The following is a 282,834-nucleotide window of genomic DNA, read 5'->3' on the forward strand; positions in this document are numbered from 1 at the left end:
AATGCAAACAGAAACTCTATTAAGCAAAGAGTATATTATTTTTGTGCAAAAAATGCCACCCAGCCCTCTAGGCCAAAAGCCATCTTAGATTGGTTTTCTGCAGTCAGATAAATCCATGTTTCAGCCTGTTTTTGGGAAACCCGACATTGGATTCTAAATGCCATATATGAAAAAAATCCAAACTTTTTCCAACAAAAAGTGCAAAAACTAGCATCTGTAATGGCATGGGGTTTCATCAGTGCCCACAACATGTGTGATCTGCATATATGTGAAAGTACTGGTGATGGGAAAGCTTTCGTTGGTATTTTGTCGAGTCATATTTCAGTAAAGACATCTTTTCCAAGGAACTCCAAGTCTGTTTCAACAGGACAATGCCATTCCTCATTCCAATTGAAATTCCAATCCTCAAGTCCAATGAAAAACATGTACTAAGTCTAAAATATTAACTTTAAAGAAGAAGGAAAAAAACTTTATAAGTATATAAGTTTAAGTATTTCCATTCTATTGGTGAAAGAAAGATGCTATGGTCATATGATGTAGTAAATTAAAAATTGACAAAGAAAAAAAAATCACACACACACACACACACATATATATATATATATATATATATGTTTTTTTGTTTTTGTTTTTTTTTGCTGTCTTACAAGCGATCGAGTTGGATGTATGTGGCATCCAGTGGAATAGTCTTGGTATACGTCATGGCAAACAATGATGATTCTGTAGAATGGTCTGAAGGGCTGCGGTAAGATATTGCAGGTCACATATCCACATTTGCTATAATGTTTCAGTGTTTAAGTCTTGGTACAAGAAAGAGCATTCCATGAACAGACTTTCCATGAAACTCTTGCTTGTAGGATGATGTCAAAGCGTTCCCAGTAGGGACAACGCTACATCCAATTTTAACTTGGTCAAGTAACGTGAGGCCCTGTAGTTTCGGGGGGGAGCATCAGCAGACAGTGGATGGAAAAACACAGACTTCACATGTATACATGTTAATGGAAAAAAACAGACAGAAAGAGAGAGAGAAAAAAAGTGTTGGGAGACTGACCTAAATTACTCTCCTGTGGTAATTTAACCTCTCTCTTTTTTGCCCTGTCAGTAAATGAGTCATTATCACGTTTCTATGGCCATTCTGCTTGTCTGTCTTCAGTACGGCACCCATGCTATCTGTTGAAATCACCTGTGAAATGGCACTTAAGTCTGCTGAACATATTATAAGGAGCATATTATACAGAAAACAGCCCAAAGGTTGGAATATGAAACTGTGTCAGCGGCATAATTTGTATGAAACCTACCATTATGCTGAAACTCTGGGTTCCTCAGAGTGCCCTGGATCCTGTTAGCATGTGGTGAATTGCTGGCTATGAGCCTGTCACTGGAAGATTGTTTCAGAGGTGTTCTGATTATTTTTTGTGTAGGTGAGGGCCCAGGACTGTCCCCAGTCCATATCTCTTCTCTCAGAGGAAGCGGGTCAACAGTGGCCAGCCCTGCAGCGGAGGGAGAACGGAGCAAACTACCATTCTCAGCCTATGGAACATTATAGTATATACATTATTATTAAATTTGTCAATTTATTGCTGGTAATGTTAAAACTAAAAATAATATCTAACAATGGAACTACATTGTTCAAGTTTCATCTAAATATTTTCCAAACGGCCAGGTCCGGCATTGTAGTTTGAAATCCAATTTATTGTTATTGCAAGTAGATTTTATTCTAATTGATCTTTTCAGAATGATCTCAAGAAAAATACTTTTACCATTTTGTAAATCTAAAGCAGGATACTTGATTATCTCTGGTTTCTCAAGAATGAAAGACTGATTATATGGTGTTAACAGTTTGCTGGGCTACCACATTTTACATGGTTGTCCCATTTTCTCTTTTAGTAACTTGAGTTTAGTAAATATCTATTCGTGTTGTTTTTCAAAATAAAACCATCTGAGACTATCACAAATTAATTCATGACATTTAGGAGTAGCTTATCATTTTATTACAGAGTGCAGTTAAAGTACCTTGCTGTGTACTCGTGGAGGTGAGCTGTGACTGAGATATCTGTAAGGTGAGTGGGTTTTGCCCAGTGGTGCTTCACCCCTCCTAGATGTTTTTGAAGAATTCTTTGGGGGGGAAACCAACATAGCGCCTCCTGGAAGACAGAAGAACATCTGTAACACAGCTGGATTCCAAATTGTGTAAGGCACTGAGGAATTTATAATATAATAATAGGATAATATAAATATCATACTGTATGTATAATAACATTTTTTTAAGTTGCTGTTATTAAACAGTGACCATCCTTCAAGAAAAAATTAATTTGATTTAATGAATTAAAAAAATGAATTAACAATTTCTAAACTACTTCAAACAGAGTAAGGTTTGTAATAAGTGCAGGGTCTGCACTGCAGAATCTGATGTTTATTTTTAAATACATATTGGCCTATAATCAGAAGTCTGGGCACGACACCATTACATTTTCAGTGTTAACAAGTGCTGTCAATGTAGCCGTGTGATTTAGAAAGTGTGAAGGATCTGCCATAATAAAATGTGCGGGAATGCTTCTCTAAATACCTTATAAAAAAAACCCCGCTACACATCTAACATGTCTGTATGGAGTCACGGCATGACAAAGAAGCGAAACGTGTGGTTGTTTGCCAAAACGATAGAAGCTGTCCCCGAATGGAGAGTGGGTTGTCTAATGTCACTTATTGTTGGGTGTTTTTAATCATAGTGAAACTACTGCCAACATGAACAGAATTAACATCCAAATTCATGGCCAAGTTGTCTGCCTAATGCTCACAAAATATATTGACTTCTACAAACTTTGCACAAAGGCTTATCATTCCACTATGTGACATTCTTAGGTTGTCTGTTGAAAAAATAAATATTTTTAGCTTTTTTTCAGGGACCACAGGGTACATTTCTATTCAACAGAAATGATCCATCGTGATTACCAGTAACTGGGGTTGTTCGATCATAATGGGTCCTCTGTGCTGCCAGCATATTTTTCATTTTGGGAGTAGGCAACCGGCCCTCTTCCACAGAGATTTGAGACGCAGTTGTTGGTGACGAGGGTTGCCTCTTTGGCACTTTGACCCTGAACCACAACATTCATTACAAAAAATTCAGACTCACAATATAACCATACATTATGCATAACAGGGCTATGAAAAATATATAAATATATGCATTTCTCTAAATTATGCTTTAAAGTTTTTATATTAATGTGTAAAACAAATTAAATTAAATAAAACATATAACTCATCTTTTATAATGTAGGTCATAGTTATGTCTAGTAAAATAAATATAGAACTCTTTATACATAAATATATTACATTTATTTAAAGCTAATGTGTCTTTGAAATCACATGGAGTGGAGTAAAATCACATTGTTTAAATAAAAAATTATATCTCAAGATCTTTAACGAGGCACTTTATAAATCACATTTTGGTAAGTTACATTTAAATAAACTTGAAATATAATTGAAGTCAAATGAACATCCAATCATGACATGCCTGGAGAGCCCCACTCCTAATGCATAAACATGCATGTGGTGTGCATAAGCATACCTAAGCACATCTTGTTCAAGGCATGTATTGCTCATTGTTATCCTCTTTCTGATATTTTCAGTAGCAAAAGTGAAAGGAATGTTGACAATAAGTCCATGAAGCTGATAACTGCGTCACAGGTCAGTACAACAGAAGTTGGACAAGAAACGGCCAGTTACTTACTTCTCATTTTTGTTCACTGAATGTTCACTCATGAGGTCTTCTTCCTCATGTGATTTCTTTGGCTGCTGGACAGGTGACATCTCCCTCAGCTGCTTTATTTCAGCTACACCCTCTTTGCAAGGACCTGCTTCTTCCTCCCCCCAAGCCAGTCTTCTTTCTAAAGGAATTGTTGGGCCATTTGAAAGTCCAACACCTTCAAAAGAGCTCTTCCTACTAGTTGACAAGGAGACGGAAGCCACAGGGCTAGAGCTTCCCTTGACACAATCCACCCTTTAATAATACAGCATACAAAGCCCACATTCAGAAATATTATTCTAGCAAACAGATATAAATTAGACAGAGAAGATTTTTGATTTATTCATTTAGAAATTAATTGTTACTTTTTAATCTTAAGTGCACAGGTTTTATGAAGTTTGCACCATTGGCGTTTTATTTCATTTTACATTTTTGTCTGTTTATATAGATCTATTTATATAGATAATCTAGGGTAAGAACCTGAATTTAAAAATTTACAATCAGCCATAAGATTCAAACCAATTACAGGTGAATGGGTTATATTAGGCAGGTTTTCCTTCCTTGGCCCACGTTTTGGTAGGCATGATGCGCAACAGAAGCATCATAGGCAAAACAAGGCCAGTGGCTTTGTTGGGAAAATCTAGAGAAGTGGAAAGTCACTTGGCAAGAGCTGTGAGTGATGGAGGCAAGTCATATTAAGTTTTTGTTGTGAGCAACTTATGATGTCCTTCCAACGGCACAAAATCTTGGACGGGGGTAGATGAAGACACTAGTTACAGATTATATACGGGGATTATATACAGATTATATACACATTAAAGCATATTCTATCAGCTTGAGGGTCGGTATACATAGAGTCATAGTCAGGTGCTTAGTGTATTAGTGTGTATATTGGACAGCAAACACCTAGAGGTTAATTCATTGCAGAGTTGTTGTAGTAATAAAGCGGTTAGGTTTGTGCATGAGGGTGAGCGTATTTGACAGTGTGCAAGGCTATAAATATTGGTAGATGGGGTGAAGCACAAGACTGAAAATTGGTGGAAACAGGTTAAAAAATACAGGTCCCAGAGTGCATTTCATTAACTAAACTGAGGCCAGACATGGTGCTGTACTCTGAAAGTAAATGGATAGTTTACTTCATAGGGTTAACAATTATGTGCATGAAGTAGATGAAGCATTCAAAAGAAAGAAGCTGAAGTAGGCAGACTTGGCGGCTGAGGTGAGGGAACGTGGGTGGCAGGCACAGGTTAGAGCGGTGGAGATACGCGTTAGGGAATTTGTAGCCAAGTATGTCACATCCCTGCTTGTGCAATTCGGCATCAGAAACTAAGAGCCAGAAATTAAGGACAGCTGTGAAGGAGTTATCAGAAACAGCTCAAAGATTTAATCAGTATTTGTGGATAAGGAGAGCACAGATTACTTGGGGAAATACACTGTAGAGGTGCTGTTGTGGTTTTTGGATATCTTACATCTTATCTTGTGTATGGTTATAATGACATAAAGGGTAATTCTACAATATCATTTTGGAGATATTCTGAGCAAAATATTATAACCAGCTCAAGTTGCTCAGATCAATACACTTGCTCGTTTGTCCTGTTTCCAGCACATCAGTTTCAAGAATTGACAGTTCACTTGCTGCCACTGTAACAAGATAATGTTATTCATTTCATCTCTCAGTTGTTTTATTCGTATGGCTGATCGGTGTATGTGAGATTACCTTTTATGATGCATCAACATGACAACAAATGAAGCAAGAATTTGACAAAATAGGCATGCAGTTTGCACAAAATTGACTTCAAATACTTTTAGTAATATTACATTAGTCCCAAAACCAAAGTAGCAGATTGGGAAAAAAGCATCTTGGCTGATTTATTACATATAGAGGCCATCATCATTTTTTCACAATATGTGCAGCAATGGAAAACTGGATTCAAAAAATATTTTCAACCAGTATATTGTTCATTTACCTAATTTTAAAGGAAAAAGGTATATTATATAAAGTATATTATTGTCATTAATGTTCAGCTGCTGTAAATGTACATTAATAGGTCCAAAAAGTGTTTTTAAAGTCCAGTTGTTCCCTAACAACACAATACATTCTCTTCTCCAGAAGGAGATGTGAATATTTGTATTGTTGAAATGTGTAAAATAAAATTATATAATATGAGTCTTGAAGATTAAATGGGGTGTGTAAAATTAACACAACTTTAAAATCTACAGTTATTATTGAATATAGAAATAGTATAGGTAATTATGCTGCCTAATTAAAGATACTGAATTTGTATCCTTGGGTGTACCACCACAGTGACAGCAATGACACAGTGAGATTTTTTGTGTGCATGTTATAATAAAAAAAATGAGTATTGGGGCTGAAATATGATTAATTTTGTATAATATATATATATATATATATATATATATATATATATATATATATATATATATATATATATATATATATATAGCCTGATATAACGCAAGAAAATAATTGAAAGATGGCTTTCAAGCCCACTTTGGTTTGTTAGTTCACCTTGCCAAGTCCAAGGCCTCAATGATTGGACTGTTTGGAGAGTGACTATCTGGTTCAGTGAGAGTAGAGGAAGAGGAGGTGCTAGAGACTTCCCACAGACAGTTCTGTTCTGACAGGATCTGGCTGAGGTGCTGCCGGGAAAAGTGTGTCCCCCAGGCCCTCCTCCTGTAAACTTCTGCTTTTTCCCGTAACTCACGCACCTATAATAAGAATCAGATCAGTATATCAGCAATCCGATGTGGAAACGCTGAAGTACACATAACTCAAATCACGTCCAGTAAAACTTTGTAAGAGCCAAAGTAGAGACAATTGTATTAAATATGTACTTGAATTGAAAATAAAAAACTGTATGATAACATTACAGAAGGTTTAAAAATATACATAGGAAATATACATGCTGATTCATCCACAGTGTTCTGTCATACATAGAAACATGAAGCTTCACAAGAGATATAGCAAGATATGTTAGCACAAAAAGCAAAATGATTATAGCACCATTGATTTCTACAGTGTCAATGGATTTCTGATCGAAGGTTTGCAGACTAAAGTGTAAACGGAATGGATAAGGTTCTAAATTAATGTGGCATTTTATATGTTCATGACTGTACAAGAGATGAGAAATCTGTGTGGTTATAGATATGGGTGTGTCATCTTCGTTTATGCAATAGCACCAAAAATGTTCAGTAAATTAAGCCACTGAGATATAGGAAACATGTCCTACATTTCATCATAATTTCCTTTGTTCCTAGCAGTCTTCAGTCAATGCATTGTGCAATTTCCGTAGGAGTTTCATGCCAACAGGTATTTCTTTTTTTGTATTAAATTTTTTGATAACTGTTGATATAATCTATTTCTTGGCTTAGGTTAGAAAAAAGATAGTAAAAGCTTCCTTAAGTATCTGCACACTTAAGAAATCCCCTTTTCCACAGGATATGATGTCATATGATTTACCAACATGTCATTTTGCAAAGGATGGACACAGCCTCTGGTTATATAAACAGTTCATTTTATAATAGGCCAAGATGTTGTAATATTTACAGTTGAGAACATCCAGTCCATAAAAAGTTAATGATACGATATATTTAAGAAGAACTAAAAGCAAAGTTGCTATAGTAACATACATCCTTATGTAAAATTAAGCCAGTCCAAGTAGTAATTTAGTCTACTAATCCTGAAGAGATCTTCAAAAACACTTTCAACTGAATGGATGATATGCCACTGCTATCACATGATAAACATAGCTTAGTGACACTTTAGCTTAGTGACTTCTGCCTGGGAATATTGAAGATATTCAATATAACCCTCCTGAAGAACCAAAGCAACTTAAGAACCTGAAAAACTACATGGTTCCACTGGAAATGTTTTCGTAAGTTTGTTGGAATCTCCCTGAGGCATAACTTCAAAGCACAAGTGTACAGGTTAATTTACCTGACCTGTGAAGTTTTGTGTCAAAAAAAAAGAAAAAAGAAAATGCCATCTGCACTGTAAATTATGCAGATGAAAACAATATAAAATTTTAAAAGATAGGTTTTTCAGAAAACTTCTAAAACTGAATTATGAAGGTTTGGGGGAAAAATCATTGATTGTTTCTTTGAAATTCCAAAAGCTTGTCTCCAAAAAAGAATTGTTTCTAAAAAAAAAATGTTGTAGTTAAATTCTGTGAAATATTAAGCATATTGGTTACAAAATAGAAATGTAATATTTAAAGGAAAAAATATATAACAATCAGTTTAAGTTTATAAAATATATTATATATATTATATATAAAATATGTAAGTTAGTTTAGAGCATAACTGATGGGCCAATCATCATGAAATATTCATGCCATGTAATATGCAGCTGGTATTTTAAAATGAGAAATTATGCTAATGGAGTCACAAGATTTTTTTCAAACAGTTAAAACAGGTTATCTGTTTTTTTGTTTTTTTTGTCGACTTAATTGCATACTTAATAGCTGTTTTGCCTGGTAATTATTTTAATGAAGAAGGACTTTGACATTTGTACAGACCTGTATCCGGAAATATCAGCTTATGTGTTACAATTTAACAAGTCTTTAAACTATTTATAATTGTATATACACTATGCATATAAGCAGACAAAGCAAAAAACAAAAAACCTGAAAGCTCTGAAGAAAGGATGCTGTTTAAAAATCTTGTTGACTCAATAGCAGTGAAACTCACATTTCACTTATGTCTAATCTAAACCTATGTGTGGGGGTCTAGGAACCTGACACACATGAACAGAAATACAATCGTTAGGGAGTAGACTGCAAAGGTATTAATGAATCAGAGGGACACAGATATAAAACAAGAAAAGATAATAATACAGCAGAGCAGCTATTTACCTCATTATACCACTCGTGACCCTGCAAAATCGATGACACAGATCAGTTAATAATGAGACCAAGGTGCCACCTCTTCTAACTGCTTATGCTTACTTTTATTTGCTACAGTGGAAGAAGTGCTTTTTACTTCTGCCATTTTTAAACCTTTGGAGGGTAATGCTAAAACCACAAACAATGGCATAATTTCTCCAGGTTTTTAATTTCATATTTTTCATGAACTCTATAAAAGAATAATCTGCATCCTGGAGATGATTTAAATAGAACTGTTAGAAGACTACAAAAATATCTAACAGTTTAACTCTGGCTTTTAAACAATTACATCTTATACAACTGATAAAAATAGAAAGTAGTAGCTTTCCAATATTTTTAGTGAATAGCTTATTTGTTTTGCATACATAAATATAAGTAAATTTAAAATTTGATGCCTACAAAACACTCCAAAAAAAGTGGTGACAGGGACAAAATATGAGTAATAAATATATAGATATACAAGTTACACCATTTTGTATACAAATAAAATGTATTTGAAGCATGACTCATGCTTCATGACTCATGCCTCTGATGCGATACATCCCTGCCCACTGAATGTATGACATGAGTGAAGTTACAGTTAATGTAGTTCCATATCGATGTTGACGTACTGGGATTTTACAGAGCCATATGCTGTCGTCCAATCAAAGTCTTTTCCTGAAAAAACTGATTAAGGTTTATAAATAGTTATAAATTATTATTGTTATCAATAAGGCTCTAAACACCTTAAAGATCATTATAATCATTTGTAACACAGAGATAGAACAGGTGACAGTGATCTCTTTTTGTTTAATACTAAAACTGTCAGAGAAGTTACTAAAAATATCAATTTTGTTTGTTAGAAACTGGAGCCTTTCTGTCCTCAGGCACCCAATGCAATGTCTTTGCTTATTAGCTGTATCACTTTCTAACAGATTGGGTGTTTAATTCATTCAGCTTGGTGGTTAAATGGTTATTAACAAATATGTGATGAAGCTAACAGGCTTAAATGCATCTTTTTAAGGTGGAAAAGTAAAGTATGTTTGAGGGAAAATAACAACCGTTGTTTGTAGGTGGATGACATTTAACTTGTATTTAAGCTTTTATTCACTACTTGAATTACCACAGAAGCTCATTTGTAACTCGAGTTGTTTAGTTTTATAGCACTTTCAGTAATGCAGTTAGCAGTCTCCCAAGTTTGGAGATGTTTGCACCTTAGGTGATCCTAAACAGCAAATATAATTTAATATTATCCACCTATGGAGTAGAAAAAGAGTTTTTAATGTTTGGAGTTCTCCCATTGACTACAAAAACCCCAGATGACTCTGCCATGAGCAAAGAGATGAAAAAAAAATCACCATACCAGACCAAGACCAAGATTTTTGTTTTTTCTAATTAACAGACACTAGGGCTTCAAAAATACATTAGACTGGTTTTGAGCATGAAAACAGACTGGAGAGCTAGCAAATGCAGAGAAAACCTTCTGAATTTTTAAAAAAGTATTTTTTGATTACAGTTGTGAACCTCGGCTTTAACGCTGACTGATAAAAAAGATGAAGTAAAGTCAGTATCCAGCACCATCTAAGATTTAAACATGTAGGTGGATGTGGGTTCACTATTTGGCAAATAACAAGTCACTGTTGACTCAGAATTCTGCAAAACTGATTTGAGATACCACTAGTTGTAAAGAAACACTATATAAATAAATCTGAATTTAAATGAATTTAACTGAATAGTTCTGCATGTGCTACAACAGTGAATTGACTGGCCTGTCTACAGTCCAGTTCTCTTTCTCATATAGTTTCCTATGATGCATCATGAATAAAATAATCAGACAAAACTTACCACAGACTGTTGAACAGTTAAAGTCGTTTATCAGGGATGAATTGGCAACATCCACTTACAAAATTACAACTACTAGAATCTTCACATCCCAAACAATTAAAAAGCATAATTAAAAACAGAAACATTTTGTGAGTATCATGTTGGCATCACATTTTAAATTAGCTTATATTTACAAAATAAAATCTGATTGGTCAGTGAAAACACAGGAAATGTGTTCTGTCAACTCATTAAATAAATGTTTAAGAGAATTACCAAAACACAGATTCCTTATACTTTAATTTTATACCTATTTCAACTTATAATAAATCAGTATACACTGACCAACCACCATCCAGTAAGTTAATCATAAGTTAGAAACATTTGAAATATGAATAAAAATGCAACCAGAAACAAAATAAAAGTTCAAGCAAACAAACAAATTGTTTCTGGCTATAGCATGTGCGTTAGTCTGAGTATTTCAGAAACTGCTTATTCCATCAGACATTGATGTACAGTCTCTAGTTTACACCGAATGGTGTGAAAAATCATAAATGAAAATCATCCACTGGTGGTTCTATGGGCAAGAAAAACACATTGGATGAGAGGTCTAAGAATTACCAAAACAGGTACAGGTAGGTGAGCCTACAGTAACTTGACTATCCACTCTTTACAATATGGTTCATAGGAAAAGCATTCCTCTATGTACAACATTTCAAGTGTTTGAGATGTTTTAAGTTCATGAGCTACAAGAGCTGAAAAACACATCAGGTTCCAGTCCTGTCAAGAAAGGGACTAAACTGAACATAGGTTCAATTGTATTGAACACGTTGGAAGATTGGAAGATTCTGAAAACCTCTCATGATCTGATGAACCTTTATTTGTGCTGTATCAGGTGGTAGGGCCAGAATTCAAGCAATGTTTGAACGTCACAGTTTGAGACAATTGTTGCTTACAGTGTGCATCCTTTTGTGGCTACATCCAGCATGATAATGTTACTTGTCACGAAGCACAAGTGATCTCAAACTTGTCCCATGAACATGACAATGAGTTTATGAACTTTAAAAGCCTACTCAGTCACCAGATCTGACTGTAATGGAGCACCTTTGGGATGTGATACAAAAGGAAGATCATAGTATGAATGTGCAGCTATGATGAATCATGTTAGCAGAGACCAGAATCTGTAAGCAATATTTCCTGCACTCAATTCAAAGTAATATAAATGCAAGGGAGGAAGAGGTGGTGTTCCTAATATGGTGGTGAATGTAGTGTTTATACTTATAATATGCTTACTAATCTGTTTTGAGACACACTATCTATAGCCAAAATAATAGTCTAGTTCCTTGTGTACAGTAATAAAAATCAGAGGTCATTTTATGGTGAGAATAATTATGATCAAACTAAAACAAGGAAGAATGTTGTATCCTTGTATACTGTAGATTTCCTGTTCAGCATAATTGTTTCATTATGTAGGGATGAGTGATTTGCAGTCAACACATGACTTACCTCCTCTCCCGAAGCCCTGGACCTGACCCAGGCTCCGTCTCTGTAGTAGTACTGAAGAGGAGAGCGGAAATTTGAGGTATATTCAGTCTTTACTCTCCTGCCGCAAAAAGAAGACTGGGTTCATCCTTGTAGGGTGTGCAGTATGTACAGTAAAACACTATAGATACTATAAATATGCACAGTTATAGAGGATATAATTTTACAAAGAAACGAAAACAAATATTTTTTTTAATTCTGTGCTGTCAGATAAACAATAACATACAACTATAAAATATAAATCTAAAACTTCCTTATTTGATTTATCTCAACAAAGCCATAAACAGCCACACACCTCATGACTTTCGGTGAAGCATCTTTATGTTCACATGGAGCCCTCATTTCCTGCTGCTGTGACTCTGGAGGATTTTCCTCTTTGGGTCTTAGCTTCTTGTTGAGCTGCTGATCCCTCTTTTTCTTCCTTGTACTCTGTAATTGAAGAAATCAATGTAGGGCACAGCAATAATATATGTTAACAAATTGTACTTCCAAATAGGAAAATTATTGATTTATTTATCTTACAATTTCATATAAATAATTTTTCACTTGATTCTCATTGAAAGTCCTGATAGTGGATCCTAAATCTTTAGACAATACTCCAATGATACTATTGACTTAAGTGAATTTGATCGGACTTTATCACTATGTTGTCAGCCTCGTTTTTGTAGAAAGAAAAATATTTTTTGCATGGATATGGAGTTATCTGGATTTGATGATTCTGTAAAAAAGGGTAATGTTGCAGCTGTCAATACTAAATAAAAATAATGTAAATCTTCATTCATCATACTACTAAGTACTTAATTGCTCATATTGACATTTTAATATAATAAAATAACAAAAAAAGCACTTAATGTCTATAGGTTAAAAGCTGTATTTGTGAAGAGTCTTATAATTACTTCTTAATATTTTTTTCTTTTATAGGACATACTGATTATATGATATACCTAAATCTGCCGTACCTTCTCTACAGAGACATTTTCCCTTTGGAACAGTGGGACCTCATTTAGATCCAGGTCTCGCCGTAAGCGTGGGGGTCTAGGTGGAGAAGAACCTTTAAAACTCCTTTTATATTCAGTCTCCATTCCTGCTGGTTCAGACTTGAAAGGTGGGATTGACCTGTTACTGGTGTATAACATCTAGAATGCAACAGATCAAAAGAACAAGCCTGAAATTAAATAAATACATTCTATGTGCATATATAAGGGTTTTTTCACATCCTTAAAAAATGTATCATTCAGTCAATCTGGCAGCTAAAGTTATTTTGAAATAGAATGTTCTAAATAATGGCATAAATAACTCTGCTACCATCTACTGGATGGTTTCCTCATGAAAGAAAATAAGCAATAAATTTCCCCCATAATCCTTGCAGTGGTGCAGATGTTTATTAAATCAGGTTTAATTTCTTTTTTTATAGATAAGAAATATGAAAATATCATTATCATATCATATTATCCACTCAGGCTGTGCAATATATTATTTGTTGTTATCATGTATTCAGGCTTTGCAACAGTGATGCCACCAAAGATGTTAGAAAGTACTTTTCAATCAAATTGATTGTTAACTACAATTTAATTATAGCTTATGATTTCAGAGAAATTGGGTAAGCAAAATAATTCATTTGAATAAGGAAGGAGGAACCAAAGGAAATTGAAATCGAAAGTGAAAAAACAATTGATCATGTACCTGTTGTGCAGAGAGTAGTGGTGATTCAGCTGCAGGACTTTTCCACAGAAACTGTCTCTGATACTCTGAACTATGGCGGCCATTCCTCTTGCGTTCTGACCTCAGACCTGCCTTCTTCCTCAGTACATGTTTTACCTAAGGAACAATATCCAAAGCATTTGTTAATTAATGTACAGTTCCATTGTAACTGAAGTCAATTAATTTATACTGAAGCATTGGCTAACAAAGATATATATATGTTTACCATAGTCTTCTATAGGAATTTTCCACTTTTTTTAGACACAATACATATACCTTATACATAGACATAAATAAATACCATCTATTTCCATGAATAATTTGCACACAACACCCCACATTAGCTATGTGTTTTTATATGGCAGGTGTTTATCATCACAATGACTGTGGGTATATTTCAAGTGCATACCCCATTAAACGTCCAAAGTATAAATATGGAAACCATGGTAGGCTTCAATCCTGATATGTTCCCTGTTATTGCAAACTAAAGCTTTGAACAGTACCCACCCCATTTGAAGGTTTCTCCTGTTTCTTTTGATCAGCAAAGGGACGTGCTATTTGAAGAGATGGGCCCTGGGTTGTTAGGGCCTGCTGAGGTTTGGAAACTCTTGGGGCCAGAGGGGTCTCTAGCTTCTCTCCATTGCTGGTTTGTGCCACATGGACCATACATGGAGGGCTAACAGGCTTGGCTTTATTCTTCTGCCTTCGTGGGATACCTGAATCCCCCCACTGGAGAGAACTGGACACTTGGGTTGGGTAGAAAGGGACCCTCCTCTTAGATTGGAATTGGGGTTCTTTGCTAATTCCTATAGAGAGAAATTTCAAGGCTTATCCACATTTATTTTAAATATTCATACTTGCAATTTTAAGTTCAAGTACTGTAACAACACAAGGGAAAACAAAAACACTTTTTTTATCATTATTTTTTCAACTGAGACATATGGTGCACCGCTCCTGACAAAAAAAAATATGTTCAATTCAAGTGTGGCACGGTGGCGCACTGGTACTGTCACAGTCACACAGCTCCAGGGACCTGGAGGTTGTGGCTTCAAGTCCCACTCCTGGTGACTGTGTGAGCAGTTTGCTGTGTTCTCCCAATGTCTGCATGGGTTTCCTCCCATGGTCCAAAAACACACATTGTTAGGTGGACTGGTAACTCAATAGTGTCCATAGGTGTGAGTGTGAGTAAATGTGTGAGTGTGAACTCTAGGGGAGTTCCTGCCTTGTGCCCAACGATTCCAGGTAGGTTCCGGACCCACCATGACCCTAAACTGGATAAGAGGTTACAGACAATGAATGAATGTTAAATTCAGGTCATTTTCAATACTTTCCCCACAGAATTTTCTGAAAGTCTATAATTCTCGTGGTCTGGAATATTGTACTGCTCAATAATTCTGATTTTGAATTCTTACAGCTGTCTTCACTGGAAAAGATAAGAGGACCATTGAAATGCCACTCAGTAAATCACTACATAAGCTGTAAACCTTTTCAATACAAACATGTCTGTGACATTGTCTATATGTTAAAATGACTGCTGTATCTTACCCTGTTGGTCAGAGCGGAGACCAGCCAATTTCATTCTGTGCTGCAGTGACGTGTTCTTCACTCGTTTTGGTCCAGTCTTGTATTTACTCTGATACTCACTGATTCCCTATAGCATGATAGGAACAAAAACTATGGATGAGCAAATTAAGCCATTATTTGCTGCAGCAGAATTGGTCCTATATTTAGCTGTGTTTTTGAATTCCTCCTCTGGTCATCAGTGAAACCCTTAAAAATAATCTCTGTCATCACAATGATATATTAAGACTTTACTTAAAAAGAAACAAAAACCTGAATGCCTTTAAAATGGCTAATGTGCAACTCTACACCTTTTCCTTTATTCAGTATGCACACATGCATTAATATTGAATTAATCCTAGTCTTTATTACACTACACGCCTCCACTGCTCATCTGCTGTTGGAAAGCCCCAGACCATGATTTGTTCCTCAGGTATATGACATAAGAAACTCATTTGAAACTGTATTTGAAACACTGCAGTTTCAACCATTCTGCATCACTGCTTATTTCATGCAAGATATTGCTTCTAGCACATATAAACACCACATGAGCAAGTTTTAAAAACTCAATTTTCATTGGATGGGTTCTTTAACTCTCTTAACATGCATATGGACCTGGCAATGAATGGGTTTATAAGGATCAAAGTTTTACCTTAATCCAAGTTTAGCGGGCTAATCAATAGTGCAGTACAATAAGACTGTCTCAATCCTTCCTTATCCTCGCGTCAAGGTATTATTAAGCCAACACACTGAATCTCAAGGTCGTCCTTTGCAACATAAGTAAGTTTGGCTAAATAACAGGGCTATTTTCAGACAAACCAAGTAAACACAGATAACGACCAACCTGTATTAAGGAATCTGGTTCACATGTTATATGATAACTCAGAAAGACCATCAAGCTGGTATGACTAAATCTATTGGCTTTCCTTATTGATATGTCTTAATTAGCATTAAAGACCAAGACTTTCCTTTATGTAGGACACTTCTATGTAGAAAGTTTTTCACATTTAACATCCCTAGCTATATACAGTGTCCTGCACATAGGTCTTGCAAAATATATAGTGTATAATTTATGTATTTAACTAACGTTCAAATGGATACATTTGGGATTCAGGTTTGTGTGCACTTTGATTGTTAGCCGTTTAATGTTGTGACCTATATGTAGTGCACTATATAGAAGGCAGGGTCCATTGAAGATATCAAAGTGTATATCTGATATATATGTATACACACACCTCAAAAATCGGGAAAGCACTAGATATATCTTATTTTTGTTAGCATTACAAACAGTTAGCATTACAAAACCACCAGGAGCCAGCAGAAAGGCTTAATGTTGTCCCTGTCTTTCAGCAGCCCATGTAGTGATAGATGTTGACGTTACTAAGTCGAGTTTCTTCTACGACTCCAGTCTCCTACAAGCGATTTTAAGTTCTCTTTGCGAATGTACGAATTTCGTCTGAAGGCGGAAAGCAATAGATTTTACATTACCCTCTATGGACTCGGTAATTTTCCTGTTTATTGTCGAGCAGAGAAAGCGAAACCGATTTGTCCCGATTGCCTAGGTTTAGCTTTGACTTTAAACGTGATGACGTAGCTCAGGGACGTTGCGCTGTGTTTTTCAGTTCTCTAAGAACGCAAAGCCCGTTGTTTACCTTCTCCTCTGTCTGAATAACGTTGATAACATACCTTAAACCGGACTGTCATTTTAAATTCTGGAGATGAGTCGAGAGAGTGTTTTCTGGGTTTGTTTCGCTCTAGACGGAGGTGCTGAGAAATGAAAAATGAGCTGTGGTTACGGTGGACGTTCGTTTCCGTGGTGACCGCTGTAGCGTCCCTCGAAACGCGCCTGCGCAGAAAAGCGCGTCGGTAATCAGCTTTTGTTGTGCAGCTTGTGCAAAACACCCTTTTGTAATGACCTCCATCCTGCCTCCGCTCTCAAAGGAACCCTGCAGATTTACACACTTCTTTAAACTTTTTAGCGCGGCAGTAACAGATTGATACCGTGTTGTAAACCATTTATTAGAACAAACATTAAAGCAGTGGTTTACTTCCAAATGGGTTAATAAGTCACCCTCAGTTAATCCCTAAAACGAACCCCCTAACGTCTAAAATTGGCTTTGTTGTAACTCCACCAGTAATGTGGTAAATTAAAGAAAACCCCAAATGCCTTAAAAAGTGTCTTAATTAGATGTAACTGTACACATTAATATTCATTCGGTATGTGCAAACAAAATAACACACAGTTAGTCCCTGTCTCTATCTCCAATTACAACTCCAACACTCTCCTGCAGCTTGAAAGGCCCACCCTGACAGTTGATGGCATTGCTTCGATTTAGAAGCCCCGTCTGTCTGACTTTGTCTGTTTCAGACTGTAAAAACATTACACTTTCAAAGCTGAAACGATCAGGTGTGGGGCTGCCTGTATATTTCATGCATGACCTTCAAGCCTATGGTAAAAACATGATTTTCCGATGAAGGTTGACGTCATTAAAAAACAGTATAACTCCAGAACTCACAGCTTCAATCCTCAAATAATCTGAAAAACCTAAATTATAATAACAAACTCTCGGAGCTAGCATGAACTAAAATTAAGAACTTGTAATTTTTTCAGTGATTTTTCAGCAAGGTCAATAGGTCAATAGGTACAGAGTTTGCAATGTAAAAATAAGTTGTTTGTCGCCCTCTTTTGGATAAAAATGGTACTACACAGAGGTTACAACACAAGTAATCTTCATAAGTAAAATGTGATATTATAATTCATGTAATTGGTAATGTGTCATATGTTTATATGTCATATGTCATATGACTAGGAACACTGATTAAAGTGACATCTGCGATGATATTTAAGTATTTAAACGTTAATGCGTTGATCCTCATGTGAAGGAGAGTGCCATTGAAGGATATGTTCAGGCTGTATCAGCAAGATAAAGAGAGAGGGGATATTATAATTGAATTGCAAGGCATAAACCCTTAATTACTAGGAGAAATACACATTTCAGTGATGAAAAGAACCTACTCACCCGTCTACATAGATGGGGAAAATAGTCATAGGATCAGGTGAATTGTCCTTCACCATATTCTCCACAAGTGGGCGAGAGCATTACATATGCCAAGAGAATAGAACAGTCCTTATGCTTGACCCCTATAGTCAAGTTTGTCTTCTGGATCGGTTGTTGCTGCCTTGGTTGGGATCCAGTTCTCCAGTGAGATAGATACTAAGTTATTCTGTCTGATCTCCTTTATTCTATAATGGGACATGTCTACGCTGCTGTGAGTGGACCGTTCCAGGAAGACAGTGTTCTAAAAAAGGCATTGAAAACTTTGATGAGGATAAAAATGGTGTACATTTCCTTCTCTCTCTCTCTCTCTCTCTCTCTCTCTATATATATATATATATATATATATATATATATATATATATATATATATGACATGAATTAAGCTTTGGTCATGGAAAATGTTTGCATTTCAGTTCATCTTTGATATCTGCTTTTAGCAAAGTACTGACAGAATCTTAAAGATATCATTACATTTCTGTCTCTGTAGCTCTACTCATTATTGCTTTAGCTGAGCATATAATTCCTAAAGCTAGCTACAGTCGGAAGCTCTAACATTAATTGATTCTCTGTTGCCAAGTCTTCAGTAGCCTCTGTTGACTCTTCAGTAGATGTTGGTGTGATTCACAAGCGATCAATTGTTTCAATTGATCGTCTTATTGCTGAGTCACAATCCCATGGTCCTTCTAGAGCCTGATGCTTTTTTTTGTATTGAATGAAGATTGATTTGTTTTCAAGTTCAAGTGCAAGTTCCAGTATTATGTCTCTGTCTGGTCATTCATTTCCCAAGAAAGTCTGTGGTTTGGGCCTTTTTTTGTAAGTTATTATCATATGACCAGGTGCAGAGATGTTCTCTAAAAGGCTTAACAACCCCCCCTTTTTTTTTAAACCAACATTTCCCAATCATTTTTTTATCTCTTAAAGATATTTACTTTCTTTGTGCATAAGGTATATAAGCCCCCTGTTCAAATTGTTTTCATATATGGATTTTACTTTAATTTTTGGTCTTTACTCCCACTGCTCTTTTTCCATCAAGAAGATCTCTACTGGACCCTGCCAATCTAACATGGCCAAAGATCTCTCCCTGTCCATGTCCACTTGAATGACGGTACACTTCATCTGTTCCAAGCACCGTATTTGCTCTGCTAATTAGCAGTGGGTAATTACAGTAAAATAGGACATTGATGTATTTTGGCTGTCTCCAGGCAACACAAGCTTTGTTATATTCAACTCCAGTGGTCATTTTACTAATCCTCTCAACTACTGCCTTTAGTAGTCATATTCTTAGGAAGGGCATTAGCTTGCATTAGCAGCTCCTGCTGAGCTGAAGTACAGAATATATCTGTTAAAAGTAGCTAATATTCAGTGAGTAATATAAGATGATTGTTCCATTTATTGGGAATTAAGTTGTTCATTTTTCAGGAGAAGTTTCTGACAAAAAAAGGTATAAGATAACCCACTTACGTAAGGATGGTGAAAGGCAAAAAACAGAAGTGAAAAAGAACAAGAGTCTAAAAATAATGATATAGACTGATTTCTAGAAGCTAGGCTAAAATTGGGTATAGATTTCTATGACAATTTGAAAGCAAGTCTCCATAAAGGAATGGAAGCTGAAGCACAGTTAGTTACATATACATATACATACACATATACAGCACAGTGGTGCAACAAGTAGTATCACAGCCTCACAGCTCCTGGCTCCAGGGGCCCAGGCTTATCTTTGTGTGGGTTTCCTCACTGTTCTGGTTATCTCCCACAGTCCAAAACCATATGTTTGCCCATAAGCGTGGGTGAGTGATTGTGCGAGTATGTGAAGACCGTTGATGGACTGGTGTCCAGTCCTAGGTGTGTTCCTGCTTTGAGTGCAGTTATTGCTCTAACACACTTCCACCATGTCAGTGTCACTGCAGAACAGAGAATCCACCAGCCAGATCATACCTACTCCGTGATGAACACTGAAGAACAGGGTAAAAGGTAGGTAAAAAAATGTATGCAGAGTAGCAGATGGACAACAATCTGTACCTGCTCCTGTATGGTCAGTGGGACCGATACTATGGACAATGACTGTAGAAACAAGGAGGTGGTGTTAATGCTATGGGGGGCCAGTGTATATGTACATAACCATACACAGATAAATGATGGGGGATTTATGGATGCAATGATGCAACAGGATTAGCTCAGTTTAAAATTACAACCATACATTTTTCCTTATCTAAGTTTTACAAAATAAAACAGACGTGTTTCGTCACGGTGGTTCAGCAGGTAGTGTCGCAGTCACACAGCTCCAGCGACCTGGAGGTTGTGGGTTTGAGTCCCACTCCGGGTGACTGTGAGGAGTTGGTGTGTTCTCCCTGTGTCCGCATGGGTTTCCTCAGGGTGCTCTGGTTTCCTCCCAAAGTCCAAAAACACACACTGGTAGGTGGATTGGCGACTTACAAGTGTCAGTAGGTGTGATTGTGTGAGTGGGTGTCGCCCTGTGAAGGACTGGCACCTCCTCCAGGGTGTGTTCCTGCCTTGCGCCCAGTGATTCTGGGTAGGCTCTGGCCCCACCGCGACCCTGAACTGGATAAGAGGTTACAGACAACAAATGAATAAATGAATGTTTCATCAGTTCCTTACTGCAGTTTAAATAATACAGAAACTTATACTTGCCCAGTGTAAGATGATCTAATAATTCTCATCGCATCTCTCTCTCTCTCTCTCTCTCTCTCTTAAACCAGAATGATACAAACTGTATCCTTTCATCAGCTGAACAAAACCTCATCATTTCTCCACCCTGCTCCCTCCTTCACAGAGGCCTTGATGTGGTAATTTAGGTGGAAATGGTAATGTGGACAGGACAATGGCTGGTTTTGCATTCATAACCATACAAAAAGGAACAGGCTCGAGAGTGGAGAGCAATTAAACAACAGACCTTTGTGTGTGTGTGTGTGTGCACTGGAGGTGTTCATTGATGTTTGTGCAGTGGGGGATTTAGAAGGAGTGGGTTAACAAAGCCTATAGACACCCGTTGACCTTTCTGTGTACACTGAAGAACGACTACATCCACTCCAGTCTGTAAAGCTTTAAATGTGTGGAGCTTAAGCGCCAGGGATGTAGTGGTAAAATAATAATGGTGGGGAATACCCTGAATTCAGTGGGAACCTGGTTACATAACTGCAGAACAACTGACAAATACATAAATAAACCAATCTTATCTTGTCATCCCTTTAATCACTATAGTGTTATTATTTATAGTGGTATGGTCTGCCTTGCGTTGCACATTAATTTAATTTATTTCTTACAATGTTTTCTGTAGATCTATGTCTTCAGTATCTAAACGGGTAAACATAAGAAAGGTGGGTGAATGTCATTAGTATTGAAAAGGGCATTTTAACCTTCAAATCCTTATTTGTTTATTTCCAAAAGAAAATGCTTCTGAGGCCTGGATGTAACAAAGTTCCACAGAAGGCGGATAGAGAGCCTCCAGGGCCTCTCAGGTGTGTGTGAGTGGCCCTCTATGGGTAATGTACCACCATGGCTTTTGTTATCATTGCCAAACCTATTGAATTAGACGAGGATAATGTTTCTATGAACTCATACAACTCATATGACTCTATCAGTCTCCTTTGTCCTGGGTGTAGAAGCAGGGAGTTGCTGTGTTGAAAGCATATGGACTTGCCCTTTGGCTTTAGCAGTAGCTCTCTTTGTGCTTTATCAGATTCTGCCCTCTGGTGCATTATTCCATTCTGCTCTTGCCACGGCCTGCTAGGAGATCTGTAAGAGCTCCACAGTTTGTGAAGCTCTTTTAACCACTTTTTTATATGTTTTTAAAATATATAATATAATATATATAATGTTATATTAATAATATAAGTATTATCAGTTTTTACTAAGTTCCATTTGTACGTTTTTCTGTGAGCCTTGGACAAAAGCAGTCGTTATAAATGTCTGTAAGATTGCCATGAGAAGTTTATTTAAACCGAGTTATATATCTTCAGTCACAAACATGTAATTATATTAATGGTTGTGTCATCATTTAGTTTTCCATTATAGGGGCCTTAAAATGGCCTGTTATATACTACATCATGTGGCCAAAGGTTTGTGGACGCCTACTCACCCAGCATTTCTTCTGAAATGAAGGTTGTGTGTCCCAACTTTGCTGCTGTAACAATTTTCACTCTTCTGGATCACAAGCATCACTACTGAATCGCAAGCTGATACCAACGATCACGAGCAGTGTTCCTCTGGCTGACATTTGCTTTTGAGCATAGTGATATGATGCTCATGTGCAGTTCCTCTAAAGCTTTTCTTTGGAGGTTTTACAAGCTGCATGTGTACAATGTCTGTGTCCGCAATGAATGCAAAACAAAACTGAGTTTACCAATTATAAGGGGTGCCTTCAAACAATTCATCATTTATTATTATCTTACCCTTTGTTGATGAGCGCTAGTCCATTGCTAAGGTGTCTTGTCAGTGGTTTTAGCTTCATTGCTTAAGTTAAAATCCAAACTCTCCAGTGGACTGTGGTGTTCAGGCACTGACCTAGAAATCAATATTAACTCATTTTTTTAAACTGAGCTATATTGATTGACCTAGATGTAAGGCCTAATTGAATTTAATTATTAAAAGTGTCTCGTTTATTCCCTGATTGCCTTCTCTAAAAGTACTTATCAACATAAATTTATTCCTGTCTCACTATCTACCTTCATTCATTTCTTCCTCTTTCTTATTTTACGAGGGTGCAATTATTAAAATCAACTATGATTCATTGGGAAATGATTCAGAGCTTCATCAGATCTAATCCTGATTCAATATTATTCATTTTTATTATTTTGGTTTAAAATAAAAACTGTTTATACAACGCATTCAGAATGGCCTTGATCATGTAATTCATTTGCCAGGAAATTTAAGGGGGAGAATATATATAACTATAAAGAGGAAGGGGGAGCAGTGCTAAGTAAGACAGTTTCAAAACAGCAGTTTCTAAATTAAGAGTTTAAAACAGATTCTAAGTTGTAGAGAAACTGGAACACCCAAAATACTTGCAAGACCTAATAGGCCAAATGTCACACAATCCAGATGTATTGTTTATTTTTGTTGTTGTTGATATTCTCAGAATAATGTAATGACTGGTTCATAAATAACAAAAGATTGGTCTCTGGCCTGTGGCCAAACATTTTGAAATCCTAGATCAGAACAGGCTTTAAAAACTATGCCAGTTGCAGTTACACTCAAAGCATATAAGGTGTAGCCTCCTGTAGCTTTCATAAACACTGGGAACAGTAATCAGTGTCATTCCAGAAAAGCCCAAGACAAATATTGCTCCTCTTTTTCATTGTTATTATAATTACGGTTTGGTTGTCTACAACAATATAATAACAATAACAATAATAATAATAATAATAATAATTTTCCTTCTTTCTTTTGTTTTATTTACCATTGTAACTTAGCATTTAGATGACATTAACTGCACAGCAAATTCACCAGTGTTAAATCAACACTATTAGTGTTAAATTAACATTGTTAGTGTAATAATTTAACACTCTCAATGTTAAGTTAACACTAATAGTGTTGATTTAACACTGGTGAATTTGCTGTGTGGGTACCAATTTAGTATAAGACTACACTCATAACGTTTTGTTTATTAATGTTCATTAATTAAGTTGTAAACACATTAAACGTAAGTAATAATCAGTTATAACCCATAGATAGAAAGGGTAACAGTGATGTTATTTGCCAAATAGGGAACCCATATCCATCTACAATGTTAAACCTCAGAGTTTGCAAAATACTCACCTTACTTTTTCTTGTCCATCAGTCGACATTAATTCAGCACAAGTTTAACTATTAAGCGACCAAATTTAATCAATTACCTACCATACGATGTCTGCTTAGACATTGATTGTAATGTGATGTGTACCTTAACATGTGAAATGACCAAATTCACATTCTTGTGTCTTAGCTAATTTTTTTTATCTGGACATTTTCTTTAAGTTGTTTGACACTTTCTCTCTTAGACAAAAAAAAAGTTACAGTTTCCCATTCTGTGCGTTACAAATGATTACTAATGATTAAGGTTTTTACAATATAAATACTAAACTTTTATGAAACAGATTTTTAAACCATTTATAAACCTTTATAGGTGTGGTCTCATTTTAAAATGGTACATTTTGTTGCGTTTAAACTGATACAAAATGACACAGTTTCCTCATTTGTCTGTAGTGTTGGGTAAATGTAACCTCAATCTTAGTAGAGTAGTCTTAGCCAGGCTACTCTGCCATGTTTGAACATGTGCTAATGTGTGTTTAGAAACCTGTAATATAGACCTGATATAGCCCCTGTGTCACCTTGTGTTTTTCCTGTTGCTTGGCAAAGTGTGTCATGTGATATTACTTGGTGGTTACCTTGTAATAAATTCTACATCTTATGACCACTGTATTTTTAACACAGCTACATTTTATTAGTCATGATTTTGAAGAGTTTTGAAGAACTGTTGAGCATGTATTTCTCACGCCTGTTCCATTTTACATTGAGTCCCATGATACAAAAGGCTCATTTACAATAATATCTTATGAACAAAGCAAAACCACTGTAAGCTCTAAACACACTACTATTTTGAAATACAAGACTACATCCTGTGTAGTCATAAACTTGCCCTATGGAACAATTAAATCTCCCTTTTGCTTGGATTAGTCGCTTGTCTCCAGGCGTTTTCTGCAGATCATTCTGGAAGTGTGTCATTCTTTTTTTCATGAATTACACAATTAAGTTAGTAACATGAACCAAGCGGAACACCCATTTCCTACATTTTTCTTAGATTTTGTACTTTTTCCGCTGAAGTACAATTATGAAGTTACCATGTCATATAGTCACGTATCTTTTTCACATGGCCGTTTTCCAACCTCTCTCCCTTAGAGTTAAAACTGTCTGTTTTGTTGCCTTTTAACCATACAAAGACAATGTCCCTGTCACACAGCTTCAGGGTCCTGAGGTTGTGGGTTCAAGCCCCACTCCTGGTGACTGTCTGTGAGAAGTTTGGTGTGTTCTCCTTATGTCTGTGTGAATTTCCTCCGGGTGCTCACGTTGGTAGGTGGATTGGCGACCCAAAAGTGTCCATAGGTGTGAGTGTGTGAGTGCATATGTGAGTGTGTGTCTCCCTGCAAAGGACTTGTGCCCGCTCCAGTGTGTGTTCCTGCCTTCCTGATTCTGGGTAGGCTCGGTATTTACCATAACCCTGAGCTGGACAAGCAGTTAGAAACAATGAACTCTATGTCCCCACTGGCAACGGTAAAACTTTTAATCAAAACTCATCATATAGAACCAGAACGTCCTTGATGATTCATTTTTAAGCATTATAGTAAATAAATACTTTCTTTTTTGTTGGATGCACACAATTTAGTTTGATGAGCACTTATTGTTGATTTATTTGATATGTGAAACAAACTGAATAGAAATCTCATAACTGAAGTGTTAGAGAATATTCTTTAGATATCATAGATATAACAACAGCATGAAGGAATGGTGTTATTCATCAATTAATTTAATTTAATTACATTTATTTGGCATTGGTTCATTTGCTTAGATGGACTGTATGGACTGAGGAGTGAGCTGGGGACTTACTATACCCAAGACTTACTTTTTTTTTTTTTAAGAAGTGAAGAGAGCAGTTGATCCAGTAAGGAATGGTAAGTGACCCATTAATTGCTTTGTGTGTGTGTGTGTGTGTGTGTGTGTGTGTGTGTGTGTGTGTGCATAAAAATAAAGAGCACTCTCAGAGCAAAGAGTCTCACAGCAGTTTAAGTTTCTTCCTATTAGCTTAATTTATCACTCAGCTCACACAAGTGAGCTATTGCTATCATGACGAACAACACAGTAATCTATTTCTGTGGCTCCCTGGTTAAATATACCAGAGGTGAGGCCTAAATAGTCATAATACCCCCAATGATGAGCTTTTGCTTTTTCTGCCAAATGCGTTGGGCCTTCACAGGACCTAATCGTGCCTTCCATTGCTTTTGAGTCAGTAAAATGCCTTTGTTACTTTCATTCTCTAGGCTCCTTAAACACTCCAGCTTTTTTCCCCTTTTTTGGCTCTGTTGCCCCCATGCAGCATCTTGATGTCAGGGGAAATGGTTGATGGGTGCAATCGTCATGAAGAAATTGTGAAACTCCACCCAGGCAGGAAGGCATTGCTAAGAATAGCCCCTCCGCTTGAGTTTCCAGCCACACTCACACATGGGAGTTCCTGTAGGCTCTGATAGATCTGGAGAGATACTTTACCTTCCTTTAGTTTAGACTGGGTCACTGTGGTAGGTCACATGCCTAAACCATTTCATAATAGTGATTCTAATCAAATCAGAACAGTCAATGTTTCTCATGGTCATATAATGTTTGTTGCGGACAGTCATAAATGTTCACAGCCAACATGATTTGTTTAAATATGATGCTTTTTCTGTGCTGCTGTATACAGTCTGTGCTGTAATGTATCAAGTACTGTGAAAAAGTCAGAGACCACCCTTGAAAAATGAGCCATGACAAGATATTTATTTATTATTATGTGATATCAAAGGAAATAAATAAAAAAAATAGTATTCTTACGAATGTAGTTAGAAAATGTGACTTTGAAAAATGCAAAGCTTTTCAGTCCATCAAAACATTTTTAAAAATTGTGCCTTAGATCTATTTAAAAAAATCTGCCAATTCCTTCACTGAGAGGAACAACTCAGTCATATGGGTCTGAAAGGATGTGCTGCCAAGAAGCTTTTACTGAGAAAAGCAAATAGCAGAAAATCTGTTCTTATATACCAGAACCAGAAATGTGACATGTGTTATGGACTGATGAATCTAAACTGGGATTACTTGGATAATGAGAAACAGGAAATGCAACTGCTAAGCGGTGAAGTATGCCTGCAGATTTATTTGAAAAACTGAAAGCAAGTCTCTCAAAACTTTGGACAATGTAATAAAGGTAAAGGCAACTTTAAATACTGAAAAAAGTAATATTGGTAAGACATGATTATACCAGTCAATGTCTGATTGGATAGTGAAAGGTGGAAATTTCAAAACAGTTACAACATACTATTTTAAAGCCCGCAGTATAATCACTGCACTGTATGTCCAGCAACAATCAACCAAACTGTTCCTCTGTTTTGTGGATGATAGGCATAAGACTGATATCTGACATGCAAATTTGGTCTAAGATTAGTATAAATAATCTATTTTATTGTGAATCACCATTGTAGTTTTGTCAAACATTAGAGCACAGAATATTGTTTTGGTGCCTGGTAGCTAAACTTCATAGACTTTTGTTCAGAACCTTTTTGCTGTGTACGAAAGAGTAATCTAAAAGCTGTTTAAAATGTATATTCACTTTATTTTAATGTGTAAACAGCAGTAATTCAGTTGTCTCTTTCTGTAAATATGATGAAAAACATTCTGGCCATGGTATGTAGATTTAGTACATCGGCTCATACAGTTCATTAAAGTTTTAGCGCTTGGAATAGCATCTGGGTAACTTCCACCAATGTCTGTACGCACAGCTGAGGGCCACATGATTGCTGTTAGCATGAAGAGAAGGGTGGCCTACAGCAGGGAGTGGGCTCGCATTCCTGATGCCAGAGCATATTTGGCATTCCTGGCCTCTTGCAGCCACTCTCAATGAGCCATTTGATTTCTTCAGTCTTTTTCCTGGGCGGTGCAGAAAGACTGTAAGAGATGAGCAATGCTGCCTGTGAAGAACAGGACACCATTCACACCACAAAGGGAACAGAATGACAGCATTCAGAATTATTCACTGTGGCTCACAGTAAAAATGGGGGCTTTCGCAATTTAAGAATTAGCATGTGGTAAGACTAGAGGTTGTTGTGGTACCCATTTCATGCATCTTTTAACACATAACGCAGACAATAACTTATACACCGTCTGATAAAGTGTACATTTAGGATATTATTTTTACTATTATTTTAGCTTCATGTTATGTTTTCATAAACAAACTATGCTATCAGTCTATGCATACACTAGAATATTCTACACACATTAATTAGAGTACATTAGAGTATATTGTCAACACTGTGTTGACTGGTGATCCTCAACAGATAACGCTGGATGATTCAACAATTTAACCCCTTTATTTCCAAACCAAACTAAACTGAAGTAGGACAATTACTACAATAATTGCAGAATGACTCAGGGAAATACAAATTGACTACAAATTATACAGGTGTATAGGGATAAATAGGATTTTAGTAGGGGATTCCAACTCATAAAAATCCTAAATATATATTTTTATTGGATTATGATAATTTCATTTCGAAACAAATCTTACGTGATGCGTGCATTTTATGACTATAACAGAAATGTGGGTATGCAGCACACATCGAAACGCTGTACGTCCAACAGTGGGCAGAGCTCAGAGGCTCCGACGTCACACAAAAACTCAAAACCTCACCCAGAGAGAGAGAGAGAGAGAGAGAGAGAGAGAGAGAGTTGAGGAAGGGAGGGAGGGATCGAGCGAGCGAGCGAGAGAGAGAGAGCGAGAGAGGCGTACAACGGGTTGGAGCTCCGGAGCAGATCTGTGAGTATGAACGTTACTGTTACATTTCGGTGGCATTGATGTTACCGTTGACTTAGCCCACATCTCGTGTCGTGACGAGGGGCTTCGGTGTTTATTCGGTGACCAGAGACGTACGACAGCTCTAGAGGCTTTTAACGGCCGGCGTGTTTCCGCGCAGCCGTGTGAGAGAGCCCCGAGACCGGGGGAAATTATACACGAACACACACGGTTTGCGGAAGAGCGAGCGAGCGAGAGAGAGAGAGAGAGAGAGAGAGCAGGTCAAACGGCTCGAATATGGCGGAGCTGGAGTGAAACGATTCAACTACTAACGTCGCCCTGCAGCCGTTTTTTTTAATCAAATAACGCCATTGCGCTTCCTTGTGAATTTAACCGACGGTTAATAATAGGTAACATTTAAGAGCTGCGTGTGTGTTGTCGTAAAAGAAATGGCGTTTTCTTCTGTATTTATTCACGGCTCTGTGGAAGTTACAGCGGAAATGGAAAAGTTGTACGAATGAGTGATATATGGGGAACTGGGCGTGTTGGCTCGATAATGCGACCCAATCTCATTAAACCACACGTCTTTATGTCAATTTACTGAAGCCCATTCCGTGTTATAGCGGTCTGTCGGGCATTTGTAGCGCTAGCCTCTTCGCTAAACCGGTTTATTTAATGGCTCGAGCGCAGTCTCCTGTCTCTTCTTGTGTCTGTGAGCACCGACCCCGCCTAGTTCAGGGCTGAGTCGAAGACTAGTTTTCTTTTGTACAGAAAGGAGAGATAAATCACATAGGAATATAGTGTTTCTTGTTATAAAGTGGAATCGGCCTACAGGCAAATTAATGTAATAAACCCGCATACTGTAATTCTGCCTGTTGGGAGTAGATATCATATAAAATGTATTTATGGAGAACGTATCGCTGCATAGAAGTGAACATAGTTGATCGTTATCGTGATGAACAGTCGTTCTCCGAGTAAATGGGGGGGACATGTCAGTGCTTTTAGAATACCAACCTACTCCGTTTCATTACAGAAAGACCACAGTTACCATTTTCGGAGTTTTGGATGGCAGTCTTTGAATGCGACAGTAGTGCATTATGTCTGTGTGTAGTGATACGACCCCCCCCCCCCACCCATGTTGCCCACCTCTACACATTCATGACTATAATATTGCATCGAAACATCATGCTCCACTCTGAATCCAATATACTGCTTTTTGTGTGTGTTTCGTTAATTTTTGGTACTGTTTGTTAATTTTTAAAAAGATTTGTTCATCTAAGATATGTGACAGTGTCATATTAAACTGTTTAGTAAAGGCATTGGAGGTGGTAAGGATCCTGTTGCCTCTTCATTTATTTTTAATGGGATAATCTTTTATGACAGTGCACCCCTGGTCCCTGTCATATGCCTCTAGTTGTAAATCAACTATGTATATTATGGACGCTAACTGTGGATGTTCATCAAAGTGTAGGCCTGTGTAGTGTTCTTATACACTGGTAAATTGTGTAATCATTAGGAAAATTTGTATCACTTCCTATTTCAAAGAGGGCTTAGGCTAAGTATTCAGCTGACTTCAAGTAACATGGCCTAACTAAAGAAGACATAAGTCAGTCTTCAAGACAGATTATTTCATACATCTCAGACATTAAAATAAAGCATTACAGACATGTTTTAAATATAGCCTGCAGTTTCATGTAAGACATGAAAAGCCAAGTGCACATTGCAGTCTGTGTCTGCAGAAAGGACTAAAAACGTGGTTGGAACCTCCCATGGAAAGTGTGTTGGCTCATTTGTATGTTCAAAAGGCCATTTCTTGTTAGTTATATGCCAATAGCAGTTAGCACTGGGTCAGGTCACCCTCCTACTGCTGCAGTCTGACCCAAGTTCTGTCCCTCTTGGAGTGAAAGGAAGGAAATCCAAGTGATAGTGTGTCCTCTTGGGCACTGAGGAATGCCGGTTTAGAGGCTCCTTAAAAAAAAAAAATGAAGAGTTGTCAGCTTCCTTTCTGAGAAGGACAGTCCACAGTTTATGCTGCCTTTAAAGGCTTAGGGCCTTTCTAAGTAGCAAGCATTAGTCCCTGTTTTTGGTAAGCAGTCTAGAAAGCAGGTACTGCAATATATAAGGGATATGCTTACGGGTCTTTTGTTTTTTTAGCATTATTACAATATTAATGTTGAATTTGTAAGGAAACCATTGTAGCTGGGGATATGGGCTTGAATGTAAAGCAAAGTCCAATGTGTTGTGTTCTCCCATGGGGTGTTGTCACACTGGGCTTTCATTAAGCCTGAGACGTGGCTGTCATGTCACTGATGGATAGCTACTCTTTTGAGCTTAATTGCATTCAGCTAATCTCAGTAAATTATTTTAGCCAGTAAAACCGGTCTAAAGACGAGGCTTTATTGACCTAGGACCTTTTAGTGACGTGATTTGGTGAATATGGTAAAAGATTGTTGTCTTCAAATCCATGGGATTTTTGGGGAAACAGAAGGAAAAAAAGGAAAGGAGATGCTCTAGGGAGGAAAAGCGGGAAAGTGTGGTGGTGGGGGGGGAGAGGTTACTGGGTGTCCCACAGCAAGCAGGCCCACTTCCTCTTCAGGCCAAAGGGCCTTGTGAAACCTGGTGGCCCTGTCACACCTTCCTTCCTTCTTTCAGTCATGTGACTGCTCAGGGGGACCAAAGATGCATTTAGGGTGTCGAGAGCCCACTCCAGATATAATACCAAATGTTTAATCCTTCAGCCTGTCACAATTCACTAACTTTTTTTATGGTGTATTCTTTGTCTCAGTGCTATTTCATTTGTTAGATCTAGAAGTCACATTAGTTGTTAGACTTGTTGGGCTAATGTGGTGCCATTTTATCCCAGAGCAATTCCCTCACATGGTTGTATCCATTCAAGCATGTAAGCCATGGCTGCTGACTGTGGCCACTGTTTGTGGCTCTCTCCATAATAGGACTTTAGGTAATTCCTAAGTTGGGCAGTAGTGGAATGCCCTTAAGGATTTCATTCAGGTTGGAGACCTAAGGCAGTTGACTTAATTAATATGGCTGTTTTTATTAGCCTTGATTTATTCATCTGAAGAATTAGGGTTGTTCAGCATGTTGTTTGTTAATAATAAGTCCTTTTGTAATACTGATTTTGCAGGGTCACAATCTGCTTGCACATTGTCCATATCATTCAATTCATTAAACTAAATTCAATGTATGGAATAGAAATGTGTTTTTATAAACATTGTATTACATGCATTCTTTGTAATGATTAAGCAGGTGGAATCCCTTCTTCTGGGTCTGTCTACAATCAGAACCTCTGCCCTGTCATCCTTTTGACATTTGACTTTGAGGTTAGCCAGTTTGCATCGATCCAGTCCCCATCTGCCCTTTTCCCTCTTGTAATCTGCATCCCAACCAGCTGTTTGTCACTAGCTAAGCTGCTTACAGCTTTCGGATTCTAGCACTGGAGACCATGCAGTTGCATCAATCTTAGCGACACTTATTTCGGCTGGGAAGGTACCGCAGCCATGCCCTTTGAGTACTGACTTGTGATGCTGATGGGGGTTGGTCACTTTTAAAGGTGTTACATAATTGTTCTGGACGTCACGCATCCACTAGGCAAGCAGAAGCCGGTCAGAAGTGGGTGTTAGGTAGGTGCTAGGTATGGCTGTATTATAACCATTCTTCTTGATAACATTTTTTTTTCTGTTATCTGACTTAACTTGTGTGATCACAAAATATTAGAGGACAGCGTGAATATGAATGTTTCTATACTTTAGCAAGCAGAGTCCATATCAGAAGGACAGGCTTAGTAGAAACTGGGGTTTCTTATTAAACATGGTGCTTTACCATGATTAGTTTTGGACTGTGAAATGCTGTGGCTGTGTTTTAAAATTTGTTTGTACTGCATGAGGTGACAGATTTTCTTGCTGGTTCTTCTAACAATGAGGTCCATTTTCTCATCAAGAAAAGACTAATTGACATGCATCTTTCCTTTGCTCTTTTAATTCATGCAAAGGGTCTCATGCAGACATGGTTTAGGTTAAGCTTCCCCAATGGAGGGACATTGATTTGTTACTTTCATTTGCATTGTTTAGAGGAAAAACACTGTTTGGGAAGAAATGTGAAATCTCTGTAGCACCCTAATCATTGATGATTGTATTTTCCTCTTTCACTGAAAATCTGTATCCTAGGTTGATTGATTGACTTGCAAATGACATGTTATGCTGTGTGTGGCTTTGATTGTTAAAGCTTGTAGGCTGTGATTTATGAAGCTTATATTTTGCTTGCCTTACTGGTAGGCCTGGAGCTCAACAAGGCATGCTTTTCTTTATCCGTGTGTAAAAACCTATATTAAACATCCAGATGTCAGTTACAAATAATCTTTCCATTCCTCTTGTAATTCATGTAAAGATTTTCATGAAGCCAGTGTGTAAGCTTCCGCAATTGAGTATGGAATGGTAAAGTTATTATTCAGTGTTGTATAGGGCAAAAAAATGAGGATTTAAATTGTTTAACTGGAGTGTAAATTAATGTTGTGGACTTTTGGGGTGCCTTGTGTATTATTATATTAAATCAGCTTTATTTAATACACCACAAAAGTTTATTGTCAGCATAAATATGTGTGCATTCTCTGATGTTAGGGATGTTTTAGTTTTTTAACCCTCAAATTGAAGCCTATGAAATTGAATGGTTGTAAAGGCTAAACAGTGCTTTGACACAGAGTTGGAGTGACTGAGGTGGTGTCTGAGACAGCAGTCTGAGCTGACTTCGCTTTGGTCCCAAAAGCCAGAGTGAATACTCAATAAATGATCTTACAAGCTCGCTGAGAATGAAAATGCTTTGTTATTTGGATTTATGTTTGGATTCCAATCTTATTTTAACTTATTTGTTGCCATTACATCACATCACAAACTTTGCTGTTTTTTTCTGTTTCTTTAGTTTAATCATTTAAGGACTAATTTCACACTAACTTGTGTCCAGAAAACTACTACTACTTCTTCTATCAACTGTGTCACAGCGGATCAACTACAATCAGCACCGTTGATCTGGCACAGTTTTTCCAGACCCAAACCCTCCCTATTTACTACAACACAAAGCATTCCAGTGGCTAGGTACACACATTCACACCTATGGGCAGTCTTCCAAGTCACCAATCCACCTACCAACATGTGTTTTTTGGATCATGGGAGGAAACCCATGTGGACACGGGGAGAACACCAAACTCCTCACAGACAGTCACCCGGAGCAGGACTCAAACCCCTAACCCCAGATCCCTGGAGGTGTGTGACAACGGCACTACCTGCTGCGCCGGCCTTGTGTCCAGAAAACTATCCCAACATAATTTTTGTTCACTTACCAATATGCAATTGAGGTTACTTTTATCTGCAATTTTTGAATGTTTTTATTTGTAGTGGAACTGTTGACATTATAATTTGGAGAAGTTTAGAGTGATCTAATCCAGTAACCTTAGGTTTTGACTGAAGCAGCAAATTCACAATGAGCAAATGCTCCATGGCAGGAGTGAATAGCAAGGTCTGATAGGCAACAGACAAGTCATTGTGTCTAAATAATTCGTCTGCTTCTGATGTAATGCCCCTGGCACTTGTTACCTTGTGATGATTACATGGTTTCTTCTTGACCCAAGTTTGAAATGAGGTCCAGAAAGGGCTTGCCTAGCAGCGTAACATGCTGTATTAGTTTTCTGACCTGCTGGGTTTGTGTTAATAACAGGAATGGGCCACATTTTGTGTGGTCATTACCACCACACGCTACTGCTTTAGATGTTTACCTGCAAGTCTGGTAAAACCACAGGAGTCACTGTGATGTTTGCATATGGCTGCTGTCATTTGAGCAGTTAATGTTTTCATCCTCCATCGACGGATATGTTGCCTTCTCAGGTTTCCATTCCAAGAAATGTTTCCTTTTATCATTTCTTTCCTTGCATTTAAAAAAAAGATGGTCCTACACTTGAAGTTCCATTTGGGAGTTTGTAAATGAGGTTGATCCAAACCTTGAAATTAGACTTTATTCAAATTAAAATTTTGTTACCCATCCTCACTCTCCAGTTCAGTTCATTCTTTGAAATGGTCTTCAGTACAGGCAGGTTGGTTCTGATTCATCCAAATGGAAGTGGCTTTAATTGCCTCACGATAGCGATCAGCGAATGAAGGAGTTAAAGGGGACGTCTGCAATTGTGGGGAAACACTGTTCTCTGGTTAATTTTATGTTTAGAACCTCTGCATCTTTTAAGGTGTAGCAGTATGTTTTTGGTGGGGGGAACCACGTGTCTGAAGAGTATGTTTTTAATCACTATTTGAATTACCACAGAAACTAGTTTGGGATAGAAGTTATTTACTTTTGTCTTTGTCTGTGATTACTTTCATGTAGTTTGTGCTCTTCCAAATTTAAAGTCCCATCTACAGTAAAAATAAGTCAATATTATCCACCTATGGAGCAGGAATAGGGCAATATCATCATCTCAGTTCATGGTTTTCATCTCTTCATTGTCTAAAATCCTTCAAAATGCAGCTTTTCTGGCATGAGCAGAGAAAGAAAGCCTAGCATACCAGACTGAGACACTTTTTTTATTATTATTTTTTTATTTATTTATTTTTTTTTAACCGTTTACCGACAGATCGGTTGTGGGCACAAACACAGACTGGAGAGCTAGCAAATGGTGGACATATCCACAAAATTTTATAAAAAGTGTTTTTATTAAAACCATGAATGTTGCCATTTAGCTGCACTGATAGATGCAGTTTTGATACAGTATATATAAATTGGTTTTTAATTGCTCCACAAAGTTCACAGAGTGAATAGTACATGATTTATTACAAATGGATAGCTACAAAATGAACTGAGCAGGGTTTATTCATCCCATGGTAGCTCCTGACCATGTACAGTGATAATTAATAATTAGTATTTTCTATAATTAGTATGTTCCTGTCGTATGCTGCATTAATGACAAAAATGAAAAAAAAAACAATCACTTGTCATTCCTTTTATAACTCCATGTCTCTGCATTGCTGAAGGGAGTTTCCAATCTAGAGCTTTTACTGTGCTTATGCAAACTAGCCTATGTTTCTATAAAAAAAAGTTCACAATATAAAGAGTGCTCTGTCGGTGCAAGATATTATCATGATATGTTTGTTTGCTACAATTATAGTGAATCAGTAAACAAGAGGGTGGCATTTCTCTCTTGCAGTCTACTATTTCTAATTTTTTTAAATTTTATTTTAATAAATGATTCTCCATTTTGTATAATCAAAAAATGTTATTGAGGTGATGGACTGAAAAATAATTAAAAGTAATGTACAAATATTATAGAATATAAGGAGGGTGTACCTTATACAATGACCTGCCTTTTTTAGGCAGGGTTAACAAAACACCCCAGTACATTAGTGATTTTGTGGTGAGTGCTTTTTGGCATGTGTTGAAAACTTTTTCATGCAAAGAAAGAAAAACAAGCTGTCTGATTTTCTTGATGTTTTAATTTGGCCAGTACTCCTCATGAACATGGTAAGTTTTCTGAAAGAACCTAAAGTAAAACGGCTAAGCTTAAAAATTCCAGCAAGTCCATAAAGTCCCTCATCCAGGGTTGCTTCAGGAACATGGGAAACTCACTTAGAAAACATGCAGTTTAGCAGTTAACCCTAAAGGATTGCAGCGATTCCAGAGTCTCTTTATACTGAAGGTATATAAAAGGCAGTTTGGGTTAGGAGAATCTTGAGGAATGAAGAAATAAGCTGGGGTCAGAGGGTGGATTAGAGGCCTCCCATGTTTATGGGCTTACAGGTGAAGATTGAGGCCCACAGGGACGTTTACACAGAAGAACATATAAGTGATGGATAATGCCGTGGGAAATATGGAATGATGCATTTGAGGAATTCGCAGCTGTATTTATGTGTGTGTAATTTTATATAATTCTCTAGCAGATTTTTCAAAACCTTTGCAGATCAGTAGCACTGGGTAAATCATTGTGTTGTGTGGTAATCTGTAAAATATTGCAGTCAGGAGATTAGCTAAAAAATGCTTTAGGGGACATTTAAAGCTTAGCCCTGTAGGCTTTAAAAGAAACTAGCAGTAGCCAAGATACAGAGATGTGGTGCCACTTAGTAAGCAAGCAGGTTCTCTTTTGTTGCATTTTTCTACATTTTTTTTCAGAGATTTTTGTCACCTGAAGCTTGGTGGGATATTTTTAGCACTCACGTTTGTATGCCTTTTAGTGAGCTGTCTGTACCATTGTAGCACACACAATGTGTGCTTTGGCTGGCTGTCTTGATTCAAGGCCCTGTGTAATGGGCACTGTAGGATTACAGTGCTGCTGGATTGAAATTCAGTGTGCAGCCTTGACTTCAGTGAAATGTGTGCTTGATTACGGATGCCTTCGGTTCTCCAGGATTGTGCTAGCCTCACTGTGTAATACTTGAGGTTATGTTCAATGAGATGACAGTAGTTAAGAGAAAGTTAATTAACCCATAGGAATTGTCTTGATTTCTGCATAAGTGATTCTTTAAAACTGGTCTCCATGTGAGCTATAATATAGTTAGTCATATTTAGAAAATATTCTTAATATTATTCACTGAACAATCACTGGATTAAGATCTACATTCATTGTCCATTTAATCAGCTCTACTGACCATACAGGAGCACTTTATAGTTTTGCAATTACAGATTTTAGTCCACTTGTTTCTCTGCATATGGTCTTATCCATGATACTGATGTGGTAGTGGTGTGTTAGCATGTGTTGTGCTGGTATGAGTGGATCTGACACAGCAGTGATGCTTGAGTTTTTAAAAATTGCGTCCACACACTGTTCACTCTTTTAGACACACCTTCCTTATTGGTCCACCACATAGATCTAAGATCTCAGGGAGAAGCTCAGTTTGTGTTGGTTATTCTTGAGTCCTTCATCAGTGGACACAGGTCACTGTCTGCTGGATTTTTTGGTTGGCAGACTATTGTCAATCTTGCAGTGACACTGAGAGTTTTAAAAACTATTGCAGCCCTGCTGTGGCTGATCCACTCGTACCATCAGCTGTTTGTGGTGCCTAGACATTTCAGCACATTCATTTAAACAAAACTCTTATATCAGACATGTTCTTGGGAGGTCTTGTTGAATGCCCTGCTTCAGATCACACATTAATATTTCTATGTGAATGGAGTAAGGAATCTTGTCACAATAGTATTCCTTTAAACATGCTTTAAAGTGATGTTGTTTTACTATTAGTGTGCAGTGTATTTTGTACTTGTAGAATTTCCTTTTGTTTGACCACAGTTCTATCTGTGCTTTCAAAAACATCCAGATGGCCTTTAGCAATCTTGAGACTGGCTTTTTTTTTGAGATCAGTAGTTTTCTCCATGGAAACCTCTCACGGCCATTATGAGAGGCTCATTAGCAACTGTGATATCAAGGGAAAGGCGTAACTGCACATCTCTTCCACTGTCATGTTTTGATTTCATACAGATCTTTCTTTACAGGTATGGTACATTTACTTAGCCTCGTTTCGTAAATCTTTACATTTGTAATAGTCGTCATTGATTGTTTAAACCATTTTTTCATATAAGATGTACCAGTTTAGGGGCTAAGATGTTATATTGCCGTAAGTATTAGCAGCAAAATATTCCTCTTGGTTGGGCTGTTCTTTCTTTAAGAAGTACTTCCAAAGAGATCACAACTACAGAATTATAAATAAAGAGATTTGGACGTAGACATATTTTTTTCAATGCATTTGAGTATGAGCTCTGTATGCCTGTGCATTTTTATTTGTAAGACCTAGCCCTCTTTCCATGGTATTCGGCATCTTGAGACAGTAACAGGTTTGTAGTATATTGCAAGGTTCTAAGGCAAGCTAATCTTTAAATGTCTGTGAATACTTAAGCTTGTGGAATCTAGATGTCTATTCGTATTGCACCTAAGCTTGTGGTCAGGCTCTGCCTCACTTGTCGAAATATTTAGTTGAATTTCCTACAAAGTGACACGTGAAGACTCCCACTGCAGCATCCCAGAGGAGAGATTGCAGCTTCTCGATAAGCCCCTTTGAGGAACAAGCTGGCCATCCCCGAAGCTAGAAGGAAATATGCTCCACATGCCTGAGTTGTCATACTAGTTTCCTTCTGTCTTCCCTCTAATACCAGCTGCACAGATCTTAATTCAAGAGCACTATTAATTTCATCTGTGCTATTGCCATTGTTTGCTAGGGCTGATTTATTCAAATGGAAAGCAATTACTGTTTAATTGCCTTCCTTCCTGGAACTATAAATGGAATTGATTTCTATATTTTGTTCTTTATAATTAGCCTGATGCTGGCTGTATATTGTTTTTTTTTTTTTTTTTTTTTTTTTTTTTTTTGTTTTTCTTCTGGATTTATTACCCAGATTTTGAATTGATCTTTTTGCCTTTAGAGTAATGATAGGCTGTTCATATACTAGATGCTTGGTGGTGGTGTCTGAGCCCTGTTTGTTTATTTATTTATTTATTTATTTATTTATTTCCCCCCCCACTCTTCTTCCTATCCCTTATTTCTGTAGTTCAGACAAATAGACCTATAGGACACTCCGAAGTAGAATAATCCCTTTGAGTTTATAACAGATTTAGTAAATTAACTGAGGATTTTACAGCCACCTTTACACTTTTCAGATCTTTTCTCTTGGCCTTTTAAACATTTAGCTAATTTAACAGCACCTAGTAAATTTATGCTAAATTTAATATATACATCAGACTAGGATAGCAAGAGGAATCAAAATCAAATGCACCTGTGAACCCTGCCCTTTCCCTATAGAGAGTCTCATTAGTTTTGCATTTCGGTAGGTCTTTACACTATGGCAAACCACATCGGTTTTATTTTATTTTTGCAGTACTTGAACATCAGCCTCGAGCATTTAAGCATGATGGGGGACATCTGTTAGGGGACCTGTTAGATAACACATTTAGTGTTCTCCTCCAACCTCCAAGCATGTTTTGCCATTCATTGATGCGTTAGCAACTCTTCCAAAAAATGCAGAAGCTGGATTTACATGTCTTAGAGGATGCTTGTGTTAGTCTTGACCTCCCCCCAGCTTGGTAGCATCATGACTGGGGTTGGGTGGAATTGGCAATTGCACTTCTGAAGTTTAATTTTTACATTTTAAATACATATTACCCCTTGTTGAGATTGCATTTCAGACCATGTTATATAAAAAAGAGGCTACACAAACCTAGCTGCATTGTAGAAATTACTTCATATTCAGTCTTACAATATTTTTATTAATTTTAGAATTTAAAAAATTTGTGCTTAGTTTTTCTTTTCCAAATGAATAAAGACAATGCACAGAACCACCCCTGCCCCAACCCCCCTTTTGTGACCCAGAGTTAAAATGAATGCACATCACTGTGCCCCTGGTAAAGCGGTTAGTCAAAATCAAATCCTTATCCTCTTCATCTGCTTCAAACAGAATCTTTTCATCATCTTGCACACTAGGAGGCTACCTTAATCAGGGTGCAAGTAAATGCCAGTCCAGAATGTCACTGCCAGTATAAGGACTTTCCCTTATACCCTCCATTTAATCAGATCACATCTCTTTTCATGACAATGTGTATGTTGTATTTATTTATTTAATTAATTAATAAAAAAAAAATTGAGCTTTGTTAATCAAGCTAGTCAAATTAATATTTGATCATTACTTTTTTATGGAACAACAGAACATGAACATATAAAATGAAAGTTACACATGAGTAATTTTGAGTTGATCTGAAAGGACACTCTTGTAAAACATTTCAATCTGCCGAAACTCTCCATTATTCGGAACACCTGGTTTTGAATTTAGAAGAGCCTGATTTAAAAGGCAATTCTTTAGCCTCTCCCTCTCTGTGCATTTGACTGCTTTGTAGTTTACTTTTTGTCTCTCTTCTGCATTACTGTGGTGTACTTATTCTGGTAGTTTGGTTTTTCAGAATGTTACAGTACACTTGTGGGCTATCAGTTTCGGAGCTCATCTCATTTGTGTTGTGTTTCAGGGTCTTGGATGGGTGTGTCACAACCCAAACTGTATTATATTATTATATATAGAGAGTTACATATAGTAATCTATCTATAGTTCGAGTCTGTAGCCCAGCTTCTAATGTACTTTTGCAACATATCAGTCGTCTTGTTCTAATGCACCTTAAAATGGCAATTTCCACCGATTGCTGTCTTATATCTTCTGAAATGTCATAGTAATAAATACATATGGATATACTTTGTCTTTAGCCTTTAGCCTTCCTTTTAAAATCAAATTTAGATCAAAGCATGAACCCACATAAAGATAGTGCTCTATTCGTGCTCCATAGGTGAGTAATATTGACTTATTTTAGCTGTAGATGGAACTGACCCTAAATTTGGGAGCTTGCTAAATGAAAGTAAATACAGAGCTACACATCTAAAGTTAAGTTAGTTTTTAGGTGGGAATTCAAATGGTGAATAAAAACGTCCAAAGAATATATTTCATTTAATTTTGTGCAAACATTTCCCCCCTCAAACATACCATCCCACCTTAAAAGATGTGTAACAGAGCTAGGGGTGGTGCATTCTCAGTCAAGATTCTGAATCCACAGTCATAGATGGACTTTACACATACAAAAAATAGCAAGATGTTGATATCCATATTATGAATAATGCAAATTTTGTGGCAAATTCCATTATCAACAGTTGCTCTGTTTATAAACTTCTGTTTTAAGCATTGTTGCCAATGGATGTGGTCTGTTGTGTATTATGGACATGCATGATTCCACGTCTTGACATAATATTAAAAATGAGTGTGTGTGTGTTGTGGCTTGGCTCTAGAGGAGCAGGATCAGCGTGGGAGACATGCAGCCTGCTTGACTCATGTATGGTCACGTTCCCTCTGATGACATCACATGGAAGAGCTTTGCGTGAACACGTTCTGCTATGTTTGGCATGCTCCCACTCTCTCTCACACACATTCAGACATCAGCAGGGCAATGGCAAGACAGAATGACAGGCAAAGCAGTAGAACATGAACTGTCATGATTCTCCTTTTTATTGTTCTCTTTCCCCCCTACCTTTCTTTCCTTCCCTCCCCCATTTCCCATTTCATTCACACACTCTTCAGGTCAGTGTGTTGGTGGCCTGGATGGCAGCCAGAGGCTGGTGTGAGGTAAAAAAAACTGGGATGTTTCCTCTGCAGGCTGGAATAGGACAAATAAACTACACCTCTTGCCTTATTTGCCTCCAGCACTTATTTATTTCAGTGAAGATGAAGAAAAGGGCACATAATCGTTTTTGTTGAATGGTCAAGAAAACAATTTTGTGTCTATTTTGCTATCACTACTTGATTGTAGTACTGCATTGCAATTATATTGCTATATATATTGATTGTGATAAGGCATAACAGTGTGACATGGTTAGATATATAGTCTTGCATTATTACTTTTTCCAGTACTGCTAATAAAGCTGAGTATTAGCCAATGGCAATGTGTATAAATTTTGCCTTTTAAATTGCTTAGTTTTCAAATCTGTTAGCTTTATTCAAATTCCCATCCCCTGTGGAGATCATCTGAAAATGGGCCATCATTTTCCAGCTGCTCAAACAAGAAAGATGACATGACCTATTATGAGAACACCCTGTTTAAAACACAGTACATTGGTTAGGCTCATTTGCATATCGTCAGAGTATTGCAAAGGGTTGTATCATGATAAATATAGAACTGTACAACCTACTGGCCACTACTCTCCATTTACTTTAGTCACTTCAGACAGATTCATGTGGATGTGGCGCTGTGTTGTCTGTGGTTTGCTATGGGTGTAGAAAGTGTAAAAGCGAGCATGCACCCACCCCCAGCTCTGTTACACAGATGTGAACAGGTCATGGGGCACTGACGTTGTGGACGTCTCCAAGAAGGTGCTGTTTGAGGTTTATGAGGCAGGGCTATCTGGTTTCCGCTGCTGCAGGGGAGCCTGAGACATTGCAAGGACCCCCACACCCTAATCTCAACCAGCAGAAGCTTCCTTCCGCCCCGAGTCCACATCAGAAATACACACAGCAACTCATACTGTCAGATTCTGACCAGGATATCTCAGGCTTGCCAGTCATTCTTATGTAATAAGTGTACTTTATAATAGAATAATATAATCAGTTAATATTACTTTTTTTTTATTTTGGGTTTTGTTGAATTGGTATTTCTGTACAGTTTTGTTTCCGGTGGCATGTAATTGCAATATTGCAGCATATGACAAGCAATTTATTTTTATGCCACACCAAAACAAGCCACTTCCTACTGAGCACAATGACTGAATATATCATACAAATATTTTATAGTGAAGGTGTAAATGACTTAAAAGCAAAGTTCACGATTGTAATAAACAAATTTCCTCACCATTTGCTAGCTCTTCAATGTGTTCAATCTGCACCCACAAAGCCGGTCTAATAGCTTTAGGAAGCCCCAGTGTCTGCAAATGATTAAAAAAAAATAACTACATCAGTCCGGTATGTTAGCCTCTCTCTCGCTCTCTCTCGCTCTCTCTCACTCTGTTGCTGCTGCATAGGTGGGTAATGTTGACTTACTTTTGCTGTTTCTGATCACTTTAGGTGGAATGTTTCCAAATCCAGGAAACAGCACACTGCAATAATGAAAGTGCTACAAAACTGAGCCACATAAACTCAACTCAGCCACATAAAAATAAGTTTTACCCTCTGAACATACCGTTCCACCTTAAAACACGCAGAGCATCCCCAACTCCACCCTTTACTTTTCCTTCTTGGCCACAGCATTACAATGTATATTCCTGCATCTGGCTATATGGGGTCTGTTTAGGTGAATGTGTGTGTGTAAAGTTGCGTGTGGGTGTGGGGCTGTTCCTCACATCTGGCCACCCTATGCTTTGGGTTGGGGGCTTAAAGAGTGGGGCAGGAGTTGCATGCGCAAGTCCTTTGTGTGCTTTTTCAATCCTTTAGCTTTGCTATTGTTGTTTTGGTTGATTGAGTCCCACTGTAAAACCAAGAGATTTCTATCCCAGCATCACCTGATGTATTTCTTTTATTGCTTTTTTTTTTTTTTTTTACTTAATAAGTACTTACTGTAACCATGTAGTACTTGGTCTGGGCTGATGTTTTTCTGACAACATTATAGTATTGCAGGGTGAAATACCATATTAAGCTCCTAAATTCTTAATGCATGCTTCAGCTACACTTTTGCCCAAACTTGTCAGTGAGTTTCCGTGTTAAATACAACTCTAGGTGTCTCTAGGGCGTGGCTAGAGATTCTGAATCTGATTCTCCGCAGGCTGCGATTTGCACCAGAGTAGGTTATTTCTCCATCCAGAATACATGTAGGGGCATGTGTGTCCCAAGCTGCTGCTGAAATATCAGTAAATTAATATGGGGTTATTGCCATTTAGCTATGTCTTCCAATGAGTCTAGATTTTAACACTGGAATAATACTAAACCCACGGTCTTTAGTGTTCATTGAGTGTGGTACACCTTTGTGTTTGTTTTTAAATTTCAACACACTGTGCTCTTCTTATAGTCCTTATAGTATGTTTACATTCAGTGTTGAATGTGTTTTTGTCATGAATGGGGATCAAAACGTGCAGCCCGGTGGCACAGCAGGTGGTGTCACTTTCACACAGCTCCAGGGATCTGGGGTTGGGGGTTTGAGTCCCGCTCCGAGTGACTGTTTGTGAAGAGTTTGGTGTGTCCTCCCCGTGTCTGTGTGGGTTTCCTTCAGGTGCTCTGGTTTTCTCCCGTGGTCCAAAAACACATGTTGGTAGGGGGATTGGATACTCAAGTGTCCATAGGTGTGAGTGTGTGTTGCACTGTGAAGGACTGGCCCCCCCTTCCAGGGAGGGTGTGTTCCAGGTAGGATCTAGACCCACCACAACCCTGAACTGGATAAGTGGTTACAGACAATGAATGAATGAATGAATGAATGAATGAATGAGGAACAAATCAAGCATTTAAGTAGAGAGTTTGTAATGGAGCACACAACATAGTTAGATAGTTTCCTTTTGATTAAAAAGAACTAAGGAAAGGTAAGATTTTGGCGAATGCATAGTATACATTTTGAATAGATTTTTTTGTTCACCAAATATTTTTTTAAATGATAGAACACAAAAATGAGAATTTTTCCACATGGCGGTCATTATTTTGTGGGCAAGAGCCAGCAGCAGTGTCCTCAACAAATAGCTGAGCTCTGTTCTGTCCCACTCAAGGAGAGGGCACTAACTACAGGTTTATAAAAGTATTTAGATGAAGTAAGTTGGCTAACTACTCAGCAGTTTGTTTATTTATTTATTTAAATTTAGAATTTGTACTTAAATGGTGCAGAAGAATGTAACAGCTGTACAATTTAAGGTGGAACAAAAATGTAGCTTGCAACTTAAGAAATATTTTCAACACCATTTTTAGTTCTTTCTCTGTCACATCTTATAGAAAAGTCTATTACATTTGCCATCTTCTTTCCCTGCGTGTTTTAAGTTGCAGCATGCACCCCTCCAATAATTCTTCCTCCATTTAAAACCAAATTCCCACCCGTTCTAATAGTTTAACAACAGCTTAACAACCATCATCTCTAAGTAGTTTTTGAACATCTGATGGTCCTCTTAATTCTGTTCACTTGACTATTAGGTGCAGTTGCCCAGAGTGTTCTTTTACATAATCATCTAATCTGACTGAAAAGCCATCCATCACTCGCCTCCCCCGATCTGTCCTCCTCAGGATTCACTGCTGAGCTTTTCCTTAAGCTGCACTCTGCTTGCATGATTTGTTGTTATTGCTTTGATCAAGTGGTATAGCTCTTTTTCAGTGCAATAAAGGACACAGCATAAAAAATACATGTTAAAAATCAATTGAATGGTGTGTGTGTGTGTGTGTGTGTGTGTGTATCTAGTTTTAAAAAAGGCCATACAGTCTCATCTATCTCTATTCAGAATACAGCCAGTTAGCTGGGATAACCATTATGATATATAATTTGTATTTTTTTTTTAAATGAGTTATAGGTGATTATATTTTATAAGATCTGCCTCCTGATTAACTTTCTTCCCCAGTTGTCCAGATGCAGTCTTTCATGTTAGCTCCGGTAGTCTGCTAATGTAATGCTCAAGTACTCTCTGTTCCTCTTTCCAACGTATGTATGTACACTTATAGTTATTAGCTTTGCAGGTGCAAAATTATGTAACTCTGTCCCTTCTATCTCTATTTATGCCTGTCAATATCCGTTTTTAAAGTTCCATTTTAAAACTTATTTTCTGTTTTATTGCCTCACTATTTTGTGTTAATTCATTACAGTTATATCATGCCATTTAACACATTTTTCTCCTCTCTCTCGTACTCTAAAATGTCCCTAAGTATTAAGTACTTATAAATACTTTTTTGTTCATTATAATTAATTGGACCAGAGTACAAACAATTAAAATTGATCTTAATATAATGTTGAAGAAAATGTCTGGCCTTGCTGTTATAGTAACATTTCTATTCACTAACACAGGATATGTATCTGTGCCAACTCAACTGAACTGACATTATCAGTGTTTGTGCTGGAGGGCAGCATATTTTCTAAGGTGCACAAAACCTAGTTAGCATTTTGTTGCTGTTTTTATCTAATCAAAAGGTTTAGACCACTGAGAGCGTATCCTGACCCATATAATCACCACCATTGCTTTGGGCACTGTACATATTCCTCTTGTGAGCAACTCTTTTACTCTGAAATATCCATCGGCAGTGGAACTTTGGTATCATGACATCATGGAACGATTGGTGTTAGAGGAATGATTTGACATAAAGGCATATTTGGTGACCAAATATTTGTTCTTTAGATTGCTAAGGCTGCGAGATCAAGGTTAGCAGGAGGCAGTTTTGTGAGACTATTGACTTTTCCATTAATTCGTTCCCACAACTTCTCAACCTGCTCAAACCTGATTCATTTATTAAAGTCCCAGAGACTTGCTTATATGAGCTTAGCTGTAAGTGTTAGTGTATGGTAAAATACACCTACAACTTCTGTTTTTGTCTGAAGGGTCACATTTATTTTAGAGAATGACTTGTGGTTTTATAATGTTGTGAATGTTTTCCATTTCAAAGTTAAACTAAACAAGGCATAGTGTAATATACAGACATTTAATATTAAGTTAGATGTTAGATTTCTTGTACAGGTCATCGGCAAAAGACAAATTGACCATACCACTTGTACCATTTGTTTCACTTGCATTACTGGATAGTAAGTACTCTCAAAAGTGTGTCTTAGACACCTTGGTTACATTGGGGAAGCCTTGTACCTGTACATTTTAATGTATGGCGTTGGGTGTCTGAATAAACCATAATTTCACTATCTACCTCAGTAATGACTATGTTTCTCAGTTTTCTGGCCTCGTGGACACAGGCTGAATGGCAAGTGCCAGGAGATTTCCCCCGTGGCTGGTTAGTGCAAGCTGTTTGAGACGGCTATGCAGACAGGCATAGTGTCCACTCAGTCCAGGGAATGACCCCATTAGACTGGGTGAGTGGATTACGCCCTCGATGGTCCCATCCCTGTCAAACTCTATTTCTTGCTTACTGTTTCTGCCTCCCGCTCTCTCTTTTGCTTTCTCTGCAACAGTGCACACCAGCCAGCTTTTTACATTATGAACTTCTCCTTGTTTCTACACTAATTACATTTTCTAAGCTTCCCTGACCATACCGAAGTAGGTTGAAGATCTGCAAGTACAGATTATATTCCATCTGTGGCTCTGCATACTTTGTGCACATTTCACACTGTTCTTCAGTGGTCAGGACCCTCACAGGCCACCACAGAGCAGATATTGTTCTACAGATCTGACACTATTGATTATATTAGAAATAAAGCTGGAGAATTTATATCTTTTAAAAAAATTCAAATGCTTTTTTAAAATACTTTGGAATACAGATTCCAATATGCCAAAACTATATGAATTGCTAAGTTGGTCATGCTCTCTTTACTGCTGTAAATGAGAATGTAGTAAAATGTACAAAATTCATTGTCATCATATAGATTATGTTGTTTAGTTTTATTTTAAAAGTGTGTTTAATTAATAGGTTTTAATTAGGTAACATACAGTGTTGTGTTTTTAGATAATTTGCTCTTTTCCCAAATTTAAAACCCGTTAGCAGAGCATAATAACCAAAAACTTTCTTGGAGCCTGCACATCCAAGATTTGTGACTGTTCCACTGCTCAGTTCTAAGAAAAGTGTTTTGAGCATGTCGTCACTAAAACTTCCTCTAGTCGAAGAGGCCAACACCCATGCTCTCATTAGGGGAGACCCTCAGGGCTGTCCCATAGTGCCTCTTTTCTTTCCGTTGTTCACGGTGTCCCAGCTTAGAACAAAAGAGCAGTTCCGATGTTTTTACATTCCACCGTGGAATTCCATCAAGCAGAATTACATCCCCCTGGCCTCCTCCCTCCAGGCTCTGACACAAGACAACAAGTATGCCCCAGCGGCCTGTGTAAATAAGTGTGCTCCAGATGCAGCACTGGGAAAAGGCAGAAGAGTAACTGGTGTCACTGATTTTGTTTCTTTAACCTTCCTGAACTCCTAGCCTGATTCATGTTGACTATACAACATCCAGATCTCCGGTGCATGCGATGGGGCTGTACTGTAACACCTGACTTCAGTAAGAGAGGGGAAATTCCTAGATGATGTTTTCCAAGTGCTTTGTGGTAGGTATATTAAAGTCAGTGCTTTTTATAGTTAAATAAACACTATGCAGTTAACTGCAACAATAAGATGCCACGCCATGCTTGGCTATCTTTTGTGAGATTGGTATTATGTCCAGGAAATAATTTGCACATTACATTAAAAATAAATAGGGTGTGTTCAGATACAAAAATTGCAATTAGGTATGTGGATGAATGTGTTCTGGAGTACCTTTTAAATAGTTAGTTCATCTGCCAGAACCGCAACCCAGACCTGGATAAGCGGTTACAGATAATGAATGAATGAATGAATCCTCTGCTGGATCTGCACAGTTATGTCATGTCAGATCGTGATGCCCTGGCTAGTTGATCCGACTGAAACGTCTAGTCAAGGGCCTGTATGTTTTTGTAAAGATGATGAGGTCATGATGATATTACTTTTTAGAGAAACATATTGCCGCTATCCAAAGAAAAAAAATATCTATTTTTTTTTGTCAATTTTTAGTTTACTACATCATTTGAACACTGTCTTGTGAAAACTTCATTAGGAAAGGACTAATAGAAATGCTCCAAAATTACTTGGAATCAAATCTTTCTACATTGTCTTCCTTGGGAAATTAAGGTTGATTCCTTCTCCTGTAAAGTTACTATCTGGAGATAAATGTCTTCCTTTGGACACTGAAGATATTTACAATCAGTCTAAAGATTCTTTCTAGAACTGTACTAGCACTACATCATTTTCTTCTCTAAACCTTGAATTTGCCTTGAAGCTTTTTTCCTTTTGCATCATTGTATGATTGTATTGTTGTATGACATGACCAATAGAGCAAAAGAAGTGGTCCACAATTACTTCAATAAAGTCTTGTTGCATTAACATTCTTTACAAATACTCAGAAAAGCTTTTCTCATATACAGTTATTATTTCAGAATTGCAAATCTCAATTTGACAGTATTATCCATTGTAAAAAACTGTTACTAAACGAAACCAAATTACATTGTATTGTATTATGTTATTAACTGCAACTACTGCAGTACCTGAAGAGATTATATGGTGATTGAAGCACCTGACTGGGGTGTTGATTATGTCACAGAAAAGACTGTATTTTTATTAATCTAACATTTTGTAAAAATGTTTCTTTCCAAAAAAGCAACAAATTCCTGCTTGTTTTTGTTACTGAAGCTGGCTTGTTAACAGCTAATTCATTTTCATTACAATTAGGATAATAAGTTTCTATTATTCTGGCCACCAGTTCTTGATTTTGGTCCATGTCTATTTGGAAAATTTGTTATTAGTTAACAATTTAAATTTAATAAAAAATTTTTCCTTCTCCTATAGTATTGATTTATGGGAAAGACATTTTTTATAAACACACTGTACACCATTTTTAAGGGTTCGTAATGTCACAGAGCCCTTATACAGCAATAAAATGTCTTGGCAAATGGAATTCATTGCAATGTCATTCACATTAATTCAGGGGAATGCATATTTTTTCTGCCTGCTGGACAGTGGGTCTCGCATTGTAATTATGGCATGAGTAACTTTTATATTTAATGCATTTTAATAAACTCTGTCTCCAAGCCAGCATGCCTCCTCAGCTCTGATGAGAGGCTGATATTAATGGTGGACACTGGGCTGTAATGGGTGTCCATTGCTGATTGTTGGCTAGTGCTGAATCAATAAGCTGGCTCTGAGTGATGTCACACCCAATTTATACTTATACTTTTTGTAGAGTCATTTAAAATGCGCAACCTGTTTTCATATTTGACTTGGTGATTAAAAGTGATTTTTCTACATCTTTGTGACATTTGACACTTTTGAGTTTGGATTATGAGAAATTACCTCATAAAGGTCCAGTACTAGATGCATGCGTTAGTATAGAATATTCATCTGTGCTTGTGTAGATAAGATCTTGCATTTCATTAGTATTGTTTGTCACAAATCTGTACCAACAGCTTCTACCAGTGGCAAACAATGAAATCTTGATTCTTGCGTTCCGCTATAATGGCCTGAGAAAGGCCCAATTATTGAAAAGCTTGTGAAAATGTCTAGACAGTTGACATGATGTGTTCAAATTTAGCTTATTAAGTGACAGCCTGGTGCCTGAACATCTTCTAATGCCCTGCCTCTCCATCCTCTGCATATGCAGTTTCGTCTTAAACATGAAACATTGAAGTTCCAGTGAGACAGAATGTATCTTATGACTACCATTTTTGTATTCTGATGCAATAGTTCATCTAGTTTTCCTTGTCCTCTCTCTCTGTCTTTCTCAAGTCATGTATGTGGGCAGGACATGACATTCCTAACCCTGCGTAAACTGAAAACCTGTCTCACAGACCAGATGTTATGATGTTGTCAAAAATACAACATAGATCAGACACACCCTTTATAGCTTGTTCTTAAAAAGAAAGGGAGGGCTTGATTAACCATGCATGGGTGGGACTCTATTTTCTCTCTGTAAATATTACTGTGCTATAAAACTGAACTGTCAGGTAGAGCTTTAAGTGGATAAAGATTAGTGCCTGAGCGATCGGAAATTCTTCACTGATACAAATACCAAATTTAAAATTATGTAAGAGATGTAAGAGTGCATTTCTGACCTATAGTTTTCAGTTGTCAACGCGGAAATGTCAAATATAACATTTGTTTAAAATGTACTAACTTCTAGGGGTATATTAAGGATGCAGAGATATCCAATATTTATATTATGAAAGGATTAGTTTTAATCTACATTACACACTGGGGTTTGGGTGCTATAGCTATTATACATATACAAGCATACCTGGCAAAGCAATTCTGATATCATTGTGCAGAAATGTCACAAATGTTGCTGAAGTCTGCTAACTGATATCTGGATCAGGCTCTGTGGAAATTTTAGAAAAGAATATGAAGTAGCTCTGAGCAGAGAATAAAATGTTGTTGGAGAGAGTGGGAACAGGGGTCAGAAGTGGGTTGGGGGGATTATGCTGTCATGCTTCAATTAAAGCCATGTGATCTTGGGCCAAGTCTATCCAGGGAATCTGCCTGGCCAAGGCCCATCATGCAAAGCTAAACTGCCTGCTAATGTGAGGAGCTGCATGAAGACAAGACATGATACAGGCCTAGCAATAGGGATTTGAGCATTCTGAAAATAATCAGTCATTGAGTGAGACAACGGTATCTACAGTAACAATACACCCTTCGGGGGGGGGGGGGGTTATAAAAGGGCCCTTTGCTGTGTAAACGAGTTAATTTCCAAACATCCAATTAATATAAATTACTGCCCTCTTAAAATGCACTGAATTTAGAACTTTTGTTATTTCTGTAAAGACTCGCTATGTCTCAGTATTTGCTTTTTATATTTTCTTTTATTTTCTATGCGACATATCAACTTTGTGAATGAAAACACACAAGTTTACTTTCAGGTTGTAACCTAAACATTGTTTATCATTGTTAAGTTTAACGACTGTGGAAAATCACTGTGGTCTGCTCAAATGGTTATAGACAGGTGATGTAGTTTGCATATCCTTTATTGTCAAAACATTGCATAAGACAAATATAACCCATGCATCTATGTATAAATTCACTTCCTTTACATTCCATTCTTCACTACTTATGGCTGGTCTTCCTTTCAAACCAGCTTCCTGATTGACTTTCACCAGTGGTGTTGGTCTTCCTGTTGCTTGGTGACCACGATCTTCTTGCATATTCTGCCCTCATTGCTACTCCACCTGGCCTGAGGCAGTTGTTGGTTTAACAGCTGGCCTTCCGTGGCTCTCATTAAAGGGGTGTTCTGTGACCCTTTGCCGCTGCGAGTGAGAGGGTTAATGACTCCGGAAAGGATTGAAGGGGGTCTTTAGGACCACGTGAGACTTGGCTTGTGTCTACTTCCTATCAGCAGGCACTGCTCTCATCTCCCTGTACACAAAGTTTCTCTCCTGGTGGGCATCCGCTCACCTAATTGCTGCCTGGGATCCAGCAAGGCCTGCAGGAGCAGTGGGTGCTGGGGTGAAAATTGAGCGCAGATGATAAAAGTGTAATGGGCTCAGCTGTTGGCCATTCGCAGGAGTGCCAGGGCATTATTGATCAGGAATCAGGGCTGATGTGGGCTCTGAGGGTTTTTCTTTTTATTTTGTTTTTTTCAGACTTGGCTAGAGTGCACACACGTTGCTAAGTTGTAATGCTCAATATAGTTTGGCCTGCCAAAGTACCTAGTGATGAGCAGAGCTCAGCTGACGAACACTATATATATATCCCCCCTTAGTATCTAAATGTACATTTTAGGGCATTTTCATACCTGTAGTTTGTTAGCGGCTAAACTTTAACCAGTTCTCTTTTACCTGCTCTGCTGCGTCAAGTACGCAAAGCACCCTTGGCTACAGAATCCATTTAGCTCAGACCTGCTGCATATACCTGATTGTTGGGTCAAATTTATGTCGGATTATATTCTCACCAGAAACTAACCAGAGTTTTTTTGGGACTGGACCAAGTCTAACTACTTATGAGGGTCCCATTATGGGTGTTTGGGTCCACATTCGTGTACAATTACTTTTTTTTTTCACACCTGCCCAAATGAACGACACTAAGGGTGAAAATATAACCAGTCGTACCAAGGTTGAGGATTTAATTAGCCAAATATGCAGGAGTGAAAAATGAACAAACCCAAATGTCTTGAGCATACTAACAGTATGATTAGACACAAGTTTAATATGTCCATATTTGTAAAACCCTTCTAGCAGGCTAATCATCTACTTGGATTACAAAAAAGTGGTTTACAAGGTTGCTTTATGAAATTAATTGTATAAATAACTGTCAGATATTTATTTTATGTTTATTCATTAGTACTCTTTAAACAATTTTAAATGGTGATTAAATGCATTTTTTACTGTTATATCCTGAAGTGAAAATTCACATAAAAATAAAAAATGAATACTGTGCAAGGGCAGAGCACTCTTCACAATATCACTGTATTACCACCAGGGATACAGTAATATGTCTTCACAATATCTCATGAATGTGATGACCATGATCCTCAAAGGGTATTTAGCCTCACTGCGGGCTGCAGAGTGACTCTGTGCATGTGCTATGTATATTTATATTTTTATATGTGTGTACTCCTTCATGGGAAATGAAGTGTAATGGCCTTGCTTGGTCACTTTATATCTACCCCTCCTACTTTAACAACAAAAGTTGCACTGTGGTTTTAAGGAATAAGTATCCATATACAGTAGAAACGATGAATCTCTTCGGTGACATCATGAGTCATACACCATGCCTTGTAAAATTTCCCATTAGTCACAAATTGGCTTTCATTTTTCTCTATAGTATAAATTATACTAAGTAAATCTGACTGGATGGCACATTTAAGTATGGTTAATGCATATTGTTGTCGCTATGTCAGTTATAATCATTTAATGGCTAGGCCAAGCAGTTGTAATGAAGTATAAGCAGAGAAATCTATATTCCAGAAACTTCCTAAATGGTACCCGACTTATAAGCTGGCATTAAGGATTTTTGGTTTGGAGTCCCTGTTGGGGCAGAACTTATCTTGCCTCTCCCTGTGTGAGCCCTAAACAAATTGTGTCAGACATGGAAACACTGGCTCGTGCAGCCTTTTTCCAGTGCTCTGCTCACACTCTGAAATGTATTGGGCCAAGAAAGGGGAATACTTTGAGGTCTGAAATGTGAGAACGGCTCCCCTCCTCCACTTCTAAACCGGCAGTGTGGCTTTAGCTTCTGCTCTGCTCCACCACCGACGCCTACTATAGGTTTCTTATGGCCTTAATAACACAATAAAACAAGGCCTCTTGTTTTTGCTGACTAGCTGATTATATTCTGTCGCGTTGTTTTTACCTAAGCAAAATTGCATGGCTGCCAATGCCAGTGTGTCTTGTCTCAGTGAGATGACCTCATTTTCACCCAAGTTCTTGTTGAAACAGTTGAGTATAAAGGCTTCTCTCTGTGCCTCCTGCATGAATAAGCATTTCTCCCTTCCTCATGTTACACAACGCAGGCTATATCTTATGATCCCAGCATGGCTGCAATTCCTCTCTGAGACAGTGTCATGTGAGAGTGACAGCAGGCCACTCTGATCCTGTTTCCCTGCCCAGTAACTCAGTGTGTCATCAGGAGGCAACATTTAGATTGCACACTCAAATTAGCTAGTCTAACGGAAAGGAATGATCCACCCTGTTTGTTTACATTAATTGTATTTCTCAATCTCTTACCATTCCAAAGGGTTTTTTTTATATTCTCATGTTTCTCACCTTCCTCTCTGTCTGCCTATCTCTCTCTCTCTCTCTCCTTCTCTTTCTTTCTTTCTTGCTCATTTTCTTTCATATATATTTATTTATATTAGTCCCTGTGTGGAGTCCAGGCTGCAGGCTGCTCCAGTGCTGATACAGGCCTTTGCCATGAACTCAGCTGACTGCTGGATAGCCTGCTGCCCTGGCGAGGGAGTCAGGAAAGCTTTTTCAGGACTGGGGGCATGTTGGCCTCACTGAGGCTGCTCTTTTCCGTCTACCTGTCATGACCAATCACTGGACAGCAAACATTACAGTAGTATTTAGTTCCAGTGATAGAATAGATGGAGCTCTGGCTGATTTCACCAATAATTGCCTTAGTGTGCAGCAGCTGACTGGCAAATTTCTGCGGTGTTGCTATGTATTTAGTAGGTCATAGCACACAACCCAACTGTTAAGAATATCTTTGGTGCTTTGGGTTTCAATTAATTACATTTTTTTAAGGGATCACATTGAGTAATTGTATAGGTGTTGTCTGTGTTCTTATCTCTTGATTACTTGTTTGAGGATTTTAAGCCCAACTTTAACAATGATTGAGTCATTTAAAAAAAAAAATACTTGTCAGCCATTTAAGAGCAGTTAAAGTAGTGTATCTGTGTTATGCAGCTGTAAAATGCAAGAAACTGAATTCTTTATTGGTGGCACGGTGGCGCAGCAGGTAGTGTCGCAGTCACACAGCTCCAGGGACCTGGAGGTTGTGGGTTCAAGTCCCGGTCCGGGTGACTGTCTGTGAAGAGTTTGGTGTGTTCTCCCCGTGTCTGTGTGGGTTTCCTCTGGGTGCTCTGATTTCCTCCCTTATATCTCATATCTGCTAGTGTCCACTGACCCATATCTGTTTTTTTTTTTTTTGTCTTTTTTAAGTTTTGCCTAGGGACGTCTAACTACAAGCTAACTGCTTTTTGGCCTCATGGTCCCCTTTCTTCTTGTTCTTGTGCCTGTGCCATGTCTGTGTATTTTGTGAGAAAGGAGGATAGTGTTTAGTGTCTTCTGAGGCTTAAATCAGCTTAAGGTCTCATTTTTCTGAATTGTTTTGGATTGAAGCATGTTTCCGTTCACACACATGCAGTGGAAAAAGCATAGGATAATGAGATATCAATGCATTAATGAATGGTTTTTTTCCAATTTGCTAGTTGCCTCATGGCCTGAAGCTGTTTAAACCTGCCAGTCTTAACTGCTGTTCTTTTAACATGTATGCAAATGATACATTTCCCCCTACCATTGGATTGCTGAATATGATTTTATTTGAAAAGTTTATAATGTACAAATTCTACATTAGCCAGTAAAGATAATTTCTTTCTCTTCTCAAATCTTGACCTTGAATATTGTGTTCTTCTTGTTTTTCTGCACTTGAGTCCAGTGATAACAGGCATAGGAAGCGATAACTAACTGGTGTCACTCAAGCTGCCATGTGAATGCTGAGGTCTCATATGTAGTTCCTCTTTGGGTTTATCTGCAAATGGCTGGCATGTAAAATGTTGATGAATTTAAAAAGCACAGCAGGTTCTAATGGGAGAAATACACTTAAAGTGAGAAGTGGCTACTTTCTGACTGAAATAGACAGCTTCCACAAACAGATGTGATCTGAAAGTCGTTTCTTACATTGTTCTTCATTTATTCATCAATTGAAAGTCAGGTTTTGCTGAAAACCTGCTTAAAAAGGCTATTTTACGTTTCTTTGAAGTCAACTAGACTGTAGTGTTTATACTTTTGTCCTTTGCAGTCGACTGCATTGTGTCACCGCCACCTCTGGCTTATTGCCAACAACAGTGGGCAGAATAATCAAAAAACCACTGTGGGTTTTTTTCAGGGGTATTTCAGGGTATTGGCTATGTAAACAACTTTCCCCAACCATCCAATCTTAGTACAAGTGTGTGAAAAGATTTGTGTCATGCACTACCACCCTCACATTTGCATGCATTCACCCACACTTTCAAGCATGAAACCACATATATTGTTATGTATATTGTTATTCAAATCCTTAGAATAAGTTGTCCTTCTAGCAAGGTCCTGATTTTTGTGTACTGTTTATTAGCTAAGTTTGCAATAGAAATTATTTCATATTCTTACATGGACATTGATTGTCTTTTCTAATTCTGGAAGTGGGCGTGCACTGACCAGTTTGATTACAGTTTATGATTTTGACACTTCTTTGTAAATGTTTATTTTCTCCCTATTTCTCCATAATGAATACCAGAATATGCTCTGGTACTGTACTGATACTTTGACATTCAGTATCTCTGAAAATGTGCTACATTTAACCAGAAACTTTCAGCATTGTGAAACTCTTCTCAGTTACTGGATCTCACTGGGTTAATTACTTGAGAGAAGTCTTTGTGAGTGGCTTCTTTGCTGCCTTGCTTGCCTGCTGACTAAATTGTGCTCATGAATTTTTCAAGCAGTAGAGGGCAGATTTGGGTGCGTTGATATTTCTTGTGGACTGAAAACCCTTGAAGCCCTGTGGAGTCTCCCGTTACACTCTGGATTAGATAACAGACTGGCTTTTGATGGCACTGGATAACTACCAGTGCGGCAGAGAGAAGAATGAGGCGTTCAGATGTAGAATCAAAGCCAGTCGTGTACCAATCAGCTGAGGTCAGGAAGAGGGCAAGTACATTTCAGTGTGTTGACTTTTTAAATTTTTATACAGCAATAAGTCATGAAATGTGTTTATTTTGTTCACTTATCTAGCTGAATATAACATGGTTTATTAGGATTAACTAAACCAAATATAATGTAATATGCTTCTGTCCTTATACTGTACCTAATCAAGCATGTGTTTGACACTATAGAGCAGAGCTCTTCTCTCTGTTCTGAAGGAGTGTGAAGTGATATTTTCAGAAGAGCTTGACTTTATAGCCCAGCAGAGGCGGGTGATGGGGGGGGGGGTGTACCACTTCCTGTTTCATCCACCCTGTCAGTCATACCACAACATGCTCATGTGCAGACACTGCCACAAACTGTTAATAAGCAGTTTATTACTGATGTACCTCCAGTCTCAGTTGAGGTAATAATAATTTTCATTATTATATATTACTTGGTGTTTGCCATTCTTTAGAATGAATTGTGGTTTTAGCCTCTTAGTAAAACCACACACACACAAACACACACTGCCCTACAATTTTTTCCCTCTCTATTGTATTAACTTAACTGTAATGTAATTAGCATTGTGCCTATTGCTCCTTTCAACAAAACATATGTTTCAAATCATGTGTGTAATCAATTTAAATTTTAAGGCATATCCTTACATGTTTAAACTAATTACTGACTCTGAAACCTTGAGTATAGTCTAATACAAGACACGAGAATTTGTTTAAGAAATCTGCTGAGCTTTAACGGGAAATAGTTTGCAAATAACTTTAATACACAGATGTGATTCTCTTTAAATCAGTGTGTTCTTCGAAATCATTTCAAAACCTCACCTAATTGTAGCTATTTCTCCATTTCTAGTTTGACTAATCAGTGCTTCATTACATTAAATACGGTTTGATGCTGATTAAATGTAATAAATTAATTTGATGTCTGAGAAAAGTTGGGAAATGACATGTTCCTTTTTGTTTGCAGAAATATTTGCAAGCAATAGCATTCATAAACAACATTCACGGTTCACTTAGGTGTTTTAGGATTTAGATTATCCAAAACAGACAATTTACTGCGCGTATTTGTCCTTATTATAAGAAAAACACACATTCCTTATATATTCTAATGTACATGGCTGAATTTTGTTAGAGTTGGACAAAGGATTCATTTTCAGATTCCTCTGAACTGATGTCATTTCTTTCTGAAACTACCTTCATTCCACTACAATCAAAGCAGCTTCACAGCTAAGGGTCACAACAACCTTCAAACCCCTGTCAACTCGACATGATGTAATTGTTAGATAAACTGGTTTGAAATCATCCATATGTCCGAATGGAAATACACTCTTGCTTAGCCTGCAGAAATATCCTCTCTCTGATTTTATTCCTCTTTTCTAATAACTCTAAAGGGACTTACATTCTGCTAGTACTGCCATGTACTCATTGAACTCTTCTGTTTTTTTTTATTGGTGCTAGATTAAAGAAGTCTACACTTAAAGTATCTCATTGTCAGTCAGTCTCTCTCTCTCAATTTCTATTGCACGTTACATATTACGCTTTTCTTCTCACGTTTACATTTTCATATTTTTTTTTTTATCTTTTATACTCACTGAGTAAAACTCTGTCACTCTCTCTCTCTCTCTCTCTCTCACACACACACACACAAAAAACACTCTCACTTTCAATCTAAGTCTCACACACTCCCCCTACACTCTGCTGCCCCCTCTCTCTCTCTCTCTCTCTGTGTTCTTTTGCCTTTTCTTTCTTCACTCTAGTTCTTTTTTCTATCACTATTTTATCTTTTTCACTCTAGCACAGTTCTGCCTCCCACACGGACTTTCATCTCTTTGACCGACTCACTTTCTTTCTTTTTTTATTTTTAAAGGAACATAGTGTTTTCCCATTTTCCAGCATGTTCCCATTTTGATGGAGCATGTCACAATAGAGGACTTATTTTCTCTCCCTCTTTGTCTCGATCTCACTTCCCTGAACAAACCCATCTTTCTCTCTGTCCTCCTCTCTCACTCACTCCCTTCCTCCTGCCAATGTAAATGGAAAGCAGAGCATTAGATGACAGCAGAAGATTTGTTCTTTGGTGTGGAGCTTGGAGGGAATGGAGTTTGTTGGGGAGGGCTCTGTCTCGGATAGCCTTGTTTCTATTGCATTAGATTTGGGTAAGTGGTTCTCGCCCCTTAAATCACTCCTCGGAGTACTGTGTCAGTCAGTCTGGCTCCAGTCACTGTACTGATGCCCAGTAAAGCCTGGTCATATTTAATATAAACACCTCCAGTCCTTTTCTATTGCAGGCTGCATGCTCGTTCTCTTAGCCTCAGACTGAATCGGCTTTGAGCTGCCGGCTCTATATATGACAACAATAGATATCACTTTTGTTATATTTCTTCATGACACCTAATTGGTAGACGTGCACCCATCATAAATTCCTCTGGCATTTGCATGCTTTACAGTCAGTGGACATTTTCGTCCCTCTATTTTAAGCCTTAATTAGACAAAACCTCTTTGATGTTTCTTTCCATTTTAATTTGAGCATCTAAAATAGCTTTCAACTGCTCAGACACTCCACCAACACTCAGGAAGGAGCACACAGCAAACACATCACAGGCTAAATGTGCACTGTTTTTTAGTAAACAGGGTGGCCCAAAAGTAAGGAGACAGAAAAGAAAGGAAACCCTAATATAAAAATGGTGAATCAGTTGTAGACACACAACGTAAGAGAAGAGCAAAACATGTTAGTCTCTGGTTTTCCCTTGCCCCACAGCTTGTTCCTAAAACTGGATCATCATCATCTTTTATATGGGAGTTTTCTTTTCTTTCTGTCTCTGGGACACGTAGATATCCTGTGGGGTTGGACGGGATTCATTTTTTTTTCCCTCGTTCTTTTGTGCGACCTCATCCACAGCAAGAGCATTGTTGATGTTAGATAGAACAGACTTGAGCAAATGGAGATGTAGCAGAGGGACCCCAAGAGCCTGGGTGTGGATTGCTTCAGATTGGTGTGTGTGTGCATGCATGTGTGTAACAGATAGAAATGGAGAGAGATCAAGAGAGCATATGAGAGTGTTATGCTCGACCACGCCCTGAAGAGAAGATTTTGTGTTGCTTAAATGGTGGGTTTAAGAACCATCTGATAAGTAAAGGCTCACACTTGTCTCTCCGTAGGCTGATGACCGTTGGAAGGTGTGGTGTAGAAGTGACTTGCTGGCGATATGCTAATGGGGATGTGTGGTGGTAGAGGAAGTTAATAGTTCAGCAGATATCACTGGAACCTTCACAACTCAACTTTTATAATGAGACGATGGAACGATCTTACATGTATCTAGTTAATGCACTGCCTGCATCTGGCAACCTGAGGGGCTTTTTGGTGCATTCCTGGTGTTTGCTACTTTTTTATTATGTGATTTATTCAGGTTTTCAGCCTCAGTTTTCAAGCTGTTTTGTTGTGTATTACAAATCTTTGTTCTTCCCCGATGTCAAAGCTGAGCTGTTGAACTAAAAATAATACTGTTATAAAAACTTGTCTAGCTTAAGAAACCATTCTTTCTGGACTAACATCATTGAATTCTATTCTTTGGTTTGTTTTTTCAGGTGATAACGGACACACTGCATGATGCGTGAATACAAGTTAGTAGTCCTCGGCTCTGGAGGTGTTGGAAAGTCTGCTCTGGTAAGGGATTTCATAGTTTCTCAGCTCTGTTTTGTGGTTCTAAAGTTGAACATATTACAAAATATTGATGTATCCTCTGCGAAGCCATATTCAATTTAAACACAAATTTGTTTGGGTCAGGAATAATCCTTGTTGATACCACAGCTAGTTAAAGAGAGCTTCATTGGCCTTGCTTTATTGAATTGGATAGGAAGGCCTTAGCATGTGGGCATTTGTTAGCTAACATAACAGAATTGGGCAGTGATTGTTCATGTTGACCTGTCTAGTGCTTTTCCATAACAGGCACTTTGAACAGATTTGGTGACTATTTTCATATGAGAACTCACTGAAACCATTTACTGTTCTTCACCTTCCCAGATTGGTAGCATCATGTGACACTATCAGACTATCGGAGGGAGACTGGCCATCATGGCTATTTAGGGAAATTTAGTACAAAAAAAAAAAAATCCCTAAAACATTTACTGCATTTGTAGTAAGGGGAAAATTGTTTGCATGTTCTTGTATTGTCATATTTTGCCCGTATGTTGCTTTGCATGTTTTTATTTATGCTGTTTTGTAGTTGAATGTTTAGAGTACTTCTGAGGGGATTTCATTTTTGCCAGTGTTGCGTTTGGCTAGCTCATCTGGGGTTCTTAATAAAAATTTTATTTTAATTCTCAGCTTTTTTAAAGCTGCTTTGTGACACCATCAGGTTGTAAAAAAGCACTATACAAATATATGTGACTTGACTTAAGTTGACCTAGTGTTTATGTGCAGAAGCTGGTTTTCTCTGATTTAAGGAATACTCTGGACCATCACGTGGGAGTCAGCTTGTCCCTGTAGGACCCGTGTCCTCAGCCGGGTCACAGAGAGGCTGTGAGAACACTTCTGGCCTCTGGTTCATTCCTCTCATTTCATAAGCTGAGTCAGAGATGGTAGAATGACTCTGCAAGTACCTTCCACTAGAATCCTTTGTGAGATATAGCAGCAGCATAGCAGGGAAAAATATGGTACTAGGCATGGGCTTTATAGGAAATGGCAACTATATTAATGGAAAAATTGTGTTTTGTCATAATTTATTGTTATTAATATAAATAACAAATATTTGATGTTTGAAGTTTTTAGATAGATTTTATTTTCATGTTTAATCACAGAATGTTATTGTGATTAATAGATTCACACAATACATTTTTAGGCTTACATAACTGACCCTTTATGTTCAGTGCAACAATTTAGGTATTTCTGAAATCCACACATTTTATTATTGGATCATTTGGCAAATTTAATAAATAGCATAATCTCACAAAGCTGTAAATGCATATACACATTCCTCTCTAACCCTGCCTTTTAGTTTCATTAGTATGTTATGCTTGCTAAAATAGCGCACAGCACTGACAGCACGTTACTTGAATGTACTTATTTCCATCATGCTGAACACAGCTGACCCACTGTAAAACAACCACAATGGGCTGATCTATTCACCTCATGGCCCAAAATAGGAACCACAGGTCCCATATGTGTAAATGTGGGAGTGTATGTCACGGACCATGTGAAAGACCCACCTCCCCCTGCCTCTGTTCAGTCATGGCATAGTTCTCTCTGTGAACTGTACAGGCTTTTATTGTCCATTAGCTCTAATTGGAGCACTGTGGATAGGCCTGCGTGAAAAAGCAGAGACGAGTAAATGCACTCGCATTAAGCTCCTTGCTTGGATTTTGCTCAGAGGCTAAGGGAGGGTCTATGCAATCAAATCATTTTACTGTTGGGTCAGCCCCATGTCCCGTAACACAGTAATGTTGCACTATGTTTGTAGTGGAGTGCATTTACAGCCTTCAGCATAGGGCAGAAGTGTTAATGCGGCACCAGCACGTGGATCTCAGTTAACATTATTTGAAGCCTGTTGGGCAGATGCGCTATAAAAACACTACATTATCTCCAGTGGTAGTTTGTTGTTGAATAAGGGGGAGAAGTGAATTTTATTTAGAATCTGTGTTGATTGGGGTTTGAATACAACAATTTGTATTTATTTATATGATCTTTAGACATTGTCATTGATTAAATAAAGTTTTATGCTGTGCATAATCTGGACTGTAAAATGACTGCTGCAAAACAGTTTTGCTCCTTGCGGGATAATGATAAAAATTAGGGATGCACCGATACCACTTTTTCCTTTACGATATTTCATGTTCAAGTGTCTGCCGATACTGAGTAACGATACTAACTCTAAATCCAGGTATTTATATTTCTATACTTACAGATTTTATTATGTTAAAGCAGTGTTCTGAATCACTAATAAGATATAATAAGCTTGAATGAAAAACATTTACTTCTTTATTAACTGCACATTAAAAAATTAAGTTTCAGAGCCATGCAAAAAATCTTTATTTCCACAATGCGGTAACAAGTACAAGTAGAGGAAGACTAAGTCTAGCCTGACTGAACAGCTTTTTCCACTGTCATAAGGATATTCATCACGACAGCGAAATGCATTTTCTGCAGGACTGCTGCTGACCTGTGTTAGCATGCTTCTTTGTGGTTGCTTAAATGAAGTCAGTGTTCTTTGTCATGCCTTAAACTGGGGTTAAACTACATGACTTTTAGCCCGATTTTAAATATTTTTGCCTCAGAATTGCATTTCACACCAGTCGTAGCATATCAAACGTTTGGGAACAGAGCACAGACAGTAAACACAGGTGAGTACAGTGGAGGAGGGATTAAACATTAAAACTATGAAAAACTACAATATAATACGTAGTGCTGGATGCACATGTCCCCAAATGACGAGTATTACCTGTAGGAGAACATGGCGCTCCACACAACATGCTGTTTCAGCCTTTATTCCAACTGAATACTAATTTGCCATTCCACCTTAAATGACACAACACTGACATGCGTCAGTCTACACTAATAAAACTGGAGCCAAACTGGAAAAAAAAATCACCATGCGCTAAAGTGCTACAAAATAAAACAAGTCACAAGTTACAAACGAGCTTCTGTGGTAATTCAAACAGCGAATAAAAACGTAGACAAGTTAAACAGCAGGCAGTCGTTATTTTCCCTCAAACATAGTGATCCCTCTTAAAAGAGCTTAGAGCTTTTTCCCTGCAAACGTAGACGCATTTTAATGCAATTCACACATTTGTAAACATTTCTATAGGCGGTCAGCAGAGAAACTGTTTTTTATCTTTAAAATGCATTTAAACACAAGGAGGATTTTTAGGTCTCAGTGTACATTGCCCAATAAATAGAAAAGTTAAGAAACTTTGAAAAGTTGTGATCTAAACATCACTTAGTGCATATGTGGCTTCTAGGGTTAGTATCAAATGCAATGAGGGGAGCTGAGTAATAACCAATCATAACAAATGTGAACCATTAGTCTTCATACAGAGCATAAAGAATAAAACCTGACAGGGTGTAGTATGAAAAGAATCCACTCGGGGGTGATTTGGTAGGGTTCACATGAAGCCAGGGGATTGTTCCTTCCTCCAGTAAATTATTTCCATATAGCCCTACACCTCAGAGTGGTTTATTCAGCACACATCACACAAACTTGCCAACAACGGTGCATTATTTTTTGCTAAAGAACAACAACAAGGGATTTGTCCACTGGTTCTTTTATTCGGTGTTGTAGGAACATCAACCAAGACAAGCCTTAAAATAGGCTACTGTGGCAAATATAAAGTTTTGATGTTATGAAAAAACTTTATAACAATCGTATCAGCTCATCTAAATATAGTGTCAACATTTTTAATGGTTTGTTGACCTTATTATATATTAAAAATAATATTTATTTATTTATTTATTTATTTATTTTTATTTATTTTTTATTTTTTTATTAAATAAGGCAGTAAAGTTTCAGCTATGTTTTTGAATGAGAGAATGGTTTAACCAGTTAGAAATGAGCTTTTATAAATGCTCTTCTGTGGGTTTTGCTGTTATTCAGCTGCCATTAACGTATTATCCCTTAGGCCTCTGTCCATGGTAGTCATGTGGTGGTCAGTGGGAGAGGACGGTAGTCTGAAGTCATGAGTGATGACCCTTGGTTAATGGGGGAATGTTGACGCCTGGGACTGTGCTGGTTGTAGCTTTGTCCTCATCCTCGCCATGTTTCCCTGACTACTACAGTGTAGGCAGCCTGGGAGACTGAGGCATCTGTAAACATTGACTGGTGTGTGTCTGTGTGGTGTTTTTAAAGGGGGAGAAGATGGAAACAGTTTAGTTTGTATGTGTGTTTTAAAAGTGATAGCCTACTTGATAAAATAACTTCATGAAAAGTACCTTATTCCAAAAAGCCCTCGTAATCCATAAGGCCACCCTGATTCCATGTAACGATGGGACTATGATGAAAACCACCATGTGAAGTAATTGGGAAATTAATGACAGAGGGATGTCTGTGAACAAAAGAATAGCAAAATCATAATCCACATTTCAGTATAAGAACATCCCACTAACTTTTTCTTTTCCTTTTATCTTCTCTCTTGCACAAAAGCATCTTCATGTGTTAAGCCCAAAGTAGGAAGAATATTCCCACTTAAATTCTCATCTGTGTAGAAAAGTATGAACAACTATATGTGTGTGTGATGTATCTGTGGTTTTTTGATTGTGAAGTGTGTGCGCTCTGATGAGTTCCACTCCCTCTCTCAATGGAGCTCCTCCAGAGCCGTTTGGTTTGTGGATGAAGTGCTAACTGAAGTATTTCCTGTGGAGGGCTGAATAATGCTCTGAGAATGATGTCAAAGTCATGTCAATGTCCCAGTCCTGAATGCTGTCTCACACACATACACACAAACACACACTAACCCTCACATTCCGAGCCAATCAAAGAAGAGTACTGCTTCAGAAGACGAGGGGGAAGCAATTATCTGTTTCAATGAAACTTTTTTTTCCCCCTTTTTCATTCCATCTTGCACAGATTTGAAGGAGCTGGCCTTTCCTGGCTTTGAATAGCTTTGCCTCTGTGGCTCAGTTTCAGTGAACTACAGTCAAAAATGAAATCAGAGCTGAAGAAGAGAAAGGATTCTAGACTCCAGGAGATTAAACTGATCTGTCTTAATTACCAAATATGCCTTTGAAGATTAAAATGCTGATTTACCGAGTCTGGGGTTATAGTGTGTGTGTGTGTGTATGCATTTGTGTTCTACTCCTCAGTCTCTATTAATATATGAACAGTCACTGGCCACTTATGTAACAAAGTTAACATGTATAGAAAGAAATACATTTCCACATTTTCAGAAGTTTAGTCTTATTGGTTGATTGCATTTTCTGCTTCACATCATCCAGGTAACCCCAAACACATTCAGTGATGTTGAGCAGAGCTCAGCAGTTCATTGCTCTGAGAACACTAGACGTGTCTTTGTTTGATTTGCCCATTGTGCTGCTTCTTGTCAATTTAATTTATCCCAATAATGGCAGCTTGACGATTACATATCCTGTCTTCTTTGGGTTTTCTCACAGTGGAAGAACGGGATAACACATCTGTGGATTAAAAATTTTAGCTTATTTAGCCATAATGTAGACAAACATTTAAGCATTTGTCTGTCTGGGTGTGTCTCTCTCTGTGATACCACACACAGATGTTATCACTGACACACACTGGAAGAATAGATCGCTGAAATATTAAGCTACTCAATCATTGAAGCATAAGGCTTAAATAAAAAGGGTTTTTTGAGGGATGTGTGTGTGTGTGTGTGGAAAAACAGCCATGGTCATCTACTTCCAGATCACTCAGCTGTGGTTATGAGAGAATGTTGTTCTTTTGTGGTTTAAAAAAAAAAAGGGTGCTGGACTGTTTTGTGAATGTATGTTCTTACCATCTGACCTACATTTTTAAAACCTACTGAGTTGAGTTGAGAAGTTTGTTGCATCAACAGCCCTGGAATTGATTAATTATTGAATTTGTGAAAAATACATATTTCTGCAGTGTCATATTTCATTTACCTTCAAATTTTTAGAAAACAAAAAATACATCTTTTTGTTGTTTTTTCTGTCACCTTTTACCATTCTCCTGTGTGGGTTTGAACCCCACCCTCTGCATCAAACAAATCCGCCCAGTTAGTCAGTGTGGTGTAACCTGGAAAGTCGAGTTGCATCAACGTAGTCTTACTCCTATGAGAAGAGCATGATTATAAGATGTGTTTAGAGTAACTGTCATGTCTTTATTGTTTGATTAAAGACTGCCTAATTGCAATAGATAAAGCCATAGATAAATAGACTTGAAACAATTCCCCATGCCACCTTAAATGAGACAGTAAGCGATGTTAACATTGTTGAACAGAAAATTCTTATAAGTGAAGTATGAGGCTAGCTGGCTTGCTCCAGTCCTTGGTTCACGCAATAAACCCTGTATTCATTTTACAGACTTAAAGGAATGCTTTAAAGAGGCTAGAAATGGGATAAATAAGCAGCTCTCTTTGGGATTTTATTGCCAGCGGGTGAATTAACTTCAACTGACTGACCCTCAGCGACGAACTACCTAAAGTGCTTTTCTGCAGAAATGAAATAAAAGTTCAGCTGGGGCCAGCAAAGGGCCCCAAGTTAAAATGCTCTGGGTCACTGAAATGTAAATGCATGCCATCTCCCAGTAGCTTTACATCAAGTAGAGCAATCCAGAGTGTGGGAAGTGTTTGCGAGTCAGTTAACTTCATAGTTTATTTATATTCTTTGTATGGCTTGTTATGATTAGCTATAGTCAGTTTAATCTTTGACTTCTAAAATCACACCAAAAAAGGTATAATTCATAAATTAATTTTAGGGGGATGTGTAGCAAAAATATTTATACTCTGGAGTGCACAAAATGTTAGACTGAAGCAGATGCATGAACATAATATTACATAATATTTATATAATAGGGTGGCACGGTGGCGCAGCAGGTAGTGTCACAGTCACACAGCTCCAGGGGCCTGGAGGTTGTGGGTTTGATTCCCACCCCGGGTGACTGTCTGTGAGGAGTTGGTGTGTTCTCCCAGTTTCCGCGTGGGTTTCCTCCGGGTGCTCCGGTTTCCTCCCACAGTCCAAAAACACACGTTGCAGGTGGATTGGCGACTCAAAAGTGTCCGTGTGTGTGTGTGTGTGTGTGTGTGTGTGTGTGTGTGTGTGTGTGTGTGTGTGTGTTGCCCTGTGAAGGACTGGCGCCCCCGCCAGGGTGTATTCCCGCCTTGCGCCCAATGATTCCAGGTAGGCTCTGGACCCAGCGCGACCCTGAATTGGATAAGCGGTTACAGATAATGAATGAATTTATATAATAATTTGTGTAAGAAGGTAAAATACAGTGGTGGGATTTTAATGATTGTACAGTGCATTAAAACACACACCATGGACCTCTGTGGGTCTTCTGCTTATACACAAAATCAAAAATTAGGGCTTTCTTTCACAGTCAGATGTACTTTCTCTATGACTATAGAGAATCCCTGTTCCCCAGATAGGGATTAAGCGTAGTCCTGGACTACATAGCATTTTAAATTGGGATTTTCTATTGAAAGGAGAGTGTAGTCCAGGACTAGGCCTAATCCCTGTCTGGGGAACCATCCCTATGTGGTCACAGCTTGTGGAGGTAAAGGAGGAGGTAACACACTCATCTTTGGCATTCACCAAATGTTAAGTTCTAGATCTAACTTGATTTCATAAAGTCTGGGGACTATCAATAATTTCTGGCAATGTGTGGGTGGAAACTTTGAAAAACTGAATGTGAAGGCAGAGCTCAGACTTGAGGATGCTGGCAAACTTGTCAACATCCTGTGATGGACAACAGTGCTAGTTAGTTTTTTGGCTTGTATTACCAGTTGTACTCTGGATATTACAAGAGAGCGTAAACTAGACGACTTTGTGGTCAGGCTGCAGAGTGGGCGTAAACTTGTTTCATTTCACCATGACACAGCAATAACAAGTTGCAATAACATCATCACTGTAAAAGACATCACTTTATTTTATTCATTTTTTTTAACCATTTGTTTGATTCTCCGTTACTGATCCCTCCTTATTTTCGTTCCACAAGCATTATAGTTATATTTAGTTTGTATAGAGAGTTATCAAAACAATTATTCAATTTATTTATTGTAATTCTGGTGCTACAGTGTTGCAGTTACAGTGTTGAAACTAAAATAAGGCTTAATATTGCTGTGATGGAGAACTGACAAAGTTCCTCATAGACCTCTCACAGTTCTTCATGAAGTATGGACATTCGATTCATCATGCTTTCTTATGCAGTTGTATTTTTTAAAGTATTTAAACAATCAGCACCATCAGCAGTTTACCCTGCACCCTTCCTTTCTCTCCGCTATAGGGCTATTAGTAATTTGTTCAACAGTTTTATATTATAGTCATCGTTTGTTTTTTGTTAATGTTTTATACCAAATATTTTGAGAATGCTGAATCATGATGATAAAACCCCTAAATGTATTCTTACATTTGCATTACCTCTTTAGAGATTCGATCTGAACGCTGAGAGCAGAGCAACAAATGCTGCCTACACACAAACCTACACCCACACACCACTCTCTTATACACTCTCACTCTACTGCAGAGGCATTGTTATCATTAATATCCAATGTCTATACAAGCCTGCTTCTTGCATGTCTTGCTGTCCATATATGGCACAGTGAGCCTGTAACTATGTGTGTTTACTTAATGTTTGTTGGTCTTGGCTGAGTGTGTGGTGAAAGCATAGGGTGTGTGTGTGTGTGTGCGCACACACAAATTAGTTGCAGTTCAGTAAGGTGCAAAGTCGGATTCAGAGTCACTGCCTGCTGGCATATTCGTCCGTCTCTCAACACCACTGTAGGACCCCTGAACAGGACACACGAGTGGGTGTGTGTATGTGTATTTCTGATTGTGTGTGTGTGTGTGTAATGTGTGATCCATCTCTGTTAGACCCCTTTCAGCCATCTATCAGTGAGACCTTTCTGCATCAGCACACATTTGCCTCCCTGCCGTGACACACTACCATCAGCCTGCCTTGTGTTTGTTAACATACAGATCTACCCTCTTAGGTGAGATGTGGTTCAGCTCCAGTCTTCAGACTGCAAGTCATGTTAAGTTTTAGAACGGCACGGTAGTGTTCTAATTACTAACCGAGTGTGCAATGTTAAAACCTGCCGCATGAGTTAAAAGGCAGGTACGTACTTGTTTCTGGGAGGGATATAAAAGAAATCATTTTATAGTGTGGTATGTATTACAAACTGGCTAGAGGAATTTTTTTAAATTAATATATTATTATTAATTTATAATACTAAACCATGTAGTTTCTGAATAAAATGTTGTTCATCCAACGTGATGAAGCTCGGACACAGAAGCATTTTTAATAGGGAAAAATTAACACTGCTGCAGGGCAGCCCCAGGCCCAAACAAACAAAAAAAAGAAGCCTCCATATTTCAGCTACAGCAAACTTTTAAGAGATGAACCAATGGATTAAGTGAAGTAAGAGAGGAAACATGCTAAGGTGTGTGTGTGTGTTTGTTTGTTTGTTTGTTAAATTAACAACCCATTAAATTGAACATTATGAAATATTTATTAACTGGTAAAACTAGGTATTGAATGATAACCCCAGATTAGGCTTTTTACATTACATAAAGAATATCACAGCAGTAATGTTCTGTGTTTTATTTTAATTTGTTTGTGTGTGTGTGTGTGTGTGTGTATTTATTTACATTTCCTGCCAGCCACTAATAGTCAGTATCATAATTAGTTTGTCTTGTTTAGAGCTTAGCATAAATGTGTTTGTATGTGTGTGTGGGAAGTGATTAATACAGCTCTGCTGAGGTCTTTGGAGACATTGGAGAATAGCAGAGGATGATCAAAGGTCTCCTAGCCAATCTTCTTCTTCAGTCTTCAAGTTTCTATGGAAACAGCAAAATAACTGAGCTTACAAGAGCTTACACTGGCAGTTAATTAAAAAATTATAACCAATTAAATGTGTGTGTTTTTTTATATATATATATATATATATATATATATATATATATATATATATATATATATATATATACACACACACACACACACACACACACACAAATTTATTTGATTATAATTAACTGGCAGTCTTGTAAGCTCAGGTACAGGTAAAACACCCTGATTATATATAATATGTAATAAGTAATAAACTTGCGTTCAAATATGCATCAGTGTAACTTTTAATTGGATTCAGATATGTTTTCTCTGTTTTATATATGAGGAAGTTTGCTGGCTCATAGAGGGACATTTTTCCTCCCCTGCTTTTCAAGCCTTTTGTCACCAAAGACATTTTCATGATCAGAGTATCAGTTAATTGGCTGGTAAATTTTGTGTCCAAGGAGGAAAAGAAAAGAAAAAAAACTTTGTATAATATTATTGGCTAATAACCATGACTTTTGTACACCAATACACTCTATAAGCAAGATCCACTTCAAGTTATTCTTAAGCCTTCCACACTGCCTGTTGAAAATGGTTCTGAGCTCCTGTCCAACCTCCTAAGTCTGATTGTATTTCAGAAGCTATTGCACATGCTTTAATATTTATTTTTAAGGAACAAAGCATGGTCCATTTCATATTAATTTGAACCCAGGCAGTTACACAGTACATACTCTGATACTTTAGGTTTTAGATTTTAAGCACCCAATAACTTGCCACCTAAAAAATAAAAAGAATTTATCTGGGTAATAAGCATGTTTCTGCTAGTTTAAAAAAAAGAAAAAAAAAACCCAGAAAAATCATATTTTAAAAATGGATTTCTCTTGATAATCTCCAGCCAATGGATTAGTCCTTAATAAATCTTTAAATGGCGAAACCATGCACTGGGTGATGAGAGCAAGTGATAATGGCCTGTCATGCATAGTTTGAAATTGGTTAAGCAAAAATATTGACACTCATAAAAACCATATATTGTATTACTGTAATTTGTATAAATGCAGTTTTTTTTCTGAGCAAATGCTTGCTTGCTCTCCAGCTAAATTAGCTTTTTACATTTTTGCGCAGCAGTCTTTATTTTAAAATATGTGGTGTAATATTGGGTATTGTCTGTTTTTGTCTTTAGACTGTTCAGTTTGTTCAAGGGATCTTCGTGGAGAAATATGACCCTACAATAGAAGACTCATACAGAAAGGCAAGTGAACTTTTTTCTTAGTTACATTTTGCAGAGTTTAAAGAGACATGGTGGGGCATGCAAAACTGAAGACAGTTATCTTAAACCAGGCCCATTTGCAATAACTTCTAACCAGGTACACATAGTACAGCTGCAGTAATTTATCCCCTACACTTCAATCTTAGCAAAAAATGTTTTTATTTATATGTTTTGTTTTTTTCTGACCAGTAACTTCTTGTAAGGCTGTGGTTCCCTATTCCAATAACTGCACTTAGAGTCTAACTGTACTTGTTGGCTGTGGCTCAGATGAAAGACCACAGGAGAGCAGGGGCACTTGGAAAATGGTGGAGGTGTATAAACTATGTAGTAGCTGCTTCAGCTCTAACACTTTAGTCACCATATTTTGACCCACAAGTAGGTCTCATCCCAAGGTTTAAGAAAGAATTGAATTCTGTTTGGTGCTATTTGAATATTTAAAATCATCATTAAATAAAAAACATTAGTAGTAATGTTTTCTGTTTTGAGGGAGAGCTGTTTAACCATTTGATGAACAATTTAAGTGTTCCAATTTTTTCTTTCAGTTGTCCTGTTTCTATATACAACTGTTGTCTTAAGGCTGTACACAATCTTCCCTTTTAAGCAATGTCACAAGTCAGCTGGTCTCTGTGTCATGAAACGTTGCACGTTATGTCACAGTTTGTGAGTCGATGGACTGCGCCCTCAGCTGATGCAGTGATTTACCTGAGTGGGTGGGTAATGAGACATGTCAGTAATGGAAGGAAGGACCATGGGCAGGCATAAATCTGCTGCCTGTCGTGTACCCTGCCATTCGAGTTTATTAATGGCCATGGAGCATGGCCCTGAGACAACAACTGTGACTAAAAATGAAGCTCCTGTCAAACTGTACCAGGAAGTCCCATGTGGGTCACCACCCCTCTTCCTCTATGTACCACACACTGACGCCTTAGGGGAACATCCTGTGGGCGAGGTTTACTGGTGTTGACAGAAAACGCTTTGCAGCACTGGACACAAGCCAGTGTAATACTGTCATTCATCCAAGAAAGATAATGTGGAAAACCCCCCACACAAAAGCCAGGATTTATTTTAGGTTGATTATATAAATGCTCGAGATCACTGTCCTCGCTAAACTAGAGGTCCTCTCCAAATGAAAGTTAAATAGACTGGCAAACTCACTTTATGCATTTTAAGTTTATCATTTGTACTTTTTCCTTTTGCTTTTTTTAGTGACACTCAACTTTAGTCTGCAGTTGAACTATTTTCTGAATGTGCAACTCCTTCCCCTTTTCGTATTTTAGAGACATAGTATCCTAATCATAGGAGCCCATTCAGTCCTTCAGACTCTGACATGTGCCTGGATCATCTCATTCAGGGTTCAGCTTGCACAGTATGGCTCAAATTGAACTTAGCGCTGTGAGACAGCTAGTGGCCCCCTGCAGGCTTTCTTTAAATTAGCAGTTAGCATAGCCAGCCTCTTGATGTGTCAATTCCAACCCAGCAGGGAGTAAGCCAGCAGTTTTGGGACGCTCCATTGTCAGCATCATTAGACACAAGCCATGTAGATATGAAAGCATCTGATAGTTTTAGTGTCCAATTCAAAATTTCTCTCTCTTTCTCTCTCTTTCCAGCAAGTGGAGGTAGATGGCCAGCAGTGTATGCTGGAGATTCTGGATACTGCAGGCACGGTAAGAGTGGATTGTTATATGTTGTTTCTGTGTTTAGTTTAGTACTAATTGATTTGGCAAGTAATCAGAATAAAAAAAAAGGAAATTAACAAACACAATGAACTAGGAAGCCTTTAAAAAAGACATCAGAGTCAAGATAAAGGGATCATCCCTTAAGGAATTTTTAAAAAACTATTATTATAAGAGAAAGTAGTTGGGTAAGGAATTTATAATATGCATGGTCATAATACCATTTTGTAATTCATTTAAGCTATACATTTTAAAGCATTTGTTCAAGTAATCACTACAACAATAACTGAATCATATTTGCTCTGGCATTATTATGTATTAGGCTACTTCATGCCAAATTATGATTCTTGCTCCTTCATGTGTTTTACACTACTAAATATAAAAGCTATTGCCCTGTGATGGTATAAAGCTTTGTTTATCCATTAAAACACTTGATTCAGCACAACCATTTTTAGAGATTGATTTTAGTTAAGTGGCTCAAGCCACAGAATCCATGTTTAGAAAAGTGGCCCAAGCCCTCCAAGGATGTGAGAGTGTATTTTAGTTTAATATGACAGGAGTCTTCATTTCCACACTCAGGTACAAGAGTCCATAGAGTGGACCTCTCCCCTGAGGAGAGAGAGGCATGTTTGCAGTTTCCTATCCCCAGTTTTATAGCCCAAGAGCCTTAGTGACAGATGGTGAAAGCTGTCCTTGGGCTTTCTACTCCAGAAATGCTCCACAGTCATACATGGAAGAGCCAACATGGCTGACAAAGCCTTTGACAGCAAGCCTACTTATGATTTACTGTTTCATATTCATGTCAAACTGAAAACAAATATCACTTCATCTATCACATTTATTCCTTGCAAATACGTAGAGATGACACCGAGTGATAGCAAGAGATGTATGCAACCACTGTTTGTTTGGCCAGCAGAAAAAGATGGACTGTATATCATAAGGGAAATAAAATATAATCCAATTGAATTCTGTAGCAAATCTAGTCTGAAATATTGCAGAATTGCTTGTAGTACATCACATAACAGGAACTGAAAACGGAAGGGGTTTGTATAAAATGGAGACATATTTTGGTATTGTCTTAGAAGCAGTATTCCTATTAAATGTCAATGTACTTGCATTTTTTTTGTAAAACAATTAGTGGTTTGAGAACCAAAATTATTTTATTTCAAACTTGTACCATTTTTGATTATGTGATTTCATTACTTTCAGCATCTATAGATAGATATGCGGTAATTTGCTTTAGAAGAGTTCTTCAGGGCAAACCAACACAGGGCAGATAGAATTAATCACAAATTGGTATTAGCTAAAACTAGACAGTCTTCTTTGTTTGTATTGGAAAAGCTGAATTTTGCCGTTTCCCCAAGCTTAGTGCAAAAGTCAATTCCTCCTGGATTGTGAACACAAATGACAGTCATATCCTTCCTGCAGTATTTCACACCAGAGGCCATGCAAGCCTTTGATGCTTATATGTGTCAGCAGCACACACACGTATGTGCAAGTGTGTTGTTTCTCTTTCCTGCTCAACAAGTCACAAGGCCCTTGCAGGTGGACTCTTATCCTGTGGACAGAAGAGTAATTATTTGTCCTGTGCGGCCTCCTCATACCCTTACCAACCTGTTGCCCTTAGCAACAGACTCCCACTAAACCTGAGTGGAATAGGCCATTGGATCGGTAGCCCAGTGTGCAACAAGAAGTAAACCTTGGACATAATGAGGACGCCGTCTGCTCATTAACTCATCATTTATTAATATCACCTTAATAAGTGACTCCAGTCAGAGCTGACACTCTTGCCTAAAGCAACACTTTCAAGTGAATTCAAATGAAGCTGCCATTACTGTAGTACTGGAGCTTCTTGTATATTTGGAAATACCAAAATTTTCTTTCACTATAGGTTTTTCCCACTATGATTCTTTTTGGCAGCTCTGTCATAGAACATTTTTTCTGGATAATCTTGTAACAGCCAGTAACACCAGAGTTAGTTTATGAACCTATGGGACAAGATATATAAGAAATCTCAGACATTTCTAATACCACAGGGTTCAAGGGCCCAACATTTTGCACCATTAGCACTCTTTACAGTGATTTGTGGGGCTCACACTTTCACAAAACATAAAATGCACCTCTGCATTCAACCCATCCTTGAAAGCTAACACACACACACACAATAATCCAGTAACAGCAGTCAGCCCGACCAAGCCTCCAGGGGGTTAGGTGCCTGGCTCAAGAGCATTTCAACTGTGAATGTTGAAGGAGGAGGCAGCAATGTTCTTACTTTCACACTGTGCCAAGATTTCTGCTGGTCGAGGGGATCAAACAGGTGAACCTTATGTCCCAAGCCTACTTCTCTTACCTTTACGCCACAATTGCTCACAAATACACTTTAGTTGGGTATTGTAACTGTCCCGTTTGTGGGGATCTTATTTCTATCAGTTACAGAAGCATACAGGTCTGTTTATACTGAACAGGTTTTTCCCCAGACAAAAGTTTATTTTACACAAACAGTTTAATAGCTTGTCCTGTAACCTTTTATTTTCTGCCACAAGCACGATTACCTCTTTCTGAACTGCTACCATGGTAATTGAGCATCTGATTTTTTTTGCACAATCCAGGAATTAATGTGAAAATTATCATATAGTGTTTGTCTCCCCTTCCCTGATTCAGTTGAAATATTAAATTAATGTTGTATAAACCGTACTAATACAAATTGTTTGTTTTCCAAACGTATGTTTTTTTTTCTTTTTTAAATTTGTGAATTGGAATTTACCCTTAAAAGAAATAATCCAGTTCTGGATGTACTATATTTTCCCTCATTTTTAAAAAGCTTTTAATTCACAGGCTTGAGAATCTTGTGCTGAGAAATTACCAGGATTTTTAATGTTATTTGCCCTTCTTAACAGGAACAATTCACAGCCATGAGGGACCTGTACATGAAGAATGGCCAGGGCTTCGCACTAGTATACTCCATAACGGCACAGTCCACATTTAACGACCTGCAAGATTTGAGAGAACAGATCCTGCGAGTTAAAGACACTGATGATGTGAGTCTTTCCCAGCTATCACATTTGTCCCTTCATCATTCATAAAGCCCTTTTTTCTACCGTTACCCCCATGTCATGTTGTTTGCTCCCTTCGTTGCTATGATCTCAGAGCCCTGTTTGTATAGCTATATTTGTGTGGTACTTTTACACATATAATCAGTGTAAGTGGTGTTTGTGTTACAGCCTTATTGAGTTTCATTCACAGTGGGTTAAAGTCCAAGTTTGTTGTATGTATACAAATAACATGGAGGAAATGAATCCCAGTGAAAGAGGTGTGTGTGTGTGTGTGTGTGTGTGTGTGTATATGTATGTGTGTGTGTGTGTGTGTGTGTGTGTGTGTGTGTGTGTGTATATGTATGTGTGTGTGTGTGTGTGTGTGTATGTGTGTATGTGTGTATGTGTGTGTATGTGTGTGTGTGTGTGTGTGTGTATGTGTGTGTATGTGTGTGTGTGTGTGTGTGTTTGTGTGTGTGTGTGAGGCGGTGTTCACAGTGTTTCCGAGAAGGAAGATAAAGTCACAGCCCCTTTGACCTGCACTATTTTAGTTGTCTTCCTCATTGCAGATGGATTAAGAAAGCTTTTTTCATGGTCAGCTGCGAGACTGACTTAGTTTTACTTCTGTTTGGAGCTGAACTTGTCTGTATGGGGTCTGAATTTAAGCTGAGGTTTGGTGATGTGTGTACTTTTCATCTCATCATTTCAGACTTCCTCTGCAATTTCAGTTCAGAACTCCTATTTGATTTTAAGGGGTTTTCCTACTTACATTTCTGCTTGCTTTATGCATTAGCTTCTAAGAGCGTAAGACTTCCCAGCAACTGTTGCAAATGACTTGTATACATGATGGGAGATATTTATCAACAGACATTTTTAGCATCACATAATAGAAACACATAATAGTACATTGCAAAATCCAGAGACAAATCTTCATTTATTTAGTTTTCATGCAAAATGTGTGTGATTTATATCATTCGCTAGTACATAAGGTTGATAATTATCAACATTTTATTAACATAATATAATTATTATCAACATTATCAAATAATTATTATATAATAAAAATGGGACTTCTAAGAAGAGGACAGAGAATATGAACTCGGCTCTAAGATTAAACATGTGTATTTAATCTTCCACTGTGAGTTTGGGCTGTGCATTTGAAAGGATGTGTAGCTGTCAAGATGCTGCTACATTTAAAATGAAATATTAGGGAAAAAAATACTCGAGAGAACTGTTGGTGTGCTCAGAACATTGAACTGACAACCTCAGAGGGCAAACCTCAACATAACTGGATGTATTTGAATTAATTAGAAGGTGAGAAGCACAAAACATCAACAGCTTCACTTTTGGGGGATGGTGTAAATTTATTTTGTATGCAAGACAAAGTTATTTTTAATTTGCCTTGGTGGAAGCAAAAGAAGAATTAAAATGTGTGTAAGAAACAGTAAGATGCAAGAAAACCCCAAATTGAATATGTAAAAACTGTTGATGATATCCAAGTACAAGGGGGAAAAAATAGCAGTCAGAGGAATGAATATACTCATTCATTTTTTATCTAATACACTCAGAATAAAAACTTTTTGGTCTGTATCAGTTGAATGCTTATTCTTGAGTTTCAAAACATTTAACCTTGAGATCCTTGACAGCCATAAAAGATTTTGTACTCTGAAGAGTGGATTCTACGGAGCTACACTCAGTGTCATTGTAGATAAGATCTGTGGCTTTCCTTTCAGCTTGGCACACGTTCACCCTCATGATGTCAGTGATGAGTGGTGTCGGCCACTGCTTTATTATCATGTTCAAATAATCAGCACTTGCCAGTCAATGAGGGTCGATATATATAAATACAGATGCAACATATAGATACAGATTGTTTTTGCATAATTAAGTCTTTAAAATATAACCAAAAATATTTACAGTAGTGAATTAATTTTTTTGCATATAAATTACATATATTTTACAGAAATAATAGTTGGTGAAATATAAATTGTAGATAATTTCAGCACACACTGTAATTCTTAGGAATTCCAGGATAATAGGCCTTAAAATACTTCTCTACTTTTCTTCACCTAATGTACATCTACTTTATATTCAGCCTTTGGTTTGTTGCTATAGACAGTCCTTTGGAGCTCTGTATGCTCCCATGTATTTAAAGAAATGTCATGACCTGTCCTATGGCTCCTACCGTAATTGTGCTGTGAGGCAAGAGGTTTGCGATCTTTTTCATTACAGATGAACGATTTGGTTAATATGAATATCCAAATATTAAGTTTGGTCATTAAGAATTTAACCACCCTGTATTCCTCATTTTCCTGCAGGTCCCAATGATCTTGGTGGGGAATAAGTGTGATCTGGAGGATGAGAGGGTGGTGGGAAAGGAGCAGGGTCAGAACCTTGCCCGCCAGTGGAACAGCTGCGCCTTTCTGGAGTCATCCGCAAAGTCCAAGATTAATGTAAATGAGGTGAGTCTAAAATTATTCTCTTAAACGATTATCGCCTCTGTCCTGATATTTCTAGTCCAGGGTTATTAGTGATGTGATCACAAGTGGACATGGTCGAAAATGATTATTTATAATCAGATTTTGTGACTGAATGATTAGGGGCCACTCATTTACCAAGTCAGTCTCTTGCTTCCTCTGTTGTCACAAACAAATGATTATTCGTTTATGTGGCTGAGCAGCAATTTAGACTGTATGGATTGTTAATGTGACTAACTGAAGAAATATAAGAGAATGCTATGACTAAATTAATTAGATGGTTCTTAATGCTACTGAACCTCCTCAAAAGGTTGTGTAATTCTGTGGGAATGTCCTCATATCAAAACTTTTCTGAAATGGTGCGTTTTAATAGGGAGTTAGCCCATACAACTTTGCTGCAGTAAGAGTCTCTGCTCTTCTGAGAGGACTTTACACCAAATTTGGAAACATTTCTGTGAGATTTCATTGCATTCATACACAAAAAAAACACGTGGGTACTGATTTGGATGATCTTAAGGATCATAGAAGCTACTCAAGCTCATTTTGAAAAGTACTGTATGGTGCAGTGCTGCTGAATAGAACACATTGCCATTGCTCCACGAACCAATGCTGATGGGTCTTTACAACCCACTAAGCATTGAACTTGTGGCATTTAGATGAATCACTGTCCACAGTGGGTGAATCCTAATGGATGTCTACAAAATTTGCACACATAGTGTGTTACCAGGTGTGAAGAAGCCCTAAAAAGCATATTGTTGCTGTTCAGTGTAAAACATGTATCTCCCAAAATAGTCATTTTTACAGGAGAAGGAAAAAATCTTTATACATTAACTTCCATTGAAAGTTAAGATGATGTTATTCCAAGTAATTTTGAAACATTTCTATTGGTCCATGAAATTTTCATAGCTGCTGTGTTCAGATGATGTGCTAAACTAAAATAATTTTAATATGCACTGGATGCAACAGTATAACCTAACTCTAACCCTTTTCTCTGTTCTGTCTCACTGAGGTTTCACCATGTGTACCCTGTCTATTTCACTTTCGATTTGAGTTGTGCAGATACAAAATTGCTTCATCTCTGACTGTCACACCTGTTCAGAATGAGGCAATTGAACTCTAATCTGTTCTCATGACACCTTATCTCTCTGACTCATCAGTACATGGCATGTCCTGCTTACTTACTTTGACCAAAGTGTGATTACATTGTGTCGAATCTGCCACAGATATTCCAATAGCTTAGACAGGGCCTGCAAATTCAGCTGGTAACAGTATGAAATATGTAAATTGCAGAGAGCCCATGTTCTACAGTACTCTACATACAGTACCACACGGTGCAATCAAATATTGTGGGAAACACATCATGGACATTTCTTCATTTATTGTGATATATATATATTTTTATATTCTACCCATTCTTTGTAAGACAACGTGATTTAGTGTCTTTGCTCAATTCTTCTTCGGCTGAGTGTGCTAGGCACAGAAAACGTGGTCATTGTCAGCCAGTGCCATCATTCCATGTGGCCTTAGTCACATAGTCTCATGTCAGGCAGTCAGCTGCAGTGCACGTACACAGTGGAAGCTCTGTATATGAGGGCCTTGGCTCAGCTGCTGATGACTTGAAGGGACAGTGCTGTCTTGTGTTCAGTCAGCAAGAACATTAGCCTGTGCAGTCAGACTGCGTTGGCAGCCTTCATTTCCAGTGCTAGATGCTATCAAGTCCCACCAGTGGCCAGGAGCCTGTCACACACTTCATAGGGTCTTATTACTGAGCAGAAGCAAATAATCTCAGGTTATCAGCCTTTGAGTGAAGTCTGGCATCTCTGCACTACTGTTCATTTATTCCTGTCAAAGCAGCAGTCCGGCGTCATCATTAAATCCTCAGTGTCTGCCTCTCACTTTCCCTAATCGAAATCCACACACCCATTCAATAAAGCTACTGTGGGCAGAATGCAACTCAATCAGTTTAGAGAGGCTTTAGATTAGTGAGGTTTTCTGGGTGCCTCTTTGTCTTGAGACTGCATCTCTGTCAGTCACAGTCTTACACTTAAAGGCTTGGACAACTTTGAGGAATGAGAATATTTAATTCCTACTATTGTTCAAACTGGGGGCTTTACTCCTAACAGACTGAACCATCCAACTCTGGTTCTGGAGGACCAGTGTCTTCACAGTTTAGTAATGTCTCTGCTCAAATATACAAACTAAATATGGCAAATAACTGTGAAGCATAAACGGTTGTGTTGGTACTGGGACAATATTTTCTGCCTGTTTGAAGACTTTTTAAAGAGGACCTACAGTCTTTTCTGACTCAAATGAAAACAATTCTCAGTGCTTCCCCCTGGTGGTATGTAGTCAAAAATATTTAAGTGCAAGACAAAATGAAGTCAATTTCAGGACTTTTCGTGCCGATTCAACCATAAAGAAGTGCACAGTTAAGACAGACAATGTTCCTCCAAGGGTTATTCCACAAAGCAGGGTTTTCTAGTTAACCAGATAACTTAAGCCTATCTTTAAGGACTGTCAAATAGGAATGTTGCTCAGCATTTTTCCTATTGGACAGGTTTGCCTGTGGGCTTTAATTATCTGTGAAATTGTTGTTTTCTTAAACTGTGAAATTTTGTTTTGCGGAATATCCACTTAAGATTTCTGATTTCTTCTGGTGTCAGGGAAGTGTATTATAGAAGCAGTGTTATTTCACAAACCTAGGTTAAAGTCTGTTTGGTACAAACTAATTTCATAATTTTATGTGCTTTGTAGTTAATAGGGGCAGATTTGGCTATTGCAGGAAACACTAGTATTTTTTTATCTAAAGTAATTATTATGGTTCATCATTGTTAATGGTTTACAGGGGTGGCAGTTTACCAAAATTATCTCCACAGGAACCAGAACACAGGTTATTTGCAGCAGGCGTACCACTAGCTGCATGATTTGTCTGTGTGTTTGTGTTGCCTGCAAGGCTCATCTCGTTGTCATCTGTAGGAATGAGTTAGGATACTCTTTCTATCTGAGCACATTTTAGCTCACCATAAGAGCAAGCGTAGCTGATAGTTCAGACACATTGCTCTTCCTTGATACGGGCAAAGTTGGCAGGTTTCTTTTTAGTATAATAAAATTGACCTTTAGAAATGAGACTGGATTTGTTGCCTTAAGATTTTGAATATTAAATTTAAAGTTATGAGCTGAAATTAATGTAAAATAATCTTATTTAGGTCTTGTGTTTTCTTAAGGCTTGATACTCAACGTGTTCTTTCTGCCTTTGTAGATTTTCTACGACCTGGTTCGGCAAATCAACAGGAAAACTCCAGTACCTGGGAAGGCACGCAAAAAGTCCAACTGCCAGCTGCTCTAATACACAGCTGTTCTGTCGCTCTGAGCCAGGTGAGAACTGGGAAAACATGTCTACCATTATCGAACCTCATAATAATTTTTTTTCTTGTTTATTATATTTTGTGCCACAATTGTCCTTTAATATGATTATCACATAAAACTGCTCGGGCACCTTGTGTTTCATGGAGCCCTTCGTGCAAAAAAGTTTTTAAAACAAATCTTTCCCACCAAAAACCAAATCAATTTAAAAAAAAAAATGCCTGTCCTAAGACACAGAGTGCAAAATCCTCTCAAACATCCATTACTAAATGTGTCAGAATTTTATCATCAAATTCTGTGTCTTCCTATTCTGTTGATTTTTTTTTTCTTGATTTGTGTCTCTTTTTCCTCAGGTCTGATTTGCTGCTGTGTCTCTCAGCAGTGCCAGCATTCCAACGTTACTAAAACCTAACATCGAATGGACTTTCCTGTGTGGTGATGCCCCTTTAACAAAATCAACCAACCAAGCAAACAAACCAACCAACAGATTCAAAGCTACAGTATCATGATAGTTTTTTGCACATAAATAACCATGATCACTTTCCAGTGTCGCAAGAGAGAGATTTTTACTTATAAATATATAAATATATATTCTAACTGTATGCAACTGAAATAGACAAATAATGACATGGATAAATGAATAAAGAGCTAAAAGAATTTTAAAAACACAGCGCCTACACACAGTGTTATTGCTAACGGAGACAGCCACCGTTGGAAATGTAAGGAGCGGGTGTTGAACCTGACTGTGCACGTTGCCATGGCAATTACAATGATGCGATATTTATAAGCACCACTATTTTAGCCAGAGATGAGAGGAAGTCCAAAGAGCGCCTATATAGTCCATTTCATACAGCTAACTTCGCTCCTTGGTTTCTGTGCAATTCTCTCTTGTTATTTTAATTTTTTTTTTTTTTTTTTTTGGTTAATTTTTGTTTTTTCCCTTTCTTTTTGCTTTTATTTTCTTCCTGATTCTTTTCTTCTCTCTTGCATCTTCTTTTTATTAAAAGTTACTAGTTTTTTTGTTTTGTTTTTTTTGTTCTACTGCGGTGATATATCGCAAGAACTATTGATTTGCGTTTTATCTTTAGGAAATCCTGTGGATACAGTGATGTACGTGTAAAAAGTAAAACAAAAAAATATATAATTTCTGTTACTCATGTTGTCCTTAGCCTCAAATGTTGCCTTCAAATATGTGTTTAGATCTTTGGGTTGTTTTCGGATTAATTTTTTTTTTTTTTTTTTTTTTTTTTTCTTTTAGGAGAATCCAACACAAAAAATGACCAAAAAAATAGAAAACAATACATGTCTCATTACAAATTTCATTTGTTTACAGATATGTTTGTACAGTGGGCGGGGTTTCAAAACAAAGGGGCTGCTGTTGAAAGGGGGCTGGGCAAATTCATGCTTTACCAATGAGAGTCTTGGAAGTGTATGTTATAATGTCACCTTTCACCTGACATTACCTCTCATTGGTTGAGCTTAAGGTAAACAGTCCAATCCCTTTTCACTGTGTTCCCTTGTCTACTAAAGGAGTTATATATTTTAAAGCATTGGGGTTTTTAATATGAAAATATGGAACAAATGTCATCGGTCCAGTTACTGTAAATTTCACTGTATGTAACTCCGCCCCCTTGCCCTTACCCTTGCCTGCTAATGCATCTGGTAAACTGAGGACATGAAAATCATATTGGATCCTTTCAGTAAAGAAAAAAATTGCCTGTTAGTGACTGTTTCACCTTTGTAATACTTGGTTTGACCTGTTTTCTGTCTGCGTTCCTGTGGGGTTATCTGTGGTGAATGTGGGGGTGGGGACCTTGTGTGAATGAGCAGGGAGAAAAGGGAACAATAGGAAAATAAATAAATGACTGTATTGTACCAAGTGCAATCATATGATGCATTCATAAAGCATTCTAAGACCTGGATGAACTACTGCATATTGATTTGCAGTATGTAACAACCCTTGGTGTCGTTCCCAGCATCGACATCCATGTTCTGCATTTTGAGACTGATTTTAATGTACAATTGATGTGCATAATGAATGCTTTACGCATGCGTACTGAGGTTTCACTCAGTATAAAATATGATGAACTCAATAGCGATGGATACAGTGTGTCTACTGATCCTGTAACCAAATGCCTTGTTGCAATCTCGTTGAGGGAAATAAAAAGTGAAAAAAAATCATTGATGTTCAAACCTTGGCCCAAGAGAGATAGAACCACAGTATTTGAAATGCAACATCTGCTTAATAATGGGGTGGGAGGGGATGGGAAAGGGTGGGGGGCGGTGGATGGGTGGCCAAATGTAAACTTAAAAGCCTTAATTAAAAGTGGTGCAATTTTGTATAACCGAGCATCTGTAGTTCAATAAATTGGATTGCCATGCAAGGGCTTGCAAGAAGCCAGTTTTGCCACTTGGATGTTTGTGTATTGTTTCAGAGTTCTTCTGTCAATAAAAATCAGTTTAACATTTGCTCTAATGATAAGCTTGTTTTAAGATTATGGTTAATATGTTAGTAAAAATGACCTTAATTAAAATTGCAAGGTCAGAATATATGTGGATAATGCTGTAGGACACCTATCCAAAGATGTATTAGTTGAACCATTTACATACAGATACAGAATCACACACATATACTGTATACATAATCTCACATGCTAATATTTTCTCATATAAACATACGAACACTTGACTCACTTGATTGCACGTGACCTACTGATATTGTTTTTGGACTATGGGAGGATAACTGGAGCACCCAGAGTAAACCCACACAGACACGGGTAGAACACACCCACAACCTCAGTGCTGGACCTGTGTGGCATTACCTGATGCACCTTTTTGCCACTCACCTATGTATCATCACTGTCTGAAGAAAACCATGCATCCCTTACTACATCATTTGAACACAGCACCTGTCGTTCACATTGTGTGAAAATTTCATGAAGAATGGGCCAGTAGAAATGCTAAGGCTATTTCCTTTGATAAAGATAATTTTCATATACATGTTTTTCTTTGGGACAATGATGTTGTATTAAACTTTTTGATAGTTTTGGATTAAAACAAATATGCATTCAAAAGACAAAATTATTATATACTACTGTTTACTGTTATTTGGTGGTTGCAACAGGTAGTGTCATTATCACACAGCTAAAGGGTCCTGTGGGTTCAATCCCTGCCTCAGGTGACTGTGAAGAGTTGGGTTTGTTCTCCCCATGTCAGTGTAGGTTTCCTCCAGGTGCTTGGTTTACTTGCTGATAGGTGGGTTGGCTGTTGAATTTTGTGTAGAGGTGTGAGTGACTGTGTGTGTTGTCCTGTGATACAAAAGAGTTAATTACATGAATGCTTCCTGTTATTGCAAGGTCACACAAGGGCATAAACAACCCAAGAGAAATCCCCTGTCACTTTCTGTTATGTCATGAAAACCGATATATTTGCACGAATCTACCTATTCAGCCCACAAAAGTTTGACTTTCCATTTCCGTGAAAATTCAGATGAAAGTTATGTTGTTTTGTACACTGAGCCATGCAAATGTCAACAATTGATCTCGGGGAGGGGGAAGGGTGGTTGGCGATAGAAGCTGGGAGTCTTCATATAAAACATTAAGCTGAATGTGTGGTGTTACAAGCCGTACAAAACGTAAAAATATGTCGTTTTTATGAAGATAGATTAGTTTAACTACCAGAGGAGACTAGCTTTAGCTAGTAGCTAAGTTCGCTTATCATAAGGGGTGTCTAAACTTTGACTTACAGTGTATTGACAGAAAGAAGCTCCTGTGCAGTAGGTGGCAGTGCGTCTTTATCACTCCAAGATTACAGAGAAGAAGAAAAGCCTACGCGTGACATGAGAGCCAATAAACAAGTCTACACGCGTGTTAATGACAATAACTTTTATTACAAAATAAAATCCTGGACTGACCGCATGTTTCAGCTGAACTTCAGGCGTTAATATTTACGTAAACTATTTTATCCGCGTTTCTTGAAGCTGTGTGTGGGGGTATGAGTCTGGTGAGGGTCCTCCGCCGGAGAGCTGTTTTCTGTGCCGCTTGCTGCAAGTCCTCTGTCTTTTACTGTAAAAAACTCTCTACACTAGAGCAGAGTCCGTTTTCCTCCGAGAGGCCCCCGGAGCGGAGAGATGAAGACAAGCCTGAGGAGCAACGGAGACCCCGGAGAACCCCCGGCTCAGTGTCCGTGCTGCTGTTCCCCGGGCAGGGCAGTCAGTTCGTGGGCATGAACCGAGCTCTGCTGGGATACAGCGCAGTGAGAAAAATGTTCTCCGTGGCTCAGAAAGTGCTCGGCTATGACTTGCTGGACCTGACTCTCAACGGCCCTGAGGAGGAGCTCCGGAAGACCGTCCACTGTCAGCCTGCTGTGTTTATCTCCTCTTTGGCGGCGGTGGAGAAACTCAACGATGACAACCCCGAGGTAACTTCATGCCCAGAAAGGAAAGAGAAGGCTTACAGTTGCCGCCAATAAGCACATTTTTTTCAAGGTTGAAATTTTCATAAAAAAAATAATAAAACCCTAAAATCTCATGTCTGTTAATCAAAAAGACACGTGGACCGTATCTTACAAATGAACTTGGATGCTAATCTACACCTTCCCATTTATTCAGAATGAGAATAAAAAATTGCAGTTATTCACTGTCTGTTTTTATCATTTACCCAGCTGCTGCTCGTCAGCAGCTTGAAACCCCCGCCCCACAAGTTGATTTGATAGGTTCTGTAGGTTAATTTATACATTTATGATGTCAGAAAACCTGTCTGTCTGAATTTTCCCACTTAAGGCTATATTTGGAATCCTGCAAAACACACATGAATATTTTAGCCTTGTAAAAACTTGACTTTTAAGATTAAGGTTTTGGTTGTTTCTAGTAGACTATGTTCTTCTAAAATGAGGTCAGACATCTGAGAGACGTAGAGCTACACTATCTACATATTTTAGGAAATGCAAATCTAAGTTAAATTGTCTATGTGAAAATAAGTACTATTTTCAGAAATCGCACCCTAGTAAACATAATTCAAAGACAGTAGACCTCGTTATGTGATCATTCTGAGAGCCAGACCTACTAAAAACCTTTTGAAACGCAAAAAATCTCCTCTGAATTTGTGCCTTTAATTCTCTTAACAGTTTTTTTGGTGATACGTGCGTATGTGGGGCAGATTTTAAATTGACATGGGTTATTATAAATTCCACAGGCCGTAGAGAGCTGTGTTGCTGCTGCTGGGTTCAGCGTTGGTGAATTTGCTGCTCTGGTGTTTTCTGGTGCAATGGAATTTGCTGAAGGTGTGATAAGCTCATTTTTTTCCCCCTTTTTCCTATTCAGGCTCAGTAAATTTGTTGCCTTCATCGTTATCGTCTCAATTGGTCTTAATCATGCCTGTAATCTTATTGTAATGATGTATGTATTCTGGGCACTTAGCCCTTTTTGCAGTCAAAGTTAGGGCAGAGGCCATGCAGAAAGCCTCCGATCAGACTCGAAGTGGAATGTTATCTGTAATCGGAAGAAAACAAGCCAACTACAAACATGCCTGCCTTCAAGCCAGGGAGCACTGCCTCTCTCTGGGGATCCAGAATCCTGTCTGCTCTATTGCAAACTACCTCTTTCCAGATGGAAGAGTCATCGCTGGACATCAGGAGGTAAGAATTATTCTTACATAAGTGTGTTATGGGATTTCCTTCCAGGAAGGCATTATAAAAAGGCAAATGCATAGCATACAATTAAAAAAAATCCAAAATGAACATTTGAAATCATAATAAGACAAAATAGGTTAAACAAGGAATTCCACTGGCTGTTATCACAGTGTTGATTAACTGATCACTGCTGTTGGACAATTATATCTGTACATGAGGACATTAGCTTTTCTGTAAATTCAGCTTATGAAGTGTTATGATTTAACTGCCACTAATAGAAATTCAAATGTATGACCTTCTCCTGGTACACTTTTTTCCTTTCCTATGACATCTGTCTGACCTGTATCCTCTAGGCTTTGGACTTTCTACAGAAGAACTCTCGACAGCTTTACTTTGCTCGCACACGGCAGCTGCCAGTGAGCGGTGCCTTCCACACGGCCCTGATGGAGCCTGCAGTTGAGCCGCTCAGAGATGTGCTGCAGCAGCTGGATGTACGCAAGCCTGAGATCGCAGTACACTCCAATGTGGATGGAAAACGCTACATGCACGATAAGCATGTGAAACGGCAGCTCCTCAAGCAGCTTGTATCTCCAGTGAAATGGGAACAGACTTTGCATGAGATCTATGAAAGGACTCAGGGTCAGGGATTCCCACACACATATGAGGTGGGACCTGGGAGACAGCTGGGAACCACGCTACAGAAATGCAACATGAAAGCATATAAGAAATACACCCATGTTGATGTTGGAGATCCACAAGATGGATGAAAGCCTTTTGTGGAAGATGGTCTTGTTATGTGGCTATAGATTAGCTGGAATGCATTTTCTTTTCTTAGCTGCAGTTGAATATTTTTCTCCTGATGTGAAAGACTTCATTGATAAAGCATGAGGCAATATTATGGCCGGGACCAAATTGCACACCAGTTCCCTATTAAATATGTTATATTACCTCACAACAGTTTAAGGCATTTTTTCAGTATGTGATGTTTATCACAAAATGTAGTTTTTCTAAGGCCTATTTAAAAAAAAAAACTTTAAAAGACTGCCTTTTATTTATGTTTAATATATATCACTAAGTGAGCGGCACGGTGGTGCAGCAGGTAGTGTTGCAGTCGCACAGCTCCAGGGACCTGGAAGATGTGGGTTCAAGTCCTGCTCCAGGTGACTGTCTGTGAGGAGTTTGGTGTGTTCTCCCTGTGTCCGCATGGGTTTCCTCCCACAGTCAAAAAAACATACGCTGATAGGTGGATTGGTGACTCAAAAAGTGTACGTAGAGGTGTGTGTGCATCGCATTGTGAATGACTGGACCTCCCTCCAGGGTGTATTCCTGCCTTGCGCCCAATAATTCCGGGTAGGCTCTGGACCCACTGTGACCCTGAACTAGATTAAGCGGTGTAGACAATGAATGAATATTTCACTAAGTGCAGTTGTACTTGGTGTTCATTATGTACTGTCAAAACAATGTGATCAGTAAAACCCATTGTGAAGTATTTTGATCTAGTTTATCATGATGATAATTACGTATGGAAATTTTACAAATTTTGGCCAACATTCTGTAAAGTTTGTCCAACAATTGCTATGAAAGAATGTGAGGTACAGCAACAAAAAATTCAGTTAACACATTTCAGGTGTGTGTATAATACCACACTGTTGAAAACTAGGGAATGTAGTTTCATATTACAAATTTGGGCTTGATATGAGATAACCAAAGTGTTTTTTCTATATTTTTATATGGTTGAATGCTTGGAAGTTTGATCAACCCAAATGTGATATTGTTTTCTAATTTGCCAGGAAAAAGACAAGTGATTTAAAGTAATGGGCATTCTTTACAAAGAACCCATGACAAACATCTCACAGCAAAGATATATTTATTATTTTCTTGCATTTTACTTGGTGACAAAATTTAAATTTGAAAGTCCAGCTTCCTTATGTAGTGCAGAAGTGCCTTCGGAGGAAGAGGTAAGAATATGGCCCAATTAACCAGCAACAGACCCTACTGTAAACCAACAACTTTATCAAACATCTTACAAAAACTCTGTTGTGAACCAGCACTTTGGTTATAATCAGTAAGAAAAGAATCAAAAAGTGATTTATATATATAAAAAAAACATGATTTCTTCTGAGCTGAAGACCCGCTCTTTGCTCTTTTCTCAGAGTTGTCGTCTAACTCTCAAACATTTTCCAGACTGCTGACAAGGCAGCTGCAGTGACCAGCAGGATGGCAGGAGCCAGTACATACTTGGTTCTGCAAAACCAATAAGCAAAGTTTGGGTTGTAGATCTGTGAAAACAGAAAAAAAAGTAAATCCAAAATGTAAAAGTGTGCCATCTGAGCCTCTTTCAAAAGAATCTCAATAAATATCATTAATACACTGCATATTATAAAAATGATTTCAGGACACATTTGTTCTTTAGCAGAGTCAGTTTTGTTCTATGCAACAAAGAATAACTGCGCAAGTATTGAATTGTTCTTGAGACACTGAATTTGTGTGTTTCAAGACACTTACCCATCTGATCCACTTGTTAGCGGTCTGGCAGGCCTTAATGTGGAACTGTGGAACCATCCAGGAAGCCCCCACCATTGGCAGGAACTTAGACCACCAAATACTGGCAACCATCCTCCTGTAACAATTATTTAATAATAATTTAGACAGTCATGCACGTGCATTGAGGGCACACGTTTGCCTTTTACAAAATAGAAGAACTCAATTTAAAACAAGCCAATAGCTCAACACTGATTTTGCAAAATAAATAAATACAAATATTTATTCAAGTGATAACAGACAGTGAAAAGTGAAGTGGCTTTGTTGGGCTTTGATTTAAGTGCCTTTTTTGTTGCAGGAACCAGGCTGTTTTTACTTTCTGGATCTGAACTACATAAAACGCAGATTCATGTCTTTGACTGTTTAAATATGTGAAAGTCATGACCTGTTGATGTCACTGATTGCTTTCACCTAGTGTTCAAATCTAAATCTTGGAGTGGAATCAAGATTTAGATTTGAATTTTAGCTCCTGCTTCCTAGGCGGCACTTGATAATATGTTTATATGATGTTAGTGTCTGAATACTTGCCTATTGAAAGCTCCTAAGTTCAGCACATTAGCGTACGCCTGCCAGCGATGATGTGTTGGCCATTGGTTTGCGAGTTTTTCTCTCCACCTGCTGTTCAGTTCATCCCCAATCTGAGCCAGCTGACGGCCAATGAGCTGAGCAACTCTTTCACTGCCACATTTTGTGTACACAAATCATATTATAAATTTCAATGTAAATTGCAATGTGTAATAGCTAAGATAAATAGATAGATAGGTTAAATTTTATTGTCATTGCTTTGTATAATTAAAGGGCAATGAAATGCAGTGATTAGTGTTGTACTAATCGTAATGAGTGATGCACTAAATAAAAATACTTGGCTGAAACTGAAACCATAATTCAGGAAACACTGGACAGTAAACCAAACCAAAAAATTAACAATAAATAAAAATATTTTACATTCATAAACAGTTTTATTTATTGACAGCTTTTTCTGTTTTGTTTTAGCTTTTCTTCAGTGTGCCATGAAACCTAATATCTGTAACAATCAATTCAGTGAATAAAAAATAATGTTAATATTTAGTTTTTTTTACAGGCAAAATGGTCAGCTTTTGATTTTGGCTTAAAAACAAGTGTGTTGTTTTGACCATTTTTGGCTTGAAGTGTTTTTCTGTTTGTTTGTTTTATTTCCTGTTACCTTTTTGGTTTTGGTTTTGTCTGTATAGCCCATGAAAGTCAACATCCTCAATAAACAGATGGTTAATCATCTAAAACAGTGCACAACTAATATATATATATATGTTTTTTTTATTTTTAGAAGTACAAACCAGTTTTTATTTCAAATTTTAAGTGCCATTTTGACCAAATGTCTTTAACACAGCCGGAGGATATGTTACTGAAAAAAGTTTCACTAAATACCTATTTATCATTATTTAAAAAAGGACAATATAACCACATTTGTTCTGCATGAGAGAATTGTTTTCATATTTCTACCTCATGTTGTTGTCAAAGTGTGTATAAGTTTCCGCCTCGCTAGGTCCAGCCTGGGGGGAAACAGCACTGGTTGCTTCTTGCACTTGTTCCACCATTGGGTAATCTGAGTGGAAAGATCATTTTTATTTACATATCATAATGTGGTTTGCAAGGTATATATCTGAAAATCTATTAACAGTACAAAAGCTTTCTTTATTTTGTTTAACATTATCTCATTAGGTGCCTGGGTGAGGTGTACTGTGGCTTTTGTGGTTTTGAAATAGCTTTCAACGAACCAGTCCTGCCATATAAACAAAAAGTCACGTGACTAGGAGCACTGGGCGTGGGTTTGTGTGCACTCCAGTGGGGCGTGAAAAGATGAGCTCATCCACTGCACAGTCCAGTTTTATACCTGTACTATAATTATTACTTCCCTATTTTCACCATTGTATATGGTTCTTAATGTTAAGACGTAAACGTAATCATTATACAAACATTTCCTATTACTTTAAAGGTACACTATATCCATAAGTTTGCAGCCCTTGTGTATTAGTCAACTGATATGTTTTAATGGGTGATTACTCTTTAGGGTGTTGAGTTGGAGTGGCGTTTCTGATGCAGGACTAAGCAGTCAACAGCACCACCAGACTTTACTAATATTTATGTGGTTGTATGCACAAAAATCCCCACCACAATGCTAGTGTAGCAAAACACCTAATGTATTTTTTCTCAGAAGACTAGACTGTGGCTGAAGTTAAGTGGAACAAACTACCTATTAATTTGTACCTATTAATTAATACCTTAAATTGAAATAAATATTTAATAAGGTGTCCACAAACATTTGGCTATATCATATACATATAAAACAAAAATAAATCTGTTCATTTATACACATGCAGGTCGTAAAATTACACTGCAGAATGCTGTTCATGGCAACCCTTTGTTCATGTCAGTCCTGTGAAAGGTTTTGATGCAAATTACATTCAAATCAGCCAAACTGCTCTTAGTTCAGCAAATGAAGTAAACAGGTCTTAACAAATATATATCTCTCACTGATTAAAATGACCATCATCGTGAAAAATGCCAACGGATCTGTGGTCTTATCATATTTACCTGCTTTGTTTTTTGTTTTTTTTCTTTTAAAATCTGGGTATATTGTTCTAACATGTTAAACAAATATCATTTTCAAATTCAGACACATCTGGATGTTCAGTAAATAGATTTTTTATATAAATTAAAACTATAGATATGATATCATATAACCAGGTAAGATGTTATCTAAATAGGTCAGCTTCATATCTGACAGTAGCCATGTTTTTGGTTTGTCTTGTTTAACAAAGACCTGTAGGTTTTAGATACTGGAAAGGGGGAAAAAAAGAAAGCTTACCTGAGCTGTAGATTAAAGTGGACGCCGCCCTGTAAGACAAACATTCCCATTATACAAAGAATTAATAATTTCATTATTGGTACATTTTTGGGAATTAGTAAAGAAAAAGTGTTTTTGAAAAGTGACTTACAGCAGCGTCCTTTAATCGGTTTCGGTTACAGGTGTGTGCCTCACGGGGGATTAAGTCACGCCCTTAATTTTCATCCAGGAAATAAGGCTGGTGTTATTTTGAAACGGATCCACTAGAGGACACCAAAGGTTTTACACTTGTGTTGTCACTGAAAGCTGGTACCAATATTCACAAACACCTGGCTCAATCCAGTCCAGCCATTGTTTAGAAAAGATTTCTTAACAAACATTGACTGTACAAGTCAACACTCAGTAGACTTTAGGTGCACCTTTTATTAAGTGAACATACTTTTATAGCTACTACACTGATAAAATCATCTAGAGAAAATACAATGCTTACTAATACCATAGAGGAGCTAAACTGAATCTTTAGCAAGCATTCATGTTTATTTTGAACACAAGTTTTGTAAGCATCCTCAAAGAGGTTTTATAATTGCATACTATAGTGATTTTGTGTTACCTTATTGGAATTAACCAGTATGGTTTCATGTTATGGGTCGCTGTCTTGACCTATCTCAACACTGTTCATGATTAAGCAGTTACAGAAGATAAATGAATGTATTTTACTGCATATGGTTCTGCTATCCAGCTAGGTCAATATAATTTAAAGTTATCTTAAAATGTTACTATCATAAGCCACATTCTGTTTGCTCATTTCAAATACAATGTGAAATTCCATCCATCCATCCATCATCTGTAACCGCTTATCCAATTTAGGGTCGCGGGGGGTCCAGAGCCTACCTGGAACCATTGGGCGCAAGGCGGGAATACACCCTGGAGGGGGCACCAGTCCTTCACAGGGCAACACACACTCACACATTCAGTCACACATACAGACACTTTTGAGTCACCAATCCACCATGTGTTTTTGGACTCTGGGAGGAAACCCACACGGACAGAGGGAGAACACACCAACGCCTCACAGACAGTCACCCGGAGCGGGAATTGAACCCACAACCTCCAGGTCCCTGGAGCTGTGTGACTGCGACACTTGCGCCACAGCGCCGCCCACAATGTGAAATTATTATATTAGAAACTATAATATAATCAGTTATACAGTGTACAGAGCTGTTGTTTTATAACAATGCTTGTAATTTTGAATTCGTCAAATCATAGTTAAACCTTTTATTTTACAGTTACAGCAAGATTGTAAATATTATATTTGTCATCATTCTACAATGTACAGCAAATTGTCTTCTGCATTTAACTCCTCTGCAGGGAGGGGCAGTGAGTACACACCTAGGTTTCTTTCTTTCCTTTCTGGTCATGGGAAATTAACTGTAACAGTTCCAAACCCACTACACACTGCTGCTTACACAAGTGTTCAGTTTTGTATAGTTCAGTTAGCATCATCTCCCCTGAAATATACTGTCAGTAGAATTGAATGCTTTGGAGCAGCAGTACATGAGTTTATGGTCACCATTCCCAAAAGACAAGCTTGAGTTAGAGGGTACTGTCAGAAAAAAATGTCACTTGTGGTGGTACCCTCAGCGTACATATTCTGTACCTTTAATTAGGAAGCATAATTGTACCATATTCTATAAGAATTGTAGATTTCAATTTCAATCAATCAATCAAATTTTATTTATATAGCGCTTTTCACAACAAAAAGTCGTCACAAAGCAGCTTTACAGAGATCCGGGTCCAAGCCTCCTATGAGCAAGCCAGGGGCAACAAATTTCATTTGTTTTGATTTCATATACCCCATTTAATCTCCAGTGTTTATTCTGTTCTTTTATTTTACACAGTAATATAATGTAAGATTACAAATATTAACCTCTTTTTCTGGAGAAGAGAGATGTACCATACCTTTAGGGTACGCAACATGACTTTAACACCACTGTTATTCTTTTAAATAGAGATGTCACACGAACCGATACTTCGGTACCAAATCGATACCAAAATTCTCAATACGATACGGTTATTGTTTCCTGCGGTACCGGAAGTACCGAAGGCTTCACAGATTTCCAAGACCACACGAGGTCGCCATAATAAACCTACACGCTAATAAGCTGAGAAAGAAAACAACACCAACACGAGGAATGGCGTCGGCAGAAGCAACAGGTTTGCCGCTACTGGTTAAAAAAAATTACGTATTGAAATATTTAGCGTTTGAGTCCGAGGACCAAACAAAACTGCTGCATCACGAAGCCCGAAGAGCCCAGAAAAAATGTAAGTCTTTCCGTCAAAGCGTTAGTTAGTAATCCTCATGTTTGTGTAATGAGTACTGGCAAAATGTTTACAAGAAGTAACTATTAAAATGCTATACTATACTAGCTTAGGCGCCCATCGTTTCAACGACGCGTCAAGTCTCTAGACCAATCAGAGGCTAAGTTATAGCAACGCGCAGCCAAGGAGGCGGGACAAACACAGACCCTTCCAGATACTTCAGCAGAGCGCATTCGGTTTCAGCGCCGGAAGGACGCACGCAGCGCGAGAGACGACTCGGTTCTATTTGGCAGCCACAAGCCCCACAAACAATAATTAAGACACTAAACATGTCTTCAAAGCTTAGCTTTCTGTTACTAGCTGCCTCTCTCCCAGCGAGACTATTTAAATATAGAAGGGTTCTGAGGGAGGTTGCCTCACTCTACAGCCAATCAGGATGAAGCTCCCACCTTCCAACACATCTGGTCTGACAATTAAAGGAGTAGAGTTCTGGGAAATCAACCGAAAAAAACAAAAATTATTAACTAAATTTTCCATCTTTTTCATTTGCTGGAAAAAAAAAACTTAAAATAAAAGCATTTATGACATGCATTAATTTTATTGGTTTATTATTTATCATGCTATCGAAATTGGTATCGAGAATCATGGAATTGTAGTGGTATTGGTACCAACTTATAAATTTCTGGTATTGTGACATAAAATGTACTTTTACACTGTTTGTACCTTTAGTGACAATGATGTACCTTTACCGTAACTTTTTTTCTGGGAGTGTAGCTCTCCAGTAGTGGGCTGTGGAGCACTGAACACATGGGTTGAGGTGAAGTGGTGTTTTGTGATGCAGAACTAAGCTGTCAACATCACTGATTTCACTAATATTTGGGGAAGCCCGTTTACATCACATAAAATAATAATAAAAAGGCACACCCCCCCCCTCCCCCATAAATATGTAAGTTACTATCTCAATATTTCAATTAAATAGCTCATTATTTTGGGATAGGGGTGGCACGGTGGCGCAGCAGGTAGTGTCACACAGCTCCAGGGACCTGGAGGTTGTGGGTTCGATTCCCACTCCGGATGACTGTCTGTGAGGAGTTGGTGTGTTCTCCCTGTGTCCACGTGGGTTTCCTCCGGGTGCTCCGGTTTCCTCCCACAGTCCAAAAACACACGTTGGTAGGTGGATGGGCGAGTCAAATTGTCCGTAGGTGTGAGTGTGTGAGTGAATGTGTGTGTGAGTTTGTGTTGCCCTGTGAAGAACTGGCGCCCCCTCCAGGGTGTATTCCCGCCTTCCGCCCAATGATTCCAGGTAGGCTCTGGACCCACCTGAACCCTGAACAGGATAAGCGGTTACAGATAATGAATGAATGAATTATTTTGGGATACCAAGTCAATATATTCAGATGCTGAATACACAAAAATCCTCACAGCAATTGTCCCAACTTCTAGAGTAGACTTTTTCAAAGAGTAGAGGCTGTTACTGCATTACAGATTAAAAATAAAGTTCTTACTGGTTGATTTCAAAATAAATATTGAATGTACGAGGGTTGTTCACATTTCATAAACACGGACTAGGGGCAGCTCTGGCCTAAGGTTAGAGAGGCCAGCTTGAGACCAGAGATACAAACATTATATATTCATCCACTGCTGAGGCCTTGAGCAAGATCCTGCTCCTCGGGCGCTATGGCTGGCTGGCAGTCTGCTGTTGTGGTTGCATATGTTGTCACTGCCCCGATATGGGTCTAAAAATGCTCACTAGTGTTTATCTGTGTGTTCATTAAGCTGAATGGGTTAAATGCAGAGAATCAATTTGCCAAAAGTAACACTTAACCTTCAAACTATTAATACTAAACTCCTGTCACCCCGACATACACGAATCAGTTAATTTTGTTGAAGGTGTGTGTTAAATATTTTATAGTTCATTTCTATTCTCTTGGTAAGTTTTTAGTTATTTTATGGCTACAGTTTGATCTACAGCTTGTCTCCATTTGAAACAGGCCCCATACGTACAGCAGAAGCTCTGCTCGTTTCCACGGGAACACTCACAAACTTATCCACGTTAGCTGTTGTGCTAACGCACGGAGCTACTCTAAAATGGAGCCGTTACCAGCGTCCTATTATGGAAAATTAGATAAATCTAATCCAGTCCTATCTGCCTTTGAGAAGGCTTTAAAAGAATTTAAAACACACATGAAAAAAATTCGTGACTCGCCCAACTTGGACCAGTCGTCTTATGCCAGAGGGTGAGATGTTAGTCTTTGTTACTTTGACAGAAACGTTAGAACACATCCACCAGGACTCTAATGCTAATGCGTATGGATTTTTAAACATTTCTTTCGATTTGGCAGGTCCATGAAACTATTTGATATATGGAAAAATTACCAGCCTCGTCTGCCCACTCTTTACTTCGAGGAACACCTACTGAATATTGCACATTTCCTTTACGAAAATAAAGTAAGTTAACGTTCATTTCGTCTATTTTTTCTACGTTGCCTTAAATGTTTAAATTACAGGTCTTTTAACTGATTTTAGCAAATGTAGGTAAACTGCTTCATCTGTTAATTCTGTCTTATGCCAGTGTGTGTTTGTGGGTTATTGTATTAAAACAGGTCTGTATTAGCCTGTGAACAGGTTTCTATTTGTGTCTGTAGTTTTACAGACTGGCGCAGTGGCAGGGTTACCGAAAATATCTGTACCAGTTCTGTACTGATGACTTGGAGAACATCAGGGATGTGGAGCAATTCAATAAATCTTTCTTTCGAGAGGGCTTTGATTCAGAAGGAGCACAACTTATGGTTAGAGACCTTTGTCCCACACTTGACATGAACAACACCTGCAGGATACACTATACACCAATCAGCCAAACATGAAAACTACCTCGTTTCTACATACATTGGCCAATTTATTATATAAGTGCACATTTTATTTCTGCAATTACTCCATCTGTTACTCCGCATCCTTTTATTTTCCCCTTTCATCCTGTTGTTCAGTGGCCAAGAACACTGTAGCGCCACAGATGTACAGGTTTGATTAGGGTGGTGAATCATTCTCAGCAAAGCAGTGACACTGAAGTATTAGTGTGTTGCAATAGTAGGAGTGGATCAGACACAGCAGCATTGTTGGAAATTGTAAACACTTCAATGTCACTACTGGACAGAGAATTTTCCACCAACCAAATGTATCCATACATCAACATCCTGTGGGCAGCGTTCTTTGACCACTGATGAAGGAATAAAGGGTAACTAACACAAACTGCAGCAACAGAGCTACTGTATCTAACTATACCTCTACAAGGTGGACGAATGAGGTGTATGTATTTAACACAGTGGCAGGTGAGGATGCACAGTGCTCATTTAACGCTGATTTATTGCATCATTAAAAATCCCAAACACTATGTCATTTTAATTGTTTTGGCGAGATTCTGTGGGACTATGATGGTGAATGTCCATGAAAAAATCTTGTAAGACATGAGGATCTTATTTAATATATGAAATAACTATTATTTCCATTCTTTAACTTTTAGTATGTGTGTGTGTGTGTGTGACAGTTTCGTGCTCTGCAGGGGGAGTGTCTGTGTACCTTCCACCTGGTTCGAGAGAGGTTTAAGCAACCAGATCAGAGTGGCCTGCAGAAGCTTCTAGGCATTCTGCATTTTTTGCGCATCATGATGCAAGCCATCCTGCCCCATGAGAGCTTATGCTGGTTATTGTACAATGGTATTTCATTCAACAGCCCTTCTCAATGGTTTAAGATGGTATGAGATGTTAACATAGTTGGAAGTTTCCAAATTTTCTTTATTTCCATAGGATCTTTGCACATATACAACATATGCAGGTACATGATGTCCAAGAGCCAGGCTGCACAGGTAACCAATCTTACAGGTTTTCAGTGACAGCATGTGCTAATGCAGATTTGTGTTTTTAAATATTAAGTTGCTTGTGACAGAACTCTGATTTGCTTCTTTTCAGGCTATAGAGTACCTGCTGTGGGCCTGTATATGCATGGAGACATGTGTCCCACTGATGACACCTAGTTTTTTGCCTTGGAGGGCCACGCTATACTGTGCTGTATGTGAATGTTATTATCATGTCCAGGATGCAGTTCAGGCAGAGGTCAGCTTCTCAGTGATGCTAAATAATGTGCTGTCTGTGTGGTAGGAAACTTGTGCTAATTCATATGTGGCAGAAAGAAAAGCATGGTTGTATGCTACGCTAAAATACAAATATATATGTTTATATATATATATATATATATATATATATATATATATATATATATATATATATATATATATATAACAACCAACTAATATTAAATTATGAAAACAGCTTATTTTAAAATTGTAATTAAAGTTACCTCAACAGTGCTTTATTAGAAGAATATATAAACACTAGAAAACTCTACACTGTAAGTGAAAAATAACAGTAGACTAGGCAAGACTATATATAATTATAAAGGTATATAAATTGTTTAAAAACCTGTTTATTACTATTATATTATATTATAAATTATATTACTATTATAAATTAGGGTGTAAACACCATAAATGACATTAATAATCGTTTACACAACAATAACACAAAAGTGAAACGAACACCTCTGAAACACTGAAAATGTCAATGTAAAGAATAAGCTAATGTGAATGTAATCAGCTCACATGTTAAGATATACCACATTATCACTTATTTATAAAAGACGCTTAGTTGGTGGTTTATTTATTAAATAGTTAAACTTATCAACAAATATGTGATGAAGCCAACAAGCTTAATGCTGATTGATGGAGAAGACAAATTAAGGTCAGTATCCAGCAAGATCTGAGGTTTATCAGTGTAGATGGATATGGGTTCACTATTTAGCAAACAACAGGTCGCCATTGCCCTTTCTATCTATGTGTTATAACAGATAATTAATGACTATGAATGCATTAATACCCTAATTGTTGACTATTAATATAATAAATAATACAGATATTTTAAAGCATTAATTAACCATTAAAAGTATAGTCTTATTCTAAGTTGGTACTGGTTCAGTTAATAATAATGATTAGGTAATATGATTGTTTGGAATGCTAATGGGGCGGCACGGTGGCGCAGCAGGTAGTGTCGCAGTCACACAGCTCCAGGGACCTGGAGGTTGTGGGGTTGATTCCCGCTCCGTGTGACTGTCTGTGAGGAGCTGGTGTGTTCTCCCCGGGTCCAAAAACACACGTTGGTAGGTGGATTGGCGACTCAAAAGTGTCCGTAGGTGTGAGTGTGTGAGTGAATGTGTGTGTGTTGCCCTGTGAAGGACTGGTGCCCCCTCCAGGGTGTATTCCTGCCTTGCCTCCAATGATTCCAGGTAGGCTCTGGACCCACCGTTACCCTGAACTGGATAAGCGGTTAAAGATAATGAAATGAATGAATGAAAGGATGTTAATGTAATTGTGACTTTCCTGTGTAGGTGTTTGCAAGAAGAGCTCTTGGTAAAATAAGTGAATTGGCGAAGCTCGAGGACATGAGTGGGACACTACCATCAGGTGAAACACAGAGAGCATTTAAAGAAGCCACAATAAAAGTATGTGTGAAATTCACTTTATTGTTGAGATATAAAGCATGATCACATAACTACTTGTTTTGTTACAAGAAATTCTGTTCACACTTCTAATTTTCTACTGCTGTGTTGAGCTCAGCTTGCAGTGATGATATTTAAACGGTCAGTGTATGAAACACGGAAGAAACCTAAAGGACTTTTTAGGTCTAAACAGAAGAGTAGCCTCAAGGAAGGTCACAGTGTGAGTTTTGTTATTTTATATTGTAGCTATGTTTTCTATTCTATTTATATCTTTAACCTCTAACTTTATACCTATTCCTCTAGATTCCATGGCCTCGGACAGTGACAGAGCGGATCCTCATGGAGCTGTTTGAAGGGAATGCTGCTCAGTTCCTGGCAGTGCTGGAAGCACTGTGGGACAGTTCCCGCAGACCCCTGCACATAGGCATTTCTGAAGAACCTGAAATCCAGGAGGTGGCTCTTGAGCTCATGTCAGCTGGCATCAGCATATTGTCTGGTACATCTCTTCATATCTCTCTGCATATAAGTTAAATGCTGATGTTGATTTTTATTTTCTTTCAAAAGACAAATTTCAATATGATTTTCTCCCTTTTCTCTAGACGAGTGTGGTTGTTTCATCAAAGTTATTTTGTCTTTATTCTGAATATAACAAAGGCCAACACACTGCAGTCCTGTCTAGAAGCATCTATAGCCGTTGAGATTCTCTAATTATTTATTTAGTTTTTTTCATTAGTTACCTTTATGCAATGATCAACCATAGCATTACGACCACTTTTTTGTTTTTATTTTGCCTATACTTCCAGGTCACACCATACAGGAGCACTTTGTGATTCTTCAGTTACAGACTATAGTCCATCTGTTGCTCTGCCTTGTTGTTTACTCCCTTTCATCGTTTTGTTCAATGGTTAGGTCCCCCACAGGACCACCACAAAGCAGGTGGTCCATATTATGGTGAGAACCATAATATCCAGCCTACAGCATCCTGTGGGTGGTGTCCTATGTTGACTGATCAAGGACAAGAGGACAACCAACACAAACGGTGCAGCGAAAAATCAGCTACTGTCTCTAACTTTATCTGCAAGGTGAACCAACAAGATAGAGTGGACAGTGAGTGGGCGCAGTGTTTAAAACCCCAGCAGCACTGCTGTGACTGATCCACTTGTAACAGTGCAACACTACCCAAATCATACCTGCTCTCTGGTGGCTCTGACCACGGAAGAGCAAAGTGTAAGGGACAAGCAAAGTATTCAGAGCAACAGGTGGACTGTCTGTAATTGTAGAATGACAAAGTGATCTTGTGTGGCACTTAGTCATGACATAATATAATAGGTAGCTTTGCCTATACAAATATATACATCAGCATATTCACCTAGATGTGCATAGATATAAATACATATAAAAATTTTGTGCTGTAGGAAATGGAGGCTCTTCTGACCGAGTGCATAATGACAGCCTTCCTCCCTCTTTGAATGCCATCACTTCTACTTACACACTAATGGAAATGGCAGCAACTGGTGAGCCTTTAATTTGATATGATTTTCCTCAGTTTTGTTGTTTTTAGTTTGTGGCTTAGCTTGTGGTTAATGTATTAAAATATATATAAACACAATAATATATGTACGCAGGGGAGAATCAGATCTCTGTGGATGCTGCAGTGAAGTTTGTGAAACTGCTCTTCAGATATGAACAGTGGGACATGTTTTGCAGTCTTTCAGACAGCCTTATGGCTTTTTTGGCTGTAAGTAAATTGAAAAAGTGTTTATATATATATATATATAGCATTTGCCATATTCTGTGCGTTCAGACACTTCTCCTGCTTATTTTTATCTGGCAGAACTTGGAGGGTCGTCCCTTCAGGAAGGCTGAGCTGGAGCTCACCCTGCTGGAAGCCTTGCAGAACCTCATATCTGCTCACAGAGTTAAGCTGGGCATTAAAGAGAGTATTACCGCTGAGTCTTTGTCAGGTACGAAACCTTTAAAAATAGCATGTCATGTTTTTCCAGAAGAAAGTGGAAAATCAGAAGAAATCTGTTGTAGACAATCAGTAATGCCCTGTTTTGTGTCCAGCGTTTTTTACTTTTTCTCTGGAGCAAATGTAGACACTAAAGAAACTGAAAAGTAGTGGAACACACATGATTCCATGCCTGGATCATTACACAGTGGGCAAACTACACCAAATCTACACCTTGCTAAAACCAGTAGTATCGTCTCAAGTCATCTCAAATTTAAAATGTGTTTGTACTTTTATCTTTTTCTGTTTCCAGGACATGAAACATGTCTTGACTGATTAACTTAATTTTCAATTAGGGATATAAAAAAGATGTTACAAGATATAATTGTAAATTTGATTTTTATTGAAGTCTCAGTCTAACAAACTTCTGATATTCTGGGATCCTGACAGCATTTCTACAATGTATTGTGTGATACATTCCTCCTCTGTACATCTCCAGATAAAGACAAGAGCATGGGTCAGGTATCCATGACAAATGAGCTCTTTAATCTGGTCCAGACTCTACATTTGTGTGTCTGTGAGGCAGCCCAGGTGAGCCCTTTTTTGTCACTTACTCAGCTTGTGGAATTTTGCAAGATCAGCAGTAAAAGATTGCTAAGTGGATGATTGTGTTCTCTTGTTTGCTTCTGTGCGCAGGATATTCAACCAGATGCAGACATGGTGCTAGATATTGTGCTTTTTCTCTGGGCTAAATGTAAGCATGTGTTTCAGAGAGCTCAGGCAAGATACTCCGAGCCAGTACGCTATCTGGGTAAAACAGAGAATCAAGACAAGGTGATTATTATTAACTATAAAAATTAGTGCTGTCCTGAATACCATTTTTATGACTTCTGAGCTGTTCATGGGTGTTCTGTTGCATAGTTAATCAATGAAGTTAACGCTTACTGTGTTACAGTGGGCACAAACTCTATTCCTGTTGTGTGAGGTGGCATATGTGTGTCAGTTGGGTGAAATAGACCTAGTGATGGTGGCAGAAATGACGCTCAGGATGGCCATGGTCCTGGAGGGAGGTGCAGACTCCCCTCCACCATCTGGCACAAAAATAGGTATACAGTTCCTATCTATTTTGTTTATCCTCTGTAAAATTGCATGATAATATAAAAACTAGATATGTAAAATAGTGTTTATTAATTATTAACTGCTTGGTGGGACAAAGTCTGGTTCTGTACTTCACCTAGACACCTCCAAGTATTTCACAGTTTAGCTCAAATCCACACCCAGACAGCCGATTTAAAATAACAAGCACAGATTAGCCAAATCAAATGACTTTATATAACTATATTTAATTCTGGGCAGCTGCAAGTAAAGATTTGATAATTAAGTTAAGTTACATGTTTAACATTACCTTGCAGTATTAATGCTGCTTTTTTTCAGTTCAATCTAAGACTATGCAATCATGCAGTACACATATCAATGTTTAATCTGATTCTGTGTTCTGTAAACTTGCCTGAATGAATTGCATTTATGTATGTGAAATTTGTGGAATTATGTTACCTGTTTTTTTTATCTCTGTAGTTTTATCAGATCACAGCAGTCTGCAGTCCACTCCTGTCGAGAAACATACACATATGTCTTTCATGGTATGCTCATTAAATATAGTGTTTTCATTAATACATTTATACATTTTACTGGAATTGTTCTAACGTGGTTTGATAATGTTTAAAATGTAAACACTGGTTGACTCTTCTTAGTTCCCGAGGTCTGAAAGAGAGCTGCTGGAGATGACATACGGTGTGTTGAAAAGAGGCCTGGAATGTTTTTCAAGTGGCAGGGCTGTGTCTCTCCCCCGTGATGCCTCAGCCATCTGTGACTCCTTGTTTTTGCAGGTAGTATTGTACACAGTCTCCTGAAGCTATGTATGTCAAATTAATTCACATGTCAAATGGGAATGTGAATAGAGCGAATAAATAATTAGAAAGTAGTAATAAAATTACAGGCTTTTGGGAAAATTCTAATCTCATAAGTGTGTGCTAGCATTTTCAGCAAAATAACATTTTCAGAGTATGTATGTATGTGTATATATATACAGACACTGGATGTGTTTAGTTTGGATGATGTACTTTGGTATGCTTTTTTTATATTGCTTTTTTTGATTGATTTGCTTTTTTTTTATGATTTTCTTTTGCATTTTCAGAAGTCTGTTGGAGCGCATATGACATCGACTGCACAGCCTTCATCTGTCATTTCCCTTTTGATGGACCTGCACATAGAATTGCTGGCTTTTCACCACAGAGTGTCTCTCAGACTTATAGATACCTTCTCAGGTGAGAGGCATGCCTAGATGAAAGACCCCATGGGAGGAAAAATATATTTGTTAATTATATGTGACCTGCTGTGTTTCTTCTTTTCAGGTGAAGAGAATGCTGATAGCATGAAGAAGTCAATGGTACAGCATTCAGAGGCACAGTCAGAGAGAGCCAGAGTTGGTGAGATCAACTGATTCTAGCCTATTTTTAATGTGTGCAGTGTGCAGATTGAATAGTGCTAGCTTATGTGGTTTCATTTTTTTCTAAAAGAGAGTATGCTGTTGGAGAAGATCAAGAGGAACAAAATATCCAAAGTTCTATTCCTGCTGCAGAAGGCCTTGCTTTTCTACAGGAAAAACCCTTCAAATCCAGGCACCAAAAAGTTGATTGAGGTAAGTGTGGAAGCTCATCTCATGCAGACTATTGGTGTCACCAGTGGATTTTGAAAAATAGTAATATAGTATTTTATTAGAAATAGAAATTTCTTAGGTTTCCAGTTTATATGCTGCTCACCACTTAGTTTAACTAGAGGTCTGCGTTTCAAGGGAGGAAATGGGAAATGGTTGCGCAGCTAAATCGTACCCCCAACTTTCCCACTTCCTGTGAGGCTGTCGCCAATGTGTTGCTATGGTACAGTTGTTGACTGCTAAGGTCGGTTGCTAGTTGGTTGTTAAGCGAGTATTCACTCCTGGATATATTACATTTGAAATCCGAGGACACCACTCCACTAAGATAACTGATAATTTATTTTGTTTGCCACCTCAAATATATATATATTGTGAAATGGATACTTTAAATTTTCATGATGTTTGTTCTATAAGTATCTCTTGATCTCTGTATTCTCTGTCTTCAGGAGGCTGTGGTGTTGATGGAGAAGGCAGAGGTTGAGGAGAGAAAACTGGCTGGGGCTTCTGCTTCTGCAGAAATTGTATCAGGACTAGACGATGAATGTATTCCTCCTCCTCCACCTCCTGTCCTGCTGTCATGTACCAATTTTTCTATGACCTTCAAACCTGCAGTGTATGCCCTAGAGGATAAGGTGATTTTTATAGTGTACTCATATCAAATTAGGACTGCAACACAAAATCCTTTCTAAAATCAGAAAATATATTTTCTATTGTCACCCCCCCCCCCCCTTATGTTTATTTTTTTAGATCCTCTGGTTTCCTGCCACGTTCTGTTCTAAAAAATATATTGCTAGGCTGACTGGCTGTGCAAAATTGTGTGTCTAACTGTGTGAGTGACTGAGTATGCATGTGATGTCCTGATATGGTCTGGGGCCCTGTCCATGTTGTGTTCCTGCTGACCTATGATGCTGTTAGAGAGCATAAAAAATGAATGAATTGCCGTCATTCAAAGAGCTGATATGTGATTTTGCATTTTGTTGTGTTTGCAAACAATAGAAAACATCTTCATCTACAGGCATCTTCATGGCCTGTAATGCGCAATCATTTAGAATAAGGGTGGGGACACCCTTGGACCACATTAATATTTACAGATCTGGTTGTGGGACGTTGGCCAAGCCAAATATACTGAGCCAAATAATCTGGACATAGTTCTCAATCACAAATATGCTTTCAACTTCAATCCCTTCACTCACAACACAATTGCTGCTGTCACTCTGTCTTGCTCCTGTTTAGTTCACTGTGTGGTCAGATCATTTGTGATCACGGCTTTCCTTTCAATTAATCCAAAAATAAGCACACTGTCCATTTGTCTTGAAAAACAAGACACTCATTATCAAGGTTCCTTCACTTAAGCATCCTGGAAAAATAGACCTTATTGATGCCAGAAACACAGCTATCGGAAGAAGCTGCAGTCATGGTTATTATGGCTAACTTTTTGTTGTGCCAAGCAGTCTAAAGCTGAAAATCATGTTTCAGACTGTGCTTTTGTTTCCATGCAGGTTTCATATTACCGTATTTATGGTAAAGTAGTGGAAGGTCTTAATTTGAAAGTGAGGATTGGAGACAGCCATCTGCCTGGCACTGCTGAAACAGTAAACCTTCCTTCATTAACTCTGTTTTCTGAAATGTTAAATGCAAAAGTACTAGGATGGTAAGATCAGATATTATATTATAATGATATAAGATAATATAAAATATAACTAGCAATATTTTAATACTCCCATTTCTTTATACATCATTCATTCCATTATAACTCACCTATAATAAGGCATTTTTAACAGCAATGCCATTATTCTAAAAAAGTATAAAAGTACATACACTCCCTGGAATTGCTGGCAAAACTATGAAAATAAGAATATAAATATCAATTGTAGAGTACTCTTAATTAATATATGTAGGATTAAAAGCACATCACATGCATTTAAAGTGATATTCTTTATTCCATTTTGACTGTATTGTTCAAGTAATCTTTGAATGTTGTTGATAAAGATATTAAAACTTTGCCCTCAATCAGATTCCTTCTAGAGGTGAATGTGTGTTCTCCATCAGTGGACTAGAGCACAATCAGAAATATGTCTTTGCTGTGGCTGCCTACGATGCTCAGGGAAACCTAGTAAGCAACACAATTGGAGAGACCACCAGGCCCCTGCTGGCCTCTCTGCCTTTGCCACTATTGACGACCTGGGCCCATCTAGCTCAGGTAGGTTTTCATTTGGCTATTTAATGTGAATGTTATATTCTATGACAAGTATGGCGAAGACCACTCAACTTTTAATCTTCATTCCAGGTGGCTTACCAAACAGACCAACATGCAATTGCCAAGAAAGCCTGCAGTGAGATTTGGAGTCACTTTACTCTTCCTTCAGCTTCAGAAAGAACTTCTCAGGAGCCAATGGAAGAAAAGGCTCTTGAGAGGTTTTCTAAGATAAGGTAAAGAAATATTTTCATGGACATGGAATAGTTTGGCAAAATATTTTTTCATTGAAACTATGCTTCCTCCAGAAAAGTAATGAATTTAATAGCAATTTTAAATATATTCATACTCAATTTAAATAGTTTCAGAGTTCCAACGTATTTGTATAAATCTGTATTAAGTCTCTTGGTAGACTGACTAAATTTATGATAGGAAAACTCCTTTTGCTTCTACAAATTTAAGATGACACACCCTATTTGTTTTTTCGTCCTTGAAGGCTACACCCTGAGATTCTGAAACTGTCCTCTCCACTTATGCAGCAGTACTTTCTTTCTTGTATCTTCATTCAGACTGACATTCACATTCAGGAGAGAGCACTATATTGTGACTCCCTCTGTGCTGAAAGCATCCTGATTTGGTGCCAGGTTAGTTATACAGTGAGAAATGTATCTTGTGTGTCAATTTTTGACAATTACTTAAATATCTCCATTGTTCTTTTGTTTAATTTTTTTATAGTGAGAATTTTAATACATTTTAACAGAACATTCATGGGTTTATTTTTACCTGATACATTTATACTTCTACAGGAGGCCAGACTTGAAGAATGTGAGAGTTTGCTAGTTGCCATAGAGCTGGCTTTACATCTTAATGATGCCAGTGCTGCCCTGCAAGCTGTAGTGAGCTGCTATGGTCTCCTGGCACCTCTTATATACTATCAGATCCCGTCATATACTGTGATTCAGGTAATTGTTAACAATGGTTTCAATAAACTGACCTCAGATTTGTTTTTGTTTCTCAAACAGATTCCTCCCATCCAACCCTTTAGTTGCTGTCTTATATAATTATATATTATATAAATCCAGCTAATGTTGGCTTAATTTTCAGGCTATATCCATCATTTAGAAAAAGCTTTGGGTTTTGTCCCATGGCATGTTTTGGTTGTAAATAATTTTTTGTTCTTTGTGCTTTCAGGTGCTGTTAAAGTGTCTAATGGTGCTGCTGGAGATTCCAGCGGTGCTTAAGCAAAAACGGCCAGCTACTACTACTGAATCCCTGCACCACATGGTGGCCTGCATTACACACTATGTAGCTAAGGTAACATAATGCAAACCAGCCTACAAACAATTATTTATACTCAGCAAATACTCATTATACCTGATCTATTTTGGCCCTCAAAGTGGCCACAGTTTTTTTTCTTTTTTATTGTTGATTTTGTTTTTGGGCTGAGACAAATTTTGGAGTGTTTACACAAAATGTTTAAACTACTCTGTTGTTCTTGCAGGGTTTGCAAGCCTTAAAAGAGTACCGCATGGCATCATCAGTGATTGAACAAGGCAAAAAACTTCTCCAGGAGATAACTGAAATCCCCCAGCAGCCCACCAGCAGGCCTGCACAAGTGGAACAGGATGGAGTGGGTTCTCTTTACTTAGCTTTTACTGATAGTTAAGACTTTTATTAAAGAAAATACATATCTAATTTACAATGCATTTCATATGTTTGTGTGTTACAGGTCGACAAACTCCAGAAAAGAAAGCTGCCTTCCAATGAGGTAGAGCTCAATGAACAACTGAAGGCTTTGGAGAGTAGCTCCTTAAATCACAAAAATGCAGAATTGCTAATGAACAAACCACTGGAGAAAGGGGTCTGTACTCAGACAGGTAGGAATTTTTAATGTTTTTCTCTAAAGATCTCCTATTTTGTATTTCTAATATATTCATTCATTCATTCATTGTCTGTAAGCGCTTATCCAGTTCAGGGTCGCAGTGGTTCCGGAGCCCACCTGGAATCATTGGGTGCAAGGCAGGAACCCACCCTGGAGAGGGCGCTAGTCCTTCACAGGGCGACTCACACTCACACATTCACTAAAACACTCACACTACGGACACTTTTTGAGCCGCCGATCCAACGTGTGTTTTTGGACCGTGGGAGGAAACCGGAACAATTCTAATATAGGTTTTTGCAATTCATTTTGAAGAGATATTTTGAATAGTAGCTTTTTAAATATCCTTTTGTTTGTTTCAGATAGAATGCCCTTAAGACACTGTTCAATATGTGGCCAAATTTTCATGTTAGACATTTTTTCAATAGCTGCTTATAGTTACTTGCAGACATATGCAGAGAATTAGGTCTATTAATATTATTTTTGCTTTTTGTTTGTTTTATGCAACAGAATCTCATGGCTGTGACCTCACTGGATATAAAGACCCTGTAGAGCTTCACACAGTCATCTGTTTCAGCCCTCTCAAAAGTGCCTTCAAAGAAGGTACTCGAGAGAGAGTATTGCAGTCACTCAGTTATCATGTAATGTACAGTGCAATGTAAAATTAAGAGACTACCCTTCATTTATTTATTTCCCAGTCAAAAGAAGCGTTAAATACTTTTAAAATGTTATTTTTATTCCAGACCAAAAACATGTATATACATATATGTTGCATACATACATACATACATACAGATATACATATTAGTAACACAAAATTACACAGAAAATAACTAATAAAATTTCTAATCTGTCCTTTTGACAGCTTCCCTTCTTTTAAATGCACTTGCTTTCAAAAACTAATCTGGATGAATATTTTTCTTGCCTTATATATATATATATATATATATATATATATATATATATATATATATATATATATATATATATATATATATATATATATATATATATATATATATATAATATTTTAGTGTTCACAAATATCACCAGAAAAAAAAGTTGTACTGGCTGTTATGATTAAATAAATGAATTCTTTTGTTTCTTTCAATTACAATAGTCATGAAGTTTAAACATAGCTCTTGCTTTCTGGAGTTTTCTGTGCTCCTGATGCAAAAAGCTTTGCAGGAGGATCAGCTGGAGCTGCTGCCACTGTGGGGACAAGAGATCTTAAGTTCTCTGAGCAGGTTTGTGTGTTTATGTTTTTATGCAGGTTTGTATGTGCTTTAGGTGATCATCTAGTTAAAAGTCTTAAATATGTTTTCATGAGCAGGCGAGATGAAGGCTTAATAGCCCCGAAGAAGCCAAAACAACAGATATGGAAAGATGTAAAGAAATACACATCATCTGTCATAGAATACAGCAATAAAGTAAGACAATATTCACAGATACATTTTTGTTTATACACTCTAGAGCTCTATCCATAATACTCCTACTTTTATGTTTTTACCAGAAACAAAAAGTCAGCAGCTTTCGGAGTGATAAACTAAAGAAAGACCCACAAAAGTCTCCTGGACCAGGAATCTCTGAGAAGTAAGCTATAATATTCACCCACGTCATGCATAAAGTTAAAATGTAAGAATTGCTCAAAAAGACCTTTTGTCAATATACTAATTACATAAGGGATTAAGAAATATAATGTAGAATTGCTTATAAGATTTCAGACCCTGGGTGACATATTGCTATCTAATAAAATTAAACAAAATAGACATTTTCAGAGTAATAACATATTGATACATTCTGTAGCCAGCCTTTTTCTGCATTTTTCAGTTGGCATAATGTTTTGTGAAGAATATAAACTTCAATAGCTAAATAAATAACTACAATGATGGCATAAAAATTTGGGAAAATTGAAATGGTGTACATTTTTTACTTAAGGTTTCCTTTCTGTCTGAAATGTGTATTTTCTGTGTTTTATTTTGTTGCAGCATGTTGCGTAGCAGAGATGGTAAGGCATTAGAGACTCTTATGAAGCTGCTAGCTCCGCTGGTCAGAAGACATCGGAGAAGGAGGAGGCTGAGGCAAGTTTGCTCAGAAGAATGGACATGGCGCTGCCACATTAACCTGGCCCTGGCCCAAGCACACCTAGGTCTGCTGAGGAAGAGCATGCAGCCTCATTCTAAAGCACCACAACAGTACTGGTACTCTTATACAGTTTTAAATTGCATGCTTTTTTTATTTCTCAGTAAACAATGGTAAAATATGCATGGAACAATTGCCAATATTCTTCTCATTTTAGTGCAGTTTGATTGCCATGTTTACCATATTGGAAACAAATGAAACATAAAATAGGAATGATTTCATAGCTTCTTATTATGTCTCATTATGTTTTTTTAAGTTATGCAAACACTAATTGTGTGTTGTGATCGGCAGAAGTTTTTACCTGTAAAGCATCACTTTTTAACATCACTTTTTTCACTTTTAACATCAACAAAACAACATACATTGTCACCAGATGTGTTCAGTTTTGTTTACATCAGAGATCCTGTACCACAATGGAACCGAATGTAATTTGGTATCATGGTTCACAATCCAGCTTTAATGTATTATGTTCTGGCATGTATCTTATTTCTCATCAAGCAGATTCAGTCTCTCAGGTCTCACCACTGAAAATGTTTTCTCTTTTTGCTGAACTACAGTTTTAGCAGGATGTCTCCACTTTTATTTTCCCTGGCACATACTGGAACACTGGTGAAATGGAAGAATATTCCTCAACACATCAGACCTCCTCAACTAATCCCACCAACCCTCAAAGTCAGGACTCAGCCTAAACTCATTTCCTGCCCTAAATCAACCATCCGAAAAAGCCAAGATACCAGCCCCAGTGAGTAAACATAACACTTTGAAGCTTTTAAATAATTGACCTTATTCAGATCCTTGTTAATGATGATTGGACAGATTTTGTCCCAGAGAGCAAATCTGGCCCAAAACAGAACTAAAGTCATCTAAACTCCAATTACTGTAGGTGACTATGAACTACATTCAGGGAATCCAACTAGCATTTAGTTGGAATATTGACCATTTCAGTAAAACTGTTATGTAAGTGTGTTTTGTTAAGTCTGATTGCCACGCAAAATAGAAATTGTTCAAAATCTAAACATTTTATTTGATTCCATATTCAAATATCGTTTAAATAAAAGGAGCACCGAACATCACTAAAGAAGAGACTGTCGACAGTGAAGAAGACAGTGACCTGGACTCCTCACGGACACAAATGACCAATGACTCAGACAGCAGTGAGATGGTTGCATTGAAACCTGCAACACAGTGCATGGTCTCTTACCTGCTTGAAACCCTCGACAAGGCCTCAGTACACTTGCGGAGAGCTATGGTACACATACATTTCCACTGAATTCAACTCACGTTATGCAAAATGTTGCAGTTAAAACATAAACATAGTGCACATTACAACATTAGACATTAAAGGACAAACATTCTAGTGAAATTTAGTGATAATATATGCAGTTCACATTGTGAATATCTTCATGCTTTATTAAACTATGTGTAGGTGCTGGCCCATCGTGGATGCCTTTGGACATCTTTGCAGTGGGTTTGTAGTATTTTGTGGGACCAGTTCAGCAACATGGTATTGCTGGTGCAGCATGACCAAATCTGTGACTCATCTAGCAAACTGACTCTAGATCAGTTGTGCACGGTGTTTACACCCCTGCTAGTACTAGCTTCAGATCTGCTCATGGACATGATGGAGAGGCTGCAGGTAGTGCTGGGCTATTTGAGTAAAAATATTACGTTACAGTATCCCTAATATAATTTACTGTTATATGCTGGAATTTTATTTTATTTATTTTATTATTTTATTCTTATAATATATGGAGTTATAAATTAACCAAAATTATAAATCATTATGACAAGAAACATACAATAAAACAAAACATACCTGGGTTTCAGCTAGTGAGAATTTATATATTTGTTTAAATTGTTGATTTCTTTTTTCATTTAATCAATTAGAGTTGGTTTATTTGAAAAAAAAAACTAAAAATAAATGTTCAATAAATGTTCAAACTTATATCACTTATACTAATACTTATACTAAAATATTTAGTATAAATATTTATGTGCTCTTTTTTGGAAACTGTATAGCTTGCTGAATCGAAGAGGCACTCAGGTAGTGTAGAGATGCTTGGAATGCATATGTGAGATCTAGCTTGACATGTCAGAGTCAAAGAATCTATTCTATGTATCTGTCTGTCCATCTTTCTCTCTGTCTGCTTTTCAATTCTGATACCTCTTCTTGTGTGTGATAGGTGTGGAAGGTGTATGATGAAGAAGAAGAAGTATTAGAGGCCAGGCCTCAGGGTGATGGAGAGCTGGTGGAAGTGCGTTGGCTAAGAAACCTTGTTCTGTACACACTGGAACTCCTCTACCACCAAGCCAAGTGGGAAACTCTCACACACCTTGCTTTGCTCTACAATTACTATACACGGTGAGCTCTCTCACTGAGGTGGGCAATTTTTTTTAGTTTATTTATTTTGTCTGGCCAAAGAATAGACACTTTGTTACTGGTGATGATGCACTTATTTCATTAACGTGATTAAAAGCACACTTCCTCCCAAGTGACAAAGATCTTTTGGGCTTCTTTAATTATTTAAGCTTTATATCTCCCCCTGTTGTCTGTATAATGAAGCATTTCATTTTTGCATCTATTTCAGGGAGCACTACACTCATATGATAACTCCTATATTGGTACATGCTCAGAGGAGACTGGTGGAAAGAATCAGTTACTTTGGAGGGCCTCCAGTCCCTCAACCTCAGTTCACACACACAGAAACTACAACTGGAGAAAAGGTGAACTTAAAATAGCAGACAGTTAAAACTCTTAAACTGCATGAAACATGGCGGTGCTAATTTAATTTTTCTGTAATAGATACAGTGTAATCTCTACATTGTGGGTTGTATTGTATAACATATTATTTAACTTCAGCATGTTTGTGAAACCCTGAAATATAGTTGTGATCAGAAAAAGCAATTGTGCTCAGGGTAATGTAATGTATGTAGCAGGCCAAAAATGAGGAACTAAAGCTATTAGGGTTTAAAGGGAAAATTTTATACCCCTCTTCCAAAAGTTAATGCAGTTCCCTAGGGTCCTAAATAAAATATCTTATTGGCAAGCTTTGGTTAAAATACCATAAGTATGAAACAACACAGTACGGTTCCTACCCTGTCTATTCAGGGTACTGCAGTTTGTACAAATCGTTTGCTCTTGTTGTGTATGTTTTACTCACTTTAAGCTTGTCTTTGTGCTCTCACATAAATGTGGGTCCCAGCACTGTGATTGGAGAGATTCACACTAAGAGGCAGGACAACTCCAAAGTGGCCACTTTTTTAACTCATCTTGTGCTGTATGATTTTCTGTGGTTTACAGATCAACTGTAGGAACTATGCGAGTAAACAGTTATTGTTACACTGGAGCTCCAGTGCAGAAAATCAGCACAGAGACACAGCAAGTAACGAAGGCTCTGAACCTCTGGAGCTGGCAGGTATACAGTGATGATGATCATGCTCATTGCTCTTTACATGCTCATTGTGCTGTGAGTGCATGTCTAAGTGGTATTTTTTTTCTGCACAGAAGTGAAAAGGTCTATGTGTGTTGTGTGTGTGCCATTGGATATTGAGGACACATTGAGCTGTTTCAGAGAAACGTTGACCAAAAGCAGCTACACGTTGCGCACATTCCAACACAGCCGCACATTGCTCCTGCTTCTGCTGGCTGGCACACAGCACTGTGAGTCTCACTTACTATCCTGCACACACACTACATTTGAGACCAACACAGAGGAGATATTGGGTTTTGTTGAAAAAAATTAAATGTATTGTATGAGGGAAATATACAAACAGTGTGTAAATTTAAATTTGTTGAACAGTATGGGGAGATTATGAACATGCTTAGTAAATTCATGATGTATGATAATGCATATTTCCTTCACACTGTAAGTTCTTAAATTAAATGATTCTCTAGCAAAGGAGGTACCATTCTGTAAAGACCTATGCAGTGGCACACCAGGCAGAGTGGAGTTTAACATAGCAGCCACTACTGCACCATCCGTTGGCCCTCCAGATCTAACCAGTGAGGACTACAGCCCTGTGGGTTCTGTATACAACAGCCCTCTGCCTCCTTCCCATATCCCGACTGCCCTCTCTTCTTACAGCAGCTCTATCAGTGAGAAAGTACCACACAGTCAATATTTACCATTTATTAGTATATAATTAAAAGTTAGTACGTCATGTTCAGTTCACTACTTCCCTTTATCCACTAATGCAGAATACCTTCAGGCAAACAAATACAACTCCCTCAAGGTTCAAGCCCTGCATGACCTTGGGAATCTACATTTCTACAATGGGAACAAAAAGTATGTGATAAAAATAAGTTGTTACATTAATCTCTTGTATATCTCATTAACTGTATCCTTACAAATAATGCTATGCTTTTTTTAAATGTTTCCTGGGTAGGGCCGCTCATTCACACTGGAGCAAGGCTCTAGACTGCGCCTTGCAGACTACAGGGGTCTTGGAATCCTGGGATGGAGATTCATGGGCCAACAGCTCATCTCAGCAGCCCCTGAGGCATGCTGGCATCTGGGGCTGTCTCCAGGGAGCTTTGCTGTCAGCCAAGATTGCTCAGTGTGTAAAATTTATATCGGAAAATTTTATGATAGGTTAATAAGCTTTCAATTTAGCAATTAATCAGTTATGACCACATCTGATTACAGGTATATCCTGACTTTCAACATTAGCCAGCGTACAAAATGCTGTCTTCTTTCTGCCAAACTGTTCAAGGTAAAAGTTCATATAAAAGTTGTCAATGCTCATGACCCCCACAAGATTACCACAGAGCAGGTATGATTTGGAAGGTTGATTATTCTAGTGCTGCAGTGACACTGACGAGGTGGTGATGTGTTAGTATGGGTTGTGCTGGTGTGACTGGATCAGACACAGCAGTTTTAAAAAACAATATTATCAATATTTCAAAATTAATTATTTACAACATCTGTCACTGACTGTCATTACAGGGCACTGTCATCAGTTCAGCGCAATCATTTTAAAATGTTGTTTAAAAATATTAATACTGACAAAGCCAATATGTTTATGTTTGAAGGTGATGTTATTTAAGGATTTTGTTTGTTTGTTTTTCAGTGTCTGCTGACTGCAACTCTGCCACATCCTGAAAATGATCTGGAATACTGTTCGTACTTGCTGAAGATTAAGCTGATCCCTGGAGTGGATCCCTTTTCAGAGACAGAGTGGGGCATTGCTGCCTGTGCTGTGTCGAGCCTGGCTTTCTTATGCCATTCACTCTACATTTCAGGACATTATCTCAGGGTACATGAGCCACACACCCCTTAACCCATAAACTTTTTTAATCACAATATAAGTTTTCATTTTATATTTTTTATTAAATCTAGACATTATAGGACATTTTAATCCTTTATCGAACTATATTGCGTATTGCCCTATATATATTGGCTATATTCTCTTAAACTGGAAATTAAACTATTATATATTTTCAATTTTTGGGGTTATCTTGATTAAGTGATAAAACATTGAGATTTTAATCATATGTTCTTTAAAATGCTTTTTATAGCATGAAATAAAATTTGAATTCTAACATCATCCAAAAGCTAAAAATGTATTCATTTCAATACATAATATACCATTAGTGCTATTAAAGCATTTTTTATAACTTCAATTTAAAAACGGATAAAAGAAAAGTTAAATGTGCTGTATACAATTTCAGTCCGGTACATTTTTTGTCATATTTAGCGAATATTTCCTCACCATTTTCTCTCTAGAAAATCATAGATAACACTGGAAAAGGAAAAGGAAAAATGGAGTGGACTGAACATCAAAACACTACTCCAGCTAATCAGTAACCAGGCTCTTTTTCCCTTCCTGGGTCTGGTGCTCTCTCTTTGTTGCTGGCTCTGTTGCTCCCTCGCTCTATTGCTAGCTCCTGCATTCCTTTTCTCCATTGCTGGCACCAGTGCTCTCCATCTCTGTCACCCGCTCTCTCCCTCCGTTTTGCACTCAGGCACTTTCTTAGCTTGTTGCCTCCTCAGTCGCAGCCAAGAAACGGCATCTAGAGGCATTTCAATGATGGAGAGATCTCAGAATTTTGAAAGGCATTAAAAGGATGAGGATGTTTCCCTATTCTTGTTACATAAATGGTAACTTTGTCTTATTTTTGCTCTTTCAAGGATGCAGCATGTAATGTTAATTAAGGTGGTATGGAATTTAAATTTGGAGTACCGTAGCTAATTTTGCATAAAAGTAAACACATGCAGAGTGTGCTACAAAACAAAACAAACTGAGTAGCAAATGAGATTGGAATGAAATATGGGAATTCAAACAATGAAATAAGCCTTACAACAAGCTATTTCAACAACAAGCAAGCTGTAGTCAGCTTTGTGCATGAACAAAAGGCCCTTGCAATGTATATGCATGGCTATGGGGCAGAGTGTGAGTTTGTTTTGCTGGAGGATAGTTCTCAAGAATCGTGTAGGTTGCCTTTAAATGAAATAAATATCAATAATGTTGTCAATATTAATGGCAAAGCTATATTGTGTATGTTTTTGTGCCATCAGCGTGAAAAATTATGTATGGCCTTATTGGCTTCCGATGTATATTATATGCATGTAACTTTTGTTTTTGATTTGTAAATAAATATATATTGGATGTTCCAAATGTAAGACTGTGATCCAATTTCAAACACAAGCTGTGGGGGAACAGAGAAACCAAGACCAGGTTTGCCTCTTCCCCTAAAATTTTGTCTACAATTGGATCATTGTGTTTTGTATTTCTGCCCAGTAATTCTGGGTAAGCTCCGGACTCACTAAGCAGTTACAGACAACGAATGAATGAATGAATAAATACATGTTTTCTATTCTATTTCTACGCATTTCCTTACTTTCCTCTTTCCTTACTTTTGAGATACCCTGTATTTTTAGCAACAGTGAATTTTCCTTGAAATCATATAGTTTGTTTGTTTATTATGTTTCTATATCTGTTTGCAGGCTCTTCCCCTGCTTGTACTTTACCAATACATAGCCAGCAAGGTGTGCAAAGACACACACCTCACAGCCAGCTGCAGAATACTGAAGGTGTGTAAAAGTTAGCTATGGCTGTGTATTCCATGTTTTTTGCTGTTAATTAGCTTGAAACTTAGGTACACAATGGCTCTTTTGTTCCCTTTTTTTTGTAAAAGAGGCCTTTGTTCACTGAAAGCTGTGAAACCCCTAAGACTTGTTTTCTTTAACAGGTGTATTGTATTGCTTTGTAATAATGGAGTATAGGTTTTGAAACTGTAAAAAAAATAATAAAATTTTGCATTTTGGGACTGCTCCATGATAGCAGTGCCCCTCAGGTTTAACTCTATTATGCAGATGGCCTGTTGTACTACACTACAGAATTAAGATGGCACATCACAGATTAGTGGGACAGAGTTCTCGCTGCCTGATGACATGATGACAATCTTCCCTTGTCTTTTTCATCCTTGCTTGCTGACAATGGCCACATCGATTTCAGAGCATTAGTTAGTGTTCACCTACTGGAACAATTACCTGATGCTAGAGACCATGGTTAGCCTTTAATATCTGAACAGCCTGGTTATATAATTCATCCTCTCTTATCTGCAGGTTAAGATGTTGACAAAACTCAACCTTTTTGCTGAAGCAGTGAGAGAGCTCCACAGTCTTAATTTAGGAGAAGACGTTCCTCTGTTCCATAGCAGCTACAATGGAGTCGAGAAAACCTGGGTATAATATTATTGATATAATGATTCACACAGATTATATTTCAAGTTGTCTGTTGCATATAAATGATTTCTTACTCATGCACCCATTCATACTTTGTATTACAGCAAAATTGATCCTCACTTAACTGTTTTCATAGGCATGGAAGAAATTTACTAATTATAAACCCCTTGATGATCCTTCTAATCTCCAGGTGAGCATCAATGCTGTGTAGTTTTAAAATAATAAATAGAGAACAAAGCCTTTATTGCCAGCAAAACACAGTTTGTTTTCTTCTTGCCAGGTTCTGAAGGAGCTGATGAACGAGAGGCCCAGTGAAGAGGTCATGGCACTGTATGGCAGTAAACTTACCGGTCATCTCTTTCTGGCAAGAATTCAACTCATCACGGCAATGTGCAGCACTATTTATGATCTCCCTGAGCCACTTTCACCAGGTACATTATGACAGGCAGCAAATAGAGGCCACAGTTCTGCTTTTAGCTCCAAATGAATCAATTTATTTTATCTGTAATAAATGATTAAGTGTGTAAAACTCATAGAAGGTATTGACATAAATCTACACTATATATGTATTTTTTTTTATATATGAACACAGGGGATTTGGAGCCTGAGGGAAAGTGCAGTGATCTTGACCAGTCAAACCCCTGCAGTAAAGAATCTCCCTGCAGCAGCCCCACCACAAAGTACAAGGTGCCCCAAGACCTGCAGGTAGATCCTCTGAAGGACAAGCTTACTCGAGGCCAAGTCAAGGTATCTAGCCTTAACATTTTACAAACTTTTGCCCTTTGAAAGAGTCACACATATTTTAGTAAGCCAAAAATGGATCACAAACACATGGCTACTTGGGATGAATCATCCAGCTAATTTTAACATAATATTTTATTTCCAAGTTTCATGATCTACGTAAAAATGTGGATATTTTGTTTGACTTTGAATACCAAAAGAGAATGGGGAATCCAAAAAATTATTTTATTTTTTGGAAATTATGCAAAACACACACAAACATGCTTGTACTTACTTGGACTACTGCTACTTACTAATGATGATGTATGTTCTCCTGCAGGAGATGATGCTGAGAGAGGCCTCCATCCAGTTGAGTTCTCAGTTCTTTGACTTTCAGAACATCCAGACAGACCCTGAAGAACTGGAGCTGGGTGTGGAGACCAGACTGCTGCTGTCCAGCATCAGCCTGCAGCAGGGCAAAACTGCATACAGGTCAGAAAAGGGTTCATTGTGTTTATGTGCACATTTGCGAGTTTGTTTTCATACTTTATTTAGGCCAGAAATATCTTGTATGTAAACTCAGGCCTTAGGTTAGAAGTTAGACCTGACAAATATGTGTGTATGCATAAACAAAGCTGTGTGTGTATGTGTGCATGCCTATAAACATCCTCCACTTCCTCATACAGTGCTGATCTGGCTGTGTCTGCTCTGAGGCTACTGCAGGAGTCTCCTCTATTTCATTGCAAGAATCCCCCTCAGCAGTCCTCAAGAACTCCATCCTCTGCACTTAAACAAAGTGCCAAAGCCCAATTACAGCAGGTACTTTGGACCTGTAATCAGTGTCACTTATATGTCTGACATGCTTTCATGCCTTATTCCTTCTTTTTGTTTGTTTTATAACCTAACAAATAAAGTTTTCTGATATTTGTTTAATTTTTATAAAAAATTTAATGTTCTGGGGAAGCCCATTTTCACCAGGTAGAAAAGTATCACCAGTTTGATTCAGTATCTCAAAATAACTACAATATTATAAACAATTGACTTCGTCAAAATAAATGATTATTGCTTATTATTCTGAAACAGCTTAATTTTTGAAGTCTAATACAGCTTATTCATTCATTCATTATCTGTAACCGCTTATCCAGTTCAGGGTCATGGTGGATCCAGAGCTTACCTAGAGTTATTGGGCGCAAGGTGGGGACACACCCAGCGCCAGTCCTTCACAGGGCAACACACACACTTACACATTCACACCTACGGACACTTTTGAGTCGCCAATCCACCTACCAAAGTGTGTTTTTGGACTGTGGGAGGAAACCGGAGCACCCGGAGGAAACCCACGCTGACACAGGGAGAACACACCAAACTCCTCACAGACAGTCACCCGGAGCAGGACTTGAAACCACGACCTCCAGGACCCTGGAGCTGTGTGACTGCGACACTACCTGCTGCACCACCATGCCACCCCTAATAGAGCTTAACTCAACAAAAAAAATTTGAAACTTGAAAGAATACCTAAATTTTAAACTGCTATTTCAAGATTCCTTATTTTTTATTTTTTTATTGTTTTTAAACAAATATTAACTGATAAATTTGAATACAAGTGTGCTTTGCTCAGATCCCTATATTTATGTATCAGTCATGTTGTATGAGTGTTTCCACTATAAATGTTTCATGGACATGTTTAGGTTCATTTGTTGTCCATTGTTGTATTTTGCTATACAGACAGGACTGCATGGATCAGACTTTGCTTCTGGACCACACTTGGGAGATGTTCCAGCTGCAGTGCAGGCAGCTGAGCGTATGGGCCGTTCCTTTTGGTTGTGCTGCAGACTGACTGCTGTCCAGTGCCTTACTGCTCATGTCCCTGGGATTGCTGTCTATTCAGGTCAGCAGAACACCCCTGTCCAATAACACTGCAATTTAGACTGATTTAATTTTACATAATGTAAAAAACGTTATATTATATTATATTATATTATATTATATTATATTATAGGACTAAAACATTGCAACTGTTGTTATAATAAAATGCTTCAATGTCAATACACTGGATAAAGAAACTTGGCCAGGGAGAATACCCATGCTTCTCACTTTTCTAAGTAAATCTGATTTTAGAGTTTTATTTTATTTCTCTACAAAACACTGAATACACATTATTTTATGTTATGATTTATGTTCTGTTGCTAATTATTTTATTCACTGAGATGGGTTGTCTGTCCTCCACCCCCCAACCCTACCCCCAAAAACAAGCCCTTAATTGTGCTCATGATGTAACCTATCTACAAACAAGACACAAGCTGCATTTTTTGGACTAAATCAAATCTTAATAGAAAAAATTATAATAATAAATGCTGCCTTTGCAATTGAAAAATTACACTCTTGCAAACAGTGCTTGCAATAATAATAATAAAAAAAAAACTACCCACACTACACACACAGACCCATAATAATGGTTGTCATATGGTCATCCTAGGCCTGATATGACATGCAACACAAAGATAATATTTAATCCCAAAACACAAACATAACAAACACTGTAGATTCCAATCAACGTTCAATATTTTTAAGCAAAGATGGCTCACTTTTTTGTGCCGAACATTGTAAGGGATTTGTTAGTCTGTTCCAAAAGAATATTTCCCAGTGGAAGATTGCAAAAAATGTAGGTGTTTAATCATATACCGTAAATAAGTTGAAAGATTCTGGGAATCCAGAGAATTCTATGTCTCTGTCGGGCAAGGCCAGAAACAACTGTTGAATGTGCCTGACCTTGGAAGTTCAGATGTCATTGTTTTCAAAGCTGTCGTGCAACAGTGATAAATATAGCTCTATGCGCTTTAGAGTATTTTGAAAAACAGTACTTAATTGTCACTTAATACAATCTGCTGCTGCTGCTGCTGCATCAAGAAATGCAGCTTGGACCTATTTATTACACAAGGAGAAAGCAATGCATCAGTTCTCTGGTCTCAGACTCATTTCAGATGGTCAGATGAGCCCACGTATCAGCTTGTTTTCAGTATACATGCATTTCTGTGCACTGGCGAATGCATGCGTCTGTGCCCACAGTATTTGTGACTTGCAAACGTGTGAAGGCGTCAATGTTGTCGAGATATATTTGGATTTTACAAAAAAAAAATTATGAGAACAGTTAAGTGCTATCAAAATAATGTAATAATGATGTAACACAGTTTTTGAACATTTTTGTAAATTTTTTTATATATTTGTAAAATACCATCAAGTAGTTGAAAAAAATAAAATGATTCCTTTGTGAATTGCCTTTGAAATGAAGCTTAAAGAGAAATTACATCTTAGATTCTTGTTTTGATGTATTTCACAAACAATTGCAAGGCTTAGAGGATTTGTGTGTGTGTGTGTGTGTGTGTGTGTGCAGGTATGGACAGCAGTGTTGAGGCAGCCAGGCTGCTGAATGAGGGTCTTGCTGAGGCTGAGACCTGGGGAGATCCAGACACCCAGGCCTTGCTGCTCCTACAGGAGACCATGCTGAACACTCAGTGTGGGAAATCTCCAAAGGAAAACATCTCCATTCTGCAGGCAACTGCCTATATCACTTTATAGATTAATCTTTTAAAGTCTTTTAAGGACCTGTGGTAGTTTAGGGACCTGTTATATGAATAAAACATTTATTCCTCACTCTCATAATTGCTTAAATATATGTTTAATTGTAGCTAATTAGTAAATCATAGTAGTTGCTTTAAATGAGGTTAAAATCTGATCAAGTTGTGCAACATTAAGATGGATAACCCTTATAATTCCAGTCTTGCTAAATCATAGTCGAGGGTTCACACTGAACATGCTTTTTTGTTTTTTTGCACGCCACTGTAATTATGAGAGCTGTGCTGGAGATTAGACTTAAAGGGTCCATATATAAATACATATTGATGCTTATCGTATAACATTCAGTGTTAATCTGTGTGTGTGTGTGTTTAGGAGGCAGTAAGTCTGCTCTCTGGGCGTAGTGCTCTGTCTCAGGAGTCTGAGCTCACTCTTGCCAAGGCCACACTGCTGCTGAGTGAACTTAGGGGTTTGGGCAGCCAGTCACTCTGCCTGCTCACTCAGAAACTACTACAACAACAGGTCATTACTCACTCACTGACTGACCCTCACATGATTTAGGCTCTAGACTGTTGCCCGGTATGTCTGCCCATATTGGCTATTCATGCATAGCTGTTTCTATAATAATAGAGAGGTTTGTCTCTCCTGTGTTACTTCAAGCCATTTTATAAATCTGTCTGTCGCATTGACTTCACAGCTGTGTGCCATGGGGGAGTGTGTAGTGCTGAAACAAGGGGGTAGCCTGCAGCTGTGTTCTAATATAGGTTTTAAGAATATTTACTACCCACAACTCCCTCTACTGGCCAGGACAACAATGCATTTGGGTAAGACCTTTCTACAGTTAAGAAAATACAATTTGTTTGGTATTATTTACTAATTTGATCAAAACAATGTTAATTTGATAAAATATTAAATAATGTTATCATTGTTTACAATATATGGGGGTGGAAATAAGTATTATTTGGTTAAGAAATAAAATTAGTTCTTGTGCAATTTTTTGATTAACTTAAGCCATTTTAATTTATCCCAAGCAGCTTTTGTTTGTTACTATACTTGTATCAATATGTCGTTGAAAGTTCTGCCTTCTTTCTCTTTTTATATCTCTAAATCTTACTGAATCTCTCTGAATTTTATCGGATGATTTTAATCATGAGGGTATTTTCATCTTGCTGTAATGTCTATTCAAATAAAATGCACACAAAACTGCTTAATAACTGCAAATGTTACTAGACAACCAAACCAGTAAAATATTCTCAAGCAGGTTGTCACTGAAGGACTGTGGCAAATGTGATGATGACAGCAGTAGAGCCTATTGGAGTGACTTTAAATTATTCAAAGCTGTTCAGGGTGGTTCACAGAGAGAAACTGAGCAGAACTGTGTGATTGACAAAGAAGAATAAAAATTTGTTTTAATTTGATTCTATGTTATTAATTGTATTTTTATTTCAAAATTAGATTTTTTTCAGTTAATGTTTGTTACTTCCACCACTTATATAAAAGAACATGGCACAGATTAAAATTGCAATGTTAAATATCTTTGAAAAACAAAAACCCAGATGAAGCAGAGTTTAAAACACAGCATCTAATTAAATTGTAGTTTATCTTTTGTTTTCATATTTATGTTTCTGAAATAATGATAATGAATTGTTGTTATACTCCAGGTCGCTGTTTGGCAGTGCATGCTATGATGAAGGCCTCTGAGGAGGGAGAGGACCACTCAATGTCCTGGCTCTCTGCTCAGGAGTTACTGGATACTGCACTCATCATATCCAATGCCTCCGCCTGCAGGAACCACCAACTGGAGGCTGATATTCTCTACTGCAGAGGTGAGCAGTAACTGAGAACCATTTATTTTTGTATTTTTTAGTAATTTTTTTATTTTTGCCTATGAGATGGGAGTACACTTCCTATGTGACTTGTAGCTTGTACGTGTTTATGCTTAATGTAGCCCTGTGTTCCTGCAGGAATGGTGGAAAGAATCTTGATGTCTTTAAATGCAATTCAGCACCAGGCAGTGGTGGAGACCTTTCTGGAAAGCATCAAACTTGCCCATTCTCACTGCCACAATCTTCAGTGAGTTATGAGAGAATGTGTAGCAGGAATTGACCAATTAAACAAATTTATTCTGTATTGGTGTACATCTCTGTGTGTATGTATTATGCAGGTTAATTCACAGATGTTATATGGAGATGGTTCTAATATACCTGCAGCAATGGCAGAAGAGTACTGCTCTTGCCAAGTCTGCACCCACTCCAGCACCTGCTGAATCAGACAACAAGGTAATGATTATGGAACAGGACATAATGGTGCATTAGCTCGTAAGTGACATAAGCATAAGTTTTTGTCTACTTCCTCTAGCCCAAAGCTTGGAAGCGTGTGAGATCTACTCTTAATAAAAACCTGACTGTGGATCAAAGTCAGTTACTTTTCTGGGTTTGTTTGAGAGCTGCCACAAAGGTGAGATACAAACATGCAGAAATACACAATGTTTAGCCGTAACTTATGACCACCTCCTTGTTTCTACACTCAATGTCATTTCTCTTAGCTCTACTGATGATACTGGAGAACCTCATAGTTCTACAATTACAGATAGTACTCCATCTGTTCCTCTACCTTTCATCCTGTTGTTACAGTGGTCAGGACCACAGCAGAGCAGGCATGATTTGGGTGGTAGATCGTTTTCAGCGTTGCACTGACACTGACGCGATGGTGATGCTTTATGTGTTGTGCTGATTCAAAAGGATCAGACACAGCTGTACTGCTAGAGTTCTTAAATCTCATAGTGCCAATGTTGGACTGGTCCAGAAACCAAAAATAATCAACCAACAGCATCCTGTGGGCAGTGTCAAAAGTAACCTCAGCAACAGATGACCTACTGCCTCTGACATCTACCACGTGGAACAACAAGTTGTGGATGTTGAGTGCACACAGTGTTTAAACACTCCAGCAGTATGGCTGTATCTGATCAACACCAATGCAGCACAGTATAACATAGCATAACTAGGTAGGTATCACTACAGCACTGAAAAATATCCACCACCCAAATCATACCTGCTCTTTGTGGGTCCTGTGGGGGGTCCTGATCATTAAAGAACATGATTAAAAGGTGCAAAAAAATTCTATGTCAGCAACAGGTGGACTACATTCGGTAATTGTAGAATTACAAAGTGCTCCTGTATGATTAGTGTAGTTGAATCACCGTATGGATGGTGTGTGTAGAAACAATGAGGTAGTCCTATTGTTATGATTAATCGGTGTATGTAAATGACTGTGTAATGACAATATGTGATTGTAAACTCTAACAAGATTTCATTCAATTTTATAGACAACAGAGGCTATTGCCAGCTTTAGCCATTTGTGTGGCTACACGGGTTCTGCAGGTCCACTTAATCTTCCATTACTTGAAGCTCTTCCTGACTTTGCTGCCAGCGATCTACTCATTCCATGCGGTAGTTAGAAAAAGATTTTTTGTAAATATACAATTTATACACAAATATACATAGAGGCATGAAAATTCTGTTATATATACAGTGAGCTCTAAATATCTGGAACCACTAGTGACAATGCTTATATAATAAAGCTATTTCAGGTTAGCTGCTTATGTTACATTTAGGGATAGAATTAGATTTAGCTTTAAAAATTGTATTACCTATAGGCAGTTGCATATCATCACAGCCCAATGATAAACAATATAATACATTATTATTTGTTGATTTTCCACATTGTGTGAAAATTTCATGGTGAATTGGCCAACAGTAATGCTCCAGAACTACTCTGAATAAAATCTTTTTCCATTGACTTCCATTGTAAGTTAAGAAGGTTTCTTCCCTGTCTTGTAGAGTTGCTGTTTCGGAAATACATGTTTTTTATTGGACAGCGACAGTATACATATGCGTTGTGACAGATAAGATTAAAAAACAATCCTATCTGTGCATGCTTTTGAACACCAGGGGGTTTGGAAGATCCTGTTGGATTTCAGAGCAATGTGACTTCAGAGAAGGACAGTGAACTAAGCAGAAGAAAGAATGCCCAGCTGACCTGGGTGCATCTTTCCCGTTACTACACTCACCTACTCAACCTCAGGCACATATCCACACAAACCGGTATTACAGTCCTTCGGGCCTTGCTGTGACTTATGTCATTCAAGAGCTTGTATTTTATTATATTATGCAATAAATCACTGTGACTATATGCATCTGTTCTTATATAGTGCTTGTGTGTGTTCTGATCAGTGGCAGAGCAACATCTGGAGGGGCTGATGTCTGCAGCTGGTGACCCCAGTCTGTCTCTCAAACTCTTTCAGCTACACATTTTCTTTAGCCGTCACCTGGACGTCTACAGAGAGCAATGTGTTGTGCCTGACCCTCCAGCTGCCCTCATCCTGGAGCCTCACACTATACAGGTACTGCATACAACACACTCTACATAGACCAGTGTACCATGCCTAATTGCCATGATGCCCTCTGGGTTGTTTTGAAGTCACCAATAATTTCTAAACAGTTTACAAATTATTTTTTATTATTAATAATTAAAATAAATAAAATATTATTAATAAACCTTCATGAATTGCTTAATGCCTAGTGCTCCAATATTTCCCATTTTGGTTACTACAACGTAGAGACTGACACAAATAGACATTTGCCTAGTTGTACTTTGTGGTTCATATTCATATTTTGTTGGAATTGGTTCATTGTATAGCTAATGTGATAGTAGGTGGAGTAACAGCATCACTGCAGCTCTTACATTGGCTAAAGTTGGCTAATATCACCCTGTGGCTGGGATGGAATACCACCACAGCATTGTTCTTATCATTAAAATGCTTTTAGTAAATGTTATTATTTTTAATCTTTAAATTGCAGTTGCAGAGTAGAATTAACTTTTACAGCACTGTCCTAAAATTAAGGGGGAGGTGGTAGGGAGGGGATGTTTACCTACCCTCCTCCAAAAGTTACACAGTGCAGTTTCTGCAGTTCTGAACCAGGCCTAGTAATGTCAGAGGCACTGTTCTCCCTATTATAGGTCAATGAAGCATCACATTGATTTTGAAGCTGTAATTTTAAGGTAAAAATACTACTTAGTGTTCCTTTAACTGGAAGTAAAATGTAAATCCAGTGAATGTTTTTATGTCCTGGCCACACACAGACATTAGGCTAATTGGCTTGGTGGTGCTAGCACAGTCTTCCCCTTATACCAGCTGGTAATTGGTCTTTTGTTTTGCGGTTTGTGTGCAGTTGTCCCATGCTGTGAAGATGTCTGTGTGTCAGCCCAAGCAGCCAGTGTCAGACCTGTACCCCTGGGCTACAGTGGACACTCAGCAGCTGTGTGTCCAGTGGTATCATCCCACGTTGGAACTCAGTGGACTGACTCTCAGCACGGTACTAAAGCAACCTCAACCTTTTTCCCCTTAATCTTCTATAACATACTGTATCCCTCAGTACTGAAAACTTGTTTAATTACACAAAGAGTTGTTATTTATGTCATGAACCAATGTTCCGATGATGTGATGTATATTTTTCCTTTTTTTTCTCATTTTCCACAGATTGCACTTGTCTTTGCACTTAATAAATCTCCTCTCTCTGCCATGCGTCCCAACACAGTTTCCATCAACGACTTACAGGCTGGACAGAAGCTCATTCCTACGGACAGGTTAATATAAAATGATATCAGAATGTAGTGTCTAAGTGACATAGAAATTTCACTCAGCCATAACGATTTCTTTGTGCACAATGAAGGAACAACAGTGGTTCCTATAACAGTTTCAGCCCACCATATGCCACTGCAAACCTTGTTCATGCCAAGCTTTCAGTTTAAACCTATTCTGTCTGTTCTATTGTTGTCTACTCTTCTGTCTCTGCTGGCAGACTGAAGGCTCTTCGTGAGCAGCTGATCTCAGCCTGTATGGAGGTCAAAGATTTGACTGCATCTGCTTTACTTACTCCCAGCATCATTCCCCCCTTCGGCTCCAAACAAGGGAGTCGACGCAGCAGCAAAATCTCTGTTAAACTCAACACCTCCAGTCCTCAGGAAAAGGTCTGTGCCAAGCACATCAATTAACAATTCCATTCAATAACTAGAACTTAACTTGAACTGTTGTCCTACCTCAACTGCTTTATTGTTTTGAATGTTTTAACCCAGCTAATCAGATTATTTGTAAACACTTCCTGAACCAAATCAGGTTTTAGAGCAAATCATGTGCAGAAATGGGGTGTTTGAGAACTGAGAATTTTGAGAAACCAGCTGAAAGGCATTGTGCTGGCAGAGAGAAGAGCAAAAGGACACTTGTTTGTATGGAATAAATAACATGCATGTGGTTGGTATTAGATGCTGCTGGAGAAAACCAAGCATATTTGTACTCAGATAAGGAATCTGCTGAAACCTGATTTAAATTCACATCCTGTCTCTGAGGTAGGTAACAGGAGCACATTTCATACTCACAAACAACACCAGCTTCTTCCTGCACAGAAAACAACAGTCTAGTTACTACATTTTTTTTCTGTGCTCCTGTGCTGCAGGTTCCTTTTGAGCCAAGTATTCAGACCCTGCGTGACTTGGAAAAGTGCTTTAACCCTGCAACAGGAGCAACTTTGGTGGACAAAGATCTGACTGACTGGCTCTTCTCCCTTCTCACCTGATACAGCAAGGCAGCTTCATGGAACATCAAAGAAGTTCTGTGGATACTCAATTCCAGTTCTGAAAGGCATTTTCCTGCATTTCGGTGGTTTTCCTGCTCATTTTACAACTGGTTCAACCCATCTGTTTATAGTCAGGTTTTATTAGGGTTGATTTAACAGCTGTGCTGTAAGTTCCTCCTTCTTGATTACTGCTCTATAGTCAACAGCAAAAAGGCTGAATTCTATTATTTTTTTCACCAATATTGTAAAGAGACTTTACATTTTAGTGAAAACAAATACCATTAAACACTTTAGCATTGCAATGTCATCTCTATAGAGGATGTGCACTTTGTATCACTATGTATAACTTTGAAGATCAACAAAGCATATTTTGGGCTCCTGAAATTTTGCAGAAAACTGCATGCTGTGATTTGATTCCTGTCTCTTGTGCCTAAATAAAGAATAAAACAAATTATTCTGAATTTATTCATACCACTTCTAAGTCAAGAACTCTTTGCACATTCTACTAGTTTCAGAACAACCCCGGTTTTCCATTTTTTTATTGACATTTAAGCATTTGAAGTACAGTGAGCAACCTGAATTGGAAACTTATACAAAGAGGCAAACTGTCTGAGGTTAAGAAAAAACTAAACATTAAAAGCTGAAAAATGACAATTTCAGAGAAAAAAAAAATGGCCTTTTTAAGTCAGTGGTTAATAACTTACCCCATATTATTCTGCAGGTGGCAATATATTATGATGACAACAATTATGATGACAAAAAAGGCAATTACCAGAGGATTTCAAACTAGTATAACTCCTAAAAGTGCAGGTCTTGACCAGGGTTTAAGCAAGTACAAAAACACCTAAAGAATGTCTGTGAAAATAAGCCACAACAGAACAATATACTGAATTTCTGGTGTGATAAGTGGCTCTAGGGGTCATTTAACACTTCATCTGTGAAGATTTCAAGCTGCAGATGTGACAGGTCAAGTAGCTATAAGAAATTGATAAAAAAAATGCCCTGCAACATATCAATGTAGTACTGTAGACCAAAAATAGATCCAGTGAAAGCAGATGGATCAATATTTGAATCTTTGGTTCATCATGCAGGTTTGTTTTCGTTTTTTATTTTTTTGCAGAGCAGGCAAAAAGAAGAGAATGTTGTCACCCACTTGGTTATGGTTTGGGGTTCTTTTGCTAAATCCAGAATCAGCAAATTGCATAGAGTAACTGTCAACCTGAAATAAAATGGCTGCCACAGCATCATGCCATCAATTGATTACAAGACTTGGGAACACTATCCAAATATTTGCATTCCTTTATACATCAATGCCTCGGGTGTTTTAGCCTGTTTTATCTGCAAAAGTTGGATACTTGGAGAAGTCAGAATTCCATGATTTCTTCATTAAAATTTTCAGGTTTTTATTTGTTCTCTGATTAATTTCAGAGTCATGCATAAGTATCAATAAAACCTGGAAAAAATGTAGTTCTAAAACATTTGACAAGTAGTGTTATATATATATTTACTACTCTGGACCGCTTAAAACAGCAATCACATCACAGAACTGTACTCTATCTCCTAAATGTTTGATCTCTTCATCAATACCAGAACAGCCCCAGCTTTTTATAGGTCATACTCTAGATGCCTTTTTAAAACATAATCCAGGATCCTGAAGCGTCTTTTAATTTCTCCTAGGTGAAGGTGTCAATATGCAGGGATGCTACTTTGGTGGCTAGGGATTCTTTTCTCAGTGATTGAGCCAGGCAGAGCGACAGTTTAGAAGGATCTGAACATCTTTGGGGGCCAGCTTGTACACACCCAACTCATTCAGCGCTGACTCTGGAGTGGGTTCCTGTGGCCGAAGTGACGCCTCACCCTCCTCCAACCCCTTTTCAGCCTGATTCAGCACATCACACAAAAGCAGAGCTGGCCCCACCTTCAGATTCAGGATGATACAGGATTCCTTCACACTGCAATTCACAGAGAGAGGAAGCACAAGATCGGGTTAGTTAACAAACTCCAACAAAAGTCATCATAGATTATTAATTAAATCTTTAACATTTCTCTGCACTGATGGTAAAAGACAATTTACACACCCTGGTCTTATAAATCAACCCTGATACTGTTTTCTAGTGATTAATGTAATAATACTGATATTAATCTGAAATTCTTGCTACACAGGCACATCTATTAGATTGTTTACTGAATGCAATCATGAACAACCAAGGGTACAGAGTCCAAATTGGCGAACCATGTGTAAATCTGTTAAACCCTGTATATAATTGAACATTATTAATGTTTGTTTTTAAATACTGACCATATTAAGTTTGATGTTTCTTGGGACAGGGGCATGTTTACCAATGTTTCATACCACCTCTTTTAACCTTTGGGAACTGATTAGACCAATTGCAGTAGTTATGAAAGTGAATTTATTTTAATTCTTGTGTGACAGGATTTCAGCTGTTCAACACCTCAGTTACTCAGTTATAGTGTTTTATTTTTGTTTCAAAATCCATCAAAGGTATTTCTCTGTAGTGTGACAGGTCTGATCTAGTGTAGCACCCGGACACTTTTACTAAGGAGCCAGGCTGTTGTAATCACCTCAGAATGTGAATTGTCCCTGTCAACATCATTACAAGTGCCGGAACTCTATGCTTATACACAGGACAACAGGACACTTTTCCACTTTGCTTCAGTCTATCTTAAATAAGCCTATTCCCAGAGAAGGCTGCAGCCTTTCTGGATCCTGTTTATATATTGTTAGTGCTTTGCATTTTTTGAGTTTTAACCAGCATTTGTTGCTGCAATGACAAACGTTGTTATCAGTGGCTTTGGAAACTCTTACTTAGGACATACAGTGATTTCCACTATATAGGCACGTGGGTTTTTAATGCAGAACTTGAAGATCACAGCAAGTAAATATTCGTTTTTGACTTTGCATGTAGGGATTTCTCTAGATTCTCTGAATTTTTACTGATGTTACGAACGGTTGATGAAGATAGAGGTTCTTTTATGTTTAAAAAAATATCTTGAAAAAAATATCTTGAATTGTCTCAGTATTTGCTCAAACCCCTCTCCATATTTACTTCTGAGGCTCCCCAATCCTATAATGTCACAGACATGCCAGTTGACACAAATGTTTTATTTTTTGTACTATTAAACAAGTTTACCACTCTTTTGTTGCCCCATCACAACTTGAAATATCTGAAATACATGTTTACGTGTATGGGGTTTGTAAATAAACGTTACTAATTGCTGCCTTTTAGGGGCTCATAACTGTAATCAGATCTTACGCTATTTTTTGAGCCACATGATGAGTCTCATAAAATGTTTTAGCTTTTCTATTTTTGCCTCAAACCAGCTAATGTAAAGCCCGTAATTTAAAGCACAAACACTCACTGCTTGAAGAAGTTCTCTGGTCTCTTGCAGTAGTGTCCAAAAAGGGGGAAGAGGTTTCTGGTCATGTCAAACTGGAGCTGGGCAGCACCACCTTCATTGAAATGGTTGTAGAGGATCACCTGCCAGCACAAAATTGCAAAACAGCAGAAACAGCCTTGAAAAGAAAGCATATTCAGAAGTGCAATACCACAGAACTATTTTAAATATACACAACCATGTAGTTATTGGCTGGTTGAAGAACTTTAAGCTAAAACTATATATAAAAGAGTGGGAAGATATTGAAATACTTCTATGCTATGGACGTTTTATCAGCAACACCTACTAGAGGTGTATTTTACAAGTGTACAACTACTACTTATAGACACGTGTTGCAACTTATTAGCCCCTTGCTTTAGCCCATCCATGAATGAAAAGTACCACATTTTGACCACTGCTGACCAGTTACTATTGAAATGGTGGACCATTAGCAAATTATCAGCTACTGTATTTCTATTATTTTCTACACATTTTATGGCAACTGCTGTTAGTCTGTTACTAATATATATAACAATGAAAACATGGGGTGAGACACTGACATCCTGGTAGAGGAAGAGGTCAAGTCTTTCAGCCAAACCCTGCCAGAACATCTGAAATAGAGGCAGACACAGCAGCTGCTGCAGCTGGAGCAGCTGATCCCTCAGGCACAGCAGCATGGGACACGCAGCGCTGGACAGTGACATTGTGGCCTGGTCACACTGCGACGGTAAAGAGATCCACCTGCAACACAGCCGATACTCAGATTTGAACTTCCACTATAGATTGTTTGTTCAGGAACTTTACCATTTAGTGATTTAACTATTGTATACCTCTATTAAATAAGTGATATAGTCATTAAAGGCATTTTGTATGATTCTGGAAAACGAATGTTGATGTTTGAACTCGGCAGCAGGTGAAACGTGCCCTTCCCTGCAATGCTCCTTCAGAAGCTTTTGTGTAGTGTCTTTCAGCTTTGAAGTTGTTCTGATTTTGTGCTACACTTTACTTAGTTAGCAGGCATTGTAAAGTTGTCCAGCCTCCTGTTCTAAATCTTTCTGAACCAAGTATTTGACTCAAATTTAAATACTGTGAAAATGAAAATGCACAATTAAGAAAACAAAACAAAAATGATTAAAAAGCCAGCTTTTCTGCTCCTCGTGTCTCACTGCTGGGCGACTCACATTTGGTTTAGAGTCTCATTCTCAACAGTTGGCTAAAACCAGTCATTCTGAACAGAGCGGTTTAGACAGTGTAAGAAAAGGGCTGTGATGTTTGGTCCTTGTGGTATTTTGAACAAAGCATGTCACATACGTTTCATTAAGACCCCAGGAAACTGTGATAACGTGTAAAAGGGTTATAATTTGTCCTCTGTAAATGTAATTGCAACATTAATTACATAGTTATTTCCATTCTCTATCAACAGGTTTTTCTACTAGTTTGACATTATGACAAAATAGGCCTTAGATCTTTACATTTCTGCCATACAACACAAGGAATATATGTACAATTATATCTCAAGTTTAAATCATAAAAACATAGCTCATTATAAATCATAATAACATGGCTACATGTGAACATGTTGCATAGACTGCATGTTTCGGTGAGCTTAGAGTGAGAAATAATATAAAAACAGACCAGGTTTTTGTTACAACTGCATTAAATTTAATTTCATATTAACACTAAGAGCTAAAGAACTCTAACTGAAATGTTGGTGGTACAGTACCTGTCCCTGCAATAAGGCTGGGCCTTTTCCTTAACATCTTTCATTACTGCGTCTAGCAGACGGCCTATCATGTCCCCTCTCAGCCTTTCTAGAAGTGCCAGAAGTTCTTCAAACAGAGAGCCCTCTAGTGATGCCAGCCGTCCACTCTCTGTGGCCCCCAGAGGCCCTAGCACCTCTTCTCCCTCCGATACTGCTGCCTGCTGCAGCTGCAGGAAGAACTGAGAAGAAAAAAAAATCATAGGAGAACAGGTTTGCAATGAAGGATATCCATTAAAAAATGAAATGTAAGTGTAAATTCGGGATAAATATATAGGCAGTCAGACTTTTTTCCCCTTTTCAGAAATCAGGAATATTCTGGTTGCATTTAAGTGTCATATTATAACTTACCACATTATCTCCCCAGTCACTGAGAACTGTGGATATGTAGTTGGCTGCATTCAGAACGGCACAGTAGCGAGCACCAAGCGGCTGCCGGGACTCCTCCTTCATCACCTGAGTGAGACGGATGCGGAAATCATCCACCAGCTCTCTCTGCAGAGCCAGAAAACTGAGCTGAGCTTTGGGACACGGGAGAGAACGGTAACGATCTAAGAGAATAACAGAGAAATGCAGAATAGGACATGCATAAGAAACAACGGATGATACAGTGGACAATGACGTTTTCAAAAGTGTAAAGTTTGTAGAAACTCAATGTAGTAACTGCACAAACTTGCCATGAAAACTGATCATGTAGTAAACTGATAATGACATCTTCATCAAGATAATGTAAAACCAGGCCTTATATTATGTGGGATATTTTACATTACAGTAATAAGCCATATGTTTTAAAACATTGATGAATTTGAATACTAGACAGGTGGGTCAGAGCATTTGCAAAACACCATTGTCTTGTAAAATGTTCCTGGTATGCTGTGGTTATATAATATAATACACATGCAGTGTATTAACTTATAACATGAGCAAAAACAAATGATTTTAAAATATTATTAATTTTATAAAGTATTACATTATGAGTAGTTATAACATTTTTTCTTACATTTTGTGCAGTTATTATATCCACAATGTTCCATACCTGTAATGACCAGTAGTAGAGTCATAAAGGTCTCTGCACAGTCGGGTGCTTTCAGTTCATCCATATCAGTGATGTCTTTATACTGAGAGCTCCAAGCCCCTTCAGCAGACAGCATGGCATCCACCTTCTCTACTGCCACTAAAGACCAACATAAACACTTAACATCATTCAGGTGTTCGCACAAATTTTATGTCTGTAACTCGATTTACAATAAAACATGTTTTTATAGCTTTAAAATGCAAATCAGCGTGTACCCTATTTTCAATTCCAATGCTAGAATGACCCATCAAAGAAAATAAAACCAGATAATTTCCATTAATTATTTGCAATCTTTACATTCATACACTTAAATTGTGTTTCCAAACACATCAAGAGTGGAGAACTCCAGCATTACGACTTTCAGGTCACTCACTCTTTCTCTCCACTGTGAGCCATTTCTGGAAGACATTTTTCTCCAGCAGAATGTGCAAGACTCCAGGGTAAGGGCTGGGGTAAGCGTTTGTGGAGCGCAGCTCCTTCTCAAACTGTAACACCTCGTCAACCAGGTGGCAGAAGAGTGTGTCATCATAGAGCAGCCGAGGGGCATCATGGGCCAATTTCTCCTGAGCCAGAGCCAATAGCCCTCTACACAGCTCCACCTGACGGACAATGGAATAGACTATTTATATTTTTGACCGAATCAAAGACATAAGTTTGTTAAATACATACCGGATTTCACTTTTCCAACCTTTGCGTTCACATTGCCTCCTGCACGATCAAGAATAGACTGAATCTTCTCCTCCATGAAATTGGAGTTGTGCCCCATCCACACAAGGACTTGAGTCAGATACCACTCTGGCTGAAAGGGAACAAATTAATACAATGCATATTTATAATCCCATGGCTTTCTCTTCATAACTGCCTTCTCTACATATAATCTGATCATCTGATTTTCAAAATGTTTTCTACACTTTTGCAAGTAAAATAGTTCAGTGTTAGTATAGTAAACTAGTATAGTATATACTATACTACTATAGTAGTTAGTAAACACCGAAGCATATCTGACATTCAGTTTATACACTCTATATAATGGTCTGTTTTCCATTGATTTATCCTATTCAATGTGTACAGCACATGTTGAAGTTATAAGAAGCCAGAAAAGTTTTTAGTATGAAAGAAATAAGTATGAAAGAATAATAAAATGTGGCAGCCAAGAAAAATAATAATGTATCAGGCCGTTACAGGCAAAGTAGGTTTTTGGTAGATATGCCCAAATGACATACAAAGACCTCAGAAAACAAAAATCATATATAAAGACAATGTAGAGTCTTCCGCTATATAATATAGCTCCTTAACTGAAGACCATGCTTGCCAAGCAACTAACTATTTGGACCATTTCTAAAGATTCCAGTTCATGTTTGCACTATGTGAGTTTATTGAGTTGTAGAAAGCCAATCACATTATAAAACCTATGCAATTAATTCAGTAACTCAAGTTTTTTTTTTTTTTTTGAAAGGATTAAATTATAAGCCTCTAAACAAGCAAGACATTGTTATAGACTAAAAACAACAACTATTATGTCACATTTTTGAAAGTAGCTTAGCAGCATACATGTTCTGACCTTGTTTAGTGAGTTTGTCTGGCGGTTTCCAGTAAAATGGTACTTGAACCTTTTACTAAGGGGCAGCAGCATGATCTGAATGGGCAGCGAGAGTGGAGTAGAATGTAGCAATCCAGGGAGAATGACCACTTCCTTCTTCTCTGATATGAGGTCATCGCTAGGGCAGGTGTTAAGTGCAATATGTTCGGAGTCCTTTAATAACTATGTAAATGAATTTCCAATTTGTATTAAGAACAATATGAGTAACAATCAATTAGTTTTATTTCCATTACAGAACCTTTCATTATGAACTTCATGATCCTTTAACATGCCACATTATGTGTGTGTGTGTGTATGTGTCTGTGGGTGTAGCAGAGGATACGATGTTTGCAGGGAGAGAAGCTGAGAGACCAAAAGCTCTAATTGGCTGTTGAGCTCCTGAGCATTGGCCGGAGGAGAGAGAGACTGCACTGGGGGAGAGACTATAGGCCAGTGCAACTGTGCCAGCACATCCTCAAAATCACTAAGAGCAAAAAAGGAAAGGTTAACAATGAATTATTATAGACAAGACTTTACCAATTTTGTATTACCACTTTTTTAGGAGGCAATTTCAAGTCCATTTTACACAAATATATTTATTATGTCAACAAACAGTTATTGCATAAAACAATGCCTTGCATCTCACTGCCTTATCACAATTGTGATATTTCTGAAACATTGACAATACCTTGCAAGCTTGTCTTTTAAGATCTTGTGCCAGAAGTGTAATGTTTCTCTAAGGAATGTCTGTAGATGTGTGCAGCCTGATTCTTGAAGACCCATGTCCAGAGTGGCCATACTGCCCACTGCCCCAATTGCCTCCCATACACTGTTGGTCATAAGGAACTGCTGAATACTGTCACTGTTTAAACAGAGGAGAACATCACAAAGGATCACACACCCACAAAAATCAATAACAACAAAAGTGTTATTCAAATAAATACACTTATACTGACCTCTATAAACAATGATGTACCTCAAAGTGTTAAACAGATGGAATAGAGCTAGCTAAATAAGTATCGGATTCCAGGTCAAATATGATTTGCTTTTACCAGGCAGCATTAAGACAGCACCGAAAGCAATTCCAAATAGGTATTTAACATAAGATAGCACTCACTAACAATAACCGGCTTTTGTGTATAAGCCTTGCTCCTGCTGGATTTCTCACCTGAGTTCTTCAATACGAGCCAAGCACTGCAGGTATTTCATATGCCGTTCTACTATGTCCAGTTGCCCGAGGGTTTTTAAAAGATTGTCTGCCCAGATCTGAGCACTCTGCAGATGTTGCTGCAGCGTGTTGGACAACAGTCTTTCCTTTTGCAGCAGAGCATCTAGCCTGGTCCGAGACTCCTCCGCAGCGGAGAGAGCTGCAGATACACGCAAAGGCACTGAACTGGATACAGTCAACACCTGCTCAAACAGAGAAGTGCGGTCAGTGTTAATTTGGTCATCTAGCAACAAAAACTAATTGATAATGGAGAGACAAAAATTGCTTATACAATCACATTTGTCAGTGAAAACATTGGTACATTTGTACTTTTGTCCGTGATGTAAACGTTAAAGGGAATAAACGAACCACAGATGTATGTTTTTCTAGAATTCGATAAAATGTCCCAACTTTTCCAGAAATAGAATTTGTTGATACAGATCTTATTAGTATGGATGGCAAGTTTGTTTTTCTTTTGTTGTTGCCCCAAATTGTAAGACAACTATCTTTGCCTGCAGAGACTTTGGTGGTTGTTTCTTTTATAGTCAATCATGATTCCTTCACCTGTTACCAGTTTACCTGCTGGTAACTGTAGAAAGCTTTAAAACGGTAAGTTTAATTGTCCATATACTGTATTTTTATCTCTGTCCCCACTTTTTAGGAGTGTACTGCATTCATCAAATTTTCAGTTGGTTTACATCTTCAAAATACAATGAAGTTGCACAGTAAAAACACTGGAAATTATTTATTTGCCATTTTGTCAGTTAAATACAGTTTTGAGAGAAATAGCAAGGAAAACTGATTTTAAAAGTATTTTTTGTATTTACAAAACATCTCTACTTTTCGGTAAATTGGGTTTGTAGCTGTCCACGAATTTTGTTCATTATTTAGGTCCAAAATCAGTTGAATATATTTTTCACAAGCTGAACACCCCACTGGATTTAAAGCATTTAGCACATACTCTTTTTTCAGAATGGTTTCATGTTTACTCTGAGTATGTCTGTGGATAAAGACAAATCAAGGGACAGTTCTGATCTCTAAAACACACTAACACCTGAGGTCTGTGATTTCTGAAATTATTAAAATGGTAACGTTACATCTGACGAAATAGGCTAATTTTTAAGGGACTAGTTTTCCTGATTCTGTATGTACATGTACATCTGAGCCAGGCATCAGTCAGCATAGTTGTAATCTCTTCGTGACTTGTTAGTTTTATTCGAGAATAAAGCATTTCACGTCCAACCACTCTGAATGACTTTGTTAACATCTTGTCAACAGAATTAGGAAGAAATCTGCACTGCTTTAAGGTTTTACTAAAGCTGTGACTTAAACCTATATGGTACACTCACTCAAACTTGGATTGAGCATCTCCTCGGTGAGAGAAACAGATACGCATTTGCAGTGTCGGTGAAGGAGTGTTTTACCTGCTTCTCCAAAGATGTGTTCTCTTCTCTTAATTTCCCCATAAGATCATTGACTTTCTTCAGAGATTTCACATCAGCGCCAAACTCCCTCTGCACCAGCTCAGCCACGTGCTCCATATAATTCACATCCTCCGAGGTGCTGCTGGACTCGGGATCACTGTCACTTATCAATGCATCTATTTCTTTCATTCTTCTATTATTATTATTATTCTCTCTGGTCTCCACTGTGGACGCCGCCATGTCTTCATCCGCTCCTCGAACACGTCATCAGCTCTCACTGAGCCCACGCGCGCCCTCTGGTGGAAAAGCGCGGGAAAACACTACAGAGAGCGAACGTTGGACACCTTTGGTAAGTTTTGTGGATGTTTAAAGTGAAATAACCTAAAGACCTCTTCCGGGGATGTTTTTAAACCTTGATGACATGTGCTTGTCTTATGTTTTATGTTGCTTTATTTGGTTATTTGTATCATGCGTGAAATAAGCAGTCAACGGCTGAGCAACTCTGCTTTGACTCTACTGTGTTCCAAGATTCAAAGTCTCAAACAGGTGAATTCAGACAGCCAGAGTTTTTACATAAAAAAATCTAAGGAATCAATCCTGTCAACTTGTGGGTGGGACATTCAAGCTTCAGGAAAGCACATTATGGAGCAGTTTCACAGCAGATCCTCTGGTCAAGGTAGGGTTGAAAAAATATTTTCATATCAGAATCACAGTATTAAAGAGTGCAATGTTTAATACTAGCCACAATTTTAAACAAAACCTGTATCATCAAGGTTTTTTTTAAATCCAGTATTACAGTTTGTGAACTGCCTGTTCTTGTACCTTGAAAAAAATCCCCAAAGGCCCCAACTTAAATATTTCTTGCAACTTGCTAACAGAGGGAAATTGGGCGACAAACCAAATACTGAGATTAATTTATAAAGCTTCACATTTCAGTTGTTCCTGAAGCTGTGTTCAGAAAATGGTACATTTCAGGTGTGCTTGCACAACAATCTTTAGCATTAGCTTTAGAAATGAGGCCTACTTGGACCCTTAACAAAAAGCACATGAATGTGAAACATGTAAGTGTTTTGAACAGGCTGTTAAAGGTGGGAAAACATTCATTTCTGTAGAGCTCTGACTAAGGTGAACCCAACTGTAATGCCCCTTGTCTAGCTATGGAATTGTCAAAATAAACAAAACCTGACTTGCCTTGACTTTAAGCGTTCAGCTGGCTATTTGTGAGAAACAATAGTAATTCCGTTTTTACAGCACATCATAAATCATAAGGTTTTTGAGGTGATATACATGTGCCCTAATACAATTTATATAACCATACTCTTTCAGAAACTGCACATCAGTATCAGAATCACTTTTTGTTTTGGTGAGAGCACACATTTATGACATGTAACATACTAACAGACTGGGTCAGCTTTATTTTTGCTGGCTCGCGTTATCACCCTGCTGTCGTAGATGTCCTGAAGCACTGGCAGACTACATCCAATGATTCTACTTGCCTTCCTGATTATGCACTGGAGTTTGGCTTGTTCTTGTGAGCTGGAGTAACCAAATCAGATGGTTATGGATTCAACGATCGCTGTGTAGATCTGGCTATAGTTTGAATTTTTTCAGCTGTCTGAGGAAGAACATTCTTTGCTGAGCTCTCTTGGTGATGGACAGTGTGTTCCTCTCCCACTTGAAGTCCATGGATATAGTGGTGCCCGGGACCTTAAGTGACTCCACAGTGGAGACCACAAAGCCATTGATGTTGAGGGGTAAGGCTGAGGCATGGACTAATTAGCCTGAAGTGGAGTATTATTAACATTAAAATGATAACTGATTTTTCTACATACAACTGCAAACACACTGATTATTTATACTTTGGTCTACCTAAAATTTTGTTTAAATTTTTTTTCTGTACACCTTGGTGTGTTCTTCTTGCCTGGCTGCACTGTAGACTGGACCACTGAACATGCTTGAAGTTGCCTCATGTCCACATTGCAGGGCTGTGCTTGCTTTGGATGGTAGGGTGGACATAAGTCCTGGAGGATGTTTGGCTTACACTGAGCAAGCCAAAGTAAACCCAGGCCGGAGCAACAGCTGCAAAGACATCCATAAGCTGTCACACCACCCTGTTCCCTCTGTTTGATTTAACAGCATGACCAGCCCTAACATGGCACATCATACGTCTCCTAATTACGTAACATGCATTCAGACCAAGGGAGGGGTTTGTTTTTTAATACCTCAGTGGTACTCAGATACTAAGGATAAGTCTGTATTGTACATTTTATGCACAGTTTGTTGGATTAATTCCATAAGTAGGCTGGGTTTAATATCTTAATATTGCTGTCTGAACAAAACATTGTATATGCATTTTTGTTTGTTGTTCATTTTATTGGTGAGTAATTTGAAAATACAATCTGCTATTTACACTGAGACGGTATTCTTTGCTCAATTAATCAATAGACCATGAGAAATACTCTAAAATTAACAAGTCTTCATGCCTTAATATATATTAAAGATTTAGAAGGGTTTCATATTCTCTTTTGGATAGAAGGTTTTGTTTTGATAGTGGTTATATGTTAACTGTTATAGCAAAGTTTGATGATTCAAAACATTCAATATAATATATAAGATCTGCACTTTATTATCAAGCATACAGATTTATGAACAGCATCAACCAATACTCCCCAGATGTTAATGTTTATTCATGGATCATTAACTCCTGTGCAATGCACCCTACCCAGCAGTGTGTGGCTAGGGATCTGATAGGAATTATCTTATTAGATCATTTTCTTTTCCAAATTATTTATGCCTCTTACTCAGTGTAATTGCATGTTTGGATGGAAGAAGGGAACATGTTTAGAAATGTTCTATTTTTAAATTAAGTCTTAGAATCACCCATTAATTGTTTATTAATTGAAAACTATATTTAGAAGTTATTTATGAAAAAACACTCCTTAATTGACTTAAATATGGCTTAGATGTAACTGTAGATGTAAATTTGATTTCACCTCTAGATGTGAAAATAAAGGGCAAGAAAAAAAAATAAAAGTACCTCTCAACAAAAGACATGATTGATTACATGATTGATGTTTTAATAATAAAATATGTTGGATTTATATTGGAATCCCACACTCCGAAAGGCTACTTTAAAGCAGCAAACTTATTTTATATATTTATATATGGTTGAAGCAGTGGTTCCCGAGGGGGAATTACAGTAGTTTTCGTTTTTTATTTGATTTTTTTTTTTTTTTTTGCCCCATTTGCCCACTTCATAGAATGGAGAAATTTTCAATCCACCAAGCAATCTAATTAGCTAGCTTCTCTGCTTTGTCCTGCACACAGTCAAAATACTGACTGTGAAGAGTTTAGTGTGTTCTCCCTGTGTCTGCATGGGTTCTGGGGTTTGCATGGGCTCTGGTTTCCTCTCAAAATCTGGCAACATGTCAATAGGTTGATTGGCAGTGTTTGTAAGTGTATATTGAATTGGCACCCTGTTCAGTTACATTATTATAAAAGATGAATGAATAAATGAAAAATCCTAAGATATTGTCTAATTAAATCTCGGCTCTTGACCACTTGAGCCACACAATCCATTTGTGTACGCATACTAGGGAGTCAGTGGCAATCCAGAGTACACTGGATCTCCAGTCCAGGTTGTTTGACTAGTGTGATTGTTCCATACCATGCCCAGGCACAGTAGAAGAGGTGGGCCCAGGTATGGTCCAGTTGGGCTTGGCATGTTACGTGTTTAGTGTGTGTGTTCGCCTCCTGTGTTTAAGCAGGGAACTTGGATGTAATAGCAATGATGCAACATTCGCTGTAAACTTAGGACAACAAAAGAACACTCTGGTCTGCTGTTGAAGTGTTTGCTGGAAATTTGGGCATAGAATAGGAACAACTGTTGATTGTAAAGCATCCTTGTGTGTTGAGAAATGTGCTACAAGTGTAACAATAAATAAATTAAAAGATTATTTGCAGCTAGTAAAATTGGTGACTATTAAAATGATAAAGATAATCAACTTCTACGTGTCGTATGTTTAATGAAAAATCTTTGTGCTTCATAATGGATAAATCTGTAAGACATGTAACAGGACAAGAGTCATTACCTATAAAACTACTACAAATTAACCAAAAAATTCAGTCATAGGCTTGTCTTCGATGTGCACTGCTGCACTGTGATTGGTGGCTTGAATCCTGTACACAGATTGTCTGCTTCAGTCATAAACTGTGACTGGAGAGAGTACTGTATTTTAATTTGCTCCTTAAGCACTGTCTTTGTTCATTTCCACTTGATGCTAACATGCACTAATTGATAAAATGCTTTCATATGCTACCTCTCATTTAAATATAGATAAACAAGAGCAAAGGGAAACCTTAAGCCTAGTTTGCCAGACTGCCATTAGCCATATAGCCATTGTCCCAAAGGTGTTTCTGGCATTTAAAAAACAGGAAAGCCCAAAATACATATCCTTGTCATTGGAAGCTTTGGAGCCTCATATCAATGTCTTTGTTTACATGTGGTTTTTATTATGTGATATACAGGATTAATAAATGCAGAAATAAAAATGGGAGCACAAAGTTTTGTTCATAATATATAACACTGGCATCTACCACCAAAGAACAAAGAAGACCAAGAACATTTTGTTGATTTTAAGAATTACAGTTACTTATATATTGAATGTAACAGGTTAGAGTAAAACAGGTTTAATGTGGCTGTGCGCAAATATGCGTAGATTTATAAACACACTAACTCCACAAAATGTCTCCCCGCCACAAAGTCACACGCAAAATAAGACAAATTCAGCAGTGCTTCTCTTTCTGTGAGATATAATACATATGCAGAGTTCCGAGCCATCCTGTTGAGCTTGTGAACTAACCAACGCTGAACCGAGGTTCTGGCTAATGTGCATGGTGTCGCACCAAACACATCCCCAGAAACACACACTAATGGAGTGTGTTCCTGTCTTAACTTACTGTCCTTTGGTTCCAGCTGGGAACAATTTTTTTCTGGTTCGCGAATCAATTTGCATCGGTGGAAACGTGCAGAACTGTTCTATATTTAGCTCACAAACAGGAATGTGAAATATGGCTGAACTAACAACAGAAGGTGTAGTAGCGCCACCTTAAGTTCTCTCTGTGAAATACGGCTGAATTAACAGTTCCTACTTGTGCTTGCCCATTTCAACATTAGGATTCAGTCAGTCATTAATGATATACTCTTTTTCTAGAGAACTGTATGGATATAAACAAGTCAATTCATGTCCTAACTCATTGAAAACTAGTGTAGATATTTTTTTTTCTTTTGGTCAGGCCAAAAAAATTAACTTGCTTTGAAATGGGGGATGAGTATGATGTGTTCTGTGTGTTTTCTTTACAGATTCATCCCAATGCCTTTGAGGCACTTACTACACCCCCTCACTCACATGTTTGCACCATAAAACTGTCAGGGCTGTGAATAATGAGTAGAGGCACTGCAGAGAGATGACGTTGACCTGACACTCTTCCTCCCACTGTACGTTTACCAGGGAGACTGAGGGATGGTGGCACAGAAAAGAGTGAAAAGGAGAAGAAAAGCTTTTTACTGAGGGCTATTCAGGGGGTGGAAGATAATGGACATCACTATTTCAGTTAGTGTAGTTCTACCTTAACTTAGTTGAATACAAGTACTGAAAGTCAACAAAGCAAACTACACAAGTAATAATCCATATATTATTTATTGGGGAAAAAACATATGCTAAATTAATTAACAGATAGTTTTACAGGCTATGGAAGCTAACATTAGCTTTTAATAATAACAATATTAGCAATGTAGTAACTAATGGGCATTTATTAGCATTTTTTAAAAATGTACTCTCTAAGGCTAATCTTCTGCAACAGTTTTGTTTTTAGAGGTGATATTTTGGTTAATATTCTAAAATTGTTGAAAAACACCAAAGTTATTTAACCAAGATTAGGTTAGTTAGCCATCTAATCACATTCTCATTTCTGAGATGCAACAAAACACTTATTAAAAAAAAGAATCAAACACCAATTGAATATTCTTCACTTCCACCATAAATATCTAGAGCCACCACAGTGTAACAGCTGCACTCTGTTAAAACAACGGAAACCATTATTTAAAGTGGAATGGAAAATTCTAAGTAAAAGCTGCTGAATATGAAATCAACTTCATTATATTTCAAGTTTATAAATGTTCAGCATTCTAAAAACCTGTGGTAAATTTAGTTTAGCAAGCTAGGGGGCTTTCAGAATGCATTGAGTCATGTATAGAGGGATTCTTGCCTTTTAAATATCTTGATACTTCACATACACAGTGATTAAAAGTCTCAAAAACATAATGAAAACATAAAATCAGAAATGTGCTGTGTTTATTTACATTTATTTGCAATTTATAAATGTGGTAATGGTGTACACTTTTGAATGCATCAATTCTTTCAGGTTGTCTTTTCTAAGCTCTGAAACTATAGGGTTTTAGAAGACCATGCAGTGGATCCATCAGTTGAGTGGCTGTGAAAACCACAGAAAAATCCCCTGTCATCAGATTATAAGGCCTCTCACACTTCAGAGCGTGGGTGGCCTCACATCCACTAGAGCATACCTGCATCTAGAATGGCCTCGCTTCCATCACCATTGTAGCCAAGACCTCATAATAACTGAAAGCATGTCAAGTGATCCCTACATTTGATAGACCTCTAAAAATTGTTATTCAAGTCAATCAGGCCATAACACTTACAACTGCACTTTTACGACAGGCTCTTTATATCTGCTAGTTATTAATTGTACATATGATTTTAAATGAACCATGGAAATATTTTATTGAGATTTTTCCCTAGATCAGCCTTTATTACTTTTTGATTAGATCTGACAAGTGCACACACACACACACAAAAACACACCCCTTAATGAATGTACTCTCACACACTCAAACAGCTGGGTGAAGAATGTGGGGAAAATATATTCTTAGGAGCTGAACTTGCCCTGCTGCTGCAATAGCTGCACCAACACTTGTGGTGAGTGGTGTGTAGCTGTGAAAACCTTGGCATGAATGTCTGTAGATGACCAGCATGTTCAGCACTGCTCAAAGCACTCCTAAGAGTATATTTTCCCCACATTCTTCACCCAGCTGTTTGAGTGTGTGAGAATACATTCATTAAGGTGTGTGTCTGTGTGTGTGTTTCCTCTTGCTAATGGAGGCCATGTCATGGCTTATTAACTAGGCATGCAAGAGCATTACTCTTTTATTAGAAGATGTTTTATATTGCTGTAAATACACAGCATGAGTTAGGTGCTATTGCATCATTGAAAGTATCAAGTTGTGTGTTTGTTTATAAGTGTTTTTATTATTGTGAATGGCTAATAGTGTGTGAATAGAGTAGTGTTTAGCAGACAGTAACAAAATAAATGTAATTTGTTACTGTACTTAAGTAAATTTTTTGTGTATCTGTATTTTACTGAATTATTTCCATTTTGGGCGACTTTATACTTAAACAGACAGATATCAAAGATTTCAAAGTCAGATATCTTACTTTTTACTCCATTACATTATGAAAATCTGTCGTTCCTTTTGGTTTATGTGTGGATAAAACCATAACATGTCAACAAATCACCCGGCTCCATGCAGATATCTGCCCGGCACAGTTGCCAGGAGATGGACAGATACAGTCTGAGCATTAAAACAAGCAAAGCTCAGGTTCTGCCTAAAACCAAGTAATAAGAATGGCAGACTTTTTGTTTTAACTGTTGTGCATATTTTAAACTGTAAGTAATCACTTGTTTCAGTTCTTAGAACCGTTATGAATTAACAAAATTGTTTGTACTTTGAGTCAGCAGTGACTACTATTCATGTACATGACATGGTTTACGGATCTGTAGATGTCACTGATCAGGATGAGGGTGAGAATCAGTTACAGGTTTATTTAACCGTGTTGAGCAATTTACAGTGTAAATTAACACAATACTTGAAGCGAGCTCAAAAACAGAATTATTCCAAAAGCTGAAAATCATTACAGCGAGATAAACAATTCCAAAAGGCAAATCCAAAAAATAAAACAGTATCAGGCAAAAAGTCAGAAAAACTAAAAATGTATTTAAGAAACAGATGGCTCAGATTTGCTTAAATATCTTTGCAAACAACAGGCCAACTTTGCAACTACGGAGACAAAACAGCTTAAAGGAATTCTCTATAACATTTTTTACCTTAAAATTATAGCTTAAAATTTATTGGGATACTTCACTGTGCTGTAATACTATATGTAAACTGTGCTGTTTTGCTATATGTAATTCTATGTGTTTTATAGCCTCTGTCAATGTTTATCTTGGCTCAGCACTGAAGAAACTGCACTTCTGTAAGAGGGTAGACACACTGGTCCTACAAACCAATCGCAGTCATTGTGGTTTCCATCGATGAGACTTGTAGTTAGTTTTATTTCTGGAGAGGTGTGAGTCAGGCTACGGCGTAAGGTTTGGTTTCAATTTGTGACCTATGGCAAAGGTTCGTCACAGAATCATGAAATGTCCTTAAAAAACTTTGTCCACTACTGGTCTTTAGGAACAACTAAAACAAAAAATACACAAACTCAAAATGTCACCTTTTGTAGGTAGGACAAATAATATATGTAGATTAATTTATGATTTAATTGCATCTTGCATATTTACTGTTATTCTGTTATATATAAAGATGTGGTTACACAATTATCAAGGCCGTAGAAATAGTATGGATAAAGGTCACATGCCTCCACCAATATCCAGTGATTATTGAATAGTCCCCACCAATTATTTGATCCTCCCAAAACCAAAAAAAAAAACTGATCTGTCAATGTCTCATTAACCTAGAGGTGCAGAAAGGCTTAAATCACATTCTCTACTCAAGTCCTTCCTCCCCGTAGCACATATGACCAGTATGATTGGCTGTGCCTTTCCCTGCTGTCACGCGAGTCTGTAGTTTGGTTGTTAGCAGCGGCAAAACGTTCCAGTCATAAGCGAGTATAACTGTGCAAGACTCAGGTGCAGTGTGGGTGACACATGGGTGTAAAACGTAAGTGAGGATGGCAGCAAAAAAGAAGAAGGTGGACATGAGCTATTTTTCAAAGAAACGTGTAAGTCAAGTTCAAGTGAGTCCATCACTATAACAGTTGTTTGTTCTATGAATAACATGATTTGGAAATAAGCTGCACAATAAACTGCCATTTGTCAGTTCTCTTACATTATCGTTTTTTCATGGTGAAAAGGGAAAAAACACCCCAAAAAACGGGTGGGGGGGGGGTAGTTTCATAGGTCCCCACGAATGTCAAGAGCAAATCTACCCCATTGACATTGTAATTACAAGAGCTGTATTGTGTTGCACTGCTTTGTTACAGAGAATAGTAATATTATAGTAAGACACTAATTTTTACTGTTAACCCAACATCAACAATGTGACTCAAAAAACTGCTGAATGAAAAAATGTCTGTGCTTCAAAAGCAAATTCATTTAGAGATAAAGTAGAGGCCTCTTTCTGCATGGTATTTTCCTATTTGCTTCCTGTTTGGTTGAACTGAGATCCCAATACATCAAGTATTCACATAATCGGAAAATTTACCCAGCACCACAGTCACTAAGAGCAACAGTAAAACTCCACTCTCTGTTCTTCACTCTATTGGTGACTCCCTATTCAGCCATAAAGTGCCACTTTAATTAAAGCATTTCTAAGTCTCATGACAAAGTTTTTATTGCTGAAATTTCATGAAGACTCCTGTCCCTTGCCCAGCATGACACTGAGCTGGTGCAGTACATATAAAACAAGCTGAAATCTTCCAGCTGCCTATACAGTGTGTGCAGAATTATTAGGCAAGTTGTATTTGAGAGTATTGTTTTTATTATTGAACAACAACTTTGTTCCCAATCAACCCAAATATAAATATCAAAGCTTAATATTTTTGGAAATTGGAGTGGGTTTTTTTTAGATTTGGCTATCTTAGGAGGATATCTGTGTGTGTAGGTAACCATTACTGTGCAGAATTATAAGGCAACTTAATAAAAACCAAATTTATACCCATCTCACTTGTTTATTTTCACCAGGTAAAACAATATAACAAACAGACTTTAGAAATAAACGTTTCTGACATTCAAAAACAAAACCAAAAACAAATCGGTGACCAATATAGCCACCTTTCTTTACGATGACACTCAAAAGCCTTCCATCAATAGATTCTATCAGTTGCTTGATCTGTTTACGATCAACATTGCGTGCAGCCACCATAGCCTATAGCCCACCATAGCCCAGACACTGTTCAGAGAGGTGTACTGTTTTCCCTCCCTGTAGGTCTCACATTTTATGAGGGACCACAGGTTCTCTATGGGGTTCAGGTCAGGTGAACAAGGGGGCCATGTCATTATTTTTTCTTCTTTTAGACCTTTACTGGCCAGGCACGCTGTGGAGAATTTGGATGCATGTGATGGAGCATTGTCCTGCATGAAAATCATGTTTTTCTTGAATGATACCGACTTCTTCCTGTACCACTGCTTGAAGAAGGTGTCTTCCAGAAACTGCCAGTAGGTCTGTAGGTCACTCCATCCTCAACCCGAAAAGGTCCCACAAGTCCATCTTTGATTATACCTGCCCATACTGGTACACCACCTCCACCTTGCTGGCGTCTGAGTCGGAGTGGAGTTCTCTGCCCTTTACTGATCCAGCCTCTCGCCCATCCATCTGGCCCATCAAGAGTCACTCTGATTTCATCAGTCCATCATACCTTAGAAAAATCAGTCTTAAGATATTTCTTGGCCCAGTCTTGACATTTTATCTTATGTTTCTTGTTCAAAGGTGTTTGTTTTTCAGCCTTCCTTACCTTGGCCGTGTCCCTGAGTATCATACACCTTGTGCTTCTTGATACTCCAGTAACGTTGCAGCTCTGAAATATGGCAAAACTGGTGGCAAATGGCATCTTGGCAGCTTCATGCTTGATTTTCCTCAATTCATGGGCTTCTCAATTCAACACGCTTCTTGCGACGCTGTTGGCTATTTGCCATGAAACGCTTGATTGTTCGGTGATCACGCTTCAAAAGTTTGGCAATTTCAAGACTGCTGCATCCCTCTGCAAGACATCTCAAAATTTTTGACTTTTCAGAGTCCGTCAAATCTCTCTTCTGACCCATTTTGCCAAAGGAAAGGAAGTTGCCTAATAATTAAGCACACCTTATATAGGGTGTTGATGTCATTAGTCCACATCCCTTCTCATTACAGAGATGCACATCACCTGATTTACTTAATTGGTAGTTGGCTTTCAAGCCTTTACAGCTTGGAGTAGGACAACATGTATAAAAAGATGATGTGATCAAAATACTCATTTGCCTAATAATTCTGCACAAACTGTAGTATATATTCCCCTCTATCTATGGCTCTGTTTGTATTCAGCAACAAACAAAAATCTACTGCAGTCATTCTTATATTCTTTTACACTATTAGACTTTACAGTACGGATGTGCAAATTAAAAGTTTTATCAGTATGACGGTGATAATTCAATCAGTTTTGCATATTTTATACTTGATAACATTAATATTTTGTAAAATACAGTAATTCAAAAGACCTTTAGCATTTTGGCAATATTAAATTAAATGTGTTGGAAAACATTTCAATCCTTTAACATCTAGAATAAATTGTAATTCCCCTGCGCATGCCCGGACAAGTTCTCACAGCATAAAGTACCTTAATAACTTGTGATATGATTAACTTGTCTGTTTTGCTGCTGTGTTAAAAGTCTGTAGGCATGAGATCATTTGCTAATTAGCTCTCTTAAGTTTACCATAGATTGACATAGCAACAGGTGATGAGTGATAGAGGTGTTTTCTGACTAGTCTACTCTGCTGTTATCAACTTAATAACAATTATTCATTCATTCATTTTCTGTAATCACTTTATCCTGTACAGGGTTGTGATGGGTTTGGAGCCTACCCGGTTTCACTAGGCACAAAGCAGGAACACACCCTGGATGTGGTGCCAGTCCACCACAGGATAACACACACTCACACATTTCCTAACACTTTTAAATAGACAGTCAACATACTAAGGTGTTTTTGGACAGAAACCAAATTACCTAGAGAAAACCCACACAAACACTAGGAGACACCACACCTTTACAACCCGTTACAGACCCATAACCCATGATTTGACTGCAAACTTAATATTTTTTTCAAATATAGAATAGCAATTATGGTATATTTTCCAATATTTGCATTGACATTTGTAGTTTTCTGATTTTTTTTTTAAGCTGAGATATGAAAAACACTATATTAATGCTAGTTTTACTGTACAATAAATACATTATGGAAGTTCTATAAATTTGGTTAAAGAATGCCTAAAGTGTTCTCAGCCTCTTTGAAAAGCTTCTGAACATTATTCACTTCAATTTTAAATAAAAAAAAATATCTGTACTGGACGTGTGCACACAGGTTTTTAGCATGTCTTATGTTTACAGAAATCATTTAGGCCTGCAATGGTGGGTGGGGATGGAGGTGTGTTTGTGTGAGAGTGTGAGAGAGAGAGGGAGAGGGAGTTTCATGATGGGTCTGGTTCTCTTTGCATGTGCCTGGCAGCCTATTTTTCCCACTCTGCTCATGCTGCAGGTGCAGCGTGCAGCTGCACTCAGCCACGCTCACACGCCAGCATCATGAATCATTTTCCCCTTTTCACAACAGCACAATCAAAGCATATGGACGACATGAAAGGAGGAGGGAGTGGGGGTGGTTCCTGTGTTTTATCTGGATCCTTACCATTGCTGGGCTGCTGAAGTCTCTGGAAAAAAATAGTCCAAGAGTGCATGCATGTGAGTACAAGGGAGGAGAGAAGCAGCAAAACTTGACTTCACAATACTCACATGATTGTTTTTCTAGTCCTGGCCCATCTCTGGCTGTCAGTGTTGTAAGACTGTCCATGAGCACATGGCCCACATAGTAACCTAGTGATAAAACAGAGAAAAAATATGGGAAAAGAGGGCCACACAAGTGGAATCAAGCCCACAGGGTAGGTCAGGCCTTTGTGGAGCCGTGGCCAAGAGTTTTGCAGGCTCTGCCTGTTGTTTTTCAGAAGATTTTGCTGATAAGCAGCAATCTGCCCTCCAAAACTTTCATTCATTCAGAAAGGCTTGAAGTGTCTCACCTTACCGTCTCAAAGCGAGTATGGATTGGAGCTGAAAGAGCACAGTCAAAGAGGCCTGAAGATGTCAAAACAGAGTCATAGATCACACACTGATAGGGAAAATGTGTGTACATTCTTAATGTGATGTATTAGATTTACTGAATTCATCCAGTAGTGGGCAGTATGGTCATCACTGTATAGCTATACTCTGTTTTGTAACAAATAAGTCTGTATTACATATTACAGTTGATACAAAAGATCCTGGGGACACGGACTGATTGTTTGAGAATCATTTTAGCCTTTGCGGATGGTCAAATAAGATTGCAAAATGAGCACATGCACTTTTTCACACTGCTTTGGTATTCATGGTTTCATTTTTCTACAACCAAACACATATGCCAACCAAACAGTTTAATAATGTTAACAAAAATCTGTTAAATAATACAATTTTATCATTTTAACAATATACCAATGATTTGTGCACATGTCAATCCAGTAAAATGTGCATGTAGTTATTTTTAATTTTTTTTTACATGAATACTGATAAAAACACCGTTCCTACTCGCGTTTAAAAATATACTACACTTAATGTTTTTGTTTTAGACTGCTGACTCTACTCAACAATAATCAAATATATTGTTTTAGAAAAGTAATCATTCTACACCACTGTTCTGTCATCTTAAATAAATCTAAAACACATTTGTTTATTTTTATGCTATAATGCTATATTTTTTGTGCTATAATGTTTGTTTAACAAGGGGAGTCGTACACTCACCCCACAGGCTTCTGCAAGCATTGCGATTAGCCCATAACCATCAGGATTATAAAAAACATTATTAGGTCATGCTTCATCTAAGTGAGACAAACAGGCAATGCTTGATTTCACACACTGAATGTGGTTTATAAGCTGCGCTCTCTGCTTGTTTCCACGATATATGAAACTTTAATGAATCAGAGGATGAATAGTTCATACATCATTCAGCACATCTGCAGCTTTGGTGAATAAGACCAATGGATGTGTCATGGATATATATACTTTTTGTTATTGTGGAAAATTGTATAAGTAGAACTGAACAGTATAAAAATAGAGATACAGCAGGTGATGGCATGTGAGCTAACGGCTAAGCCAGCTGTCCTTTATTACAAAACAGTTTTTCATTTTTGCTATTTCTTTCAATAGACTATAAACTTCAAAATAACATTGCACATTTCTATATGAACAGTACTATCAATTAAAAATACAGTAAAAAAAAAAAAAAAAAAAAAAAAAAAAAACAGTCTCTGTCTCAGCCTTTTGTGCTCTATGGTGATCTTATTGCAGTGTAGCTGGAGTTCTCTTGGCCTTTTCTTATTTCATGAGCGTTCAATGAATGTAATGTCCTGCTGCTAAAAGTGTTTTACTCTAAAACAGCCATGTAGACGTTACTGCGTTTTTGACATGTCGGTTCTCTCTGCTGCCGTAACACACACACACACACACATACAATTTTAGGATATATAATTAACCACCAAATTTTAAAGTAGTTTAAATTATTTTTTAAACTACCACCTTTATTTCATGTAAAAATAACTGAACTTTTGAATCAAGTAAGTTGAGTCCCATCACTTTTTTGCTATTTCTTTTTCACACCTTTGTTAGGGCACAGTTTTAGAAACATACTGCATATGCACAGTGAACAATCAAACACTTATGTATCAGTCACCAATTGTTATCACTGATTATTTTAGTGCAGACAGCAAAAGATATGAAAGTGAGATAAGCTTACGAAACCACTCTCAGCCTCCCTTGCAGCTTTACAATGATCCAAGTGTGTTTAAGCCTGCAGCAATTGACATAATTACTGTTACTCATATAGAGAAGGAATGATGTTTTTTTTTCTCCATCAGCAGATTTCTAAAACCAAGTGGCAGATGAACACTTGTTTATAAGCAGTGATGGTTGGACACTGCTGCACAATGTGATCTAGAGAGGCAGATGAGACAGAATTCATCCTATTCTCTTACATCACAGTATAACATGAATAGTAATTTGCTTATTGGGTTTGTTAACCTTCTAAAACTGACCATATCAATGACAATACAAGATTAGAACCTTAATTAGTAGCTGCTTCTAAAATTCTAGGAAGTTGGAACATTTCATTGACATTTTGATTATATTCAGCCAGAGTATATTTGATGAGGTACTGATGTTGGGTGATTAGTTCTGGAACACAGACAGTATTCTAACAAAAAGGTATTGTTTTAAGCTCTATCCCTCCAGAGTACACAGTTCCACTGCTCCACAGCCCAGTGTGGGGGAACTTTATTCTGGTCTAAACCACAATTCAAGCAGTTCTATGGAAATTCTGGAAACTCTCTATGAACAACTGAACCTCTGTATCTGCAACCTACAAACAGCCAAATTCACTAATATAATGGATGTCTGTACTGCCTGCTAGCTATGGTAGCTGGGTGCATGTACAGCCTGGCAGATCTCATCATTTTACTGGGCTGCTGGCCATACCGATGGATTGCCTTAACAGAAGTGGACCTATCTGCTAGATATACTTATATATATGAAGTATAGCAGGATGGCTATAGCAAATAGCTAAAACAGCAAATGGATATAGGCCTTAGTACCCTGCACGTCAAGCAGGCATAAGCCAAGTGATGAGATGCTACTAAGAATCTCAGGTAGCAAGAAGCTGACAGGGAAAAAGATTAACTATGTCATATGCACCTACAACTGCAGATTTTTGGCAAAGGGAATTGCCATGAACCATCAAATGGAGAAGCAAGAGAAATTCATTTGAGATGTGCTGGGGCTCAGCAAATCATGCCAGTATGAGGCATCTGGCTGATCGTCAGTAAAGATTGGGCTTAGAGAATTGCCTCTTGCAAGTTTGTATCTCCTCAAAAAATGGTGCTAAACATTCAGTTATCCATTAAGGCCACCCTAAAAAATCTCCCATTGTTGCTATCAGTGACAACAAAGAGGAAGATTTAAATTGGGAGAAAGACATTAGAAAGGAGAACATTTAAATACCATGGCAGAGGTGAAGAGTCTATAAATCAGGAGTAGCTTGTTTCAGAATGATCTGGAGGAGAGGTGGACCTGGATCACTTTAAATGCAAGGGATCAGAACAAGATTGATTATATCCTAGTCAACAAGTGACAAATCCTGCAAGTTGTCTCAGTCGACACCAATAAACCATGGAAGCAGTCAACACCTTATGCTTGTGAAGATTGTGTTGGATGAGGGGAGGGAAAAGAAAAGACTGCACTGGATGTTGAAAGACCAGCGGGTTTTTGAGGAGACACTACTGAAGACTTCAATGGAAAGGAAACCTGGGACCAGCTTCAAGCAATCTATGAGGATTACGATTCACTGATCCAGAAGTTAAAAGGGTGCTTGAGGAAGGCAAAGTTTGCCAGACAAGGGAAACTGAAGAAAGAATCTTGGAGCAGATGAAGTTGTTGCTGGAGAGACAGAAGGACATGGAGAGATTGGAAAGATCACATCAAATGTTCTCTACTCTGCAAGCAATAAGACAATATCTGGAGGGGGATTTGAATACCAACCTTGTGTATAAAAACGGTGCCTGGAAAGGTCTTTAGAACTATTATCCTTGTATGTCTCCTCTCTCATACAGGTGCTAGTCATAAAATTAGAATATCATGAAAAAGTTGATTTATTTAGTAATTCCATTCAGAAAGTGAAACTTGTATATTATACTCATACAATACACACAGACTGATATATTTCAAGTGTTTATTTCTTTTAATTAGATGATTATAACTGACAACTAATGAAAACCCCAAATTCAGTATCTCAGAACATTAGAATATTGTGAAAATATTCAATATTGAAGACACCTGGTGCCACACTCTAATTAGCTAATTAACACCTGCAAAAGCCTTTAAGATGTCTCTCAGTCTAGTTCTGTAGGCTACACAATCATGGGGAAAACTGCTGATATGACAGTTGATCATTTATGACCATCAGTTGACAAAAGATGACCATTGACACCTTACCAAGCAGGGCAAGACACAAAAGGTCATTGCTAAAGAGGCTGGCTGTTCACAGAGGTCTGTGTCCAAGCACATTAATAGAGAGGCGAAGGGAAGGAAAAGATGTGGTAGAAAAAAGTTTACAAGCAATAGGGATAGCCGCACCCTGGAGAGGACTGTGAAACAAAACCCATTCAAAAATGTGGGGGAGATTCACAAAGACTGGACTGCAGCTGGTGTCAGTTCTTCAAGAACCACCACGCACAGACGTATGCAAGACATGGGTTTCAGCTGTCGCATTCCTTATGTCAAGCCACTCTTGAACAAGAGAAAGCGTCAGAAGCATCTCGCCTGGCTAAAGACAAAAAGGACTGGACTGCTTCTGAATGGTCCAAAGTTATGTTCTCGGATGAAAGTAAATCAAGGTCCCAGAGTCTGGAGGAAGAGAGGAGAGACACAGAATCCTTGGTGCTTGAGGTCCAGTATAAAGTTTCCACAGTCAGTGATGGTTTGGGGTGCCATGTCATCTACTGGTGTTGGTCCACTGTGTTTTCTGAGGTCCAAGGTCAACCCAGCTATCTATCAGTTTTAGAGCACTTCATGCTTCCTGCTGCTGACAACTTTATGGAGATGCAGATTTCATTTTCCAACAGTACCTGGCACCTGCATACAGTGCCAAGTCTACCAGTACCTGGTTTAAGGACCATGTTATCCCTGTTCTTAATTGGCCAGCAAACTTGCCTGACCTTAACTCCATAGAAAATCTATGGGGTATTATGAAGAGGAAGATGCAATATGCCAGACCCAACAATGCAGAAAAGCTGAAGGCCACTATCAGAGCAACCTGAGCTCTCATAACACCTGAGCAGTGCCACAGACTGATCGACTCCATGCCACACCGCATTGCTGCAGTAATTCAGTCAAAAGGAGCCCCAACTAAGTATTGAGTGCTGTACATGTTCATACTTTCCAGTTGGCCAGCATTAATTTGTAATTAATGAGTATAATATACAAGTTTTTTGAATATGTAAGCAAGGATTAGCAGCATAGTACATGGACATCTCCAGGGAGGCAAACTCCAAGTTCAATATCAATGTGGCTTTGTTGTCGTCATCATCAATGAAATTCCAGTAAAAGTTCGAAGCTCTTCATAGAGTGTGTCAAAATGGTCCTCAAAGACATCAACTTAGACAATGGGGTGAAAATCAACAGGAAGTGGGTGCAGATTAACAGTGGGTTATTGACCCACCTGCAATTCACGGATGATATTAAGCTCATGCAGAGGTATCAAGCAGAGGGCACCATTCAGCAACATACCTTGCTGAGTGAGCTGAACACCAGGAGCTCAGTGGTCAGTCTGAAGATCAACCACATATAAACTAAGTCCATCTGGTCAGATGGTATGGAGAGAAGGAGAAGACAGGATACTAATACTTGTAGCAGAAGGTTGCTAAACTAGACTGTAACTGGCATCTTGCTTGTGCAATATGTGATAATTGTAAGTGTACTTGAAGCTGATTCAAGTGTGCACTTTTTGTGCATTGTACCTGTTAAGCTGGGTGTTAGCTGGTTAAGTGGAAACATGCTCTCTAGAGCCACAGCAAAGAGCTATATGATGAAACATGCAAAAAAAAAACACAGACCTTTATCAGTCAGTCGCTACCTCTATTTGTCTGCCAGGCTGCAGATGAACAATTTCTGTTTGCTTTTTCTTGTTACCCCCTCTGAGAGTGGGTCCATGACCCATTGCAGCTAAGTTTATTGGCTGCCTTTGCTATGGTGGTGTGATTTATTTTTGTGGTTTTATTTTTTTAATATTAGACCCCAGACAGAGACTACTGCTGAGTTTGTGATTGTGATTATGATTTCATTTTTTTTTAATCACTGTTGACAATTTAGCCATCCAAGACCAAGCGTCCATGTGAATACAAATGACCTCTTTCTTTTGTGGCCCTCCCTCTCCCTCCATTACTCCAGCACTATCCTATCCAATGTGGGTGTCTGTTAGTTAACATAACTTAGATTAGCAGAAAAGACCCCATTGAACTCTCATCCTTGAATAGAACATATTAACTTTAAAAATCAGAAAAATAAATAAAAGAGGATCAAGCAATCCAAATATCAGTTCAATTTGACTAGGGACTGTATGGATATATGACTATATATAAAGTTTACCAACAATGGTACATTTGCATTGGGTTGATTTATGTGCACTGTTGCTGATATATAAATGGAAGGTAAATAAATGTATTAGTGAAGAGACTGGTGTGTTGTAGGGTGCCTGTGGCTTTTCTGTCGTGGTCTGGCAGCGCTCTTCTCTTTCTGCCTCATTCAGACGTGCCTTGTCTCTCAGCAGGTGAATACCAGCGTGAGAGCGCTTATTTTCAGATGGCTGTTGTGTGTCTGCTGGCATCCCCCATTCACAGGGCCTGACAAAGTTCTTGTTTTTAGAAACAGTGATAAAACAGCAATTACTCACCCAGGCTAGTGTTTACTGAGGCGGCTGTAGCTGAAGTAACTCTGGCACGGCAGGAAGACATAATGACTCCATTTCTCTCTTCCTCTTTCTTTCTCTGTCTCTTCCAGCAGGGCTTTTAGTGCTGTTTTTAAATTGGGTGAATGGTTCATACCTGGAAAAACAGCTGTCCTCATACCCAGATAATAAATGAACATTGATCCCATCACTGATTCAAAAGAGCTATCTGATGGTTGAATAGACGCTAAACTAATGTTTAGTATTAGTGTTTATTTGATGTTTCTGGACATCTAGACCACACAGTGTTCTACTGGCAAACTTTTTTGTGGTGTTCCACTTTTAAAAATCCCCCAGAAAATCTAGTACACTGGTGATTCATCTAGGAAGCCCAAATCCTGTTCCTTCCTCCTGTGCACTCATTCACAAAATTAAGTTGGTTAACTGTACTAATATGTTATATTACATTTTAAAAGACTACACAAGTCTCTAATAGAATGAGCTAAGTTGGGTATTTCCCAAGAGAAAGAAAACATAATGTGTGTGTTTATATATATATATATATATATATATATATATATATATATATATATATATATACTTGAGAAACTGTCATGATGCTACTGTCATAAATATTGCCAAATGTGCTTAGGAGCACTTTGGAAAACCTTTGCCACATAACACAGTCCACAGCTAACCTGAAACTATATACTATTCTATGTGGAAACTAGGGGTGGGCAACATGGCTGTAAAATAATATCACGATATGTCAGGACGATATGACGAAACAATGAAAAACACATTTATTAATTTCAAATATACTGTTGCAAAAAAAAACCTATATATATATATATATATATATATATATATATATATATAATATATATATATATAATACTAGAAATGTAATTTCAATCATTCAGAGGCACTTTCCACCGTACTTCTCTGTGCCTAAATGACTCATGTAAAGAACATATTCCATATTGCATTGCATACTGCTAATTGCATGATGTCTCTAATGAGTTCTCAGGGCCTAATCTCATCTCAGTTGGTCCCAAAGACAGTAGAAACATGTGTTGTGGTTAGAGGAGACCATGTTATAGCATGTTTACAAAAATGGACATTGTGTTTTCCATGCTAAAGCTGAAAGTGATAATTCGATAATTCGGTTCAGAGTATTATTAGGGATTGGTGCAAAAAGCCAATAATTCTAATAGTATGGGGTGTATCAGGGGCTACAGAATAGGTGACTTGCATACGTGAGAAGTGTCCATTGATCTGGAGGCAAACATTGGGTTTTTAGAGAGACATATGCTTCCATCAAGACAACGTCTTTTCCTGGGAAGGTGATGGTTATTTCAGCAAAACAATGCCAGGCCTCATTCTGTACATACTACAACAACAAGGCTTTGCAGACACAGTGTGTGTGCTTCACTGACATGCCTGTGGTCCAGATCTGTCTCCTATGGTACCTATGGTATCATAAAGAGGACAACAGCAACAGTAACCATAGACTGTTGAGTAGCTGATTTCTTTTATCAAACAGAAAAGCACAAAAATTCCATTTGCAAAATATTTACAATTAATTTGGTCAGTTCCAAATGATTTAAACAGTGCAAATTTATGGCAAGTCGATTTAACACAGTGGTAAATATGCCTCTGCCCCCACTTTTTTCTGTTTGTTTCAGGCATTAAATTCTAAATGTGTATATATTTACAAAATATAGTCAAATGAAGGCATGCATTTGTCAGGTAAATTAAGCTTCAAGAGAATTACCAAATATTGCCTTCCAATGTTCCAAAATGTCCCAACTTTTCAGGAAATGGTGTTTTATGAACCCACAGCAGCCAATGAGTGTGTTTTCAAATAACAATCCTCTAACACTCCATGAGTGAGCATGCAAAGTGACAGTTTTCTCTGTAGTTTTGCTAAAATTAAATTTACTTCCTAAATACCTTCCCTATTTAAAGTTAAATACCTCCCTGAAGAGGTAAATACTGTGCAAGAGGATTTTAATGATAGATTTATTTTAGTTTCAACACTAAAATTAACATTGAATCAAATGATCAGATCAATCTCAAAAATCTGTACAATGAATCTGCTAAGGTAGTATCATTTAATCTACATCAGTGTTTCCAAAATGTAAAAGCACTTAGAAAAACAACACTGAATAAGCTTGCAGTATTACACTATTGATTGTGTTTGAACAGTAATCAATAATGAGGGATTTTGACAATATTTCATTGTTGAATATAATAGCAACATGCTATCTGGAGAAGCCAGAGCTTTCTGAGAGATGAAATTGAAATTATGCTTATTAATTGCCTCAGGGTCTGGAAGAGGAGCTGGTAGAGCATCTTGCTAAAACAGGCACAGTCTTGTATCTGGTTTTTAACAAAAGCAGATGTTCACTGACCCAAGGCCCTTCTCGTATTTATACTAAACGCTTGAGTCAGCAATGTTATGATATAAACCTCTCAGTATTTGATAATATAACACATTTTATGACTGCTTATTATCTAAAAAAAAAATCACAGTTTGGATGATTTTCGTGTATCAAACTGGTTTTGGTTATGGAAAAAGGTCACCCAGCCGAAAAAGGTCAAGAGGGAAAAAAAATCTGTTTACCAAATACTGTAGACCACAGATAATGTGGAAATAATCTGCAGTGTGGGCATTTTCAACAGAATGGCTGCTAGAGCTCTATCAGATGTGTTTCTTTTCTTTTTTCCATGCATTCACATGAGTGTTTTTGCTTGGAGAACAAAAAACAACTGTAAAATACCTTGCTGTGCTTCAGTCATCTGTCAAGGTCAGTGGTTTCAGGGTTTTTGCTTTGCAACAGTCCCCCCCTCCCCCTCCACTGCAATCAGCAAGGCCTACTCTCAGAGCAGCACTTAATGAAAAGCATGATCTTCTCCAGTAGGAGAGATAGGGGCTGTGTCCTACAAATTTAACTGGCACATCTCTGAAAAGATGAGACACCAGGAACTTTATCCTTATGAATGAATTACGACACTAATGAAAGCGTTTCTCTCTCTGTAGATTTCGGTGAAATATCTAGTGAAGGAAAAAAAAACCCTGGAGTGATGTCATGCAGATGAATGCAGCGTAGATTGAAAATAGATTAAAAAAGGGGGAGAGAGAGAAAAGGAGAGAAAGAGTGCAAAAGAAAATAATGTGTGTACAATATGTTTTCACTTATGGGGTTTGACAGGTCTGAGGCGAGGAGAAAGCTAAAAAAAAAAAAAAAAAAGTTGGCAGGCCCCAACCACAAGCGCGTGGCAAAAAGATTCAAGCTCAGGGAGGGGAGGGGGAGGGCTTTGGAGCCAAGCCACTGATCACTTTAACCCCTTCATACCTCTGTTGTTTGCTCAGGAGAGAAATCATGTTCACTGTGGAGTGTAGGTGATGATCAACAAAGTCTTTTGTCTTTATTTTTCTTTCTTTTATATTCTGAGACCTGTAAGCCATTAATCTATAATAATTCTATAAATTAATTATTATTGTATATTTAATTATCAATTATTGTATGAAATAATCCAGGGACCTGGAGGTTGTGGGTTCGATTCCCGCTCCGGGTGACTGTCTGTGAGGAGTTGGTGTGTTCTCCCCGTGTCTGCGTGGGTTTCCTCCAACAGTCCAAAAACACATTGGTAGGTTAATGGATGGATGGATGTATAAAATAAAATAATTTATTGTGAATGAATATAGAAGACAGGAACATGTATGGAATTGTGGATTTATGTAGTAAACAAAAAAGTGTTAAATGAACCAGAATATGTTTTATGCTTTTAGATTCTTCAAAGTCACCTTTTGCTTTTCAGCTGTGGCTTCATCAAGAGATAATTTGTGTTTGAGACCTTAGCATGGGTTGTGCTAAAGTAGTACACAGTTCTTACAGTGAATAGCCCTATTCCACCAATATCTAATGAGAAGAATTTTGACTGGTAATATATATATATATACAGTCCAATAATAGGGTGCTTTATATTCCTCTATAATAATAATAATAAAAATAATAATGTTACACTTATAGAGCACCTTTTAGTACTTGCCATTTGGGCATAGTGACATTAGCCTCATGTGTTAATCCAGCAAAACTCAATATATTATTTATGTCAGTGCAATTACAATGCAGGTCATTCTGATTTGAGACATTTAAGGCTGTTGTACGCAAATGGACAACTTGCTTCAACACAAGGTTGACACTTTTCCTTGGCTAAACAAGAGACGATTGCATGGACATATTTTTGAATCAAAACTAGTGAAAATGTCTATGAATCTTATCCTGCTGCCCATAATGTGTCAGTCTCAGACACATTACGCTGCTGTCTTTAATTCACTATTTAATATCTCACCACCATTCACCATTGAAACAAAAATAATTCTGCTTGTCTTGTGTGTGTGAGTGTGTGAGAGAGAGATTTTGTCATTCCTGGATTTATGAATTTATATTTAGATTGTGTGCCTTTGCAACAAAGATTGTGTTGTAAGTTTGGTGCTGCATTGCTGCAGTATCACTGTGATATTGCTTTACTATTATCAAAATTGAAATCTCCTATTGATCTGAGATGCTGGTTGTCTCTCCGAATCTTCTCATTGATACTGACAGCAGTGTCTGGGCTCAGAGTGTAAGGCCTGTAAAGGTGGGGTGCATGAAGCCTGGATGTTAGCAAACAGGCCTTGTGGTTAACGTGAGCCTAGTCTGCCGAGTGTTTTTCTTGGAGCCATGATGGACAGTCTGCTGCGGCTTAGGGAGACTGGACTGTACTGGACTGACCATGAGGGACCAGACTTCGACTAGAGATGACATCATTTAGAGCAACTTCCTTCTACAGGATTGCCAGATTGCTAATGAATGGTTTCCACATGAACAGTACTTCAAAACATATCAAAACGCATGACCAACTGGCCCAAAAAAGACCAAAATACACTGTAAAAAGGTTAAGTCAACTCAGCTTGAATTTTATGTCTACGCCTTTTCTCAGTTTATATTTATTTATTTATTTTTTATTTTTTTTGATTAAGTAATGTAACTTGAATTCAGTCAACAAAACTGTTTAAGCCGAGCAAATTCAAAAACGGAATGTCAGCACCTCCTTATAAATTAAAAGTACTTCACTAAAGTGCAGCCAAAAATTGTGTTGCCATTCTGAACATTTGCAGAGAATGTGATGAGTTAAGTATTAGAAATAAGAAAGCTTTGCAGAAAATTGATCTAAAGTTGATACTGACTTAAAAACTGATCTCACATTTTTCTTTTCTATATTTTCCATTGTAAACAGAAGCGCTATTTTCAGCTTATTGCTAATTAAAATATTTTATAATTTATTTAGTCATCACTACTTCCACCCATTAGCTAAGAATCTTCCATTCACACACACTACCACCAACCTGGGAGGGTGAGTGTAAGCGCATGTTTCGTCTGACATATATGAAGCCAGACACTCCTACCCACCCAGAAAGACTGGGATCATTTGTGCCTTTTTGGACTCCCAACCTCAATATTATCTCAGTATTTAGCTTTTTGAGATTTGTAAAATGAGGATGTGGAATGCATTATGAATTTGTAAAAATCATGATAAACCTTTGTGCAATTTTCCACAATTTCTCAGCAAACTGCTCACTTTGGCAACTCCGCCTTTTCCTTCATGCCCATCCTGAAAAAGTGGGAAGGCACATTTTAACTTTTTATTCCCCCAAAGTTATCTGAACAAGGATGGCCTTCAAATGTTCCATTTCCCCATGTGATGTGTAGTGTTAATAAAAAAAAATGATCCTCACTGAGAAAACTCTCATTATAGGCTGGATGAATGAGGTCATATTTTTTTGCAGTAACCAGGGACCATTTTGCTGTATTTGCTGGACTCCAGAGTCTGTAGTGCTGGCAAAAGATGGGCTGGGCTTTTAGTGATATGCTACCACTGGGGATCTTTGTGCTGAGGTAATTTTATAGCTGCAGATTCAAATATAAGTATCTTCTATAGGGGCCAATACTCATCATTCTTTGGAGATGTACTGTTATTCTGTATTATATATTAGACTAGATGAGTGCTCTCAGTTTACCTGGTGAACTTGGAGTAGTTAAAGTGTTCTGTAATTTGAAAACTATCTGCTGAAAGAATTATGACTCCCCAGGTGTAATTAAAGTGCACAGAGAGGACATGCCATTTTTATACCAGATCTGCTCTCTTTTTATTAAACGAAAGAGGAGAAATATGAATGGAGCAGAGCACTGTTGTAAATTAAGTAAACTTAAACACATTTATGTATTGCAGTGTATTTATACTGGATTAATTTTACAATTGCACTGTATCTTGAAAATATAGATACATTAATATGTGTCATAAAACTATGCTCTCACAAAGGGATTCTTGGACTGCAGTTCCATGAACAAGTTTATTTTTATTTCATATAAAAAACATGTCTTAAAGGTAATAACATTCTCCTTGACTTCCCATACATCTCACTACATCTTACCATAAGCCTTTTTCCTTGAGCTCTGCTACAAAATAAAAAATAAGAGAGTGGCCTGTGTTTGAACAACAAATTTATTTTATTAGGGTCATAATAATTGTATATAGTAGCTAAGTGTACGGATCCAGAAAAGGGTTCTGGTTTCAGCTTATTGAGAAAGGGCTCTAAGGCTCAAAACATTAGAGTGAACACAGGAAAGCTGCTGCTGCAGGCCGCTGTGTCTGCGTTTGCTTTAGTTGTGGAGGAGTTGGCAGAGTGCTGCAGCTTCCTCAGTTGAACTCAGGCCTTTCAGCACGCGAGCGCTTACAGAGAGGCTGCCAGTGTCCTCAGCTGAACCCCAGGCCGCTGATTGATTTGCACTGAAGCCCCAGCAGGTGTGGAGTGTTTGTGACATAAGCCAGAGCATCAGGTTCCCTCCACTCACTCTAAAGGTCACTGATTACTATCCGAGTAACCAAAATGCACCAGTTTGCCTAAGCAATAATTATTAACCCTTTAAACCCAAAGCAGAGGAAAGTAGAAACTGTTTACATAGATACTCAGTCAAATTTTGAAATTTTGTATTTACTTTTTACCTATTTATATTATTGTGTTTCATTTTATTTTGCAAAGATGACACTGTGCATGCGTTTCCCTTTTTGTGATTGGTCTCTTTTTTTTAAATTACTGTGCAGACTTCTGTTCCTGTGCTGACAGATGAAGCTAAGAGTCAGCAGCAATGCCCCACAAACAAATCATCATACCCCACTAAACCCACTAATTCAAGAGCTCACGAAGGGAACAATAGTTTTACTTGGTATATGCTACTCGGGCCACAAATGCATATTTTTATAGTAGGTAATTTATCATGTGTAATAAAGTATTGTTGAACTGATTAAAGTAGTTTAGTTTGTTTCCAGTATTCTGTGGTTACCAAGGAACATAATAAAAGATTATTCCATAAACAGCCTATTTTCTTAATGCTTTCAGTGCTTGTTTGCACTACGAAGGAAATGTTCATTGACTGTATATATGTTACGGTAGTTCTCAGCTGTTGTATAATTTAGTAAATTTTTTTTGCTAGTAAATTTAGTCATTGTGCTTTAGAGATACAGTTACATTGTCCAGTTACAAGTATTTATTATACAACTGCTTAAAAGTTGGCTCAGTCAATCAAATTTTAGGAATAATACCATCCATTAAAATTATATTGCTTTAGTAAAATAAGAAATATAGTCATGTATTTACTTAGCAAATGTTAAAAGTTCTAAATTTGCTTCATAATTACTATGTCACCCAAATGAAAATTATTATTTTTTTTTTCTTTTGGAGAAATGTCACCACGCACCACTGGCACTTATTGCCACGTCTCTTAAACCAATTCTGGAACATTACAGATAACTTTTCAGAGATAAAAGTAAGCCTTATTCATTTGAAAAAATATGAGTTATTTGCTGTGGTGAGAGTAGATGCACCTGCACCCTCTGTATATGTGTGCGCGTTTTTGAGAGAATTCCTGCCGGGTGAGGCAGTGGCCTATTGGAACATTTTGTGGTTTTGGAAGCTGTGATTGAGTCAGTGGAAGGGGTGGGGTGTTGGGGGTAGGGGTTGTAATTTTTAAAGTCACCTCTTTCATTGAGAAAAATGTCCGGCTGGCAGCCAGGTCGAGCCACTTGTACAAACACACACAGTCAGACAGAGTGTCCAGCAGCATCAGGCCGTCCCTGCTGAGAGCAGGTTCCACTCAGCAGGCCTTGTCACATTAGGAGCTTCTTCTGACAAGGCTATTTATCTGCACACAGCTAGTAGTCTGTTTGTTTAGTCTACAGCCTAAAGGAGTGGCTTAAACAAAGTGGCGTTATTACCTAGTTACTGCAATTTTTGTTTACATTGTAACTAGGCTGGGAAATAGGAGGTGTGTGTTTGTGCATTTCAGTGTGAGCTATGGGCTCGACTTGTGTGTGCGTTGCTGTTTGTGTGAGCGCAAAAAAAAAAATTAATTGCCACATGAATAAAATCTATTACATCAACGCACTTACTGCTGCCAAAAGTAAAAAGGGAAGAGCAAGGTTTAGCATTAACACAGCTTGTTTTTTTGCTTAATAACTTTATATTAAGCCAGATTTTTTTTCATACAAGCCAGCTGCACACCACAGATTGAAATAAAAACACGAACTTTGTTTCCAGCATAAGTCATTAGTGAACAGTTTGGTTGAATGGAAATGTTACAGCACATGGGTATTGTTATACAGTAGATGAATTCTGGGCTAATGAGGAGCTAATTGTAACAGTCACTAATACGTTTGGTAATTCAATTCTTAATAAAAATAGACATCTTAATCTTTCTTGACAACACAGTAAAAGATTGTGTGTAGTGATTAGCCATAACATTAAAAACACAAAATCACCTGCCTAATATTGTGTATGTGCCCCTGTGCCATCAAACAGCTCTGACCCGTTGAGGCAAATAATCCACAAAACCTCTGAAGGTATCCACTGGTTTAAACCTCCAAGACATTAGCAGCAGATTGTTTATGTCCTGTAAGTTACAGATTGGGGCTTCCATGGACATACTAGTTTTTCAGCAAATCCCAGATACTCAACAGGATGGAGAATGTAGAGACCATGCCAGAACCTTGAAAGATTTGTCATATTCTTGATAAAGGTGTGTACTTTTGTTATCTGAAACAATGTATAAGTAAATGGCCCAGGGTACATGGTAACCAGAATCTTCTACCAAGATGTATAGCCACCAGAATCTGGCCTTTGTCTAAGTCACTCAGAATCTAGTGCTTGCCTGATTTTCCTTCTTCCAACACATCAGCTTCAATAACTCAACATTCATTTGCTATATCACACCACCCAACGTTATAACAATATAACCAATGTTATTAAATCCATCTGCCAGTACTTTTAATTTTCTGGCTGATAGGTGTATGCATACCTTTTTGCAAATTTGTGATAGTCAGAAAAGGGCCTGCACAAAATTTAATAATAGTCACTAGGAGGCGCTTTTGTTACTTGAACGTTAGTTCATTGTGATTTCTGCTATGGTAAAAAAGTCTACAGATGAACTAAATTGCTTCCTTTACTTTATTTCTTAACTCTCTCAGCTACTCTTATTCAGTCCTAGTTATGTTGTTTGTTCACAATATTTCAAGGCATTATGCAGAAGAGCATTGTATAAATTAAAAAATGTAGAGTGGACACTGCACTGCAGACGTCCACTGCTTCTGTAGTTGAATAAAATTACATGTAGTTTTGTTAATATATTACTAACAGTACAAGTACACTCTGCAAAGAAGAAAGTGACTTATGTTATTTGAACAATGTCACAGAGCCCATTTAGTTCTTTAAAATGTCCCTTTATGTTTGAACCATGTATGTACAAGAGATGTGTGAATAAAATAACCCTCAAAATGAGGTTTTGTAATAACTCTAGTGTTTACTTATATATATCTGATACACCTCAGAGGAAGAAAACAATAACAGTTCTTCTGTATCATAATGCATCGTGTGTACTGTATCTATATTTCTAGTTGCTACAGAAGTATTTTTAAATGTACTTCAGTATCGAAAGTAGTTTCAATTAATGATATTACTTTAATAAAATTTTTCTCAATGAGAAATCTTGGAGGCATGATTCCTTTTACCAAGACTACATATACTTTTACTCCAGTACAGGAGCACTGTGCTTCATTCTCCAGTGGGAAAACATTTTGTGGGCTGTGCAGGACAGAGATGACGTGCATGTGTTTTTATTTGTATGAGAGTGTGCTGTTTATTTTCTTTATGGAATCCAAATGTCCCCACGAGGATAGGAAAACTCGGGTGGTTTTGGATTTTATTTTCAGACAGTTTAAATAATGTACTCAGGAGAAAAAAAATTTTGTATAAAATGTGGGATTTAATGGAAAACTGATAATGTGAGCATTTGTTTTTGGTGTGTGTGTGTGTGTGTGTGTGTGCGCACATCTGGAGTGTAGATAAAGCAGATCTCAGGGACTGTTTGAGCTGCTGTAAGTGCTGGTGTGTTAGCTCAAGGCCAGTTTTGAACTTCTCTAGACGAGTATCACCCAGAGCTCTAAAGCCATCAACAGGGTCAAAAGACCCCTCCTCTGCTGCAGGCTGCGGGACACAGGCTGGTGTGGTGTTATGGGAAATAGCGTGTGTGTGTGTGCGTGTGTATGCGAGACATCTGTGAGCAGTGGCCTATCTAGTCATCCTGCCAAATCCTACCCTTGTGACATGTAGACTGCTGTCAAAATACAGAGCCTTGGCAAAACATGTCTACATTTGAATCTCTCTTTACTTATGGCCTGCTTTGTTTTACATGCATGCTTTCCCATCAGCTGTTCTCTCTCTCTTCTTTGTTTTTAAACTATATTTTTTTCTAACTTAATAACTTTTCAATAAATCTGTCCTGACTTGATGGGTCCATTGTAAGTTCAGATTGATTCTGGACACATTGAAAGCCAGAAAAATAAAAGAGCAGTCTGTTTAGCATGTTGAAATATGGCGCAAGTTTCTACATGGGCATTTAAGGTATTTAACCCACAGAATGTTATTACAGTTCTTTTGCAAAGGCAATATAGTATAGAACTGCTTGGCATACTGGCCATTTATTTATTTCATTCTGTAACACTTGTTCACAGAATTAACATTAACATTTAAATCAGATTTGAAACATACACAAATAATGTAATTATTATAATCACACACACAATAAGATGTAACATATTCTATGCCAGTCCATTAGAACTTCACACACACTCTCTTCCTACTGGCAACCACATAATTTCTTTTGTTCCAATCCTACAGCTACACCCTAAGGTTGCTGTGGCCATGTATGATCCGATCAGCAACCAGCTACCCTTATCATCTATGGTTACTCATTGAGCCCATCACGTGAGTACCCAAACCACCCACTGCAAAAATAATATTTCCATATGACATACTTTAAAATATATTTTAGATGTTTTATGCAATATTGCAAGAGTTGAACATTATTAGACAAATTTTACACTTTAATTATTTATATACAGTCTCATTATTTTATCTAGTGATGTGTTGAGATTCCATTTCCACTTGTGAGGTATTAATTAATTAATTAATTTTTAAATTTAAGTCTAAATTATTATTATTATTATTATTATTATTATTATTATTATTATTATTATTATTATTTTAACTTAAAGTTTCAAGGTGAAACTCCAACTCGGAGGAAAAGGGCAGCCCATTATCTTCAGGACTTAGTCAGTAGAGAATTAATTACCAATGTTGAGCAAAAAAGGGTTTGTTTACCACTTCTGGTTGTGTCGTGGGATTGCCTGTTTGGGTTTCACTGTGTGCAAGGCATACCTTATACATACACCTATGCTTCAGTCTCTTTTTTATACTCCAATTAAATATGATTCTACAGCTTTTTATTTGATTTATCTTGTTAAGAAATAACAATGAACAAGAAGAAGAACTATAGCCGACCAACGACATTATAAATGGCGCTTTTCCACTGCATGGAACCTACACAACGACTCAGAATGGCTCTTTTGCATTTCCACTAGACAAATCTGGTGCCTGGTTCCTGGAACCGGGTAAGGTTTCAGTCCCGGCTCGCTCAGGGTTCCAACAGTGCAGAGTAGGTACTGAGGTGCTGATTGGCCGGAGAGACATGTCTATCACCACGAAATGCAGAGCTCAAATCCAGCACAAACTTGCCTGTAAAATCTCTTAAATTCAGTGGTTTACATGTATACTTACATAAAAGTACAGATACTCAAGGTAAAATATTACTTCAGTAAAAGTAGAAGTCCTCGTTGTAGATCTCTACTTGAGTAAAATTACAAAAGTATTTAAATTGAAATGTACTTAAAGATCAAAAATAAAGGTACTATGACGTATTATGGCTCTAATGTCCTATTATGATTTTTGTAACAAGACTCATGTTTAAAGGAATACTATGTAGTATATCTACTTTAAAATTACAGAAACTTTGAAGGATCTATTGAGTGTTTACAGAGAGGTGGGTGGAGGGGTGGACGACGTTGTCAAGGCGGCCGTCCTAACTGTAAAGCACTGCGGGAAACCCTGTAGTTGCAGAGTATATTTTGAGCTATTTCTGCAATTCTGAGACACCTGGTTCTTAAACAGGCTACGGTTTTTGATTTTTTGGACAAGTACTGTACTGATTTTTGGGTTTTGGAATATTACTTCTGGCTTTGACCTCTCCAACTGTGGAGATGTAGTGATGTGTCCTCTAAAGTTCTGTAAACCATGTATATGAATGAATAGTAGTTACTGATGACTCTACAAACAGTACAAATTATTTTGTTAATTTATTCAATCATTTTGTTGGTTTTAGGCAGAGAAAGGTTTTCATATGTTTTAGCGAAGAGGCATACAGCGGAAGTGCGCGTATACCGGCAAGTTGGAGGTTAGGTTTAGGCTTACGTTATCGACTCGGAGGTGCCTATGTCCTGCAGAGATATCCTTTTCAGGATATTTGATCACACACATTACGGTTTTATTCACACATAAACCAAAAAGTAATGACAGATTTTCATAATGGAGTGGAGTAAAAAGTAAGATATTTAACTTTGAAATGTAGTGGAGTATAAGTAAAAAGTCACCAAAATCAAAATTCTTCAGTAAAGTAAAGATACACGAAAAAGTACTTAAGTACTGTAACGAATTTTGTATTTATTTAGTTACTGTCCACGACTGGTTAAGTTACAGCACCTTTCATATTTATTTTTATTGGACTCAATGGCAGCTTGTAAATTTATCTTGAGGTATTTTGAAGAAGTTTATATGCTCCTTGGGCAGATGCCCGACAAAAATTTTCAGTAAAAGCTGAACGTGGAAGAAGTAAAACTGCTCTGTGAGAACTGGGGCGCGGAGCCGTGTTTAGTCCAAAAAACCAAAACAAACATTGAAATACACAATGAGTAACAGCACCAAACATTACAGCCGCCATTGTTGTGGATTTCAAAGCCAGCGATTACTGTTAGAGACTTGGTTTTGTGCCGTCACCGGCTCCATTTCGTGGGGGAGCCCTGCCAGTGAAAAAGCGACAAAGTTTAAGCGAGCTGACCCGTGTTGAGTCGAGTCATATAGAGCCGGACCCATGTGGTGGAAAAGCACCTAAAATGTGTAAACTTTACTGAGAGTGTGTTCTCTTAACCATTAATCCAATTTCCAGTGATCGATGGTAAAGTTTATGAAAGAATAGTGCCATCCAACTGAACTTTGTTAAATGGAGACACTGTTTATTCTTGACTTGGATATACATTATTGTATATTACTAATGCACAATAGATCGTTTGCTGAGATGGATTTTTACCCCCCTTTTTCACAATATTTGTGAAAGGGCTTATGAATTAGGGTAATTTGAGGTCTTTCCTATGATGCAATATTTTTGAATTAGAAACATGTCAGAATATTTACATTATTGTTGGGTGGTACCACATGGTAATACATTTTTTACTGAAAAAGGATATATAAGAAAAATATTGATAAATCTGCAGTGTTTTTCAACATATTGTAATTTTAAATTATTAAAATCACAAACTACAACAGTGTGTCTACATTTTGTGAGTCTAGCTCCCAAAAAATACATTGCATTTCCAGTTCAGAACATTTGTGATCACTTGTAAACTTCTAAGGGTTAAGAAGTTTGTCACAACAGAATAATGTGTGAACAGATAATTACACACAGGCGCATAATGTAGTATCAGGTATTCAAAACAATCTAGACATGAAAAACACTGAGGAGTGACAGGCTCAATGTTGTTGCCAGTGTGTTTTTATGGATGTGTGTGTGTTTGTGTGTATTTGCCCTCCAGCTTTTAGCAGCAGTTTCAGTTCAGCTCCTACTTTAGTAGCCTTAAGCCACATGGACAGAGAGGGAGGTGTCAGCTCCTATTAAACTGCGCTAATAAACACACACAGGTGCTCTACAGCAGGGCCTTCTCTCTCAGCACTCACACCATAAATTAATGACGAGCCTCATCCGTGAAGAAGATTCAGCTTTCACACCTGATTTTGGAGCTGAGACAGAGCTCTTGTTGAAGAAGCATTATCTATTTATGGGGTGGGGGTGAGGTTTAACTGCCACACCTGCTGATATTCTGCTGGAAAAAAGGGGGAGACGCAGCCAAATAAGTGTGGAAAAAATACTATAAACACTGGGCAAAAGGAAATATCTCTGAGGAAACTATAAGTGAAACCACCTGCACAAGAAAGAGTATGGAGCCCCTGAAGAGATGTTTATTAATAATTTTGAAGCAAAAACTTCTGCTCACCACCTAGTAAGTTGTGAGCACCACTTAGTAAGTCATGAGTATCATGCAGTTTCTCTCACAAAATCTAGTAACACCAGCAGGGACATGCTGTGCTATAACAAACACATATTTAATGACTTAAATATGACAAAGGTTTATTTCTGCAGATGGAATTTAAAATACATGAGAGTTAATACAGTGAGTACCTGTAACAAAATTAGTAGACATTCTGAAGACCAGAAACCATAAGTGGTGCTCATGACTTATTGACTGTTGAACACAAGATTTGTGCCTAAAAACATTTTACACCACATTGATTTTTAGGGCTCAGTAGAAGAGGAAATAAAATATATTTTTTTTATAATTTCCAAAACTTCATACAGAGACTCATGCATGCAGTCCTTGGATGGACTGTCAGTTAAGATAAAACCTTTAATTTTTTAAGGACAGAAGAAAATCACTTCTACAATGCTTCAGCTATAAGGAGGCAACACAGTGGTCTGAAAGGATATGGGCTATCTAGAAATTTTGACTAAGAAAAAATGCATGGACAACAAATTATCAAATCAAACAAAATGCTGCTAGTGTTCTTATCAAAATTTACTGACTGCCCCATGCTTCAAAATCTTTGTTTGGGATTATTTGTGAGATTGTCAGAAGGTGAAAATTCAACCAGTATTTAGATTTTTTTTTTGTCCAAAACTATATGATACTAATCAGATAAACATGATTTTGAATAATGCACTTGGAGAAAACTTAGTATTTCACTAATAGGTCATTTATTTATTATTTTTAATATAAATTCTATTCAATATAATGAGTATGTGTATATCTGTTCACTGCCATGGATGAGTTAAATGCAGAAGCCACATTTCATTGTATGATGACAAATAAATGCACATTTAGGTTTAGTGTGGTAATTATGAATAATTGTGCTCTCTTGGCCATGGATGGCTGATGTAGCACATTAGTGAAGTATCAAACGGGTTATGACATGGCCAGCGCTATTTGGGAACCCTTAAAACCAGAGCCTTTTAATTATCTAAATTGTTTTGGGTGTTTTCCCATATAGAACAGCTCCTCATTTTCTTGGAGCTAAATCTGTGTGGGTTTTCATTTGAATTGGCCACGCTGTACTGAGAGGGGACATAAGGGGCCTGTTCTGCATATTCCTCCCAACACTGAGCTGCTATGTGCAGGCAGAGATCTCAAAAGCCTCCTTAAAAAATCCCACCCCTGTTATGACATTTACGCTAATATAAGGAGATAATGCAGTGAGTTAGTAGGCCCCCTTTTTCACAGCTTTCATGTAGCTTGTTAAACAAGATAAGAGAAGGGTAAAGGAGTGCCAGAACAAGCGTGAAATTAATTAAAGATTGAAACATTAGAAGATTGAAAAGGTATTTTTTTATATATGCTTTCATATTTCAATAACCTGAAAACAACCAGCACTGGATCAAAGTGGTCAGTAGTTGAAGTGCTAGGCCTAAGACAAGTAGGTGTTTATTTTATACATTTTGGGGCAATTACTAAGCTATTCGTATAGGGAATGTGAATGTGTATTTGAAATAAATGGACAAGGAGTTCTAGTCTAAGTGAAGTTTTATACCCTTGACTTTAAAATGAGCCGCTTCCTGAGAACTAATGTGCTGGAAAGAAATCCGAAAGGGCCCTCTATTCATTTTCTATTAACATTACACACAACATTTGACTCAGCTAATGCAGACACCAGAATGAGTGGTTTTTGAATAATGGGAATAATGGGCGAGTTCTGTTTCCTCACTAGAGAAGCACCTGAGGTCATTTTGCGTGTTTGAGAAACGCTGGCGGACATTAAACAGGAAAGTGTAAAAGGCCGAGATTCACAACGCTTTGATCTTCAAAAGCTTTCAACTAGACATGCACTCAAAATAACACCAAGCCTTGCATGTGCCTGGATGTAAGCTTTGTGTTTTTGAGCAGGCTTTTTTTTATTTATTTTTTATTGCCATTCATTACATGGCACTGTATCATCTGTGATGTGCTAGCCATAATCATTAGCAGAGTTTTGGTGTCTCGCTTTACACGTCTCTCACTGTGATTGGGCAAAACAGGAAATGAACTCTGTGAACTGGGTCAAACTACAGTTCCTGTTTCGCCTACCTCAGCTCCGTCTTGCACGTGTTGGACTATGTTTACTACTCAGGGACCCATTCAAGGCTCAAACGCAAGACCAGTGTGTATTAGAATCAAATAATATTTTCTGTGTCTTTAAACACAAATACAGCTTGCCTCAGCTCCATAATGAACATATGCTTAGCTCAACATCTTCACTGGGAAGACATAAAACCTAAAAAGACAATAACAAATAGAGAAAACTTTGTTTATATTAATTATGCATGATTGGACAAACAAGTATATATTGGTGTTTTCTGAAAATCACTTTTATATAGACTTTCTTCAGATGTACTCAGTCAGGCAAGACATGTTTCATGTCTGAATTTTAATTTATTAGTTTTGAAGTAATGAGTCAAATGTAGTTAAAAATCAGTGAAAGGCTTATTGAGCAAATTGCATGCTTTAACCATCATACACTTGGCTTGAACAGCATTGAGCTGTTATGAAATCCCAGTAACAGTTTCTTATGTGATTTCTGACAACACATGCTCTACTATGATCTATAGAAGTTATAACAAACATTTAGGTGAGAGTCCAGGAGCGCATAATCCTCCTCTCCCTCATCACTCAGTGAGATTTCATCAAGGACAGGGGTCTGTAAGTCTGCATAACAGAAGAGGCAGCTATTGTTCTCCCATGTGTGTACGGTTAGGTAATAATGCGTTAGCAACAGTTTGAAAGCGGCTGGGTTTATGTTATTCAAAGAAGCATATTTTATCTCTCACTCTCCCCGCTTGGTAGTATCATGTGATATAGTGTAATTTATCAAATCATGACTTGGGATATGAATTTATTTGGAGCTAAATTTTGGCAAAAATGTTCATTTTTTAAAAATAAGCATAACAAAACTTAAGTGCATTCTATATCAATGCCCTTGTCCCAAATTTGAGACAGTTTGAGGTAAGTACACTTAAGTTACTGGATTAGGATCACCTACCTTGTTTCTACACTCAATGTCCATTTTGTCAGCTCCACTGACCATACAGGAGCACTTTATAGTTCCACAGTTAAAGACTGTAGTCCACCAGTTTCTCTGCATATTTCTGATCCCCATTTCACCCTGCCATTCAAAGGTCAAGACCACCACAGAACAGGTATGATTTGGGTGGTGTGCAGCAACAGATAAGTTACTGTCTCTGATATTAAATCTACAAGGTGGACTAACGAGGTAGGTGTCTAACAAACTGGACAGTGAGTGGACACGCACTGCTGTGTCTGATGCCCTTGTACCAGTGCAATGCACAGTAACACACACCACCGCCATGTCAGTGTCACTGCAGAGCTGAGAATGATCCACCACCCAAATCAAACATGCTCTGTGGTAGTCCTGTGTTGTGGGGCCTGACCATTAAAAAGCAGGGTGAAACAGGGATAAGAAAGTATGCAGAGAAACAGGTGGATAACAGTATGCAATTGTAGAACTAAGCACTCATATATGGTCAGTGTAGCTGAGAGAATGGACAATGTGTGTAGACACAAGGTAGGTGTTCCTAATTAAGCGATCAGTTAATGCATAAGCATACACTGGACCCAGTGTTTATTAATGAGGAAAAAAAATTAATATTTGAAAGAGTTCAAATCTGTTTTTGTTGAAGTCCTCAGTTCATCTGTTGCCTACAGTGTTTCTAGCTGCAGGAGTAGCAGATCTTCACCCCTAGGTAAAATCAACGTGACCTAGTACCCTAGGGGTGTGTGCACTTGCTTACTTCTCTTAAGTGCTTATATGAGGCTGTGGTTAAGCCACCAGCATGTCATCAAAAACACCTTGCCCAACCTGCCACACGACTGTGGGTGTGGATAGCCTCACGAGAGTGTTAATTTAAAAAAAATAGTACACAACTTTATTTAAACTTGCACATGCACCCACAGTAATGTTTACCTGACTAAGAACAAAAGATAAAAACGTATAATCTTTGGTCTGCAGCCAAAGATTATACGACTGTGACTCCCTTTAAATTAATGTTACGTGGACTACACACTGCTTGCAGAGAGCAGGTCACTGTAAACAACTGCTGTAATCTTGCAGTACATTTCAGTAAAGTTTTACAATTCCCCACCCTTTTTTTATGTTTCTTTAATTTACAATACATTAACCCATGCAAGATTTGATGAAACGTGAAATAGCAAATTAATCTATTTATCATATTCAATAAGTAATAACCTAAAGTGTTAGGTTAGTAATAGAAAATAAAAGAAAAACGAGATGAAATGTATGCTTAAAATAGTGGTGGCTCTCGTGATGTGTTTTTGTAAAATTATAATTAAGTATTCAAACATTTTCATGCTCTTTTGTCATTTTGTGGGAAATGAGATGTGGTATTAAAATGGTCATTTAATTCAACAAAAAACCTAAAAACGAAGTCATTTGAAAGTGACATGTCAGAAGAATTCGTCATGAGTTACATCAAAAGTTTTGTCATTTTTAGGTTATTTTTGTTGTATAAACAATAAGGGTAAAAAGTAAGGTTTCACAGTAGAAACAGTTAACATAAAATGATAAAAGAACAGGAGAATTTTTGTTTTTTAATTACAATTGTACATTACATAATAATACTTTAAATTGGTACACCTAATATAAGAGGTGGAGGAAAACAGGTTGTTGTAGGTTTCTGTGTTGGACTGGGCCTCAGTCCATGAAAGAAGTGCGCTGATGGGACTTTTAATACTATTGAATTCCAGTAAAATTGTATAAAAGCTCTACACACAGCTTAGCACAGCTATTAGCACAGCTGCTCATAAGTTACTGTATGTTTTGCATAATTTTTACAGGACAAACACGGCAGCTGAGCATTTGCCTAAAGAAGTCCAGAATCTTTAAATGAATGTAAAATGGCCCAAACTGAATTTCTGCAGAGAGTAGTGGGCTGCATGAGCTCTTTAAAAGGAGGGGTGTTTCCTGACTTATTGTACTTGTTTTGGGGAAGTGTGGTTGGTGCAGTATGGTGACCTAGATAAAGTTTTGAGCATGAATGCTGCCGGTGCCTCTTTGCAGCTGAGTTTGCAGGTGTTGGAAGTCAAGGGGGCTTAGCTTGGCCCTGTTCCAACTGTATGCTCTGACTGACAAAGACACTGCCAAGTCTATAGGCAGGTTTCCGTGTGGAAAGGCATGGTTTAGAAATCATACCACTTCACGTCTCACCAGTAACTCACTCTCTTCACAACTGAAGCTTCTGTGGTTGAAGAATGCTTTCAGTTCTGCTTACTATTTCATGTGTTGGTTCTCCGCATTGATTTGGTGTGGGCTTTTTTATTGTTGTTTTTGTTGTTGTATTGGTTTAGCTCTGATTCATTGACAGACATTGCAGCTTATTAACACAATATTTATACTGTGATATTAATTATATTAATAGTATATTAACAAACAACTCAAACCTGAACATGACTTGACTTTATGTGGTTACAAACACATTCCTGCCTTGGTCTGACATATTTACACTGATCCGTAACATTATGAGCCCCTCCTTGTTTCTCCTTTGTTTTCCATCCTCTCAGCACCACTGGTCAGGCATTAAAACCTCTGCAGTAGTTCTGCAATTACAGGCTGTAGTTCACCTGTTGCTCTGCATACTTTGTTTACCAGTTGGCACCCTGTTCTTTAGTGGTCAGGATCCACACAGAACACCCACAGGGCAGGCATGATTTGGGGGGAGGATGATATTCAGTGCTGCAGTGACACTAAAAGTGGTAGTGGTGTGTTATTCTGTGTTGTGCTGGTATGAGTGGATCAGACAGAGCAGTTCTGCTGAAGATATTAAAGACTTCCTGTCACTGCTGGACTGAGAATAGTCCACCAACTAAAAATATCCAGCCAACAGCATCATGTGGGCGTCCAGTGTCCACTGATGAAGGACTAAATGACAGCCAACACAAACTGTACAGCTACAGATGATATCTCTGATTTTACATGTAGAAGGTGGACCAACAAGGTAGGTGTTGGGGGTGTGAGTGCTTAAAATTTCCAGCAGAACTGCTGTGTTTTATCCACTTGTACCAGCACAACACACATTACAACATAAGCACGCTCTGTGTCAATGCAGCACTGAGAATGATCCACTAGCCATATAAAACCTGTCTATACCAGTGTATATCAGGTGTGTTGTAAATACACAACATAACTGTTTTTTACATATTTGTGTTTAAAGTTATATGGTTAAAAATCTTGTCTATGTTGTTTTCACAGATTTTGACTTGCTTGGATATGATTAAAAATTGGCAGAATTATTTTAACATGATGTGATTAAAGATTGGTTTGATTTATTTCGCCTTCATATGCTATGGTGAAAACTGGCCTGCATTATGTTTTTACCAAAGGTTTCACAAACATTTTGCTTCATAACTACAACCACAGAAAGTTTGAGACTTCTCATACACTGTAAGCAAAGAAATAGAACTCACAATATCTATCATGATGCATTAAGAGTGTTGCATTTTTTTCATTAGCTTTGTTTGTAGTCATGCTCAGTAAGGTGAATTTGTTTAACCAGCTTAGGTTTGTTTGTTCATCTTGTTCAACTTGCGGTTGCCAATAAACTATTACAATTTTTAATGGAAGAAAGCAAAACTACATTGATGCCATTTGGCAGATATTTTTGTCCTGTGTGAGTGACAGTCTAATGATGTTACCGAGTTACCTAATGTAAAGTTAGGAGTCTTGCCCAAGGATATTTGGTTCCATTCCAAAATGAGCAGTAAAACATGTTGTGATGAGTAGAAGGTAAACGTGTTATGCAGTGCACTATACCAGTATCAAGATAACATTTAACAAACTGGATATTTCTAGTGCTCATAATCTTGCAGAAAACTGTTGCGAAATGTCTTCACTTGTTTGCTTAATTGAAATGATTAAGTCTTGTCTGCCAAAGAAACAGAGGATTAATCTTTTAATAATCTACTTCAGTGTCTGTCCTTAAGAAGAAATGTAGCTCCTTTGGGGGACATTTCAAATGTTGACTGTGCTTAACTAAGGTATTTCTGAGGCCATTTACCCTCTATTGTTTGTAATCTAGCTTGGGAGTCTTGGCCAATGACTTTCTTCATGACAATTTATTTTTTTAAAAATCATCAGCTGTATTGTGAAGATAACTGTATATAAAGAACCGGGTGCAAATTCTATCACGGTCAACTGACTTTCCAGTAGTTAATCCATTGTGAGTGATTTAAACGCCGCTACTTTGATCTCTTTTTTTATCACAGACTTGAAAGAGGGAGTAAAAAGAAAGAAAGGATCTCTGATTCAATCTGAAACTGATTCAAAGCACTTTCACTACAGAATGACAGAAAAGCAGTACAGCAGCTCACAATTTAATAAACAGTATAGGAGCTGAATTGAGGCTTCTCTGACAAATATTGTCTTTGGATGAGTGCCAGTCTTTTTCCTCTTTTTATTTTTTTCCTTCTGATGAATCCATGCCAAAAAAGAAAGGGGGAGGGAAAAAAAATGCCCAGACCTTGAGCATTCTCAAGTGGTCTGAGTGTTGTTATGGAAAGTGGTGCAGAAAAGAATACCCTCACGATACCCTGCCAAGGTGGATACTACAATTCATTTTCAGCAAAACCAGCATAAAAAAATGAGAACTTTGTTTGACAAGGATTTAAACTTTCAGATCCAAGCTGTAAACAGAAACAGAGACCACTGCTTGGAATTCTGTGTCATGGAAAGTCAAGCGACCTGTCAGCACTGTGACTAAATGCTTTCTTCGGGTGAATGTGCGTGTTATTGCAGTGATTGTGTCAGGAATGATTATCTTGTTGTCATGGGTTGTTTTCTCTTAGCGGTATTCTCCTTACAATGGACCATAATTTGAAAGATATGTGTTTTTCTGCTTGTAAGCAACCCTGACTGACTGCTACTTTGTGTAGAATGCTGACTGTTGGGCACAGGCTAAATGGGAAACATGCTGATATTTGTTGTGAAAGGCAGGGACCGTCTACAGGGGCATCCAGCTGCAGGCCTGTGATTCTTTTTTTTTTTTCCCCTCTTTTTCCTAGCTCATTGGACTTAGTCCATGTCAGCCTTCATATTTACAACTGAATCAAGGATGAATCAGTCATAAAATAACCATTTTTATATATTTTTTTTGAAAATAAAGCAAAATTGTTGTTTATGTACCAAAAGTTGTATCATTTTCTAATATATTTTACTTGACCAACACTTGGTCAAGAGTTAAATCTTTAAATCTTTTGAAATTCTAGGCTTATTACAGACATGAAAACCAAAGCAACTGACTGAGGTGTTCCTAAGTTGTAAGAGTGTGAAATGGGAAGCTGGACATGCTGGACTTTTCACAATGATTCAAAACTGATTGGAATAAGATATCTTAATGCATTCATATTATTAAATGTTGTGTTAAATATACATTTGAAGAATTTTGAGGTTGTGTTATAAAAGCAACAACGTGTAAATGGAATTCTTCTGATGGCTTGAATTTTTTTAGGACCTTATAAAAAAAATATTGGCTTAAATATACAGAACAATTGGCTAAATTTGGAACGAAACCCTCCGGGAGCTTCATTCACTCCTTTTATGTGTCTGGAATGCCCCAGCAAAATGTCTCATGAAAATGTTTCCTTATTTTCACCTCATCTTCCCCTCTAAGTCTGCAGTAACATATCCTCTTATAGCATGCCTGGGAGATCAAATTGAAACCTCCTATGTTTTACCGATTGAATTTTGTAACATTATAAAATGTATTTGTAATGCCCTTATTGAATATATTTAGCTTTCAAGGCGAGAGTGGAATTAAGCAGACCTGTGTATTGTTAGACGCAAAATTGCAAATTCCTGCTTAAGATGACAGCTCTACTGTCTGATATTTGATGGGAATGACCTATTGTCACGTCGATTGCTGTAATTACAAAAAAAAAACAAAAAAAACACACACCCTTTGGTCTCTGTGTGCGTAAGGGGATAGTCATGTTTAAAGGCATGTTTTAAGTTTTTGAGTGAGCTTTTATTTGTCTGAGGTAGCTGATCTCATGTAGGATTCATAGGTTTCATAGCAGAAGTACACAACAGCCCCAGGGTGTCACTACCTTTCCCAAGGTCCACAACCAGCATTATGTTTAAGTAAGAACAAGTTACAATTGCATCCCCCAGCTAAAGGTACAGAATATTAAACCTGAGGGTACCACCACTGTGACAGTGTTCTACCAGTGTAGGACCCCAGTGATCATGGTGACTTGCATAACTAACATTTTTGTAAACTCTGTGTTTGTACAGCTGCTGCAGGGCTGGAGACTGGTCTGATTTATGTGCCCATGCCAATATGGCTGTACCATACCATCTGGTAAGTGTGTGAGTTTTGATGTGATGACTGTGGCTACTAGTATGGATTGGTCATTGTCAGCATGTGGCCACTGGCTGCTCATTAGTTATTCTCCACCTACGGGCCTCCTGGACGTTCATCTCCATCCATCTGAGATGAACTTCTCCTGTTTGTTCTGCCTGTTCTGCACAGCAGGACTGAACAAATCCAGGCCTCACTCAGCAGGAGTTGTAGAATTCTCTGTGAATTTCACTCAGTTGGCTGGAATTTTCACTACTCCAGTTTTCTGGGTGGGGGAGGTTTTATTGTTCAGTCTGGCTGTGAAGTGCAGTCTCTTCAAAATGAAAGGCTGCAAAGGTGAATTTTGTGGGATTGCTGCACTGTGTGCTGGCTTAGGTAGACAAGATGAAGAGGCAAGTAGACATTTTAACCCTGTCTTACCTAGAGGGTTGCAACTGATACATTAAATGACCTGGACTTCATGTCCATCAGCACATTTAAAGAAAATCATGAAATGAAATGGCAACTAGCACAACCAAATTGGGATCACAAATACCACTCAGATTCATCCCAATATAATGGTGATGCTGCAGCACCGAAGGGAGTGCAGTTCCACAGCCTAAAGGTAAGGGCCTTTAGTACCCTGAATATTGGCATTGGGAATGCTGACCATAGGCTAATGTGCAGCTGCTTCAAGTGTTGCATTTTTATTGATTTTTATGGAGATTATGCAAATTTGCAATTGAACACCTGTTCAAATTCACTCATTATAAGATGCTTTTGGACATATAGTAGGCTTTTGTCTTCTTTCTCTAAAATATGCTCTGTGACCAAAAAAACAATATAAATGTTTGGCTTTATTACATTCATTACATGTTCGCTACATGGGAAAAAAAAAACAATGTGCTACAATGAACAGATAAACAAAAACAATTTAGATTTTCTCAGCATTATTGCCGCACTTATGCAGCAAAATGTAATTTTTTTAATATTCAGAATGGTATAAAAGCCTGGAAACAGATGGCAGAATTCTCAAATTAGTTTCACAGTCGTTTCTGTGAAGAATAAGTCAGAACAGAACAGACATCTGTTGTGAACCCCCCTGCATTCTACACTCTAGCTCACAAATTCACACAAAATGCCACTTGCAATTATAAAGTTAACCAGGCAAGATTTAATGAGAGTGAGGGAGAGAGAGAACGAGAGAGAACACTGAAACAACAGGACAGTGAGAGCAGGAGAGACAAAGAAAGCAACATATAAAAACAAAGAAGCAGAGAGAGGGAGACAAAAGATAGAAAAAGGAACAGGGGAAAAAGGAGACAGAGAGACAAGGGGGGAGGAATAGTGAGATTGATAACATCTGGCCTTGACCCATTGTGTTCTGGACACTGTGCAGCTCTTGCAGACGGCTGCACTGGACAATAGGAATCATGTTACATGCTACTCCTTATGCTCATGAAAATGTTAGCAAGGATTATTGAAAGCTTTGCATGTGCACACTGGCTGCATACACTTTTTTTCATAATGTATCTGAGGTCAGCCTGGTGCAATGAAACAAAACTCTCTTCTGTTTTGTGGTGAAAGGCAAAGGTTCCCAAGCATAGGGCTGTGGATAGTACCTGCCTGTAGCTTGTTTGATACTGAGTTGGAAAAACCACATGGGGAAGTAGTGATTTAACCATTATTCCATTACTTTACCTTTACTTTACCTATACTTTTTCATAAGACTTAATTATAGTAACTCAAATGAAGTTTATGATTATTATTGTCAATCCTCTGTACAAGCACTGAAAATCTGAGTGAGCACCTATATATTTGGTGCAAGATTAATGAAATTCTAAGTACTCCATGAATAGTGTTCTCATATTTAAAAAAATATGCCCCAGACACCAAGCACCAAGTGTCTCAAGAAATTCATGCATTTCATCTGGTTCAGAACCACTGGTGAAATGTAATGATTAGACTGGGTGCATGTGGTACTAATTAAAGAGCACCTCGGCTATTTACAACTAAATACACTGGAGTTATTTTCTTAGGGCCAGCTATATACACTAATGTGCATTTTTCACTTTTATATATTTAAACAATGAGTCCCTTATACTATATGCAGCCTATGTTCAAAAGTATCAAAGGTATTAATTAGGGATGGACATTTGATGGGCAACCTGATCATCAATTTATCAAGGCATTTAACAATTAATAATATGACAATTCAACCCCCCACCAGGCCCTAATAAATAAATAAATAAAATAAAAATGCATCAACAATGAGTTGTTGGAATTGCTTGAAGCTTCATTGTGTGAATATATTGATGGATACAAAATGTAATACTGTTGGGCATGGACGCATACAGGGTTCTGTATGGCATTTGGCCGCCTACACTCATAGGCGGCCAAAACTAGTGTCAGAACTAGGCGTCATCGGATCCCAAACAGAACCTGGATTCCTCGTTATAAATTATAAGGTTCCAGTCCATAGCCATCTGGGTTTTTTGTTCACTAAACCTCTGCCCCCAAAATTTCCTAACAGAATGGCCTTGATGGCAGGCAATTTGTTGAAATGACCATCCTGCTTCTCTTAGTACAGTGGTCCATGACCTCTCAATGTCTGTCAACTGGGCAAATGTTTTTTGAGAGTGTGTAGAGGCATGTATTTTTTTTTTTTGGGCTTAGATATAGGGTACTTAAATTAGAACAAAAAAAATGTTTAAAAAAAAAAAGCTTATTTCCATATAATGTGTTGTGCTGATATACTAATCAATTTTCAAAACATTCTCAAATAATCAAACTGTGACCTGTGCCCATCCTGAGTATCAATAGGGAGTTCACCCTCTTTTTACTGCAGCACCAGCCTCTACACTCTGAAGGCTCTATGTTAGATGTTGCAACATTGCTGTGAGGAACACAGATTGCATTAAACAACAAGAGCCTTACTGAGTTTAAGTATGGATTTTGGATTATCACTTCCTGATCCAACTCCTGCACCACAGCCCAGTGCTAAGGGATTTATAAACCTGTAGCCAATGTTTGGCATAGTGACCTTAAGTTCATGTCTTGAAGCACCTCAGTCTAGTGACAGATTTTTTCTATTGGCAGTTTGATTTACTTGTTATTATACTTGTTAATAAAATTGTTATATCAGTTACAAATATGATTTCAAAATCTCAAATTTTTTGATTCAGCATTGTCACTTTTGTTACAGTTTTGCGTTATTAGAACTAGATAAAAAATTATGTTTGTATATTTTGAACTAATACATCATTTCTAGAAAAGTTTGGTCATTATATAAAATGCAGTTAAAAATCTGTGATTAGTTAATTCTTTTAAACATTTAATTAACAGGCAAAATGTCAAAGAAAGCATTTCCAGTATTTTTTTAGTGACACACGATTATATTTTTAAAATGTCAAAACTCATTCTGTACATGATACAGAAAGTTTTCGTAGAAAAGAAATCATGTACTTTACTGGTCTGTCTGTAGTACAAATCTATCTGCTATTGTGTATCACAAAGAAGACAATCAGACAATGGCAAACATGGACTACTGAGCTGCTGAAGTCTTGTTCAAGCAAAAAAGGTCAGTAATTCCACTTACAAAACAGCAACCATTTGTATCCTCAGTTCCCAAACAATCAAAAATGTCATTTAAATGAAAATTATATAAACACATTGGGACACATGCCTCTGCTAAATAAAGCCTTCATTAAATAAAGATAGTTGTTTTATTGAATTTACTGGAATTGTATGATGTGTGTGGTCTGAAAATGACTCCAGCATGACTCTTCTCACCCACATATATCAAAAGAGAATGTTTTCTTCTTTTATTACTTCCTCTTATTATATTTCATTCAGATTTTTAGCATGGAAGGATGGTTTTTATTCTTTTGATGGTTGCGGTGCCCTACATATTGCGCACATGTGATCTTTTTTGTCCACACCCATAGTCTGAGCCTGTAGCACTGTCCTCCGAATAAAGGATTGAGGACAGAAAGTATGACTGATCATTAAGAGGCATTGATGATGTGTGACCTTGTCTGTGTATGTCCTCTGGCTGCAGTTCTGCTGGACTCTGCCTTTCCTGCATCCCTCTGAGCTTCTGTGATTCTGCCCATCTGAATGGTCATCCGGTGCTAGGCAGGGCTCAACTGGGTGGAGGAGAGCTGCTGAAACAGTAGAAAGAGGGAGGACACTCTTCCTCCACGGATATGTGGAACTTTCATTATTCACTGAGGAGAAAGTGTGAGACTTGAGCAGCTGGGTCTTTAAAAAAAAAAAAAGTTTTATTTTTAAGATTGCCGCAGCTTCTGGTTTTGGTTCCTTAAAAATTTCAGAGGATGATAAAGAAATATTAAAAAGGAGTTGTGTTGAGTTAACCATTATTTTTGAGGATGCAGTAAATTAAGGATTTGAAAGACAGACGCTGAAGTATACAGAAGTATACTGAGAGGACGTGGGTAACAGGCTCCTCTAAGACCTGTAGAGATAGGTGGTTTTGGATAAGTAGTGCACAGTCTAGTTTGAAAAATGCACTATAAAGTTGGAATAGCTGAGGAGTTTGATATTTTAAGTACCCTGAAGACAGGGTAGATGAATAGGGTGTTGACTCATGTTATTATGTCTATATGGAATTTTCTTTAGCATGTCATTGCTGTCCAATCTCCAATAATGTTATATGTTATAATGGAGAAGGAAAAAAACATGTTTTGATAGAAATGCAATTACAATATATCTGATCTATTGGTCAATTCATCATGAAATTATTGCACAGTGTGAAGGAGAGCTTCTGTGTTCAAGATACATGATTTTCTTCTGACAGTGTCAGTTTGCTGAAGATGTAGTTGGTGAGGAATCATGTAAAGCTCACGTTAAACTGGTAGCAGTGAGCATGAATTAACATTGCCAGTGGAGCTAGGTTTGGTCTTAGTCACCAGCGAGGCCACTGTGAATTTAGGTTTGCTGATAATGCACATGGACCTGGTGGCACTGTGCATGCATTAACTGTGCCAGTAGGGCTATGTACAGACTTAGTCACTGGCGAGACAGACGTGGATCTACATATAAGAGCATGATACGTATGTTATGCTAGCTTGAATGGGGCTGGGTTTGGGACACCAGACCTCATAGCCTTGTGTTGTGGGCTTCATTCAGCAAAACACAGATGAAGAATGGTGCATCTAATGACCCCTGAGAAGAGTTGGCAATGTTGCGGTTGCTGAAAGCAAGAGAGTGAGCTGTAATTGATTGACTGATTATCTTGTGTATAATTACAATTTCAAACTTTTTTTTCACTGATTACTAATAATGTATATAATTAAAAATGTTTCTAATTTAGGCTTTTGCTAAGCTAACTGAATTACATTTGTAAAAGTTAGTAAAAATGAATTTACCACCAGTTAGCCATTTATTTATATGCATCTACTTCCACAATTTATAGTCTACATTAACACCACATTTCTTATATGCTGATGTGTTACTGTTGAGCTATGCTTGGATGAACCTGCTTTGGGATTAAGGCACTGCAGAAGACAACGGCAATCATCTTTAGCAATTTATACATGTAATATGTTTAAAAGATATTAAAAGTTATGTATAAATCTCCTAATAAAATACTGTATTTTCATCCTGCACATGAAACCCATACATTGTTAGTGGTATTTAAACTTGGTGATTGTGCTGCCCAGACATGACCCCAGTTCCTTCTCAAACCTTGATGTGTGCATTAGATTTGATTGATTGTTCCACACTTCTTAGAAGATATTAAGCTGCTTCTTATAATATATCACATATATATGCTATAGAAAATTATCCTTGTACACTTATTTTAAGCATTAGTTTTATGTCAGTATGTATTTGGAAATTATTGTTATTTAGCACTCTCTTTTTGAACTCATTAACACAAAAACTACACCAGATTGGAGATGGAAATGTTTAAGGGCCTGAATTGAAAAACACACATGGTTTCCATCAAGACATTAAAGAAAGGTTGTGAGATTAAATCTTGAACTTGTGATATTCTTTACAGGAAAAAAGCTCTGCCTGTTCTTGTTTGTCATGTAGATGCACTTTGAAGTTCACTAGTGATATTACTTCTGTATTTGCCTATGCCTAATCAAGGCCTTTTGCATAAGAACGTTTTGTGCAGAAAGAAAACAAATAGTGGGAAATTTTACAGACAATTTGGGTACGCATGACTATTTTAAACACTTTTCACATTTGAAATAAATGGTTTTCTTGGCCAGTGCAGTGAGGGGACACATTAAGCATCAATTTTCTCTCATCTCCACATCACCAGCTTGGCATCTTGGCACCAGCCGCTGTAGCTTCTGTATGCTATAATTTGTAGGTATCTGCTGGTGAATCATCCCGATGAATAAAACACATTGAGAAACTTTGTACCACAGGAATAGCTCTTGCACAGCGATTTAACCAGTGTTAAATCCACACTATTAGAGTTATATTAACATTGTGAGTGTTAAAACTTAATACTTTTAACACTTTCTGTGTTAATTTAATACTGGTGAATTTGCTGTGTGTGCACATTATGTATGTGGACACAAAGAAGTTTAACAGTAATACATGGGTCCTGTGCTGTGTAGAAGTCATTAACCATCCTTCATTTAGTTGATTTGATTTAGCCCAAAATGCCAGTCTACACACATTCTTCTTGCTTGATATTTAAAATTTGTTCAGTACTAATTCACTAATGTACAGTACATTTGTTGTCTTTTATGAATTTTTCAGACCTGAAGCAAGAGTGGAGCATTGTTCTCCTATCTTATATTAATTAATTAATTAATTTTTGTAACTGCTTTATCCTATACAGGGTTGTGGTGGGTCTGGAGCCGGAATCACAAGGGAATGGCAGGAGCACCAGTCCGTCATAGAGCACCATGCACTTCACATAATCACTCACACACTTACACTTACAAACACTTTTGAATAACCAGTCCACCTACAAGCATGTTTTTTTTTGGACTGTGAGGGGAAACTGGAGCACCCGGTGGAAGCCCCTGCAGACAAAGAGAGAAAACACCAAACTCCTCACAAGTTTAAACCCAAAACCCAAGGATCTGGGAGCTTGTATGACACCGACACTCATAAATAAAGGGGATTCAAAAGTTTCTTTGACTGATGCCATAGAAGAACAGCCTTAGGATTTATAAAGAAGCATTTTTTTAATTTTTGCATGTTTACATGGGTTAAAAAAACCCTAAAGATTGAGTAATGGGTTTTTAAAGGTTCTTTACACTCATACATCTCTTAAACAAACAACATTCTTTTTGGAACCAAAAGTTGTTCTTCTAGGACATCGCACAAAGAACCCTTTGTAGCACCTTTATTTTTAAGAGTGTCCTTATTGCACTGCTGTACTGCCCTACCAACACTTCTTTATAATTTCATGCAAGTCCAGTTTAGGAATATCTTGTTTTTTCAGCTGCTCTTATTTTTTGTGGCTTTTTCTTTATTTGTGCAAACAGATCATCCCTGAAAGAGCTAAAAAATGGAATAACTTTTGATTGTTTGACTGGAAATTATATGAATTTTGCACTGTACTCTAATGCCAGGAAATTGGGCCTTAAATAGAAAGCTTTTTTTTTTAGCACACCCACAGAGATTGCGTTTTACTTCCTCACACACATATACAGCCCAGGACTTGTCTGGGCTTGTTTGTTGGCGTAGTAGTTCTCGGCATGTGTGTTCATGCTGGCGTTAGGGGGCAGTGTGTGTACTTCTTTCTTTTGAGTGGATTAGCTGAGGGTGGAGCTGCAGGATCTATCAAACCCTCACACACTCCTTCTCTCTTTCTGTTTCTTTTGTTTTTCTCTCATTTTCTCTCTGTTGCTTTTTGCTCACTTTTTTCGTCAGTTTTTTTTCTGTTTCTCCCAATTTTGTCTCTCCCAATTTTTCTATTTCTCTACCCCCTATTCTCCTTCCCTTTTACTACTCCCTCATTCTCACCCTACTTTTTCCTTGTTCATCCCTCCCCTCCCCCACCCCTGCCATCTATACACCTCTTTACAGCACTCCATAAAAACACCTTTAGATATTTACCAGTAAGATTTTATAAAACAGGTAAGGGTATTTCCCTTGGTGTGTGTGTGTGTGTGTGTGTGTGTGTACATATATATTTTTGTGCAAGAACGTGTGAGTGTATTTAGCACATTTAAAAGTAAATGCGTGGGAACACACACACAAACACACTGTACCTCCCTCACCTCCCCCAGAATGAATGAATCAGAGTAAGAGTGGAGAATGACATTGCATTTATCTCCCTTTCCTAAGTGTTACAAGAGGTTTTAAAGCCAATGCTTATAAGCAAAAGTTGATCATGTACAATAGAAAAGTACTAGATTTAAATTAAGGTAAGGTAAAAAAAACTCAATAGATAAGGAGAGATAATGGAAGCCATGGAATCTAGAAAGAAGCAATGCAATGTCTCTCATTGTATGTAACAATGCCTCTGAACAGTGGAACAAATCTACCCTAGAAAAGCAAAATATGAGGCACATATAAGCATAATTTGTATGAGTCCTATGATGTTGCCTCAAGACTCCTACCTTAAACACCAGTTAAATCAATTGCATTCACTGAAATTGCACACAAGTTTTCAGTTGATTTTGGAAAAACAGCGTTGCCAACGTAGCAACTTTTTATTTAGTGAGTATTCAGACCCCTTTACCAAGTATTTTTCAAAAAAAGCGCCTAACAACAAATCTAGTGACTTTTTCTGGTTTTACTGTAGACTTTTAGAGACTCGGACCTGATAGCACACATCGGTCTGCATTTACTATCCTCAGTGAGCAGCGGGTTCTACCATGAGCTCCTGCCCCATCCTAAAGCACTCACAGGCAGTCAGTCTCCCAGTAGCTGCTGTCAGAGCAGAGAGGAGACCCATCTACTCCACTCTGTGTCCAAATTGCAGATGAATCACACATGTCCAAAGCCACCTATGATCCCGTGTGATTCAGTGTGACACTATATTACTGCATTTGACTCACACAGTCAGATGACCCACTCTATCTGTGAGCCAGCACAAGGTGCATACATTTGGTTTGAAATGAACCAAATAAATAAATGAATATAAAAAAACCTAAGTAACTCTGTCAGAGTGTCCCTTTTTAATGTAACTTTGCCAGTCTCAAGCCAAGATAAAGGAGGAGGGTTGGACATAGAGCTAACAATTCCACCCCACATAAGTCTTTTGATGAAATTTGATATTCTAACATTTAACAATACAGGGCAAAACTGAGTTATGTAATGTGGGTCTAGACAAAGCATTAAAGTCATGAAGTTATTCTGAGACGTAATGGCCTATCTCTAAAAAACAAGAATCAACAGAAGAAGGTTGATTTGTAGTACTAAGTAATTTAAGGCTGTTTTTTAACTTACTTTTTGTCTCCTCTGTTATCAATCTCTTCTGCAGCAACAATTACAAATGGACAATTATGCAAAATAGGTGATAACATCATTTAGTGACTTCTAGTGACATTTGCGACAATAACTACTTTCTTACCGAGGAGTTGGCAACACTGGAAAATTGATGTTGTATTTGCCACTGTAAAAGTTCAGCTGCTCTACATCCATTCAGTGTTGTCTCTCTACTATCTAGTGCTTGATGTTTAATATAACTTTCATTCATTCATTATCTGTAACCAGTCCTTCACAGGGCACCACACACACACCTTCACACCTACAAACACATTTGAGTCGCCAATCCACCTAAAAAATGTGTTTTTGGACCTCACAGACAGTCACCTGGAGCAGGACTTGAACCCACAACCTCCAGGTCCCTGGAGCTGTGTGACTGTGACACTACCTGCTTATTTTATTTTTGTTTTATGATACGGTTGTTCAGGTCCTGGAGTGATTATGGCTCTGTCCCAAAACCTAGTGAACTGCATAAGTAGGCCCTGACTATGTAGCTGTTTAAATAGGCAGTGTTTTAATGTTTGACTGTCCTCATGAGGCAGATTATTTGTACAAGTACTCCTCACTGCAGAGACAGAAATCCACTGGGTGGATTTGGATCACATCCCCAGCTCCACCCATATCCAGCTCTTTTTTTTCCTGGGAGGTTAGGGTTAGGGTAAGGGTTAGGTCGTACTGGGAGGAGCCAGTTTTAGTCTAATCCAATGAAAACACAATGAGGTGCTGGATCCCATCCAACTCCTCCCTATGGATTTCTGGTTCTGCAGCACTGGCCTTCTCAATTATAGAGAGCAACAGCATCACAGCTTGTTCTCAGTGATTACTTACCTAGTGGCTAACATCGCCTCCATGTCTTCCATTTGTATCACAATTTTAATCATTTATTCCTCTGGGAGGAGAGCAAAATAAACAGGAGCTGTGCTTGCATCATGGTATTGCTTTGCAGCTGAGGAAGGGTTTGATGCTGTCTTAAAATTCAGCCAGATTAAAGTACCTTAGTAGGCAGCTTTTTTTAAGGTATCTAAGAATTGGGGCCGCCTATGTATAAAATGCTCTTAATGCTCTAGGATTTGGGCCAGACCCTATTTTTCATTTCTCACTCACTACATCTGTGGGGAGAAGGAATGACCGTTAAGTTGAATTTGAGTTTAAGATTTAAGATTCCTTTATTGTCATTGTGCTGAACTGATTAATTTCTGAAGGGCTTTCCTGTCTGCTGCAGTGCTGTTGGTATACCATGTGTAGATACAATATGTTAGCACACTCTCAATGGAGCAGTGGTACTAAGACACCAGTATCTTTTAATATTGCAGTATAAACAGTATAGTTTGATATGGGAAATTTAGTACTGCTACATGAAGGGATGCATCTTCAGAGGTTAAAATATCAGCGCTGTATTTTAAAGTAGGGATGCACCGATCTAACCGATCCGATACCATTGCTGAAATTATAAACCATATACCTCACCTTTTGGGAGAGACTTAAGGCATAAGAATTGACTTAAACATTGCTAACAAAAATGTTAATAAAAATAGAACAAATATACACATAGATATAAATGTAAAATAAGTAGTTAGACTTTGTAAACATGCAAACATTTAGTGCAATTCAAAATAAAATGTAGCAGCTGAAAAAGAGAAAAAATTAGTAGCTTAAATAACTTGAATTGAAAGTGAATGGATCAGTCCCATGGATTGGCCTAATTTATCCGATACACCATTCAGCTAATTTTGTTAAAATCAGGATCGATGTCCCATCCTAATATTGGATGGGTGAACCCTAGTATAAAGATGTAAATTCAGTGAAAATCAATGTTCACCAAAGCAGAATTTGATGAGAAATTAAGCATGCAAAATGTATCTGTCCCAGGGGCTTGAAACTGGACAATGTGAATTCCCCTGAAATTCCTATACATTAGCTAGGAAAAATTCTAAGAAAAACATGTGTGACTGGACTTTAAAGAGAACCTCTACAATTGTGGGGATCTGCAGTTCTCTCTGGTTTGTTTACATTCAGAAGCTCTGCATTCATTTTTTAAAAATGGAATGGAATGTTTGAGAAGAAAAACAACTGTTGTTTTGTATGTGGCTGAAGTTTAACTTGTAAGTTTATATTCACTGTTTGAATTACCACAGACACCTGTTTTGTGTTTTGTTTTGTAGCACCTTCAGTCCATGTTTATATTCATGCAGTTAGGTGTCTCCCGAAATTGGAGTGGGTTCTTACCTAAATCTTCTGAAACCACAAAAAATAAATTATTACCCACATATGGAGCAGAAATACAGCAATATCCTCATCTCTTTCATGATTTTCAATGTTTGGAGACTCTTTGCCGTTTTTCTTTCTTGAGCAGAGACAGAGGAATCTTAGCATGTTAGACCGAGCCACTTTGCTTTTTTACTCGTTTACTAGTTTACAAGTTGACGGTGAGTCCGATATATTCAGCGCACTACTCTGGCATCGCTGTCAGGATTCTGCCAGTTGCATTCTGATTGGCTCTCTGTACATCCGGGTATATTGCAAATAGAAAGCTTACTGTGTGTGTGTGTTGCAATAACCCAGAGATCCTATTTCCCTCTCTTTTTCACTGAAATAGCCTAGGAGCATGATTCTGCAGTTTTTCTTTTTTATTTGTGTGCATTTCCCTTTATCTGAACTTCAGTTAAACTGCATTTAAAGCGTCATTGTGTGTCTGTGTGAGATGGGGGGTGGGGGGGTATGTGCTCATGCAGTGAGATTAAGTGATGTGTTTTGTCAGACTCTGCTGGAAATGAGTTATGGAACTCAATCACCCGCAGCATCTCCACTTGTGGCTGTGTTGACATTGTAATGGACTATCACATGACTACAATCCTGATGTTCCCTTGCAGACCACTACAAGCCACCATAACATTTGCTGAATACTGATATATTTGCTGAATACTGCTATAGACTAGTAATGAGTTTTGTTTTCTGTTTTGACCCTGCACTGAAACTGATACTGGTATCTGAGACTCAACTTTACACACTTTGTATTCTGGGCCACCAATGTTGAGAAATGTATTAAACTCTTTAGGGGAAGTACTATTACTACATCCAACACAGACTTAATCAAAGCAAAACTTATCTGATTTGCACTATATGTCCAAAATGTTAAATAAGTCCATTTAGTTACTTTAAGATGCCCCAATGCTTGCACCTGATGTTCATTTATGAACCAACAGCTTGAATAATCTTAATAGACAAGCAGTGTCAACAGAATGCAATGCTCTGGAGCAGCCTCATATGAGCCTAAGGTCACCATTCCCAATGGCAAGTGTTTGTTAGAGGGATATAAAGTCCTTAGTATTGCAATGTGGAGCAGTGGAACAGCATTTTCTGCAGTAATAGTACTTCATGCATTAATTTGGGAATGAGTTGTTGTGGTGTTTGTATTTGTGACTTGAGCCTCAGAAAATGAACAGAGGGGGCTTGCTAAAGCCTTACTGCTGGACAAAAGAAGAAGCAATAACACAGGCCCAAGATGTGGTGTACATAGGTGGGCTCCGAGCCCCATGGACTGATGTGGGGCTGCAGTTGTATGTCTCTCTTCACTCTGTTTCAACCCTGTGTATCCACTGTCTTGTTCTCAATCAGAAACACCTGAAAAAGTGCACTGACTTGTATAAAGTTGAGGAGAGGTTGTGATTGTGGACTGGATTTTGTTTTGTTTATTGCAGAACCAAAAGTCTGATTGTTTTGTTCATTTTGAGAATGGGCTTAAAGGAATGTTCATGAGTTTAATCTAAAAACACTGTTTATAAAATTCAGTGAATGTTTCCTCTTTATTAGGGAAAAAAAATCTAACATAACATTTAATTCTCACATGCACCATTTGCTAGCTCTCAGGTCTGTTTGTGCACTGGAAAAAGCTCCAGTGTTTGTATGCAGTCCTAGCTTGTTTAATAGGGAAAAAAGCCTTGGGCCAAAATGATTCAGGCTTTTTCTCTGGACACCACTAAAGACATGAAAGTTACAAGCTCAAGTTTATTATATCAAAATCTAATATAAAGCCTTCCTAGAATATTAGAATCTGTTCATTCTGTTAATGTGGGGGTTTATAAGCCTCTAGCCCACTCTTGGCATTGATCATAGGCTCTTGTATCACCGCTTTGGAGTTTAACATTTCAGTACACACTTTTCTATGGAGATTACACTAGCAACAATATGTATCTAAAATATAGATGGACTAGATATAAGAGGCATATACAAATATATAAACACCATTGTTATTTCATCATTATACTATAATATGAATGAACGTATGAAATTGTGAATATTTAACCCATGTTCAAAATCTTCTCCCTTGTATTTCACAAAAAGAAAAAGAAGAAATGGTCCACCCATAAAGAACATATAAGCTTCACTAGAATGGCATTGAGAAAGATGAGATGTGGGCAGATGTGCCTGTGTGTGTGTGTATGTGTGTGTGTGTGTGTAGAGAGATGCTGGGGTATAAAGGTGTGGTCAGTTCTCATAGACCTTCTGCGTCTATAAAGCTCTCAGAGCAAGGAAGGAAACTAGCTTTTGAAGCCCTCCCTGGGTATTAATGCATATGTGGAGGGGTTGATTGATATCTGTTAGGTTAACTTTATACACTGAACCTCCATGCATAATATGCATTTTTAGTTGCTTGAAAATGCATATTACACAAGTCAGATGTAAAGATCAGTGTTCCAATGAGAGTCTGAATGTATGACTTCAGACAGCCAGGGTTTTTTACATCATAAACCTAAACAATATATCCTGTCAATTTGCTGGGTGGGGCTTTCAAGCTACATTCAGTGGGCTTTCCTTCAATAACAGTGCTTCAAATTATTCACTCTGAAAAATATTTAAATATTAATTTTCAATTGTGTAAACCACAGAGATACATTCAGAATAAATATTTTAACATTCACTGTCCATTTTATCAGCTTTACTCACCATAGAGGAGCTCTTTAGTTTCATAAATACAGACTCTATTCAATCTGTAACTGCAGTGTGTTGGTAGGTGTCTGTTGTCCTACATACTTGTTGTTGTTGATGTTATTGTCAAATGCCATGCAGTTTATTCAATTTGGGTCTTCCATCTTGTTGCTGGTCATCCTCTTCCTCTTTTACCTTCATATACATAAAATAACCAGTGAGAGACAGATTGATAAATCATCCTATTGCTTCACAGCAACTATGCATTAAGCATAGTGCCCTTAGACTCCTGTAAGCTACTCCAGAGTGACCCATGCTACTTTACAGAGATTATACAAGCTGATCTGCACACCAGAGTGTTTGTGTTCACAGTGGGTGCACCTAACAGTAGCTGTACAGTAGAGGCTTCTTACTTTCATACTGAGAGTAATTGTGTTAAAAATCTGTTGTGCATATATATATAGAAAAAATTGTTTTGTCATAGCAAATTATGGTGTTTGTGAATTGTGGTGATTTTTCAGGACAGTTTCAGAGAGAGAAAGAGAGAGAGAGAGGCGCAATATAAGAAAATACCAAGCAAAGTGTTCTATAAAGAGAGAGTGAAAGAGAGTTTTAGTTCTTTCTGCTGCTGCTTTGGCCTCTCTGCTGTTATTGCAGAAGAAGCAGTCCAAGAGATCTCATCATTCAGAGGTGGAAAGAGATTTAACATCCCGTGTAAACTTTCAAGAAAAGGAATTGAGTAATTATGTCTGTTCTGCTGCCGATTCCTCTGTTTGTTTAACTGAGGGGAAACCAAAAGCTTAGTCCTAATTGTGTGGTTAGTTTATTTGTGTTACTATGCTGCTTTTAATGTTTTCAATGGAATCCTGTCTCTCTCTCTCTCCCTCTCTCTCTCTCTCTCTCTCTCTCTCTCTCCCTCTCTCCCTCTCTCTTTCTCTCTCTCTCTCTCTCTCTCTCTCTCTCTCTCTCTCTCTCTCTCTCTCTCTCTCTCTCTCTCTCCACTGTTTGCTTAATATTTTCCCGTTTTGGCTTTTCAGATTTGAAAAGACATATGATATATGTCACCCTCTAACTGAACCTTTATTTATGTTCTCAGAGCTGTGGAACATGTCATTAACTTTTTTTTTTTTTAACACTTTACCACGTCACCAATGCATTGCATTGCTGCCTTGATCTGACGGCATTCAAAGACATCAAGATTAGTGAGGTCAGATACTAAAATCAGTCCAACTTATCCAAAATGGCATACTTTAACTCCAGAGAATAGACTTCCATTGCTCCACATTCAAGTGCTGTGCAGCTTTTTTTTTTTTTTTTTTATCCATTTTTAATCTACACGATCTGACCCCTTCTGACCCCTAGAGGCAGAGTGTAGGGAGTGGGGTGACAGATTAATTTATGCTAAAGATATTCAGCTTCGAGGGACAGGTGTTATGCTTTTCCTCTGTAACTGGCAAGGCTAGAGCAACAGGACTAGATTGCCAAAACAGGCTTGTTTTTGCATGTTAGAGAAATGGATAGACAGATATAGATGAAGGGTGGAGAGAGGTAAGGGAAATACAGAGCAAGTTACAGAAGGAAAGCTGATGGAAGAGAGTATGAGAAATACAGTGCGAGAAAATATGAGCAAAACCGAGAGTGAAAGAGAGTGTTAGAAACATATAAAAACAACAGGAAATATGTGACAAGCTGGAGAAGGAAGATTAACACACACACACACACACACACACAAACACACAGACCCCAGAGGTCCTGTCTCTGACACTAAAACAACATTGGTAGTAACTTCTCATCCCCAAACTTTAGACACTGAGGTGATGCCAAGACTTGCTAAACTGATACTCTCTCTCTCTCTCTCTCTCTCTCTCTCTCTCTCTCTCCTTCTGTATACAACAAGCCTATAAATTATTTACAATCATCTTTACACAGTGAAGAAAAATGTATGTGTGTATGTTAGTTCTTTGTGTATGTATGTGTGTGTGTGTTTGTGTGTGCATAAGTGCGTGTGCATGTGGAGGAGGGCAAATGGTGTGTGTTTCACTGTCCCATAATTTAGTGTGATTTAGCTCTTGGTTTAGTGGTTTGGTGGTGTGGTGTCGTATCTCCAGATGGTAGTTATCCTTCCTTTTAGCGTTTGTCTGTGTGTGTGTGTGTGTGTTTTTTAGCTGCAGGGTAAAACGAGTGTGTAGTACGTGCTCCTGCACTGCTTTGCCAGCCCAAGATCTGTTTTAACAGTTCTTTCTGAACTCCTGGGTGAAATACTATTGTCCAAGAGAGGGATACATTTGGCCTTTCAGAGGAGAACACACACTTTACCCTGAAGTCCTAGTGGTATGTTCTTACATTTCTGTAACAGCTCTCTAGGATTATGTGTATGTGTTTTCTGTAGTCTTATGCAAAAATGTAGGTGTCCACATATCAAATGACACATCCTGCACATTTAAATGCATAATTAGTGGCATAGCGATAAGCAAATTTCACTATATATACACACACACACACACACGCGCGCGCACACAGGCCAATTTATTCATCACCAGTTCTACCAATTAGCCTCTTCCAATCACACCATGCTACCAAGCTCCCTCTGACACATGTAAAGCCGGCCACTGCCTCCTTAACTTAACAAAACATTATTGAATTCAGCTCAACCTGATGGAGAATACTAACTGTCCACGTATGGTTTGCAAGCTAACCAGTGCCTGCATTGAGTAACATGATAATGACTGATGATTGGAGTGAGTGGGCCATCCTATTTACAATACATTATACTGAAAGATAAAATATATTTTTGATACAGAATCAGGGAAGGACAGTTCTTTGTTTATTTTTATCAACATGTATTTATTTATTTGTATATTGTTTCAGGAAGGCATAGGCCAACATTAAATGATGGTCAGTAGATCATATAGAACCCCTCAAACACACATTCATTATAGTCTGTCACCACCTAGCTACCAATACTGAGCTGAGAATGGGGAAAGGGTCTGTTGAAAGGATGTTGATCAATGATACTGATCATTTTCATAGAAGATATTAAATAAAGTGCGACATTCAAGTGTGATGAAGAAATGACCTTTTACTCATGTGTTTGAGCCACATTTGGAAAAGGTGTTGCTAAGAAATATTTAAAACAAAATTTTAAATTTCAACTTGTTTTTTTTTTTTTTTTGTTAGTTGCAAAACACCTGGTTTCCACATGTAACACCCTTGTGTTGGATCTCAAGGTGACACAGTTAAGTCTCTGATAACATTTAGTGTTTTGCGTCAACAACACTATGCAGTTCACTCTCTGTTTGGCTATGAAAGTTAAAAATTGTGAAAAATATTTGTGGTAGGCTTGAATGCTGTCCTGCAATCAGGTTATTATGTAAAAATTATTATTATTATATAATATTATTATTAAATGCACTTTATCTTTGAGAGCATTGTCATTGATATATTGAATGTATTGCCCTGATGAATTTTTCACTTTTGGCTGTGTGCTACAGAATGGCCTGCTTGAGCCTGTTGTTGTAAAAAAGCTGCAGTGCTCTGTGTCTGTCTGTGTGTGTGTGTGTGTGTGTGTGTGTGGCTGTGTTTCTCTGGAGCAGAGCAGTGCAGACTCCCAGTGGAGCGTGAATCACTAATGCTGAGTCAGCATCAGGTCTGCCTGCCAAGGAAACTCAACAGCTCACATTTCTAAATCCCCCACCCTCTCTCTTTCTCTCTGCCTTTTTGTCAATTTTTTTCTGCTCTACACTCATACAAACACACTGACACAAACTTCACTTTTTTTTATAACATTGGCTCTTATGTTCAGTTAGACAGAAAATGCAACCAGCTTTCAATACTGTATATAATGTAATAAGGTGCAATTATTTGTCATTGTACAAACCGGATTCCAAAACAGTTGGGACACTAAACAAATTGTGAATAAAAAACTGAATGCAATGATGTGGAGACGGCAAATGTCAATATTTTATTTGTAATAGAACATAGATGACAGATCAAAAGTTTAATCTGAGGAAATGTAACATTGTAAAGGAAAAATATGTTGATTCAAAATTTCACAGTGTCAACAAATCCCCAAAAAGTTGGGACAAGTAGCAATAAGTGGCTGGAAAAAGGAAATTGAGCATATAATGAACAGCTGGAAGACCAATTAACACTAATTAGGTCAATTGACAACATCATTGGGTATAAAAATAGCTTCTCAGAGTGTCAGTGTCTCTCTGAAGCCAAGATAGTAAGAGGATCACCAATTCCACCGTTGTTGCGCAGAAAGATAATGCAGCGATACCAGAATGGTTACCCAGCGTAAAATAGTAAAGACTTTTAAGTTATCATCGTCAACCGTGCATAACATCATCAAAAGATTCAGAGAATCTGGAACAATTGCTGTGCGTAAGGGTCAAGGCCATACAACTCTACTGGATGCTCATAATCTCCAGGCCCTTAAACGTCACTGCACCTCAAACAGGAATGCCACTGTCAAGGAAATAACAGAATGGGCTCAGGAATACTTCCAGAAAGCATTGTCAGTGAACACAATCCACCGTGCCATCCGCCGTTGCCAGCTGAAACTCTACAGTGCAAAGAGGAAGCCATTTCTAAGCAAGCTCCACAAGCTCAGACGTTTGCACTGGGCCAGGGGTCTTTTAAAATGGAGTGTGGCAAAATGGAAGACTGTTCTGCGGTCAGATGAGTCACGATTTGAAGTTCTTTATGGAACACTGGGACGCCATGTCATCGGACCAGAGAGGACAAGGATAACCCAAGTTGTTATCAACGCTCCGTTCAGAAGCCTGCATCACTGATGGTATGGGGTTGCATGAGTGCTTGTGCCATGGGCAGCTTGCATGTCTGGAAAGGCACCATTAATGCAGAGGACTATGTTCAAGTTCTAGAATAACATATGCTCCCATCTAGATGTCATGAATGGGAGAGCATTCCTATTTCTAAACTTGAAAAACTGGTGTCCTCTGTCCCCAGACGTCTGTTGAGTGTTGTAAGAAGGGGGGATGCCACACAGTGATAAAAATGGTCTTGTCCCAACTTTTTTGGGATTTGTTGACGCCATGAAATTTTGAATCAAAATATTTTTTGCTTTACAATGTTACATTTCCTCAGATTAAACTTTTGATCTGTCATCTATGTTCTATTACGAATAAAATATTGACATTTGCCATCTCCATTCAGTTTTTATTCACAATTTGTTTAGTGTCCCAGCTTTTTTGGAATCCGGTTTGTACAATGAAATGTGTCTTCTACATTTAACCCATTTGTGGCAGTGAACACACACACACACACACACTAGTGCACTAGGGGCTGTGAACACACACCCAGAGCAGCGGGCAGCCATCCCCAAGGGCACTTCAGCCACTATAGATATATAGATAGAACATTTAAAATAAATGTATTCTTAATGGATTTTGGCCTTTCAAAATATGAGCTGTGCACACACACACACACACACACACACACACACAAAGAGACATAACATGCAAATGCATGTTACACAGAGTGTAAAGATGATTGTAATCATCTTTAGGATGGCTGTAAAAATGAGAGAGAGTCTCAGAAACACACAAAATGCCCCACAGTATTTGTTGCTAAGGTTAGTATATTTGATTTGTGTCTGTGTTTAAAAGCTCCGTTTCACTCTGTGCCAAGAGGTAGATGTGTCCATGTCTGAATCATGTTTGTGGAAATGTGTGAGAAAAAAGAAAGCGGCAGAAAGAAATGAGTCAGCATCTTTTTCATTTTGTGCCACCTTTGTCTTTGCTGATGTGTCTGACACTGGGTGTGGATGATCCAAATGTGCCACAGATGTGTCTCTCTGTCCCTCTACCTCATTCTCTCTCTCTCTCTCTTTTTCTCTCTCTTTCTTTCTCTCCCTCACTCTCTGTCTTTCTGTTCTCTTTTTTCTTTTCTTACCTATTTCTGTCTTCTGCCTGAGTCTCTCTTTTTCCTTCTTTCTTCCTCCATTTGCTCTCTCTCTCTGTGCCCCTCCCACTTTCTCTCTTACTACTGTTAGAGGTTTTTCAACAAAAAGATTAAAGTATATGGAGAGAGGACATGCTTCCCTGTGCTGTTAGTCATTAATGCTTGTGTTTGAAGAGGGAAAAGGGAGCAGAGCGTTGTCTCTAGTGTCTGAAGGATCAAGGCACAAGGCTTTTTCACTGTGTCCCTACACATAAAAAACAACTGTAGCACAGAGCAAACAGAAACACATGCCTCCAGACACTGTAATTGCAAACACACACACACACACATACACACACCACATGCTGAGCCTCCAGGGCTGTGGTGTGGGACTTTTTTTGCCATTCTGCCATGTCTCAGACCTGTTTACTGCTCAGAGCTTATCTCAATTACTACTGAACTCACTGCACTGTTACAGCCACTTCATCTACACACACTTAAGACTGCCATCATAAATCATTAGAAACTCACCATCATCAGCATCTGGTTACATGTTGTAGATATAGAATGACACTGGTGTTTATCTCATCTTTAAAGGTTTTATTGGGAAAGAAACTGTGTTCTTTTTCCCCCTAGATTGTGTAGCCCAGATGCAGGAAATCTGCCATGAGTCTGACAGCATTTTGTAACATAAACTTAACCAATGTCTTATACTGGTAATGGATGATCACTTTTTGATCGGAAACACTAGTCTAACTGATACCAAAGGTATTAGATTGTACTCTAACACTGAAGAGATTGCAGTTACACTGCTGGATAGGCATTATGCCCTCAAATTCACAGTTGGAATTGTGGGCATGGTGACCTAAGACTCATGTGCAGCTGCTCCGCATTGTCCTAATGTACTGCTGTTCTGTGATGGAGCATGCTTAGTGACCCCAAAGGGCACCTTCATCATATAAGTTTAGCCAGTTTGGTAAAAAAAAAAATGCCATTTTGTAATGTGGGTTGTGCTGCGCTCCATTTCCCAGAGTGGGTTTATTTGATAATAGCAAATTCATTCAGTTTGAACAAGAATTCAAAAAGAGCCCAATCACAACTTTCTGATGGAAATGTCTTCTATGTTATGAAATTAGATTTGTATGACAGAGTTTTAGGGCCATTGCATTTAAAAAAAAAAAAAAAAAAAAAAAAAGATTCCGAGAATAAAGTCAGAACTCTGAAAAAAATCTCGGAATAATTCTGAGAAAATATCTCGGAATAATTCTGAGAAAAAATCTCGGAATAATTCTGAGAAAATATCTCGGAATAATTCTGAGAAAAAATCGCGGAATAATTGAGTAAAAAATGTCTGTATAATTTTGAGAATAAAATCAGAATATTTAGAGAAACACTGTTTGGGTTATTATTTATTATAATGTGTAGACAGACAGACTCACAGTCTGTGCGCCATGAGTGAATTATGAAAGAAGCAGTCAGAGTGAAGTGAACAGAATTATCCACATGACATGACGACCCCGTTAGTGCAGCCTCTGACTGCGATGAATAAGACTTTAGTTTATTGTATGAGTCCGAGTCATAACGCGATGGAGCCTCGTGGCCAAGCCGGAGTTACACTCGCTCTGGATCTATCATTTTCGTGATCATTAATTGTATCATGTGAAACTACATGCCATGGGTTCATGCACCGATTCAGAGCTTTAATATTATTCACACTGTGGTCCTGATGTGGAAGAGAACTGAGTGTTTATTTCTGAAATCTATACCATAGTATGACTTAAGCAACACACTGCATTCCACAGTTACACTGTGTGTCTACTCCGTTATACGCAGCGAATTATTTCGAGAATATTCTCAGAATTATTCAGAGATTTTTTTTTTTCAGAACTATTCCGAGATTTTTTCTCCGAATAATTCAGAAATTTTTTCTCAGAATTATTCCGAGATTTTTTTCTCAGAATTATTCTGAGAATATTCTCAGAATTCTGACTTTATTCTCTGAATTTTTTAATTTTTAATTTTATTTTATTTTATTTTTTTTTTTTGTGGCCGTAGATTTGTATCAAAATTTTACTGAATTAATTTTTTTGTATCAAACTGAACAGAAACTATAAAACATAAGGTGAGACTGTGTATGGGTTGTTAGCACATAATGTTAATAGTTTAGGTTACAATAGAGTGTGGACAACATAAAGTTTACTGCACCATTTAAGGTAGAATAAGTCTAATAAAAGCCACATTTGCGCATTGTAAAATCACCCATTTCAGCTTACTTTAGTCTCACAGTCTTCCACTTAAGGTAGAATGAGTCAGCGCACTGTACCCTGTGAGTTAACTTAACTGATATTGCTCAATATTCATGCCATATTTCAAGCCACATTTCGTGCTGTACAGATCAGCACTGTGAGGTTCTCTCTTTGTAGTTTAGCTTTAAGGAATTCTTTAATTTCCCTGTTACAAGATCACATCTAGCCTCATAACACTATTGTGTTAAATGTTGTTTAAAAATGATAGGCACACTCACAATGATAAATGACACAGTTAGGAAAGACTTAAATGGTTGCCAAAGAAACAATCGGGCAGATTGCAGTTCACATATAAACCAGGTGCACAGCTTCACTTTACTGGGGTATGTGCTGTAATGGCGCCCCTTTAGACCTACTGACTCAGCAAAAACCTCTGTATCTCTGAGACAAAAACTGAAGTGAGCTTAAACACCAGCCTGCAATTTAGAGACTTTGTGTCTTAAACTATAACTTTTTGGTTTACAAAGGAAAAAAGCAAACATGTAAAATAAAATTACAAAGAAGCATCAACAAGTAAAAATAATATCCAAATGCCCAGTTTTTATTGTGGTAGATTTTTTCCCCCCAAGATTTCCTTTCTTTTTTTAAAACAATCTGCAGGGTGAATTCCCTTACCTTTTAAGTTCAGTTTTAGAAGTTGGTTTAATTTATTGCTTCTTGTAATCAAACAAAACCCTGAATGATCTGAAGTCAGAGTGGAACTTGATTTTTCTTTCTAGAACTCTGTCTGGCAAGGACTATTTAGGAACATTTAGCTTTCAGAGTATTGACAGTATGGTTCTAGAAAACCATATTTTTTTAAAACAACATTTATATTTCTTAGAGTCCTTTAAATAGTTCATGGAGCAGACAATAGTGTCTTGTTTGTCTTGTTTTTTTTTCTTATTAATTTGACTTTCAATTTGACTTTTAGCTATTGAAAGTATGTACAGAACAATGGCAATTTTGCACATATACTATGTGTTAATGCCATCATCCCTTTTTACACCCCACCAATTATACCTTAGTAATATGTGCTGCTATATTACTATTATAAATAATATCTTTCAAAGTAAACTACAAAACTAGCGGGGAAAGTTTTTGAGTGAACTTTGAATTTGGCTTGTCACATATTGCTAACTTTGTTGTAATGCACATATTACTTTATATACTGCTTAATAGCTATGAGGTTACATTTGCAGAACAATCAATCCAATACTACCCTTAAAATACCACCAGCTTAAAAAGCTGCAAATATTTTTGACCGCCACATACAAAAAATCACCTTAAAAAGGGTCAATTTATTTAGAAATCCACCTTAAATGAATGACCATTTCAAATAACACTTAAAACATGTCAAGATATTTTGACCACATTAAAACAATTCCACCTTAAGAAAATGTAATTTTATTTGGACTTCGCAGATTTTTTCAAGGGGGTTTATGGCTGCTATATCGCGGCTATTGAGGGAAAATCTAGGAAAACCGTGAAAGATGAATAGCCAAAATATTTCATTAATATTTACATGTATTAGACTAGGCCTGTAGGTGACAAAATATATCATTTACAAGTATTTCTTACGTACAGTACATGTATTGTTCATGTCCACGTCCTAGTGAAATTTACTTACGCTAAATCACAACTTAGGAATTACTCTATTAAAGAAACTTGTAGGATATCACATGTAGTTCCAGCTGAAAAACATTTATAGAATGACTGTTTAATGCAAAGGGTGGGTTGTTTACAGTACAGGGAGGGTTTTAAAAGTCCAAATACTCGTTAAATACATAAAAAAAAAAATCATTTTTCACGGGTGGTCTTGGAACGCATCCCCCACGAAAAATAAGGGATCACTGTAATTCCATATGTGTCCCTTCATAGTTTTAATGTCTTCCATATTCATTTACAATGTAGAAAATAGTAAAAAACTAAGAAAAAACATTGAATGATATACATCACACATACATACAAACAATATTTAGACAAAAATGTCCCCAAATTATCTGATGCCTAGTTTGCTTCATTTAAGGTGGAGTGGAAAATTACAATAAACAGTTGGTGAAAACTATTCCAGCTTCATATTAATGAAAATGTTTAATCACAAAACATAAACTCATCTAATATAATTACATGCTGATTGTTGTTAACATGGAAATTGATGCAGTGTAGTGTTCCACTGGCTGAAAGTGCAGAATTCATCTGAATGCAGAAAAGAGTAAAACACTTCTATTAAATTTTCCTATGCTTGCTTAAAACACTTGCTTAAACTTTTAGTATATGAGCTGGAACCCTGTTCTGTCTTGCCATCTGTCCAGCAATTTTTTACCTACGAGTACAGGTAACAGGATGAAGGAGACAGCAAACATTTGGTCTTTACCTGAATGAGTGGTGGGAAGTGTGAGTGTGTGCATTTTGGGAGCTGCTGGTTAAGAGAATGATTTGTTCCATGTGGAGCATGCCTGTGTCTTAAAACCTTTATCTCTCGCTCACAGCATCTTGCTCTGGTCCTGATCTGGCTGCACGTGTGAGCTTTCACTCACCTCCCATCAGCCCACACTCACCTGATCTGTTCGGGCGCTTTGATCATTTCACGTCATATTTAGTTAGATTTACACTTTTCCCCTCCTAGGCCTCTCGAATAGGGTTGGCTGGCTGCTCTGTGTTGGCTTTCTTCGCTCCTCAGGCCTGTTTTCTTACCCTCTTGACCTATCTGTTTTGATGCGTGATCCACTGTCTCTTTAACTTAAACGCTTTCCCTGTTCTTTTCTTTCTCAGTCACTTCTCAGTTTGTTTTTCTAAAAGGGTCACTCAGCTCTGAAGGGTTTAAAGAATGTGTGACACGATTTGGAATCCAGTGACATCATAACAATCTGGAATCCTCGAGAGGATTCTCTTTAGTTTTTAAACGACAACAACCTTTTGAAGTCCCCAAAGGCCTTGTGGGTTCATAACTCTTGATGTGCTCAATGAGAACCAGATATTTGCGGTGTCTTTGAGGAACAGAAAAGAGCATCTAAAAGCAGTTGTTCTGTGGAGGCAATACAGCGGGGGAACTGCCCACACTGCACATTCTCGACAGTCAATGGGTGACCTAAACCAAAAGGCCCATTTGAAGTGACAAGAGTTCAAAGCAGTACTCATGCAGAGCTACACACAGCTAACCACAATACATCATTTCCAATCATAAATTATTCCATCTCCCAGAGTGTGCTAAGTGTCTTCAGTCATCAGATAGAAGCAGAATGCTGCCTAAAGACACCATTTTGCTTGACCAGTTTATAAATCATAACTCTTTCCCCACTTATACCAAGTGAAGATGATCAGCCAAGGCCAGTTTAATGCCCAGACTTTTGCAATTTTACCCAGGAACTGCAGAGCTACTAAAGCTTACAGGACATAAACAGATATGCTAGCTAAAAAGAGGTATTTCCAATTTTAGTTGTTTCAAATCATGCTTATTAAAAATATTTTAAATTATAAGTAAAATATCTCGCAAAATGCCCTATTTGCATTGTCCACATTACCTTTTTGTCACTTTATTTATATATATTTTTATTTTATTATTATAATGTTGTTTTTACATTGGAACCCTTATGCCCGATGCCTTTTTCTGCATATTAGAACTGTTGGAACACTTTAGGTTTAGAAAAGTTGTAGCTGTTTCTGGACAGGCTGTCTGCTAGTGTGTGATTTACAAATGCTGTTTGCACAATGAATGAATATTTGGTGCTTATCAGCTTCTATTTACTTAGCTCCACTAGCCTCATAGTTCCAGAAAAAAGAACACTGAAGCAGCAGACTTCTCATACCAAACATGTCATGGCTAATAATCAGTGATTACGGAAAGGGAAAATTTGTGCAAATTACATTTCTTGCCAAAGTACTTCTTTAAAATGTTGTATATTTTCCCCCATATTAAAGCTGGAGGTCTTTCTCCAATGCATGCCTGTGTGCATCAGTCACACATGTGTTTTACTATGACATGGTACATGACTAGTCTTGCCATGAGCTGGAGAGCAGCACAAACAAATTTTTAGTCTGAGAGGCAGATGTTGGAGTGAAAAGAGGAGGGGCAGCTGCCAAACAGGGTTCATTCAGGAAGCTGTAGCCATCCAGTGCAGTTTGGCCCTGTGGAGAACTCGATTCATCTGCTCTAAGTGCAGGAGTGAAGCTGATTACAGGCTTCCTGCCCCCAACACTATAACAGTCAGCACCTTCACACAACCCCCTGACCCTTTGGACTGGTCAGAGCAATGCTAATGAGATTGAAAGAAAAGTCAGAAATAATAAGAGAGGGAAATGTACACAGGCCATTACAGTGTAAAACAGCTGACTAAAGCACTGGAGCACAACAAAAAGGGAGTTTCCAATTGTGGATATCAAAACATTATTAAAAGTTCCAAAGAAAATGGGACACACAACAAGCGAGAACTGATAATCTCATCAGATAAAAAGGACTTTTAAAGGATAAAAAGCTTTTGTTTCAAAACATCCACAGGTTTTTTGCTCTTTCCTTTCAATGTGAGAAGAAGATATGCCTTGGGTCTGAAAGGATGCAGAGCTGTCAAAATGCCATGACTGAGAGAAGGACATAGGCAAAACAAGCATGTTGGTAGGTGCATATCACTGCTGACCCTGTAATAAACCTTCACAGGGATGCACAGGGCAAAATTAGGGGCCCATAACATTCTGGTCCTTGTTAGTAAGTCCCTGAGGTCTTAACTCATCTCCATGTTTTAAACACCCAACATCTCAGTCATGAGAACATATTTTTGGCCACCTGTGAGTGGGTTTAATGTTTTGTTTCATTTGTGTATATTTCAATGCATTTTAACCATCTGAACATGAAACTTGAACATGAAACATCCTCCACCCTTTACTCTGTTCCTGCTAATATGTAATGGTCTCTCTGTGTCTGAGTACTTCTCTCTGTGAGTGTGTGTCCCTGTAAACACTTTGAGGATAGTATGGATAAGTAAGACTACACTGAGACAGGCCCTGAGGTGAACTTGTGGTTGTAATATTCTCCTCACATGAAATTGATGTCTGCATGCCTGTCTTGTCTCTTCCCTCTGCTGGAATCCAATTTTCTTCCATCTGCCTTTGCCTGAACCAAGAAAAGTAAGACCCCCCCATTCCACCCCCAACATGTGCTGTGAGCTGGAGCCCAGCTTCAGGCTTTGGCACTGGGCCGAAAGGGGGTTTCTCACCAAGTCTTTAATGTTCCCATGGGCTTCCCTGCAGGTTAAATGAGGATTATTTTCGGTCTCTGGCCTTAAATGGCCCAATGACTGATGGCTTGATGACTTTATTAACCCTTAAATGGATACTTTATGTCACTAGTGACACCTCACCCATATTTCTGATGAGTGACAAAAATATTTAAAAAAATTCTAGGTCTTGTTTTATAAACAATGCAACATTTTAAACCTTTTTACATTTTAGCATTAATTTTCAATGTTAACGGAATGCGGAATAATTTTTCTACATTTCCCCGCACAGTAAGTTCCCTGTACTTTGATATGAACACAAACTTGTTTATTAAAATTCTTGCCTGTAGACTTATGTTTCAGGTCGCTAAGTTTTCAGTTGTTTTGCTAAACTGTGGGAGGCTGAATATAATGCTACATATTCCTATTGATTAGGAATTTAATATTTGTTTTTTAGTCAAATAATGTCTGCACATCTGACAAGAAAAAAATCCATCTGATATGCATGCTTTTGTAACTGATTTAAACTTACAATATTTGAAAAATGTAAATTCCTTCATTTCATAGTAGTTGGTGTGTCCTTTGCTTTATTGACAATATGCATTAAAATAAGTGGATCAAATACACTTGTTTAAAACTTACAGAATTCACCATTTATTTAATAAATATCAAGTTAAAAGTAGCTAAGTATGAGTTAAGTACAAAAAGTGATAATCCTTTGACACTATTTAAAAGATTTGCAGAGAAAGGTGTCCTCCCTTATAATATTCCAAACTTATTATGTGCTTCTTTCAGGTAATTCAAACCATTTTCAGAATGAATTTGAAGTCTGTCTAACGCCAAATGTTGGCTTTGAAGGAAATTTAAATAAATGGTCTCATTCTTTCCAATGTACAGCAGGGGTCACCAATCTTATCCACAAAGTGCCGGTGTGACTGCAGGCTTTTATTCCAAACAAACAGGAGCAAATCCTGTATAACTGTTTAGAGAAGGAAACTATTTGATCAGACAAGTAGAATCGGGTGTGCTTAATTGGAACGAAAACCTGCAGCCACAACGGCCCTTTGTGGATAAGATTGGTGACTCATGCTGTACAGTTTGTGTAAGTGTAACGATGGCACCTAGATACTTATTTATGATACACATAAAGACACGTCATTAGACAATTGTATATACAGGTTTAGGTCTTTCAAATTCAATTTAATAAGACAGAAGGTATTTCTATGCGTGCAGACAGACAACACGAGTGTCCATCTCACATTAGGTCTGTTTGTTTGGAGAGTGCACATGTCTGTTAAGTAAAGTCAGGTGAAAGCCTGAGGGGGAGGAGACTTGGCCTGGCCCACAGGATATGAGTGTACATATTCCTAGCCAAGACTGTTTTTACCCTTCTGCTCTTAGTGTGTATGTGTATTGTGTGTGCGTGTGCGTGTGTGTATGTGTGTGTGTGTGTGTGTGTGCGCATACATGTGAGCATGAGTATTTTTCTACAGCCTCACCACCACCACTCCCCTGCTGTGGCCATAAAAGTCTAGTTTGGCTGAACGTACAAGTTTAACAAGGTCAAGAAACTGCATGATTAGATAGTGTATTTGATTAAGGGCCCAGTCCCCCACCCCCACCCGTTCCCGACCACGCTGCGTTTTGGCCAGCACAACCAGCCATGAGCGTTACACATTAACTCCTGAGGGATTCGTAACCTAACCAAGGACGAGTGCAGCCAGACTCTCTCTCTCTCTCTCTCTCTCTCTCTCCCTCCCTCCCTCTCTCTCTTTCAGCCCACACATTGCCGCTGAGTGGGACACTGGCCATGCATCCCCAGCTTTATGAGCGAGCGTAATTTAGCCTTGTGTATTTTATGCTGCAGTCCCTTGAGGACAAAACACTATATGTCTAAAGGTTTGTAGACACCCCTTGTAATTATCAAATTCAACTACTTTAAGAAGAAGAAGAAGACGAAAAAACTATATTGATTGCTTCTCTGCATTTGACCCATCTCTAGTAGTGAATACACAAACATACACTAGTGAGCAAATCTTCACTAACACTAGGGGCAGTGAACACACACGCAACCAGGGCAGTGGGCTGCCAACCACCTCTGTACACAGGGAGCAGTTTGGGGTTAGGTGCCTTGCTTAAGGGCACTTCAGCCATTAATAAATTTTTCCCGGGAATTGAACCGATGACCCTCTAACCTCAAGCCCACGGCTGCCCCAGTGGACACAGATGTTCAGTTGAACACAGACAGGTTGATTAAGCATAGAAACACATAATAGCGATGGTCACTTTTCTCTGTGCCATGCATCAGCTGTAGGAAATCCTCTCACAATTGGGCTGTGGAGCATTGCAGTTTCTGAAGTGATGGAGCTACACGCCGTAAAATAAAGGTACTAAAATGGGTTCTTTTAGAGATGCCATAGAAAAAACACTTTTGTTCCATAAAGAACCATTTTTGCTGAAAATTTTAAATTGGTAAAGAAACTTTACATCAAGTGCAGTTTCTTTAAACCTCTACAAGGTTCTTCACATGGACTGGCGCCCCCTTCAGGGAGAGTTCCCGCCTTGTGCCCAGTCATTCTGGGTAGGCTCCGGACCCACCACAGCCCTAAATTGGATATGCGGTTTCAGACAATGAATGAAGGTTCTTCACACTCATACATCTCTCTAACAAACATGGGTCTTTACGGAATTAAAAGTGGTTCTTCTGTGGCATTTCTGAAAAAACCCTTTGAATCACCTTTATTTTTTAATAGTGTATTAGTTCTGGGATGAGATGAAATGCTTTTTGTGATACAGTACCAATAATCTAATATCGGTACCTGAACACTAATGTTCAGTTCACTGAATGCAGTCAAGCACTCAGAAAAATGTTCCCCTATCTAATATAAAGCCTTTCCAGAAGAGTAGAAAATGATACTCCATTGACAACTGCCTATTAAAAGAAATAACCGCAAACTTGTTTTCACAAAAATTTGTTCTTTCTTGGCCTAGCTTCAGTTTGAGTTACTTTGAAGAATATAGCTCTGCTTTATTAAAAGTCCCCTGCTTTTTCATAATGAACCACTTTAGAAAAAAAAGAAATAGGAGAAGCCTTGTTAAGGGGCTCTGAGGAAACTTGCAAAGCAGAAGTTATTAGAGAGGTAATGTAGATGTTTTAGATAAGATAGCTAAGTGCCAAGTCTGTGAAGCAGTCTGAGCTATGTTAGTGCCAGTGCAGTGGAGAGTGTCTGTTGTTTGAGCTCTGTACTTCAGAAAAGCTTTAATGACAGCAGTGAGAATAAGGTTAATGAATAGGATGTAGAATTCAACTATATTTAAATCTATGATGCAGTGAATAAGTCAGAGACCAAAATTTCTTAATGTTCTTTCCAGTCAAAGTACAAGAAATTCTTTTTGGTTTTGTTTTTTTCATTAAAAAAAGATGGCTAATTAGCATAAAAGCTAATCTGATTAAACTATGTTAGGATTGTGATATGTAATTTACAATTTCAGCTAGATTAGCTGACAACCAAAACTTATTTAGCTATAATATAAGCATTTAGCTTTGTTCCCAAACTATGCTTTTTGTTTTTTTTATCAAATCCTTCACATTTTCAGAATTTTGCGCTTTATTCTGTCCATGACCTGAATACTTTTCTATAATATGATATTCTCTATAATGTGTTTTTCATTATAATTGGCATGAAAATAGCAAGTCTCAAGTCGCTTTCATTTGTTGAATAAGATATGCTTCTCGCAAACTCCTTCTATTCATTTTTAGAAATTGGCTAGACGTTCTGTTTCTCATAAGCCCTTTTAAGTTATCCCTTTTACGTAATTAGTCTCAACAGTCCATTAAACACTATACCACATTTCAGATGTTCAGTTTTTTGTTGTAGCGCTATATATTTTAGTGTGTTTCAGACAACAGAATAAATGTTCAAAAGTTAATTCTATGTATGGACTATGGATAGAGCAGGTAAGGGAACAGAAATGTGCTACTTAAACAAGTATGGTAAGTCAAAACAATTACCCAGGCTAAACCAGGCAAAACAATTACCCAGGATTAACTGAGCCTACATTTAACTTAAAGGTGACGTTCCCAATTGTAAGTTTTTCTAGCTCTCCAGTCTGCTTGTGAGTCTAATTACCCAGTCTAATGTGTTTACGAAGCCCCAGTTTCTAAATAAGTAAAAAAAAAAAAAAAAAACAACTGTTTTGATGTGCTAGGCTTTCTTTCTCTCTGCTGAAGGAAGAGGTATCTGGTGATTTTTAGACAATGGAGAGAACTCCAAATGTTGAAAAGTACAAACCAAGATGAGGATATTGCACTATTCATGCTTCATAATTTGGTAATTTTGGCTTATTTTTGCTTCTGCTTTTAGTGTCTAATCACTTAAGGTGGAAATCAGTGGCAATTGCTCTAAGACTGCAAGGAAAGCTCAGCTTCCCCTAAAATGTAAAAAAATAAGTGATCAAATATATACTGTAGTGTGTACATGTCATTGAATAAATATGCACTACAACGCGCTCACCTTTTGTTCAGAATCAGCTTCTTATCACTGGTAAAGACACAGCTTTCCTCTCAATCATTCCCGCAGTTTCACAGTGCTTTGTCCACAGAGTTCAAAAGCGAAAGCAGCGAAGTGCAGCGAAACGAGACAAGTCATTGGATAAATGCTGGGCTTTGTCCCGCCAATCGGACGCTCAGCGTCTCTGGGGGTCTATGGGGCAGTGGGCTGGCCTCAGTTGGCCCGGACGCTCAGCTTCTGCATGATGATTGGATGATCTGTCTGAGGCTGAAGCCCTTTTTGATTGACAGTGAAATGAGCGAATCAGTGATCCTTTGGTGTAAAGATCTGTGGGAGCACAGGCGGACACACTTCACATGGGCCAAGGCCGTTTAAGCAGCCTAGCTCTGCTGGCCATTGAGAGGACACTAGTCAAGTCCCTGGAAAAGACGCCTTGTTGGTATGACAGGGTCAAAGAGCATTTTCTTAAAAAGGAACAGAGGGTAGAATTTACGTATAAATAAACCAACACATTTTATGATTTAGGCTGAAATTGAGCTTCCTCTCCTTGAAAGACCAGCATCCGCCACTGGTGGAAATGCCTCCTAACTCAGTAGACAGCTAACTGCACTACCGAAAGTGCTACAAAACTAAGTTACAAATGAGTTTTGTGGTAATTCAAACTAAAATAAAACTTACAAACAAGTTATCAGTAGTTATTATGTTATACAAATTAACAGTAATTATTTTTCTCTCAAACATAATGTTCAAACTTAAAAGATGCTGAGCTTCTGAATGTAAACAACCTGAGAGGACTGCATTTCCCCTTTAATGAAAAACAAAGGGTCTAAGGTGCAAAAAACAAACAAGGGGTCTGTAAGAAAATTACATGTTTATTAATTAAAATTACAAACAGTGTCGATGTACCTTTAAGGTCCACCTGTGTTTAGTTAAAGTATATGGTTAAAACCTGAAAGAAAATATAATACATTTTTTTCTGGGAAAGTACACCATAGTTTAATTTAAGGCTGTGTTCTGGTTACTTAAAAATACAACCCCATTTCCAATGAAGTTGGGACAATTTGTAAAACATAAATAAAACAGAATACAAAGATTTGCAAACCCTTTTCAACCTATATTCAATTTAATACACTACAAAGACAAGATATTTAATGTTCATGTGTATGTGTATTCCACAGGTGAACAGGTTAATTGGAAACAGGTGAGTGGGTGCAAACAAGGATGGGGCAAGGTTCACCACTTAGTGAACAACGGCTTGAGCAAGTCATCCAACAATTTAAGAACGTTTCTCAACGTACAATTGCAAAGAATTTAGGGATTTCATAATCTACAGTCCATAATATCATCAAAAGATTCAGAGAATCTGGAGAAATCGCTTCAAGTAAACGGCAAGGTCGAAAACCAACATTGAATGCCCATAACCTTCGATCCCTCAGGCGGCACTGCATTAAAAACTGACATCATTCTGTAACGGATATTACCACATGGGCTCAGGAACACTTCAGAAAACCATTGTCAGTGAATACAGTTCATCGCTCCATCTACAAGTGCAAGTTAAAACTACCATGCAAACAAAAGCCATATATCAACAACACCCAGAAACACAGCCAGCCTCTCTGGGCCCAAGCTCATCTGAAATGGACTGACGCAAAGTGGAAAAGTGTCCTGTGGTCGGAGAAGTCCACATTTCAAGTTGTTTGTGGAAATCATGGACGTTGTGTCTTCTGGGCCAAAGAGGAAAAGGACTGTCCGGATGGCTATCAGCGCAAAGTTCAAAAGCCAGCATCTGTATGGGGGTGTGTTAGTGCCCGTGGCATGAGTAACTTGCACATCTGTGAAGGCACCATTTATGCTGAAAAGTACATAAAGGTTTTGGAGCAACATATGCACCCTTTCCAAGCAACGTCTTTTTCAGGGACGTCCCTGCTTATTTCAGGAAGACAATGCAAATCCACATTCTGCACCTGTTGCAACAGCGTGGTTTCATAGTACAGAAGTACGGGTACTAGATTGGCCTGCCTGCAGTGCAGACCTGTCTCCCATTGAAAATGTGTGGCACATTATGAATACAACAATGGAGACCGCGGACTGTTGAGTTGTACATCAAGCAAGAATGGGGAAAAAATTCCACCTACAAAGCTTCAACAATTAGTGTCCTCAGTTCCCAAACACTTATTGAATGCTATTAAAAGGAAAGGTGATGTAACACAGTGGTAAACATGCCCCTGTTCCAATTCTTTTAGAATGTGTTGCAAACCTCAAATTAAAAATGAGTGAATATTTGCAAAAATGCTATAACGTTTATCCGTTTGAAGATATTAAATATATTGTCTTTGTAGTGTATTCAACTGAATATTGTTTGAAAAAGATTTGCAAATCATTGTATTCTGATTTTATTTATGTTTTGCACAATGTCCCAACGTCATTGGAATTGTGGTTATAATTTCAGAAGGGCAGTCATCCCGTTGGAGCTTACCTTCAATAATGCCTTCAAATGAATATAGCTGACATTTATGAAGTCATTGATTTATTTCTAAACCATTGTCCTTGATTAAAGAGCTAAAACAAGAATCGTGTACCTGCCCAATTACTTATAGCCTGCACTGAGAGTCATTATCAGATATCTTCAGATTATTGTGATAATGAGCTTTAGCCCTGCCTTTGTTTGTAATTAACCTCAAAGGGCAAGTCATTGAAGTTGAATGACGTGAATATTTAGTTAAAAGGAACTTGCTGGTTAGAGCTGGATATACAGAAGCTGAAAATAGATACTGTGGTTTCTATGTAGTGCAGGTAATAGAACAGTGGGTGAGTCACAAAATGGAAGCAGATTACACATTAACAGAGTGTTGTGATTGGACGCCCATGCTGAGTAACAGTCACAGTCCCTGTTTTTTAATAATCATTTCCCAATTACCATAACGACTGCTTAATTTTAACATCTAAGCATTTTATACCATCCCAACAGACATTCCAATACATTGTAACAACATATTTTTTCACTGATATTTTAAAGCAGGGTCCCCAGTTTCATCCCCCCAGGATGCATGTGCATCATAAAAATGATGTAAAACAAATTATGTTGCATCATAAAAATGTACCCAAGGGCGGTGGTTTCTGACAAATATTTGGATATTTTTTGTACATGGTTTAATTCAAATTTTCCTTAGAAAATATGGATCATGGCTGAGTCCAAACTTCATAACAGGCAGTGTCAAACTGTTCAAAAAGATTTTTAATTTTGTTAACTTTTAAAGTTATTTCATTTCAACTGTTGAACTGAAAATAAAATATTGAGAAGTTTTTCTGTCTATTTCTCAGTCTCTGACAAAACATGAGTTTCCAATATTATAATACAATATAGTTCACCTAAAAATTTTTACAGACATGGAAGACCTATAAAACTGTCATCATCAGATAAACACCCCCTAAAGCTTTTATCTGAGATAAATCAACTACTATCTACATTCTTAATTATCTAAAAACTGAAGGAATAATATGCTTAGTTGCTGAGACTTTTATATATGTGCTCTGTTTCCCTCCTAATGCTGACAAATGAAGTGCTTGCACATTATTGCCATTAAATTAAATTAAAGTGTGTTATTTAACTACTTTTGCATGGTACTATCTCTCTCTCTCACTCTCTCAGGTCGTTTTGTGGATTTGAGCGGGGTGGGTCGTTCTGCTGTTAAGCTTTTACTTAAACCATATATTTAATCATTAATATATTAATAATATATTAATCAGGGATTAATATAACATGTGGTCATTTTTACTGCTTGTTTTACAGTAGGTAAAATGCTCAGGAATCTTTCCTGAAACGGTAGCGCACACTCTGGGAAAATGACTGAAACGGTCTATTCTGGCCATCTAGTCTGCAGTTGCTGCTGGATCATGTAGGTGGAATGATTTTAACCACCTGTTACTAATCAAGGGGCATTAATTGATGAGTGGAAGTTGTGTGTGCTGCCTGTGGTTCAGACATTCTTCAGCTCATTGTGGACACCCTCTCCTCAGGCAGTAAACCCAGACTGCCCCCAGTCACTGAGAAATGTCTAGGCCTGCATTGCTAAATTTAACTGTCAGGGGGAAAATATAAAAACAAGATTATGTGGATATTGTCTGTATTTAGTGATAGTCATTTTAATTATTTAATTTAAATTCAGGAGGAAAGGAGTTCTTAAAAGTACTACTGGTCTGTGGTTTCCAAAGTTCTGCTTTTAGGCACGTGATTAGGGCATGGTCACCAAAAGTCCATAAGTTATTAGTGAGCCATCATTCAACAATTACCTGTGTTTTCTTTTTAATTGCCTGTGTGGGCCTTAGGCCACATGGTCTCCAGCTCACACCACTTGACTCTCACTCTTTTCTTTAGGCTTGTTTCAACTAAGCATGCTCTAATGGTATGACATTGTTTTTGCCATCAAAGCAGCTTCATATTTTGCACAATTTAAACATTAGTATAAACAATAGTTATAGCCTGTGCACACTCTCAAATATGTTCCCGCCCAGAAACCCATGCCTTTTGTACTGACATATCAAGTAATTTGTTTGCTTTCAAATAAGCAGCAAGTCTAAGCACTATCACACTAAAGAAAATATTACCCTGCACATTAAGAAGACTTATAGGCAGAAACTGTTCTATGCCCACAGCATCTTTCTCCTTAGGGATAAGGATACCGCCTGCTCTTCTCCACTCTTTTGGAATGATTCCTTTCTTCCAAACTATGACCATCAACCTCCACAGAAACTCAGGTGCATAATTGTACTCACAATACGGCACACCATTAGGCCCTGGAGCAGAATCTGCCTTTGCGTGATGCACTACATCTTGAACCTCATTCCATTTTGGTGGGCTAACCTGCATTTGCTGTTCTATTTCACCTAGTGGTGGAATATCTTGTGGCAACTCTAACTGTTGTGTGCATTCAGCCTCAAAATGCATTACTGAGGTCAGATATTGATGTAGGATTTTTGGTCACGGCGACCAATCCAATGCATCCCTAATGTGCTGGCTGGAGCTTCACCACACCGTAGGATTTAGATCCTCTACTCCACAGCCCAGAGGTGGGGGATTTACATCGCTAGCCAACAGCTGCCACTGGTCATTGACTGATGCTGATGTGCAGCTGCTCTATAGCAGGAAAATATGACTGTAATTTAAAGTAGCTAATTTCACTGATTGTAAGGGTTTATCTACAAACCTTTGGACTTAAATTATATGCTGGGATGAAGCAGTGTCCAAGTGATAGTGGATAACATACTGACTGATGATTTATCACAATTTGTAAACTCGGGTAACATGAAACATGGACGATGACTCTATCTTGAAGCTCATGAATTTATGAGGCTTGTCCAAACATGCCATGACACAGGTTTGACATTTCAGTGACATTTAACTTTCAATGTTGAGCTCATGATATAATGATATAAGCCTAATTATTTATTTTTTCAGATGCAACCTACTTTAACCTGTCACTAAATATGCCACAGATGTTCTGTGCCTTCTGTTCCTAGCCTTTACTATCAAAATCCTCTGTAAGTCACACTAATGAAAACACTCTTCACATGTAGGAAATTAATCCATTTGACAAGTAGGGAAATTCAAGTCCATCTAATGTCACATTTGGGTTGGACTTTACATTTAAAGGTACTACAAGGTAACAACAAACAATAGAAAGGAAAAATATATATCACGACAGCAGAAAAGCCTTTCAGAGACAAGCTCAAGATTAAATGCCATCACTCAGACTTGAAGCAGTGCCAGGACTTGTTGCGAGGTGACTGCAGCGAGGCCTACCCAAGGGCTTCCATCCTTAAATAAACAGAGATGAGGCTGAAATCAGTATTTGTCTCAGTGCAGGGATGTGTACTGGAGCCTGCTGTCTGTGCCTTGACCACAGCTTTTGACCACAGGCCGTACAGTGATCACTGCTCCTGCTTCAGCATCAGGCAGCATCTCAGAGGAATCTGACAAGGCACAATGGCACATTTTCCTTTGCTGCTTCTCTAGGCAAAAGTACAAAACAGTACAATGACAGCATTTCAAAAAAGCTGGGAGAGCAAAGTGTTTACCACTGTGTTGCATCACCTTCAATGAAAAACACTCTGTAAACATTTGGGATCTGAGGAGACAAGTTTTGAAAGTGGAAATTTTTTCCAATTTTTGCATAACATAGGATTTCAGCTGCTCAACAGCTCCTTTAATAATGAACCAATTGTTTTCAATGGGTCTGCACATATTTAGAAGACCTCAATGCAGAAATGTGGATTGACATTGTCTTGCTAAAATAAGCAATGACTTCTCAGAAAAAGACATTTCCTAAATGGCAACATTTTGTTCCAAATCCTATGTGCTCAGAATTTACACTGTCTTCACAGATTTGCTGGCTTTTAAAATTGTGCATTTGTAACAAGACTGTTGGTCCCTCTCCTCTTTAGCCCATAGAAGACAGCGTCCAAGATTTCCAAACTTTTGAGTTGTTTGAATCGACAACCAGGAATGGACCAAAAGTACTTGGACCAAATTCTTTTAACATCATCTTACATTTTAGGAATGTTATTTACTTTCTCCTGTTTGGAGATATGTGGTTCTGATCGGATAGTGAGGATATGACTGGATGAAGCGTGAAAAGAAATAGCAATTTTAGAGAATTTTATTGTTGTATATGTTCATGGTTTGATGTGATTAGAGGAGTTTCCTGGTGTGACTTGGAAGGTGTTAGTCACAAGCTGCTGACTCTTGGCCTTTCTTTGCACGGCATGGCTGTTTTGGTTAGTTCCGAGCAAGGGATGACATCACTTGCCAAACACGGATCCTTACGTCAGTGCTGTAACACCCAGACACTTACAGGTTTTGGATGTTTGCTCTGGGCCTTGTTTGCCTGTGAGTTCATCATTTTTCCTTGTTCCTCACTGTTTGCAGGTTTGGTGCCGGTGGACTGAGCCAGTGTTTGGGTTTCCTCCCTGTGTTCTATATACCATGGAGGTGTGTGTTTGTGGACTGGAGGCGTATGGGACACAGCATTCATTTGTATGTGTATGTAGGCAAGTATTTTGTTTCTATTTGTGTGGGTGTGGACATGTGTATGCGTATGTAAACATAATAGAAAGCTGCCCATTTTAATCCTCTATTAAATTTACCAGTTGACTTGCATGCCATTAAGGCCATTAGTCTGGAATGAAGAAACTGTCCCTTTCAAAATTAACAATGCCTCACCCCTCACACACTGCACTCATCATAACATACACACCAGATTTTCTAGCCCAATAAAATGATGGGATATACACAGTAAACATAAATCTAAGTTAGGGACTCCTGTACATTTACTCTGACCTGGTTTTCTTATTGGTTTTATTTCACAGGTCAGAGTGACATAATGCCAAATCTTGACAGCTATATTGAGATTTATTAGCTCAGAGGTAAATTGTTGTTTTCATATTTATGGCTTAACAGCAATGTGCTTATTTTATTTCAGGTGAAATGACTGTATATCATTAACTCACTTTCCAGAAAGACTGCCATGTCTGAATCTGCAACTGCACATAGTTTAGGGGTATTGTTAGGCACAAAGCACAGTTATAAAACAGTTGTAAATTGCAATTTTTTAAAATACATATTAATACTCAAAACAGAATCATTTGTAATGAGTAATAATAATTTAAAAAAACATATTTAGAAGAGTGCAGTTAATTTACAGTAAGCTGTGGTTGCAAAGTAAGAAAGGGGTCAATGATTTCAGAAATTGCCTGATTTTTAATAATTCACTGTAAATTTTTACAGACAGACATGCAGTTGTTTTAATTAAAGAGATTTTTTGTTTTATGAAAATGACACTTTATTATAAAATCTCAGATGAGCTCTTGAAACAGCGAACAGTCTTCTTTTTTTAAAATCTACAAATACTGGCACAAAACACACTTAACACAGTGTTAATTTTACAATATTATATTAAGATTTCCCTATATTGTTAATTCTTATCTGGTTTGAAGTAAATGTCACCTGTTACATCGCTGAAACCAAGTGTTTTCAAAAAAGTTTATCTTATTCTCATAAATTGAAATCCTGAAATGTAGCATCGTTTTGTTTTAATGACTCTGACTTAGAAATATGGGAGCTGGGAAAGCACTTTAGTCTTTGCAATTTGTAGCCCTCCAAAATCAGTGGGAGAGAGAGAAGTTGGTTCTGTGTTGTTTAACATCGTCTTAAGGCAGCTACAGCTTTATAGAGTCAGGACATATTGCCCTTGGAGAATAGCTGACGTTTTAGGGTAGAATTCAGCTACTGACAAATCCGGAAAGTCTGGTATAGTGAGGAATTGAATTTAGTAACAGAAGTGGAATAAAGAAACAGACAGTAAAGCTGGTCGAGAGATCAGCAGCCTAACCCAGACCACGCCAATGGCTCCAGCCTGTCAGTCACCAGCCCACATGCCAGAACGAAAAGTCCAGCAATGTTTGTTTCTGTTTCGTGTCTTTTGGCAGTGTGCTTAATTACAGCTGACTGGAGACTCCTGTTCTGATAATGAGGTAAATGGAATGGCAGCAGATATGTAAATAGATCTTTTATCTGACAGCGTGGTCATAACAAACTGTACTTGTTTTGATTGCAAAGGGCGTAGATAGGGCGTAAATAGGGTTAACACATAGGTATCTGTCTAGATTTTTTAAAATTTACTATTTTTATAGACGGTAATTTTGTTTTGTATGTTTTTTGTAAAACATGGGCAGGAAAATGAACTAATTTCTATTTATGCTTATTACACATTGACTTATATCAGTTTAAGGGCAGTGCTATCCTCAGCAAACTGACTGAGATGGATCACCTGTTAGACAGTCCAGGAATGTGAAAGCCCACCATGACAGTATCACATAGGCCTCTTAAACACTTAATCAGAATATGTTGGACCTCCAAGGCCACAGACCAGTCTACTTACACAAAATGCTAAGCTCATCTAAACTAAGTAAAGAGACCAGATTTCTTACCTCATACTCCACACTAACAAAAGGGGATTGCCTGGTGCTTACTAAGCCTGCACTCTTTTCTTCTTTTTTAACCATGCATTACGTAGTGCCAGAGTGTGGTCTGTGGCTTTAGCTCCATTTTTTTTAAGTCTCAGAACTATGAAGTGGAAATAAAGCACCAGTATTTGCCAATGCTAAATATGTCTGGTAATAACCCAGACTGGCTGAAAATAGAACAGCTAGGGTATCATTATCATTAATGAAGTATAAATTTGTCGTTTACTCCACACTGGAACACAGAGGGCATTTAGGAGTTCCAGTGACTTGCAGTGGGTAATTGCTGCATGGAGCCACCATGCTTTCTGAACAGACTTTCTAATGTTATTTATCGTTCTTCTTCTGACTGAGTGGTGCTTTGAGGGGGGGGGGTCATTTGCCCTCCTCTTGTTACCATTTAAAGCAATTACCAGTCATAATTTAAGGACTTCAGGATTGCTTATTGACACAGTGGATGTGAAGCTCCATCTTGTAGAAAATCAGGTAAATGCTAATGTCGTTCAGAACTAAAAGTGGTTGCCATGACGGCTTGATGACCAGTCAACAAACACAAAATAGCCCATGGAACCACTCTGTCATTTTGCCTGTTTTTGTGGAAATTTCCAACCACTTTTTTCCCCACCCGTCCCTAATTCCACCCTGAATTAGAGGGACATCCAAAGCCTGATCTTCCATGGGCTGGATTAATCTGAGCTTAAGTGTGACACACCAGTTATTCTCCAAATATGGCTCTAAGTTACATCAGCCTCTGAAATTGTGAAGGGAGTTCCCTATGTAATGGTAAAGCCACTCTCGGTTCCTTATGTGATGTCCTCCCTGGCACATCTGACTCAGGGTTGAACTCTGAACAGTTTTTTCATGTGATTTTGTTTTTCACCTTTCCCTGTCCTCTACTTGCAACTGAGAAATGCAGCAACAATTATTACACCATGAACAGTGTATAAACTGAATTTAATTTCACTTTAGAATTGAGAGAATTTTAGATTGTTTTGGCTTTGAATGTAAATACATAAACACACACACACACACACACACATATATATATATATATATATATATATATGTATATATATATATATATATATATATATATATATATATATATATATATATATATATATATATATTTGACCATTTCCAGTCTGCATTTTTGACTTACTTTATTATGTCAAAGAATAGGAAAATGTTTTTACACCTTCATCAGCATTTTATGCCTACAGACATAAACCTGAATACTGACATTTGAAGAGACTTATTCCAAAAACTAGCACTTATCATTTCCTGGTTTCTTGTTGGAAACCTTTGTGAATGTAGGTTTATGTCAGTAGTCAGTACTTATGTAGGTGATTTCAATTCCATTCATACTGAAATGAACTATTGAAAGGATATGGTATCAAAGGAAAATTTAGAATGTGAATGTCAGCTGAAAACCCAGACTGGTTACAATGAGCATTGGGTGACAAATAAATAAATAACCTCTCAGAGATATATCCTTTAAATAAGGCTGACCCTAGTTGCTTTGCTGTCTGGCCGTGTAAGTAATGGAGCCACATTCTTCTGTGACATCCAGGGCACAATGCAGAAGTAGATAAAGACAGTGTGTGATATATGGATCAGTCTGGAGAACTTGGCCTTGAGCAGGGAGTTGCCCCATTTGCTTCTGCTCTTACTGACAGGAGCAATCTTATCTTGGCTTCTGCTCCCTGCTGTGCTCAGTCAGAACAGAAACACTCTATTGGGACAAATCCTTCCCTCAACTGAGGCAACAGTTGGTATAGTGTAGTGGGTAACACCATTACCCTTCTCTCAGCAGAATGGGGTTCAGTTCCCTCTCTGGGTATGAACAACATACCATACTACACCAGTGAGAGTTATTGGGCTAAACCCCTAGCACTGTATTCACGTACACATGATTGATATGTTAATTTATTGAAAGACTCTGAAAAAGTAGCTGCCAAATGCCGAAAAATGCTGACATTTTCACAAACAACTTTCCATGTGTTGTTTGACTCAGGTGTGCATTCCATCTGCAGCTATAAAATCATAAAGAGACTTTGACAACCATGGGCCTGCACAGACAACATTATATCAGCAGCTAGCAAGTATTTTACGTCAACATGGCACTGGCACAACAATAAAAATCAGATAAATACATGTTATATAATCAGAAATGCAAACTGTGACAAAATATATTATAATAATGATAACAGATATTGTTATATTGCTTATTGCAAAATGAAACAGATGACAGTTTCTATTAAATGCAAACAAAAGTGAAATAATTGTAAAAGAAGAAATGAAAGTAAAAAGCAGCACTGACCATCTTAATGGAAGATTTACACTCTGTTTACACTTGGCATTATCTTTATTAGGATGATGTCTGTTGTTTAATCATGTAAATGTGATTGAAGTGTTTACAAATCTACAACCCTCTTTCCAGAAAATCAAGAACAGGGATTTATACATTTTCTTAAACTTTAACTAAAAACAGTACAAAGAAAAGATTTCAAATATTTTCACTGATTAATTTTTTAAGTGTAATACTATGAAGTTATACCAGCCGGGGGAGCAATGCACTGATTTCTCAACCACACATTGATTTATCACCTATTCACAGGTGAAAGCAACAAACAGGCAGGTGGCCAGTCATTTTCTATAAAAATGATTAAGTGCCATCACAAACTGATTACACATATTCTCTACTTTATCTAAATGCTTTAGAATGCAGAGATGCAACATCTGCAAAATTAGGATATGTTTAATGTAAATTATATGTAAATGAGGCATTGGGAGCTGCTGCTTGAGTGTTTACACCCTGAATCTGAAATATCAACTGTACTCAAATCTCTGCATGTTACCACGTTATGCAAAAGTCTTGTGAATTAAAACAGTAATAGCTCATACCTCATTCAGCATGGTCAAATCTGAACTCTGAAAATCTGAAATTAGTTACTAAACTTGATCAGTGGTGTCTAAGGGGCCAGAATGATCAGATCGGTGTGTGTGTTTGAACACACTGTGGCTTGTCCACATTCACAGCCGGACACTCTGTATCTCTGCCCTCATCATCCTATTGTTTATGACCCTCAGGTTGCTTCTGAGAAGATGGAGGACCATCGGTTATCAATTTGAATGTTACATGGGAAACTAGATCAGATAATTATTTGGATTAAAAAGCTGCATGAGATATGTCAAATGTAAACACTATGTGTCTTGATTTGATGCTGATAGAATCACCATGATCAGATTCATGTGATTGGAGTTTAATGCCAAGTGAAACCAAGGCCTATATTGTTTCTGAGCTTCTGCTAACACAACCCTGTTTGTGCCCTTCCATATACAGGCTGCAATAGAAACTCCCTAGCTCTGAATACACAGACATAAATTCAGAAGGAGTGACATTTATATATCATTGTTATTATATATTTCAGGCTTTATTGACACTGTATTATTTCTCTGCGTAAAAAGCCATGCTGTTCTTTTCTGTACTGTACCAGAACATTGCACCTCAGCAAACACTACTGCTTCGCTGAGAGCTTTTTAGTGTTTTTCTTTATTCTTTCATTGCACCTTTTATGAATTATAATCAAACATATAAAGACAGGATTGCTGTATGGTCCTAGAGAGGGGCTGGATACAGTTGAATAAATATGTACTGTTAGCAAATATACTGAATTAGAATGACATAATACACAGGTTGAAATGGAATGATCTAGGGGAGCAGCATATAAGCATAAGATAAAAAAAAGGAAAACAAAGCCCAATGTGAAAATAATTGCAGGATGTGTATAAGGTCTCAGAGCGCTTGACTGTACTACAGGGATCTGTATTCTCTCCACTGATCTCTCCATACAATTTGAAATGAGTTTGTGTGTTGTCTGTGATCCAGAATTATTTACCTTGCATCTGTCTCTGTGCCTTAAATTCAGAAAAAAACTGTTAGATAAGAGTGTGTCCACAAACATTTGGCAATGTACTATTTTGCCACATTGTAGTCATTTCTTGCCATTGAAGCGAACAGAAAAAGGGCAGATTTGAAGCTGTTAAAGAATGTAAATGGAACTCATTATGCAATTTAATATGTAATTACATGATTACATTTAAACAGTATAGCAAGACAAATACAATTATAGCCCTCGATTACAAAGGGTTAAAGTTAAAACATATACAGAGTGACTCTGCAGCTTGTAGACAGAGGTGAAGATTAAGGTCAGATAAAACACTGCTGCTCTCTGTCACGGCAGAGAAATCTAAATGAGATCTAATCTGACATCATGTTTACAAACACTGGAGTTTCACTCATTTTCAGAAGTCATTTACTGTGGCTCATTAACATAAAATACTTTCCTTTTGAATTCAGTGGAAGACTAGGTTTTGTTTTTACAGCTAATCTGTCTTGTGCATGAAGAAGTAATCTGTGTTCGACTTGACTGTTAGGATCAGTAAATTATGAAAAAAAAAAAGATTAGGAAATATCAGAGTGTGTTGTATTAGCAAACAAAGTCAATAACCATAAACATGGCTATAAAAAGAACAAGCGGATTCAGATAATAAGGGATCCTTACATCATAAACCTGAGGAATACATCCTGACAGGGTGGGTGTTTAGAAATCCAGGTGAGCAGTTCAAGGGTCAGTGGAGATGCAAGGACTAATAGTATATTCACAAAACCACATGTATGCAATATTGACAAAAGTGTATATTCATTCATTCATTATCTGTAACCGCTTATCCAATTCAGGGTCGCGGTGGGTCCAGAGCCTACCTGGAATCATTGGGTGCAAGGCGGGGAATACACCCTGGAGGGGGCGCCAGTCCTTCACAGGGCAACACAGCCACACACACACATTCAATCACACCTACGGACACTTTGGAATCACATATCCACCTATCAATGTGTGTTTTTTTGACTGTGGGAGGAAACCGGAGCACCCGGAGGAAACCCACGCGGACACGGGGAGAACACACCAACTCCTCACAGACAGTCACCTGGAGCAGGAATCGAACCCACAACCTCCAGGTCCCTGGAGCTGTGTGACCTCGACAACTGCCTGCTGCGCCCCCGTGCCGCCCCAGGCAAAAGTGGATAGTTATATCTTAAATGTGTTTTTGGAGCCTAGCTGATGACCAGAGGGGGACATTTTCCATTAAAATAAATTTTAATTTTTATAAGTCTGTTTTTCATGACGGACGGCATGGTGGTGCAGCAGGTAGTGTCACAGTCACACAGCTCTGGGGACCTGGAGGTTGTGGGTTCAAGTCCTGCTCTGAGTGACTGTCTGTGAGGAGTTTAATGTGTTCTCCCGTTGTCTGTGTGGGATTCCTCCGGGTGCACCGGTTTCCACCCACAGTCAAAAAACACACGTTGGTAGGTGAACTGGTGACTCAAAGTGAGTGACACTCAAGGGTGTGTTCTGGGTAGGCTCTGGACCTACCGTGACCCTGAACTGGATAAGTACAGACAATGAATGAATGTTTGTCATGAAAATTGGATACCATGTAAAAAGCAGATAAATGAGAATACAAGTTTCAGTCTTAAGTCTTCATGACCATGTTGCCTTATAGGATAAACACATTATTCCCATAGAAATGATCAGAAAAAGAGTGTATGCATTTTAAAGTACCTGAATTCATTGATTAGAATTAATGTGACTTCTTTTGATTGGACATATAGTGAAGTTTTGAGGTAGCATTAAGTTAATCCACTAAAAATATCTCAGAATATAAAACCATTTTTGTAAATCTAGGTTAAATACAAATCTTTTGAGTCAAAAAGGGAGGGGAATATCATTTGGGAAAATTTCAGAATGTGTTCAGAGAGGATGAACTTTAAAGTTGCAGGAAAATGAAAAAAGGCCTTAGGCTATAGGTCACAACCAGTTCCCTGCTGACAGCTCCATGTCTCACCAAAATAAGTGAAAGCACATTCATTGCACTTTTCCCCCCATTTGGCTCAGTAATGAGGCCGAGACTGTGACCAAGAACTCGACTCCTGAATTTCTGAAGAATTTGGGCCTACCACACTTCATCAGACCACTGCGCATGTGGTCGATGATCTGAATCTGACCACGTTGCTCTTCTTGACTCTGTTTGAAGGATTTAAAAACACTGAAAAAAATGACATATTACTGAGTTAAAACATAAATCTAGTCAGAATATTGAATATTTTTCATTCTGTCATTTCATCTATTTCTAGACTATTTTTGTGTTACATGGGCATTTGTCTATAGTCTTATTTTGTTGGGAGATCATTTGCATTGTTGAAACATTCCTCCTTGAAACATTTCAAATTACCTGCCAATGGAATAAGACACTTCCTAATCATAATAAGAAATATGCCACATTAAGTGTAATTCAAATAATTTGACTTAATAAGATGTTATTTTTGAAGTTATAAACATAACTAGCAACAGTGTGCTCAGAGAAATGATCACAATACAGAATAAATATATGTTCACATATACTTTTATTTTAAAAGTTCAAGCCATGTGTATTCAGTTAAGAGGAAAAGAGAGTAATGTGTAAACAAAATTGAAAATAAAAAGAAAAATAAGGCCTGAAAATAGAAGACATTTTTGAGCACAAATGAGCAACACACACACACACACACACACACACTGCAGTCCTCTCACTTCATGAGGCTCCAGTCAGGCCGCTGTAACTCTGCATAATTAAATTAGTGGGGGTTTATGAGCTGCCCTCGAACCAACTGAAAAAGACCCTCCATAAATAGGGAAGCTGCCCCTTTCATCTGGCTCTGCTCTGGAATATTCCAGCCTGAGGCTTTAGCCTAAGATGTTGCATGGGTCTCATTTAAGGCCTGAAGAGCCAGGGATAAAGCCTGGGGCCACTGCACAAAACCCAAATATCCATCCAGCAAAAGCACTGTACCTTCAGTTGGGCATTACTGATACAAAAAAAAAAAAAAACAGTTTCAAACCAGGCCAGTATGTGAAATCCTAGCAAAAGCACTGCTCAATAAATCCTGTTAAATTTCATAAACATGACAGTTTTCCTAGAGTTTCTTATTATCAACTTTATTTTTCTTGTAAATATGTGTGTTGGCTAAATGAAATGCGTGTTGTCACCCCCCCCCCTTCCACCAATCACGTCTTTGTTTCTTCAACTGTATTGCACCTATACGTACATTCAGATCTCCTCAAATTAACCAAAACATGATGATATTGAATGGCTTTATCTTTCCAGAAAACACACTTCCACTGCTTCACAGATCTATGCTTTATACCCCTCTAGCCTCCACTTGGCATGGGGCATGGTATGTCATGTGCAGCTATTACAGACAGTGTCAATTTTAATGTTGTTCTATGGAGATTATACGAGGGGTGTCTGTATGAGTGCACCTTAAAGTAGTGTAATTATTGCATTAAAGTTTTGTCCTTTTGTCAAAAAATCACACGTTCTTCACAATTAAATATTTAGAAGTTATTACAAAAATAATCATTTAGAATGCCTTAACATGGCTTAAATATAACTCTAGTCCTTTGTCCTCACTACAACACAGATTTATGAATATGCAGTTTGTCCCTTTATGTAACCAAAAATTATAATTCAGTAGTTAATATTTATGTTATAAAGAGGAATGTCTCATTTGCAAGTTGTCTTCAAAAGAAGTATCTTTTTATCCTTTGGTTTAATTTATATGTTGTGACATCAGTAGGACATATACCTTTGTATTGCTTTAAATATATGTATTTAGTGCCTTTTACACACCCACACACAAAATTATATCATGGTAGCAGGTAAAAGTTAACCCAAACTCTTGAAGAGACATAGAGAAAAAAAAAAGCTAAGCTAATAGGCCACTCTTGTTGCTTTTTAAAGGAAGTCTTATGCACTGCTGTATTTATACTGTAAGTCCCAAATTTCCTGATTGTTTATTTAGTGTATAGGAATTGTGAGGCTGATAAAAACAGTGTGAGGCATCAAGCAATTTTGATACACTGCAGTTAACTATTGTTCTGTTATTTATCAAAAGCAATATAATTATTGCATTGATATAACAACATGTCACAAAACACTAAATATATTTTACCTCTTTGTTTTTGTCCTTATAGAAGTAGCATTTTGTGTGTGTAGAATGTTTTGCATTTTATCTACCTCCACACACACAGACAAAGAGAGAGAGATTTCCTGTTGTTGTTCCCTGGTAAGGAGCATCCCTGCAGGCACAGGGAAATTACAGTTATATGACCAGTTTTTGTTTTGCTTGTATGATTCTCTCTCTCTCTCTCTCTCTCTCTCTCTCTCTCTCTCTCTCTCTCTAATATATATATAGTGCTGACTTGATGTATTCAGGGCTAGCTACATTTTATTTTATTTTAAGAGGCTGTGTGCAATATTTTAAGTTACTTCTGGTCATGCAGGGTTTTTTCACCCTATTACATAAATAATAAGGCTGGGGCTAGACAAAGGGCCAGTTATACCTCATTCCCATGAGAAGATGTTTTCTGTTCCTAAGCTGAGCAAAATGTGCTAAATGTAAATAATATTCTGTTATTTTCAATTTATTTGTGTGTGCATGTGCAATCACTGTTTTGGAATTGTATATAATGGAACTTATTAAGCCAGTATTAAGCATAATGTTACTTGATATAAATAAATCATTGTTATACTATCTAAACTTTCTCCTTTTTAGTCAAAGCCATTTGAAGGCACACTACATTGTGTTAATATTTCACAGTGCAAGGACAAATAGAAATTATGAAAACGGAATGAAATAAAGACATTATATTTGATGTAAAAAATAAAAAACATTGGTATAAGATAAGTCTGTGTTATACTCACTCTTTTTGTGATGTCACAAAAAGTTTACATTTATTTACTTGTGCATCCAGTTTAGCGGTTTAGCTCTGCCCAGTCACGTTAATGCTATAAGTTACAAATAGTTCTGTTTCAGCCTTGACTCATTGATGCACAATATAGGCAGACAGTCTGAAAACCTCACATGATTCACACTGATAAATGCAACATTTTGCCTCAGGGAGATGAGGAGACGTTGGGAAATGGTCATGCAATATGCAAATCAGCTGTTTTTGGTACCTAAAGCCATAAAAATACAAGTGGAGTTCAGTTGAAATAGAATGCATGAAATGTGCACTATTATAAACCCTTTAATATTCATGTTTTTTCTTCTGCTGTAAAGTTGCCATTTCAGGGAGGTTTTGTTACGCAATCATTGACCAGACCTTTTCTAATAAGTAGAATGAGCTACGTTGTTGTTTTATGGGCCTATTACTTTTATATCCCTCCTCTAGTACATTCATCAGTACACAAGGAACTAGGAATTTCACTCTACCATAACATGCAGCGATAAGAGGTCAGGCTTTGGTAGAGCTGTAATTAACCATAGAAGAACCATATCCTGTTGTAGACCAGTGTATCAGAGAGATGCTGGAGGAGTGAGAGCCTCATTAGAAATGACACGGTGCCTTGAGATAACCCAGTGCTTTTCTGCTTTAGTATGAGGCCTGCACTTTAGACATCAGAGAAAAAAAAAGCATATTCCAAAATTTCCCCCTTGCTGTTAAAAAGCCCAAAGGGGCTGCCACGACCTTAGCTTTTAGCATTCTGCAAAGGTCATTTGTACCTTCCCTCTCCCCCTGCCCCCATCTGTGACAGGAACAAAACAGAATGAAAGTATATGATTATCTATCACGGTTTTCATGCCTCTTCCTATCAAAAGCAGGGCAAACATGTCTGTAAACAAATGCCACAATATGGAGCTGCTTAAAAGCGACATTCACAATTGTAGAAAAAAAATAATAAAATAAATAAATAAAATGTTTAATTATGACGAATTAATTTGCTAGCTCTTCAGTCTGTTTGCATGCTGGAAACAGGTCTAATGTGTTTACAAATCCCTGGTGTCCATAAATGAGTAAAAAACAAAGAGGCTGAGTCAGACATGCTAGGTTTCCTCTCTCTGTGTAATTTTATTTATTGTTTGGAGCTTCTGACTGTAAACAAACCAGTGAAAACTGCAGTTCCTCATAATTTAGGATGCTCCTTCTAACTGTTGACTGACAGTGATCTGGCCTGTAATACAATAGATAAACGAGAGCCTACATCTTATTTACTGTTCACGTCTTTTTGGCAGGATCATTTTCTTTTTGCATTACCTCTGCTAAGATAAGATAAAACAAATAAAGCAAAAAACATATTTTACTCATTTTCTCCTGCCTTTTCATTTCGGTAGCATTGAAATGAAGCTACAAGCTTTATTAATGAATAGATTTGTGACACTGTATGACAGCTGTATAAACATTGAAGTAGACAACAGTATGCTCAAACAGTAGTAGCCATCTTGATTTTTGTACATTTTACATTTGTAAAGTTTCATATGTTGTGAGAGACCACAAAAGCAAGTCTGTTTGAGATTACTAAACTTGATGTGGTTTATAGCACGTATGCGATGATTAAGGTTAGAAAGGGTAGAAAAAAATTATGATTCATTTCCTTGATTTCAGAACAAACACTGGATGTGTCCATGTGCCCTTACACTGCAGTCCAAAGAGACAAAACTTTGGAATGAGATGTATTTAGAATTTAACTTGACTACCATATCAGATCATATGTAAATAAAGAAGAGATTTTAGCCAGCCATGACTCTGGGAAACACTGAGTGATCAAATTGTTCTTTGATTTTTTTTTTATCTCATGCTGTGACAAGATCAGAAGACTTTATTAGAATTAGCAAAAGCATGAAAGCAGAAGAATAAGATCACAAATGAGAGATAGAGGGAGTTAGAGAGGTAGAGAAAGAGTTGATTCAGCAGGCAAGTAGCTAGGTGAAATTCAAATTCATGGTTTCCATGAGATGAGCTCAAGGTTGCTTCATTGTTCTGGAGTTTGATTTGGGGTTTTTGGCAATATGCCTGGGTTTTTCCATCTCTCACTTGCTCATTCCTTTTCATTCTCTCTCACTCACTCTCTCTCTCGCGCGCGCTCTCATAATGAGTGCACTTCTGTATTTGCCAATGCCAAGACATTCCACAAGTTGGTAGTATTTTTGTTCTTCTGGCAGCCAACCCCATGTTCTTCTACGCTATGAAAAGAGAGACTGTGGTTTCATATATCTGCTCTCTATTCAGAAACATTCATCTATTTCCCCAGCCAGGCCGCAGTGAAAAACCAGCACCACCCCTCCTCCATCTCTGCTCTGTGAATCCTGCTCAGAGGACATGAATGATATTAGGTGCACCACCCTGGGCTGAGCCATAATTATAGCTTTTTATCAAGCCAGCCCACAGATAAGACAGATTTCTGAGAGGAATGCCTTCGTCATTTTGACACACATGCAAGCTTTCAGAATCCTTCTTGTGCTGTGTGATACAGTGTTCTTCCATTGGTTTATGCTCACTGTCCTTCTCTCTTCCAAAAGAGGGCAGCACTTTGGTGTTTCATGTTTTGATTTTGGTTTCAAAATATATTCTTAAAAATGTAATAACTCAAAAGGAATTTGGAAGCACTAGTCTACAGAAAATCCTAAAGCTCTCTTACAAATCAGAAATTACAAAGTCCCATTTCCAGAAAAGTTGGGAGATTGTGTAAAATTAAACAAAAACAAGAATTTTTTTTTATATTACATTGATTCTTTATTTAATTGACAGAAGCAAGAAAAAAAACTGACAGAAGCAGGACCAACTTGATTGTGTTTTGTAAATATAAACTGCAACAAACACCAAAAATGCTGGGACAAGGACAAAGTAATAGTGAACAGTTGATAAAAATTCATGTCACAATATTTTGAAGCATAAGCAGGTGAATATAAAAGGTATAAAATGAGCATAAACTGAAGGCTTAGACTTTGTCATAAAAAGGTAATTGCTTATCACAAAATTTTAGGAGAGAATCATCAAATAGAACAGAAATCAATAGAAAATATTTCAATGCAAGGTTCATTCATTCATTCATTATCTGTAACCGCTTATCCAGTTCAGGGTCGCGGTGGGTCCAGAGCCTACCTGGAATCATTGAGCGTAAGGTGGGAATACACCCTGGAGGGGGCTCAGTGCAAGGTTTTAAGTCTTTTATTTAATGTTGTAAAATGATTAAGGACATCTGGTGGAATACCAGGCTGGATCAATTTTGAATAAGCTTGACCTTTGTGCTTTCAGATGGCACTGCATAGTAAACTGTCATGTTGCTGTGATAAATATAGCTACATGGGCTTGGGAGTACTTCAAAAACTGTTGTCACTTAAAAGTGCCTCTGCATCAAGAAATGCAACATGAAATTATTTTACACAATGAGAATGCCATACATCAATTAAATGCATTAAATTTCTCTGTGCCCAAGCTCAGATTTTTTATATGCTAAAAGGGACCATCAAGATCTTTTTCCAGCAACAGGGGCAACAGCCAAAAATGTGGAATCAGTCACTGGGTTTTAGAGAGACATTATATGACCATCAAGACACCCTTCCCTCAAAGCCTGTAGTTATTTAGAAAGACAGTACCAGACCTCATGCTGTACATGCTACAACATGGCTTTTTAGACACTGTGTCTTGATTGACCTTTAGAGGTCCAAAGGTTCTACCTGTTCTAAACCACCCTCTTTAATTTATTAAGAGCTGAGCCCTAGTCAAGTCACTGGGGTGTGAGTGAATGTCAAGTTTAAAGTCTTTAGAAGAGAATTTTAGTTTAGCATTGCTTTTGGCTATAGACATTGCATCTTACGAAAATAATCACTGCAAAAAAAAAGTGTTTGACTCAAATTTAATTAATTAAACTTTTGTTATTAAAACATTTCAGCAAAATAGTTAATGCATAAGGTCAACCTGAAACATTTAGCTAGTCTCTGGTTTGTTTAGAACATATCCTAGCTATCTAGCTCTAAGTAGCTGAGTTTTTAGATTTGAATGAATGTGAACTGCAACTACCTAAACCTTCACATAGATTAGCTGGCACCCAAACATCCTGTCCTGACTTACTCCGTTTCTCCACTCTCTATGTCCTATTATTTTTACAGTGGGCATTAATAAACTAAACCATTCACAGCATATTTTATTTTTTCTGAATCATTTTTTTTTCTTCATCTAATTCTTCATTCTGCTTCTGTCTACATGATAGCCCACAGTTATTCAGACTGTTTGTTTTGACTTTGCTTTTACCACATGTAGCATTTAAGTTCTGTCATTCATACTATACTAAAGTTTCCTGTAGTGAAAGGCATATTTCAGAGCCATATGGAATCTGTCAGTGCTCAGAGCTGTAGAATTGTAGTAATGAATATGAATAATTGTAGCACAAAAATGTTGAACACTCTGTACATGTAAGGAAGTAAATAGAAAGTTTAGTTCACTTTTTTGAGTTACGATTGATGCTCCTAATTTAATCCCCCCACCCCCAGGCTGAAATTTTGAGTTGTAAGTTTCACATCTGAATCAAGTCACAAGTGAGTCAACATGCAACTTGAGTCAGACCAGAGATTAAGGGGGCAAATCAATTTCTGATATATGCTAAGTAGGCATATTGAAAAGGCAAGACTGAGAACCAATGTTAAAGAATCTTCATAGGGAGGTATTTTAAGTTTCAGTATTAAAAATAATTCTTTAATAAAATTAATGAAGAAAACAGTTATGGCATCACTTCAAAGAACATGTTTTGACTCCTCTACATTATAAGATGAAAATGATATGAAATGTATTAAAAGGATAAACATACAGTTATGCATCAAAATATACTAACACATCACATTTACTGACAGATAAATTCGTTATTCTGTGGACAGCTACATGCATAATAATGCATAATGGCTAAGTATGTCAAGTTGTAATATTGATGCAGCACTGATATGGCTCATTTGTATATATGTTATAGCAAAAGCTCAACCAGCAGTTAGGTCCTGCTCACACTTTCAGTCTGACTCTTCTGTGTGCTATGTTTTGATTGTGGTGATGTTGTTAAATATGTAATCTCAAAAAAACATTCTCTTTGACTTTAAAGCAAAGTAGTAGTTTTACCTTAAAATTACAGCTTTCCAAATCATTATGTCCCACTGAGGTGTAATAGGATCAGCACTGCAGAAACTGCACTATGTAACTTCGGAAAGCAGGCAGGAATCCACCTCTACCCCACCTCCTGGATTTCAGGACAGTGCTGTAAAAATGAGTTACACTCTACTATTGTAGTAAATACCAGATGTTACCTTGTGTTGCTTTATAGTCAAACCCTGCATCACTGAAGGTTTCTGAGCTAGCAGAGTATTTTTGCACAATGATAGATTGGAGTGGTGGGAGAGCGCGGTAAAACATAATACTACTATATAAAATGATCTAATTCTGCCTGCTGATCTCTCAATATCATACTGCTTAGTGATTCTAATAGACAGATTAGTGACAGCTACTTATGATTTTATGTGCTTGAACATTTTCGTTTTACATAGCATGTCAGCTTCACCATATATGAACTTGCCCACACAAAAGATCTAATTAGTGTTACTGGATTTGATTACTTTGTTTTGCATGCTATTCACACTGGTATCTCTGATTTTGAATTCAGTTTAATGTAATCTTCCTAAGTGCCTAAACCGTGGTGACTGGAATTTCTGAACCTTTCATCATTATGTGATTTACTGCTTGCTTCACTCTTGATAGTTTCCAACATGATTTGTTACAATAAAAATTTTAAATAGTGCATGTTTTACCTACCTTTAATTAGTCATTTTACACAGTGCATTCTGGCCAAGTGCACTCTTCAGGACTATTAAACTTTAGCAGCCACCAGAAATAGCTTCTTCTGAATCAGACGTATTGTGTAATGACTTTGCACCCTTCTTTCAAAATATAATTGACTCAACATGTTACTCTACTTTCTACATGCCACAATCCCTTATTGATTTCCTGATAAAACTCATCTATCTCTTTCTTCATTCCTATATAACCTAGCTCAGTCATAGATTTTATTAGGAAATCCAAATCAATGTACTGCCAGTTAGATCTCTTACATTCCTTATCAAGAAAGCTATGAGTTAGAGGATGAAATTAGGACCAGGATGAAATTAATTTGGTATTTTTTTAATAACATTTGGTGAGTTCCTCTTAATATGACCAGGTACATGAAACAACAGGGTTTGGATGTTGACTTTAAAACGTTTCATGCATATGTCATGGTGATGTTTGCATACCAGTTTATTTTTGTCATCCTGTCCATCAAGACTTGACGCAGGAATTTGCTGAAAATCTTGATGAGTGTTGCTACCGGTTTGTAATGTATCCACACACACACACGCACACACACAGTAAAATGTGGTTGGGCAGGTCTGGTTAGTTAGCGTGTTTTATTTTGTCATCATGACTGTGGAATATTGCTGTTTTAGTGTGATATTAACAGAACTTGATACTGATGATCTGGATCAGGTGTGTTTGAGGGAATAGTTCTTTAGACCTAAGTCTCTGTAAAATTGGTCTGGACAGCACGGGCACTATTAAAACACAAATTTATTAAATATTTAGAAAAAAAAAAATAAATGCCATAATAATAATTAAAAAGCACTCTATGCCAGTAATATGCATGCAGTTTATTGTGGCAATCAATATGGTGTGGCCTAATATCACAATCATTTTAAGGGGTCAATATTGTGTAAATTGTAATGATCTTGTTCTCTTACATGTTCCATAGGATTTCTTTCAAACAAACATTTAAATCTATATTTGTTTAAATAATTATACACAACAACTAAAGTTGGATGTATTTTTTCAGTTCTCCCAATGAGAGTAATATCAAACTAATTTATAAATATTGTCTCTGGGGTAAACAGTTATTTTTCTAAGAAACTCTCCTTTCTTCTTTGTTTGGTAAGTGTCCAATTAAAAGAACAAATGAGCCAGCAACTTTGTAAAATGTGAAAAAGGATTAAGAAATTGTGTTCACAAATAGAGGTTGGCACAAGTTGCCAATTGTTCATTGTGCCTGACCCCTCCAGGGCTCTTCACAAAGTATACTTACTTTACTCTGATCTACACTACCTGCATATATATAATGTCATACTCATGATCTCTGGTATCATGGCAACTTCAGAGGAGTATTTAAAGGGAGCATTACCTTGAGAGCACTGATTCACTGGAAGCCAACATTTGTTTCCCTTCAAACATGACCCAGTGACAGTGGGCTCTGTGAGTGGTGACTTTTCTTTTTCTAACAGAGCACAACTTTTCTGTTAGATGTAGGCGTTTGCTCTGCTCTATATGTGTGTGTGTGTCTGTTTGTGTTTCTCTGTGGTCAGTGTGGGCGTGGTGCTGCATTGTGAGCGAGATGTCTCTAAAGCGTGCTGTGTGCATGTATGTGCTTTTGGGGAAGGGGGGATTTCAGACAGCCTAAATATAAAACCTTTTTCATTCCTCCACTCAAATATCACCTTCGAAAACCTGCTAATTCCAGCTGGGATTCAGTGGGATTACAGTCATCACAAACACAAACATAGATTCTAAAGCACAGTCTCAGCAGAGCAACTAAAACACTGACTGGCATAACACTGGGCTGGTTAAAACGGTTAACTGCTGGAGTTATCAGTTTATCTATCTCTGCTGACTCCCACCTGTCCTTTCTGTAGAAATATTCCAGTGGTGTAGGTGGTAGCTCTGGTGCCTGCAACCACTTGCAGATAAACTTCAGAAAACAGAGACATGAAATAAAAAGAATGAAAAATAATTTACTTTATTTAAAAGAATGGAAAATAATTTACTTTACATACCTGTAGTTTCCTCTTAGACGACACTGAGATCAGATGGAAACATAAAGCATATATTTCCCCTGAGAAAAAGCCCAAAGTATTCTCAGATGTGTTTCTTGAATTTTGATAGTGAACTCAGTAAAGTCACATGTTATGTTCAGATTTGCCAAGTTTATCAGATTTGGCTCGCGTATGTCTCTCCTTTCTCTCATTTCTCCTTTTTTGCGTGTATTACTATTTCTCCTAAAGCATTAAAGAGCAACATTTGAGTAATAAAATTTTCCTCTAAAACCCTCAGAGTGTTGTTAGAATATTTTTTTAGAATAGATCTATAAAATGCTGTGCAACGCAAAGCGAGAAAACTGGACTTGCAAATCCTCATAATAAATCCTTACACTTTAACACATGGAGTGTCCATCATGCAGCACGTAGTGGCCACTGCAAACTCAGTGCTAAATTGATGCACCATGTGCAGTAAAAACGCTCGCAGCTTGTGGCCTGCAACTCATAAGCCAGGAGTGCACTGTGGGATTTAAGAAACCTTGTTCTTTGGTGATACCTCACACTATACATTGAAATGGCTCCGTTTGTCCAGCCAAAATGTTCAGTTATCCTCAAAAAGCAATTTACTTTGAAACTCTAAATAAATTTAGCATGTATTTGAAGGTTTATACTGCTGTAGGTCATAATTATTTACAAGCACTCTGAATTTAAAAAGAGCAAAGGAGGTTTTTGCATCTTGTTTATGATGTTTGAACTGCATTAATGACTTTTTTTTAATAATAATTAATTTATAAATGTATATAAAATCATTTATTTATAAATGAATTTATAAAAGAAAAAAAGCATGCAAGAAAATGGTGTCTTTATGATTCAGGTCATTAATCAGCATCCATTTCTCAATAAACTCTTCTTTATGGTAAGAAGGGTTTCCTTTGGTATGTAATAGTGACATAGCAGTTTAACAGAGCAGCTGAGTCGGGCCCTTACAATTTTTGCTCTTCTTGTGCTCTTTTGCTAATAATAATGCAGTAGTAGCTCCTTGGGGAGGAGTTTATAAATTTAACCTGAGTGGGCAACTTAAACCCTGAAAACTCTTTGACCTCTGAAAAGGTCACCTAGTCATACTTATCCCCTCTTTTTGTGTCTTTAGTTAATAGAGACAATGGGGGCATTGTGACAGACTTAAAACAGTTGTGTGGCTTAAGTTTTATATATATATTAAGTTATGCTCTCTCTCTCTCTCTCTCTCTCTCTCTCTCTCTCTATATATATATATATATATATATATATATATATATATATATATATATATATAGAGAGAGAGAGAGAGAGAGAGAGAGAGAGAGAGATTTTTTTTGTGAGCAATTTCTTGTGTTATCTGGTATACAATTAATATATTAAGAATCCAGACTGCAGAATGTGCACTATGTAGCTTTTGGAGAAGGATAGCCAACCACACCACTTCCCCTTCCCATTGATATAATATCTATAAAACATGTTTACACTAGGGGGGAGCCTCAGTCAATCAATCTATCTGTCTATCTGTCTATAACTACACTTTGATGAATAAAATTACACAGAAGCAAGAATTTTGTATTTTAAATGATAAGGCACATAAATACTTAATATGAACTAAGATTGGAAACAAGATAATGATAGTTTTGTTCCAAAAAGTTACATTTACACTGTACTTTAAGGAGACAAAATGAAATGCTATATGCTTTCCACACTGCTGAGCACTGATCTGACGACTAAGACTGAGGTATCATGAGTTGCTTAGATAGATAGATAGATAGATAGATAGATAGATAGATAGATAGATAGATAGAAAAAACAGTAGTAGTTGGTGCTGATATATTACACTGTTGTAGTTTAACTTAAACGTATTTCCATGCAACAATATTTCAGTGCACAGTATATATGCTACATAGATTATCAGAGGTATTATCAGATAGTGTGTTTTGTTACACCTGTATAGAGAAGGTAATCTAATCTTCTAGTGAGAGTTTATATTTTTCCTTTGCATCTGTTTTGATAAAACTATGAGGCAGCCATGTAAATTTTCTAGTAATGTCGGTAAGTAAAACAAACGTAGTTGTTTACATGAAATTTTCAGCTTGCAAGTGTTAATGTGGTCCTAATCTGATAGAACCTCTAAAAGTCCCTTAATAAGCATAGACGCCATTCCAGTACTGCAATATAGCATGACACACAACTGCCCGCTCTATTCTGCCTGAAGAAAACAGACGTGTCTGTGTGTGATTAGCAGGCACATGGGTCACTTCGAGAGCTGATTGTTGTTATTTAAACCATGACCCCTCTACACTCAGGCACACGCACACATACTTTTGTCATCAAGACGTAGGGTGAGATGAAAGAATGTAATCCATGCGATCAGAAGAGAGGAAGAAAAGAAAGAGGAAGAAAAAAAACATATTCTGGTTGACCCTGTGAGTGCAAGACATGGAGCAAACCAAAAACATGCTCACAGCAAGACACAGGGCCTGAGGAGCCAAAATGAATAAAAGGTCCTACTGGCAAAAAAATTAAAAATAAAATAAAGTGTTTACATCTTTCGTTTGGAAGTGGTCTGAGCCAGCAAAGCACCACTAACAATCAGAGTTGGTTTCACTCCACAGCTGGTGCAGGTCTTTCGTCAAGAAGAGGACAGCCAAAGCACATGACCACTAGACTGGCAGAGGTGGAAAATAAAAAAAAAAGAGCTTTATTCAGCCTCATAAAAATCACTCAGATTAATAACAACACAAAACAGATGGGAAGTTGCATTTCCAAAATAAGACAGATGCTTGCAAATGTTCCTTTCCCAGTGGGCAGGCCAAATGTGAGCTCATGTTTGGTTCTGTGCAAAATATCTATTAATAGGGCCAGCTGTAAACATTTTCCGATTTTACGATCACCCTCTTCCCGTTATCTGCCATGTTGTTAAATTAGCCGTCTGCTAATTTGGTCCTGGAAATGTGGTGTTACAATGAAGGGATTCAGGGAAATTTTGGCCTGGCTGCTCCTCTCTGTTGTGTGAGGAGATATGCTATTATGCTCTTCCTCTAATAAATGGACAGGTCTCCCGGACTGGTAATTCTTAGCCTGGAATCATTTGAAGAAAAACAAGAAAGGACGACAAGGTGAACACACCACCAAACAACCACACACCCCCTCTGTGAAGTCATAGCTGGCACGGAATGTTCCGGTTAGTTTTGTTCTAGTGCATTATGAGGTCATTGCCGGTGCTTAGTTTGGTGCTACTGCTGAGGTCAGAAAATTAGATGTATTGGTAAAGGTGCAGTGTTAGAATTTGGGGGATAATTTTGTAGAAATAGAATATATTGTACAAAACTATTTTTTCATTAGTGTATAATCACACGCAAACTATGAATCATTGGTGTTTTATTACCTTTGAACAAGCTTTTTTTTTCTATCTACATAGGTGACGTATGTAAGCAAGTCATTATTTATTCATTCATTCATTGTCTGTAAGTTCTTATCCAGTTCAGGGTCGCGGAGTCACTGGGTGCAAGGATGGAACACACCCTGGAGGGGGCGCAAGTAATTTATTAAATTGTTAACATTTTTGCAGGACCACCTACAGGGCTGGCCTAGAAGAGGCATTTTCGTTTACTGACTGACACTAATGCTGAAACGCACATATGCCAGTAGGAACTGTTAGTTCATTCTTATTTCACAAAGAGAAGTTAAAGTGGCACAACCACACTGTCTGTTGTTAGTTCAGCCATATTTCACATTCCAGTTTGTGAACTAAATATGGAACCTTCTGGCACATTTCAGGGTGCAAATTTCTGGGGGGGTCAACTTTTTTTCTTCAAGCCGTAATAGGAAACCAGTACAGCGCATGCTTCAGTAAACTGAAGTCTTACAATCCTTACAGAGACTTGCTTGTTTACTGTAATGTCTACAGTGCATTAATGATAAATCCATTACACCAGCTAATGTGTCACGTACCACACAACAACCTTTGTAGTCAGTGGTCACGAACAATATATTATAAATCGCATAAAGCTATTAATTACTACCATACAAAATTTAGGCCTGTATCTGACTAATATTAAAGACATAAAACATAACAAGGAATGGTATGGTCCGATGTAAAGGTGTTTGAAATCATATTTCAAGATTCTTTCAGGCATGGATATTGTAAATTTCCATCCATTATCTGTAACCGTTTATCCAATTCAGGGTCACGGTGGGTCCAGAGGGGGCACCACTCCTTCAGGGCAACACACACAGTCACACACTCACGGTCACTTTTGAGTCACCAATCCACCTATCAATGTGTGTTTTTGGACTGTGAGAGGAAACCGGAGCACCCGGAGGAAACCCACACGGACACAGGGAGAACACACCACACTCCTCACAGACAGTCACCCGGAGCGGGAATCAAACCCACAACCTCCAGGTCCCTGGAGCTGTGTGACTGCGACACTACCTGCTGCGCCACCGTGCCACCCTATTGTAAATGTATTTATTTTTAAATAAAATGAACATGAAAAAACACTGATGCCTGTGTTATATATTATGAACAAAACTTTATGCTCCTTTTTTCATTTCTTCATTTATTACCTGCCCTCCATATTTTCTGTACAACACAATCATATAATAAAAACCACATGTAAACAAAGACATTGATATAAAGCACCAAAGCTTCTCCAGATCTTCCAATCACAAGGGTATGTATTTTGGGCTTTCCTGTTTTTGAAATACCAGAAACATCTCTGTGACAATGACTATATGGCTAAAGGTTGTTCAGCAAAACTAGACTTGCCTAGTTTCTCTTTGCTCTTATTTCTGAAAATGCAAATTCCAAAATGGAAAAGGTGTCAAGAATCATAAAGCAACTCTACAGTTGTATGCAAAACGTGAAAAAAGTGAAAAACAGGAGTGGGAAATATGAAAAACTTGAATGAAGTGAAGAGAATATTGAAATGTGCAGGTGTGTAGAGTACTTACTTTTATTTAGAAATTCAACAAAACAAACTTTGATGAGGTCATAGCTGGAACAGAACGTTCTGGTTGGCTTTTTTTTCTACTGCATTATGAGGTCACACCTATAAGAAGTTTGTGCAAGTGATTTGTTTGGCCCTATGAGGTCAATAATTACATTGTTGCTTTGTTCTAAAGAAGAGGGGTCAGAAAAGTTGGCTATGTTGCCATTTATTTCTGTCCACAATTGTCTTGGTGTACATTTTCCGAAAGCAAATCACATGTAAAGTCAAGGTCATAAGACTTTAGACCAAAAATTGATGCACTCTTTAATAGTTAAGATTACACCACCGTGATGCATTTGGGAAACTGGACCCTGATGACTGGGCTCCTGGCATTTGCTGTGTATTGGCGTGTGTATTGAAGATACTGTTGTGTATCTGATCCTAGTTCAGACATCTGTTATGATCCTTAGCCAAGTCTTCTTGATGTGTGTTAAGTGTAGGCCTAATAGTTACCATCTGAATGTGCATGGCCACTACCTGCCACACTCAAAAAAACAGAGGCTGTTTTTTACCAAGATAAGCCTTGATCAGCTCTTTGAACCCTCAAGATAATAGAACAATTAACTCTACTATTCAGTTACATCAACTTAAGTGTCACCTCTCATTCAAACAGTATATAAATAAGCAGGCAACTATTATCCTCCTCAGTTTAACTGACCCATGAATAAAACACTGAACAACAAGCTTAACACAGATTGTAACTTTAGAGAACACGTACCCTTTTTATTACAAGTTTGATTCCTTTTTATAATATAAGTATATATGTATACCAGATTATAAAACATATGTCATATTTCTAAAATTTTTCTGCCTCACCTATTGAGACAAACTCTGCTACAGGTGCAGATTACTCTTCAAGATACCTCAAGAAAGACACACAAATGGTTGCCTAAAATGCCTGATATCTGAGTATTTGTTTTACAGTGGTTTTATTTAACAATAAAAAAATATTTGTAAAAGACAAACACATATATATATATATATATATATATATATATATATATATATATATATATGTAAAAGACAAACATATATATATATATATATAATATTAAAGGCATGAAATGCTCCTTGGTTAAAGACATACAGACAGAGATTCAAAATGCCCCTTTTATCATTTTGCATTTTTTTTTTTTTTGATGGCAGTTCCACCGATAAGCTTGGCATCCCTAATCACATGCATCTTCCAAGCCACATCAAGTCACATACCACATTTGTTCAAGCTGCTGCTAAAACATCATTGGGCACCTGAACATTTGGAGAGGATGCTAACTACCCAGCTCTTTTATGAACGTTCTAACAGACATGAGATGGAAGAGGGAAGGCCTAGTTCTAGGGTTCTAGTTGCTCAAAAACATAAAGGCAAATGTAACACTTATACTGATCTGCTCTGAGTCCAGCTTACTCTGTTCTAACCATGATCTTAACAATAGCATGAAAAACTGGAAACAGACCTCTGATCAGTATAATGAACATAATGAATATGTAACATCACACTGAGCACTTGGCTTCATATGCTCTCACCATGCATTGATTTATGTGTAACACAAGCTGAATTTCTACAGGGAAAAAAGGCGAGTCCTGAGATGCACTAAAGTCAAAAGCACAGAGAGACTGTATTTACACCTGAGTGTAAACATTTACAGTGCCCCTGGTCTAATAACACAGTTTGTTGAATTTGACTGAAAACAAGTAAAACTTTTCTGAGAACACACTTATTAATACACAAAGTACTGTTTATATGGAGACATTTTTTTATGTTTTATTTTGTATATATTTTGGATTATGTTAAAGTACTTCTGAAATTATAAGTCATAATAAAACTGTAATAAAATTAATAATAATCCAGATACTAAGCAGTGTCTAACTGCTACCTGTACCATGTAAAGTGGGATGGAAAATTCAGAAAAGAAGCCAGAATGCAGCTGTTCCTTGATTTAAGGTCTGAATAATTATCTGGAATCTGAATAATTATTTATTTATCCATCTTGTAAATATGACCAGGAGTCATACTGTTGCTGCTGGAATAAAATGTTGTATCTCCAAAAACGTATTCTCCAGGAGAAGGAAAAACATATTTAATGTTCAGTAAAGGTTAATGGAGACATTTTTTGTGTCAGCAAATCTTGGAAAAAAGTTGAGTTAATCCATTCATCAGGACAGAATCAACAAAAATGGAGTTGCAAATCTTTATCCTAACAATGTCAATATCACTTGGCTATTTTTATAAATAAATAAATACTTGAGAAGTACATTAATCCATTGACAGTGTGATTTCTATTAACACAGCACTTTTTAAAAAATGATTAATATTCCCTGCCTGGTTGCTAAATTAATTAGCTATGTCTTGCCCTGCACTTGCTGGAAATTAAACAACCACTTACAGTACAGCCATGTCCTCTCAATATGCCTACTGCTATTGTTACTTGTGCCATTGTGCTCCAGGGCTGCATTTCACTTCGCCTTGATTTCCACTCTTCCTAAATTTATTAGCCCCTTGCTATTATCAGTGTTATCGGGAGCAGATTAATCAGCTATGAAATAAAATATACAACATAAATGCAGCTAAAACCAGTATTCATCTTGTATTCTGTATTTGAACATGTATTTTCCATTTTAGATTAATTAAGCAATGCATTGCAGTTATGTGCAAACATTTGCACATGCTATGCCAAGTTTGCTGCCAAATTCAGTGCACAATTTATTTATTTAATTTATTGGAGAAATAAATTGTTTTTGTTTCCATTGTTAATCCTATTAAATACACAAAAATGATGCATTAGTTTGCAGAAGTGTGTTATCTTTATCAGTATTTACTTATTTCCACTTATGTCCACAAAACTTTCACCATTTGACCATGGGTTCCCAAACTTCGCTGTGAAGATCCCTGTGGAAGAATGTGTGGTAGCTCCGTTTCACTACAGTAACTCCTTATATATTTTTTATTTTTAAAAATGCACTTTAGGAAGCGTGACTCTACAGATTACTACGATATTTGTGGTTGACTTGTAAGCAGTGCGTTAGTTGTTAACCGCTGGCTGTTGCAATACGAGCTTTTGATTTCGTCATCGTACTGCTGCAGTTAGCCAGCTTTCATAAAGAGGTTATTTCGGGTTTGAACAACTCCGATATGGCGTTACTTCTCGACGTAGACATCCCTGTGCTTGCAAGCATCAGCAAAAAAAACAGAAATCTGTCGGTCCGTGCCAGCTCAGCGCTGTGCTGCTGTTTTTTACAGAAAGAACACCGTGTACCGCAGACTTTAGCCTGTTTTTACCCCACCCGTATTCAGACAGGTCCCGCCTCTCGCACTGGGATTGGCTCGTCCTTCTTAATCTTTTATTTTTCTCGTGCATTTTCATAAATATTATTTATATTACACGTTCACGTATGTGTTTATCGTCATTTATAAAAACTTTACACTATTGTAAACTTAATATAGTGTCAACGTTTAAAGCGTATTTTCCTCTATTTACAACATATTTGGGTCAATTTGGTTCCCTTACAGATGCCAATGAAATATTAATAACGATTTCTGGTTTGCTTTGTCTTAGAAGTCTTTAAATATATTTATTTACGCTTGATCATCGTTCGCAAGTAATGCACCACGCTGATAGGTCGACTGCTCGCAAGTAGCCAATCCAGGACATAAGGTTAATGCGCGGGAACCTATCAGAGCTTTGAGGGCGGGTCTTAAACGAATACGGGTGGAAAAGAGAAGAGCCCCAGGTTCACGGCGCGCTGCTACCGGGGCGAACGGCGTTCTCAGTGGCTGCTGTGGAGGTGGTGTGCTTTTCTCAGTGTGAGTCTGATTGGACCAAACCCGTGTCACTATCTTAGCGTGTGTAGGTTTTTTTTCTGTTGTTGTTCTTTTTCTTCTTCTTCATGGGTCGTGTCCTTGTTTTTCCTTAGTGGAAGCTGAAGCGGGGAATGTTTTTACATGTCAAAAAAAGATCATAAAATTAGGCTTTTTGACGAAATCACCGACGAGACAGTCTTACTGTAGAAAAGACACTTAGTAAAAGTAAAAGGTACGTGGAGCCTCTTGGTCAATTAAACCCAAAAGATTTTAGACCTGGAGACACACGGACATTTACTCGGCTGTTTATAGAAGGGAGACATTTTGACTAATGTGATATTCAAAAAGACTTCAGCTGGGTTTTTCTTTTTATTGTTTTTTTTTTCTACTTTTAATTCAATTTCCCGCTCCACCTTAAATGGCGCAGTGCTTTCAGCCGTCTCCACCTGAATCCGTTTCTGGTCTGCACGGATGCCAGAATGTTAGTTCTGCACCATTTAAGGTGGAACGGAAATTTCGAATGAGAAGCTGTTGAAAAACCTTTACCGAAATCCTTAGGATTAAACTACTTTAAATGGTCTTAATTTGCACATCGCTTTTATCCCTAGTACATACATTGTGACAGGCATATGATCGTTCGTTCTTTTCACCTCTATTTATTTGAACAGTAAAATATTTATTTCAACTCTATTTATTTGAATAGTAAAAGTTTGTTTTATATATATATATATATATATTACACACACACACACAATATAAAATGTATTTGGATGTAGTAAACGTATTAAGGCAAAACATACATTCCATTATATCACATCACACATTTATACAAAGGGTTATGTTTTATTGGTGATGTGATGTTTCTCTGTAAACATCTGTTTCTCTCACTGTAAACTTGGAAGAAGACAAGTGATAATTGCCTATGGAAAACTAAAATGTAAATATAATGTGCACAGCATTTTTATAATGTATATTGAGATAGACACAAATTAGTGTTTGTTTTTTTTTAATCATCTCTTGAAACAAGCAATAGAAAAAAAAAATCAACATTTAAAAAAGGCTCAGTTTGCAACCTTGCACAAGTTCTATTCAAAGTCTGGATAAACTTATAAAAAGTAAAAAAAAAAATAAAATAAAAAAAAAAGCCACTTTGGATAGTCTTACACAACAAAAAGCTTAACATAAATAAGTTAGTATAATTTCCTCAGTGTTTTTACAAAGCAATATACACAGGTACACAAGTTTTACACACATGCAGTGTAACGTCTTTTTGTTTTATACACGTTTTTTTTTTTCTTTTTCTTTTTTGACATAGTGGCACATGTTCAACATGACTGCCTGATGTGGTGGAACAGGACCGGACTACTGCAGTTGACAAAAAAAAAAGGCCCAGTGTTTAAAAAATATCTAAAAACATTGCTACAGAATTACAATAGAAATACATTGGAAAAAAAAAATTAACTGTTCACCCAGTTATTTAACTGTTCACTTCAGTTTTCCATTTTAAATTATTTAGTCAGTAGATTTTGTCATTCATATTTTTCAGAAAGTAAAAAAAAAAAAAAAAGAAAAAGAAAAATTATATTAATTAAAAAAAAAACCCAAATAGTGGAAAAACCCAGGGATAGAATAATACTGCGAAACACTATTAGAACCATATAACCACACCCTTGAACGAGAAATATCCCTGTTGTAACTTTGGCAGAGTTTTAATATCAACATCATATTGAGTACCAATATATACTACTGTGGCATTACTAATAGCAAAACACAATTTTTGTGTAGCTTTAGGTCTAAATATTTATGATATCACTGGAGGCCTATGACTTTAGTGTGCAGAACTAATGCATGATCAATTTAACACTGATCTGACCCTCATAATATGGATACATTAAATTTGAAGTTACCTAAATAAGAGCAAAAGGTTTTGTTGAAAGTGTATTGCATCCTTTTGAAAACTGCACAGCAATTCTTCAAGTCATTCACACTATTTTATATGATTTCATCCATCATAATGTAATATTTCAATTTGCTACATATAAAATGAGAATATATATATACACATAGGTAGTAGAGACTGAGCATAAAAAGAAAATAAACACCAATTGCACGCTGCTACATTGTCTGCTTTTGAGGCAACTGTACTGTATTCTTTTGAGTGCCATAACTTTAGTGTTTAATAAAAAAAAAAAAAAAAAAATTCAGTGCTTCTACTGCCTCGCACATCCTTGGAAAGACGGTGCGCTTTGTCTTACATTGCTGTCCCTGTTTACTTCATAAAGCTCTTGAGGGTATTGATGGAGAAAGATGCATCCGTCATCTCTGCAGAGAACACAAGGACAAATGTATATTTAGCTAAAAGAAGAAAGAAAAACAAAAACAGCAACACAGACATATACGCGATTGTCTCAGTGTCAAAACTTACCATACACAAACTGATAGGAATTGTAATCATGCATTAAACATTACACAGTGTCATATGGCTCAGAAGACTTTGCAGCAAAAAGTAAATAAAAAAAATAAAAAAATCTATATCCAAAGGTTATCTGGGATAACGTTAATAAATGACAAAGCCACTACACAGATGTGAGAGAGAGACTGGAGTGTATAATCCTGCAAACCCCCCTCCCTCCTCTCCACATATATACACACCCAGGGTGTCAGTGACGTCTTACTACGCTGTTGTTCCCTTCACAGACATGTTGTTTACAACGTGAAAGTCACGTTGGAAAATGTGTTACAAACTTTCTCATTATTGCTGTAGTCTTTCAATGGGAAGTTTTCATACTGCAACAATGCCTAAATATTCTGTAACCCAAATTTCTGACTACACTAAAACTGTACCTAAATATGGTTAATAGCTTGATGAAGAAATTTACATTTGGACTATATCATGCATAAAATGTGCACATTTTGAGTCAGCAGGTTTTCTTTCTTAGTACATGGAAATTGTAGTAATAAACTGTACAATACAGATGCCTCAGATTGAGAGTGAACAATTAACACCTTTAAATTACTCAGTATTCAATGCGTTATAATATACGCATATTATAAATAAACAGTAATTAACTCACCTTTGCTTCTCAGGCCTTATTTACGTGTTGGGATGTGATTTTCTGGGTGTCTGCTCTGCTGAAGGAGACTCGTCTGAAAAGTGGTTTGTTTCTTCCACATCACTATTCGTTTCCTCAACACCAGTGTTCACTCCCTCCAATTCATTCTTCACTCTTTTACTCTGACTTGCACCATCTGATTTCATGTTTTAAAAGGGAAAAGATGCATTTATTTATGATGTGTACGTGTAGGTAAGCACAACATAAGGTCCTGTGCATGTGGCATAATTTAAGTCTATCAAAACTTCAGTAAATGGCAAAAGGGGTACAGAAGAGAGCATGTGCAGCTATAATGCACACACAAAATCTTGTCTTTTGCAGTAGAAATTACAGAAACAAACACCACACAAAATGGTTGCATGTATCAAAATCATTTACAGATCAGTCAGTGCTGAACAGTGGAATAAATTAATGTGGGTGGGGGATATAGTCTTGCACATACAAAAATTATGGGAAAGTTCAGAGAGTTAAAACAAAATAGACAATAAATGAATTTTACATATTTTAGTTTCGTCAATAATAGCAAAAAGGCATGCTAACCTGACTTGGAATAATTTTAAGCACTTTTCTGTATGTTGGCCTATGTCTTAAGTTAGCAAGTCCTTCCTTGTCTTCATATTATATTTATATATATAAAATGAGATATTAGTATGACGTGACATGTAGTTCTTCAACACAATATTGAACGTTTCAAGTACATTTTTTCATGATATAACGTCACGTTGTTTGGAGTAGGTTAGCGGTCTATTTTATGTTATATTTATCTAGTTTTAGGTGACATGCAGGGCGATGTAGCCTCATAACTTTGCCTGCTACAACACCCCCAACCCACCCCCCCAACCCAGTGTACACCCCTGATGCTTTAGTCGAGTTTTGCCCACCACGGTGCCGTGGAGCCGGTTATAAAATCCGACACACCCCGTTCGCTGGGCTTGTTATAGTGAAGCGTTGGGAAAGCCTTTCTTGTTCTTCGTCCACATTAATGCCTGTATTTGCCAGCTGTTTTACTGTAATATGGTAACTTTCATTTTGCTGCATTTCCTCGCCATATGTACTGTTTTTAAATCACTGATGGTTGAGTTAACGTAAACGTGCATTTCCACGTATGAGGTTTATTTTCCCCCTTTTATCTTTGCGTTTTAAAACGAAGCCCAGAATGCTGAAGTTTTAAGTTAAGCCCACTACAGTGCAGCAGAGTCGGCTACAAACGTTCTCCACATCCCCGTTCCATGGGAGTTTTAACTATAACGTAAATAAATGTTAAAGTTACCCTGCTGCTCGGTGGCAGGACTTTTCCTCTTTTTTCTGTCCCCGGGGCTAGCGGTCCCATTCTCCAGTCGTTCTCCGTCTTTTCCTTCTCCCAGTGCTCGGTTCTCTGGGCGCGTGCTCGGACTGAGGCTCCCCCGTGCTGGGGACGGAGCTCGTTCAGCGACACTGTCGGGTGACGATACTCGCAGCGGCCTGCCGTTAAAGTCCGAGCTGCTCCGACCGTCCACCGCCACGTCCAGCGCATCCGACGGGGGCTCACCTCCCGTGGAACGGTTCTCCGGAATCGGATTGGGACTGCGGTTCCTTCCCGAAGGGGTTGGAGCTCGTTCAGCGGATCTCTCGGGCGGAGCTCCCCGCAGTGGCCTGCTATAAAATTCCGGGACGCTCCTACTGTCCACCGCCTCCCACTCGAACTGACCGGGTGGCAGCGCCTGGTCCGACGCGAAGTCGAAGTTCCACTTGTCGCAGGAAGCGCGCTCCATCTCCCGCAGCCTCTCGGTGCTCTCCGACGCGTCCCCGCCTCCGCTGCTTCCAAACAGGACCCTGCACACGGGCGGCCTCGCGTGGTCCGCCGGCCTCGCATCCACCCTCTCTAGAGGGGGGCTTCCGTTAGACAGTCGCACATCGGACATCTTTACTACATCAAAATACGAAAAAATATAGATCCTGAAGCACAAACCGATAAAAAAAAAAAAAAAAATCAGTCCAGTATCCCTAAAATATTAAGGCAATAAAACAACAACAAGAAGCAGAAGAAAATCGGCGAAGCTCGTTACTATGGAGGCAAGCGCCGCCGTCGACGACGACTACAAACAAGTAACAGCGTCGTTAATCTCAGCGACGTTGCTCCCGTCAAAGTAGACCGAAACGGAAAACACAAGCATGCCAACAAAACACGCATTTAAAAAAATAGAGAGTAAAGTAAAAAAAAAAATACTCAAATGGAAAATGAAAGAACAGACACTGTGTCTAGAATCGCAGATGCACCGTAAATAAATATCGTGCAGCACTGGATTAAACACTAGCCCTTGACTCCGCTGTTGTAGTAATTCCGAAAGAGAAAAAAACTAAGTCACTCCGAGTACCCAATATGGCGATCGCAAAGTGGAGAAAGAAGAGCGTCCGACAGAGACTGCTATTTAAACACGACACTTTCATTGGTGCAGCAACGCGGGTAACGCCCCCTTTCTTAAAGGGAACAAGCGGTGCGTCTCAAATGGTACCACGCACCCTACAAAGTGCACCACACAGCCTCAGATACAGGGTTTTCATCCACACTCATGCGTCGTTACCTCAAAAAGGCGTAAACTTTAACAATGAAATAAAGGAGCTACCAAAATTATTTGAATGTTGAAGTGTCTGAAAAATATTTAAATAAAAGTCTATAGTACTATAATTCCAGAACTGCACTTGAGCTATTTTTTACACCCAGTATCTCTAAGCTGTTCCTGTGTTCAAATAATATACTGAATCTCTGACGTGAGAGGTATGAGCAACATAATGACAAAAAAACATGAATGATAAAATAATAAAAGTCACATGCTAATGTATATAGGTTTGAAAGTGGCCATACAAGGTATAATCTAACTGCATGAAATGCTCACAATTGATCATAGTTTAGTCAGGTGTTGTTTAATCACATTCTCTGCTGGGTTCTGTTGTGAAAACTATGAATAAACTAGCTGTCTTTTGTTTGCCAGGACTGAGGTCACAGTTGGCAAAAGCCTTATCTTTGGCAGACTTTGCCACTATCAGTTAGTAGTTCAGATCTCCCTGCATGCATTTCAGAAGGTCACAAATGTTGAAGAATCTTATGATATGAGCTCATCTTTTACTCCTTTACTGTTCTAAGTCTTGTTGGTTCCATTTTTGAGAATGGAATGTGTTGAATTATTTATGTATTATCTCCAGGATAATTCAATGTTCAATGACTTATCATTTAATCTTGCAATGCATACCGTTTATAAATAAAAAAATAAGCTATAATAATACAGACACAAGTGAAAAATTATTGATTCACATAAAAACCCATCAGTTTGTTAATAAAACAGTGCTAGTGGGTATCAACTCATGAATTTTGATGGTTAATTTTATTTTTGTCACATATCAGAGCACAAACAAAAGTAGGACTGGCAAATATGTGGTTACCTTTTCATCAAAAAGGTTCAATTGTATGGCCACATTTTATTTCAGCTTCTGTAAAGTGGGATAATTTATGACCCTGCCCATGGAAAACATGGGCTAACAAGATTCAACTCAAATGATTTTACTGCCATCTAGTGGATGAAACAGATTATGCATCATCTGTTTTTAAAGCTATTTCCATGTTTCCATGTTATTATAAATATTGCTATAAAATTGAATAAAAAAACATGTTTTTATTTAAATTCTTCCTCTAACAATGGTTGTCAATGATTGTGTGGTTCTATGTCCAAAATATTTGGGATGGTTTTCTTCAAATTGTCGATATTTTAAAATTGTCATTAAATAACAAAGCGATCATCACTTTATGCATTTTTTTTATATATATAATTTTTATTTTACAAAGCTTTTGGAAAACAGGGCCCTGGGGGTTCTGTTCCGTGCCTCATTAAAAAAGCTGTTCTGGTTAAAACACAAAAATAAATAACAATTTCAGAATGAATGAATATGGTTTTGAATTTTAGTGCTTCAAACATCTTTTAGCATCACAATGTGTCATTGATACATTTTACGTGAAAGATTTAAACTGCAGGAGAATATTGTGGGTCAATCAAGAGCTGAGCTAATTTTTAACACATGATTCATGGTCAAACCAAGTAATTTACATACCTTCTCAATGGGTTTCTTCTTTAGAACAACCATGATATAGCAGCCATGATATTCAAATCCACTGAGCCACCATAAACACATTCTCATGCAAGTTTGGCTCTCTGTCCACTGATGTTTAGCTTCCGGAGAGCGTCTGCCACGCAAATTTGGATCATGATCTCCTGTTACTTATCTTCTTGAGACCGCAGCTAAAAAGCACAGTAAAGTCAGAAGCATCAATCAATCCCCGAATGAGATGGACATCATATCTGATAGATGTCAAGTCTTCTGAGCAGGTTTCTTCTTGGCCAGCTCTGTTTGAATCTGCTCTGGAAACTGATCAAGATGCTCTTTCACACATGGCAAGCAGAAGCGCTTGGTGTAGAACAGGCTGCAATCCTGGATTTAAAAACACAGAGGTAATATGTTCAAAGAACTAGCAGTCAAAAGTTACTGACAAAAATGCAAAAAAGAAAGTCTGTGATAGATTAAACTATTGTTGGATGTAGGTTGTAAAAGGTAAATGGTAGCCTCGAGGTTATGTCTACTGTTAAGTTAGGGAATATAACTGTATAATAACTTACCCTGCATTGTCCCCCTTTTGTAAGAATAAGAATGATTTTATAGCCCCCCACTCTGACAGACACGTACACGTCTTTTGCTTCCACCCTCCATTGGAATTTATTTTGAACACAGTCATTTGCACAAAACAGCTATATTTTATTGAACAAATCAAAATAATGTGACAAAACCACCTTTAAAGTAGAATTACAAATGGCATACCCCTTTGTAATAGTTCCATGCCTCCCAAAGAAAGAGTGCACCCCCACTTGTGGAACCACTGGCCTATACCCTTAACTAACTAAAAAAATGTTGGGTTTTTTTTTCCCTATTAAAGAAAGGGACACACATTTTTTGCAATTAAAAATTAAATTAATTTACAATTAAGGTAATCAACTGCATATTAAAACCACATTTAGACCATTGTGTGGAGTTTTACATAGGTTGAATCTTGATGAACAAAAGTGAACTTTTTTTTTTAACCTGATAATGTACTGAAGTATGATAACCATTTCAGTGAGAGAGATTAGTGCATACCGTGCCTACACATACAGTCTTGTTACACAGACAACACTTTGACCCCAACACAAGGAATTTCTCTTTCTCTGGACTGAAGGGATCGCGCATGCCATAGCATTCCTCCAGAAGCCTGAGGGGCAGAACACAAACAAGATGTTTGCACATATGTTAGCAAGGGAGACGGGTAATCAGAAGTGACGTTTAACAAGCAGGTTTCTATGTACTAAACAATAATACCAGACCAGTCACCCCTGGGACCCAACCATAAGAGAAGTGAATGTTTATATTAAAGGTTGCCCCTGCAAAAACAAAAATATCAATGCATGTGCATATATTTACTAAGAGTTAAGCAATTCATTCTAAATGCTCATGAAGGGGCAAGCAAGGACTCTTAGGAAACTATCTGCCTTAAAGTGTTTATATACATAAGTTTAATTTAGTGGTGTAATATAAACTTAAACGAAGGTACATCTAAAAGCACTGTTTTTTAAAATGACTTAATAGCATCTAGCTAAGGTTTTAAGAGAGAAGAAAAATGAATTAATTGACAATTTTAATGCAGTACTGAGTATCTCTGCTGCGGAAAACATGTTTTTTAGTAAAATATGTTTCCATCTCCCTTGGAAATAATCAGTTTCACACATTTATATTCGTACACAAACTGTAAAAGGCATGCTTTCAGTAAATTGGTCTTTCAAGTTTGTATTTAAAATACTGCAGACAATTATATATATATTGAAGTAAAAAGAAACACCTTTTAAGTAAATGCCCGTATTTGTTTTGTGCATCCTCTTCCCTGTTTACACAATAAAATAAAAACCTGCTTGAGTATCTCAAGAGTTATCTATTCTAATTACAATATTATTGTATCATAATCTGTGAGCCCGGACGAGCCTGGGCCATGCGTGTGGCATACCACTACTGTCACATGTCACTAACCCATAGCAAAAACTATTACATGCCTGTTCCAAGTTTCATGTGCCACTCAATCACACTGTGCCATTATGTAGCACCATGCTTTGAGACATTTTCAGTGTGGCACACACAACACAATCCTTACAGCATGTACAGCATGTACCCATCTCCAATGTACCTCAGTTTCAAGAATTCCCCATGGATATAATTTATAAAATCAGTAGCCATGAATGTCATTCTTCACACAACTGGAGCTTAAATTATTACTGTCTGCATATGCTGATTATAAGCATATATTTAGACGTAGAGTGTCGGAGACGGAGTGTCTCTAAAGGAACAGGAGTTGGCCTGACAAAAAAAATGTTGACATGCAAATGCTTGATTTAAATTTAAATGTCAAATCCTTTATGAAATATAGTTTGATAATTCAGCTTTCAATGAGGTTATAGTGATCATTACCTGTACTTTAAAGGAATAGGTCGTATTTTTACCTTAAAATTACAGCTTTAAAATTATTGTGATGCTCGACAGGCCTGTAATTATCAGCCCATTGCACTGCAGAAACTGCACTATGTAAGTTTTGAAGGAGGGTAGGAAACCACCCCCTCATCCTCATTCATTTTTTTCCTTTTTATTTTTGTTATTAAAGGCAGACCTGGCATTCTGAGGAATTCTTCTTGTGTATCCATTACAGGTTTGTGCCCAGGGAAAACCACATATTAGTACAAAAAGCGTTTTAATGCTACAAATGTTTTGGACGGACTCAAATACAGTCACATTTCTCACATATTTCGCATCTTATACAATCTACAAAATATTGCATTGGAAAGGAAAATAATCCCAGAGACTGATGATGAGAAATGAGGGCTGATCCACGAGGTTTAATTTCGGATATGCGCGGCATAAAAAATTTGCTTCCACTGGGTATTTTCACAATGCTGGATCCGCAAGCTTTACCAACAGAAGGAGAGATTAAAAGGGGGTTCCTATTTCACAACTCACATATTGGGCTGAACTGACCAAACTAACTCTGAAATCCTGCTTTGTGGAATACCATCTAGTTCCCATCACTATTCTCAAACCGTTTTGAATGACTTTAACAGTGATTGAATTATGCATTAATTTGAAATGAGCAGAATTTCTATGTAATAGTAGTAAAGGGCCCATGTCGTAAAAAGAGACACGCCCCCCTCTTTGCTTTGCTTTTATTTACTTTTAAATGGTCAAATCTGCAAAACAACCCACGTTAAATTAACACTTATTGTGACGTCATGAACATCCGTTTCCACTTTAAAAAAACGCACAATACAGCCAATCAGAATTGATATTATTTACATATATCAGACTGTTGAACACCTTAAAGAGGTCTAAAATTAATTAATACATATTTACATAAAACCAGAAAAATATAACGAGCGAATATTAGATAGCTAGCTATATACTTCAAAATGTAAGACATGTCTTTTTCGAGGTTCATTAAGAGCCAACATTCCTAGAACAAACCCGAAACGATTGTGTGTTTACGTTTTACACTTACACAATAGCTCTAGTGTTTGGTGGTTTTTGCCCGTAAAACGTGTAGGAGCACGATAATTCACACAGCTCACAAATGAAAACTCCTCTCACGGATCCATCTCCCGGGTCCATTTTGATTTGACTTCTTGCAACGTTTGGCTGTATCTTAAAAGGTTACCCGTGCCCTTTGTAGTGTACTTCATAGTTTATGAAAATGTGCCTTCTATATGTTGTGCCGTTTGCTTGATACTGATTCAGATGGCTTATAAATGTGCATATTTTATTTTATACTCGATATTTAAAGTACTACTTGTGTGTAGAAGCAGTTGTTTCGGTGCGTGGTTAGTGCACTGCAGAGGGAGTGGAGAACCATTTGAGGCACGACCTCAGGGTGAGTAGATGGTACACATTGTTAAGGAGGGTTGCCGTCACCTGCTACAATAAGAGCACTGGGTAGAAAGAAGATAACGCGGGGGTTCACCGATAATTACGTAATTACTCGCAAAATGGTCAGAGATCTATTATTTATTTGAATATTTTTGTTGCCATTTTCTTTACATTATAACGGATCTATGTTTAAAAAGGACAGTCAGTTTTAGCCCGTTAGCAGTATAGAACTTTTATTGTGAAAGGTGTACCGCAGAAGTTCGTCCACTCTGTTCACACAGGGACATGGAGACGATGGGTAAGGAGGGAAACTCAGTGTACACATTTTCACTGGCTGATAAAAAGCAGTTAAGGTATGTTTGTGAGTGATGCTGTTCTCAGTCTAAAAGTTAGGTTCGCATCTACTTGTGAGAGACCGCTCTGTTGTAGGTTACGTCGCACTTTCCTCGTTTAAAGTTAGTATCCGCTGTGGCCTCCACGGTAGCATGGTAATAAATTAACATAATTTAGTGTTTATATGGCTATGAATGTGCACTTTATAAAAAGAGGATATATTCTAGCTGTATTTATTAGTGGGGTATGGACTGCGCTTCAGTCCAATATAACTAGCGCTACAGTTTGTTTATTCTTATCTAGTTATGAACGATACATGTTTGGGCGAGGCGCACTGCTTCTGGCAATGGGGCGGGATTTTATAATGTATTTGACAACGCCCCCTTTCATAAGCCTCCCATTACAACCCTTTTGAGTTCATTAATGTCTGAATTCAGCAAAATCCTGTGGAGTAGTCTTACAACAGGCAGTGTAAAGTCTCCAGTGGACTAAATAGGAAAGGAGGTGTGTCAAACTCTTGGTCTCAGAAGACATGTTGGAAGAGCATATGTCCACAAACCTTGGGCCATTTAGACTTTCACTTAAATGTTTCTGTTTGTTTGAACATGGACAAAAGGTCAGCTGTTAAGCAGTGCTGCACAAATACAGAATAGCTGAAATTCCATTTGTAGTCCAGAATAACATCACTCCCTGTTCTCACTTGTGGGTGAATACAGTAAAATCCTCAACTGTCTGAAGCCATCCCAGGAGAAAAGGGTTGAGGTTTCTATTAGGCCTGTTTGATTTTAGACAAAACTTTGTTTCCTCTAAAACCTCATCTTCAATAATTAGATTACATTTCCCTTTCAGTTGAGAATTTCCATGTAGAATTGTCCTGTACAATGTAATTATGAGTTTGTGTATTCTCATAGGTTCTGTGAAAATACACATATGTAAATTACTAGACAGTACCTATGCAGTACTAGTTACATGCTTTGATTAAAATACCATAAGGATTAAACAAAACACCACCATTCTCTTCCCTGTCTAAACAGCACTGTTCAGAACAAACAGTTTCAGCACCTGTTCCTTTAAACGTGAATGAGCCTCTGTTTACACGCAACGTCGGAGAAAAGTGGAGCAGAAACGCTTTTTGGTAATATTCTTTTTCTTATCTTTTCTCATTTTTGCCTGTATTTAATCAGTAAACATTTCTCCATGCTCATATGTTTTGCTCCTTTTCCCCTCATTTTTGCATTCTCACATAGAGTGCTGTGATTGGAGAGCCTCAGACGAGAAGTTGGAACAATCCTAAAGTGTTAGCACTTCACGTAAGGAGCAGCATAAATACAAATGACTCATTTTATCCCATGTTTTCTAACTTAGCAGCCCACAGAAACTGTCTGGGTTGTCTAATTTCACAGTTTGTGTGTTGGTAGGAGTTTCAGATGCCAATACATTGAAAATGTAATTATTTTCATAATATGTCCCGTTTTAATTCCATTTCATGTATTTGGATTTGTTTTTAAAGTTATCAACAACATAAATATGTTGCTGTTTTCATGCAGATAGCAACATGCAGGGAACAGAGGGGGCATTAGGAGGTCCAGTTGTCAGCAGGAGGATTCCCATTAAGCTTCTTCCCAAACAGGCTAGAAGTAAGCCCAGTCTTCTCCTAAGTCTATAACTGAAAACATTCAAGTAAAATAGATGGAAACACATATCTGTTCTTTTCCCTCAATCTAAATAATCCATGTGAAAAATGTCAAGATTAGTAAGCATGTGATGTATTTGTTATTAGAGAGCTTTGCCTATAAACAAGAAGAGAGATTTGAATGTGGAGCAAAGGCAGGAGATGCATTTGGTAGCCAGCGGCGATTTCCTCAGCAGTTCTACTGGGATTATAAGGTTGTAGACCCATCTCTACCTCTTTCAGTATTTCAGTCCCTCTAAATGATAGCTTAAAACATAACATAAAAACCACATGCTCTTTCTTCTCTCTATTTTTAGCTCAATCTGATTGGTGAGAAAGATGAGACTCCCGTGCATTTCTGTGACAAGTGTGGTCTGCCCATTAAGACATATGGTCGCATGGTAAGCTGTGCATATCTGGATGTAATTTTAAAAAATGAATAATATATATATATATATATGTGTGTGTGTGTGTGTATATATGTATATATATATATGTGTATATATGTGTGTATATATATATATATATATATATATATATATATATATATATATATATATATATATATATATATATATATGTGTGTATATATATATATATATATATATATATATATATATATATATATATATATATATATATATATATATATATATATAACCACACACACACAGGGGTTAGACAATGAAACTGAAACACCTGTCAATTTAGTGTGGAGGTTTCATGGCTAAATTGGAGCAGCCTGGTGGCCAATCTTCATTAATTGCACATTGCACCAGTAAGAGCAGAGTGTGAAGGTTTAATTAGCAGAGGGTAAGAGCACAGTTTTGCTCAAAATATTGCAATGCACACAGCATTATGGGTGACATACCAGAGTTCAAAAGAGGACAAATGGTTGGTACACGTCTTGCTGGCACATCTGTGACCAAGACAGCAATGTCAGCGTACCACCAAGAAGGACGAAACACATCCAACAGGATTAACTGTGGACGCAAGAGGAAGCTGTCTGAAAGGGGTGTTTGGGTGCTAACCCGGATTGTATCCAAAAAACATAAAACCACGGCTGCCCAAATCACAACAGAATTAAATGTGCACCTCAACTCTCCTGTTTCCTCCAGAACTGTCCGTTGGGAGCTCCACAGGGTCAATAAACACGGCCGGGCTGCTATAGCCACACCTTTGGTCACTCATGCCAATGCCAAATGTCATTTTCAATGGTGCAAGGAGTGCAAATCTTGGGCTGTGGACAATGTGAAACATGTATTGTTCTCTGATGAGTCCACCTTTACTGTTTTCCCCACATCCGGGAGAGCTACGGTGTGGAGAAGCCCCAGAGAAGCGTACCACCCAGACTGTTGCATGCCCATGGCATTCCCTTGGCCCAATACTTGTGCTAGATGGGCGCGTCACTGCCAAGGACTACCGAATCATTCTCAAGGACCATGTGCATCCAATGGTTCAAACATTGCATCCTGAAGGCGGTGCCGTGTATCAGGACGACAATGCACCAATACACACAGTAAGACTGGTGAAAGATTGGTGTGATGAACATGAAAGTGAAGTTGAACATCTCCCGTGGCCTGCACAGTCACCAGATCTAAATGTTATTGAGCCACTTTGGGGTGTTTTGGAGGAGCGAGTCAGGAAACGTTCTCCTCCACCAGCATCACGTAGAGACCTGGCCACTATCCTGCAAGAAGAATGGCTTAAAATCCCTTTGACCACTGTGCAGGACTTGTATATGTCATTCCCAAGATGAATTGACGCTGTATTGGCCGCAAAAGGAGACCCTACACTATACTAATAAATTATTGTGGTCTAAAACCAGGTGTTTCAGTTTCATTGTCCAACCCCTGTATCTCGGTTTATCAAAGTGTTAAAGTGATCAGTATGTTACAGTTGCCCTGCAGATATATTGATATATATTTATTCTCCACAGATACCTTGTAAGCATGTTTTCTGTTATGATTGCTCATTGCTTCATGAAAGGAAAGGTGATAAAATGTGTCCCGGGTAAGCTGACAGTTTAAATTTATTTAAATTTGGAACAGTTTAAATTTATGTAATTGTTTCTGGGCCCAGTGGCTAATTTGAGTTAATTCCATAGCAAAATAAAGCCATTCTGCTAAACTAAAACCAGCGTTTTTCTAAACTGTTTTGTCTGTATATTTCCTCTGTCATTTCATAATAAAATGAAAGCTGAACTCATGCTTTTAATTCATAGATATTGTGGCTTAATATGGATAAGTACTCAAGTACCAGTCCTCTAGTTTGTAATCATAGGATATAAAATTTGCCTGACTGCTGATATGTAATCGAATTGGATGATAATAATATTTGTTTCTTCTCTCTGCATGCTTCTTGTTCTATTAGTTTGACGTTGTACAATTGCACAGACCCAGTCCAACGGATTGAGCAGTGTCAGCGTGGTTCTCTCTTCATGTGCAGCATCGTTCAGGGATGCAAGCGCACCTACCTCTCCCAGAGAGACTTGCAAGCTCACGTAAACCACCGCCACATGAGGGTGGGCAAAAGTTCTTCAGGACGTGTCGACCCTCTCCACCTTTCCTCCTCATCAGAGGTGTCAGACCGATTCCGAGTGCCCCCTCCTCACTTGCCTAAGCCCCATGTGCTCATCCCTCCTCCTCTGCCACATGCAGGTCATGATACTTATGGTCAGCCCTCTCCTGTATCCCATGATGACCTTAGGGCCTCACAAGGCCCATCTTCAGGCGACATGGGACCACCTCGATCTCTTGCTCCAGAAACCTTCCGCATTGCTACAGTGACCACGAGGAAGCACAGCAACCTGATCACTGTGCCCATTCAGGATGATTCAACAAGCCTTTCCCCTCGTGATCAGCTCCCACAACCTGCCAATGCTCCACCCCCTCATCATCTCCCTGGAGATTACCCAGGGCAGCCTGTAGTCTCCCACCCCCACCACATGATGGCACCACCACAACAGCGCTATGGGCCTCCACCGCCCATCAGTCATCCAATGCAGCACCCAGCACAGGGCTCCAGCACCCACATGGTCTTCAACCAAGCCCCGCCTCCACCTCTGTCCTCTGTTCCACCTCCCATCACTCCTCCTCCTGGACATCTAATGGGGCAGCTACCACCATACATGAATCATCCTCCTGGACCTCCTCCTCAACATGGTGGACCACCAGTAAACGCTCCACCACCTCACCATTACAACCCCCAGTTCTCAGAGGACAAGGGCACTCTGAGCCCACCCTTTAACCAGCCAGGTGGGCTTAGTCCAGGTATGTGGCCAGCCCCCAGAGGACCCCCTCCCCCCAGAATGCAAGGGCCTCCTCCACAGGGACAGATGCCTGGGCCTCATCATCCTGATCAGGGCCGTTACAGACCATATTACCAATAGAAAAAAGAACTCTTTCTATTGATTTTGTACTTGAGTGTTGTAGGGTTTTGTATGGCTGTTGTATAGTTAAAGTTCAGCAAAGCTTGGCACTGCTGATAAGAAGTTTCGGAATTACTGTAAGATGCTAGTATATACCTTTTCATTAAGGCCATTATTTTGGATTTAAAAAAGTTGGATTTGGCAATATTTTAAAATTTTGTCAAATGTCTTGTTGTATGAATGTACAATAGAATTAAATGAATGATATGTAATGTCTTTATTTATTTTGTAATTACTGGTTTATCTTTATTTCGTCACTCCTTTTTTATTTCTTTATTTATTCCAAACTCTCGTAACGCCTAAGTTCAGACAAGTGTCAAGTTAATGTATCCTTGTCATGTGTCTTGTAAGCACGCAAACAGATAAGACAGGTTGTTGAATTTATTGTGACAAGTGATTAGATCCTGTGATAAACCTTGCACCTAATTTGATCCACAAGATTTGTAGACACCTTATAATGACTGAATTCAGTTACTTGATGCACATAGGTGAACACAGCTTGTATAATCTCCTTAGGAAACATCAAATAATCCCTATCGATAGACTGATCACTAGCTAAGGCTAGGTTTTGAGTTCCCATGCTCAGTGCTATAGGTAAGCTTGAAGTTGGGCTGTGAAACTGTAGAAGTGTTGTCTGAATTGACAGCAGTATTTATTGCCTTTGAGATGATTTGGAGTAGTTTGTGAGCCAGAGTTAAACATGCAATATGTACTTGACTTTACAAATTTTTAATGTGGCTATGTGCCGTCAACAGAAATATTTCACTAATGTTATTGCAGCAAAGTAGGGCAAATTCCATTATAAGCAGCCATGACCTAAATGTTAAAAAAGCAACCTGGAGCCACAGTCCCTGGTTTGATCGTTTGGACCTGCCAGAATTAAAGGAGTCAAAGGGAACTGACGGAATAATGAGGCTTCTCACTCAGCATTAATGGCAGTGTTGTCATTGACTAAGGTAGTTTACCCCCTTATACTCCCTGGGTGCTGGTATGACATCCACCCACTTCAAGTGGTTGTTCATATTCACTGCTCCTTGTTCGCTAGTTTGTATGTGTATGTGAGCACTGCTATGGGTGGTTTAAATGCAGAGGGTTTAATACCCATATTTCCAGAAGAAACACGGCATGTATACAAATATTTTGCATAGAATGTTGCAAATATAATGTCCTTATAAATGCCTCTGGCTTTGCATCAGCATAAAGGACAAATAAGAAAGCAGTATAAAACAGGTCACACTTCAAGTAATGACAGATGATGATAGTTATTAATATTTTATTATAAAATATTTTGAGTAATATGTGATAAATATATGTATATACACTGAAAGAAATATAGCAAGCAAAACATGGTAAAATTGAGCCGACCCTCCTAAGAGGGTTTTTTTTTTTTTTTTTTTTTTTTTTTTTTTTTTGTAAAAAACAAAAAAGTGCATGCATAGATTTTGCTTCTACAGCATAAAACAGGTACATGGTAACTTCCTATAGAGTACATGTCTTTTTGGGAAGCAAGTGGAATTTATCAGACAATACACAGTTAACTATTAATCCATCAGTGTAAGAAAACAATATAATTCTAAATAATAGAAATAAGCAACAATGGAATAAGCATTTATAGTTTTTTATGCAGGCGATGGACAGATGTCAGAAAATGCATGTGAAGATGTCATGTAGTTTTACAAATAATGAGCTTCAGTGACTTTTTTTTAATGATAAATGCACTAGGAGATATCTGCCATAATTAGCTAGATTCTACTATGTGTTTTAACAGATGATTTTACCTTCTATGAAGTTACATTTACAGTGATGTTCAGATGTCCACAACAAGATGATGCTGTGGAATTTATGTAACATGTAATCATTCCAGTATAAAGGATATGAGATTGGACGTGCGACTGCTGATGTCCTGCTCTTGAATTTACAGTCTGGTTGTATTAGGCTGAGGATAAAGTAAGACCATATTGAATTATTAAAATACATTTTCATAATAAATATATTCTGTGCTTAAAAATGCAAAATGTCTAAACATTTGCATTTACTGGTTTCTCTGTTCTCCGTAGGCTTAGTCCTTCAGTCTGTCCTCTGTACACTTTAAAGTGAGCCTCCTGCAAACAGAAAGACAACATGCTCAGGTCAGTGAAAATATTATTAACATCAACAGTTCTTCTAATTTCTCTCCTAATAAAGACAACACCAGAGCCTCCTTACAGGAACTATCAGGTATGAAAGAGCAATTTTGCAGAAACTAGTGATCTGGACGTACGAGGTGTTGTACTTATTATAAACAGAATTGCCCCGATGTGGGGGAAACCCATTCTGTGAGGCATGAACTGTTTATTCAGGGACTACAAAGTTATTTGAACCTTGATAAATCTGACTGGATGACTCATTGATCCATTATCATTTCTGTTAACATTTTATTTAGTATCTGCTTTTTATCAGATATTTCTGTACCTTTTCATACTCATGTTGCTTTATGTAATCTGGGTGTTTCTGCAGAATGTGCAAGATGGTGTCATGAATAGTGGGAAAGAACATGGATGTCTTGATCTCATCATCAAAAAACATGCAGTTTTTCAGTTTCTCGAAGACATAGGCTGCAGAAACAGTATTCAAAAGTTTAACACATCCAACAAAGAACACTTGGTAGGGTAAAATATAAATAGTGTACTATATACTAAACTATATGTGCATGTATATTACCATCACATGACACGATATAGACCTCCACCTCCACACGTATGAACTCCTTTAATGCCTGTTTAATGACAAAATATTATTTTTAGCACGTTTAAGGATGCCTTTCTATGTTCGGAAAGCAGATATTTTTCTGGCTTTGTCAGAATGTTAAAAATGTTTCTAGGAAATAAGAAAAAACTTTTGGTAAATGGTAAGGGATTTTACTGATGAAATCGTAATTGAAGAAGGTAGAGAGACACATAAGCAAATATTCTGGTGTGACATTTACCGTTTTAAGCCCATTGAGTGCTGATATATCAATGAAGGAGACAGCAGAAAAATCCAGTACAAGACTGTGGATGTCCACTGGAGGAACAGTGATATTGGCAGGAAGCTCTGACTTCCAATTCACCTGAACTGGAAGGTCTGAGAAATCCACTGGCTTATCTAAATCATCTGTATTTTCCTCATCCTCCCAGTTCTCTGGCCCTGTAAAAGCTAATGACTTGAGGCCTGCCTGTGTCAGAAAAGAATAACCAAAGCAACATTACAAATGAAACCCTCAGTAAAGGGGCTGCTCATTAATCGTAAAAATTATTCTAAAATGCTATTCTTCTGCTAATAGCACCCCTTGTGGACATTCTTCAGCATGCTAAATATGAGCGAGTGTTTTACAAGCCAAGCTTATTAAGGACTATATATTATCTGATTATCTTTAAGGGAGTTCAGAAAATATTAAAAATGAATGTTTGTATCTGAGATGCTGGTGCTCTAGTGCGACCTCTGGTGGCAGAATGTTGCATGTGTTTTCTTTAATGTTATTATTTTATCTATCAACTTGATTCACAAAACTTACTGGTGTCATTTGCAGTTCTCCATTCTTCAGCATTTTACGGATCTTTCGCAATGCCTTGTTCCTCTTCCTCAAAATTCGAAGAGGATTGAATCCCACCTGAGAGTGCAACAGAAAGATAAAGGAATGGTTCACAGTGCAACAAAGTTTTACTTTTACCCCAAATGATGAGAATTGTGTCTGAAATGTTCTATTTGGAGCTACCAAGCTAACACAGCAAATATGTGATGAAAATCTATATTGTTGACTTTTACTGTGTAATCTGTATTACATGTGATACAGTGTTGTCATGATTTGTTACATTAACTACACAGCAAATTCTACACTGAGCTAATGTACTAGCCATAACTAACAAGCATACTAGCCGCAATATAATATTACAACATGATACAATACGTTGAAAAATTTTATACACATTATTTTACATTGTTATCTCTATTTTGTGGCCTTGTATTTCGAATGCACAGTAATGACTCAAATTTAAGACACTAAAAACTATTTTGCATAATCAGCTACATTGAGGCTAAAATTGTGTAAACACAGATAGCATTTTAATTAGCTTACAGCTTGGACTAGTTTGTTCCTGAAGAAATCAATGTTTGCAAAGAAGATCGGTGAAGGGATTCTGAATATCTTCACACCCTCAGGTTCAGAAATCTGCAAATAAAGAATCAAGCACAATCAAGTATATTCTCTGTTGGTTTGAGTATTGGGTTGTTAGATTAGTTTAAGCAGACTGCATCAGATACTCACACATAGATAATCTTTTTGGTCTTTGTAGAGGTCTGTTCCTACAATGTTGGCCAGCACAGAGCAGCGTGGACTGGGAGGAAAAATAAGAAGAATTTTAGCCAAAATTTTGCATGGAGATTATATTATTCTTCTCATGTTGACACTCGGTTATGAATCTCAGTTTATAGGTCCATTTATAAAAACACTTTATAATGAATAGATGATAGAATAGTAAAAAGCAGCTGGAAGTAAAGTCTTGATATTTATGAACATACATTCAAAAGTATGGGATTGTATTTTTGGATAATTTATTTATTTATTATTTATTTTTAAGTGATCTTGATAAACAAATTCTATTCTATTATATTATATTTTGGCAATACTCAACAATTTCAACTGATAAATATATATCTGTTTGGGTGTGTGTGTGTCCAGAATGATAAAGTGTCATGCAGATAATCTGTAAAAGAGTGAGTGGAATTATTCTAGAATTCAGAACCACAGTGATCATCATATCAATCAGATATCAGCAAATAACTTTTAATTAATAAATAAATTCATAAATAATTTCCTGATATTTTGTTGTCTTCAAAAACTTTAAATATCTTCTGGGCTTTTTTTTGTATAATTTGTTGATCTCTAAAATATGATACATATATAAAGTAACTGGAGTTATTAACATGATAGGACTGTCCAAATTTTTAAACATCAATAAAAAACCATTTATTCATTGTCTGTAAATGATTATCCTGTTCAGGTCCCTGGAGATGTGTGACTGCGACACTACCTGCTGCACCACCATCAAAAATTATTCATTCATTCATTATCTGTAACCGCTTATCCAATTCAGGGTCACGGTGGGTCCAGAGCCTACCTGGAATCATTGGGCAAAGGGCAGGAACACACCCCGGAGGGGCAACACAGGGCAACACACACACACACACCTACGGACACTTTTGAGTCGCCAATCCACCCACCAACGTGTGTTTTTGGACTGTGGGAGGAAACCGGAGCACCCGGAGGAAACCCACGCGGACACAGGGAGAACACACCAACTCCTCACAGACAGTCACCCGGAGCAGGAATCAAACCCACAACCTCCAGGTCCCTGGAGCTGTGTGACTGCGACACTACCTGCTGCACCACCAAGCCGCCCGCATCAAAAATCACCATACAACAAAATTTAGAAAGTTTTTTTTTTCTTTTCATGTTGTTACTTTTTTGAGATTCATAGTTTTATGACAGTGACATTGTGCTAATACCCGATCGCAAAACCGGTGCCATTGAAGAAGTTCATTCTGTTCATGTATTCTTGTATGTGAATACGAAATGTGAGTGTGATACCAGGTATTTTTTCTTAGAGCCATACATCCAAGGCAAGTGCCAAGTGCACATACTTACAACTGAGTTCTGAAGACCACTGTCAGCAGTTCAACACCAACTCCCACAGCGAGACCCAAATCCAGTCCCAGAACAATGGATGCTGCACAAGTCACTATCCAGATCACCTGGAGGGTGGGATACAGAAGTTGGAAGCATTGTAGAGAAAGCATTACACTAAAACTAGTCTCCAGAAATGTTAATTGTAACTTATATATATATATATATATATATAACATACAGAATGTGACTTAATATAGGTTAAACAAAAAAGAAGTACAATTAGTTAAATGGTTCAGAAATGAGGCGACTGCTCACCATATCAACTTTGTCTTTCCTCCAAAGGTATGGAATCTCTCTGAACTGCATCAACATACCTTTTAGGTTCACGATCACCAGAGCTCCCAAAACAGACTAGAACAAAAGAACAATGCATATGTTAGGAGTAATTCTCCACAGTTTATGCCATGGCCATCTCTGCCAGTTTGCTCCCCATGCTTGTGAGTGAAGGATCAACACTTTGAGGGGGAACAGTATCTGCTCAGTTCATTCATTCATGGTCTGGAACTGTTGGGTCTGTAACATAGCCGGAAATCACTGGGCACAAGGCGGGAACACACTCTGGTGTCACTTACACCTATGGACACTTCTGAGTAGCCAATCCACCTACCAGTCACTTGTATTGTCCCATTTCCCATCAATGAACTCATATTCATTGCTGGGATTGTGCAAAGAAAGTGCTAAAGTTTGTTGTTGTTTTTGTTTTTGTTTTTTTTTTGTTTTTAACACACATCGACAACACCATGTAACAAAAGTCACTATGAGACTGGGCTTCAGTTATACATGATTCATAGACAGAACATATACATATCTGCCAATACAGTCTGTACATTCACACAAATATGTAGACATAAAAATATATTTAATTATTTAATTAATCACTGAACATTTGAAGAAGCATTTTTCCTCACCCTAGGCAGTGGCTCAAGCAGGAAGCCAATTCCGACTGTAACAATCAAGACTATCAGTGCAGAAATTAGACCTGCTATCTGCAAATGTATAAAGAAAAATGTAATTGTATACATATATAATTCTTAAGACTCATTTCAGTGGTGTAACATTCAAATTAGCAAATAACCAATATAAAATATTGTCAAATAATAAACTAATCATATACGTTTCTATGACAATAAACCTTCAAAACAAAAGCTTTGAATTATGTCACATTGTAAAACATATTGTAAAAGCTATATAGCATCAATTAACCTTTAGCTTTTGTATGTTAATGAGGTTACTGTAGTAAATAGGCTATTTCAGGTCAACTAAAATGTGCTTATGTTTTACCTGTGACTTGCCACCTGTGCTTTCCTGCACTGCTGTTCTGGAGAGTGCAGTGCTAGCTGCAAAGGATTTAAAAGCTGCTCCAACAATGTTAGATGCGCCAAAAGCAATGAGCTCCTGTTGAAAATATATTCACAAAAATAATTCAGTGCCTGGAAATGTCCATTTCATTAAAGCACATTAATTACAATTCGCTTGTTCCATTAAAAAAACAAGACCAAAAAGGTTTGATGCATTTTCCCAGTGCCAAGAGTCTGTCAGGACCTGGCTGCTGGGATGATGTAGCTTTGTGATGAGGGCAACTTTTGTGGCTGAATGCCATTAAATCTCCACTAAATTGTTACCACATTTACTGTAATTTTTTTTACTAGAAATGTACATGTGCTCCCATTCTGGACCACCATGTCTGGATACCTTTGTTCAGTGTAACTATTTATTCATGTTTATTTCTGTGTACATGCTTAAATGCAGGCTTACCTGGCTTCCGTCAATAGTGTAGTCGTGTTTGACAGAATAGACTTTAGCCACAGAGAAAGCCACTGCAAAGCCCACTATAGCAATGGTTATAGCATCCACTGCACCTTCTTTCATGACCTCTACATTCGGAGCTGATGGAGCCTCATATCTACAAAAGAATTGTTGGTATTTATTAACAGTTCAGTGCAACATTCTATTTTAATATACTGTAAATTCAAATTCATTCCAACATTTATTTATAACAGTTTGCATAGGAAATCATGAAATGAAATCGGGCTTTCTGGAACAGCTAAATATGAGCTTAGGGTCATCATGCCCAATTCCAAGTGAGGGTTACAGTGTTATAAAACCCCCAGCATTGGGCTGAAAAACAGAAAATGCATTGTCTGGAGTTATGTATCTCCCTGTAATACAACAGGGATGGAGTTTTGTTAGTGATCCAGAATTAATCATCCAACATCAGTTCCTAAACAAATTCAAGTAGCTTAATGGCATTAAATCCTCACAGAAATGTTCCAATATTATATATTCTCTCTAAGACTAGAGGCTACAGCAGCAAATGAGGAATTAATCATGCAGATTTGAGATATAATGATGGAAGAGCAGTGTTTCATTATTTTTATTCTTATTACATTTTTCAACAGAAAGGAATAGGAAACATATTCTTACCCATTCACCATCTGTCCAATCACAGTAACATTAAATCTTTCCTCAAAATTAAATCCATAGGAGAGTCCACAAGCAATGATAGTCTAATGAAGACAATTGAAGATAATAAATGGGGGCTATTGAAGAATCTCATTATATGGGAAAAGTTCAAACCATGCTGAAATATTTTCCCAGATGCCATACTTACCATGATGATTTCTATAGGAATAGGCACAGGAAGTTTAGACTTAAATCTGTCATTGAGCTCTTTCACTGCAAACACAGCTACCATGATCACAATGGAAGTCACCAAATCTGCCACATTGGTTTTATGGATCTGTTGAAAAACGGCCTCCAAGCTCTGAAATCAGAGAATGAACTGGTTGAATGGACCCGTGCTAACAATGCAAACAGTGTAAAATCTTTGGTCATATTTAGTATTTAATATGTATTTATTAACATGAGTTTTCCATGTGTTCAAGCTCCACATATACACATTAGGTGGTGTGTAACCAGTATTAATTAGAAATATACATTGAATTACAGGGACAGTTTTTTAGTATAGTATACATTCTTGTGTACTCACATAGAAAATGTTGAAGACTCCGCTAAAGCCACGTGTATTCAGCCCCAACACGAACTTGAGCTGTGAAACCAGGATGTGAACTGCAGCAGCAGTAGTGAACCCAGATACCAGAGTATCTGACAGGTAAATGACAATAAAGCCCACACGCAGAACCCCCAGAGCCAGCTGAGGAACACAAGATTCATTTTAATATCAAACATATCACAAGAAACTTTATAACTAACATTTTACACCATTTGAAAATAGCAGTTCCAGTTCCAGTTTAATGAATCATTTTCTCAAATTATAACAGCAATTATACTGACACGTGTGGGCCGAATGTATTACAGGTTCTGTTTAAAACCTATTTTAAACATGGTCCTCCTTTTTGTGGAGGACCCACTCTATAAAGCTCATTCTGAGTGTACAATACATTTTAATAATTTATTTAAATATAATACATTATTTCATAAATATTGCTTCTTTTGGTGGTGATAATTGTGATTGCTAATTTAAAGGTACACTGTTATATAAAAATATTGCAGCACAAAAACATACACAATACATGTCTAATTCAGACAGGTGTTAATTATTGATATCATCTTATCTGAAAAATATACTAGTCTGAAAATGAGAAGATATTGAAAGAGATTCAATGTGATTACCTGGAAAACACCCATGAGGAATGTAACAGAAGAGGCCACTATAACCTTTTGTTGTTCAATGCTCAGTCCCTCTAATCCAGTGATGTTTCGTGCAGTATCTCCATCAGGTACCAGCCTGTTTACCACACTGCCCACCATTAAACTCAGAACAGGGAAAGGGCCTGGGGGAATCAGAGATATATAACAAATAAAGCGCAGTTCTTTCGTATACTACTTTATTTACATTAACAATTGCAATCTTGTTTTGAAATTCTGTTTAAGGTCTTTTATAGTAGTAGCAAATAATGTAATGTGTAATTTGTATTCTGACAATTTTCTGGCATAACACATCAAGGTGAAATAAAGGTCTACACAAGGTTGTTTTTCATGTTTTTCATGACAAGGGCCAAGTCAAATGGCCCTTGTCAGTAAGTGAAAATGTTTGCCAGATTGGGTTTAAAAAAACACCTAACAGTAACTATGGTTTGCAAGACTGTAACTGTAAAAAACATTACACACCTACGGAGATGTGCCTTGACGTGCCCAAGAAGAAGTAGATTATTGCAGGGAAAAATGCTGAATATAATCCATATCCAGGAGGTAAGGAAGCCAGCAAGGAGAATGCAAGACCTGTGACATTACAATAATATTATTAATGTTCCTTTTCATTAATATGTTCATTTCATTAAAATGTTGCATACAACATTATAAATGTTAATTAAATAATACAGAAATCTCTTTCTAAACTAAACATAACCTTTCATCTTTGATTATTACATTTTATGGCAGCTGCAGAAACACAACAACAGTTTCCTGGCACTAATGTACTAGTGTTATGCCAATATCGCCATTAATGAGGATCCTTGTATTATATGAATATAAAGAAATTTCAACCTTGCAGTACAGCCACCAAACCAGTGCTGATTCCAGACACGATATCTCCCATCAGCCATTCTTTAATTCTGTATATTTTTATCCAGCTGATGATGGGTAGCAAGGAAAGGGCTGCATTCTTTGCACGTTTAGCATCACATCTAATATAAAAGCACACACATGAAACAGATTAGTCTACTTGATTTTTCCACATCATGCCAGTGCATTTGTCAAATAACCTAAGATAAAATTAAAAATCTCCAATTTTGCCATTTTCTATTTTGGTTTTAAAATGCCATCTGTCATTTGCATTGTGTCAAAATCTTGTGAGGAATAGACCAATCGAAATGGGTTTGAATGTTAATTCTGATGTCATCACATGGATTAGTGCAGATTGCATATGGTTAAATGTCTAACATTGTCATTCTTTAGCAACATTACTCATACAGACTGCTAAAATCTGTCAAAAATGCTAAACAGCTCAACAGTAGTAAAACAGTACCTCTATCATTAACTAATCCTAAACCATCAAAATAAGCAAAGCGATGTGATGTGACAATGCCTAGTCCTTACTTCAAAAAATCCTTGATATGACCTAGTAGACCCTTGTGTTGTCTGCAGACCTTCTTGTACTGTCCAGAAAAGGAATCATCAGAGAAGAGGGGTCTTACAACCACATATTGTCCACCCACTGGCTCCATTGCCATCTGTCTTTGGACAATCCAGAGTAAGTCGCTGAGTCTCTTGCGTTGTGTTTTGTGGATCTGGCATGGGGAATATATATATACAGCTGTTTTTACTATGTGGATTCTTAATCATTTACTGGTATGAGCGAGATGCCATTACAACACGGAAACCTGAGTCATCCTTATTTGTTTTCACACTGATCCAATGCTAAGGAGGTGCACTGATTATTTGTTTCCGGTTATGGCATATATCCATCCTGTACACTGTACAGGATCATTCATTTTTGTGGCTACGGTTAATACCTTTCCTCATTAAAGGAACAAACATTCCTCTTTCCTTGTTTCTCTCTTCAGCGAAAGTCATTGTTTAAATTCTCAACCCTGAGCTTCCTACCAGTCACTTATCCAAGTAATTTCCTTGAACATCTACTGCTTGCATACAATTTCTAAACATTTCCTCACAGTTTCTCTTAGCCTTCATTGTACTGATCTGCAGAAATGGCAGATAAGGTGTATCCTGACTTGCCTCATTCTGATGCAGAGATATGATAACATTTCTTCTTTTCAGGTCTAAGTCCAAATAGAAAAATTATCTTTAAAATATGTTGCAATGTGGGGATTATACAAAATAAATAATGCATTAGAATACTGGCTATATTTTATTTTACCTTCTCTAAATTGAGACATTGTACATTGGTGCTGTTACTCTTGCAAACTCATAACCAATTACACTTTCTCAACCACATGCTGAACAAACTGTTTCTCAACGTATTCTATTGCTGTAATTTTTAGGTTTTAAGCATGTCCTCTATTTCACTGGCTCAGACCCTACATAAAAACTCTAAAGAACCTTTGCATAATATGCAAAATCACATACATTTTTAGCAGTATGTGTAAAATAGTCCCTGGATTTTCTCCCACTGCAGTTCCGTTGATGTAGATGGGGGCGTGAGCTTGGTTCCTAGTCCGTTTAAAGTCCATGATGATCTCTTTTGTTTTGAGCGTGTTTAGTACCATGTTATTGTTGTGGCACCATAAAGACAGATGCTGTACTTCATCCCGGTAGGCCGTTTCATTATTGTCTGTAATCAAGCCTATCACCGTGGTGTCATCTGCGAATTTGACTATGGTGTTTGAACCATAGGCAGGTACACAGTCATGGGTGAAGAGAGAGTACAGAATCGGACTCAAAACACAGCCTTGTGGAACGCCAGTGTTCAAGGTGATGGTTGATGAATGAAGGTTGTCTAATTTAACAGATTGGGGTCTGTTAGACAGGAAGTCTAAAATCCAGTGGCAGAGTGATGTGCTGATGCCCGGATGCCCAGAGTTTCGATATCAGCATAGACGGAATCACTGTGTTGAATGCAAAACTAAAATCAATGAACAGCATTCTCACATATGAGTTTTCACAGTCCAGGTGGGTTAGTGCAGTGTGTAGTGCTGTTGAGATAGCATCCTTAGTGGATCTGTTGCTACAACAAGCAAACTGGTGGGGGTCCAGTTTAGCAGGCAGGCAGGACTTCAAGTGAGAAAGAACTAGTCTTTCAAAGCACTTGGACATTATTGGGGTGAGTGCAACAGGTCGAAAGTCATTTAAGTCTGAAGCAGTAGAGTGCTTAGGCACAGAAAGAGCGAGCCAGCCAGGAGCTTACAATTAGAGAATTTATTAGAGAATTTACACATATACATAAATATATATACACGCAGTTAGCATGTGGTAGGCTAAGCTCCCACTCCTCATCGTTTGGGTCGCGTTACCACGGTGCTTGCTATTGAGGGTCTTTTGAGGACGTTTTACCGGGAAAAACGGGTGCCACTCTCTCCGTCGATTCACCACGATGCTAGCCGTTAGCGGCAGCTTTAATTTGAGAAAGTGCATATTGGACAGTTGTTGGTGAGTACGATTGGTTGGATGGCAAACATTAGGAGCTACCGTCACCGATTTTTATGAATTTGATAAACTAAATAGAATGGAAATTCACAGGAAAATGTTGTGTTTAGGTGTATTTTGGCGTGCCTGAGAACATGTGGGTTGGCAAAGCTGCATCGAGGTACGAATTCCATTCTTTTTTAGTTAGGCTTTGCTGTATGTTTTAGGTATAGATGGGTTTAAGGGCTTGAAGCACGGAGGGTATGTGTGCTTAGTAGCACGTGGCTAGCTCTCTATCCCACCTATTATATGATGGTTTTATATTTTTATGATTAAAACGTTTCCTTTTATATTAGGTGCTCTGGGGTGTCGCCATTGGAGGTGGCCCAGGTGGTGTGGAGCAGAGCCTCTCTTAGTCTTCTGCTGTTTTGCCTTTGTGGATACGTTGTGGGGTTGAACCACTTTTATATTGTTTTATCTGGTTGTTTCTTTTTGATTATTTGGGGGTTTGTGGGTTTTCTTGTTTGTTTTGTTTTTGAGTTCTTTTGTTTTTCTTTGCATTTTAAATTAACCCTTTATTTGGTTATTATTTTGGATTGTGTTTGGGCTGTGGGTATTACAGTCCTCTTAATCATATGATCTGCCTGTTTTACATAATTGTGTATTTTACCTGTTCTTGCAGAGCATCCTGGTACATAAGTGTCCTTCTTTTGGTTTACTGGTTATCCTCTTTGGAGATGTCTTTCCTTCTTCCTGGGCACTTGATCTGCTGTGAGTGGAGTCACTACCCTATGAGGTTTCTTTTTGGTTACGTGTGTGTGTGGGGGGGTATAGTCTCTAGTATTGGAACTCTGTATAGGAGAGCATCTGCTTGGAAAATGTTTATAAGGCAACTGGTATTAAGTAAAGGACTTTGTATGCTGAACTCCATTTCATGTCTCTGATCCTTTCTGAACATTTGCTTTTTGAGTAGTACTTAGGGTTATTTCCTAGGGTGAAACTAACCGAGGCCACACATCTTAGACACATATTGAAACAATCAGCAGGACGTCATCTCTCCAACCTTTGAGTGACCCATCTCAAGAAATCACCCAAAATTATACTATTATTTTAACACAACTTCATATACAAGCAAAGATTAGGTACTATTATTATTAGTATTATCTAAATGCCAAATGAAATTTCTGAGAATAAGACATAGAAGAAGGAGAATGTGTATGAACATACAATCTTGGGTGGGCATGTAGGAATGCTACAAATACTATTTTCAATTAAGTTATGTTTGTTTTGTTTTTCTTTGTAAAATGCAATAAAACAACCATCTGTGATTTGAAACTTCTCTTAAAGAACTGAAAAATTACAAACAAAAATTTCCAATGTTATGTCTAACCTACTTGCTTGTATGCTTTTTAATGTAAACAAATTTAGAATTTGTTGCCTGTAACAAACTTATAAAAAGTTGCGATAGAGGCAATATAAAGGTTTATAGAATACTCCAGTTATACTGTTCTGAAATATTCCACTATAAACAGTGTGTATAAACATTATAAAAAAGGGCATCCGGCAATAGGTCAGTCTTTGAAATCAAAGATGGGTTGTGGATCACCACTTTGTGCCAAACTTCATAAGAGAATTGTCAAACAGTTCAAAAAAGCACATTT

At 37.7% G+C, this 282,834-nt stretch overlaps 10 protein-coding genes and 1 long non-coding RNA gene across 23 annotated transcripts in view; 5 read left to right on the forward strand and 6 right to left on the reverse strand.

Moving 5' to 3' along the window:
* mdm1 (Mdm1 nuclear protein) overlaps window positions 1-17,047 on the reverse strand; it is an 18,989-nt gene extending 1,942 nt beyond the window's left edge. The window contains exons 1-14 of one of the 5 annotated variants that reach the window (XR_010802228.1): window positions 16,936-17,047; window positions 15,235-15,340; window positions 14,197-14,495; window positions 13,672-13,806; window positions 12,948-13,124; window positions 12,284-12,417; window positions 11,953-12,049; window positions 8,617-8,637; window positions 6,273-6,472; window positions 3,728-3,997; window positions 2,950-3,092; window positions 2,014-2,144; window positions 1,299-1,530; window positions 1,052-1,183 (exon numbers count right to left, since the gene is read on the reverse strand). Coding sequence is in view for 4 of the 5 variants with exons in the window: in XM_066668349.1 (XP_066524446.1) it covers window positions 1,299-1,530; window positions 2,014-2,144; window positions 2,950-3,092; window positions 3,728-3,997; window positions 6,273-6,472; window positions 8,617-8,637; window positions 11,953-12,049; window positions 12,284-12,417; window positions 12,948-13,124; window positions 13,672-13,806; window positions 14,197-14,495; window positions 15,235-15,340; window positions 16,936-16,953 (1,963 nt within the window). In the remaining variant the exon portion in view is untranslated. Of the gene's footprint in view, window positions 1-1,051; window positions 1,184-1,298; window positions 1,531-2,013; window positions 2,145-2,949; window positions 3,093-3,727; window positions 3,998-6,272; window positions 6,473-8,616; window positions 8,638-11,952; window positions 12,050-12,283; window positions 12,418-12,947; window positions 13,125-13,671; window positions 13,807-14,196; window positions 14,496-15,234; window positions 15,341-16,737; window positions 16,841-16,935 lie in introns of those variants that run through there. The other 4 variants (XM_066668349.1, XM_066668351.1, XM_066668352.1 and 1 more) reach the window with 4 other exon arrangements.
* An 11,719-nt stretch (window positions 17,048-28,766) lies between these two features.
* Window positions 28,767-85,549, forward strand: rap1b (RAP1B, member of RAS oncogene family). Its single transcript, XM_066668490.1, has 8 exons — window positions 28,767-28,857; window positions 60,905-60,983; window positions 71,969-72,037; window positions 73,663-73,719; window positions 76,626-76,766; window positions 79,079-79,222; window positions 82,497-82,612; window positions 82,954-85,549. Exons 2-7 carry the CDS (start codon window positions 60,924-60,926, stop codon window positions 82,581-82,583), a joined length of 558 nt encoding a protein of 185 aa, XP_066524587.1. The 5' UTR covers window positions 28,767-28,857; window positions 60,905-60,923; the 3' UTR covers window positions 82,584-82,612; window positions 82,954-85,549.
* An 802-nt stretch (window positions 85,550-86,351) lies between these two features.
* On the forward strand, window positions 86,352-92,208 carry mcat (malonyl CoA:ACP acyltransferase (mitochondrial)). The gene is made up of 4 exons (XM_066667760.1): window positions 86,352-87,019; window positions 87,793-87,880; window positions 88,017-88,234; window positions 88,582-92,208. Exons 1-4 carry the CDS (start codon window positions 86,594-86,596, stop codon window positions 88,993-88,995), a joined length of 1,146 nt encoding a protein of 381 aa, XP_066523857.1. The 5' UTR covers window positions 86,352-86,593; the 3' UTR covers window positions 88,996-92,208.
* Window positions 90,369-95,795, reverse strand: bik (BCL2 interacting killer). 2 transcript variants are annotated; one of them, XM_066667762.1, is made up of 7 exons: window positions 95,521-95,795; window positions 93,745-93,856; window positions 93,615-93,643; window positions 92,249-92,351; window positions 91,298-91,447; window positions 90,734-90,848; window positions 90,369-90,507 (listed from the first exon to the last, which is right to left on the reverse strand). In XM_066667762.1, the coding sequence occupies exons 4-7, from the start codon at window positions 92,341-92,343 to the stop codon at window positions 90,391-90,393; spliced, it is 477 nt and encodes a 158-aa protein (XP_066523859.1). In that variant the 5' UTR covers window positions 92,344-92,351; window positions 93,615-93,643; window positions 93,745-93,856; window positions 95,521-95,795; the 3' UTR covers window positions 90,369-90,390. The 2 variants fall into 2 exon arrangements, with proteins under 2 accessions (XP_066523859.1, XP_066523858.1); XM_066667761.1 differs by lacking the exon at window positions 95,521-95,795 and having other exon boundaries at window positions 93,745-94,193.
* A 2,153-nt stretch (window positions 95,796-97,948) lies between these two features.
* On the forward strand, window positions 97,949-131,364 carry cfap54 (cilia and flagella associated protein 54). Of its 2 annotated transcripts, XM_066667758.1 has the most exons (69): window positions 97,949-98,149; window positions 98,255-98,360; window positions 98,558-98,701; window positions 99,454-99,622; window positions 99,713-99,771; window positions 99,875-100,018; window positions 101,346-101,459; window positions 101,575-101,676; window positions 101,760-101,952; window positions 102,872-102,970; window positions 103,082-103,194; window positions 103,291-103,420; window positions 103,907-103,998; window positions 104,104-104,241; window positions 104,363-104,513; window positions 104,983-105,047; window positions 105,159-105,293; window positions 105,602-105,731; window positions 105,819-105,893; window positions 105,984-106,105; window positions 106,567-106,752; window positions 107,620-107,712; window positions 108,135-108,320; window positions 108,408-108,550; window positions 108,811-108,958; window positions 109,121-109,276; window positions 109,506-109,628; window positions 109,816-109,944; window positions 110,044-110,191; window positions 110,704-110,796; window positions 111,314-111,440; window positions 111,527-111,623; window positions 111,707-111,786; window positions 112,182-112,394; window positions 112,893-113,077; window positions 113,394-113,584; window positions 113,762-113,971; window positions 114,519-114,697; window positions 114,924-115,059; window positions 115,637-115,751; window positions 115,841-115,996; window positions 116,231-116,431; window positions 116,534-116,621; window positions 116,722-116,892; window positions 116,982-117,048; window positions 117,406-117,591; window positions 119,283-119,369; window positions 119,904-120,023; window positions 120,160-120,213; window positions 120,304-120,454; window positions 120,616-120,770; window positions 121,084-121,235; window positions 121,430-121,562; window positions 122,469-122,631; window positions 124,135-124,295; window positions 124,692-124,838; window positions 125,014-125,140; window positions 125,978-126,142; window positions 126,281-126,389; window positions 126,481-126,595; window positions 126,675-126,773; window positions 127,642-127,765; window positions 128,267-128,419; window positions 128,549-128,718; window positions 129,548-129,691; window positions 129,856-129,962; window positions 130,178-130,346; window positions 130,638-130,721; window positions 130,829-131,364. In XM_066667758.1, the coding sequence occupies exons 1-69, from the start codon at window positions 98,001-98,003 to the stop codon at window positions 130,946-130,948; spliced, it is 9,246 nt and encodes a 3,081-aa protein (XP_066523855.1). In that variant the 5' UTR covers window positions 97,949-98,000; the 3' UTR covers window positions 130,949-131,364. The 2 variants fall into 2 exon arrangements, with proteins under 2 accessions (XP_066523855.1, XP_066523856.1); XM_066667759.1 differs by lacking the exons at window positions 97,949-98,149; window positions 98,255-98,360; window positions 98,558-98,701; ... (1 more) ...; window positions 99,713-99,771; window positions 99,875-100,018 and having other exon boundaries at window positions 101,394-101,421.
* A 111-nt stretch (window positions 131,365-131,475) lies between these two features.
* rint1 (RAD50 interactor 1) lies at window positions 131,476-141,640 on the reverse strand. 2 transcript variants are annotated; one of them, XM_066668534.1, is made up of 13 exons: window positions 141,389-141,640; window positions 139,926-140,167; window positions 139,446-139,619; window positions 139,101-139,241; window positions 138,740-138,896; window positions 137,867-137,977; window positions 137,552-137,777; window positions 137,140-137,277; window positions 136,455-136,654; window positions 136,068-136,285; window positions 134,905-135,085; window positions 134,330-134,448; window positions 131,476-132,900 (listed from the first exon to the last, which is right to left on the reverse strand). In XM_066668534.1, exons 1-13 carry the CDS (start codon window positions 141,626-141,628, stop codon window positions 132,678-132,680), a joined length of 2,370 nt encoding a protein of 789 aa, XP_066524631.1. In that variant the 5' UTR covers window positions 141,629-141,640; the 3' UTR covers window positions 131,476-132,677. The 2 variants fall into 2 exon arrangements, with proteins under 2 accessions (XP_066524631.1, XP_066524632.1); XM_066668535.1 differs by lacking the exon at window positions 137,552-137,777 and having other exon boundaries at window positions 137,848-137,977.
* A 48-nt stretch (window positions 141,641-141,688) lies between these two features.
* LOC136693733 (uncharacterized) lies at window positions 141,689-147,339 on the forward strand. Its single transcript, XR_010802098.1, has 3 exons — window positions 141,689-141,737; window positions 141,917-142,064; window positions 146,751-147,339. It is a non-coding gene; the product is annotated as an uncharacterized lncRNA (long non-coding RNA).
* A 105,316-nt stretch (window positions 147,340-252,655) lies between these two features.
* On the reverse strand, window positions 252,656-259,223 carry cdkn1ba (cyclin dependent kinase inhibitor 1Ba). Its single transcript, XM_066668225.1, has 4 exons — window positions 259,115-259,223; window positions 256,305-256,940; window positions 254,996-255,170; window positions 252,656-254,243 (listed from the first exon to the last, which is right to left on the reverse strand). The coding sequence occupies exons 2-3, from the start codon at window positions 256,933-256,935 to the stop codon at window positions 255,016-255,018; spliced, it is 786 nt and encodes a 261-aa protein (XP_066524322.1). The 5' UTR covers window positions 256,936-256,940; window positions 259,115-259,223; the 3' UTR covers window positions 252,656-254,243; window positions 254,996-255,015.
* Window positions 259,224-259,355: 132 nt separating this feature from the next.
* On the reverse strand, window positions 259,356-262,756 carry cdpf1 (cysteine rich DPF motif domain containing 1). Its single transcript, XM_066668226.1, has 3 exons — window positions 262,626-262,756; window positions 260,192-260,303; window positions 259,356-259,492 (listed from the first exon to the last, which is right to left on the reverse strand). The coding sequence occupies exons 1-3, from the start codon at window positions 262,733-262,735 to the stop codon at window positions 259,373-259,375; spliced, it is 342 nt and encodes a 113-aa protein (XP_066524323.1). The 5' UTR covers window positions 262,736-262,756; the 3' UTR covers window positions 259,356-259,372.
* A 219-nt stretch (window positions 262,757-262,975) lies between these two features.
* cbll1 (Cbl proto-oncogene-like 1, E3 ubiquitin protein ligase) lies at window positions 262,976-268,635 on the forward strand. 6 transcript variants are annotated; one of them, XM_066668224.1, is made up of 9 exons: window positions 263,268-263,343; window positions 264,358-264,458; window positions 264,571-264,633; window positions 264,742-264,769; window positions 264,871-264,960; window positions 265,104-265,210; window positions 265,313-265,396; window positions 266,935-267,008; window positions 267,369-268,635. In XM_066668224.1, exons 5-9 carry the CDS (start codon window positions 264,879-264,881, stop codon window positions 268,384-268,386), a joined length of 1,365 nt encoding a protein of 454 aa, XP_066524321.1. In that variant the 5' UTR covers window positions 263,268-263,343; window positions 264,358-264,458; window positions 264,571-264,633; window positions 264,742-264,769; window positions 264,871-264,878; the 3' UTR covers window positions 268,387-268,635. The 6 variants fall into 6 exon arrangements, with proteins under 6 accessions (XP_066524319.1, XP_066524316.1, XP_066524321.1 ...); XM_066668222.1 differs by lacking the exons at window positions 263,268-263,343; window positions 264,742-264,769 and adding an exon at window positions 262,976-262,994 and having other exon boundaries at window positions 267,369-268,634; XM_066668219.1 differs by lacking the exon at window positions 264,742-264,769 and having other exon boundaries at window positions 263,100-263,288; window positions 267,369-268,634.
* A 1,605-nt stretch (window positions 268,636-270,240) lies between these two features.
* Window positions 270,241-281,929, reverse strand: slc26a3.1 (solute carrier family 26 member 3). Its single transcript, XM_066666851.1, has 21 exons — window positions 281,844-281,929; window positions 279,188-279,378; window positions 278,636-278,775; window positions 278,261-278,371; window positions 277,763-277,923; window positions 277,119-277,283; window positions 276,741-276,893; window positions 276,554-276,636; window positions 275,885-276,032; window positions 275,411-275,524; window positions 275,038-275,115; window positions 274,385-274,480; window positions 274,088-274,194; window positions 272,708-272,777; window positions 272,519-272,611; window positions 271,958-272,053; window positions 271,391-271,618; window positions 271,126-271,180; window positions 270,877-271,019; window positions 270,462-270,527; window positions 270,241-270,361 (listed from the first exon to the last, which is right to left on the reverse strand). The coding sequence occupies exons 1-21, from the start codon at window positions 281,868-281,870 to the stop codon at window positions 270,341-270,343; spliced, it is 2,346 nt and encodes a 781-aa protein (XP_066522948.1). The 5' UTR covers window positions 281,871-281,929; the 3' UTR covers window positions 270,241-270,340.
* Between the last annotated feature and the right edge of the window lie 905 nt (window positions 281,930-282,834).

This window comes from Hoplias malabaricus, chromosome 4 (genome assembly GCF_029633855.1).
Source record: "Hoplias malabaricus isolate fHopMal1 chromosome 4, fHopMal1.hap1, whole genome shotgun sequence".
Lineage (NCBI taxonomy): Eukaryota > Metazoa > Chordata > Actinopteri > Characiformes > Erythrinidae > Hoplias > Hoplias malabaricus.

Coding starts and splice junctions, on each gene's coding strand:
- cdpf1 (XM_066668226.1), bottom strand. CDS start 262,735: ATGGACCCGGGAGATGGATCCGTGAGAGGAGTTTTCATTTGTGAGCTG. Junction 260,304..262,625: donor CCAAACACTAGAGCTATTGT/GTAAGTGTAAAA, acceptor TCTGCCCCTCAG/GCTTCTGGAGGAATGCTATG. Junction 259,493..260,191: donor AGACTGTATGTGTAGGCACG/GTATGCACTAAT, acceptor TTTTAAATCCAG/GATTGCAGCCTGTTCTACAC.
- bik (XM_066667762.1), bottom strand. CDS start 92,343: ATGGTGGAACAAGTGCAAGAAGCAACCAGTGCTGTTTCCCCCCAGGCT. Junction 91,448..92,248: donor CACTTTGACAACAACATGAG/GTAGAAATATGA, acceptor AAAATGTGGCAG/TGAAAGAGTTGCTCAGCTCA. Junction 90,849..91,297: donor AACTTAGGAGCTTTCAATAG/GCAAGTATTCAG, acceptor TAATTGTTACAG/GAGGATGGTTGCCAGTATTT.
- mcat (XM_066667760.1), top strand. CDS start 86,594: ATGAGTCTGGTGAGGGTCCTCCGCCGGAGAGCTGTTTTCTGTGCCGCT. Junction 87,020..87,792: donor TCAACGATGACAACCCCGAG/GTAACTTCATGC, acceptor TAAATTCCACAG/GCCGTAGAGAGCTGTGTTGC. Junction 88,235..88,581: donor TCATCGCTGGACATCAGGAG/GTAAGAATTATT, acceptor TGTATCCTCTAG/GCTTTGGACTTTCTACAGAA.
- rap1b (XM_066668490.1), top strand. CDS start 60,924: ATGATGCGTGAATACAAGTTAGTAGTCCTCGGCTCTGGAGGTGTTGGA. Junction 60,984..71,968: donor GTGTTGGAAAGTCTGCTCTG/GTAAGGGATTTC, acceptor TTTTGTCTTTAG/ACTGTTCAGTTTGTTCAAGG. Junction 72,038..73,662: donor TAGAAGACTCATACAGAAAG/GCAAGTGAACTT, acceptor CTCTCTTTCCAG/CAAGTGGAGGTAGATGGCCA.
- cfap54 (XM_066667758.1), top strand. CDS start 98,001: ATGGAGCCGTTACCAGCGTCCTATTATGGAAAATTAGATAAATCTAAT. Junction 105,894..105,983: donor GTCAGAGAGAGCCAGAGTTG/GTGAGATCAACT, acceptor TTTTTCTAAAAG/AGAGTATGCTGTTGGAGAAG. Junction 109,277..109,505: donor CGTCATATACTGTGATTCAG/GTAATTGTTAAC, acceptor TTGTGCTTTCAG/GTGCTGTTAAAGTGTCTAAT.
- cbll1 (XM_066668222.1), top strand. CDS start 264,879: ATGCAGGGAACAGAGGGGGCATTAGGAGGTCCAGTTGTCAGCAGGAGG. Junction 265,397..266,934: donor TTAAGACATATGGTCGCATG/GTAAGCTGTGCA, acceptor TATTCTCCACAG/ATACCTTGTAAGCATGTTTT. Junction 267,009..267,368: donor GGTGATAAAATGTGTCCCGG/GTAAGCTGACAG, acceptor TTGTTCTATTAG/TTTGACGTTGTACAATTGCA.
- slc26a3.1 (XM_066666851.1), bottom strand. CDS start 281,870: ATGTACCAGGATGCTCTGCAAGAACAG. Junction 274,481..275,037: donor TGCTTGAGCCACTGCCTAGG/GTGAGGAAAAAT, acceptor CTTTTGTTCTAG/TCTGTTTTGGGAGCTCTGGT. Junction 270,362..270,461: donor TACGGAGAACAGAGAAACCA/GTAAATGCAAAT, acceptor CTTTATCCTCAG/CCTAATACAACCAGACTGTA.
- cdkn1ba (XM_066668225.1), bottom strand. CDS start 256,935: ATGTCCGATGTGCGACTGTCTAACGGAAGCCCCCCTCTAGAGAGGGTG. Junction 255,171..256,304: donor TCCTGCCACCGAGCAGCAGG/GTAACTTTAACA, acceptor ACATGAAATCAG/ATGGTGCAAGTCAGAGTAAA.
- rint1 (XM_066668534.1), bottom strand. CDS start 141,628: ATGGCGGCGTCCACAGTGGAGACCAGAGAGAATAATAATAATAATAGA. Junction 137,278..137,551: donor GCTCACAGTGGAGAGAAAGA/GTGAGTGACCTG, acceptor GTTGGTCTTTAG/TGGCAGTAGAGAAGGTGGAT. Junction 136,655..137,139: donor TCTACTACTGGTCATTACAG/GTATGGAACATT, acceptor TTATTCTCTTAG/ATCGTTACCGTTCTCTCCCG.